The 288,358-nt window shown below is 41.6% G+C and overlaps 2 protein-coding genes across 2 annotated transcripts; both read left to right on the top strand.

Annotated features, from left to right (window-relative positions):
• Window positions 1-81,525: 81,525 nt before the first annotated feature.
• Window positions 81,526-246,659, top strand: TRPC7 (transient receptor potential cation channel subfamily C member 7; the record flags this gene model as incomplete). The annotated part of the gene is made up of 16 exons (XM_080714164.1): window positions 81,526-81,606; window positions 93,306-93,411; window positions 96,232-96,360; window positions 104,106-104,175; window positions 104,518-104,640; window positions 104,770-105,601; window positions 146,200-146,382; window positions 192,007-192,171; window positions 201,300-201,516; window positions 209,494-209,727; window positions 213,252-213,516; window positions 229,023-229,218; window positions 236,158-236,379; window positions 237,026-237,106; window positions 243,782-243,857; window positions 246,490-246,659. 16 exons carry the CDS (start codon window positions 81,526-81,528, stop codon window positions 246,657-246,659), a joined length of 3,150 nt encoding a protein of 1,049 aa, XP_080570290.1.
• A 30,328-nt stretch (window positions 246,660-276,987) lies between these two features.
• On the top strand, window positions 276,988-277,296 carry SMIM32 (small integral membrane protein 32; the record flags this gene model as incomplete). The annotated part of the gene is made up of 1 exon (XM_080714057.1): window positions 276,988-277,296. The coding sequence occupies one exon, from the start codon at window positions 276,988-276,990 to the stop codon at window positions 277,294-277,296; it is 309 nt and encodes a 102-aa protein (XP_080570183.1).
• Window positions 277,297-288,358: the final 11,062 nt, after the last annotated feature.

Below are 288,358 nucleotides of genomic sequence, written 5' to 3'. Positions count from 1 at the left end.
TATGTTGTCCATTGGTACTCAGACTCTCTTTTGTGATAAGAATTCTAGCAAAGCAAATATCCATGCTCAGCACTAAAAGCTTTAACACCTTTAACTCATTTCTCATCCACTTGAGGCTTGTGTCTTAATGTCTGAGATACTTGATTAGCTCTAAACCAAAAATGTCCCTTTCTTCATGAGATGCCCCCATGTGGTTGCAGATTATGGAGGTTCATTTTGTTTTCTTCACCAGAACACTCACCCAGTCACACAACCTGATCACCTCTGTGCTCAAATCCCTACACAATTTTCAAACCCTCACTTTTCACCAAATATGAATCCAGATCCTTCCAGGTTTAGGCATTTTATCCACGGAAGCACTTGCATCAGGATCACCTGGGCCCCGGCCTGGACCTCCAGAATGAAGATGAAAGCAAACAGGGCCAGGGACTCTGTATTTTAGCCAGGTTTGAAGAGATGTTTCTAATCTCACTGGTATGTAGGCCACCTGGTGGAAAATATTGCCTCCGGAGTATTTTAAAAGCAGTTGGCTCTAGTTTAAATAAAAATGCCTTAGAAGTTTCAGGGAAATAGATGTTTATAGTTCCCCTTCTGGGGAACTATATTTTAACACTCCTAATCTGAAACATACTATAGCGATTGCTATGAAAACATGCAACCAACCTTTTGCCAAATGATTTTGTTGCCTCTTACTCTGTCCCTCTCACTATTTTCACTTCTGATGTTGAAGTTACTATTTTCACACTTCTTTCCAATGTCAGTTTCTTTTACTCAAAGCCTGACTTGAAAACATAAAAAAACCCCTTCCCCCAAAATGTATTGGTCTCTATTTTCTCACCACAAAGTCACCTAATCAGAAGGCCATCCTTAACTCAATTATGTACTATTGGTTGTGGTAACCATTATATAAGCAAGGGTGGTCATCCATTAAGTGTTGTGTAGGAACTGTGAGACCAGAAGTGAGAATGAATAACCTGAATGGTGCAGTGGTGGCCTGGAGTTACTCAAGATTGTGGAGGAGTATCAGAGGCCCCTGGGAGCTAGAGCAGTCAGAGACATTACGGCCAGGGATAGATTTGGCGGAGGCAGAGACAATACTGACCTTAAGACAGCATGCAGCATAATGTGAGTTAACAGCAAATTTAATATTGTTCACTGTTCAAAGGAGTCTTTTTTCTTTGTGGAGTAAAAATGAAGCTATTTCACTGGATATAAAAACGGCAATATTTCAGACTGTCCCTGTGTATTTTTAGCTATTGAGATGAGATGACTATCTTATAACCATAGTTAATGCACAATTTTCAATGGTTCAGATTTTCCATGATGCAGATTTAAGTATGACATTTTGGGATCGCTTTGTGTTGAGGGAAGATAGATTTCTTTCTTTATAATGATTTAGAATAATTTTGTCTGAGTTCTTACAGCTTTTGCTTTGTTTTGTTTTGTTTTGTTTTTTTCAGTACTGGTGATGGAACCCAGGGGCATCCTACCTCTGAGCTATACCCCCAGCCCTATTTTTTATTCTTTATTTTGAAACAGAGTCTCATGGAGTTGCAAAGGGCCCCACTAAGTAGTAGCTGAGGCTGTCCTTGAACCATGATCTTCCTGTCTCTGCCTCCTAAATGCTGGGATTACAAATATGCATCACCACGCCAGGCTGCTTTTGTTCTTTTTTGAGGATCTTTTTCTCTTAAGATGGTAAAAGAGGAGAAAAACAGCAGGAGCAGAAAGTATTTCAAAGCCATCTTGTCCAGTACCCTGGTCCATGTGGAAATGTATTTCCATTTGAGTCATTTCAGACATTAATTTGTTTGGACACAAATGCCATGACATTCAAACAGAATATTCAGGTCTGGGTTGCCCTAGACTCCAGAGGTGCTAAAACAGGAACACATGAGGTTTTGTGCAAAAAACATATGTCAAGTCAAGACATAGAAACACTTGTTCATTTATTTTATGGAGTCCATGCGCACTTTCAACAACTTTGGTAAAAAGGTATCATTTTGCAAGCTCTTTCCACATTCCACTAATTATGTAAATTATTGGAATGTAATTTCTAGGAGAGCAATAATCTTCATCTGTTTTATTACTGATGTATCCCAAGCATGTAGAATAGCTCTACACACATAGTGAGTGTCCAGAAAGTATTTTATGAATGAATGAATGAATGAATGGATGGATGGATTAATCAAGACAAAATTATATTCGACATGGAAATATCAGAACTCTCACATTTTTCTTCATGAGCTGGGTCTTAGTAGACGTTGCAGACTGACTCCAATTAAAATTTAGTTGGTCATGTCTTGATTTACAATGTGTTAGGAGCAACGTGGCACATTTCAGTATCATTCACAAATATAATCAATTACTAAAGGTGATAGTCGGGCGTGGTGGCGCACGCTTGTAATCCCTGCGCTTGGGAGGCTGAGACAGGAGGATCTCACGGGTTAAAAGCCAGCCTCAGCTACTTAGTGAGGCTTTCAGCAACTTAGTGAGACCCTGTTTCCAAATAAAATTAAAAAAAAAAGGTCTGGGAGTATAGCCCAGAGGTAGAAAGCCTCTGGGTTCCACCCCCCAGTACCACCAAAAATCAATTACTAAAGGTGACATGGTTAGAGAAATATTTGTTTCAGCTGGTGGTGTAATTGCCAGCTGACAGTAGTAATGTGCTACCCCAGCAGCTTGACCTCCTCAGGCTGCCTGTGCAGACCTTCACCTGTCCTCCCTGGGACACAAGAGCTGCCGAGCTGTCCCACTGAGCCAGGAGCCAGGCCAGCTGCCAGCTGCTGATGTGGGCAACCTGATGTCTTCTTCCTTTGTAGCTGGCTGGCTTGACACTTTTTATTTGGGTTTTGTTTTTTAATACAGTTCAAGCTATGTGATTTTACATTTTAGTCAGTCCCAATTTCAGCACACTCACAATTCTACTTAAATAATGCCAAACAGCATTTACAGTAGCCTCACATAGGTAGTTCCTCTGAGCAGTTTGAATGGGAATCCTCCCCTGCACTATTTCTCTTAGACTATGTCTAAACCCCGCACAAGGACTGTTGACAAGACTAGAATTGGCTGAACTCTGATAAGACTCCTCCCAACCTAAGTACACTTTAATTTGATGCCAAGAATGACGTTTCTGTATGTCTATGGGAACAAAATATAACTTTGAACAAAGCATTTGAACTTTGTAAGCTTCAATTCCCTATTCTGCATATGAGGACCAACATAATTCTATATGTTTGTTTAAAGTATTAAATGAAATACTATGGTGCCAGGATCTCTCCTGTTATAAGGACAGTATCAAGACCCTGAGAGGCCAGGTGGCTTTCTCCAGTCACACAGTTGGTGGGAACTTTGGAACCAGTACCCAAGTATCCCAACTCTGTCCACGTGTCATCTTAAGTCCACACTTGCTGTGTACTTTCCAATTTTAGTCAAGAATTAGAGTACATTTTGTATCATATTCTGGCAATAATTTTCAGTCCAAAAAAACCAACCTAGTATTATTAAAAGAAAAAATAATGTATAAATTATATTTAAAATGACTTATAGTTGGCCGGGCGTGCTGGCGCACGCTTGTAATCCCCGTGCTTGGGAGGCAGAGACAGGAGGATCGTGCAGGTTCAAAGCCAGCCTTGCTGGCTTTTAAGAGACCCTGTTTCCAAATGAAAATATAAAATAGGTCTGGGAGTGTAGCCCGGAGGTAGAAGGGCTTCCAGGAACCCCAGTACCACCAAAAAAAAAAAAAATAGATGACTTATAGTTATTTAATTTCTGGGCATTAAGATACTTCATCTTTCTCTTGCATCATTTTCTTGGTCATAATATCAGCCTGGAGTATAATTATTATTAATGTTACTCATAGACTAGCATGCAGAACAATTTTTATTTTTCTACAGGAAAATAAAGTTGTGATGCCTTTCAAAAAATTCAAATAAATGCTTCCCAACCTTGATTCTGCATTAAGGTAAATTTGTACTGTCAGATATTTTATAAGTGTTTAGGTTCAGTCAATACATTATTTTAATAGACTTACAGGAACTGTCTGACATTAATAATAAAAATAATCTATTGTGAGCTATTCAATTTAATTGACATCTAACTCAACTGCAGAATCCCCAAATGTGGTTATTTATTTACTTGACATTTGAAATCACTGTCCAACCATCTTATCCAGATGGTTGGATAAGATGGACTTTGTGTTCCAGAGTCCTTCAAATATTCACTGACCATGGAGTGCCACCTTCAACATTTGATAGGTATTATGGCATCAGTGAGGTTCATTTAATTTTTGCCATTTACTTATTAGCTCTAGGCCTAGAGAAAATCATTTAAATTTTTTAATTTTTTATTTCTCCATCTTAAAACATCAAGGAAAGTCTTTGAAATATGTCACAAAGATTGTATGAGATGATGCACATTAAAGAAAGCATAGAGCCAAATGTGGTAGTGAATGCTTGTAATCCCAGTACTTGGGAGGCTGAGACAGGAGGATCACTGTTCATGGCCAGCCTCAGCAATTTAGTGAGGCCATTTGCAACTTAGTGAAAGCCTGTTTTCAAATAAAAGAATAAAATGGGTCTGAGGGTATAGCTCAGAGGTAGAATGCCCCTAGGTTTTATCTCTAGTACCAGCCTTCCCCCCCCAAAATAAAGAAAAACAAACCTATAACAGAGATAACATGGTTAATTTTTATCAAGTTCCTTGGTAAATTTTTGTTAGGCTTGTGATAAGAGCCACACTCGCATCATTTCTTTAATATTTCCAATCATCTTAAATTATGCTCATCTTAGAGCTGGAAAAGAATGGAAACTTGACTGTGGTTTCTCCTTCCTTGTCAAATGACCCTTTTTCTTCCTAGTTTCCACATATTTGGAAGAGCATCCAATTTTTACTTTTTGTGACTGACTAATCTCAGTATAATGTTCTTCAGTCTCGTGCATGTATGCCTCTACCATCTTGTACACCACTAATTATAATTTAAATTATTGGTGCTATATGCACCAATAATTTAAAAATAAAAAATAAAAGATAGTTGAAAACTCTTTAAAACCAAAAAAAAAAAAAAGGAAAAAAGGAAATTCCAGCCAGGCATAGTGGCACATACCTATAATCCCAGTACTTGGGAGGCTGAGACAAGAGGATTGCAGGTTTGAGGCCAGCCCAGCCAATTAGCAAGGTATTCTGCAACTTGGTAAAACCCTCTTTCAAAATGAAAAGGGCTGGGGTATAGCTCAGATTGTAGAATGCCCCTGGATTCAATATCTAGTCTAAATAAATAAATAAACAAACAAACAAATAAATAGTCTCATAAAGATTAATAACCATGTTCAAGGTCAGATGCCAGAACCAGGAACTGAACCCATTCTGTCAAACTCCAAAGAATACTGCTTACACTTTATACCACATTCCTTGTTCCGTACTCCCTGGCTCCTAACCCATACTGGTCACAGTTCAATTCAGTGTCTAAATATTAGATATAAGATTCAATACATATTTGACTAATGCTCTAAATTGTGCCCTGTATGGAATTTCTTCATCCTGACACTAATATCAGTCTTTGGCCCAACAACGGAGGGTAGGTATATCCTACACTACAAACATTAGGACTTTTTCATTACTTGTAAAAGTTATGTTAGTTCCTTAGAGTAGGCATTACATCTACCCACTAGCCTATTCTGACTGTGCTAGGAGGGACTAAGTCTCTGGTACTCCTTCACCAGAGCACTAGGATACATCTCTCCGTGGGTACAGGAACTGGTGACTGGTTGAGCCTGTCAGAAACAAGTACTTGCAGAAAGCAAATGCAGTCTTCTAAGCTTCCTTTTCAAATCCTTCAGCAAGCTGGGATGGTGGCACATGCTTATAATCTCAGTATTTGGGAGGCTGAGACGGGAGGATCGTGGTTCGCGGACAGCCTCAGCTATGTAGTGAAGCCCTCTGCAACTTAGTGAAACCCTGTTTCAAAATAAAGAATGAAAAATAGGCCAGTGGGTGTAGCTCGGAGGTCGAATGCTCCTGAGTTCCACTCCTAGACCCACAAAAAATAAAAATAAAAAAATCCTTTAGCATTTAAGAGAAATAACAATTTGAAAAGGAAAGCTCTTCTTTCTACTGTGGGAAAAAATGTTATATATCACTGGTGGGGAATGGGAAGGCCTTATACTGCATAAAAGATGTTCCCATGTTTTTAACTGGCCTCAATTTATAGCCCAACAAATTGCGTCTGTTTTGACCACAGGAAGTCTGCCCCCTTCTTTCCCTGTTGGCAGGAAGGAGATAATGTTCTTGGAAGAAATATTGAGCTGAGATTTTCTTGATACATGAGGCTGAAATGTGTTATTGAATTTTACAACTCCATAAAACCTGAATTAAAGTGTGAATGCTACCTCCTACTGCCTAATACATCTTTCTGAAGAACCACAGCATTTTTACCAGTTACTTCAAAAGTCTCCTGTTTTGCCTGAAATCTAATTTGGAGACAGTGATTGCAAATAATCATTAAGAGCTGGGCCTTTTGGTTTTGGGTCTAATTACAAAGCTGTTGCTTACAGCTCAGCATCCATCAAACAGAAGGCTATAGAGTTGTGGCCATTAGTCCCCAAAGGGCTGCTTTTTCCATACGTTTTCAGCCCTGGTACTACTACGTTCATTCAGAATGTGGTGCAGCCAGCTGGAATTATCAGATCAACACCTCTTCCAGGTCAGATGCATGTTTTGTCCATTGGTAGAATACAACCCCTCGCGAAGGTGGAGTAAAGGTAGAATCTGTAAATTTTATGTAATTAAAAATGTGTGACAATTACCCAATCGGCCAACTATTGAATATGTGACCATTTGGGAACAACGGAGACTTTCCTAGGCCTCAGTTGGCTCTTCTATAAAATGGAGATAATAATAGATGTCCTCATAAGGTTCTTGGGTGTTTCAGTGAGATAATATATGTACATAAATTAATATTTTAAAGCTCTTAAAATAATACTTGGCACATGATAAATGCCATAAAAATGTTTGTTCACTAAAAATATATATTTAGTAGTGCCTGACACATAGAAGTACTCAGTAAATGCTTGGCATTACTGTTAACAGCACTGTCAGCAGCGACAGTCGCATGTCAAGCATTGTTTAAGCATATTGAGGAGAAAACAAAGATTAAAAGTGTTTGGTCCTTCTTCTCAAGCAGTTTCCATTTAATAGAAGAGAAAAACATGTAGCACCTGGGAATGCATCCTGCTGGGGGCTGACCTTAAGAATCCAGGCTGGGACTCTGAGAGCCCCTCCCCAGTCCTGTCTTCCCAGGAAGGATTAGTCATTAACATGAGATATGTGATGGCATCCATCATATAATTACACCCAGGGACATATGTCATCCATGTCTTCTGATGATAACAGAAACACAAAATGCAATGTGCATGTGAGAGAGAAAGATTAATTCTACTGGGCATTATCAGGAGATTCTTCTGCTTCATAGAAGAAGTGGCATTTAAAAGGATCCTTGAAAGACAAGAATAATTTATCACACACAGGCACACACACACACACACACACACACACACACACACACACCTTGTGTTGGAATTTTGTATTTATACCTATGATACACTAATTGGCCCTAGAGTAGGTATCTCATGGAAAACAACTACTAAACTGGACAAAACATATGAAATAGATGGTTGTTTTCAAACATTTGCTAATAGGTAGTGAAATCCCATGATCCTGAGGAAGGAGAATCATGGAGTAAATCCCATGACTATCATAGTTAGCTGCTAAAGACCAATATCTTGCCACTGTCCAGTGAGCCAGAGTCCATACCGAACAGGGCAGTCCTGCCTGCTGGGCTGAGGAAGAGGTCACCAGTTCCAGACACCTGAGATCAGTGCAGAAGGGACTCCCTAAAGTCTGTTTAGGAGTTTGCAACAAGCCCGTGGCTGATGACTTGAGTTGTTACTGTGTAAGGTAGACAGTGCAAGGCTTGTTAGCTGCTACAGAATAGAGTTCAGAGCAGCAGTGTTAGGAGACAGTGTTCCAGTCTCGCCTGAGAGGAGAAAACTGACACCTTGATGGTTAACCTGGATTGCCAACTTGATTGGACCTAGTATTAAGAGACTTTGGGATGTGTTGATGAGATGATTGGTATGTGGAATAGCAAACTGAGGGGAATTCCTCCCTGAATGTGGGCAGCACTGTCCAATAGGTTGGGCATCCGGCTGGAGCAAGGGCAGGAGGAGGAAGCAGCGTGAAGGTGAGCTCGATTCTTCCTGAGTGGGTGCTGCTGCTCTCATCTGAGCACATAGGATTCCAGCTCTTCTATTTATCTAGTGTAGGTTCTCCCAACAATTCTCCGGGGAGTTTCCAGGCCTCTCTATCTGGGGCTGGGGGCTGCTGGTCCCTCCTATTCTGAGGCTCCCACTTCTGGCACTGAGCAGCTGCTACTTCCTGCAGCTCTCTTGTATGCAGAGGCCACTTAGGGACTCACAGCTTCTGAGTGTGTGAGCCAATTTGATAAATCCCCCTTTATAATATGCATATCCTATGGGTTCTGTTGCTCTGGAGAACTTTGAGTAATACAAAGCCTCAGACCCATACTAAGACCTCAAAGAAGCTGAACCTAAGAAATAATGGCTACCCTAAAATAAAGCATGTTTTAGACCTGCCCTAACTAATGCCAATTCTTGACAAATCTAGAAGGAGAAACAGTTTGGAGGCTGAGTTTTACCACACGAGAGCAGACAGGGTGCTCTGGGAAGTCCACAGACTTAAAACAGAACCCCTTTCAAACTTAAAGCCCAAGTTTTCTGATGACTTATTCCTTCTGAATAAGCAAGTGAGTTTTCTCATGCTGAGAATGGAAACTGAAGAACTAGTCCCAAAAGTCTGGGTAAGTACAGCAAGTCTCTACCCAGGTAAACTGAAATTGTAACATGGTGTCTGCCTAGAACAGCCTGTCTAAGTCTGTATATTTCCTGGCTTTTATTTATATAAATTTTAAGGTTCCAGTAGTACAGGTGGAGGCAGGTGCTTCCTTCCAAGTTTGGGACAAACTGCCATTCAATTAATTTTTCATATTGTTTTTTCTTATTTCTTATGTAGGTGAGCTACCAAACTCAATCAGTGGGAACTCCAGCAGAGCTCTGAAGTGCCAATAGCCGATCAACCTTCAAGTTTTTTTTGTTTGTTTGTTTTTTGTTTAGAATCATTTTTTGTTGTTGTTTTGAAACAGGATCTCACTAAGTCACTACGACTGGCTTTAAACCTGTGACACTCCTGTTTCAACCTCAAAAGTACTGGGATTATAGGCATGTACAACCACAACCAGCAAGATTTGCCTTAAACAAAACAAAAACCAAGTTAACACAGTTTGAAAGCAATTGACCAGTACATACATTTCTGAGTAGAAAAAAAATTAACACCCTTCAGAGGGAGCTAAGAAACTTCTGAGTTTCTCAAAAGTATAATTGGTCATATTTTTACAATAAATAAATTATGAGGAAGAGAGAGACAGAAGAAGGAACATGTGACATATTAAGAAAAAAGCTGTCAATCAAAAAAAAAACAACAAACAAACCACTCAGACACTTGCAGTAGTACACACCTGTGATCCTACTGACTCAAGAGACTAAGGCTGGAGAAACCTACCCTTGGCAATGTAAACCCTGTCTCAAAAACAAATGGATAAATTGAATTAAGTAAAACATTCTGGGTATGTAGGTGAATGGTAGCGTGCCCCTGGGTTCACTCCTCGGTATCATAAAAAAATGAAATAAAATAAACAGCTCTGGATGTTGGATTTTGTCCCTAAGGATATTAAAGCATTTATGACAAATGGGTATTTAATGAAAATATGTTTGTTTGTTTGTTTGTTTATTTTTGTGGTACAGGGGTTCCTGGAAGCCCTTCTACCTCTGGGCTACACTTCCAGACCTATTTTATAGGTTTTATTTGGAAACAGCGTCTCTTAAGCCAGCGCAGCTGGCTTTGAACCTGCACAATCCTCCTGTCTCCGCCTCCCAAGCGCCCGGCTGAAAATATGTTTAAATAATTAAAGAAATACTGTCATAATGAGTGAATAGATTTTTAAAAATATCATTTGAAAAATAAAAATCATTACAAAAAAATCCTGAAAATCTAAAACTAAAAAGTATACTAATAATATTATATTTCTTTCTGGATGAATTCAGCAGTGCTTTGGAGACAGCAGGAAAGAAAAAGACTCACTAACTTGACAACAGAACAATAAATATTTTACAATTTGAAGAACAAAAGAGGAAAGATTAAAGAATAATGGTCATTTAGACCCAACAACCCTGGGAAATCATTTAATTTATGGGTAATAGGAGTCTCAAAATAGATGAAAAGTAAAAAAATGGTGCAAAAATTAAAAATATAATAGCTGATTTTTCCAAATTTGATTTTTATTTATTTATTTATTTATTTATTTATTTATTTATTTTGCCTTATGGGGATGGAATTCAGGGGCATTCTATCTCCGAGCTGCACCCCAAGCCCTATTTTTCTTTCTTTTTTTTTAAATTTATTTTTTATTGGTGCAATGTATTCATACATCATAGTGGTATAAAGAAAATACTTTTGTAGACATACATGCACATCTCGCCCAGTTAGCCCCTACCACGATCCCCACCCCATTCCCTCCCCATCCCTCCTTCCCACGCTTGGCTTACTGGTTGACATCTAGTATTCAAATTTGATTTTTAAAATCAGCATATATCTGAGAAGCTCAGCAAATCCAAAGAGAGAGAAATACAAAAAAAATCTAAGCATATTATAATTGGAATGCAAAAAACAAAAATAAAGAAAAAAACCTTTAAAAAGCAGGGAGTGGTAGAACATATGCATAAAGGAAAAATGGAATGATTACAGACTTCTCAGAAACAATGAAAACTAGAAGCCAATGAACATCTTTAAAGAAGTGAAAGAAAAAGAAATATTAATTCAAAGTTTTATATTTGTTCGTGGAGCCTTTAAAAAGAACGAAATGAAGACAGGTAATTCAGCACAGTAAACCTGCACTACAGGAAATGCTAAAGGATGTTCTTCAGGCCAAAGCAAATGATGCTGGATGGAAACTTAGAAGTGCAGGCAAGATAAGAAAGCTGGGAATAGATCCACCATATATGATCCAGCTCTGCCACTCCTGGGTATTTTTCCGGAGGGGTTGAAGGCAGAAAACTACAGCAACATATGCATACCTATGTTCATAGCAGCACAATTTGTAATAGCCAAAATATGGAACCAACCCAGGCCTCCATCAACTGATGAATGGATTGCAAAACTTTGGGAAATATACACAATGGAATTCTATTCAGCCATAAAGAAGAACAAAATCATATCATTTGCAAAAAGATGGAAAGTCCTGGAGAGCATTATGTTAAGTGAGATCAGCCAAGCACAGAAGGAGAAGGTACATATGTTTCCTCTAATATGCCCACACTAGGGAGTATAGGGGATACCAGTGGTACTCCAGATAATGGAGGGGAAATACCAGCAAAGTTTGAATGGAAAGATAGGAGAGGAGGAAGGCTGAACTTGATTAAGGAAGGTCTACATCCGAATATGTGTAAAATTATGAATATGGCATGGTTACCCTGGACAATCATTGGTGGGAGAGGTGAAGGGAAAATGGGGGCAGTGGGGAGAGGGCACCAAGTATAGTTTAAATGTATACCATTTATGTTCAGTAAAAAATTTGTAAAAAAAAAAGAAGAAGTGCAGGCAAGAAAGGGTGTCAGAAATAGTAAATACATATATAAATATAAAAGATATGATGGGCTTTCTTCTAAAAAGATTATTGCAAGAGAATTAACTGTTTAAGGCAAAACCAAGTACCACACACATGCAAAAAGGGCAAAATTAATAACATTGCAAAGTACAGTTTATAATATGTTTAGAAGCTGGAATATAGTAGAAATAGGACAACGAAGCTAATGATGGAATTGTAGTGTTGTGCAGTTAGCACATTTATGAAGTGGAGAATCAGAAATTTCAAGTGAAGTGAAAAATACAAAATGTAAGAAAGAAAATGTGAGACTTCAGGTGTGAATAAATAGTTAAAAGTTAAGTATGCATATTACGATCCTTACGATAAAAAATTAAGTTAAAACAGGTGCAGCTACCTAAATAGAAAAGATAAATGAATAAAAAATGTTCTGAAGAATGCAATAAAAGAACATTAGAGGAATAAACCAACAAAAACAAAACAGGGAGGAAAATGTCAAGATCTTAAACCATCCACAAACATAATAATATTTACAATCAATGTCAATATACTCAACACTCAGGTAAAAGAAGAAAATTGCCAGACTGGCTAAAAATCATGGTCATACACTTTATTTATTTGTTTGTTTTTTTGTTTGTTTTATTCATTTGTTTGTTTTTTGTGCATTGCAGTCATACATCTTAATGGGGTACAAGATGGCAGAGGCATACATGCACACATCACTCATTTAGCCCTTCCCCACTTCCCACCCCATCTCCTCCCCGTCCCTCCTTTTCTTGTTTGGCTTAGTGATTGACATTGATATGTTTTTAAATGTATATCATGTACATTAGGAAAATTTTCTCTTCCCCTCTTCATCCCCCTCAGTTAGATTGCCTTATTTACTCATCTACAGTTTTTCCTTCCTTCTCTAGAGTTCCCCCTAGGGGAATTCTCTGGCTTCTGCCTATTAGGGATATCATCCAATTTTTTACTTTTTTCTAACTGATTAATCTCAGTATAATGTTCTCCAGTCATCCATTTTCCTGCAAATTACGTAATTTTGTTCTTTTTTATGGCTGATTAAAATTCCATTGTGGACATATTCCATAGTTTTGTAATCCATTTATCTATTGATGGACATCTTGGCTGGTTCCATAGTTTGGCAATTGTGAATTGTCCGGTTTTGAACACTGATGCATATGCATTATTTTGGTAGTTTGGTTTTCATCTTTTGTGTAAATACCCAGAAGTGGTATTGCTGGATCATATGGCAGTTTAATTCCATTCTTCTGAGGATCCTCCATACTGTTTTTGCAAGGGGTTGCACTAATTTGCAATCCTGACAACAGTAAATTAGAGTTTCCACTTCTCCACAGCCTCGCCAACATTTGTTGTTGGTGGTGTTTTTACTGGTTGCCATTCTAATTGGAGTTAGTTAGGTGAAATCTCAGGGTAATTTTGATTTGCATCTCTCTGATTGCCAGTGATGTTGAGTGTTTTTTCATGCATTTATTGGCCATTTGAATTTCTTCTTTTGTGAAGTATCTATTTAGTTCACTTGCCAATTTTTTATTGAGTTATTTGTGTCTTTATTTGTGAATTTATTTAGTTCTCTGTATATTCTAGATATTATTCCTCTGAGGGGTATCTGGCAAAAAATTCCTCCCATTCAGTTGGCTCTCTGTTGAGGTTTTTGATAGTTCCCTTTGCTGAACAGAAGCTCTTCAGTTTAATGCAATCCCACATTTTGATCCTCCTTTTAATTTCTTGTGCCTTTGATGTTTTATTGAGAAGAATTTTACCTGTGCCTATGGATTAAAATATTGGACTTACGCCCTCTTGAAAGAGCTGCAAGGTCTCTGGTCTGATTTCCTAGTCTTTGATCCATCTTGAATTGATTCTTGTGTAGGGAAAGAAAGTGGAGTTTATTTCTATAATCCTACTTATGGTTAGCCAATTTGTCAATACCATTTGCTGAAGAGACTATCTTTTTTCCAGTGTATGTTTTTGACTTCTGTGATAACATTCAATTGGATATAAGTGTGCATATTTTTTTCTGAGTCTTTTATTCTGCTCCATTAGCCTATGTGTCCCTTTTTGTGCCAACACCGTGCTGTTTTTATTACTATGGCTCTGTAGTATAGTTTGAAGTTGGGTATTATGATATGTCCTTTTTGATTCTTGTTGCTGAGAACTACTTTGGCTATTCTAAGCTGTTTGTTGTTGCTAATGTATTTAAGAACTGATTTTCCTATGTCTGTGAAGAATTACCTTGGTAATTTAATGGGTGTTGCATTGAATTTGTAGATCACTTTTGAAAGGATGGCCATTTTTATTATATTTATTCTGCTTATCCATGAACATGGACGATCTTTCCATCTCCTATTGTCTTCGTTTTCTTTTTTCAGTGTTTTATAGTTTTCTTTGTAGAAGGCTTTTATCTCCTTGGTTAGGTTTATTCCTAAGTATTTTATTATTTTGTGGGATATTCTGAGTGGAAGTGTTTTCTGGATTTCTTTTTCAGTGGATTTTTGGTTGGTATACAGGAAAGGTTCTGATTTTTTAAGATTTTGTATCCAGACACTTTGTTGAATTTGTTGATCAGTTCTATAAGCCTTTTGGTCAAGTTTGTTAGATCTTCTAAGTATAGTATCATGTCATCTGCAAATAGGAATAGTTTTAGTTCTTCTTTTTCTATTTGTACTTCTTTGATTTTCTTCTCTTGCCTTATTGCTCTCACAAGAGTCTCAAGCTCTATATTGAAAGGAAGTGGTGATAATGGACATCTTGTCTTGATCCTGTTTTTAGGGGGAATTCCCACAGTTTCTCCCTGTTTAATATGATGTTGGCTGTGGGCCTATTATATATCATCCTTGTGATGTCAATATATGTTCCTCTATTTCAATTCTCTGCTGTGCCTTTAACGTAAATGGGTATTGGATTTTATCCAATGCTTTTCCAGCATCTATTAAAATGATCATGTGATTTTTGTCTTTGTTTCTGTTTATGTGATGAATCACGTGGATTTTTTTATTATTATTATTTGGTGGTACTGGGGTTTCTGGAAACCCTTCTACCTCTGGGCTATACTCCCAGACCTATTTTATATATATATTTTTATTTGGAAACAGGGTCTCTTAAGCCAGTGAGGCTGGCTTCAAACCAGCACTATCCTCCTGTCTCTGCCTCCCAAGCGTGGGGATTACAAGCGTGCACCACCACACCCGGCACATGGATTATTTTTTATATATTTAACCAGCCTTGTATCCCTGAGATAAACCCTACATGGTCATGGTGTATGATTTTCTTTATGTGGTTTTGAATGTGTGTTGCTAGTATTTTGTTTAGCGGCTTTGCATCTAAGTTCATCAATGATATAGACCTATACTTTTCTTTCTTTGAGCTATTTTTATTTGGTTTGGGTATCAAAGTGATGTTGGCTTTGTAGAGTGTATTTGGGAGAATCCTATTTCTTTCTATTCCATGTAATAGGTTCAGGAATATTAGGATTAGCTCCCCTAGAAAAGTTTTATAAAATTCACCTGGGAAACCATCTGGTCTTGGGCTTTTGTTTGATGATAGACTGTTTATTGCTGCTTCAATCTCCTTGATTGCTATTGGCCAGTTTAAATTTTCTATATCTTCCTGACTCAGTTTAGAAAACTTGTTTGTATCTAGAAATTTGTCAGTTTCTTCTGGCATAAGTATAAATATATAAATTAATGGAATAAAATCGAGAGTTCAGAAATTCATGCAACTATAGTAACCTGATTTCTACATTAAAACCATTCAATGGAGAAAGAACATTTCTACAACAAATGGTAATGAAACCACTGAACATCACACGATATTCAAAAATTAAACAAAAATGGATTAAGTACCCAAATTACAAGCTATAGTTATAATACTCTTAGGATAAAATTTAGGGGTAAATTTTTGTGACCTTGGATTTATTGATGGTTTCTTATGACAACATTATAAGAACAAAATCATAAACAACAAAAGAAAAATAGGCAAATTTTCATAAAAATAAAAACTGCACCAAAGGACAGCATCAGGAAAGTAAATATACAATCTAAAGAATGGGAGAAACATTTATAAATCATATATTTTATAAGGGTATAATATACAAAATATGTGTTCAAAATGGTACAACTCTAAAATGCAAGACAGACAATACATTTTTAATGAGCAAAGACCTTGAATTAACATTTATTTAAAGAAGGTGTACAAATGGGCTCAAATACCTGAAAATGCTCAACATTATCAGTCATTAGGAAAATGCATATCAAAACTACATCAAAACAGTGTGATATTGGAGGAAGACTATACCAGGTCAATCAAACAAAATAAAGACCAAAAATAGACCTATTCAGATATAATCAACTGTTTTTTGACAAAAAGGTAAAGACAATTCAATGAAAAAAAATACTATTTTTCAATAAGTCATACTGAAATGGATAGTCACATGCAAACAAATAAAATTAGACACTGACATAGTAGTTTTTACAGAAATTAATTGAAAATAAATCTTATACCCAGATATAAATTGTAAAACTTTAAAATTTCTAACAAAAATACAAGAAAATCTAGGTGACCTAGAGTTTAGTCATATCAAAAGCAGAGCCATAAAAGAAAAAACATGAGTAAGTTGGACTGTATTAGAACTTAAATTTTTTGTGCTGTGAAATGCATTATTAGGGAATCAAAAGACAAGCCAAAACACTGAAAAAATGTTCAAAATATCTGATAAAGGAGTTGTATTCAAATTATGCAAAAGACTCTTACAATCAACAATAAGAAAACACAGAACCAAAAATTTTAAATGGGCAAAGATCTAAACAAACCTCCCTAAAGTGGATTACAGGTGGCAAAGAAGCACAATAAAAAATATTCAACATCACGTCTTTAGGGAATTGCAAATTAAAGAGATAATGAAAATCCATTTCACATCCATTGGAGAAAAAAAAACATGACAATACCAATGGCTGCCAAGGATGTAAATGTTCTTACAACAACAAAAAATAACCACATGAGGTATGGATATGTTAATTCACTCAACTGTAGTAATCATTTCACAATAAGTACATATACAAAAACATTATGTTATATAGTATAAATGCATACAATTTTTATTTGTCAATTATACCTGAATAAACTGGAGAAATAGATCATAACATAGCTATAACAACTCTTATTTTTTCTGTGTTAAATTAAAATTTGAAAGTTATGGTTTAAAACAAAAATGAACTCCTCATTGCTGGTGAAAAATCAAAATGGTACAGCACTTGAGACTAGTTTGGCAGTTTTTTTGGAAAGAAAGAGTTTTATCTTACAACACAGCAATAATACTTTGGAAAAATTTCCAAACTGATTTGAGAACTTATATCCATATAATAATTGTACATGAATATTTAGAGTAGCTCTGTTTATAATCACCCAAAACTAGATGCAACTTAAAATGTACTTAAGTAGGTAAATAATAAGCAAAATAGCCCACCCAAACTGGTCCAATGGAAGATCACTTAACAATAAAATAAATGTCATAAACTTATGAGAATAAACAGGTGGCTCTTATATGGGTATTACCATGTAAAATAAGCCGGTCAAAAAGGGCACATACTAAATTATTCCAATTACCTGACATTTGGGGCAAGGAAAAACTGTAGTGATGGTAAATGTATCCATGGCTGTGGAGTTTTAGAGGAAGGAGCAGTTGTGTTTTGTGGATTTTCCATTTTTGTGACCAAAAAAGCTAATAAAAATAGCTTAGAGGAGGGGAGGTTTATTGGCTTCTGCCTGCCCCAAGGAAGAAACATCATAGCATCAAGATGTAGGGGAGGAAAGCTGCTCAAATCATGACAGTAAGAAGCAGAGAAGGAAAGAAGATGAGGCCAGGGGCGTATATAGTCCTCAAGGCCATGGCCCCAGTGACCCACTTCCTCTAGCCAGACCAAGCTTTCAACACAAGAGCTTTGGGAGAGACATTCCAAATTCAAACCATATATTCTGCCCCTTGCCCTTCAAAATTCATGGCCATCTCACAGTACAATGTGACATATCCCCTGCATATTTTCAGACCACAATGGAATGAAACTAGAAAGCAACTATAGGAAGAACTAGAATAAACACATTAACACATGGGGACTGAACATCACACTGCTGAATGAGGACTGGGCCACAGAAGTAAGGGGTGAGGTGTGTGTGTGTGTGTGTGTGTGTGTGTGTGTGTGTGTGTGTTTTCTTTGCACTCTTTCTGCTTCCCACTGCTATGCCCTGAACTCCTCAGATGTGACCTGGCCTAACAAATCTTCAGAACTGTTAGCAAATCTATCTTCCTTCCTCTAAATTGTGGTCATCAAGTATTTTGAGTCACAGCAGTGAAAAATTTTCCTGGAACCCCACATTGCACAGGGGCAGGGCAGCACTAGGGCATCTTCAGAAGCTCCATATGGGAACATGTGAGCTGCCTTTGATTGTCCTCTCATGATCCCCCTCTTCTGGTGGTCCCCAGAAGACAGTACAGAACCAGACATACTTTTGGATGGATTATTATTATTATTTTTTGGATGGATGAACACTTGAAACTTAGAGGAAGAGTCATGACCACATTCTCCATCTAAAATGACCCTGATTGTTTTTTCATTCTCAGAACTTGTAATGAAGAGACAATTTCCATCCCCATTAAATATTCAGAGAGTGAGTACTCTGTGGTTCCTGTTTTTTTATTGAGTAGTTAAACATGCCATCACATGTTGTCCAAGCTGCCACCAGGCACTAAACCGGGTGCACGGCTCTGCAAACCGGATCTCATTAGGATAAAGAGAATTCGTTTGTTCCTAGGGATGTAGGAGAAAGACAAATGGAAAGATTAGGAGTAAACTCAAGATTCATGGATAACTACAATGTGCACAAGAATGTCTATCAACTGGGAAGAAAGACCACAGGGCATTGTTAAAAAGAAGAGTCCAACAGGGTTTAGAAAGGCAATCCGTACCCCAAACATGGAGATGATTGCTATTTTGAAATTCCTTCCAGGTCCTTTGGTCATAAAGGGAATTTGAATGATCTGATGCTTAGAGATGCATCTCTTTTTATCGTATCACAAGGAGTCTCTGGTGCTACTTAATGGCTCCATAATGGAATCTGCTAAGTGATTTTTAAATAACTGGAGGATGTTGAGATGTTTGGACCAATTTTATTCTGAAAGACATAATGGACTTGAACTTGTGACCTGCTGAGCTTCCACCTTCTCGCTGACCCACTGCTACAACGTGTGTGTTGCCTCTGTTGCTGTCTGGGTCTCGTTGGCCCTACAGTTTCTCTCCTCAGTTTTTCTCTAATCTGTGCCCCATAGTTCACCTAACACATCTGCCACGGTCCCAGAGTGAGCTTTCCAAGATTGAGTTCTTCTCTGCCTCCCAGTCAGCTTCAAGGGAAAACCTGAAACCCCACTTGGGTGGGGCCTGGCTCTGCTTGTCTTTGTCTAATTCTGCTTCTGCCACTTCCTCATCCTTCATCCACCTTGAACTTCTTCTGGTCCTAAGCAGGCTATGTACCTTCCTTTCCTTTGCCTCTGCCTGTGGTGCTCTCTGCCTGCCATGTTTCTTTCCTTCCTTTTACACATCTGATTTTTTTTTCTTCAGAAGTCTTATTGTCATCTCTCCTCTGAAGTTTTCCCGTGACAGAGCTAGCTGCCCCTCCTATGTTCCTACATCACAAACATCACAAGACAAGTAATCTCAGAGCTTTCTCCTCATTGCACTTACTTGTTTTCTCATTTCATTACCCAGTGGTGTCAGTGAGGGCAGGACTGTGTTTGATTTTCTACCACAGGGTTCTCAGGCATTGACAGAGCCCTTGAGACTAAGGTCTGCTGTCTCCAGGCATTCCTTCCTCCTGATACTGCACTATCGCCATCTGTCTTCAAATACCACAGGAATTTTATAAGCATGATTTTTTTTTCCCCCTGGTGGTACTGGGCTATACGCCCACACCTATTTTTTTTACTTTATTTGGAAACATGATCTCACTTAGTTGCTGAGAGCCTCACTAAGTAGCTGAGGATGGCTTCGAGCCTATGTGATCCTCCTGTCTCAGCCTCCCAAGCGTGGGAATTACAAGCGTGCACCACCAGACCCTGCTAAACATGTGTGTTACATATAATTTACATACATTAACATGCATATATTTTAGTTAATTGCTTATTTTGTGGTACTGGGAATGGAACCCAGATACATTCTACCTCTGAGCTATACTCCCAGTCCTATTTTATCTTTATTTTGAAACAGAGTCTCACTAAATATCAGAGGACCTTTTTATAAGTTGCTGAATCTGGCTACAAATCTGCAAATTTGCTGTCTCAGCCTCCCAAGCAGTGGGATTACAGGCATGCATCACCTCACATGAATAAGGCATGTATCAGTTTTGAAAAATGCACATACCAGCATATCTACCACCTCAATGGAGATGTAAAATCTTCTCATGAATAATGAAAGTTTTCTCTGGTCTTTTGCATCAAACTCTCTATTACCCATATCAGACAAACACTGATATGTTATCTATCACAAAGAATTAGTTTTGCCAGTTCTAGTACCTCATAGAAATGAGACCACACAGTGTGTACTCTTTTCTGCCAGTCTTCTTATGTTCAACATATTTGTTCAACATCTTTGATGTGTGTATAGGTTGTTCATTTTTCCCCTGAAAAATATTCAATTTCACAAATATACTGTATTCCATTCACTTCCTGATGGACACTTGCATTTTTCCAGGCCTGGGAGGAGGGGGAGAGGCAGTGAAAGGAGAAAGAGATACCTCATGAGTTGCAGAAAGGGCCCTATAGAGAAGCAATTAAGGTGACCAATCAGAGGGGATGGGATGGGGGAGGATGAAACCTTTTTAAAACTCAGGAGGTATGTAAACAAATGCATCAAAGATAATCACCAATCAAGCATGGGGTCAAGGGAGGGGGAGGGAATGGGATGGGGGCTGGATGAGGGCTACTTGGATGATGTGTGCTTGTATATCCTCTCAAGTCTTGTATTCCAATGTGATGTATGATTACAATGCACCAATAAAAATATATAAAAAAAATGTCCAAAGGCAAGTGGAAGTGATTCGGGAGATCAGGGCTTACAACACAGCTTGTGTAAAGATATGTGTACAGCCATGTGCACACTACAAGTCACTCCCCCTGGGTGGAGTAGTGGGGCACAAGGAGAGAAGGTCCGGATCATAGTGTCGGTACCAGTTGAACACTATGTTTAATCTCTACTAGAACCCAACCAACAGAAAACCCCGAACCTTTTGGATGGGCCTGAGCAAATTATTTCATCTCCCTGAGTCAATTTTCTTTTTTTTTTTTTTTGGTTTTTATTTATTTATTTTTTTAACAATTTTTTATTGAACATAAGTAGTATACATTTATACTATATTTGGTGCCCTCTCCCCCCTCCCCCTTCCCCCCCCACCAATGGTTGTCCAGGTTAACCATGTCTTATTCATAATTTTACACATGTTCAGGTGTAGACCCTCATTAATTCAGATCGGTCTTTCTCCTCTCCTATCTTTCCATTAAAACTTAGCTAGTATTTCCCCTCTAATATCTGGGGTCCTACTGGTATCCTTTGTGTTTTCTAGTTTGGGCATATTAGAGGAAACATGTGTATCTTCTCCTTCTGTGCTCGGCTGATCTCACTTAACATGATGTTCTCCAGGGCTTTCCATCTTCTTGCAAATGATGTAATTTTGTTCTTCTTTATGGCTGAATAGAATTCCATTGTGTGTATTTCCCACAGTTTTGCTATCCATTCATCTGCTGATGGTGATCTGGGTTGGTTCCATATTTTGGCTATTACAAATTGTGCTGCTATGAACATAGGTATGCATACGTTGCTGTATTTCTCTGAATTCAACCCCTTTGGTAAGATACCTAGGAGTGGTATAGCTGGATCATATGGTGGATCTATTCCCAACTTTCTCAGGAATCTCCACACAGATCTCCATAGTGGCTGAACTAGTTTGCACTCCCACCAACAGTGTAAAAGAGTTCCTCTTTCCCCACATCCTCGCCAGCATTTGTTGTTGTTTGATTTCTTTATGCTTGCTACTCTCACTGGGGTTAGATGGAATCTCAGTGTAGTTTTGATTTGCATCTCCCTGATGGCCAGTGATGAAGAACATCTTTTCATGTATCTATTAGCCCTTTGTATCTCTTCTTTTGTGAAGTGTCTATTTAGTTCATTTGCCCATTTCTTGATTGGGTTGTTTGTTTTGCTAGTGTAGAGCCTTTTGAGCTCTTTGTATACTCTGGATATTAGCCCCCTATCAGAATGGTGGCTGGTAAAGATCCTTTCCCATTCTGTAGGCTTCCTCTTTAGGTTATTGATAGTTTCCTTTGATGAGAAGAAACTTTTTAGTTTGATGTTGTCCCATTTGTTTATTCTTGCTTTAATTTCCTGAGCTTTGGAGGTTTTGTTGAGAAAGTTACTGCCTGTGCCAATATGTTGTAGTGTTGAACCTATGTTCTCCTCTACTAACTTCACCGTCTCAGGTCTAATTTCTAAGTCTTTAATCCATCTTGAGTTGATTCCTGTGTTGGGTGAGATATAGGGGTTTAGATTCATCTTTTTACAAATGGTTAGCCAGTTCTCCCAGCACCACTTGTTGAAAAGGCTGTCTTTTCTCCAGCGTATGTGTTTGGCCCCTTTGTCAAAGATTAATTGACTAAAGATGTGTGGGTTTGTTTCTGTATCTTCTATTCTAATCCACTGGTCAGTATATCTGTTTTTGTGCCAGTACCATGCTGTTTTTACTACTATTGCTCTATAGTATAGTTTGAAGTCTGGGATTGTAATGCCTCCTGCGTGTTTCTTGTTATTGAGAATTGCTTTGGCTATTCTAGGTCTTTTCCTTCTCCATATGAAGTTCATGATTGATTTTTCTAGGTCTTTGAAGAATGTCACTGGTATTTTAATGGGAATTGCATTGAACCTATAGATCAGTTTTGGCAGAATGGCCATTTTGATGATATTTATTCTGCCTATCCATGAGCACGGGAGATCTTTCCATCTTCCAAGATCTTCTTCTATTTCTTTCTTTAATGTTTTATAGTTTTTGTTGTAGAGGTCTTTTACATCTTGGGTTAGGTTTATTCCTAGGTATTTTATAGGTTTTGAGGTTATAGTGAATGGAATTGTTGTTTTTGTTTCTTTCATTGTGGATTCGTTGTTGGCATAAAGAAAGGCCACTGATTTCTTTAGGTTGATTTTGTAACCTGCGACTTTGCTGAATTTGTCGATCAGCTCCAGAAGTCTTTTGGTTGAGTTCTTTGGGTCTTCCAGATAAAGGATCATGTCATCTGCAAATAAGGATAGTTTTACTTCCTCTCTTCCTATGTGGATTCCTTTGATTTCCTTCTCTTGTCTGATTGCTGCAGCAAGAGTCTCAAGGACTATATTGAAAAGGAGTGGTGATAGTGGGCATCCTTGTCTTGTTCCTGACTGAAGCGGAAATTCTTGCAGTTTTTCCCCATTCAATATAATGTTGGCTTTGGGTTTGCAGTATATTGCCTTGATGATGTTGAAGTACTTTTCTTCTATCCCAATTTTTTGCAGTGTTTTTAACATAAATGGGTGTTGGATTTTGTCGAATGCTTTTTCAGCATCTATTGCTATGATGATGTGGTTTTTGTTCTTGGTTCTATTTATGTGGTGAATAACATGTATTGATTTGCGTATGTTGAACCAGCCTTGTTTTTCTGGGATGAAACCGACTTGGTCATGATGTATTATTCTCTTGATATAGTTTTGAATGCATATAGCTAATATTTTGTTTAGAATTTTTGCATCTATGTTCATTAAGGATATTGGTCTGTAGTTTTCCTTTCTTGAGGTATCTTTATTTGGTTTGGGGATTAATGTGATACTGGCCTCATAGAAGGAATTTGGAAGAGTTCCTTCTCTTTCAATTTCCCGGAACATGTTATGAAGTATTGGTATTAGTTGTTCACTGAAAGTTTTGTAGAATTCAGCTGGGAACCCATCTGGGCCTGGGCTTTTCTTTGGTGGAAGAATTTTTATTGCCATTTCTATTTCTTTGGTTGTTATTGGTTGGTTTAGGCTTGCTATGTCCTCTTGGTTGAGTGTAGGAAGGTTAACTGTGCTTAGAAATCTGTCAATTTCATCCAGGTTTTCAGATCTATTGGAGTATAAATTTTTAAAGTAGTTTCTGATAATATTTTGAATTTCTTCACTATCAGTGGTGATATCTCCTTTTTCATTTCTAATTTTGATAATTTGAGTTGATTCTCTTTTTCTTTTGGTTAGGTTGGCCAGGGGTTTATCAATTCTATTAATCTTTTCAAAGAACCAACTTTTTGTTTTATTGATTCTTTGAATTGTTTTTTTGTTCTCTATTTCATTTATTTCTGCCCTAATTTTGATGATTTCTTGCCTTCTGCTGGCTTTGGGAATAGACTGTTGCAGTCTTTCTAGGTCCTTTAGTTGTGTCATTAGGTTCTTTACTTGGAGGTTCTCTGTCCTTCTTATGTGGGCACTCAATGCAATAAACTTTCCTCTTAGAACTGCCTTCATGGTGTCCCATAGGTTTTGGTAAGTTGTGTCTCTGTTTTCGTTTGTTTCCATAAATTTCTTTATTTCTTCCCTAATTTCTGCCCTTACCCATTCGTCATTCAATAGTGTATCATTCATTCTCCATGAATTTGAGTACTTTCTTTCGAGTTTCCTGTTGTTGATTTCTACTTTGATTCCATTGTGGTCTGAAAAGATGCATGGAATTATATTACATTTTTTGAATTTGCTGGTATTTTCTTTGTGTCCCAGGATGTGATCTATTTTGGAGAAGGTTCCATGGGCTGCTGAGAAGAAAGTGTATTCTGTAGTTCCTGGTTGAAATACTCTGAAAACGTCTATTAGGTCCATTTGGTTTATGGTTTCCTTTAGTTCTAAAGCGTCTTTACTCATCTTTTGCCTTGAAGATCGATCCAGTGGTGTGAGAGGCGTATTAAAATCTCCCAGAATTATTGTATTTGGGTCTACTTGGGATCTTATGTCCAGTAGGGTTTGTTTTACAAATGTGGTTGCACCCACATTTGGAGCATAAATATTTACTATCATTATATCTTCTTGGTGTATTGTTCCTTTTAATAAAAGGAAGTGCCCTGATTTGTCTCTTTTGATGTGTTTTAGTTTAAAGTCTGTTTTGTTGGATATCAGGGTTGCTACCCCTGCTCTTTTTTGGTCACTGGTGGCATGGTATATCTTTTTCCATCCTTTCACCTTCAGCCTGTGAATGTCTTTGGCTGTGAGGTGAGTTTCTTGCAGACAGCATATGTTTGGATTATATTTCCTAATCCACATTGCCAGTCTATGTCTTTTGATTGGTGAGTTAAGTCCTTTGACATTAAGAGATATTATTGAAATATGATTTTTGTTTTCTGTCATTTTGTGTTCTGTCTACTCTTGGGTGGTGTGATCTTTCTTCTTTACTTAAATGGCCCACTTATTAACTTCCTCTCTTCTCTGATTCTGAAGTCTGCTTCTTTTTTCTTCCTTATGATTTATTTCTTTAAGAATTTTCTCTAGTGTTGGCTTTGAATTCATGAATTTTTTGAGATTCTGTTTATCCTGGAAGACTTTGACTTCCCCATTGATCTTGAATAATAGTTTTGCTGGATAGATGAGCCTTGGCTGGAAGTTATTTTCTTCCAGGGTCTGAATCACGTCGTACCAATCTCTCCTAGCATTCCTAACCTGGGTTGTATAGTCTGGGGTGATTCTTATTGTTTTGCCTCTATATGTCACCAGTCCTTTTTTTCTCACTGCTTTTAAGATTCCTTCCTTGGCCTCTATGCTGGTCAATTTGGTTATTATGTGGCGTGGAGTGGTTTTTCTTTGGTCCTGTCTCAGTGGAGTTCTGTATGCCTCCTGGACTTGAAGATTCAAGTCTCTTTCCATATTTGGAAAATTCTCTGAGATTATTTCCTTGAAGATATTACAGATGCCCTTGGTCTGTACCTCTATCCCTTCCTCGATGCCTATTATCCGTAAATTAGGGCGCTTCATATTATCCCATAATTGCTGGATGTTTAGGTTTTGTTGCTGTAAAGATTTCTGTATATCGCTGACTGTGTTTTCGGTTTGGGATGTACTGTCTTCTAATGTTGATATTCTGTTTTCCATTTCATCTAATCTTCCAGAATTTCTTTCTATTGCTGTCTTCATTTCACTTATTGCCTCTTTTATTTCGTTCCAGACCTCTTTCTGATTCTTTTTTAGTGTTTCTAGTTCACCTTTAACCTCCTCTATACTTGTTTTAAATCCTTTCATCATATTGAACATCAAGATTCTGAACTCTCCTTCTTGCATTTCTAGTAGGTCAGTATTCGTGATTTCTGATGTCTCTTCATAATTCCTGGTTCTCATATTTATAGCGTTCTCTGTCTTGTTTTTCTGATTTCTACCCATCGTTCGTGAGTACTGTGCTTAGTCAAATCTTAATATTAGGAGTTTGGGGGTATTGGTTAGTCAGCAGAGCCTTTCCAGTGTTGAGGGTGGGTGATGTGCAAGGAGCTGGGGTGATTGGTAAAGGAGTCGGGTTACGTAGAGGATATGTTAGGTTGAGAAAGACTTTAAGTATGATAAGGTAATAACTTGTTAGGAATGAGAGAGAGTTAACTACTAGGACTCTTGTCGTTGGTAGAGTAATTATGGATATAAGAGATACTTTGAGTATTAAACCAGGAGGTATATTATGGGGAAAAGTTTTGGGGGAGAAAAGTATGTAGGTTAGTGTGGGTAGGTTTGTAAATAGGGATGATGGGAGGAGCAGACAGACATAAAAAAAAAAAAAGAATCCACCCAAGATACCAAGACTTTTATGTAATCCAAGAAAAATGAAGAAAAACCAATAAAAGGAGGAGAGTGAAGAGAAAAAAAAAAGAAGGGAAGAGGAAGAAAGAGGAAAAAGAACAAGAAAAAAGTAAAAGGAACTAGCAGCTGTGTGAAATAAAAAAATAAGGCAAACTATCCAATGTATGTATGTGTATATATATATATATATATATATATATATATATATATAATCACAACAAGTTAAAGTAAAAGAAGTGTGAGTTAAAAGAAAAAAAAATAAGTCAGCAATAACCCTACCAAAACAAAAGCACTATAAAAGCAAAATACAACAAAACATCCACATTAAAAGTAAAACAAACAGTCCTCCTTATTTACGCATATGGGGTCAGGTCCAAATAATATGTGTGTATCTGATTGCTTTGGTAGCTTTCAGAATACCATCCAATGTCTCTTAGTTTTCTTTGTACTCTATTTTTATCTTCTTAAGTCACTCTGGGTGTTTGGACACCTTTCTCTCCTTTAGCTGCTTTAGGTTCATGTGTCCGAATGTCTGATTTCACTGTTATTTGATTCTGTACAATTCACAGGTTCTGCGAAATTCTAACCTGTGGTCAGCACCTCTGCACTCACCACCCTAGCCTCCAGCCTGAGTGTCCCTACAGCAGGGGTGGAGAATGACCAAAGTATAGTTGAAACCTCCCCCTGAGGTCCTGAGCAGATTTTGTGGCCCGATGGATTTTCTTGTGTCTCTAGAAATTCCAGCTGGGCTAGCCGGTGTGGTCCCAAGATGTACCCTGGGCAAATGGGTGCTGATTCCTGGATGCCCACACTTACTGCCAGAGCTCTGCCTATTCCAAGAGTGCAGGCTGGATGCGCTGCTAATACTGGACCCAAGTGAGAGTGGATGCAGCTGTCTATTGCTGCTGGTATGCTCTTCCAAGGTGTATTGAGCTGTGTTCTTTGCTTAGCACTAAGCCTCTGGTTACCAGGAGGGTGGGAACACCCAGCGGTGGGCCAGGGGTGCAGGGTAGGTGCTCAAGGGTCCAGTGCGCGTTGTCCAGCAATGGTCTCTGCCTCCCGTGGGACGTAGAAGCTGGGGGTGCCCCACGGATATTTCTGGGTCACCCAGGGCTTTTGCAGCCTGGGAGGCCGGCTCTGGCAAGGTGGCAGGGGCTAGACACACAAGCAGACTTCAATTTAGAGGTAGCAGTGTACAGGTACTGACTACCAGCAGGGGACCGTGGTGTAGGTAAGGTGCGCGAGGAGAGTGCTGGGGTCTGAGGCTTGAGCCCGTGCTGGGTGGTTGGGGCTGCGCACACGCTAGGACCCCAACTTACCAGGGCATCCTCAGGTACCTGAATTGGTGCAGGAATCCGTGGAAGTCTCTATGCAGTTGTGATCTGGTCGCTGGTGGGCACACAGAATTCTGAAGGCTGCTGCTCGCTGTTTAAGATGCGGTCCTAAGCCAGTTTTTAGTCCCGAATTATCTTTCCATGGTAATTTTGGGCAGGCAGCTCCTTGGGCAGCTGCAAAGGCAGCCCGCCGTCAGCGTTCCGATCAGTGTTCTGATTGTATTTGCAGCCGGTCCCGTGTCCGATCTTTGTTCTTCTTCTTCTTCAAGTTCAGGGTTCCGCCGAGGTACCTGGATGTGTTTTGGTTCCTGGTATGTATTTATTTTGTTGATTTAGACACTGCTTTCTAAGTATTTAAACTTTATTTGCTTCAGCTACTGAGAAGTGCTGTGTCCCTCAGTCGCCATTTTGAAAAAAAAAAAAAACTCCCTGAGTCAATTTTCTCATCTCAGAGCCTACTTCACAGACTTGTGAATGCAATAATAATCAACACAGTGCACACACTCTGCTCTCATAGGCTGTATATACACTTAACAAACACATGCAATCTGCTTGTCCCAGTGAGCATGGTGCAAGTTCTTAAAGTAATATAACTGCTCACCACCTTTTATTTTCTGTCACTATCATTATTGTCATTACTTCTTGGCTTCTCTTAAAAAAAGAATGTTTTTCATACAAGTCTACATTTTCTGGTGACTCAAAAAATAACTTCATTTGCCAGGCACAGTGGTGCATGCGTGTAGGGCTAGTACTTGGGAGGCGGAGAAAGGAGAATCTCAGGTTTGAATCCAGACTCAGCAACTTAATGCAACCCTCAGTAACTTAGCAAGACCCTGCTTCAAAATAAAATAAAAAAAGACTGAAGGTCTAGCTCAGAGATAGAGCACCTCTGGCTTAATCCCAGTATCAATTAAAAGAAATAGCCTCACCTATCAGACTGTTCTAGCTTTCATAATTCATGCTTCCCTGTAAAGATATTGCCTTGAATAACTATGTCAGTGATAACTAGAAAGTACATTTATTTCCCTTTTCATTGGTAAATTAGATACATCCCCTAAAAAGAGACATGAATGACACAGAGTAAAACTATTTGCACAAGGATACTGGCCCCTATAAATTAACAAGGAAATCAAATGAACTGGAAAGAACTTCCTATGTTCTCTTCAGTTTAAAGAAAATAGTCCATCCATCTGACACTAACTCATAGATAAAATATTAGCAAATGAAACCCAACACTGAGTTTAAAGAATAAAAACTAATGTCAGTGTCAGACTGGATCCTTATTAGGAATATATTAATATAATTAATCATATCAATACACAGAAATGACTGTCTTGACTATGCCAGAAGTGTTTCTGTTCAGTGGTGGAAAGAAGCTTGGGCTTCATAGGGCCCAGAACGAATTACAGGAGGAGGTAGAGAAGCCATTACAGGAGTCTCTCAAGGCCTGCATTAATGAACACAGGAAAAAGAGTGATGATGAGGGAGCTTGAGACAGAAGCTCCGGAACAATAGACAGGATGATGAGCCTAGAAAGTACCTAGAATTAGACACATGTGTAGCCTGCAAGCTATTAGCCAGTGGAGAGGAAATATGTAAATACTGTGAAAGCAAGTGGTCTATTCAACATCACTGAGCCACTTCTGTGGTCAAGAGCACAGACTGAACCAAACTGAAGTATCTGCACCAGCTCTGATTTAGTAACCATATGACCTTGGGCAAGCTACCTGTTATCTCTCTACCTCACATCTTCACCTGTAAAATGAAAGTAATACTAGTATCTATCTCATAGAGTTGCTATAAAGATTAAACAAATTAATATTTGTAAAGTTCTTAGAACAATGCTGGCAGTGTAAAATCAATGTCTTTTACCAAGTAGGACTTGGTACTACTAACACTTTTTTTTTTTGGCAGTACTGGGGATTGAATCCAGTGGGATTCTACCTACAAGTTAAAACCCCAACCCTACCCCTTTTTATTCCTTATTTTGAAACAGGATCTCACTAAGTTGCTGAAAGCCTCACTAACTAGCTAAAGCTGACCATGGACCTGTTTTAGCCTCCCAAGTACTAGGATTGCAAGCATGTGCCAACATGTCTGGTTTACTACTAACATTTAATGCTACAAAATATAGAAAATATATTATAATACATCTGGGCATGGTGATGCACACCTGTCATGCTAATACTTGGGAGGCTGAGACAAGAGGATTGCTGGTTCAAGGCCAGCCTCAGCAAGTTAGCAAGATCAGCACAACTTAGCAAGACCCTATTTCAAAAATAAAAAATAAACAAGCTAGGGTTATAGCTTGGAGATATAATGCCCCATGGTCTCAATTCTCATTACAAAAAAATATAAGATAGTATAATATTATATTAAAGAATATATATTCTTTCTGACTATGTATGCAGAAAAAGATGAAAACAGAATTGAGAGGATTCCAGACAACTACAGGAGGAATTGCTATGCCAAGTATGGTGGTACACACCTGTAATTCCAGTACTTAAGAGGATGAGGAAGGTGGATCACAAATTTAAGACCAGCCTCAGCAACTTAGTGAGACTCTATTTCAAAATAAAATATAAAATGGGCTGGTGATGTAGCTTAGTGGTAGAATGTCCCTGGGTTGAGTCTCTGGAAGGAAATAGAGAGAGGAAGAAGGAAAAAAGAAGAAAGAAAGAAAGAAAGAAAGAAAGAAAGAAAGAAAGAAAGAAAGGAAGGAAGGAAGGAAGGAAGAAAGAAAGAAAGAAAGAAAGAAAGAAAGAAAGAAAGAAAGAAAGAAAGAAAAACAGAAAGGAAGGAAGAAAGGAAGGAAGAAAGGGTGAGTTGCTGATGCCACCAACAATCATCACCAAATAGCGGGTTCCCCAGAGTATCAGCCAGGAATTCCTCAAATTCCATTTTACCGCAGGATCACCTAAACTTTTATAACAAGAGAATGAGGACAAATAAAAGAGAGAGAGGAGACACAGGAACACTAGAGTGGAGCCCAAGAGTGAGGAGGCAGAAATAGACCCTTGTGTTTTCTTCTACATATCTCAGTATTGTTTTACTCTATGACAATGAAAATTTATTGAAACAGTATTAAGGTAATTTTAAAATTGCAAAGTGCATGAGGTTATCATTGGAAGAAATCAAATAAAGAACATATAGAATTTTCCATATTATTTCTTATAACTACATGTAAATTTATAAGGACCTCAATAGAAATTGCAATTTAAGAAAGAGGAAGAATAAAGACTCTGCTTGAAAGGAAGCTCTGCATTTTCTTCCTTGCTAGGACTCCAGCCACTGCACAGAGCATGTATTTTATATGTGGAAGTTAAAATCGTGAGAAATGGAATGTGTTCTATCATTGAGTATGGTGATGCCTGGAGGACAGGCTGGCAGAGAGCTTGTCAGATCATCCTCTTCCTTGATCTTTTTTCCATGGTCCATGGCTTTTCTACAGTTTTATAGTTCTGAATCTTGATGCTGCTGATACACCAAGAACTGACCGGAATAGAGAGACGGACACACAGTAGCCAAGTTCAAAACACAGACAAGTGATCCCAGGATGCCAGCACAGCCCAGCAGCTAAGAACATAATTTTGTTTCAAGGGAGTTTTGGGTTCAAATCCCTCACTTTCTAGATGTACATCTCTGAACTTGGTCCCCATTTATGATGATTAGATTTTAACAGTGCCACCATATTCTAAAAGATGAAAAGTTGAGACTTCAAAATAAGTATGGTGAATTTAAAAGGTACATTGATATTAATTCCTTCCCAAAACTTTTTTAGAATATTATTTAAGGAATAAAAGATAAATTATTTATAAAGCCAAGGAGAATAGGGGATAGACAAAGGGGATAAAGGCATCAATAATATTTTTAGTATATAGAAAACTGTTGAAGAAAAGTAACAAACAAGACTGTTGAAGAAAGTAGAAATCTAAAAGTGCCCACCCAGCATTCCTTATAAACACCAAGTTTAAAAAAATACAAAGGGAAAAATAGACAATTCAAGGATCTCTTTCTAAGTAGGGATCTAAGACCCAAAGGACAATGACTGTTCCAGGGAGACACAATATTGAGTGGCAGCACCAAAGTAAACCCGAATCCAATCTGAAATCCTAAAGCTTTGCCATTAGACATTTCTTCTTCGTTAGCTTGGAATTTTAGCAGGGGTTTCCAGAGTGCTGCCCAAGTCAAGGTTTTCTATTTCTCTGAGTTGAAGTCTCTAGGGACCAGAAGGAGAAAATGAGGGTCACTGAGCTGAGAAGGAAGGCAAAGGAGTTGAAAACCAGGAGGAGCTGTGGGGCACATCTGTGGCCAGAATCTTGGCAGTCTGTCTGTTTTTCCAGAAAGTACCTGCAGAGGCACCTGCGGCACAGTGACTGGAGGGAGGCTGCCCTAGATGTTCTGCATCCAGTGGAGATTCAGAATGGAATTCACTGTCCTCTAGCCCCAGGTGACAGCATTGCTTGGGAGCCAGAATGAAGTTCAGCAAATTAATCTTGCATGTTTTATGGGTCTTGAATGTTGAATACACAGCATTTCTGATGTTCATTACTGTCTCTGCCAGTGCAGGCTGGGGGGTTGTTTCATAGTGATTTCAATTACAGATAACTGTTATACCCCAAATCACACATCGGCTGCTTGTAAACCAGAATGTGATATGAACACAGGCTGTTGAAGGCCAAAGGAGGCCCAGAACATGCTTTTAAGTGAAAGTTGATAGAAAAATAGCTCTGATTCTAGAGAAAGTAGCTCTATTCCTCCATGTTGTATGTGTTTTTCCATTGGCCCTGTCCCTGCTTCCAGTTTGGCAGAAATGGAATGTGACAGCATTGCTGCTTTATGCTTCTTTCTTGTATTCTACTGCAAATAATGGCATTTTAATATTATTTGGTATGCAAACTTGGGCACAGGGGAATGACCTAGCAATACTAGCACCTTCAAGATGAATTCCCTGCATTATATAAGACCGTCCAGGTTTCCTGTGTTCTCACAGGAAGGATGCCTGAATGTGGTGCCCTAAAACACCAGGGGGCACTGCAAGAAGACAAAAGGCCATCAGATATCCAGGCTGGCCAGACAATGAAAGCCTGTTTACTTCTGACAGGTTACCTGAAAACCAGCCTTCCTTTACTTAAGCCACCAATATGTGCACAGCCAAATGCAGTTCTCTGAGCATCTCAATTTGAGAGACCTAGTCATGGGTCTACTACTCATGATAGAGAGCTATAGCATCATAATTTTAAAAAAAAGCAGGGACTATGCCTGACCTCTCATTGCATTGTGGGGATACTGAGGTCCAGCCAGAGGCAGGGTCATCCACAAGGTCACAGGAAATTGGAGTCTCATTTCAGGCTAAAACCAGGCCTCGATATCCCAATTTCAGTGCTAAGTTTAAAAACACATGGGGATTGGAGTGTTTTCTTCTTGGTTGCTTTTCAGTCTTTGAAAAGGCAAAAACATATGAAAATTTTTCTACAACCACACTTTATATCCATTATAGTCTATCAAGTCCCATCTTAAAGAATGCCAGACTCTTGGGTTTTCTTTTCTATTTTAAAAACCTAGTAAGGTGTGATGTGCACACTTGTAATCCCAGTACTTGGGAAGCTGAGTAGCAGAAAGTAGCCCTGTCACCCTCCAGCGTGTGTAAGTCTATATGACAAATTTGTTTCTCTTCCTCTTCACTTGCATAGGTTTGAACACTTCAGCTTTTGTCTTCTGGTCCTAAAAGTTTCCCTTCATTTTTCAAACTCTAATGTAATTAAGAGAGAGAGATTATGTATTGTTAAGGTTTGTGGGGATCCCCAAACAGCTTGTAGTCATCATTCTGTGACTGCAAAATAAAGATACCATTTTTTAAATACTCAAATGATTAGAGAGAAGCCCCACTTACATAAATTTCTCCAGCAAATTCTTTGTAATTTACCCAAATTCTGCTTCTAGGATCTCCTTGTCTGGCCAGAGACAGGTGCCCATTTCTGTGTCTGGCCAAGAAGAGACACAGGATGGGGTCTCTCCTGGTCATTGCTGTCATCTCCACTTTGGGGGGAGAGCACAGCTGTGATTTTAGCAGAAAGCACAGATCAGAGAAGCATAAATCATGCCTTCTGAGGGCCCAGGGACTCTGCTTCACTCGGCATGGATAGAAGAGCTGGTCCTCACCCCTCTCCCAGCGCATGGTAGAAGGCAGGGTCCATCACAGTTTTGACTGGGAAGTTCCAAACCCAACCTTTCATACCTTTGGCCAAGGTCTTTCTAGAACTACAACTAATGCCCAAATTGTCCATATTTTAGAATTTAGTTTTCTTTAGGTTGACCATGGAAGCATCTACTTGCTCTAGAAGACACCCACACAGGGCAAATAAATTCATAACAACCAACAGTAAATTTAGTAACATCAGGCCTTTTATGACAATTCCTAGCAGCATAAGAGTTGTACCAATGGTCCACTGTGGCCATCTAAGCTTAGCCCAGGTCCTATTCATAATCTTCCCTCTCCACAAAGGGAAGAGTTGAGGCCAGCACCCCTGCTGCCTTTGTATGTCCTTGCACCCTTTCTCCTGGAGTAAGAAGACTCAGGTGCTCTCCAAGCACAGGTACTGCCAGACCAAACCCAGAGGTAAGACAGAACAAAAAGAATCAAAGCCGGTCACCAATGCTGAAAAGACCATGTCAGCCTTGAGTCTTCAGATGGAACATTTCTCTCAATCTGATGTTCTTCCTCTTTGTCCTTTGTTAAATGTGGGAGCTCATCTGCATGACTCAAAGGTCCCCCACCAAAGAAATAGTCTTCCAGAAATTTAGGAGGCTCTGCCTAAGAGACAAATGGCAGTGTTCATCCAAAAGGTCTGAAAATTCCTTCAGTTCCTTTAATGGCAGGACTTATGGCTTCTAAAGGAAAATTTAGTGTCTGCCAGACTTTCTATTGTGTTCATGTGACACTGGATGCTGTTCACACAAAAATACCAGTATAGATGCTTCAGGCTCTTTAATCCACAAGGAGTTGCTGAAAATGCAGCTATGATTATTATTGTTTTGAAAAGGCAAAAGATGGCAGGGACAGAGCATGACCAAGTATTTGAGTGCAGTTTTTGGTAAATTGAAACCTTTAAGGAAACATGACATAAACATGATGGTCTAATTTGACACATAGGTTCATTGAAAATACTTTAATTTTCCCCCCAAATAAAGAAATCAATTTCTGGAGCTAAATTAGTAGGATTTAAGAACCTATCTAATAGCCTTCATTTATGTAGACATCCAGAAATGAAAAAGATTGGGATTTAATAATGATCCAAATACTAGGAAAGTGCTCATTTAGAGACAAAGAAAGAGCTGGGTGTAGTGGTGCAAGCCATCATTCCAGTGCTTGGGAGGTTGACAGGAGGATAACAGGTTCAAGGTCAACCTTAGCAACTTAGTGATTCAATGGGAGCCATTAAGGTTTTCCCCTAAAAGAATATTTTTGACTCAGCTGATTGCCCTTCGCCCAGAGTCAACAAGGTTTGGGGTCAAGGAAAGTTCAAAGCAAAAGGTCTGAGAAAAGATCAGGTGGTGATGGCATGAGGGTATTGATTGACCTGCCCGTGGTGTAGGGTATTTTGGATTTGTCATTATTGTATTCCAGTGTAAGAAACTGTATAAATACCTCAAGAGAAATGAACCCATGGTGGGCCCAATAGAGATTGGCGACCCTCCCATGCTTAAAGAAAAGTAAATTAAAATTCTTTGAATTAAATTCTTAGAATTGAATTCTTTCATCCTGACTCCTCTCTTCAGAACCTGTACTTTTGCCAGCTGGCTCTGGCAAATCTCTATTTCCCCCCTCAATAAAAAAAGATTAAAGAGAGGTGAATCTCATGGAAACCCTGTGATCTGGGCCAAGAACCACTTTGTGAGCTCTACTCATATTTCCACTGGTTGTCACCATTTTTTCTGGACAACACTATGTTGTTGGACATACTTGTGGCCTCTGAAGGACCCATTGACTGGCCCAGACCTTGCTGACATTTGTAAGTGCATGTAGTCCTCTGAGAGATCCCTGGGATGCTCAAAATGGCACCAGGGTAATGAAGTTTGGGAGGGGTCCAGAAACAATGCCCTTGATCACCTCCTTTAGACTACCTCTAGATCCCTGCTTACCATAGAACTTAGTCACACATCAAGCAGAAGCCCAAGAAAAGAGATTAACAAGGAAGAAGGCTTTTGCAGTGTATGACATGCCACACTTCTTAAATTTTCCCTGCCAGTTCCCTCTGCCATTAGGATAAGTTCTCTCCTTGATGCTTCTGAGCCTTGGTAAAGAAATAATTTTGACTGTTTACCCTCTGATCCAAAAGACACTCCAACATGAGTCTGATGCCAAGTGAGCATTAAGCTTCCACACTCCACAAACACATGAATAACATCTGAGTGTGGAAGATGGAGCTACTGTGTTTGCCACTGTGGTTATCTCAGATGTGGCCATGCTCACTGCCCTCCCCTCTCTGTTTCAATGTTAATTTTCAAATCTAGCATTCAAGGATCACAAAATTATGAGATACACACACAATGGAATTCAACTCAGTAATAGAGAATAAAATTATGTCATTTGCAGGAAAATGAATGGATCTGGAGAACATTAGCTTAAGTGAGATTATCCAGTCACACAAAAATAGGAAGGTGTGTGTGTGTGTGTGTGTGTGTGTGTGTGTGTGTGTGTGTGTGTGTGTTTATAGATGGAAGCTATGAAGTAATCAGGAAATAAGAGAGAGAACTGTAGATAATAGAGGAGAAACCCCAGTGGAACAAGGGAGGTGGTGTGGGGCGAGAGTTAATGGAGGAAACACTTCGATTAACATTGTGTTAGTGAGATTACCAGTGCCAACTTCAATATCAGGTATGGGGAGAGAACTAGGGGAAAGCCCATCAAGTACTGGGTGCATGTATGTCACTATCACTATTAACTACATTATGATGTGAGACTATAATGCACCAATAAAGGTATTTTTAAAGTATACACTATTTATAACTGGGCTGAGAATAATGTTTCTCTGAATAAAAATCTAAAAATGGTGGGGGAGACTGGTATTCAGGACATCATGGGAGAAGGTTGTAGACTATTGGGATGTCCCATTAACCAGCTGTTAGGATTGGTTGCCCCAGGACCCTGGAGATGAGGAGTGAGAACTGCTCATTTCTCTTTTCTACACATTCTCCATGGGCCACCACTTACACTGGTGGCTACATCAGGAGGGCCTAAATGAGTCATAGTGTAATGAACTTGGCACAGGGCCTGGAATACTTAAAGCCCTATCCCAAACATATCTGTTCATTCAGAAATCTCTCAAATTTATTAAGCCCCCACTGGTAGTCCCAATCTCAAGATCTCTTTTTTCACCTGGAGTTTCTCTTATGACCCCATTCACCCTAGCTTTCACATATTAGGGAAAGCATCCGATTCCTTACTGTTTATGACTGACTAATCATGTTTAGCATAATGTCCTCAAGATCCATCCATTTCCCTGAAAATATCACAATTGTATTTTTTTATGGCTGAGTAAAATTCCATTGTGTACATATCCTACAGTTTTGTAATCCATTCATCTTTTGATGGACATCTTGGCTGGCTCCACAGTTTGGCTATGGTGAATTGTGCAGCTATAAACATAGATACACATGCATTAGTTTGGTAGTTGGGTTTCCTTTCTTTTGGGCAGATACCCAGAAGTGGTATTGCTGGATCAAATGGTAGATTTGTTCCCATTCTTCTGAGGATTCTCCATACTGTTTTCCAAAGTGGTTGCACTAATTTGCAGTCCCACCAACGATGTTTTAGAGTTCCCTCTTCTCCACATCCTTGCCATCATTTGTTATTGTTCGTGTTTTGAATGATTGCCATTCTAGTTGGAGTTAGGTGAAATTTCAGGGTAGTTTTGATTTGCATCTCTCTGATTGCCAGTGATGTTGAGCATCTTTTAATGCATTTATTGGCCATATGAATTTCTTCTTTCATGAAGTGACTATTTAGTTCACTTGCCCATTTTTTGATTGGATTATTTGTTTGTTTTTTTAGTGTTGAGTTTCTTGAGTTCTCTATATATTCTAGAGATTAGTCCTCTATTGGAGGGGTAGGTGGCAAAAATCTTCTCCCATTTTGTTGGCTCTCAATTGAGGTTCTTGATAGTTTCCTTTGCTGAACAGAAGCTCTTCAATTTCATGCAATCCCATGCATTGATTCGCCTTTTGGTTTGTTGTGCCTTTGAGGTCTTGTTGAGAAAGATTTTATCTGTGCCTATGTGTTGCAGTGTTGGACCTATGCCCTCTTTGAGGAGCCTTAAGCTCAAATAAATACCTTTAAAATGTCCATACTACTAAAAACAATCTGCAAATTCAATGCAATTTCTTTTTTTCTCTCTTATTTTTTTTCTAGAACTCAGGGGCATTCTATCTCTGAGCTACACTCCCAGCCCCGTTTTTTAGCTTTAAAAAAAAAAAAAAAGGTCTCACTGAGTTGTAAAGGACCTCGCTAAGTAGCTGAGGTTGTCTGTGAACTCCCATCCTCTGGTCTGTCTCCAGAATGCTGGGATTCCAAGCATGCACCACCATGCCCAGCTCAATGCAATTTCTATCAAAATATCAATGTTATTCTTCACAGAGCTATAAAAGACAGTCCTAAAATTCATACAGAAGAGCAAAAGACCTAGAATAGCCCAAGAAATTCTAAGCAATAAGAACCATGCTGGAGGCATCACAAAACCTGACTTCAAATTATGCTACAGAACTATAGTAGTAACAAAATCAGACACACACACACACACACACACACACACACACACACACACAAAATAGAATAAAAGTACAGAGACAAATCCTCACACTTATAAACAATTGATTTTTAACAAAGGATCCAAAAACATACAATGGAGAAAAAAATTCTCAACTAATCATGCTGGAAGACTATATATCCATATGCAGAAAAATAAAATTAGACTCCTATCTCTCCTCCTGCACAAAAGTCAACTCAAGATGAATCAAAGACCTATAAATGAGACCAAAAACTAGAAGAAAACATAATACCAACTCTCCTACATGCCGGCACCAAAAGGGAATTTCTTAATAAAAGCCCCAAAGCTCAGGAAGTGAAATGGAATGGCAATGAACTAAAAAGCTTCAGCAAATTAAAAAGAAGCAATCAAGAATCTGAAGAGAGAGCCTACAAAATAGGAGAAAATCTTCACCAGCTACTCCTCTGATAAGGACTATTATCTAGACTCTATAAAGTATTCAAAAAACTTAATATTACAAAAACAAATAACCCAATCAAAAAATGTCCCTTTTATTAACTGGATCTGAGTGCCTTTCAGTTTCTGCTTGGGTTGACAAGGAAATGAGCTGGGTGAGTGTAATCTTCCAATAAAGAGAGTACATATGGGAACATATGTTGACTCTATAAACCAACAATCACCATTGTGACCATTAAATTATTATTTCCGATATTTCCTCAAATACTCCATGGGGAAGCTACCAGCAGGAGGCACAGGGTGTGAGGGTGGAAACCAGACCTGGGGCAAAGCAAATACACTTTCCCTTTGCCTTTCTTGCAGTGTTACTAAATTTATTGATGGCAAAATTGGAAAGTTTGGCATTAAGCCAAGTGTTGCCTTCTGAGTGAGGGCAGGGGCGGAGGGTCTATAAAATGTTAATTGCTCCACATGTGAGCTCAGGGCCACCTGCCCCCTACTCCTATGCCACATCAATCACAGCAGCTGAGTCCTACCAAGCTATGAAACTCCACTTGTTACTCCCAGTTCAAAAAATAATCAACACTGACCTCCTCAAGTGCCAACAATGTCTCCCTTTATGATTAACATTGACATCATGAACCTGAAGTTATTTCCAAGGCTCTGGAAACTCCATTTCCTAAACTAAAAAACTGAGGGTCCTTCTGTTTCTCAGAGTGCAAAATGAAGCAGTAGCTGAGACAACCAAGCCAACAATTCCCCAAGGACAGATGAACACCTTCACTTCCTAACACATACCTGTCACTAACAAATCCCAGCACAGCACCAGCATTGAGCAGAGGCACAATAAATACTGAAAGTCTAAATAAAAATCTAAAAAGGGGGGGAGGGGACTAGCATTGAGGAGAGCAGGTAAGAAGATGACAGGCTATTGGGATGTTCCTTCGGCCAGCTGTTAGGATTGGTTGGGTTGCCCCAGGACCCTAGAGATGGGGAATAAGAACTGTTCATTTCTCTTTTCTACTCATCCTCCGTGGGTCACCACTGGACTACAGTGACTGCTGTCACCCCCAATCCGACAGCTGAAGACATATACAAGGACACATGGATACACACAAGGTTTCAGCCACACACTCACATATTCTCATGCACACAAACTTCCTCAACTAAATAGATTTGGGGCTAGAAATACCATTATTTCTTTTAAAGCATTGTCTTGGCTTTAAAAATATGTCCACAAATGATTTGCTGCTCCAGTTTTTAAGAAAGGAAGCACAACTCCCCTCCTCCAGATTGTGGGCTAAACTGAGTGCTTTGCTTTTTACATAGAACACAGTGTGTAGTGGTGTGTGTGTGTGTGAGTGTGAGTGTGTGTGTGTGTGTGTGTGTGTGTGTGTGTGTGTGTTGTGTATGGGGGAAGGGATTCCATCCAAAGGTATGTTATAAATAAACTACAACTCTCTGTCTCTTTTTACCTGCTCATGGGGGAAGTCTAGCCATGGATAGCCCTATGGAGAATTCCACATATTGAGGAACAGGAGATTCTTGTTAACGGCCACATGAATGATCTTAGAAGAGGAACCTCCAGTCAAGCTTCAGAAACAGCAATCCTGGCCAACAAGTTAGCTTGAAAGATCCCAAAGCCAGAACCACCCAGCTAAATTGCTGGATTCATAACCCTCAAAAACTGCAATGCATGTGTGTTGTGATAAGCAACTAAATTTTGAGTAATTGAATAACTTCGGCCTAAATTGGCAGAAAGAAGCCACCCCTCCATATTGATGATTACATAGTGCAGAAGAACTTCCTTACTCATTTTCCCTAATTATCCCCCACATTGCCTCTTTATCTGAAAACTGGCACAAAGGTGCTTCCTTCCACATATCTTTTCTTGACAGATACCCATTACCTCCCAAACCTAAGCTAGTGGGTATTTTTGAGCTAACTTGCTTGTAGTTCCAGTTAGGTAAGAAGTAAACACACTAATAAAAAGTGAAACTACAACAAAAACACCTCTGCAGATATGATGTACCTGTCTGATATGAGCATAAGCTGCTTCAAAATTACTTACATAGCTATGGCACCGGTCAAATAAAACATCTCGTTGCTTTGTGCTTGATCTCCAATTCTGAGCTACAAGATGAAAATTTTCCAGTCCACTGAGATGCATGCTGACATTAAAAACATGTCAGAGTGGTGACAGAGACAGGAAAAAAAACAACCTTGAATGCCTAAAAACTGAGTCCAGTTCTCAGGAGGGTGCACCTTATCTTGCACAATTATGAATGTGTAAGGCCCCTTTGGGTGGCTTAATGGCCATGGAGCTCTATTGAGTAGAAGTGGATTTAATATAAGTAGACTTTGAAACCCTGTTGAGAATTCAGAGGTTTATGCACAGGGATGCTGCTGTGATAATGCGGCTTGTGCTAGCTCATGCAGATGTGCGCAGTATTTTCTCTCTCGTTCCCTTTGCCACTTTTTTCCCATCCTTGGTTCACACTCCCTCATCTAGTCATTAAGCCACTCCAGGATTTTCAAAAGAGTTGGGAAAAAGTGACATTACTTATGTCAGGTCCATCACCATAGAACCTAAGACTGTATGTAGCACACCTTCCAGATCTTTAAGTTGACTTAGAACAGTATAATTTCCAACCTTTGGGAAAGACAAGGAAATTAAATTGAGCTTCCTAGCTATTTTATAATATAACAAATAGCTTTGGTTTTGTGCTATCATTCTTTGTTTTTTGTGTGTATACTATAGTTATATCCCATAATGAGATTTACAATGATACATTCATATGTGCACATAACCTTGCTTTGTCCGTTCCCTCCCCCAAGTGTCCTTTTTCCTCCCTTCTCCTTCCCCTAATTTACTACTCTGCTCTTCTTTCTCCTCATTCTCACAAGGTCTCTTTTCTTTCCTTTTTTCTCTCCAGCTTCCATACAGGAGAGAAAACACACAGGCCTGGATTTTGCTGAATCCGGCTGACTTCCCTTAGCATGATGTTCTCTAGTCCAACCACTGTTCTGAAAATGGCATAATTTTGTTCCTTATGGCTGAATAAAACTCCATTGTGTGTACACACCACTTTTTATTAACCCATTCATCCATTGACGCTTAGGTTGGTTCCATAACTTGACTGGTATAAACTGTGTTGCTATAAACATGGAAATATATGTATCACTACAGTATTTTGACTTTAGTTCGTTTGGAAAGATATCAAGGAATTGTAGAGATGAGTCATATGGTGGTTCTATTCCTAGTGTTTTGAGGAACCGCCACACAAAAGGTGCCAAAAATATATGTTGGAGAATATATAACCTTTTCAACAAATGGTAGTGGGAAAACTTGATATCCATATGTAGATGATGAAACTAGACCCCTATCTCTCACTCTGCACAAAAGTCAACTCAAAATACATCAAAGACCTAGAAATTAGATCAGAAACTTTGCAATTACTAAAAGAAAACATAGAATCAACTCCAATATATAGGCACAAGCAGAGACTTCCTCAATAAAACTCTTAAAGTTCATAAAATAAAACAGAACCATTGCTCATGCTTGCTTGATTTTATTCACAGGCTCTGCCTGCCCCAAGTGAACAGCTAATGATTGTGTACTTACCAGGAACCTAGAACTCTAGGTAGGAGCTGATGTTACAGATCCGATTAAGCTTGGAGATACCAGCCCTAAACTTCTCACAACAGGAGTACTGAGAACACTGGCCAGTTTCAAAGGCAGGACTCCCCAGTTTCACAGATACCAGGTCCCTGACCATCAGGATGAAAAGTTGTCTTAGGGGAGGTCACATGAAATATATCAAAGCAAACCTTAATTAGAGACAAAAATAAGCCTATTGGATTTGTGTTTGAAACTACAGATAAGGGAATTTCAGAATACAGGCTGTATAAGTTTTCTCTACACATCAATTCTATTAACTAAATGAATTTTTGAAGCAGCCAACTGTAAATTTAATCTGTATTTCTTTTTTAATTTTTATTTATTTAAAAAATTTTTATTGGTGCATTGTAGTCATACATTAGTGGAGTACAAGATGATATAGACATACATGCACACATCACCCAATTAGCCCTTACCCAATTCCCGTCCCATTTCCTCCCCTCCCTCCTTCTCATGTTTGGCTTAGTGATTGGCTTTGATATGTTTGTTAATGCACATCATGTACATTAGAGAATTTTTCTCTTTTGCCTCCCATCCCCCTCAGTTAGGTCACCTTATTTGCTCATCTATAGTATCGCCTTCTTTGTCTAGAGTTCCTCCTCCTGTGAACTATTTTCTTTCTAGCTCAAAAGAGCAAAATCAACTGACATTACTAAAATCTGTTGATTACGCATCAGCACACATGCTGAAGCATGAAAACTAGTAAAATTTGAGATCAAAACCTTAATCCACATGGAGGGCTGAAAGAAAAGAAACTGGGCCCATAGAAGCACTCTTCATTATCCAATGGGCAAAAACTCTGGAACTTCAGTTTCATTGCATAACTTCTCAGTTTTATTACCTGTAAAAGAGAGATATTGATGATGTCTTCCTCAAGGGATTATTGTGAGAATTAAGTAAAATCAGACATTAGAACAAATCTTGGCATATTGGAAGTACTCAAAAATATTAGCTATTTCTGCTGATGCTACTTTTGTTATCCTATTCTGTCTCTCTAGATAAGTTCTATGATTATGATGGGAGAGCCACACCATAATCTGGATGAGGATTAATTCTGTGTTTAATGGCATCGGCCAGGAGGACCTGGTGCCCCATCTCAATTATATAACGATGTTTTATCAGTAGGGTCAGGATATTCCAAGTCCTTTACACAGATCTGGCTAGGATTCTGGGCAGATGAGCACTATTTGGGCAATCTTTTTTCTCTCACCTCTGACTTTTTTTTAATAAAACAAATATTCTATACAGTCTTTCTGAATGCAAAAATCATTTTATCTCCTTTAAACTGCCTTAGCTATGACAAGTTTGTAATAAGTATATTTTCTTCTCAAAGGGCTCTCTTACTTTCTTCGCTTCTTCCTTTCCTATTTCTCTGCGGGCACTACTGCCCCACAAATTTACTATTTATTACTGACAAATCTTTTGGCCACTGAAAATCTGTAGAACTATGCAAATAATTTAATTTTCAGGTTCTTCATAGTCAGTAAAATATTCCCTTTTCTGAGTTTGATGAGGGCAATTTGGCTTGAGGTTTAGTAATGTTGCTTATTTCTAGTTAAAATGGAATGAGGAGAAGATCATCCACAATGACTCATTTCCAAAGAGATTAAAATATCCAGCCATTATTATATAGTCCTGCTAGAGTTTAGGCTTATCATGGGGCATTACAGCATAACTGCTGAAGAAATCACATTTCAAATTAGCAAAAGCAACTGGGTGATACCCAAGACAATAGCTTCACCTATTTTTTTCTAATGCCATTTGTAATTATTTTTAAATTGTTTTCATAAGGAATTCTTCCTGTTTAATTATATCAAGGGGAATCTATAAGCCATATCAGACTCCAGTATTTGCTGTAGACAAAAAAAAAAACTTTCTTTGAAATATTATTCTAACAGAAACATTAAGTGATGAGGCCAAAATTTCCTGACTAATAATGGAAAAAGTCGAGACCTCTGGAGAAACCGGGCCCGGTCGTAAGACCCTGGGTCCCGGGCGGGGTCAAGCGGGGCACGCCAGACCCCAGAAGAGCCAGGGCCCGGGTCGCAAGACTCTGGGCCCCAGGCGGAGTCCAGCAGAGCACACTGGACCCCTGGGGAAACCAGGCCTGCATCACAGTGCTACTGAGTGCCTGATCCCACAACCTCCTCAAACCACACATACTGTCTTCTCTTATTAAAAAAAAAAAAAGGAAGAAAAAAAGAAAAAAGAAAAATATCGGAGAGGGGTTAAGAAGGCCATGGCAGATGCCAGGATACTGGAGATGCAGACAAAACTTATCCAAATGAAATGGAACTTTTGGAAAAATTCCCTGCAAAGGAGGACTGCTTCTTCTCTACATTCTTAAGAATCCAGGACATCACCTGTAAGGAGAGAGTTTAGCGGAGACCTAGGAGAAAGGCGATGTTGAAAGTGGCCTCCGTGATGGCAGTGGAGACTTGTATTCAGGAGAAGCAGAAATAGGATCCTACCAACCTTATTTTTTTGGAGAAATTACACCAAATGTCGAATGCTACCATCGCTCATGCTTAGGAACAATGGACAACATTTAGAGTGGAAAAAGAGCTTGGGAAAGATTTGAAATGGTGGAGGCAGTGGCAATGGCAGTGGCCAGTACTCAGGAGAGGCAGAGATCTGATGCATTACACCTGGAACCTTTGAAGTAACAACCCCAGAGGCAGAATGCTACCACTACGCACCCTCGAGAACGTGGGAAATGGCTGGGTGAAGAGGGTGCTCGGACTGGAGTCTGCCAAAGGGTGAGGCCAGTGACGGACACAGAAAAGCTGGGATTGGAGCCTGCCATGAGGCAAGGGCGGTGCTGGAACCTCCGAGGCTGGGATTGGAGGCTGCCAAGGGGTTAGGCCGGTGCTGGGGCCAGTGAGGCCAGTATCGGAGCCTGCCTTGAGGCAAGGTCGGTGCTGAGGCCTTCAAGGCTGGGATCGGAGCCTGCTTAGGGGTTAGGCCAATGCCGGGGCCAGCAGTCAGCATCGGAGCCTGCCGTGAGGCAAGGCCGCTACTGGGGCCTCCGAGGCCAGGATCGGAGACTGCCGAGGGGTTAGGCCAGTGCTGGGGCCAGTGAGGCTGGGGTCGGAGCCTGCCGTGAGGCAAGGCTGGTGCTGGGGCCTCCAAGGCCAGGATCGGAGCCTGCCGAGGGGTTAGGATGGTGCCAAGGCCAATGGCTGGCTTCAGAGCCTGCCTTGAGACTAGGCTGGTGCTGGGGCCACCAAGGCCGGGATTGGAGCCAGCTGAGGGGTTAGGCCGATGTCAGAGCCAGCGAGACCAGAATCAGGGCCTCCCATGAGGCAAGGATGCTGCTTTAGCCAGCAAGGTCTGGATCAGTCCACCAGGTAGCCAGGCCACTACTGGGGCCATCAAGAGTGGGATCGGTACTTGCAATGGCAGCATGCACAGAGAAATATCGCAGAAAATAAAAACCAGATGCTTCCCCTAATCAGCAATAACTAGGAGAAAAGGGGCAACAGGAAGAGGTCAAGTTATAGAAAGGGCCTTATAGAAAGGGCCTTATAGCGAAGCAATTAAGGTGACCAATCAGAGGGTATGAAATAGAGGAGGATGGAGCCTTTTTAAAATGCAGAAGGTACATAAACAAATGTATCAAAGTTAATCACCAAACAAGCATGGGATTAAGAGAAGGGGAGGGAATGGGATGGGGACTGGATGAGGGCTAATTGGATTATGTGTGCTTGTATATCCTCTCAAGTCTTGTATTTCAATGTGATATATTATTACAGTGCACCAATAAAAATAAATTTAAAAAAATAATGGAAACGGTCTTTTCCATGTGTCAAATACTTTATATGTGTGACTCCATTAAGTTTTCACAGTAAACCTTTGGACTAGGTATTATGCAAATGAGAAATATCTTCATTAAATTACCCCAGTATTAGAACTACTAAGCACTGGTATTTAGAATAAAAAAAAGAATTGAATTCAATCTGACAAGCAGAAGCTACTTTAAATACTTCAAGTACAAAGAATAAATACCTGGAATCAGGCTACAAAATTGTTGGGAGAGCTGGAGGAACAAAAGGAAGTCATGGTCAAGGCCAGGACTGGAGCCAGCTAGGCTGGGACTAGAGCCAACGAGGCCAAGACCAGGGCCTGCCTCACAGCAAAGGGCCAGTGGGTCCCTGCAACCATTGGGTCAAGAAGCACTTGAAGCTGCCGCTGCTTCACCTCATCTTTCAGCAGATTCCTAGATCCAAGTGAACTTACTAAAAAAAAAAATGGCTTTCAGGATTTCAGTAAACAGGAATCAGTGTGGAAATAAAATAAGGACTTCCAAGGGAGAAAGAAACTGTAATTGATCGGATGTGGAGAAGTAGAAATCCAATACATTATTGGTGGGATTGCAAATTAGTGTAACCACTTTGGAAAACAGTAGGGAAGATCCTCAGAAGAATGGGAATGAACTTACCATATGATCCAGAAACACCACTTCTGGGTATCTACCCAAAAGAATGAAAACCATGAGTATCTATGGTCATAGCTGCACAATTCATCATTGCCTAACTATGGAACCAGCCAAGATTTGCATCAACAGATGAGTTGATTACAAAACTATGGAATATGTACACAATAGAATTTTACCCAGCCATAAAGGAGAACAAAATAATGGAATTTACAGGGAAATGTCACAAAAAATAAGGAATCAGATGCTTTCCCTAATATGTGAAAACTGGGAAGAGATGGGTGACAGGTGAAACTCTAGATGAAGAAGGGATCCTACAGAGGAGCAATCAAGGTGACCTATCTGAGGGGATGGGAGAGGGAAAAAGGGAAACTCTTTAAAGCACATGATGTACTTAAACAAACATATCAAAATCAATCAGGAGACCAAGCATGGGAAGGAGGGAGGGGGAGGGAAGGGAATAGGGATTGAGTTAGGGCTAATTGGGTGATGTGGGCATGTATATCTCCACAAGTTTTATACCCGAATGAGATGTATGACTACAATGCGCTAATAAAAACTTATAAATAAAAAATAGAAATTAAATTATAAAAGGAAGTCATGATATGGTTCAAAGATGAAGAATTACCAGAAGCACTGTCCCACACACAGCACACACCCACACCTCCTGGCCCATGCCCCTGTGGCTGCCTCTGCTGCTGCAGCCACCTGCCGGGACCACTGCTGGCAGGGAGAAATGCACTTCTTTTCTTCCTGCCTGAACCTAATTGGCCAAGCATTTTCCTGCTGAAAGAACATAAGTGAGATCTCTGCTGAAAAAAGCTTGAAAAATCTGGCTTACAGACTTCCAGCCCTTGTGGTACCGGGGGATCCTGAACTCCAACAGGGGAAATGATGACATCACTATTTTCACTGAGCTCTTGATGAAATTTAGCTTATATTTTGAGTATAGGTAATGATCCATAGAGGAATTAACAGAACTGTGACATTCTTACCAATACTTTACAGATGAGCATTAATAGAGAAAAATATAGAGCCATGTTTTAAATTTATTGTTTTATGTATTCTAATTGCTAATGTAATTGGCTTTCTATTAAACTTTATATGTTTTATTTTAATCTTATGAATACATCACTCTAAAAGGAGTCCAAGGATTTCAACAGATGCTGAAAGGTCTGGGCACAGAAAAGTTAATTACCTTTGTCCTAGAACAACACAGAGAATTTCAGATCTGAACCCTTTTCTGTTAGACTCCAGAATCTAGGTTTTACTCATCATACTCCATGGACTTTTACAGATAAAGTAATTCTTTAAGGTTTTCTGGTTACCAAATGCCTGAATGTTTCCAGCATGCTGACCAGTGATGCCCAGTAACCTCTAGAGGAACAGAGTTTTCATGCCAAAGATCAGTCCTCCTTGGAGGGTGAGAAGTATCATCTTTCATCAACTTTGAAAAATTTTACTTTTTCTCTTTTCACTCCATCTGCCTTTTTATAAACTCAACAATTATATGTTGGATGTGCTTAGAAGAAATAAAGGTGTTATCCCAAGACATTTCCCAATAAATACCCTATCAAAATGGATATTGTAATATTTTCTTTTCTCGTGGGACTTCCATCTGTGTGTATGGATAAATCTGTGGATGATTTGTTTGTCAATGTACATCTGATGGTGACAGAACTAGGACAGATAAAGAACAAAAATATTGTTAGGGCTCGAATGGAGTTGGGTTTGAGCTTTGGTTTCTTTCATATGACTTGTGTGACAATGGGTTCAAACTCTGGTTGGAGTCCCTTAACCACTGGTTCATCATTTATGAGGTAGGAGAAACTATTTGTCAAGATGTTTTTTAATAATAAATGAGATGGAGCATGTGAGATGGCTAGTGCTTATTACTACCCAATTATTACTAGCACAAAACCTCAAGATCATAGGATGATACAGATCCTGTTCTAAGACCAGGGATCCTGTGTGCTCCTATATATTATTTTCTGCACAATAGTCTCCCATGTGATTGTTTTCTTTCCTTTAGCCCAGCCTTTTTTCTAGCTTGTGCCTAAAAAAAGAAAAGTATAAGGGAAAGCATGTTTAAACAATAAAAAGAAACCCCACAATAAAATGAAAAAAATAATAGTGGGCCAGCCTGAAGACAGACATCGAGGGAGCTTTTAATCTTATACCTGCTAGCAATCTGATGTGGGAATTCTCAGCTCCCTCTGGTAGAGTAGTTGCTCTCTTTTCATATCTCTGTCATCCATTTGTCACACATGTTCAAGCAAGGTTTCTCCTCAAATTATAATCATCTTCTGCAGACTCCTAAGAGATGACCTGTTTCATAGTTGTCCTGTCATTCACACAAGTGCCCTACCCCACCCACGTGACTGAACCCACTCATAGGAGAGCGTCTCACACGTAGTCCATGTCCTCCGGGTCTCAGTACAGAGGCGAGGACATGCAAACCGGCCGTGACAGGATAAGCCCAGGGTTCTACGGGAAGTCATTACAGCACATCTGTTTTTAATGAAAGAGGTAGTTGGGGGAAACTTCCTGGAGAAAACTACTTACATCAAGGAGCAGGTCAGCAAGGTGAAGGAAAGGAAAGAGAAATGCCAGGCAGAGAAAGAGCATACTTCAAGACCCAGAGGTGAGAGAAGCAGGGTGAGGCTAAGAAACAAAAACAAAATGAAAAGTAGAGCATAGAGACAGAGGAGAAACTGCAGGAGCTGAGGCACTGACCTCGGCAGAAGTGAAGTCCAGAGGGTGTTGGCTGCTTGACCTTCGCCCTGAGGCAAAGGGATGCCATAATCAGGCTCTGTGCGGAATGTCAGTGGAAATAGAGTAGTGGGAGAAGTGTCCATCCTGGGCCTGTCTGGATTAGATGGCTGGTCCCACAAAATACTAGGGATATTTATGATGTCCTCATTTTGAGCAGCCAAATGCCCTACAAGTTGTTCCCATTTAACTCCTAATTCCGATTTCCTTTCTATTGAGCTCTAATGGTTTCAAATGATCACCTAATTCCTTAGCACGCCAGCTCTCTCCTTCCCCTGCATCTTCGTTGGTTCTCTGTTACATGCCAAACACCTTGGCCCGCTTGGCAAATGAACCCTTCATGCACCTTGTCCCAGCCTCTTTTGGGGTCTCTTAGTTCCGGAATATCATGCTCTCACTAAAATGATCTCCTTTATATCTTGTCCTCTTGGCTTTATCCTTGGACTCCTTCCTCTAGAATAAACCACAGGGTTCCAGACTCCATTTTGGCCATTCATACTCATCCCTCCAGACTAGCACGCATGTACCATGTCCCATCAAGCCTGTATTCATCCTTCTTGAAACCTATGTAAGCACTGCTCTGAAAAGACCTTGTAACTGTTATCACATCTTATCTTGCATCTTTATTTATGTCCTAGTTTTCTATCCCCTAGAAAATAGTTAATTCCTTAACATGAGAATCATGTTCTTTGATTCAGGGGAACTTGTGAATCCTCCCCAAGCTCTTGGACAGAGGAGATACTGCACATCTTGGAATATGAACTCTATAAGAGTCTAGATCTTGTGGACGTTCAACAGAATCTTACATCTTGGAAAGAAAGTTTTATTTTTCTTTTTCTGTTTACACACTGATATTGAAAAGAAGTCGTTTTATGGCACACAGAGACGGAGCCAGTTTTTTTTTTCAGAATGGAACCACCATCCTCATGGACTTCTAGCTCATAGCTGGGAAAGCAAGCAATGAGGAGCACCCACCAGCTGCCGGAGTTTGTGTCAAACATAACAAGAACTTTGAAAGAGACCCTGGCCAGGCCTGGCAGCTGGAATAGCCTCACTATACATTTACTACTCATGACAGTGAGCCCTGCAGGCAAGAATTAGCATCCCAGTGATGTGCTTCCAAGAGACTCCCTGCTGGAGGGCTTGACCAGAGGTGGGACTGGTCTTCCACTGAGTCATATACTCAGTGTCTCTCAAGCTCTCCATTGCTAAGGGCAAGAAACAAGGGCAGGGTTAGAAGTTTAGCCTATCAGGCCAACAGCTTCAATTTGCCTGAGACACAGGGTTTCTGGAAACACTGGACCTCTGGTGCCAAATCCAGGATAGTTACAGTTAAACCTGGACAACTTGGTCGTTAACATCCAGCCTGACACAGGCACAGCAGTCTGTGCTAGGGCCTAGGCACTAAAGATACGGGAATGGAAAAGACATACCTCGTGCCCTCCAGAATTGCATAATGTAATAGAAAAGACAAACATGGAACCAAGATAAATCCTGGGGCTCCATGTAACTCTGCTGGATTTAATATAAATTCAAATAAATAAGTTCAACTAAATTAAGCATAATTAAAACATACTTCCATGGGGGGGAGGGTCACTGGCACTCAAATCCAGGGGCATTCTACCTCTGAGATAAACCCTCAGTCCTTTTTAGTTTTTATTCTGAAACAAGTTCTCACTAAATTACTGTAGCTGGCTTCTAACCTGCAATCCTTCTGTCTCAGCCTCCCAAGTAGAGGTGTGCTCCACTGCACCCAGCAATGTAATTCTAATCTCTGTATCTCTCAAAGATTATCAAAGAGGACACAATTCATTGCTCTTGTTCTCTGATCTCCCTCTTCCTCTTCTTTTATCTCTGTCTTGCCTGTGTCACAGGCTCTGAACCTATGCTCTTGTTCAACTGTCTTCCTCAGGCAACTTTATTGACAAGGGATCATCTTCCTTCTCTCTTCCCTGAACCTGCAACATGAGTGTTGTGCTTGGAGTGCTGCTGGGATCAGGCTTCCTCCAGGACTGTCCAAGGAAAGTTGGAGTACCTAGAAACTTCATATTTCAGTTCTACCTCTCTGTCCAGAGAAGAGCCCTAGGAAGTATAATTCTTTTTTCTTCTTCTTCTTTTTTCACTGTGACTGATTTTCTTGCAAGAAATTCTCTACCTCATTTCACTTGCACAAGCAGATCCTTTCAAACTACTCTGATAAGGGGTGTAATGACGATGATGTTTGCATGGGGATGGGGGGGTATGTGGCCACAGAGATGGGCACCTAGATCAAGAACAAAGCAGACCCTTGGTTTCTGGAACTAAAGTAGATGATGTCCTACAGATTTGAGGTTTCTCACTGTTCTAGACTCAGAGGAGCTCTAACTGGGGGTAAGGGCCCTGGAAGGCTCTAGCCATCCACAAGCAAATACACTTGAAAATAAAGTGAAAGCACGAAGACAATGGTACTCTATTTTTTCTGAATTATGCAAGAAAAATGGCTTCTTAAAGGGAAATCAGGAGCAAGGGTAACTAGACCTCCAGGGCATCACCCACTTAGTCACTAGAAAAGCAGATTAATTCTGGCCCTAAAGGAACAGAATTCCTAAAGGAACCTGTAATCCCAGTACTTGGGAGGCTGAGACAGAAGGATTGCAGGTTCAAGAACAGCCTCAATAACTTAGTGAGGCCCTCAGAAACTTAATGAGACTCTGTTTCATAGTTTTTAGAAATAGTAAAATAGAGCTGGTGGAGCCGGGCATGGTGGCACACGCTTGTAATCCCAGCATTTGGGAGGCTGAGACCGGAGGATCCCGGTTCGCGGACAGCCTCAGCTACTTAGTGAGGCCCTCTGCAACTCAGTGAGACTCTGTTTCAAAATAAAGAATACAAAATAGGACAGGGGGTGTAGCTCGGAGGTTGAATGTCCCTGGGTTCTGTCCCCAGACCTGCAAAAAAAAAAAAAAAAATAGAGCTGGTGGTATGGTGGTATAGCCTGAAGACTTAATGGAAGGAAGAAAGGATCTAGCCACAGTAAATGTGGTTAAATGCTAGCTGTGGTTGGAGTCTTCATATTTATACCTTTATGATCCTTTGTCATTGTCTCTTATGAAATGTATTAATATCATAGGGCTGATGTGGAGCCAGACTGCCTGACTTTGAACCTACAGGTTAGCTGTGGGATACAGAATAAGTTATTTCATTTTTCTGTACCTCAGTTTCTGCAGAAGATTAAGTAAAGTAACATCTAAAACTTGCTTACAATGGTGCCTGCATTGTGTGTTTGTTAAATAACTTTATCATTGTATTTATTTATTTATTTATTTATTTATTTATTTATTTATTTTTATTTTTTTAGGTGGTACTGGGGTTCCTGGAAACCCTTCTACCTCCAGGCTACACTCCCAGACCTATATTATATTTTTATTTGGAAACAGGGTCTCTTAAGCCAGCGAGGTTGGCTTTGAACCTGCAGGATCCTCCTGTCTCCGCCTCCCAAAGCGCGGGGATTACAAGCGTGTGCCACCACGTCCTGCCCAACTTTATCATTTTAAGTAGCTTTTTTTTTCTTTTTTTTTAACTATGAAGATAATTTATTAAATTCCCACCCTCAGTCTTTAAGTAGCATTTAATTTGCACTTTTGTCATGCCAAGCACTGTTCTCACAGAAGTTCCAAAAGGCAGGCAATTTGGTATATCTCGGGTTTACATCCAGGCAAACAGACTCAGAGAGGAAAAGTAACTCAGCAGAGCTCATGGTTCATTATGTGAAAAGGCCAGGAACTAAACCCAAATCTATTTGATATCTGAGCCCATAACCTTGTCTCTTTTGCCACTCTGATTTCCAAATGTAAATTTTGAGAACTGTCCCTTGGAGAGTTGGTCTAAGACCCTCACTTAGTACCTGTCTCCCCATTAAGTCCCCCAGAAATCTGGGACTGTGTCTCATAAAAACCTCTGTGTGGTTCAGATTGTTTTGAGGAGGCCCAACCTGTAGCTGACCATCTTCCACCTGGTTCCTTGTGGGTAGCAAGCATCTCAGGTAAGATCCTGATGCCTAGTGAACAGCTTAACCCCTTGGACTGTGAACATGTAGAACCAGCCAGGCCATTTTTGGTGAAACAGTCTGCTTCCTTCTAGCCATCTGGCTAATTACTCACAGGAGCCTCCCTGGGGAAGCGATCCCTGTCCTTGTCCTCATTGGTAGGTGATGGAGAGAATCCTAAATCCCAGAGCTTACTCCCTGTCTGTCAGCCCTCCAGGAAAACATCAACTCTGACTTTGAGGGCAGCTGAGAGACAAGATGATTCCCCAGCATAGCACCACAGCTGTGTCTAAGGTTCAACCCTATGAATAGTAAATATAATAATGAACAGAATAGTTACAATAACAGAAATAGAAATGAATATGAATGGCAGGAGTAACTGGGTGTGGGTTGCTATTCTGAGTAACTTACACATCATTTTTTTATTCCTCTGAATAACCCTCAAACATCATTAATAACACCATTTTATAAATTTGGGACTCAGGCCCAAAAAGGAGAAGTCATTTCCCCAAGAACCCATAGCAGCATAACTCCTGTGTCTGTAAGACCCTTTCCCCTGCTCCAAGACACCTGGACTGAGGCTGTCACAAGCCCATTCTTTGTTGGCTCTGTGCATTGTAGGCAATATATCTTGTTTCTCTGCCTCATCCCCCACCCACCTCATGTCTTACCAGCTCTCTTGAAACAGCCCAAGAATTCTCTGAAGTGTATCTGACTGAAGCATGGCGTACCCAATGCAAATAATGTTTCAGAGATAATTTACATAAATAAATGGATCTGCCCCAAGGTCAGAGCCTGTTCTGAAGCTCTTTCTCATGGGAACACTGGCCTGGCTTTGCAAGCTCAGCAATCAGGGAAAATTCTGCTGGTCTGTAACATGCCTGCCTCTCTCCTTAAGTGACCTTCAAGGTTATCCAGTGTTCTCTTTAGTGTCCCTGTGCCTTGCTGTGTGCCCTGGCTGAGAAGCATGTCCCTGGGTCTGCTTGCTCTTCTGTTCTCTTTTCACAGCCTGTGCTCCTGCTGTGGACTACTCTACTCTTCTCTAAGAAGTTCCATACTGAGAATCTGTCCAGGGCTTTCCTGGGGATACTGAGGCAGGCTGCTGCAGGAGCTTCCTTGCAACTGATCCTCCATGCATGGTACATTTGGTATTAGACAGTCCCTTTCAGACCCACAACCCATTCCATGGGTGGTGGCCATGTGGGCCTGTTTATTTTTGGTCAGATCACTCTACTGGAATAGGAGTACACAAGTGCCTGGGAATAAGTCTTCATAGATAACCTCTGAACAGATGAGGCCATGGCTGGGTCTCAGCTTGGCCACCTCCTCTCCCATGGAACTGACCTCATCCCCACAATCTTTTGCCTACTCTTCCTCAATGCTCTAGGATTGAGTGGTTTACAGTTAAGGAGAAAGACTGAAACTAAACAAAATTAGGTTCTGATTCTAGCCAGCCCATGTATGGTTCTATGACATTAATTACTGCTTATCCTCTCTGAAGCTTGATTCTTTTTGTCTGAAAAATAAAGAAAATAATAGCACCTACCTCAGAGAGTTATTATAATGACTAAGTCACTTAATGTACACAAAGAAATCAGAACAAGATTGGTGCAGAGTAAGTTTTCAAAAACTAATTTTTGACCATTATGTGTTGGTTTATGACTGCACGATATAATGACCTCCTTGTAGAAGGTGGTAACTCACAAGGATGTAGCTTCACCATTCCCTGCCTTCTGGGCCTCTATCTGTGGAGTGAACATATACCTTGGTCTCAAAACATTCACAATGGAATTTTCCTCTTCTCCCTAAACCAACATAACATCATGACCTTTACAACAGGGTCCACTCCCACCCCTGCCACATGTAACTTTAATTCTCACTATCCAGGACTAGTTACACTTTTCTTTCCCCCAAATGGTATATTTTACACTTTGTACCTTGGTATGGCGATTTCCTCTGTGTGGAATGCTCTTGCCCAGGTTCTTGGGATAGTTTCTATATTTTTTCCCTTCAAGCATCAATTTCTCTGAAAGCCTTTCCTTACACAGCTCTACCCTAGACCAGGTCAAGTGAGCTTTTGTAACTTCCACAAGCTTTGTCCTTATCCCATCATGGCCCTGGAATATCATACTGAACTGTAATGGCCTGTGGAGTAGATAAGTTCTCAGTCTACAATCTAAATCGGCACAAAAAAGTATCTTTCCTTTGTTGCTAAGTAACTGAATAGTAACAATAATTATTATTATAACTTAAATTTAATTTTCACTTGAGCTCACAAATCATAATCTTAGTAGCACCAGTTAAGATACTTAAAAGTTTCTTAGCCAATTTGACCCTGTTCTTAATGCTCACACCTTCCCCACTTTGAGTCTGGGTTCTAGGGGTTCTGTGCAGTGCTGTGGGATAGCTGAGGTTGGAGAGAGACGGATGAGGCAGCTATTTCTCAGATATCATTATAACTTCATGCCAGCATGTTGAGATGCAGCCCACTGCCTCCGAGCCTCTATTATCCATCTGCGGAGGTCTTAGTCCATCCATGATCTTCCTCTTTAATTCCAATACTACCTTGATTTCTTCTATTTCTCTTTGATCCATGGGGATGTTCTACATGCAGTGCTGAGCTCTAAGAGGTTTTCTCAGGGCCGTCTATTCCAGAAACCCCACACACCCATCTGCTTCCATCAGCATTTGCACTGCTGTGGCCCAAATACCTGACATGCAAAACTTAGGAAAATAAAGATTTATTTGCTCACAAATCTAGAGATTTCAGCACATGTTATACTGGCATCTGCCAGGACGACTGGTTCTCAGGGCATCATGGTGGGAAGCAGTGAGAAAAAGAGTAAGCCTGTGTCAACTCATGGTTCTAGGGGAAAGAAAAGAAGCAGGAAGCTACAGCAGCTAGTCTGCAAATGCTGTCCCTGGCTATTCACCCAGGGACAGCTTTCTCAGCAACCAAGGCCTGCCTCCAACATGGTTGCCTTGTCTTCCATATGAGGGCTATGGAACATTCTAAATCCAAACCATAATACCATCTTCAGAACTATAAATGTAGATGCCCTCTGCTCCAGGTTGTCCCCAAACCTTCTGGGATATGCTGTCAATTTCCCCGCATATCCTCCCTAACAATCATGCAAGAGAGTCAGGGAACCTTTGGTAAGGAAACAGCACCCCTGCTTCTTTCTATTGTCCTCCCTCTAAATCTCCATCAGCCCAGAAAATCTTTATCTGTTATGGAGCAGGGGGGGAAGTATCTCTAATATTCTCTAAACCCTGGGTACCTTTGAGGCAAAGATATTTGGAATCCAAATTCCTAAATTTGTAAAATACAAAAAGTTTTTTCTTTTAAACTGTTTGCACCCTGCCGGGCGTGGTGGCGCACGCTTGTAATCCCCGCACTTGGGAGTCAGAGACAGGAGGATCGCATAGGCTGAAGCCAGCCTCGCTAGCTTAAGAGACCCTGTTTTCAAATAAAAATATAAAAATCTGTCTGGTGCCGGGGTCCAGCCCTAGCAGAGTCGGGGTTCGTGTGTTGATGAGGGGGAAACTGAGGCCGAAGAGAGAAGAATGCCACATGAGATCAATCTTTCTCCATCTTTCTCCATCAATATTTCTCCATTTTATTCAGGATTTGTTATGGTTTTTATACTTTATTTTTTGGCAGAAAAAGCAAGAGCACACTCATGCAAGCAGGATTGCCAAGGACAGTAAAAGTTATTATTTTCTATAAAGTTTAGGGCAAGGGTGCTAGACATTTAAAAAATCATAGAGTATTTTGTCTCACTTCCCAAGGCTGACTCAAACTTAATCTTACACAGTGGCTCTAACTAAGGTCAGTTTGAACTTAATGTTTGGCCCAATAACTTTATCCTTGGGAAAAAATCTTTGCTGCCTGAGTCTCTCACAAGCCGCTGTCCATCAATTTTAGTTATAATGTTTATACATAAAATTTCAATTATACATATTAATCCAAATAATTTTTTGAAGAAAGAAATGCTAGACATTCTTCATGGGAGATCTACGCTGTTGCGGATCCCCTGATCGAGCTTTCTCAAGATCTGCAAAAGATGCGGTAGCAGTCTGGGAGTGTAGCCTGGAGGTAGAAGGGTTTCCAGGAACCCCAGTACCACCAAAATCATCATTGTCGTCGTTGTCGTCATCATCATCATCATCATCATCATCATCATCATCATAATGAACTGTTTGCACCTTGAGTTTTCAAACATAGTTTGAAACTCAAAAGAAAGATTTTACTCTTATTTTTCTGTGTTCTACTCTAACAACACTTCTTGGGGGCCAAGAATGTCTCAAGGTCTAGTTTGAAAGCTACAAGATTAAAAAAAAAGAAAGAAGAAATTCAGAGTACTTAAATACACCAAAATAGTGTCCCACTAATTATACTAACTTGTCTAATTCTGACAGTCTGATTATTTTAAAACAATTATTTCATTTGTTTTATTAATTTTTATTATATGTTCAGTGAATCTTAGTTGAAAATAGATCTATGAAACATGATTGATTTTTGCACACAATAGTTGAAATTTCAAGAAATAAACCACACAATTGATTATTAAATGGCATTTTGATGAATAATAAAAAGGGAACAATGCTTCCTTGAACATTTTAAGTGTGGTGAAGTCAACATAGTGACTATTCTTTGCTTTTCTTTATAATTTCTTTGAAACATTTCCTGGCCAGGCATGGTGGCACACACCAGTACTTGGGAGGCTGAGACAAGAGGATCTTAGGTTTGAAGCCAACCTCAGCAACTGAGTGAGACCCTGTTTCCAAATTTTAAAAAAATCAAAAGGAAAAGGAGTATAGCTCAGAGGTAGGATGTTCTTGGTTCAATTCCCAGGACACCACCACCCCAAAATTTTTTTATTGTTCAGGTACTTTTAAATGCTTTACATATATTATCTACTTAATTCCTATATTGTAAAAAAATGGAACCTTCTTAGAAATCAGGACTCCTGATGTTTGGGGCCCACTTTTTTTACTCGGAGATAGGAAGAATCTCTCTTTTCGGAGAAGTCATGACATGTCCCAAGGCTCCTTAGTGCAGCTGAGTAGGACAGGGATTGGGAGGCTACAGAAACGGAGCCTCTTTCCTGCCATCTCTGCCTAATTAGATAAGCAAGCGAAAAATCTGGGAACATATTTATCACTTCGCTTCACTTCTATATGGCTGACTCTTGTCCTGAAGTTAATATGGGGAAACTGGTTATGATTTCAGGAAGGCTCTTGGAAACCTTACATTGCATTTGCCCTAAGGCTTATATAATTTGACTTTCAATCAGCAGAAATGAAATATGTGGCATAGAAATTTTAGATCAAAAGGGAAATTTGTGTGCCAAAAGGTAACCATCTTTCTCAGTTTACTTACTTTTATGGGGTTCTTTGTTGGTGCTGGGGACTGAACCCAAGACCTTGCACATGATAAACACAGGCTCTACCAATGAACTATACCCCAGCTCTAATTATTTACTTTGAAAGGAAAAATATAGAAATGTAAAGCACAAGTGCACTGTTTCTCAAGTCCAGCCTGAGTATAAGGTGACTATGCTTTTGAAAACCAAATGTAGTTATTTATTTTAGATTGACCCTAAAGTTTCTGCTGTCCAGCTATACTGCCAAAGAGGCAATTTGGTACAGAGAAATGATTGCTTGTAGTTTTAAAGACTAAACATTCAAGATGCTTTAAATTTTTGTCCCATTGATGCTTCTGGGACTTTTTCAGACACTCACCATGCCCCTCTGTATTCTCCTGCTTCTGCCCCTGACTGCATATAAAACCACAAGGGCAGTCTTCCCAGGACAGAAGCCATTTACCACAGTGGGGCTGTGCATCACATCACATTCTACTGGTACAGTTAAGAGTCATGCTTAATTTTCAGTCACCTTGGTATTCATCTGAACTCAACTTCCCTCCAAGCCTGAGTTCTCTGAAATATGGAAGTTCTTTCTAATAACATACAACTTTCCTGAAAAAGGCTCAACCAACTCTCATCACTCAGAGATTATTATGTTTATCAGTTCTCTTTTCTCATCTCCAAAGCCTCATGTTTTTTTCTTCTCCTTCCACTAGGCCTCCTTCATTCAGCTTCTACAGTCACTTATTCATTCATTCAAACAAAAAGTATATGTGGAGATATTTCCAAATAACTGGCATTACATAAATTGAAGTCAGAAAATGTTAGAACGCTTCAGAATTTCTGAAGAATGTGGAGTTTTACTATGCTTTTGAATGCTTTGAAGAAGACAGACATGTTTTGGAGAAAGAAAAATATAATAGATATAATTATGTGTCTCCATTATCACAAATATGATTCTGACTTCACTTATAGTAGGAGCTAAATAAGTGTTTGTTGAATCTAAACTTAAATATTGGTGTGTATGGTGTGTGTGTGTGTGTAATATGCTTCTAAACATCTATCCCAAGAAAGGGAGGATAATGGAGAGGCATAACCAATGGACATTGTGGGATTTATATTTATTTTGCATCTAACAACATGCTCCCCACTCATCTCTGTGTCCCTCTGACTCTGTTCTATAAACAAAATTAAGAGAATAAAAATTGTGTAATTTTTTTAAATGTGTATATTTTTCTCAAGGACATCCTTTATTCTGGCTTAGTTGTTGACTTTAGAAAGATGTTGAATACCAAATGGTTTATTTCAGTAATAATTTCCTTAAATGAAGGGTTTTCTTTGATTTCCTTTGAATTCATAACATTTCTCTATGTAACAAATTGTTTAACCCTCAGCCAAGAACAAAGAGTGGAGTTGTTGTTAAATCAGTCTTATAATCCTAAAGAACTATTAACAATTATAGATCATTTTTCAGTCTTGAATTTTTTCTTTTTCTTTTTCTACTGGAAATTGAACCCAAGGGCATTCTACCTCCTTACTGTGTTCCCAGCCCTTTCTATTTTTTACTAAAATAGTCTCACTAAGTTGCTGAGGGCCCCACTAAGTTGCCTCAAATCTGTGATTCACCTGTCTCAGCATTCCCAGTACTGGGATTACAGGTGTGGGCCACCATGCCCAACGAGGCCTTGACTTTTAATGGACCTCTTCTCTCTCTTATGCACCACACATAAACCCAAAAACTTTGGCTTTGTTCCTGATTCTGTAAGTTGGCTGGGCTCAATGTGGATGGCTTGTGTTTGCCCCACTTGGACTCAGCTGAGATGACTAAGATAGAAAGAGGATCCAGGAGCACCTCATTAATTGTCCAGGATCTGAGTGCCAGCAGTGGGCCAGATGCTGAATTCTCTCTTATCCAGGTGGCCTGCATCATCAAGTGTCCTCTCTGGAGAAAAAACTGCCTCAGTTTCTTTATACGGCAGCTGGAGTTTGAAAGAAAAAGCAGAAGCTTAGAGATCTTCAAAGGCCTTGCCTGGAAGGTTTCAGAACATCCCTTTCATGATGGTTTCAGAACATCACTTCCATGCTGTGTTCTCTTGGTCAAAGCAAGTCACTGGATTAGTCTAGATTCAAGGGTGGGGAAATAAAATCCACCTCTGATGGAAGCAGTAAAGTCACATTGCAAATGGATATAGACACAAGAAGGTATAATACATGGGGTACTATAAACTACTGCAAATAATCTATACAAACAAGAGTTCCAAATAGATGTAATTATGTTACTCAGATGATAGTAAAAGGGATTCTCTGCTCCAAACCCTCATTTGGAGATAGTGGCTAGAAAAGGTGCTCACTGAGGGCATCTAATGAAGAACTGGGCTGGTCGAAACAGGGACTGCTGTTCAAGGCCCAGCACATGGGCCTGGTAACCTGACAGATATGAGTTCAAATTCCTGTTTTGCTACTTGCTAACTCCTAAACAAGACTATTAGGTGCCTTTTGTTCTCGAACTCAAAATGCATAATTTTTTTTTTTCAGAACTGGGGATGGAACCCAGGAGCATTCTACCTCTGGACTACACTCCAAACCCTATTTTTTATTCTTTTTTTTTTTTAAGCAGGGTCTCACTGAGTTGCAGAGGGCAACTCACTAAGTAGCTGAGGCTGGCCACAAACTGTGATCCTCCTGTCTCAGTCTTCCAAATGCTGGGATTACAAGCATGTGCCACCCTACCCAGTTGAAAATTTTTTTCAAAAATAAAATTGCTAATGTTTTAATTACCACAAGATCCAACTCTGCAAACACTAACTTGTTTTACAAAGGAGATTCCTTCTCCTCTTATGGAAAAAATGATACAGCCACATCTAGATTGATATACAGCTAAGTCTTTTATAGGAGGAGATATTTTTTAAATTTTTTATTGAACATAAATGGTATACATTTAAACTATACTTGGTGCCCTTTTGCCCCCCGCCCCTGTTTTCCTTTCCCCCCTCCCACCAATGATTGTCCAGGGTAACCATGCCATATTCATAATTTTACACATATTCGATGTAGACCCTCATTAATCAAGTTCAGTCTTCCTCCTCCCCTATCTTTCCATTCAAGCTTTGATGGTATTTCCCCTCCATTACCTGGAGTCCCACTGGTATCTACTACGTCCCTGAGTTTGGGCATATTAGAGGGAACATATGTACCTTCTCCTTCTGTGCTTGGCTAATCTCACTTAACAGAATGTTCTCCAGGACTTTCCATCTTCTTGCAAGTGATATTATTTTGTTCTTCTTTATGGCTGAGTAGAATTCCATTGTGTGTATTTCCCAGAGCTTTGCAATCCATTCATCTGTTGATGGAGACCTGGGTTGGTTCCATATTTTGGCTATTACGAATTGTGCTGCTATGAACATAGGTATGCATATGTTGCTATAGTTCTCTGGATTCAACCCTTTTGGAAAAATACCCAGGAGTGGTAGAGCTGGATCATATGGTGGATCTATTCCTAACTTTCTTAGGAATCTAGGAGGAGATATTTAAATTAAGTATATAACTTTAAAATGCTGTACAGTTACCACACACAAAAAAAAAGTAAGGCTACTACGATTCTCTCTTTCGCTCCCACATCTGTATACCTGGGTTGGGGAGATCAGCCTTATCTCTCAAACTGGGGTCAGGAATAGTCTGAAGTTTTTGTTCAAATTAAAATGTTTGGCTGGTCATGGTGGCACATGTTCATAATCTCGGTACTTGGGAAACTGTGACAGGAGATTGCAGGTTAGAGACCAGCTTCAACAACTTACGTCTCAGCAACTTATTGAGACCCTGTTTCAAAACTAAAATTGGGTTGAGGGTGTCACTCAGAGAGAATGTCCCTGAGTTTAACACAGAACACCATAAAAAAGTTTTTCCAGTAAGTGCTCAGCATAGTACCTGATGAAGAGTTAATGCTGAATGTATGCCCACCTCACTACCACCACCACCACCATTTCACCTGGAATAGGTTTTTCTTTTAATGAAAATGCCTCTCCTGTTTCAATGAGCCTGCTTAGTTAGAAGGCAGGTTGGGCTTTCCTTGACCTAGAAACATGAGTGGAATTCAAAATATTGAACAACCTGTGCAGCTCTGGAGTCCTATTTAGAAGTGAGGGAGTCATACAGCTGGCCCAGGGGCTGAGGCTTCCTGTTGTGCTAAACATTAACCCTTGAGTTGATGAATTTCGTGGAATTCTAGGAAATTTAAGAAACAGAACAGAGAGATCTGGATGGTAGCACCACCTGTGGAGAGCTTGGAGCATCTGTTGTTTACCAGGAAACAGAGATATTTCAGTACTGCAACCCAAAGTATGGCTACACAAGTATGGACAGCTAGAGCAACAACCCTGTCTAGGAGAAAGAAGTGCCAAGGCCCTTTTTGTGCAAGGTAATCCATGCTAACGGAACTCAAAGGCAAGCAGGATTAGCAACTATGATATCAGACAAGTTAGACTTCAAACCCAAACTCATTTGAAGAGACAAAGAAGGTCATATTTTACTGGTAAAAGGAATAATCCAGCAAGAGGAAATAACAATAATCAACATCTATGCCCCAAACATAGGTGCAGCTACTTTCATAAATCAAACTCTTTGTGACATGAAGTCACAAATAAATCCCAATACAATAATACTGGGAGACTCCAACATACCTCCCACACCATTAGACCAATCTTCCAGACAAAAGGTCAGTAAGATGCCTCAGAACTAAAGAACACCATTAATCAAATGGACCTGTTAGACACATATAGAACATTTCACCCAACTACAGCAGAGTTTATATTTTTCTCAGCTGCTCACAGAAACTTCTCCAAAATAGATCACATCCTGGGACACAAAATGAGCACTAGCAAATTCAAAAAATGTTACATACTTCCCTGTGTCATTTCAGACCATAATGGAATGAAACTAGAAATCAACTATTAGAAGACCCAAAGAAACAATATAAACATGTGCAGACTGAACACCACACTTTTGAACGAAGAATGGGTCATAGAAGACTTAAGAGGTGAAATCAAGAAATTTCTAGAAACAAATGAAAATAAAGATACAACATATCAAAACCTCTGGGACACTTTGAAGGCAGAAAATGTATAGCACTGAGTGCTCACATAAAAAAAAAAAAAAAAAAAAAAAAAAAACAGAAAATCTTCAAATAAATAACCTAACAACATACCTCAGAGCTCTTGAAAAGCAGGAACAATCAAACCCCAAAGGCAGTAGAAGACAAAAAAATATTAAAATTAGAGCAGAAATTGACGAAGTAGAGAATAAAAAAATTCAGAAAATCAACAAAAACAAAAGCTGGTTTCTTGAAAAAATTTAAAAGATAGATAAACCAGTAGACAACCTAACTAAAAAAGAGAGAATCAACCCAAATTATGAAGATAAGAGATGAAAAAGAAGACATTACTACTGACAGTGTAGAAATCCAGAGTATTATCAGAAACTACTTTGAAAAACTATACTCCAACAAAATGGAAAATCTGGAGGAAATTGACAAATTTCTAGATAAATATAACCTTCCTAAACTGAGTCAAGAAGATATAGAACACTTAAACCAACCAATAACAATCAAAGAGATTAAAACAGCAATAAAGAGCTTACCATCAAAGAAAAGCCCAAGACCAGATGGTTTTCCAAGTGAATTCTATAAAACTTTTATAGAAGAGCTAACCCCAATACTCCTCAAACTATTTTGTGAAATAGAAAAAAGTGGGACTCTCCCAAATACATCCTATGAAGCCAACATCACACCAATACCCAAACCAAATAAAGACAGTTCAAGGAAGGAAAACTACAGGCCTATATCTCTGATGAACTTAGATGCAAAAGTACTAAACAAAATACTAGCAACACACATTCAAAACCACATAAAGAAAATCATACACCATGACCAGGTAGGGTTCATCCCAGGGATGCAAGGCTGGTTCAACATATGAAAATCAATCCTTTTAATTCATCATATGAACAGAATCAAAGACAGAAATCACAGGATCATTTAAATAGACACTGAAAAAGCATTTTATAAAATCCAACATCCATTTATGATAAAAACACTGCAGAGCATTAGAATCAAAGGAACATATCTCAACATCATTAAGGCAATCTACAATAAGTCCACTGCCAACATCATATTAAATGGGAAAAACTTCAGTAATTACCCCTAAAACCAGGAACAAGACAAGGATGTCCATTATCACCACTTCTCTTCAATATAGTACTAGAGACTCTAGCCAGAGCAATAAGGCAAGAAAAGAAAATGAAAGGAGTACAAATAGGAAAAGAAGAACTCAAACTTTCACTATTTGCAGATGACATGATACTATACTTAGAAAACCCAACAAATTCAACCAGAAGGCTCATAGAACTGATCAACAAATTCAGCAAAGTCTCTGGATACAAAATAAATCTTAAAAAATCAGAAGCTTTCCTGTATACCAACCATAGATCCACTGAAAAAGAAATTCAGAAAACACTTCCACTCAGTACCTCCCACAAAAAAATAAAATACTTAGGAATAAACTTAAGCAAGGAGGTAAAAAATCTCTACATAGAAAATTATAAAACATTGAAAAAAGAAATCAAAGAATATCTTAGAAAATAGAAAGATCTGTCATGTTCATGGATTTGCAGAATAAATATCATTAAAATGGCCATCCTTCCAAAAGTGATCTACAGATTCAATACAATGCCCATTAAACTACTAAGATCATTCCTCACAGACATAGAAAAATCAGTCCTTAAATTTATTTGGAATAACAAAAAGCCCAGAATAGCCAAAGTAGTTCTCAGCAACAAAAACCATGCAGGTGGAATCACAATACCTGACTTTATACTACAAAGCCACTGTAATAAAAACAGCATGGTACTGGCACAAAAACAGACATATAGACCAATGGAGCAGAATAGAAGACCCAGAAACAAGCTCACACACTTTCAGCCAATTGATTTTTGACAAAGGGGCCAAAAACATACACTGGAAAAAAGATAGCCTGTTCAACAAATGGTGTTGGCAAAACTGGTTAATCATATGCAGAAAATTGGAAATTAATCCCACTTTCTCACCCTGCACATGAGTCAATTCAAGATGGATCAAAGACTTGGCAATTAAACCAGAGACCTTGAAGCTCCTTGAAGATGGCATAGGTCCAACACTGCAACACATAGACACAGATAAACACTTTCTCAACAAGACCCCAAAGGCACAACAAATTAATAGATGAATCAATACGTGGGATTGCATGAAACTGAATAGCTTCTGTTCAGCAAAGAAAACTATCAAGAACCTCACTTAACCTCCGATAGAGGACTAACATCTAGAATATACAGAGAACTCAAGAAACTCAACACTAAAAAAACAAAGCATCCAATAAAAATATGGGCAAGCCAACTAAATAGGTGCTTCATGAAAGAAGAAATTCAAATGGTCAATAAATGCATGAAAAAGTGCTCAGAATCATTGGCAATCAGAGAGATGCAAATCAAAACTACCCTGAGATTTCATCTAACTCCAACTAGAATGACAATCATTCAAAACACAAACAATAACAAATGCTGGAGAGGATGTGGAGAAGTGAGAACTCTAAAACATTGTTGGTGGGATTTGAAATTAGTGCAACCACTTTGGAAAACAGAATGGAGAATCATCAGAAGAATGGGAACAAATCTACCATTTGATCCAGCAATACCACTTCTGGGTATCTGCCCAAAAGAAAGGAAACCAAACTACCAAACTAATGCATGTGTATCTATGTTCATAGCTGCACAATTCACCATAGCCAAACTATGGAACCAACCAAGATGTCCATCAACACATGAATGGATTACAAAACTGTGGGATATGTACACAATGGAATTTTACTCAGCCATAAAAAAAATACAGTTGTGGTATTTTCAGGGAAATGGATGGAACTGGAGGACATTATGCTAAGTGAGATTAGTCAGTCACAAAAAATAAGAAATCAGATGCTTTCCCTAATATGTGAGAGTTAAGGAGAAATGGGTCATAGGAGGAACTCTAAGTGAAAAAGGAAATACTATAGAGGAGCAAACAAGACAGCCTAAATGAGGGGATGGGAGGGGGGTAGAAGGAAATTCTCTAAAACACACAATGTACTTAAACATATTGAAGTCAACCAGAAGCCAAGCAAGGGAAGGAGGGATGAGTAGGGAATGGGGTGGGAATTGGGTAGGAGTTAAATCGGTGATGTGTACATGTATGTCCACACAAGTTTTTTACCCCAATATGATGTATGAATATAATGCACCAATAAATAATTTAACATAAAAAACCATCTCAACCCTATTGTCTGAGTTCAACTGATATGCAACAATAATGCAAACCAGCAAAGTAAAGAACCATCATGCAACTGTGTCTGGATTCCACTGCCTCTCACAGCCTGCGAGCCAGGAATCAATAGCAGACAAAAACAACAGGGAGTGTGCACATCAGAGGTACAGCTGAGACGTGCAGGAGGCTCTGCTATAGATGAGGCACCATGGGCCAGCACTCAGGCTGGCAACAAGGCAGAACACTGAGTAAGGGAAGGACAAGGGGGATTCCTTGGACAACCGCACAACTGCTTCTGAGTCAAAGATCTTAGCAACATAGGAGTTCAGACAAGTGAAAGTGTCCCTGCCTGTGAGGAGCTCATGTGCCCAGGGACCAGAGAGCTCACTGTCCCAGGCCGTAAGTGGGAGTACGCAGGAAGGTCAGTGACTGTGACAACGAGGAAGCAAGAGTCTGGAGGGTGACCCCCAAACAGAGATCAAGATGCAGGACTTGAACATGCTCTGGGCATAATGTGGTGTGTAAGGGCATCTGCGCTGGGCTAGGTTGGGAGGCCGGGGCACATTGGCATGGCTTTGCCAGAAATTCATTGAATAATAGGAGTAAAGGTCTTATAAGCCTCTAAGACTTCTAAAAAAACTTATAAATGAAGTGTATTCCCCATGCTTACCAGTCACAGGCCTCCACAATTTAGATTCAACATTCTTTGCCATAATTTCCTCAAAGTAGGATGGCAAGAAATGAGGAAATAAAGAGTACATACTCCATGAGGTTCTGTTGGGGAGCAAGAAAGTTAATGTATACCTGAAGCACTAATGCAGAGCCTGGTCCATAGTCTATTCTTGGTAAACATTATAATTGTTTCCTACACCAGGTGCAGATGTGCATTTGTGTGCTGCTCAGTTACTTAGTGGTTCCAAGCCATGTTCCCCTGAGGCGGTTGCCCCAGGAGGCCCCATCTTCTCCAACCCTAAAAGGAGAGCAGAGCTCTGATTGTTAATAATTTTTGTGAGAATTCACTGGAATTATGATTATTGTGCTTATCTCAGTGTTTGACAAGAAGCTCAATAAATATACATTGACATTTCTTTATTGTTGCTAGTATTAATAGTATTTGATCTCCAGTCCTGCTACACATGCAGGTGCCTGTGTGTATGCATGCACAAACATACACACACACTCACACTCACACACTCACACACCTCCTACAAGAAAATGTTCCTTTTACATAAAATTAGTTTGTTGATTTCCTGCTGAGCATGGAGTGTGCCTCACCCCTCCAAAATTCTGCTCTGTCATCTAATGTTCACTCTGAATTTTCTTTGTGTGGTTTAAAGCCTATGAACCAGATGTGAGGTACATTCTGTAATCCCAGTACTTTGGAGGCTGAGGCAGGAAGATAACAGGATCAAGGCCAGCCTCAGAAACTTAATAGGACCCTTATTCAAAAATTAAAAAAAGGAAAAGAAAAGAAAAGAAAAAGGGCTGGAGTGTACCTTTGAGGTAGAATGCCCCTGGGTTCAATTCCCAGTATAAAAAGGAAAGGAAAACAGCCTTCTCTTGTTCCAGATCCCTGTTCATTTTCTACATTATCTGCAAATCTTTCCCTGACAGATCTTGCCTTTCTCTTTTGAACCCCCAGAACATCTATTGTCAGTGTAATTCACTTGACAATTAATCAGGCTACATCTTGTCACAGCTCCCCCCTGCAGTTAAACCAATTACCTTTCTCACCACTTGGGAGTTGCCAAGCCCCAGATCACAGATGACGTGGTACTGCAGCATCTATCCCAATAATCTGGCACCTCAGATACCAGGTGGATCCATTTGGAGAATCACATGAGATATGGTAGTAACTTGAGAGTTAAGGACAAAATATCTCTGGAAGGTTCTGAGACAATGCTGCAAAATCTACCAGCGAGGGAATTAGCATATTAATTGATAAAAATATCCACTTCAGGGGGCATGTGTAGATGGAGTGTGAACAGGAGGTTCATGCCTCTGTGTTGTTCATTCTCCAAGCTGCTCCAAAATAAAGCAAGCATCCTGTTGGGCCTCTAGGAACTTCACGGTGCAACTCTGAGGAGCCATTTGTTAGCTTAGGGACCAAAGAGCAGGGCCTAATTTAGAGATCCTTTTGAAACTGGGGAAGAGATGAATTCCACCTTGTGCTGATCTCCCGAATTTGGAATCCTGTGCATCAAATAAACATGCATGGACTGCTGACAAAATACAGAAGGGGACAGAGGATCCTGAAGAGGCTCAGGGTCAGCAAAGGAGACACTTACACATGAACAGGTTTTTGTTCAGCTAGCACAAAGGGCCAGAGCCTGACCCATATCAGGGCCAAATGTTTACATGAGCAAAAAGGAGGCAGATGGTCCAGGTGGCCCTCCACCCCATCCCGCTCCCTTTTGCTGACAAATTTTTCCCTGTCTCCAAGACTTGTTTTAGTTCCAACTCCAGGAACTCTGTCTTATTCTGCAGCCACCAGAATCATCTTCCTGTTTGGATCATTCATCCCTTTCTGTCTCACAAAGTATTCTGAAAGGTGCTGCCAAAATCCCAAGATTTGCTTCTAATTTTGTAAGATGCTGAAGATATCACTAGAATGTCCAGTTTCAAGTATTATGCTCATTACAGTAGCCACATTGATTATCATTATAAATGAATGACATAAATGTAATCATAAGATCAATCCATATTAACAAAAGGCTACTTAATTTATTTGTTTTAAATGTGTGGGATTTTGCCTGAAAATGAGTTCCATTGCCAGAAACAAAACAAATACAAGTTTGGAAGACCCCTTCCTGTCACCCATCTGGTAATTCGCCCTTAATATCCTGAAGAATTTCTGGTATTGTTCTATTTTAAATATAACCAACTGTACCAGTGACTTTCTGCTTCAATGAGATAAGCAACTTAGAGGAGGGGTATATTTTGGCTCCCAGTTTGGGAGGTTTCAGTCCATGACTGGCTGGCTCTGTTTCTTTTGGGCCTGTGGAGAGCCAGGGCATCATGGTGAGGAGCGCGTGGTGAAACACAGCTGCTCACCTCATGCAGCTGGGAAGCAAGAGAAAGGGTGGGATCAAATATCTCCTCCAAAGGTACAGCCCCAGCAACAGGATTCCCTTCCAAGAGGCACCACCCCGCAAAGGTTCCACCATCCCCCAGTGGTACTACAGGCCAGTGATCAAGCCTTCAACACACACGCCTTGGGGAACACATCAGACGCAGACTACAGCAAACTACTAATTTTGGAGGACTAGGGTTGTTGTTTTTATTTTTTCATAACCAGAAAATTGATTTCAATTCTAGAGCAGAAGGAAATGGAAGCTGTAGATTCAGTCATTCTGAGAGAGGAGAAAGAAGCAGCTCTCTGGCTCTACTGCAATTTGAGGAATTAGACCTGCTCACTTTAGAGGAATGTGTGCATGAGTCAGGAAAAGTGTTGAGATCATTTTCTAAGCTTTTACAGAGATGGTGTCCATCCTGCATCCTAATCCCAATCTACTCTGACACTGAAACCATCAGTAATCCAAGCAATCTTCAAGGATCACTAGGGTTTCACCTTCCCTCACCAAGATAACTTTTCTTTATCAAACTGGTATCACCATGTCCTCCTCCTGAGAAACCTGCAGTAGTTTGCCTGGTTTAGCTGCAGAAGTCCCATTGGAAAACTGTGGCTAGAAGGAGAGGTTTGTGGATAAAGAGAATACTTTCTCACACGAATAGAAATCAAGCTTTATGCTTTGCCATGAGCTTTTTCCAGTATATTTCCAGTCATTTAACACTAGAAACTGTATTAGTCAGAGTTGAAATACTAGAGGGTAACATAGTACAGAAGATAAGCATATTCTGGAGACAATTTTTTTTTTTTTTTTTTTTTTTTTGGCGGTACTGGAAGCCCTTCTACCTCCGGGCTGCACTCCCAGACCTATTTTTATATTTTTATTTGGAAACAGGGTCTCTTAAGCCAGCACGGCTGGCTTCGAACCTGCGCGATCCTCCTGTCTCCGCCTCCCAAGCGCAGGGATTACAAGCGTGTGCCACCACGCCCGGCAGACAAATTTTTATTTCTGTTTTCTCTACTGAATTGCTGCAAGATCTTGTGAAACTAATTTAACTTCACAGAGCTTCAGTTGTATCAAGTTTAAAAATAATATTAATAACTGCTTCTTCAGAAATTTGAGAGTTTAATAAGACAGTAGATGCAAAGTGCTCAGAGACTTATCTAGCTTTCAAAAATGTTCATTATGATTTTTAATTTGTAAAGTTTATGAATTATTTGCTTTTATAAAGTTAAATTAAGAAGGCCTCACCCTCACTAACCCACTTTCTAGAATGATAAGGGTGTTACAGTTAGGCTGTGAGAATTACTCATAACTGTAGAAATACCAAGTGGAGTGTTGGGCACACATAGTGTTCATTTGGTGCCAGAGTGTGGGGTATTCAGACATGCTCCTTGGCATTTCATTGGAGGAAATTCTCAAGGGTTGGTTCCTTCCTTCTTTCCTTCCTTTCTTTTTTCCCTCCTTTACTCCTTCCCTTCCTCCTTTCTTTCCTTAACTCAGGGATCATGGCTAGAGTTCAAAGAGGTCAGGATCCTCAGCAATAAGCAGAAACAAGCTTTGGAATCAGAGCAGTATGAGTCAGAACCTAGTTTAACAGCAGGTGATGTGAACATGGGCAAGCTTCTTAAACTATCAATCTCACCTTTCTCTTTTCTAAAGTGAGACAAATAATGCATACCTTTGTGAATTGTTCCCAGAACTAAGTAAAAATATGTAAAGCACATATATTGGATTTTTTCCCTGTGTGGCACTAAGCAATATGATCTCTGAACATAAATGTTCTCATGAATATGAGGATTAAAATATTCTCTACGTTGTTATACAACTCTATGCAGTCATGATTGTCTCTTGGTAAACTGCATCCGGTCAAAGCTTTCAATTTCTTAAGTTTTTAATATGTGTTCACCCATGAAAGCATTACCCCAGTCAGGACAACGCATGTGTATCCAGACTCGAGCCACTGCCTCCTGTGTCTGCTAACCCTCTCCTGCCCACCACACCACACCTCACACGGGAACTCAGGTAGACACGGATTTGATAGCTGTGATGTATATTATATTGAATTTCCTGGAGTTTTAGATAAATGGAAATATATAACATGTATTCTGTTTGACATTTTTGATTCAGCATCATTATTTCAAAAGTCATGTATTCATAGTTCATATTTTAATTGCTGAGCAGCATTCAATAAATATGATCTCATTCTTGAACTTTTAAGCTATCTGTGTCTATACTTCTTGTAAAGAGAATATTGTTGAGTCTCGCTTTCTTAGTCCAATCTCATAATCTTTACTTTTAAAAAACTAGTTACATTTAAGGTAATAATCAATTTACTAGGTTTAAGTTTTTCAACCTGACATTTTCTTTCTATTGGTTTCATTTGTACTTTGTTCTCTTTTTCTTATTTTTTGCCTTTCGGATTTTATGATTTTATTTCTTTCCCTTTGATGATGTATTATCTATTACTCTTTTCATATATAAAACACACCTTTAACTTGTCAGAGTTCATCTTCAGTTGATATTATACCACTTCACATAGGATATAAGAATACAGTAATAGCAAACTTCCAGTCTTCACTCTAAGTGTTGTTTTTTTTTTTTTTTTTTTTTGGTACTGGGGTTCCTGGAAGCCCTTCTACCTCCGGGCTACACTCCCAGACCTATTTCATATTTTTTTTTTATTAAGAAACAGGGTCTCTTAAGCCAGCACAGCTGGCTTCGAGCCTGCGCGATCCTCCTGTCTCTGCCTCCCAAGCGCGGGGATTACAAGTGTGCGCCACCACGCCCAGCTCACTCTCAGTTTTTATGCTATCATTGTCATAGTTATACGTTTGTACAATAACTTTCCAATATCTTAAACTTTTCATTACCTTATTGGTTTTGGTTTAAGTAGTTGATTCTGTTTTAAAGAGATTTAAATAATAAGAACTCTTCTATATTTACCTGTGCAGTTACCATTTGTTGTGGTCTTTATTCCTGAGTATGGATTCAGATTTCCACCTTGGTATTATTGTCCTTCTATCTGAAGGGTTTTCTTTAACATTTCTTTTAATATAGGTTTGCTGGTGATACAACCTTTTTGCTTTTATGTGACTAAATGTCTATTTGCCTTTGTTTGGGGAGCATATTTTTACCAGAATTCTGGGTTAGCACTTTTTTATTTCAGTATTTTTTGATATTTATTTATTTTTATTATTTTTTAATTTATTTTTTATTTTTATGTGGACCATATTGAAAATGGCATACATTCAGACTATGCTTGGTACCCTCCCCCCATTTTCCCTTCCCCCTCCCTACAATGAGTGTCCAGGTTAACCATGCTATATTTATATTTTTACACAAATTCAGATGTAGCTCCTTCATTAATCAACCTCAGCCTTCTTCCTTGCCTATTCTTCCATTCTGGAGTCCCTCTGGTATCCCTAATACTGCCTAGTTTGAGCATATTAGAGAAAACATAAGTCCCTTCTCTTTCTGGGCTTGGTTGATCTCACTTAACATAATGTTCTTCAGGTCTTTCCATCTTCTTGCAAATGACATGATTTTGTTCTTTTAGTATTTTATTTTATTTTATTTTATTTTATTTTGTGGTACTGAGGGTGGAACCCAGTGGCTTTTCTACCTCCAGGCTATACTCCCAGACTTATTTTATACTTTATTTGGAAACAGAGTCTCACTAAGTTTCTGAGAGCCTCACTAAGTAGCTGAGGCTGGCTTCAAACCTGCACCATCCTCCTGTCTCAGCCTCCCAACCACTGGGATTACAAGTGTGCGCCACCACACCCAGCCCTGGTAGAGAATTGTTTAAGTCTATAAATTATGTCTTACAAGACTTAATGATCCTTGTACCTTGCATGTAATAAATCCTCAATAAACTGAATTGCCTTTCTCTTCCCTTTACTATATTATTATTATTTATTATTACATTATTATTATTATTATTATTATTATTATTTATGGTACTGGGGTGGAACCCAGGGACTTTTCTACCTCCAGGCTATACTCTCAGACCTCTTTTTTTTTTTTTTTATAGTTCATTTGGAAACAGGGTCTCACTAAGTTGCTGAGAGCCTCACTTAAGTAGCTAAGGCTGGCTTTGAACCTGTGTAACCCTCCCAGTGCTGAGATTACAAGCATGCGCCACCATGCCCAGCTTCTTTCAGTATTTTAAGGATGCTATTCCACTCTCTTCTCAGTTGAATCACCTCTGATAAGACATTTTCTGGCATCTTGCTCTTTATGTCTCTAGACTCAGTGTCCCATTTTCCTGTGACTACTTCTGAGTTTCCTTTTTTGTTACTAATTTTGAAAATTTGTTGGTTGTATGCTTTGCTATGATTCTATTTTTTGTGCTTACAGGTAATTTTTTTTTCAGTACTGGGGATTGAATCTAGGGACATTTTACCACCAAGTTACACCCCAGCCTTTTTTATATTTTATTTTGAAATGAGGTCCCACTCTGTTCCTGAGGGCCACACAAGTTGCTGAGGCTGGCCTGAAACCTAAGATCCTTCTGTCTCAGTTTCCCAAGTACTAGGATTATAGACATGTACCACTGGCTCTGGCTTAATTTGGATTCTTAAATTTGTGATTACCACCTGAGGAATATCTCATCTAGAGTTTAAAATGATGTAAAATTTTTACAACTCAAAAAGTTTCAAATATAAGACAGCTTAAAACTTACCATTAGCTCATCTGGAAAATTTCTTCCTTCCTTGACCAACGGCTAGAATGAGAGCTAGGACCAGGCAGATGAATAGGTCTTGATGATAGAGTGCCTCAAACCTTTGGTTTAGGTCAATCAAGTGTAGATTTATACTAATTGGCGATAGTTTAAGCAGATTCTCATGTGTTCTTTTACAAAAAAAAAAAGGTGAATTATATAAAGGATAAGAGGGTGGTCATAGGTAAAAGAGAGGCTCTGACAATTTGGTATATCAAGTGGAATATATCCTAAGCTATCTCAAAAATGCTTCCCCAGAATGACTAAATTGTATCATATAGCCTTCTCTAAGAATTTTATAGTATACGAATATAATTATTGTAAAAAGGAGAAGGAAAATTAGAAGAAGGTGGGTAAGAGGAGGAAAAAGAAAAGTGTTTCAAATGTCCAGGTTTCTGTCTGTATTCTACAATCCTGGCTTTGCACATACAGCTCCAGTGCCTCTCTGCCATCGTCCTTGGTCTCTTTTTACAAGTCTACATTCAATCTTTTAAAAGAATTTTGAATGCTACTTTAGGTGCACCAGGATAGTTTTTCTAAGAAAAGATGTTTAAATGCCTTTATCGTGGTAAGTTATCGTACAAACTGGTGTGAAAATAATAAAGCTAGGTCTAAAAGAGAGAAAAAAAGAATTATGTTTCTAAATTGTAGAATTTTTCTATGCCCTTTCTGAGCAGGAGAAACAAAGTTATGAATAAAAGAGAATTCTAAAAGGATTTCATGAAAGACCCATTCATGTCTGTTGGCAGAGACAACAGCTGAACTTGGGCAAAGAAATGTGGTTTTGGCAAAGCACTGAATCCCGGAATAGGCCAAATCGATACAGATGGCAGACGGTGGCTTCCTGTGCTACTGTTGATGCAGATAAGCCTCCTCCTACTGCAAACTCATAGCAATGCTTGATTAAAGATTCTTCACAAAATGTAAAATTCAAAGCTAAATGTGAAAGAAACAAAAGCAAATCCCCAAGAGACAGAAACTAATAGGCAGATTGGTAAGGGGAAGATACCTCCATGCCAAGTAAAAGGAATGTGGACCCAGACACAGGCTCGAGGGACTGAGAGCTGGATTCTTTAAATCCACACAGGAACCCAGGGCTACAAAGGACATAGCCAATCACAGACGTGGATTCACATGAGACACCTCTATTACAGGGCTATATACAGGCTGTATAGTATCCCATTGTATAATTATACTAAAATTTATTTGTCCATTCTCCAGTTACATTTGAATTATTTCTAATCCTTATTAATGCAAAAGTTTCTGTTATTAAAAATTTTAAACAAGCCAAGTATGGTGGCAAATGCCTATCATCCTAGTATTTACAATGCTAAGACAGGAGAATCGCAGGTTCAAGGCCAGTCTTAGCAAGGCCCTCAGCAACTTATCAAGACCCTGTTTTATGTGTTTGTTTGTTTATGTGTGTGTGTTACTGAGGATTGAACCCAACAGCATTCTACGTAAGCTACAACTCAGCTTCATTTTATTTTTTGTTTTGAAACAAGGTCTCGCTAGGTTGATGAGAGCCCTGCTACTTGCTGAGGCTATCTTTGAACTTGAAATCTGTCTGCCTCAGCCCTCCCAAGTACTGAGGTTATAGGTGTGTGCCATCACGCCCAGCCAATCTGACCCTATATTAAAATAAAAAAAGAAAACAGGGCTGAGGGTGTGGCTTGGAGGTAGAATACTCCTAGGTATAATCCCCAGTACCCAAAAAGAAATAAAAAATGGTTTCAACAAGTCTCCTGGTGCACAAAAACTAGTACTCCTTTGGGTATATTTGTCTAGGAGTAGGATTGCTGTGTCATCAGGTACTGCAAACTTTAGAAAATATAATTTTTTCAAACATTTTTATTTTTACTAATTAATAGGTGACATGATCATTATATTTTGTAATTGTTTGATTACAAATGAGGTTAATCACTTGATAACCTTGTTAATTTTTTGTCTATTTTTGTACTAAATTTTTGACAGCTATTTATAAACACTGGATACTAATTATTTATAGGTACTAGATACTGACTACTTGTCAATGCATGAAGTGAAAATATCTTCTCTTATTTTCTAAGTGGTTTTCATTTTCTCTTTATCATTTTTTATGAAAAATTCAGTTTTACTATAGTCAAATGAAACCATCTTTACTTTACAACTTGAATTTTTTGTTACCATTTTAAGAAATCTTTTTCCAACTTAAGACCATAATATATTTTCCCATTTTTTTTCTCCTAAAGGTTTATGGTTTAAACTTTCATTTTAATTTTTTGTTGGCTTTAGGAAGAAATCTAAGTACAGTTGGCCCTCTTCCCCTTCATATATTTGGTCTCTGCATCCATGGATTCAACCAACAGCAGATCAAAAATAGCCTGGGGTTTGACAATTAAGATATATCAGTACAATGCACCAATAAAAATTTTAAAAAATAAAAATAAAAAATAAGTAAATAAATAAATAAATAAATATCCGGGGGAGAAAATTATAGCTGCAGAGAACATGTACAGATTCTTTACTTTGCATTATTTCCCAAACAATATAGTATAATGATTATTTAGATCATATTTACATTGTATTAGGTATTATAAGTAATCTAGAAATTATTTAAAGTATATAGGAGGATATGCATAAGTTATATGTTAATACTATTATTTTTTTGTAGTACTGGGGGTGGAACCCAGGGGCTTTCTACCTCTGGGCTATACTCCCAGACCTGTTTTATATTTTATTTGGAAACAGGGTCTCACTAAGTTGCTGAGATCCTTACTAAATGGCTGAGGCTGGCTTCGAACCTGTGCGATCCTCCTGTCTCAGCCTCTCAAGCACTGGGATCACAAGTGTGCACCACCACGCCCAGCCAATACTATTTTTTATAATGGACTTGAGCCTCTGTGGATATCTATTGTGTATGAGAAGGAGTAAGGGTTCCCAGAACCAATTATCCATGGTTATAGACATGTCTATATATTTTTCATATGTAATAGTCTCAGTACCATTTACTGTAAAGTTCACCCATTTTACCATTAATGTGTAACTTCATTTTAGCTATAAATTAAGCTTTTATGTATGGTGAATCTATTTCTGTTTAGATCTCTTGGTCTGTGTTTCTACTCATTTATTAATACCTTGCTACTTATTTCTTAAAGTTTTAAAATTGTCTTGATATATATGCTAATCTTTTTCCTTTGGGGAAGTTTTGGCTATTCTTGACCTTTTGCCATTCTACACAAATTTTGGAATTAACTTAATCACTCAAAACATACCATACTTGCCGGAGCCAGCAGGCAAAAGTACAGGTTCCGAAGAGAGGAGTGAGGATGAATTCAATTCTAAGAATTTTAATTCAAAGAATTTTAATTTACTTCTCTTGAAGCACGGGAAGGTCACCAATCTCTATCGGGCCAACCCCAGGTTTATTTCTCTTGTGCATGGGAGCGTCGCCAATCTCTATTGAGCCCACCACAGGTTCATTTCTCTTGAGGTTTTACACAGTTTCAGGTCAATCAATACCCTCGTGCCATCACCACCTGATCTTTTCTCAGAACTTTTACTTCGAACTTTCCATGACCCCAAACCGTGTTGACTCTGGGCAAGGACAATCAGCTGAGTCAGAAATATTCTTTTAGGGGAAAACCTTAATAGCTCCCCATCCCCACACATACTCCCCACCTCACCCCCACACAGAGAAACACACAAACCAAGAACTTTGGTTTTCTTTGTTTTTTTTTTGTTTGTTTGTTTTTTTGTTTTTTTTTTTTTTTTTTTTTTGTGTGTGTGTGTGTGTGGTACTAGGGATGGAACCCAGGAGCATTCTACCTCCGAGCCACACCCCTATCCCTACTTTTTATTCTTTATTTTGAAACAGGTTCTCACTGAATTGCAAAGGGCTGTCCGTGAATCTTGATCCTCCTGTCTCAGCCTACCAAACGCTAGGATTGCAAGCATGTACTACCACGCTTGGTTTTGGGGGGTAATTTTTAAGTTTAGTTAAGAAAGATAAAGAAAATGCTAGCCAAGAGGAAATATAATATTAAAAAAAATTACACTGAGATAAAATGCATCTTTCTTAGCGATTAAGGAAAATACTAGCCAAAAGTATTTAAAAATCATATTTAAAATAAATTTCACTGAGATAAAATGTACTTTATTTAGTGCTGAAAGAAAAAAAATCACCAGAAAGATATAAGACCCTGACCAGTATAATGCAACCATAACAATCCCAAAGCATATAAGAGAAGAGGATAAATTGATCAAACAATTACAAGGGATATTTTAACACCCTCTCGCAGAAATTAATAGATCAAGCAGATGAAAAGAAGTAAGGTGATAGAAAATTTGAACAACAAAATAAACAATATTGATCCAGCAGATTTATTCTACTAATATAGTCAACATTATTTTCATGCACACAAAGATAATTCACAAAAATTGACAATGTTCTGTAACACAAAAATACTTCAGTCAAGCAATCAATACCAAACATTGAATTTTGTAACTACAAGACAATAAAATTAGAAATCAATAGTGAAATGACAGCATTTAAATGTGCATACATACAGCTCTCACAGAATTTTTCACAGCTTGCTAAGCTCTTGTAAAGAGACCCCACAGATGACCTCTCCCTTGAGAATAAAGAAAAAGAGTTAACAATGTAGGCCGTTGAATCAAGCACATCCCACTGGGAACTCCAGCTCCATTCTTACCATCTGTGATCATAGGCAAGTACATAGCCTTTCAGCCACATTTAGGAAGGAAAGTGCCTTTAACACAGGGCTATAATGAAATAAAATGGGATAATACATAGTACTTGGCATAAGGTCAGGCCACATAGAACTAACTAATGTCTGTTTTCTTAGGTTTTATTTTTATTTAGATTATTATTTAATTTACTTGTTGGTAATATATTAATGTTTGCTTTGCAACATCACAGCACATTTCTCTTAGGTTTATTATTCTAGCGCAGGCAAGTAATGTGCCTTTTGGTCACATTGAGACTTTTTTAATTTGAATAACTGATTCAGATCCAAGGACAGCATTCTAGTAGAAATGGACTAGCAAAGTGACCTCCTTCTAGATTTTCACACGTGGTTTCTCTGGGTGCTCACAGCCCTCAAGGGGACCCCATTTTTAACTTCCCTATTTAAGTCATCCAAATACATTCAGACTTGACCACCTTTTCCTAAACATAGACTAATGATTTTTTTTCTTTCTATTGCTCTTGTAAGTCCTTGAAATTCCATGCAGTATTTCGTGGATGGTGGAGCTGTAGGTATGCATAAGTGTTGGTGGAGTGGCAGCACAGTAGTTTAGGTTAGAAATCTGTCTGTCTCATTTAGTCACCTTGTGACCATCAATAAGATTAACATGCCACACATACACCTCAATGATGTAATTATACATCATTGTGAGGTTCAAAGTGATATAAACATACATGTATTCAGTGTTTGGTATGTTTTTCTCTAGTCTCCACATTGTTCTCCCTGCATACATATAAGTGAGTACAGTGGTAATATTCTAACAAACTAAGACAAACTAGAATAAATAAATTTCTAGACACATACAACCTACCTAAATTGAACCAAGAAGATACAGAAAGCCTAAACAGACCAATAACAAGCAGAGATTAAAGCAGCAACAAAGATCCAATATTCTTGATGCACATAGATGCAAAAATTCTCAATACTAGCAATTAGCATTCAAAATAACATCAAGAAGATTGGGCACCATGGCCAAGTTGGTTTCATCCCAGGGATGCAAGGCTGGTTCAACATATGCAAGCCAATTAATGTAATCCACTGTATAAATAGAACCATGAGCAAAAATCACATGATCATCTCAGTAGATCCAAGCCCTCCTTGTCAGTGGAGTGCTGGGCTTTGCCAGAGAGCAGAGGGAATGTGAAATGATGTGTCCATCCGTCCCTGGCTGAGGTCTTTAGCACCTTATTTCCTGTGCTCCCTCCATATCATGTCATGGGAATAGAAAGAGAGAGAGGAAAAGAGGTGCTTTTTGACTCCAAGTCAGACATCACTGTGGCAGTGTGGTGGAGGAAAGTGAGCTCAACTCAATAGTGGCTGGAAGCAGAGGATGAGCAAGAGAGCAAGTAGACAGATGGGACTCGACCAGGGGCAGAAACAGTTCCCGAGACCACACCCCCAGTGACCTGCCTCCAACCACACCCCACCTGTCTAAGTTACCACCCAGTAAATCCATTCAAATTGTTAGTCCTTCAGGGGATTTATTCACCAATGAGATTAGAGCCCAGATTCAATTATTTCACCTCTGAATATTGTTGCATTGGGGGCATGATTTCAACACATGAGCATTTGAGGGACATTTCAAATACAAACCATAATAGTTACTAAAACCTGACATTGTTAACTTCATTACCCTGGTTAACTCTAGGTTAGTACAATGATTATGACCATTATTTTGCAAGCCAATGTAATAAAATTTAAAGAAGTTGAGTGTGTTGCTCAAAGCCACACATTAGATTGCAAATCTGGGACCCCTGTCTGATTCCATGACTGCTGCTTGTCACCAGTTCATTTTACTGCTAGTGATAAAATTATAAATAAAATAATAATTAAAGTAAAATAAAAATAATTGCATGTGCAATGAGGTGTGATCCTTTTTTTGACCACAAAGCCTATGTGCTTCTTTTGCACTGATTACAGAGAATTTTTTCAATTATCACCTTCTGTGAAGATCCCGTAAGATCCAAATTTACTGCGTTTGATGTAGCCTTTCTCCTTCCCGGGTGGATGCTGAGAGTCAAAGATCAGTAGGGAGAATACTCTGGAAGGAAGCCAAGAGATATTCTACCCCACAAAAGAGAAAGGTTGCAGAGGAAAGAAGATAAAAGTCTAGGAAATAATTTAAGGAAGAGAACCACAGGTTTGTAAAAACGTTCAGTGAGATGAAGAAAGCTGTATAAGCAGAAGAAAGTATGTGTGCATGGTCAAAGGAAAAATAGGAGCCAGGTATGGTGGTGCACACTTGTAATCCCAGAATTTGGAAGGCCGAGACAGGAGGATCATGGTTTGTGGACAGCCTCAGACACTTAGCACAACATCAGTGAGACCTTGTTTCAAATTAAAGAATAAAAAATAGGGCTGGGGTGTAGCTCGAAGGTAGAATGCCCCTGGGTTCCATCCCCAGTACTGAACAAAAAAAAAAAAAAAAAAAAAAAAAAGGATTGTGTAGAGTCAGGAGCAGATGAACAACATGTAATGATTTCAGTGGGGACACAAGTTTACAGCCATGGCCAAGAGGACCTTAATATCCCCTAAGCTTGACCCAAACTTAGGTTTCTTTTTATGCTATCTCCCCACTCATTTTTCTCCTTTCTTAAAGCATTTATTATAGGAAATTTCTAAATGTGAATCCTCTCTCTGCTCCTTTGAGATGTAAAGACTTTTTAAAAGCTTCTTACCACTTTTATAACCTGGAATGGTGGAAGTTATCCCTTTGAAATGTAAATGTCACCAGGGGATTCTAGCCTTATCTCCCAGTTTCCAAGGAAGAATAGGAACCTAAATTCCATGAGCACATTGCTCAAAGCTGTAGATCTATCTCTTGTCATGAAGATACAGATAGCTTACTTTTCCTTTCAGTGAGGCCAATTAGTGAGCACAGGTGGCTTATTGTCCCTTCTATCCCAGCTCTTAACAGCTTTTCAGCCTCTTGTTTTAGCAGTGTTCTGACCTCTCTGGGGTTTTGTATCCCTTCTGCCCCCCCCCATTGCAATAGCCTGGAGTAGTCTATCTTACTTGAATTTTATTGCAATTTTTACTTCGATAGGAATAAGCCCAATATGGAATGGGCAGAAGGTTAACTATGAGGAAAACATTTATTATGCAAAGAAGATAACATCAACCAAAAAAAAAAAAAAACAATCAATTCAAGCATTTAGAAGGCCAAACTGAGAGGAAGTTACCATAAATATTTAGAGCATAAACCAGACATGGTGGTACATGCCTGTAACCCCAGTAGTACTCAGGAAACCAAGGGAGCCATTGCAGGGCCAAGGTGAGCCTCAACAATTTACAGACACTCTCGGTAACCTAGGGAGACCTTGCTTCAAAACAGAACAAAAAAAAAATTGAGCTGGGATTGTAGTTGAAGGCAGAATACCTCAGTACCACAAAAAGAAAGAAAAAAATATTTAGAGCATAGGCTTTGGAGTTAACCAGCCCAAATTGGATGCTGGATCCACCTCATATTCTTCCATGACACTAGAAACATTATTTAGCTTTATTTTCTGTATGGCATGGCAAAATGAGGATGGTAACAATAACGCTGGTTGTGTTGAGGATTAAGTAAATGTGTCTGAGTTGGGATTAACTAGAAATGAATATTCTAACTATTTACACAGAGGGTGCTTTTTCTCCTGACTTCTTAGTTTGAAATATTTCAAACCTAAGAAAGAATAGCTCAACAAATAACTAGATGGCCCTTACCTGGGTTTGTCAGCTCTTCAGACCTTTTCCCCCTACCATTTGAAAAGAACTTACAAAGATCATCTGCCTTAATACTGCAGCCTCCAGGGAAAAGGACATTCTCTGACATCATTTAAATGTGTTATTGTACCAAAAAAGACTCCACAATATCATCTGTTATGCAGTCCTTATTTAAATTCTTCAATTGTTCCTGCAATGTCTTTTACTGTTTTTTATTTTCTGACCTAGGATCTAGTCAAGGTTCATATACTTCTCCTGATTTGTTCTCCCTTTTTTTAAAAAAAATATGGCAACTCTGTATGGTTTTGCATACTATCTGGGTTTTTTTGTTTTGTTTCTGGTACTTTGGATTGAACCCAGGGGCATTCTATCTCTTAGCTAGAACCCCAGTCCTATTTTATGTTTTATTTTGAAACAGGGTCTCACTAAGTTGCAAAGAGCCTCACCAAGTTGCTGAGGCTGATCTTAAATCTGTGATCCTCCTGTCTCAGCTTCCTAGGTACTGGGCTCACAGACATACACCACCAAGCTTGTCATTTTTTGTTTTGTTTTATTGACTTTTGAAGAAACTCCAGGCCAGTTATTCTGTAGAGTAAACCAGATTCTAGATAGCTGTTATTTTTCTCCTTTTTATATTCAGATTCCCCAATAGCTTTAAAATACACAATTTTCCCAACTGCACATGGGACATTCACCAATAGAGGCTATGTATGCAACTATAAAGCAAGTATTAAAACTGTCAAAGGACTGAAATGTTACAGAAGGTGTCCTTTGACCAGACTGGTATTAAATTAGCAATTAGTAACATTAAGTTATCTAGAAAAAAATCCCCAGATATTTAAAAATTAAGTATTTCAACAATCTATAGGTCAAAGAATAAACTATAAGAAAAAATAAATACTAAGTCAAATGATATTGAAATCATAACAATCACAAAATTTGTTGCATGCAGCCAAACATTGCTTAATGGGAAGATTATAACAGTCAAAGTATAGTAAAAAAAAAAAAAAAAAAGCTGGGTGTGGTAGCACAGGCCTGTAATCCTAGTACTTGGGCAGCTAAACAGAATTGCAGGTTTGAGGCCAGCCTCAGCAATTTAAGAAGGTTCTCATCAACTTGGGGAGACTGTTTCAGTAAAAAAAAAAAAAAAATACAAAGGGCTAGGGATGAAGCTTAGAAGTAGAATGCCCTGAGTTGATCCCCAGTAGCAAAAAAGAAAAAAAATGATATACTATGGCATATCTATATCTCTATCTATTTATATATCCAGTAGGAAAGAAAAAAGTCACAAATCAATGTCCTAAGTTACAAACTAAACCCAAGGTAAAAAGAAAGAAAAAAATAACAAATATGAGGAGAAGTTGGTATAGATATAAACTAGTTAAGGTGTGGAACATCAGAGCTGTCCATTATAAAATGGGCATTTTTGCTTTTATCCTAACTGAAATTAAATAAAGGAGAAAATCAATAGTCAAATATTTCTTGAAAAAAATCAATGAAATTTATAGGCATTCACTGAAACTGATTAGAAGAAAAAAGATGACATAATCTGAAAGGTCTACTTATGGTGAAGAATGATAAGGGAAGATCATAATGGTCAATAAATTTGACCATTCAAATGGAAATTTCCCCCAAAGTCTCAATTTACCAAAACTGACCCAAGATTTAGATTAAATATTTTAGCAAATATACCAACTAGATGATGTTTGACTTCTTGTAGCTTTACATGAAGAGGTGTAAAATTAGATTATCTCACTCTAATAGACACCTCGTTTAATTAGTTGGTTAGTGTGTGGAACATCATATGTGTCCACTGTAAAAGAACATTTCTTTTTACTACAAATAACCTCTGGAGTGATACTTGGAGACCACATAAATATCTTGTTCCCCAAACAGTCTTTCACCCAGTGATTTCAGCATATACTTATCATTACTGTTTCAATCAATTATTACATTAGAACTGAAATCCTGCATTATTCCACATATGTTTATTAGTTAGCATTCTTTATAAAAAGAGCTTCTCTGTCTCTCGTCTCCCTCTCTCCTCTCTTCTCATCATTATCAACTCATGAGTTCAGTTTTTATTAAATGTGTTATAATCTATTGTTGTCATTCTTTTTGGTGTGTAATTTGTGCGAAACCAGCTTTTTGTTTTCCTTTTTAACAAACCCATTTGTTTATGAGCACTTACTTGTTTTTGGAAACCAGTTCTTTCAGGCTTACTTTATAAATTTCCTACTTTGGGTCTGAAAAGCCATTTTTCTAAGGAGTTCTTTAGTGATGGCTGGTATTTAGAAGCCCAGATCTATGTGCCAACTGTGCTCCTTACCATTGAAATAGCTTTACTTATGGGTTCTTTCCCGGTGTCATTTATCCATCTGTCTATATTGATAATGTTGTCTACTTATGATATGCATACTGATAATTCTTGTTGAAATCCAATCTTGTTTGTCCTGACCTATATTAATAAAAACCCTGCTTCCCCAAACCATGTTTATTAACATTTTACACATTTTTACCTATTAAAGACACAAACTATATACCACCAATACTTTCTTCCTTCCTCCCCCCCCCTTCTTTCATTCCTTCTATCCTTCCTTTTCTTTTCTAGACCCTTTCAAATGCCAGGCGAGGCCAGTCCTCTCCTGCTGAGATACACCCAATAACCTTATAAAATATTATAAACATGGTGTACAATCAAAGCCTATGTTCAAAATTTACTTAATCTGCTTGCTTTGGTGGCCCATGCTTGTAATCTCAGTGCTTAGGAGGCTAACACTGGAGGGTTGGGGCTTCAAACCATCCTCAGCAATTTAGTGAGGCGCTGTTTCAAAATAAAGGATAAAATAGGGCTGAGAATGTAGCCCAGAGGTAGAATGACCCTGGATTTAAATCCCTGTACCACACATACAAAAAAGTTACTTAATTCTTTTCTCTATTTATTGTTCTCAATTTGATATCTAGTTGAGTTATTCCTTCTGTTTTTTATTGAAGCATGGTACCTGCCTTCTCATCTTTTTTATTATGTTTTTGAATATTTAAAACCCCACATATATCTCCCTCTCTTCTGTGCCATAGTTACATAACTGGTAAGTAAATATGTTCATTAATTTCTAGTTTTTATTTCCAGTTTGACTTTTCAAGGGTAAGCAAGTCCCCTTTCTTTCTTATATATAAGTAGTGTATTATATGTACTGCATTGAGATTTGTTTTATTTCATTAAGCAATATATCATAGAGAACCTCCTTATTCTCTTCGGTTGTGTTCTACACTATTGTGTGGGATACTATGTTTAATTTAGCCATTCCCCTCTTAGTAATCACTTAGATTGCAATATTTTTATATTACAAATTATTTTATAATAAATAACTTTGTACAGATACTGTTTTATATCAGTGGAGGTGTATCTTCAGAGCAAATTTTCTAGAAATGGACTTTCTGGATCAAAAAGTAAATGTCTATAAAATTTGGTTAGATGTATATATAGTTTTGTTAGATATTGTTAAATTCCCTCCAGAGGGATTGCATCATTTTGCATTCCTACTAGAATCATATGTAAATTTCTGAATTTCCACAGCCTCACCAAGTATGTTTAGATGTTGAAGTTTTTGTCAGTCTTGGAGGTGAAAAATGGTATCTTATATTTCTAATTTATATTTTATTATGATTAAAGTTGAATGTCTTTTACTGTATTTAAGGGCCATTTTCATATATCTGTGTGAACTATTTGGGGTTTTTGTCCATTTGATATCATGCTTTACATTTTCTCCTGATTTTTAAGAATTATCTGTTTTAGTTCTTGTGATGTAAGTATACTTATTTGTCACTTGTCTTTTTATTTTGCATGTAATATTTTGCCACATAAAATATTTTATTATTCTTATATAATTGATTTTACAAATGTTCTTTCACTTGTAGATTTTATGTATTTATGTTTTTATGTATTTATTTATTTATTTATTTATATTTTGTGGTACTAGGGATGGAACCCAGGTGTATTCCACCTCTCATCTATACTGTAGCCTTATTTTATCCTTTATTTTGAGACAAGGTCTCACTGAGTTGCAGAGGGCCTAAGTTGCTAAGACTGGCTTTGAACCTTGCAATCCTCCTGGCTCAGCTTTCCAAGGACTGGGATTACAGGCATGTGCACTGTGCCCAGATGCTTGCAGATTTTGGATTACAGTTTGAGTTAAGATTACATACCTACATCAAGAGAAACTATCCATATTTTATCCTATTATTAATTAGATTGCTTTAAATGTTTATATCTCCAATCCATTTGGTGACTGGTATGAGTATACTTTCTGAATGAATAACAGTTGTTCCAATGTCAGTTGCTGTTGTTGTTGGGGTTTATTTATTTGTTTGTTTGTTGTACTGGGGATTAAACCCAGAAGTTTTCCATCTCTGATCTTTTCAATTTTTGTTTTCAAACAGGGTCTCATTAAGTTACGGAGCTGGCCTGGAGGCTGCAATCCTCCTGTCTCAGCCTCCCAAGTACAGGGGTTACAGGTATGTGCCACTATATCCAGCCAGCGTCATTTATTTTTAAAAGCCCATATTTTCCAGAACAAAGAATTTGAGGCACAGGGTCAATTAAATGACTGAAGGATGAGGTGAGAAGCCAAACAGGGGACAATGGGACAGCTCAGAGACTCACACAGGAAGCCACCTCTAGGCTAAAGTTTCAAAGAGAAAAGATAATCTTCCTAAAGTCCAGGGTTAAAGTTTTCAAGCAAATGCTAATTGTGGTAGTCTATCCAATGAGTTCTATAGCCATAGAGGAGCTGTAATGGAGAGATGTAGAAATCCTTTCCTTCTTCTCCCACCCCCATCTCCCTGAGCCAAACCCAGCTGGAAATCAGCTGAGAAGGTAGCCTGGGAAATGCATCCTACAAAGATTAGCACCTTTACAAGACAGAACAAAGACGGGAAGACAGAATGATGGTTGCTTTTGAGGACAGAGGACCAACACTCAGAAAGAAAAAAAAAGGGGGAAAATGTAAAAAGTATTTATTATATTTTCATTAAGATAAATTCCCAGATTATATCATGTAATCTACACTAATATCCAAAATCCTATAAACAAATTTTTAAAATACATATTCATTTAAGTATAGACTATAACATAATTTTTATAGTATTGGGGATTAAACCCAGAGGCCTCCTACATCTCCAGCCCTTCTATTTTTAGCTTTTTGAAACAGGGTCTTGCAAGGTTGCTGAGGCTGGTTTTGAACCTGCAATCCTTCTGTCTCAACCTCCTAAGTACTGGAGTTACAGGTGTGCACCACCACGCATGCCTTGTCTTCTTATTAGTTAGTTCAACTAATCTCACCTGAAAATAATTTAGATCAGTAAGAAAGTGTATATTTCAGATAAAGAGAGATTGAGGAAATAAAAGTGTAGGGATGGAAGTAGGAAGATGAAAAAAAAAAAAAACAGAATTAAGCTGGGCGTGGTGGCGCACGCTTGTAATCCCAGCACTTGGGAGGCTGAGACAGGAGCATCACACAGGTTCGAAGCCAGCCTCAGCTACTTAGTGAGGCTCTCAGAAACTTAGCGAGATCTGGGTTCCAAATAAAATATAAAATAGGTCTCGGAGTATAGACCAGAGGTAGAAAGCCCCTGGGTTTCATCGCCAGTAATAAATAAATACAACATAATAAGTCCTGCAGAACCAGAAGTACCCAAAAGACTGGGACCAAGACCAAACTGAAAACAAATGAATAAAAAAAATTTATTTTATTTAATAATTAAATGAAGTTGAGTAAAAATAAACAAGGATAATAATCTATGTACATTGTACTCAGGAATTTGAAACTCAGAAGAAGCAAAAGTTTTGCTTTTATCATTTATAATTTCTCTAAGTTCTGTGTTTCAATGCAATGTCTTAGAAATATAAACTTTTCAATAAATCTAACATTTTATTTTATATCATAAGAAATCTACATTAAATATTTATATATATATATTAACCTAGTAAAATTCAAAGACAACCTCAACTTTTAATTTCTGTTAATAGAAAAAATATAAAACAAATAATTTAATTTCTTATAGGAATAATTTATTCTCAGAATAAATGATATAGGATCAATGATATAGGATCACTTTCTCCTAAGGAAAACAATAACAAATCTGCTCAATCTTTTAGAAAATCCAGGGCTCAAAATCAGCTGCCTTGCTAATTCACAATTCAGTTATTCAAGAAAGAATTCTCCAGTTGGAATATTCTCTAGACCCTTCAATATCTCACTTATATCTTTTCCCCTACTTTCTTCCCTTTTTTGCCAGTTTCCTCTGCACTGGGTAGTCTCATTATTTTAGAGAAAGAGCATCAAAAAGGGAAATATGTCATGTCAAACAAAACTGCCCTGGTGCACAGGAGAATGGAATAAATAATAGTATTATGAGGACATTTGTCATCATTGCTCTGCATATACCATCTGCAGTAGAGCCATTTTGACCAGGCCCTCTTGTTCATTGATTCCAGTGACTAACACCTACCCACTGATACAGAGCCTATGAAGTGTCAATGACAAGCAATAACCTTGCTTCAAGTAACATGATTGACTGTAATTTCCTTTGAAATAAATGTAACAAATGGCAATGAGCCATCTAATTAACCATAAGATGTTAGTGAAATAAACTATAATGTCTACAGCCAGAGTTAGTGTCCAGGTACAAACTGGTTTCTTTAGCTGTGTATTATAGATTCCATAAAAGATATAACCAGGTCCATATCTACATATTGGGAGAATTTCCCTTGCCTTGCCAATGCTATTCCCCAAATGAAACTGCAGTATAACTACTATCCTTTTTTCTTTTTTTTTTTCTTTTTCTTTTTTCTTTCTTTGTGTGATACTGGGGATTGAACCCTGGGGCAGTCTACCTCTGAGTTATACCACCAGCCCCATGTACAGTTCTAGACATATGGTCAAGTGATTCATCTCTGCCAGAATCCAGAAGCATAACAAAAGTTATTTTACAAAAAATATGATTCCCTGCTACAAATGTCATGAACAGAAACCTAAAAATTCATTCACTAAGTTTTAAACCAAACTATATATAACATCTTTACATTCTAGTGATAACCTCCGATTTTTATTCAGCACTGAAGATGGAACACAGGGGCTTTCTACCTTTGAGCTACCCCTCCAGCCCTATTTTTATTCTTTATTTTGAAACAGGGTCTCACTTAGTTGCATAGGGTCTCACTAAGTAGCTGAGGCTGTCCGTGAACCTGGATCCTCCTGTTTAAGCTTCCCAAGTACTGGGATTACAAGTATGTTCCACCATGCCTGGTTCCAATACTTTTTGTCAGATTTTATTACCAAACAACAGGGCTGCTAGCACCATAGCTGGGTTTTGCAGAGAAATCTCTTCTAGCTCTGGACTCCAGTCAACCTTTCACACTTGTAAGAATATGGGCTGGAACAAAATCCCTAGATATAGGATTTGCTACCTCCAGAACCCCAAAAGAACTATTAGTGTTTGATTTTCTTTTTTGGGGGTAAGAGAATGCAATACACAATAATTTGTCTTTTATATTGGAGAGAATATGCAAGCATGCTCTTGATTTGTGGATTCCTACAAATTTTAGATATGGAAAATCCATATATCTTCTCCAGTGGAAGGTACTATTCTTTGCTTCCTGGAGTATAAATATTTTTCCAAGACCTTCAGCATGCTGACCACCTTTTGTTCATCTGACCTAATCAACATAATATCATCACTGTAATAAATCAATATGATGTTCTACAGTATTCTCAGAAGCTCAAATCTCTTTATACTTCATTATGAGAGGGCAGGATAGTTAACATAAGACCTCGAACAAAGCATGACTATATATATATATATATATATATATATATATATATATATATATACATCTATTGCTGTTGATTCTACATGAATATGATTAATCTGATTCTCTTTTATAATTTGGATAGACAATGTATTTTCCAAAACAATAACAATATACCTGAGGCCTAGTCTACCTAAAGATACCACACCTAGCATACCAGTTAAAAGCTAAGTGACTTGTTTGATCTTAGAATAGCCCACAGTTATCATTCTAGGGCTTCTGTAGATACTAGACCGATCAATTAAATAGAGGTAGAGGTATCTTTAGGACTATCACCTCTGATTCTTTTATTTTTTTTATTTTTTATTTTTTATTTTTGGGTGGTACTGGGGTTCCTGGAAACCCTTCTACCACAAGGCTACACCTCTTAAGCCAGCATGGCTGGCTTTGAACCTGTGTGATCCTCCTCTCTCCACCTCCCAAGCGCGGGGATTACAAGCATGACCACCACGCCCGGCCCCTCTGTATCTTTTAAACCCTTAAATTATAAATGAATAAATGAACAATGAATAAATTCATTAAAATTTATTAATCTCTATCATATTTCTTCTAGATGCTATTGTTATTTTTTATTTCACTATTTTGGCTGTGTAGATTAGGGGTTCAGAGCCTTCCACTTGGTTTTCCTTGTCATTATAATTTTTTGCCTAAATTGCTAGGACTCAATGTGCAAGTTGTGCCAAATGCCAAGAATGCCAAACTCACTTATTTTGGGAACATAAAAATTATCATTGTATGGATTCACAGGCTCACTGGGCCTCCTATGTACTTATTCTTTACCAGAATTGCATTTATTACTTGGTCACCATTTGCCACCATTCTAACAAAAAGGTTATAATAGCCAAGCACAGTGGCTCACACCTGTAATCTCAGTATTTGGAAGGCTGAGACAGGAGGATTGCAAATTCATGGCCAGCCTCAACAATTTAGTAGTTCCAATCCCCAGTATTAAGAAAGAAGGAAGGAAAGGAAGAGGGAAGGAAGGAAGAATGCAAATGAATGAAGGAGTTTCTGAGAGGAAAAATAAGAAAGAGTGCCCCAAAGGATTCATACTCATGGCTGCAGTTTCTAAAACAACTTAGTCTTCAATAGACAAGAGCAGTATTTCCTCAAAGGATGGTTTGTGAATCGTATGCATCAGAATCATCTGAGGTTCTTGGAGAGAACAGGCAACTTCTCTGGGAAAGGATCACCAAGAATTTGCATTTTTTGTATTTTTAGCAGGCTATTTGGTTTATGATGGTGTATTGAAAGTCTGAGAACCACTGACCAATAGTATGTTCACTATTCACAGTGAAAGTCAACACACGATGATCTGTGACTATGCTCCAGGAACCACTCTTAGCTCTTTATGTGCTGTGTCTCATTTATCCTGATTGTAACTCTATAAACAAGACATGTTGTCACTTTGATTTTATAGGTGATGAAACCGAGGGATGCACTTGAGGAAATAGAAAATTTGGAGTTAAAACCAAAGAAGTTTGACAAATCTACTGTGAGCCATGTTCAAGGAAGAATGGGTCAAAGTAAAGTTCCAAGGCACTCTACAGAAACCTCAGACATCTTCTCATACAAGAGCTGAGAGTCTTCTGAACTTTATTGTTAATAGTGAAGACCTAGTTAACTCAATGTCTGACATATTAAAAAATGATAATTTTCTGGGAGTGGTGGAGCACGCTTATAATCTCTGTCCTTGGGAGGCTGAGACAGGAGGATCACACAAGTTCGAAGCCAGCCTCAGCTACTTAGTGAGGCTCTCAGCAACTTAGTGAGACCCTGTTTCCAAATAAAATATAAAACAGGTCTGGGAATATAGCCCGGAGGTAGAAAGCCTCTGGGTTCCACCCCCAGTACCACCAAAAAAATGATAATTTGACATGGAAGTAACATTTTTCAGATTCCAAGTATTTGTCCATTGAACCTAATGTCCAGGAATGGTATTATCTAAAAGTAGTAAAGCACTCTAATAATGAGGACCCTGAGGATTGTATCCTCACAAAATGTCACCTGAGTCTATAACTTTTGAAAAGCTATCTGGCCTAATACTGACCTTTCTTCAATTAATTAACAAATATATTTATAATTAGTCCATTTCCTCTCTCTCTCTCTCTCTCTCTCTCTCTCTCTCTCTATATATATATATATATATATATATATATATATATATTCATACAGATAACTATTGTGTCACCACATCATTGTAATACTTTTAAAAATATGGTTTGAGTTTTTAAGTAAGATTATTATGAGTGTAAACAAGGACATAGTTTATTTCAGAAATTCAGGAAAAATGCTCTTGGCTATTTAGTGAAACCAGAATGTATCATCTTCATCATTATCAACTAACAGTCACAACCCAGTATTCTTGAGGGAGTATTTTATAATTAAGTGCACCATATTCTATACTGACTTACTAATCATGATGATGAGGATCCCAATCATACTGATATTATCAGTGTCAGAGCTAATCTAACTTTGTAGTTCTGTTAAGTTTTGTTGGCTTCACATATTATACTTTGATCTACATTTCAGTTAAATACTAAAGAACTCTTAATTCATTAGAATTCTACTTAAGTGAGCTAAACCAATTTATGATTTGAATAAAAAATAAATATTTTCTTATCCTTCAAAACTATAAAATTTTTAAAGACAAGTTTTATTTGTTAGAAAAATTGTTTTAAAAAGGTATTTTATCCAACAAAACAAGATCATTAGTATTGTGTAGCTTATGTGGAAGCTTATGGAATAAAATTAATTTGTTGTCTTTTTAGAGAGTTTAAACTAGAGAACTATCTTCTCTTTAACAAGGAGGAAGGAAGAACATTAAATGCATCGAGCATGCCTTAAATGCCAATGTATTGGTTGTCTTGCATATATTATTTCAATTAATTTTCACCTTAACAATTAGTAAAAAGCCATTATTAAACCCATTTTTACCCACTATTTACATATTAAGGGCTGAGGTTCAGTGAGGTTAACTATTTTGTTCAAGGTCACACAGTTAATAAGTGAATCAAAAGCCAAGAAAGGGTGTCCCCCATTCCATAGTATCCCCAAGAAAATGTAAGTAGCATATTAATGAACAATGCAATTTTATTTGCATATATAAGTAGAAAGGAAATGTGCAAAATGCACCGTGATACAAGTCTTTAATTATAAGCATTGCATCTGCACACAGCAGCAGTCTTACAGAGTGCCAGTTATTAATCCATGAGTCATTTTCAAAGAATAAACTCTCTGTTGCATTATTTAGGAACCCAGATATATCTGGATATAATCATGATTTTTGTTTGTTTGTTTGGTTGGTTGGTTGGGTTTTTGGAACTGGGGATTGAACCTAGAGGCATTCTACCTTTGAGCTTGTAGCCACATTTTATTTCTTCTTTGAAAACAACATCTCACTAAATTGCTGAGGCTGGCTTTGAACCTGTGATCCTCTTGTCTCAGCCTCCCAAGTACTGGGATTACAAGCATGTACCATGCCCCACTGATCATCATTTTTCTTATACATGCAACATTTCAATTAAGTCGGGTTCTTTCCAATCATGTCATAAAAATACCTTAGTGTTTAAGAATCATAAGCCATTTTGAAAACATAGCGAATGGTGAGAGTGGAGACTATTGGAGACTGAGAATTTCCTTTCAAAAGGTGAAAAGTTACAAATGACAACTAATTGTATGTAGCATCAGACCTGATCTAGGCCACTAACTGATCCTAGACCATGCTGAAAGATATATAAAACAAGGAGAAAGTTAGAAGATGCATCACTCATAGAAAACAAAATGGGGTGTGGCCTTAAGGATTATTAAAGGAAACTGCCTGCCACTCTGCAGGATCATTTGGTTTTAGTTTTCTTCTCAACCTCCTTCTTCTGTAAATACATGCAGACCCAACAGGTAGGAAACCGCTCATTCCTTATTTTCCCTTTGTTTAAACTGATGAATACTCTGCCTCAGGAGCCATAACATGTCACCTTACATAACTGAGGGGTGTGTGTGTGTGTGTGTGTGTGTGTGTGTGTGTGTGTGTGTGTGAGGGGGGGGCACTATTCTGGGACAGAGGAACAGGCAGGTAGAATTCTGAGGGGCTATGTAAAAAGACAGAGTTGCTCTCTTCTTTCAAAGCTATGTCTGGAAGAGGGGGTGGGGACTATTCCAACCCATCATCGCGCTGCATGCCAGTCTCACACACAGACGCTTCTCCTTCATGTTCTCTGGGAAAATTTCCCCAGATTGGGAAAAGGACGGTAAAGCGGGTCTGCCACGAAAGGCGAGTTTTTACCACTGCAGCACAAAGAAAAGCAGAGCGCGCTTTCACATTATCGCAACTCCGCTCTCCTAACCAGCTCTGCACTTCAGCACCACGGAGAGCAGAACCTCCTCTGCTACCACCCATGGGGAGCCGGATTCCCAGGACCCAGCACCGGATTCCGGCCAACCAGAGAGGGGACTAGCCTGCACATTCTTCCCTCAATGTAAGTAGCTGTGACGATTCTTTCATAATGATTTCTTACAATAGAGATTATTTTCTTCTTGAAATATGGAATTGCACTTTTATTTATTAGCTCTTTCTCTCTAGGTCATTGCAGAGATTTTATATGCAAGTCGGATATGGCATTTTTCTTATTTCTTGAGTTGGTAGGGGATTATTTTTTCTTTTATTGGCAGTCCAAGTTTACAAAGCCATTTAGAAATAGGTAACTTATCCTGGTAGCCTAGTCCTTTTGTGCTGGAGCAATATAGTTTTATTCCTAAAAGAAAGTATATCTGCTGTCTCTCCTTTTTCACTACTGAGAGCTTTTATTGATTAAGTATCTTTGATCGTCATGTAAATATGGGTTTGGGAGAAGGGAGAGGGATATATTCTAATAAATAGTTACTATTAAAGAACTACAGGTGGCATAAAAAGGGATGTTATCATTCTCTACCCCATCCTTGTTGAAAATATGATCTGTGCTTTCTTTTAGACATCCATTTCCAAATAACAAATATGCTTTTAATAGAAGAGATGTAATCTGGGCAGGGCTTTGGCATGAGCTTTGAAACTCTGGATCACAGAATCTCCCCTTTAAGTTTGAATATATAAATTTACTTATGTATGATTAAGTAGACACAATAAAGATGCAATTGCCATCAATTGTAATTTAAAGGCTTAATGGATTCAGGGTAGATTTTTAAAGGCAATAATGATTGACCCTGACTGATGGTTCTCAGTGAATTTTTGCCTCAGAATGCCACCTACTGGCAGGTTCTTTCTCTAAAGCACTAGGCACACTTAATAGATTTATGAATGAGCTCACATAATATCCAGAATATTCATTATGGATATAAGGTAAACCCACTCTCTTAGAATTTTTAACAATGACATTTCTTCAGTTGTCTAACCTACCTAGGTTATATGTTACAAATATAATTTTATAAACATTTATTTCCAAAAACATTGGCTTTTAAGCTTAGGGGCATGGGGACTAGCTAACTCCTTTAGGCAGTAATTAACCCAGAAAAAGCATCATATCTATGTGGAGCCTTATTGCGGTTAATTGCAGAATGCATATGGTATCTTGGATGAGAGCTACCAGGAATTGCTGCAATCAACACTTCCCCACAGATAAATAATCAGCTTGTTACTTTTTTCTGTATTTTCTTTTCACAGTTTAAAGGCATTTCTTTTTCCTGGTGGTAGATGTTCACTTTAGACCCTTCTACAGAGGTCAATGAAACCATCACATGATTATACCTCTCTATTTTATTTCTAAACAAGTCTCTTAGAATGTAACTGTTTGAACTTGTTGTTTTAGCTCTATCTGGAGCTGCACAATGAGCATGCCCAGTTTCATAATGTCCCAGATCTAAATAGACAAATAAGGGGTTTAAAAGTAAGATGAGGACAGGAGGAGGAAAAGCACATGTAAAGCACTAGTTACATGTGGACGACTAATATATGGGGTAGTTTGAAAATACTGAGAATATCCTTTTCACTAAGTGTTATTTTGAGGCAAATAAATTACATGTTAATGTCCAAGAACACTAGGTAATAATTTTCAATACAAAAATACAATAACAAAACTATCTTTCATTAGCAAAAATGTTTGGAAAACATAATTTTTTATACTAGATATTGAACCCAGGGGCATTATTTCTTCAGGATGTACCCCCAGCCATTTTTAGTTTTAATTTTGAAACATGGTCTTGTAAGTTGCTGATGGTCTCACTAAGTTAACAAGGATGGTCTTGAACCTGAAATCCTCCTGCCTCAGACTCCTAAGTACTATGATTACAGAAGTGTACCACCATGCTTGGCTGAAAAGTATATCTTATTATATCATATTTTAATGAGTAGCAGAGGGATGCTTTGCTTGTTTCCTGCTGATACAATTAGTAAAATGTATAAAGTCATGTGAATAGTGGAGTAATTATGTGAGTATCTCTCTTTTTTAATTCAAATATGTTGTGCAAACATATTCTTGTCACTACTTTGGGTGGGAAACTGAACGTCTTAGATCCAAAGTTAATGTAATTATAAACTAAAATAGTGCTAACATTCAATAGCACTAGAGAATGCACCAGGCACTAAGTAATTTATATGCACTATCTCACCTCAACTTCAACAGAATATGAAAAATGACATTTAGCAATAACTTACATATCCTGAAAACTATGGGAAATTTTTCAGAAGTATTATAAAGAAGTGGAAATATCTCAAATTTCTGCTTCGATCTCTCAAGGGAGTTAGGATACCCTCTGATATTAGCTGTTTCATCTACCAACTTACGGGCTATCATTTATAGTGGAGGTAATTGGAAACTGATTTTACTCTAGCACTCATACCTTATTTTAAAAGTTGTCAGTCAGAAGTAGTAAATAGTAGTTATAAGATTATATGGCTCCTGTATTTGTAAAAAAGAAGGAAAGTGGTAATCATGTTATATGGTCTTCTTAAATGACCAATTCAGATCAAGTATTTAAGAACTGACTAAGTCATCTGGTCATGAACTATGTGCAAACATCAGGGTCCTGGGTGCCAGGTGCATATGCCATGTAAACAAGTCATCCCCTTGCCCTCAAGGCACCTGCACTCTTCTGGAAAACTTCATGGACTAAAGCAAGCTTTAAAACTGCAGGAAGAAGATGGGTGGCAATAGCATACAACCAGAAGCATGACACTACACTCCTCAGAGTGGCCGCACCACTTACAAGACATATAGCTTGGGAAACATGGCTAACTTATTTGACCCTCATTTTATCATCTGTTAAGTGCTAATGACAACAGCACCTAAATAATGTAGTAGTTTGTGAAATATTAAAATTATGATGCATGTAAAGTACTCAGCATGAAGGTTGGCACATGGTTAATGTGCAATAAATGTTAATCATCGTGACTGAATAGTCAATTTAAGAAAATACCTAAGTATCACATGATAATTTATTTAAAACAATAATTTATATAAATCACTTAGCATAATGTCGGTCACATAGTAAATGTATGTATGTTGACTATCATTATTACATAGTCATTTAAAATAGCTAAACTGAGCCAGGCGTGGTGGCGCACGCTTATAATCCCAGCATTTGGGAGGCGGAGACCGGAGGATCGCGGTTCATGGACAGCCTCAGCTACTTAGCGAGACTCTTCGCAATTCAGTGACACCCTGTTTCAAAATATAAAAAAGACTAAAAAAAATGGGGCTGGGGGTGTAAATCGGAGGTAGAATGCCCCTGGGTTCCATCCCCAGTACCGCAATAAAGTAAAATAGCTAAACGGAGTATATAAAGTGTAAAGTCTGAATCAATTTAAATAATTGGGTACTTAAGTGTATCAATATATAAGATTTTGATCATTATTGTCATGGACACTTGTATAAAACTTCATTTTATCCAGGGTATTTGATATAAATTCTTAAGTGTGATCTTCAGGGTGGTACTCAGGAACATGAGAGATGAGAGAATTGAGATTTAGGTTACAAGTCACTTGACTGTTTTATCACCATGACTCTAGACCCATAAGAGAGGAGGCACAGGCCTTGATGCCTCATCTGACATCTGGATTTTGTTGATTCTGAGTCCAGTTGGGGAATGTTAAGACTGAATTGATTTCAGGCTTGGATAATTTTCACATTTGATGCATGTAGCAATTTTAGGGAAAAAAAAGACAACAAATAGCTCTAAAGAGACAACTTAAGTGACCTTTTGTTAATCAGTAATTGACCACAGTCCCTGTCTCCAAAATGTTTTATTGTCATGCTCATTTGCAGCTAGACTTAAGGTGCAAGATTCCTGCTTTCCACAGATTACTCACATCTGGCTTCCTTGAGACCAGCTGATGCATCTCTAAGAGCAGCCTGATAAAAACAGAAATGGAGGGAGCAGGAGCAGCCTAATAATCAGCCCCCCTCTCAGATACGGTTCCGTTTTCACTGGAACCCTTCTTTTCAACGACACCAAATGAAAAGCACAGTATCTTAACTGAGGTATTTAACAAGTTTGAGCTCTCATTATCTCAATAATATATGCAAATATAAAGGAATTTGCACTCAAGTTTCATTTTAAAAAATATTAAAGGAAGAGCAATCAAAAGCCAATGGCAGTTTAGAGAGAATTACATTACTCATTTTGGGCCCTAAAACTAGAATATAGTATCATCAGAGTCCAACAGGGCAACATATTGGACTGATGAGTGTGAGCTTTGACTTTATCCTTATGACTTTATCCTTATGACATATCTTTGGTGTATTCTTCCCATAATATCTATAATATCAAGGTTAAATGACAAAGACATGGCAGCTAAATATATTTATAAGTGCATAAATGGTTTAAAAGCATCATTAGGATATTAGGGTAAGAAATTGTCAGAGCTAGTACTAAGAAGCCCACAGTGAGGTTAAAAGGTCTCCATCAATATCTGGATCAATTCGCAGGGCTCCAGGGTCTGCTATGAAACCCCTCATGGTGGAAGCAACCTCACTTGGTAGCACATCCCATTATATGGTGGTATGAATGAGGAACATGAAGACTCATAAGGTTTCATTTTAATGCTATTAGAAAAGGAACAGAACTGACCATTTTGGTGGAGCCCAAATGCCTCTTAAAGCTGAGGTTTTAAAGGCTGTGAAAGAAAACTTGTTTATTTTGTGTTATATCTGAGTGACTGCTTTCAAGGTCACTTGGAGAAATGCATGACAAATGGTGAAGACATTTTAACTTATGAAAAATACTAGCCACACAATACACTTTTATAATTATTATAGAAACATCATCATGCCTCCGATGCTCAACCCTGGTGCAGAAATCATTTGCCAAGATTTATTTAGTCTTTTCACCTCAATTTCTTCACCAAGAGTATGAGCATGCTAATGTGATGCTTTTTTATTTCTTTAATAACAGGGTTTTGTTTTGTTAATGGTGGAAATAAGAAAGGATTCTTGAACATCTTTTAAGTTTGTAGGTTTCAGGGTCTGTTTATGATATTCATTGGATTTATGATATTCATGTGGATTCTGAATTTAGATTGGATACTTTATGTGTTCCTTGTGAGATGTTTCTCTGCTCTGACTTGGTTCAGTAGTTATTACATTTCCTTTAAATTTGTCTCCCTAAGGCTTCTTGCTGAATATAGTTAGGTACCCTTGACCTTGTAGCCTGAACTTTTCTCCCTCTTGGACAGACCTCTAATGGATGTAGAATCAAGCCATAGCGACCGCTTCTGAGGGCAGCTGCTGTTTCATGTCTGACACTCAGCTCATATGCTATTGGGTGGAAACTGTTTTTTTATTGGGTTGAGCTGTGATAGCTGTCCTGAGACACACTCCTGAGAGGGCACCAAACCTATCATAGGTCAAGTTCATACTATGAGAAAGATTATTCATCTTGTATGGACTCAACTTTCACTTGTGTGTGTGCCCAGATGACAGGCCTTTAAGCTGGGGATACAAATGAGTTAATTTCTTAGCATTCAATTCAGTCATCCCTTTCCTTCTGAAAAATCTATGATTATACATGCCTCCATACTACTTGTGACTCTGTCTTCTCTATAGAGATTCTTCATGAGATTTCCAGTCTTGCCTTTCTCATGGACAAGCAGCCTCTTTTTTTTTGGAATGATGGTGTTGTTGAAAGAAGTAGGCTTAGAAGCTTGTGAACTTGAATCCTGAGAATCTTTCCCTGGCAATCTTTTATCAAAGTGCACTTTAGAAAAATGAATGGTGAAGGCAGGTGTGGTGGTGGATGCTTGTAATCCCAGCATTTGAGAGGCTGAGACAAGAGGACCGTGGTTCACGGACAGCCTTGGCTACTTAGTGAGGCCTTCTGCAACTTAGTGAGACCCTGTTTCAAAATAAAGAATAAAAAATAGGATTGGGTGGTAGCTCAGAGGTAGAATACCCCTGGGTTCCATCCCCAGTACCACGAAAAAAGAAAAGAAAAGAAAAGAAAAGAAAAGAAAAGAAAAGAAAAGAAAAGAAAAATGAGTGGCGTTTCAGATTATCTTCCTAAAGGAGTGCAGAACTCTGTTAGGATTTATCACCTGCAGTGGCCTTTGGAGAGAGTTGCCAATTATTATTCCTTTCATTTATTTTGCAGATGAAGAAGTTGCTCCACTGTTTCAGGGGCAGTGTGACTCCATTACATGCAGAATTAAAGTTCTAAGTTCTGACTTCTACTCTTTGCTTCATATCAGAGATTATGCCCCCAAAGAGCTAAAACAAAAAGGGTCAATATAGGTCAAAAAGTAAAATAAGCAGAAAACTAACAGGAGCCCCAAATTCACAAATATGTAAGGCTAATTGACATGGCTTTAAAAATATCAAAATTCTAGGTTTAATTTGAAAAGTCTTGCTTATTTTTGAAAATGGGTTTAGTTGAAATGCTGAGTATTCTTTATTCACAAGACATAGCCAATAGCAAAGCAATTTTCTGCAATCATAGAAAATAGTTAAAAACTGATCCCTAAATATTTATTTATTTGTCAATTTATTTACTGTGTTACTGTGATTGAATCCAGGAGCATTCTATCTCTGACTACATCTCCAGCCCTATTTTGTTTCTTTATTAACAGGGCTCACTAAGTTACTGCACACTAGCCTTAAACCTGTGATCCCTGTGTCTCAGTCTCCCAAGTACTGTCTCAGCATCCCCAATACTGTGATAACAGGCATGAAGCACTGTGCCTGGCTTCATTATTTACCGTTAGAACAGATACTTCTTGCTTAAATTCATGCCATTCTCATGTTATCTGAATAATGTTAAGTGGGAATAAACTAGAAAAGGGGAACAGAAGATTTAGGTAGGGCTAACCGAAGGATCAGAAAAGTTTAAGGCATACAAGTGGGCAGAGGCCTAGAGAACATCGAGTCCAGCCTTCCCCCATCTTAGTGTTGATATCTGAGACCTAGAAATGGGATACCTGCTCTGTCCAGGTCTCAAAGCTACCTGGAGATGAAGTATCTCAACTTGAGCTTAAATTATATGATAGACGTCACTTTCTCTCATTTGCCATTTTTAAATCTTGGTAAATGCCTAGGCAACTCTTTTTGAAGTCAGACTAGCAGATGACAGAGTCAGAATTTCTAATGTAAACCTGACTTCAAAGACTTTCATTCTCTCATCCCTCGGCATCTTCACCTGAGATGAGGATAATAATAGCTTTCCTCATAGATTTGATATGAGAAATATACAAGTGAATATATATGAAGCTTTTAATATAGCACCCAGCATATTGTAATAGGTGCTTAAAATATTAACTATTACTATTAACAGTATTAGAGCTAATATCCACACTATGCCAAAGTGAGAAGAACAACAGATTAGAAGTGAACCCAGCATGTAAGTTGGCCTATTTCTTCCATCCATATAAAATTCTGGGTTTAATCTTTCTTTATTTTTATTTCTTTATTTTTTATTTTTATTTTTTGGTGGTATTGGGGGTGGAAACCAGAGGCTTTCTACCTCCGGGCTATACTCCCAGACCTATTTTATATTTTATTTTGAAACGGGTCTCACTAAGTTGCTGAGAGCCTCACTCAGTAGCTGAGGCTGGCTTCGAACCTGTGTGATCCTCCTGTCTCAGCCTCCCAAGTGCAGGGATTACAAGCGTGTGCCACCACGCCCGGCTATGGGTTTAATCTTTAGATGTCATGGCTGGATTCCTCAGGAGGGCCAATTCCAGGATGGCCAGCAAAGTAACAGTAACTCCAGTCCTGCCCCCACCACATCTTGCCCTTAGTAGGTGCTTATGTTTCTTTGGGACCAGAAAAACACAGTTCCCATAGAAAAGAGTACAAGGATAGAATACAGAGGTGAGCCTGTGGCCCTGCCTGCATGTGACTGCAGTTTCACCATAGTGAGAACTCAGCTCGGGTTGACACCTGGGCCTAAGGCAGCAGCTCCTGTGCAGCCTGTCCGGTGGCGCAGCCCTGGGAGAACTGGGCAAGATGAAACCCAAGAAAGGAAAGAACAAAACCAATACTGAAAACTTTCTACTTGTCAAGCAACTTCATTTAATCCCACAATGAACCTGATGGCACACAAACATGCATACTCTGCAGGGAAGAAACCACAAGCACAGAGGGGCTGAGGAACTTGCTCAGCCTAACGCTGGGGGAATAAAACTAACAGCCCTTTGCCTGTTCCTGCCACAGCCCTGCCATACACCCTTCTGAGTCTGTCAGACTTCACCCGCTTCTCAGCTCTGCCCCGACTCCTCCAACCCAGGGCAGGAGACTGGATAGCGAAATGAAGATGTATCCATTTGATTGGATCAGGTGATCCAATTTTCTTAATCTCAGTGTTTAAGACAAAGATTTCCAATGTGATTTCACAATTTGTCATAAAATTCCAATCGTGATATTCTTTTTCCTCTCAACAATTTTTGTTTGTTCTGCCTCTTGGAGAGTCTGCAGACATTTAGGAAAGTCACTGAGCATCTCTGTCTTGCTGATCCGCAGGCTGGGGAATAGCACCTTCAAAAACATGCAGCGCAGGCACACGACCTTGAGAGAGAAGGGCCGGCGCCAGGCCATCCGCGGCCCCGCCTACATGTTCAATGAGAAGGGAACCAGCCTGACGCCGGAGGAGGAGCGCTTCCTGGACTCGGCCGAGTACGGCAACATCCCGGTGGTCAGGAAGATGCTGGAGGAGTCCAAGACCCTCAACTTCAACTGCGTGGACTACATGGGGCAGAACGCGCTGCAGCTGGCCGTGGGCAACGAGCACCTGGAGGTCACCGAGCTGCTGCTCAAGAAGGAGAACCTGGCGCGGGTGGGGGACGCGCTGCTGCTGGCCATCAGCAAGGGCTACGTGCGCATCGTGGAGGCCATCCTCAACCACCCGGCCTTCGCGCAGGGCCAGCGCCTGACGCTCAGCCCGCTGGAGCAGGAGCTGCGCGACGACGACTTCTACGCCTACGACGAGGACGGCACGCGCTTTTCCCACGACATCACGCCCATCATCCTGGCGGCGCACTGTCAGGAGTACGAGATCGTGCACATCCTGCTGCTCAAGGGCGCGCGGATCGAGCGGCCCCACGACTACTTCTGCAAGTGCGCCGAGTGCGCCGAGAAGCAGCGGAAGGACTCCTTCAGCCACTCGCGCTCGCGCATGAACGCCTACAAAGGACTGGCCAGCGCCGCCTACCTGTCCCTGTCCAGCGAAGACCCCGTCCTCACCGCGCTAGAGCTCAGCAACGAGTTAGCCAGGCTAGCCAACATTGAGACTGAATTCAAGGTAACACTCCCACTCGCCACCCGCAGGCAGTGGCCAGTGGCTCTCCGTGCGTGGCTGGTAGCAAAATGGGTTTATCTTCCAACGTAAAAGAGGGGGTGAAGGCCTCAGGGTCATTCAGGCCCCACTGGGGAAGGGTGACATATCCCACTTGGGGCAGATACAGGCCTGAGGGGAGAGTGGCCCACTGGGCGGGATTTTTACACCACACAAATGTAATAAAGAGGTGACATTAGCACAGATCCATATGGCTAAAGACAAGTAGGATGCAGGCGGGATGCCACTGTGGCTCTGGTGCCCGTTGCCGAGGATGTCAGGGTTTCTAGCAACCGGAAGGCTCAGGCTTGTTGATTGTTTCACATGGTGGGTTTATTTGTCTCAGTCACATCTCTATTCTGGACTGTTTTGATCTTAGACTTAGTCTAATCCTAATGCTAAAAAGGCTTTAGGGAAGCCTTTCTTAAACACAGCCAGTGCTGGGCATGATGGTGCGTGCCTATAATCCCAGTATTTGGGATGCTGAGACAGGAGGATCCCAGGTTCTAGGCTAGCCTAAGCAACTTTGTGAGACCCTGTTTCAAAATATAAAAAGGGCTGGGGTGTTCTGGGAGGCAAAGTACCCCTGGGTTCGATTCCTAATACCAAAACAGAACAAAACCCAGCAAACTATTGCTATTATCCTAGCAATGGTCTGAGAAGAAGGCACATGAAAAGGAAAATAAAACTGTCACTGTAGGGTTGAGTTTGTCATCCCAGTATATGGGTCTAGAGAAAAGCCCTCCTATTCAGGAATTCTGAGAACCTATAAGCCCAACCCAGAGGATGGAGACCCATCTCCAATGTCTACTATTCAAGAGTGGCCCTATGCTTTTACTGTCAACAGACACTCCCCCAAAAGAAAAGACTTAAAGTAAGAAATTCTTTGGACATTATCATTAGTAAAATGAGCTAACATTTACTGGGCACCTACTGTGTGCCACTAACTTTCTTACCTCATTGATCTTATTTAATCCCCTGAAAACCATATGCCATGGGTGTTATTGTCCCTGGGTTGTATGAAGGCAAGAGGTAGAGAAAGAGCACATAGCTAATAAGTAGATAAACCATCAGTTTAATCTAGGTACCCAGAACTAACTCAGCCACTCCAGAAAGCCAATACCAGAGGCTTTGTTCATGGTTTGAGCTTCTTCTTGGCCTTTATTTTGATCATGAAGGTGTTCCTCACTACAGAAGGTGTGGCTAGGAGAATAGAAACCACACTTGAGTTCATTATTCCTCATCCTGGCATTTGATCAGAGATTACTATGAGTCAGATGCCATGAAATATACAAAAAGGTGTCACATACAGGACTGGCAATTGACCTGAGAAAATATACCATGTGTAAGTGAAAAGTTCATTATCTATACAGATGTCAGTGCAGAAGCTGACCCTGCATGGGAGTCAATTGGTTGACCAAAGATAAATGCCATCTTATAGCAAGGGAGGCCCCGTGAGCCACATTCTTTAAGGATTCAAAGAGATAGAATGGGGTTGGGCCTTATGAGCAGAAGTTGGATTGGTAGAGACTATATGCATCAATAAAAGTGTAAAAAATGATATGGTTAAAAATAAAAAGAAGTTGGATTGGTGGGTGTTTCAGTCAGCTTTCTTGTCTCTGTGACCAAAATACCTGAAATTAACAACAAAGGGGAGAAAAAGTTTATTTGGCGTATGGCTTCAGCGATATGGTCCATAGTTGGCTGACTCTATGGTACAGCACAGTGGAGGAAAGCTGAGCTCAACACAGTGGCCACTGTAAGTAGAGACAGGAAGCAACTAGGGACACATAGAGTTCCTAACACCCCCAAGGACCTAGCTCCTCCACCCACACTCTACCTGCCTAAGTTACCACCCAGTAAATCTATTCCGATTGTTAATCCTTCAATAGATTTATCTATTGTTGATACTAGAGCCCTCATTCAAGTATTTCACCTCTGAATATTGTTACATTGGAGACATGTGTTCAACACATAAACCTTTGGGGGGGCATTCCATACTGAAACCATAACAGTGGGAAAGCAAGGTGCTTGGAGGCATTTGATCGAGGTAAGTGAGGATCAAACCCAAGAAAATCCTAGAGCAGGAAGGAGATTGATGATGCTCCATGTCACTAGAATACAGACTTCCTGTGGGGGCACACAAGAGGAGTACTGAGGGTGGATTGGAAGCAGAGCATGTCAGGCTGAAGACTCTGAATGTTGCCCTGTAGGAAGTGGTGAGCCACTAGAAGTTTATGATTAAGAACCCAAGTGATGAAAAGTAGAGTTTTGGAAATTTATTTGACCAGTATGTAAGATGAATTAGAGAATCTAGACTAGGCCTGGAGCACTAGAATTAAAGAGAGGGACAATTTAATTATGTATATACATGAGGCTCTGGAAGCCTCTCAGTAGGAAGAGGCTTGTCCCATAGGGCAGACATAAATAAGCTAGGCCAATAGGAGATTGTGGGGAACCACAAATCCTGTAATTAGGCTCTTTTTATTTTATCTGTTTCCCCAACTGGGGCCTATCCACTTAACTGGAAACACTTCCATAATATCTGCATTATTCATGCCTCATCTAGATAACTCAGTGGATATAGATGCAGAGATTGCCAAAACAAGATCCCAAGAGTTATAGCTATGGCCTCTTTTTCCCCTGTTTGTTGGGCCAAGGGTGTCCCAAAGAAGGCTGATAGAGCTTTGTCCCCTGGTCTTCAGAGTGATTCTGAACAGACTGTGTGAAAGAAATGGCTAAACCAATCAAATTAGATATTTCTGGACAAGGGAAACAAAACAAAAACCATGCTTTGGAAAATATTATCTGGATAACTGCACAATTCTCTACTTATCTCACATCTGGGAGTATGTCATCCTAAATTAAATGATGCTAGACTAACATTTGGAAATACATCTGAACCATTTGTTTTCTTTACTAAAACCCAAAGTCTGGTCTATTTTAGTGCACATAATATCTAAAACTGACATTTGTTGAAAGTGTTTCTTATGATATTTTCATTTTAAAAGTAAATTATGAAAATTATGGACAATTAAGAATACTATTAACATGATGACAAATCTCTTCTTCAATGTAGTCATTTACTCAGAAAAAGAGTTTGCATAAATGCATTTGCTGGCTGTTAACATCCTGCTAGTTACCTTTGTTTGAAATAATGTCTTTTAGATTGTCGACAAATGGTGCATTATAAATTAACATAACTGTTCCTTTAGAAATTTATTACTTATTCAACTGTTCTTGTATGTGCATTCCTGACATTATAAATCTTCTCGGAGAGTAGCTTTGCAGGAAAGAAGTCAAATTATAATAAAAGACTAGAAAGCGAGTAGATATGTTCTAACATGCACTCTTTGAGTCTGTTCTGCTTTCTAGGGACAACATGTTGCTCCTTGAAGCCACATGTTATGGAGACAACCCTGTGGCATCAATTATGTAAAAATATATCAGGCTTTCATTGAAAATAGGTCATATATCATACTCCATATCCTCTAAAATACTCATTCTTGGAATGACTTTTTCTGGCTAGAAGACACCATCTGAGATGAGCCTGAATTTGATTGCATGGGCAGTTGTTTTTGAAGTAATTTTAATTGATTACCAGAATAGAATATAGTCATTAATAAGAAGTGCAACCAATGTCAAGGTTTTCAGCAGATTGTGACTGTAGTAAGATGCCCATTAGCAAGCCATTATATTTGGTGGGAAAATTGTACAGCTGTTCAAAAATTGCTTATGTCCCTCTAATCATCTTGGGTCTAGAAAAACATTAAAATACTGTATGGCCAATAAACCCTTTCCAATGCTTTGAATAGTACCCAGTAAACCAGTAAGCATTCCAAAAATACATAATGAAGAGAATGAACTAAAACTTAAGAGGATACTCATTTCAGTTGATGAAACAAATGATTAGTTTTATCTGTGGTTCAAATTTACTACATACATGGATTTCATAGAGGCATTTGGTTAAATGGTTAAATAGGAAAGTTCTAAAGAAGGCTATAAGCTAGTGAGGGTAATAAAGCCCACATGTTAAATATCTGAGGACCAATTATGTGTCTCACACTGTATAGTGTATGAAAGGCAAAGTGTGTCTTCTTGGTTTTGCCTAAAATGGAGGTTTGGGAGCACTGCCAATTATAGACATTTTGGTTGATTAACTGTGAAGTAGGAGCCAGAGAAAAAGAAGATTGGTGTGCAGGGACTATTAGAAAGGGTTTTATCCTAGTGGAATGAGCTCTCTGTGTAGAAGCACCTGGAATAGCTAGGAAAAATAGTGAATTTGTCTACCTCCTGCCACCAAGAGTATGAGAAGATCTCTGCAAGCTTTCCTGAATTAGTCTATTTGGTTTTCTTCACTGATCATCCTCTGACAAAATTTCTCAGGATCCCCTTAATTTTGCTGTTATCTTCCTAGTTAAATATATGAGCAGTTTGTCTATGTATGTTGTGTATCTATGGAGGTGATTTTTCAAAATGATTAGAAGAGTTCATCTTTCTTCCAAATCAGAGTTATAGTGGCAGTGGTGGTGGTAGGACAGGGAGGTAGACAGGGAAAGAAAGAATGAGAGGAGAATATTGCAGGCTTTGGAAGGAAAGGAAGCAAGATAGGATTCCTTTTGCTCCCTCACAGTTTTGCTTCAATTTAAAAGCGTCCATTGTTCCCAAGTCAGGGAACTGCAGAAGCCCAACAAACAGCATATCTCGGTTAGCTAACATTTGATCATTCTAAAGACTAGCAAAGCTGCCACTCAGAAGGCTCTTCCTGTTGATGCAAAGTCAGCATGGAGGCATCAGCTACTGCAATTTATTCTTACAAACATTAGGAGGGAAGAGTAAGGGGCAAGAAAACTAAAGCTGTAACTTCATCCTGTTTTAAGTGTTAATGACCTTTCTGTTTATCAGTGGATTATTAAATCATATGTATCATAAGGGATAGATGATTAATTATGTATCTATATTTGTGCTGTCATTTTAAGACCCATAAAAACTCGTGTGGGCCTAAAATACCACAAATTAAAAATGTGAATAATGATAAATCAGACCAGTTTGCCACCTGCTATGATTGTAGTGCAGTGCCATTGTGGAAGGTAAAGATGTTGAGATGACAGTTTGTAATCTGCTTGTAAACTTATCAAGATGGAAGAGGGGTAAGGAGGAGAGAAGGAAGAGTGATTCGACTTGTGGTGCTGAGAGCTCAGAGGACACTGAACCCTGGCTGTCTGAACACAGACGCTGAGTAAAGATGCAGCCTGGGCCCCAGACAGTATCAAAGGCTGAATAAGCCAAACTTTGTGCCCTGGCTTCTGGTGTTTGTGCTAATTTCCTGCGTGCTTTGAGGATTTTTAAATCTTATAGACTAGCACCCTAGGAAAATACATTTTCTTGGAAGTTTGAAAGCTTGGCCTGTAGTATAAACAAATGCCTGCTTAACATACAGGAAATTATTTGAAAATTGTTTCCCTTTTAATTGGGAAAATATTTTTTAAGCTGTGAAGGCTGCAGATGTTTAAAAAAAATTTCCTGTGTGTGGTATATGTGTGTGTAAGAGAAACTGGGAGAGAAGTCCTTAAAGCACTCATTTATATATCTTCCCCAATACTCTCAGAGATCTTACTGTGCCACTCAGTCTGTGCTAGAATATCTGATGATGTGCAATGTGAGCAGAGGAAAGAAAGACCACAGATGTCAGGTGATGAGCTAATGAGCCTGCCCCTCGATAAGCATGGACAGTAAGCTGTAGTCAGAACATGCACATCTGCTGCTGGTCCATTCTGGGGCCTTGGTTATAGGCCCCTGTACTTGACAGTGAGATCCAAGGACTAGACTATCTCAGAAAGAGGGACAAAGGTGACTCTACCCAAGATAGCTTTGTATTTTTCTATTTCTCAGTGTCTGAAGAAGCACTTTTGACAGAGCATTCATTAATGAGTCATTACAGGAAAATTAGCTAATTAATGTGTCCTTTAATGACAATTTTTCATTACATCGCAAGTAATGCCTAAAATTAGATGGTGTTGCCTTTGTAGGTTTAAGCCAAGAGTATTAGCCTCTGAAATACAGGAAAATAGTGTACATTGGGTGTGATGATGCAGGCAGGGGTCAGGCTCAGTGAGCACCCAGGGCAGCCATGCTTCATTTCCTCCTGGCTGAGGACTGGAGAGCAAAGAGCTTGGCCCTGAAATCAGACCGCCCTGGCTTCCATCTTCTACTAATCATGCAATGGTGGAAATATATTGGAAGTTAATTTTCTGTTTTGAAAAATGGAAGATGGAAGGGAGGGACTGGGTACTTTGATTGTGACTTGTCCAAAAACAACTGCTTGTTTTTACCCAAATATATTCTCTCACCCTAATCTTCCCTTTTCTGTGACACCAGGATTCTCCAGGTTGTTAATAACTCCTATACCTCATCTCGTTTAATGTCCAGAGAGTTCTGGTACATATTAGGTGTTCAGTAAATAAATGAACTTATAAATAATGACTTCTCAGTGTTGCTAAGGATTAAATGAGCTCAAGAACATAAAACTATTTGCACAGGACCTGACATAATTAGCACTTTTTTCACTAGAAAGCTCAGTGAAGATTCCTTTTGGTTTCCCAAACCTCATTGAATTTTCAGCACCACAACTTTTCCTCCCAGTAAATACAGCATAAATTTCAACATCTCTACTTAGAGTCTTCCTGATTTTGTTCAAGATGCTCACCCCCTTGGAAGATCTTTCCAGAACATGAAGTCTAGGCTGTACGCTATTAGCTCCATGATTAAAAATAGTCCAAGGGAATAATTTCCAATTGGATAAATGCAGACCTGAAACCAAATAATGTAAGGGTGCTGCTAAAATATGACTATGAAAAGGAGTAGCGTGGGCTGAAAAGATAGAGAAGAAAGAGGAGGAGGGAGTAAATGGGCAGGCAGGGCTCCTGCCAAATACAGACAGAGATTATTTTTTTAAGAAAATATCTCCACGAAAAAGATTCATCACTACACAAAAAATGGAAAAATCATTTCCTACCCAAGTGCAACTATCAGTCTAAAATATCAGAAATGTAGAGAAAATGGCTATGGTTCTTCAAGAAAATTAATAAGTAGTAGCACACATTATATCAAACAGAAATGCAAGACTTTTTTCTGAAGAGTGGGAATGATCCTAGCATATTATCCAGCTATACCACTTCTGGGTATATACCTGAAAGAATGGAAACCAGACTGCCATAGTAACACATACATATCTATGTTCATAGTCACACAATATTCATAATTGCCAAACTATGGAACCAGCTGACGTGTCCATCAACAGATGAATGGATTATAAAACTATGGGATATGTACACAATGAAATTCACTTAGCCATAAAGAAGAACAAAATGATGTCATTTGCAGGAAAATGGGTAGAACTGGAGAATATTAGGCTAAGTGAGATTAGTCAGTCACAAATAGTTAAAGGTCAGATGTTCTCTCTCATATGTGGAAGCTAGGGAAAAATTGGGACACAGGAGGGACTCCAGACAAAGAGGAGAAATCCTAGTAGACCGAAGAAGGGGGCCTACTTAAGGGAGATGGGAAGGGGGAAGAAGATTTGAAGAGGGAGACACCTCAGTGGACATAATGTACATACACAGACTTATCAAAGCCAATCACTGTGTACAGCACAGGAAGGTGGGGAGTGAGAGGGTGCAGGGTGGGAAGTAGGGGAGGGTCCAGTGATTAATATATGATTACATGTACCAATAAAAATTTTTCTCTGAAAATAAAAAGGACCACAATACTATATAAATAATCAGAGTCGGATAACATTGAGTATGCTGCACACACCATAGCATGAAAGTATGTTTTATTAGCAATCAATTCACATTCAGATTACATGTCAAGATTGTGGGAGATGAACAGTGTCACTACACTCAAAGAATATCAGAACTAGATAAAGACTTTTATAGAAATATCTGAAAATCCAGTTTGGGCAACACTTGCTAAGCCTCCAGTCTGAGCAAAACACTGGGTCAGGTGCAGAGATAAAACGATGAAGATAAAGTTCTTGCCTTCAAGGAGTTTATTGTCTGGTGGAAGATACAGGAATTTATCCTATTAATCATAAAGTAAACATAACATTGCAAATCATAAACTACAGTTTTCAAAGTGCTGACTTAATGATGCAGCTATGTGCATGTGTCTGTACACATTTAGAGATTTCTCAAAGAAGGTAATATTTAACTAAAACCCAAGGGTATGAGAGAGATAAACAGAAAACAGGAAGGGGAAAGGAGGGTTTCAGGAATAGAAAATGTATGTGAAATAGTCCACTGCAGAAAAGGAGAAAGAGGCTCATTCAAAGAATGGTGTCTTAATATAGCTCCTTTGTAGGATGTAAAGGGGAGGAGAGGCAGATGATAGGGATGCTGACCAGGACCTCAGCCATGGACTTAACATTGGTGGCCATGTAAAAGGTTAGACTTCACTGTAGGGTCAATAGAGAGCTATTAGAAGCTTTCAGCAGGTGAGAGTGGCTTACATATGCAGTTTAGAAAATGCAACATGCCTGCTATGGAAAATGCATCAAAAAGGACAAGAACAAGAGGTGTTAAAGACCTCTGTAGAAAGATGAGCTCCTCCCTGGAAGGTGTGAATGACACATGAGTCCAGAAAAACCAGCACATCTCATCAGCAGGTGAATCACCACAGATGGAGCTGCAGTGCTGTCAGATTGGACAGATTTCTTTTTATAAGCTTTCAAGTTCCTGCTTCTCCTCTCAGATCTCTCAGTGCTTCACAGCCACACACCAGGCATGGGAGGCACAGGGAGAAGAAGCAGAATAGGTCAGCTCTTTTACTTCTCCAAGAAAGGAGCACAGTAGAATAGGAAGAAGGCAGGCAAGTGATGCAAATCCTGATTTACCACCTTGGCCTTTGGAAGAAGAGGTTGTGTTCTAGGCTTGGCCATCTGGTCATTGCAAAGCATTAGCAGCATAGAAGATGGGTTCAGAAGTGACCATCTCCAAATGGAAAGGATCCCACTGTATTTGAATTTTCCACTGCATTTTTCAGGCTCTGGGGACATCTTTGTCTCTCTGTTGGCTTCAAGGAGCAAGTAAATTTTTCCATAAAGTAGAGAAAAATGATTGAATCTTATCTCTAATCTATGTTAAAGTGGAGTATAAATATTTATTTAGTATATATAAACCATGGAGTAAGCCTCTCCATTTCCTTTCTCTTTTTTCGCTCCTTAGGGCTTTGTATGTTGAGAATGAAAGGCTAAGAAGAGACTAGGTGCAGAAAAAGCCTTGCTGGGCACCCAAAATCCTCCTTAGAGGACACCCAGTTAGGTCTCAGTGGATGTACTGGTTTCCTAGTGTTGTATAGTGCATTGGCGAAAACTTGGTGACTTTAAAACAAAAGAATTTCAATGTACTACAGCACTGAATGTTAGAAGTCCAAAATCAAGGTGTTGGCACCATCATGCTCTCTCTGAAGGCTCTCAGAGAGAATCTTTCTTTGATTCTTCCTAACTTCTGGTAGTTGTCACCAGAAGTTATCTGGTAGTTTTACTTGGCTTGTCAACACATCAATCCAATATCTGCTTCTGTCATAATTTCCCTATGTGTTTCATGTCTCTTCTCTTTATAAGGACACCAGTCACTATGGATTAAGGACCCACTATACCCTAGTTGGACTCCATCATAACTAATAACTGCACCTACCCTACTACCAAATAAGGTCATATTCTAGAGTTCCAGGAAGTATATGCATTGAGGTGGAGAACACTATTCAACCCAGTATACTGGGGAAAATACCACTTAAGCTAAACTGGAAAAGGCAGAAACTAAAAACCCAAGTGGATCCCCAGATCAGAACAGGAGAACAGGATAGAAAGCCAGAGATCAGGTACTCTTGAAAGCCAAAATCAGCCCTAAATTTGGAGGTCGATCTGAGGGAAAATTGAGAGGCTGGTAGTATTCTCTGTTGACCAGGACACAAGCTGATCTAAAGATACAAGAATTCCGTGTGTGTGTGTGTGTGTGTGTGTGTGTGTGTGTGTGTGTGTGTACGCAGACGCGCCTCACGTGCTATTTGGGGGAAACGGAAGAGCTCAAAGAACCAATAAGCTTAGTATTGGAATTAATGCCCTTTCAAGTATGGAAAACATTTTCAAGTACTGTATTTAGAGATATTGGGAAATTAAAACACTACACGCCGGGCGTGGTGGCGCACGCTTGTAATCCCCACGCTTGGGAGGCATACACAGGAGGATTGCACAGGTTCAAAGCCAGCCACACTGGCATAAGAGACCCTGTTTCCAAATAAAAAGTATAAAATAGGTCTGGGAGTGTAGCCCGGAGGTAGAAGGGTTTCCAGGAACCCCTGTACCACAAAAAAAGTAAAGAAAAGAAAAGAAAACACTATTCATTCTAGAACCTTTAGAAAATATAGAAAAGCAGAGGAAATGAAAATTTGGCATCAAACCTCTAATATAATTCATTTTTGCTATGTTTTCACCTGGAGTTCCCCCTCCTCCCAGGTACAAAAATGTGAATTCATATTATGACTCAGTTGATGGAACATTACTACTATATTTGTTTCCCCTCATACTTTATTCCCATTCCTGTTCTCCCAGCACCACTCCAAAAAGTCTCCCACTCCAGTCTTTTGCATCTATTGTAATTTTCAAAGTTCTAAAGGCTGGAGAAACATAACAACCAAAGACCAACAAAATTCTATAATCTCTGCTTTCTCCCCTTGTGTTTGCATTTCAATGGAGACTATATAAAAATAGATTGTTGATTTGTGTATGTTTGTATGTTTGAAAATTATATACAAGGGATTATGGCATAAAATTATAGTCATATTCTCCTTCACTCCATATAGTGTTTTTTATGTTCTCTCCAAGTTGCTGTATGTAAATCTAGTTCATTGCTTCTGTCTGCTCTCTAGTAGTCCATGCTCTGCATATACAGCCTTTCAGGGATGGCTGCCTAGATTGCCTCTAACTTTTTTTTTTTTTTGTAAAGGGATTGAACTCAGAGGCATTTACCTGAGTCCCAGCCCCAACCCTTTTTTATTTTTATTTTTAATTTTTTAAACAGAGTCTTGCTAGAGCTGGGTATGGTAGCACATGCTTAAAATCCCAGTGCTTGGGAGGCTGAGACAGGAGGATTGCACAGGTTTGAAGCCAGCCTCAGCACTGAGTGAGGCTCTCAGCAACTTAGTGAGACCCTGTTTCCAAATAAAGTATAAAATAGGTCTGGGAGTATAGCCTGGAGGTAGAAAAGCCCCTGGGTTCCACTCCCAGTACCACACACACACACAAAAAAAAAAAATCAGGGTCTTGCTAAATTGTCTCACTAAATTAATGAGGCTAGTCTTGAACCTGTGATTCTCCAGCCTCACTCAGCCTCCCAAGTACTGAGATTACAAGTGTGTGCCTCTGCTCCCAGCATCTCTGCTTTTTGTTACCACAAATGAGGCTTCAAAAGATCATCTTTGTGCTCCCTACAGTTTTATTTTTGGTGTACCAGGCTAAGGAAGGAATATCAATAGTTAACTTCACTAAACATAGCGACTACTGCCCAGAGGCCTGTCATAGTCTATGCTCCCTTGTGGGCTTTGGTTTGCAATGTGCTGCCAGCACTAGGTATCATCCTGCTTTCTGATGTCTGCAAGTATGAGAAATGTAAGGCTGAGCACTTCGTTTGTTTAGCCAAGTGACTTTCTCCTTTCTGTGAATTGCTTCTTCTAGTCCTTCCTTTGTCTATGTTTGAACAGGATCTCTCTCTCTCTCTTGGGGTATTTTAAATTTTTCTCACAAGTGTTCTTTATATATTCTAAAATTTCATAAATCCCCAAACGAATTGGCTTCCAGGCCCTTTTGAAAGAAAAAAAATATTCAGTGTCCCCTGGGCACTTCCACCACCCTCTTATTTTTACTCAATGCCCCCAATTGCACCCAGTGCCTCTACCATCACCCTGGATCATTCCAGCATGCTCCCCACTTGTGGTCAGGATCACCAATTTTGACAACCTATGTATAATTCCTTGTCTATTTCAGACATTACAAATTTATCCCACTCTCACTTATGTCTATAGGGGTTAAAAGAATGTAATGTCCTTTCAGTCTATCTGATAATTTATCACAGGGGTCACAGATAACATTTTTATAACAAAAAGAAGTTAACAAGAAAAAATGACACATTTATTTACAATTTTTAACACAGTAATCTTCAGAAATGAAGACTCAAAGATCCAGGGAAACCCATCCATTTTTATGCTTAGGTTTAATAAAGAATGGACAACAGTGTAGAAATGTTTGGACAAAAGGGTATGATCTAACAATAGGCTACGGGAGGTAACCCAATAAGGCCTATCTAGATTGTTTTTGGCCTGTGTTCCATTCCTTCTCCTGGGCATGAGTGAGGCCCATCTTGGAATGAGTGTCCATGACCTATTTTCAGGGAAGGTACATTAGAGAATTTTTTATGGTCAGCTCTCACACAGAAAGACGAGTAAAGTCCCCAATCACCTGCAGTTTAAAGTCTTTTGGGGTACTGTCTTCTGATCCCTAACTTCTGTTAAATGTGTCTCCGGTGCCCTTTGTCGAACAGAAACCCTTATTTTTTAAATGATTTCTGGATTTAGTTTTGCTTAAAGAAAAACTCCTCCCCTACTCTTACCCAATGGCATAAAGATACGCTCCTATGTTACATGTGTTAGTTCTTCTTCTATTACTTGCATTGACTTACCAGTCACATGTAAATCTTCAGTCCATTGGGAGTTTGATTTATATGTAGAGTGAGTTTCTAACATATTTTATGTTTCTCCATATGCTTGGTTTCCCAGTATCATCTATTAACTATTTCAACTTTTCCCCACTTATCTGCGATGTCACCTTAATCATACAGTGATTCCGAAATATACATGTTTCTGGGATTTCTATTCCATTCCAGTGTTGTGTCAGAATATTTCCTCAACCATTCCTCCTCAGCTTCATTCCTAGAGCTTTGAACCATTTCCAACTAGAGAGAACCAGTATTTTTGTTGTTGTTGTTCATAGATTTGTATGATTGTGACAAGACTGAACAAAATCTAAGATCCTGCTTATAATATTATCACTGAATATTATACCATTGGCATATAACCATTGATAAAACTAAATGACAATTTGAATTCTACTCATTCAAGAGCACTTCTGTGGCCCACTACTGGAAGAGGATGAACCCCAGGGCCCAAATCAGGGTCAAGTCTACCATGGGAAGATTATCTGAAAAATTACCAATGAAAGGACTGTAATGAAGCCAGAATAAAGAAAGATACCCCTAGAAGACATTACTTATTTACCCATCAAACCTCAAATAGATATTTTTTGTGATAAATAAGAATTCCAAAGCCATATATTCTTTTTAAAGTTCTTTTTATGTTTCATATTATTTTAATGTTTGGTATTTATGCTGCATACTGGTAATAAGTCAGAAGTCTTTTTCAGCCCATGAGTTGGGCTACTGAAGCCCCTTAATCCAAGAGAGAGTCTCATTTAGTGCCAATTAAGAAAACTGTAAGAACTGCATACGACAGAAAAGTGAAAAAGTCTCCATCATTCAGATGTAATAATCCAGAAATCTTTCTTGACATTGATGAACTAAGTGTATCTCTTTTCTTCTATTTATAAACTGTATGATTTTCCATTTATAAACTCAAATATAGTGTAGGTATAAGGAACTCTATAGTACTTTTCTAATATCCTGGTACAGACCTCCTTTCAAAACATGTGCTGTCTGAACAACAGAAGAATATGCACTTTTCCCATAAAAGTTGATAATAAAGTGGATCAGATGGTGTGATACTGTGTATACTCGATCCCTAATGACCAAGAGATCTGGAATGGTATGGGGTGTTAAGCTCCAGTCACAATTGAAGCAGTATGGTATGGTATAAGATCCAGAAAGCTAAGAATATTAAAATTTTGTACCTATTTCTAAAATTACAGTGATGTAAGAATTATTGAGGCTAACCTTTTCTAAGACTTATCAGTTCTCAAACAGAAAAGGCTACCCAATTGCTTGATAACATGATCACCTTTCATATCACTGAAATCTCCCCATATCTCATACCCATGGTATGGAATTGATAATAATGACCTTTCTGAGAAAGAAAGAAAGAAAGAAAGAAAGAAAGAAAGAAAGAAAGAAAGAAAGAAAGAAAACCTTTCCTTTTTTTCTAAGTGTAAAGCAAGATCTTAATTACTGATTAACAAATGCTTTGAAAAATCAAAAGGGCCACACTGAAATGCTAAGCACATCTCCTCCTCCTCCTCCTCCTCCTCCTCCTCCTCCTCCTCCTCCTCCTCCTCCTCATCCTCATCCTCCTTTCACCCTCTCCAAAGCCATTAATCATAAGTGCTTGAACCTGGGAGTCTAAGCTCATGTTTTCCTGCCTGGGTCCAATAGCATGCAGCTGCCAGCCTTCTGTATGAAGAGATTAATGCTTTGCCTGCTAACAGCTCTCCCAGCTTCTCCTACATATTCTTTGAAAACAGTGGTTTAGGCCCTCCCCCCTGCCCCGTCACACAGTCTCACTTATGAATGCTGGACCAGGAGTCTTTCCAATGATAATTTCTCTTCTCTGATGATTAATTTTGATTTGAAGTTCATACTCCAAAGAATGTTACCTGTATTTTCTCACAGCACATTAGAAACTTCATGTTTTATGTGCTTAAAACAGATATTTTAGCCGGGTGTGGTGGCACACGCTTGTAATCCCCGCACTTGGGAGGCGGAGACAGGAGGATGGCGCAGGTTCGAAGCTAGCCCCACTGCCTTAAGAGACCCTGTTTCCAAAAATAAAAAAAGTACAAAATAGGTCTGGGAGTGTAGCCTGGGGGTAGAAGGGCTTCCAGGAACCCCAGTACCACCAAAACAAAAACAAAAACAAAAGCAAACAAAAACAGATACTTTAACATAGACATAGGAATGAGCTACAAAAAGTGTTCAGGAAAAGAAAAAAAAATATTTAAATTAGGCTGAAAATATCAGGACCCAAAATTTATTCCTTTAAATAGGATCTTCTGTAAGACTGCAAATTTAGCAACCAGACTTTAAGCATAGTATTGGGTCGTTCTTCACACAAATATTTGAGGAGTGCTTGTGTGGTCGTCAGACTTGGGCGATTACTTGAGGAAACCAAATAGCTCACTTCCCCAGCCCTTCTTTCTGTTCCTAACCACACAGCATTTCCATAAACAATGTCTAAGTTGAGATCCTTATTCCTATTTTACAGATAAACAAATCAACTGAGAATATTTAAAATATTTATCAGCAAAGGACAATCTTCTGTGCGCTAGATCCTATGCTAGAAACTAGGGACTCAAGTGGGAATGAACTCTAGGCCTCATCCTCAAAGCAAGGGAGAGACTGAAGGGCCATGAGATTATTACAGTGTGCTCGACCATAAGCAAAGGCTAGAATACAGAAGGAAGCAATGTACTGCCTGATAATGTGAAAGAAGCCTTCCCAGAAGAGATGATTTTTTTGAAGTCCTTCTTGAAGGATAGGAGGAATTTGAAAAAAATGGGGAAGATAAAGAGGAGCATAAAGGCAGAAGAATGAGTATGTGCAGAGGCATGAACAGGCTTAGTGAATTTGGGGGACAGGTGTGGCTGAAGGTAAGCTGAGTTTATGGGAAGGGGGTTGATGCTAATAAGATATGAAAATAAAGATGCTTGTGTTTGCTCTTACAGCTTTTTAACCAAGGGAAAAATGGTTTGGCATTGGGTATAAGAGGGGATTGTTGTTGGTAAACAGAACAATCATCAGGATGGTACAAAATTCTAGACAACAAAAGAACCAAAGTTAACACCATAACTGTGGGTTATAGGGGTTAGAGGTCTGTCAGACCTAAGACATAGTTTGGATCCGAAAGCAGAGATCTTGGTAACTAACTGGCAGAGACAAAGATGAACGCAGAATGTCTGTCTCCAGCAGCTTGGTAGATAGGGACCCTTTCCTGAAACAGAATATCATATTTTGGTTTTAGGAGTAATGCAGATTTTGAATTGTCTTCAGGGTTTACCAGTGTAGATGAGCACTTTGCAGTTAAATACTCAAATCAGTTCCTTAAAATCCAGGCTGGGTTCGGAGGTAAAAGCATTGGAATCAGCACACAGGTGATCACTGAAGCTAGAGAAATTAATGAAACTATGTCAAAGCCTCAGTCTTTTAGTCTAAAAAATAGGTGCTATCTAGTCATAAATTAAATAAATCAGTTTAAAGCAAAACAACTAAAATCTGATTTTCTTAATTAGATTTAAACTGTTTCAAATGCAACCACTTATTTTTTACCTGTCTTCCAGGACTTTTAAAAGGACACATTATCTGTGCACAAAATAATGGCTTTTAACACATGGCTTTGGTTTCAAGACCATCACTTTGAGCCAAGCACACTCTCTCACTGCTCATACATCAGTTTACTGGCACCCAAACACCAACACTTGCTCTTCAGATTCCTACAAACAAATTCTTAGAGTATAATATTAATCCATTTTATGCAACATTTTATGCAACATTTCCTACATCCTGTATGTACCATGCCTTGGGTTGGAGTATACAAGTGAATACATTTGATTAGTTAAATATCAGCTCCTCTCTTCATCTACAAAGCTAGGTGCTTGTACTCTAAATAATTCCTTAACAACTTCTCATTTCTATCCCCTTTCTTCTACTCATTTATACAGAATATTTCCATAAACAATATCTAAATTAAGATTAAGAAGAGATTGGTATTCCCATGTTACAGATGAGTGCCAAAAATACAGAGTGCTTAGACAAGGTTAGGGGACTCTAATAAAACTCAGTAGGATCTCAGGGCATGAAACAGAGTATTTCCCCAGGGATATAGAAAGCCATCTTGGAGTCACCTTCAAGCTGGTCTTGAGAGGAAATAGGTTTTTAGAGGTGGCAAAGACAAATATCAACTCAGGTTTGGAACACGATGAACTAAGGCACTAAAGCACAAGGCATGGTGTGGTCCTCAGGCAAAGAAATCATAAGTACTGATTTGCCTAACTTAATTTTTGTTCTTTGTTTTATCATCAGCAAGGCTCTACATTTTTTAATTGCTACTTTGCCATCTAGCTATTAGCCCCTCTTAATCAATAGCACTTTTAGCAATCACACGCAATTAAAAAAATGTATTCCTATACATATGCTGTACTTTAATTGCTCTTTGAAATGAATTCGAGGCACATTTTTTATTCTGAATCTATAATCAGATGAGTCATGACATAATCCTCCAGAAGGGTATCTTATCTCGTAATGCCAATTCCAAATTAGTGTATCTCTGAAATGTTTTCACAATATACAGTTAGTACAAATAAAATGCATAGGTCACATTTGCTCTATACCTCTAAATTTTCTTTCATTTATCTGGGAAGGAAATGCAAGTTGTCATATACCAAGTAGAAAAGACAGCTACCCTGGCCAAGAAAACATCAAAGGTGGATACTTTTCTCCAACACTGAGATCTTATGGCTTAGCAAATTTGATCCAAAGAAAACAAGACACATTTAAACACTGTAACATATACCAAACTCCTTTCTGATTATATTGTATTTTATTATATTATATTGTATTGTATGATTGATGTAAAATGAATTTGTATAAAAGAAAAGAAAATCCTATTAAACATGAACATGTTAGGAAATTTCTTCCAGTACATTCCACATATTGAGCTCTGAGCCCTTTCTATCTATTATCTGTTTATCTATCATCCTACTGGGATTAAAACTTAAATGTTCCCCAATCCATTCTATTCCAACATCCTTACCACCACCGCACGTGGCCAAGTAATCCTAACAGATTCTACTTGATCCTTGTGCCCAGGCTAAAACCCTCATACTATCATTTCCTCCCACATTTTATTGTCTCAAACAAATCCTATGACCAAAGCCAAGTTCAGTGGGAAAGGAAATATATTCTCTTCTTTTGGAGACAAAGGAGGAGAAGGGATGTGTTTGCTAAACAACTGTCTAGCCTATCCTAGTGCTTTTTCTTACTATTTCCTGAAGCCAAAAGCCTCAGGTTTGTCCTTGTCTCTCTTTTTTTTCTTTCTCTTTCTCTCTCTCCTTACTTCATATCCAATCCATCGACAACCCTTCTTGGCTCTACCTTTCAAAAACATCCAGAATTCTAGACTCCTCCCCTCCTTGACTATTTACCTTTCTAGTCCAAGCCACCTGCATCTCCCTTCAGTAGTTGCACACTCCCTCAATTGGCCCTTCTGTTTCTACTCTAGCCTCTTGCAATTTCTACCCCAGCAGCCAGAGTCATCTTCTTAGTGCATAAATCAAGCCATGGCAGCTCTGCTTCCTAAATCCTCTAATGCCTCCCCATCTCAATGGAGGAAAAGCTACAGTCCTGACAAGTCTCAGGGTGTGGGCCATCTGCCTGCTGCAGCTCTTTGCTCTCATCTCTCCAGAATCTCCTCTTGCTCACTGCCCTAGTCTCTGGCTTCCTAGGATGCTCTCCTTCTTCTGGCTTTGTACTCTTCTCCCTCTATGCTGTGACCTGTCTGGAATATGTCATAAAGCTGCATAACTCCCTTGCCTCCTTCAACCCTCTATTCAAAATCACCTCTTTGCAGTTCTTGCTTCCCCATCTATATAAAATGCCAATACCTTCTCTGCAGTCTCTATTCCCCCAGTAGCATAAATGTGGTTTATGGCTGTATCTCAAAGACTGAGAACGGCACCTGGCAGAGTGGTTGCTTATGCCTGTTTATTTAATAGATGACTAGAATGCACCATGTCATATTAAAATGATAAGCTGGTACGATATCTCCATGGGTAAGCAGTTACCCCATCACATTCCTCCTTGCATCCCCGGTGTGAGACACAGCAGAAGGCTCAGAAAGCCCATGCTCCACTGGGTGGAACATTTCTGGTTTTCAAACTAACTGCCTCATGCCTAATTTCTAGGTATACTTTGGAAGGAAATATTTTCTCAGGAATTACCATGAGGCTGGATACAGAACTGTGGTTTGTACAGAAAGGGAAGCTTGCTATTGCACTTCATTGCAGGACTCTCATTTGTCTACCTTTTCCTGTGGTCTGCCAGCTCCATGAGGGAGGACTATGCTGCTGCATTCTTCATTGGACCTCCAGGGATCCTGGGTAGTACTTACCAGATGGCAGATCCTCTATTAATTTTTGTTTATTAAATTAATAAATGAATCAGGTCTTTCATGAGTCAATCCATGGGCTGACAAAGCTTAGGTGTGATTTGTGGATGCAAACTTTGGAAGGATGCATGAAAAGCATATTTTTAATTTAACACCACTGTGCAACTATATTATATGCTTTAGCTCCAATAGAGCAAATGGACCACAATAAAATGTGCTTACTAAAAGCCAGTATACTGTGAACAGCACTGACCATGCTGCCTCTTTAGGGATTGAGCTGGCACAAGCAATGTGGCCTCTTACAGGCATGCTCTTTATTTATTTATTTATTTATTTATTTATTTATTTATTTATTTTGTATGCCTAAGAACCATGCTGCAAGATTCCTTCAAGCCACTGCAGGGGAAGTCTGCAAACACTCTGCTTATCCACCCATTCCCATAACTTTCTGTGATGAAGACAATGATATTGGGTGAGGCTTGAGGAATCTTACAGAGTAGAGATGACCAGCCTCCTGGTAGGAGTCATGAGACCACAAACAGTGTGAGGAAGTGGACTGACTGGCATTATGATCAGAGACTTGGGCCTTGGGAGGAATAGGATGGGCCCATCCCCATAGGAACAACTGCTACCCTGACTTTTTTTTAAAGGGGTTCTTTTTTTGTCTTTGATCATCAGTATACCTGCTGGTAACTTACATCATGGAGGTAAATTCAGTTCCCTGGGTTCAGCTGATATCCCCTCCCAAGCCTTCCCCTGGGTGTGGAAACACAAAGAGCTACCTTAGTTTCATTAGTTTCCTTTAATAACAGGCTCTTGCCTTTCTCTTCCTTTTTATCAGGAAGCACCTTGAACCCTTCACCCCATATACACCCTCTCCTTCAGGGCTTTAAAATATGTGCCAGAGAAGCTGACATTTTTACCAAATGAATGCCCACAAGTGTTAGGATCATGGAGTCAAACTCTCCCTGAGTTTGGATCCCAGCTGCAACTGAAGCCTCTGGCCTTCAGTTCCCCCATTTGCATAACGAAAATGATGACAGTGTCTGCTTCCTAGGTTTCCCATAAGAATTCAATTAGATAAATATATAAAGCACTCAGATCAAAGCCTGACACATAATTAACGCTTAACAAATGATAGCTAATAGTAGCAATAACAGTAATAGTCTTATCTTTGAATGCTGTCTCTGTTTTAGTCCTTGTATCCCTATAACAGAATACCACAGATTGGGAAATTTATAAAGAAAAGAAAATTATTTCTCACAGTTCTGGGGATTGGAGAGGGCTTTCTTATTACATTATTCCATGGTGGAAGGTAGAAGGACAAGAGAGAGAATACTGAGCTTGATTTTATAATAAGCCCACCATTGCCATAACTAAGCTTCTCTTCAAAAAATGATGCTAATCCATTTGTGAGGGCAGGTCCCTCAAAACCAGTCACCTCTTCTTAGGCCCCATCTTCAGCACTATTGCATTGGAGATTAAGTTTCCAAGACGGGAACTTTGGTGGACACACTCAAACCATGGCAGTTTCTCATTGTAGTGAGTGCAGAGTTTAAGCAAACACATGTGGAGGTGGTCCAGAAGAAAGTGGGGCTGTTTCTGTGTATGTGAATCACAGGGTTTCCTGAGGATCCTTTCCTCTTTCAACTTACACATCTCGACTGATTTCCTAAGTCAAAGCTCAAAGCAATTACTATGTCATGGAATGAAGACCTATGCTTGTTAGGGTGGGGGGGTGGGACAGACAGACCAACCAGAGAAACTATATAGAGAGGGGAAAGGGCCTTGGAGCCTAGCGGCAGTGAGGTGCGAGGTATGGAGATGAGTCAAAGCTCACATGGACAAATCTGCCTCCAAGTTTAGGTTTACTGTGGTTCTACCAGGAGAAAGCTGGGAGAGTCTTTTGGGATCTCCACACAGAGAAACAAGCATCACCTTTAATCTGGATAAGGATGTGAAGAGAGTGTGCACAAATTCCTCTCCAGATGCATAAGCACATGAGCATGTAATGTTTACTTAATTATGAGAAATTATGTAAAACACTGAGTAAGTGCATATGCTATGCACATGACCAAACTCTGGTTAAAGTCAGGTAATACCTAGCACAGTCCACACATGGTGAATGCTCTCTTTCTGTGGAACCTTTAAACCTGCAGGCCCCTCTACCTGGAGTGTCCATTCTCTGCTACCTCTTCCTGTACCTGCCTAGCCCTGCTAATTTATACTCCTCACGTCAGTCCATACTCCCCCTCCTCTCTAAAGTTCCCTGATACTTGTAGCCCAAGCAGCATGCCCCTCCCCTACCCCAAGGCATTTACATCAACCTTTGGTCCTCACCAGGTTACCTGTATCATGTCCAGCAAGACTCTGAGCCCCTCAAGGGCAAAGACTGTGTTTCATTTAGATCTATCTTCCCAGTTCCTGGCATACATACAGTAGGTGCCAAATTGGGGGACATAATACCAGAGTTGCTGATAAAATATCTGAGTTGCCTCCTTAAAAAACAGTTTCTGTCCCTAGGCAAGCCTCTGAATCCAACAAGCAGAGAAATCCATTACTTCTGGGATTTCACAAATGTCATATTGAAGTGCTAAGAGCCCCTCACAATGTCAGTAGCTGCCAATTAAGTAAACCAAAACCCAGGTGGAAAACTAAAGTGCCCATAGAGATATTGTCATCTCCACCTGCTGGAGGGCGGCAGTGTACCATTCCCTGCAGATTCCATGCTCAGTGTCCAGGGGCCTGCACCGAGTTGTAGGTTACTCTGCCCGATGCCCATACTCCATACCTCTGTCCTGTTGTTTGCACCTTCTCCTTGAGAACTCACACAGAGTGAAGCTGTGGGAATGAATCCAATGAGGTGATGTGTCAGCTTTATTAGAAGAGGCATTTTCAGATAAACACCAAAATTGACAATTATCCACTGTCTGCTAACCTGCAAGCGCCAGAACATTGTAATGTTGTCCAATTCTTGTCACTTACTGTGTTAAGCAATTTATACAGATTATCTTCTTCAGTTTCCTGCTTGCAACAACCCTATAAAGTAGATGACCTTGTCATCTACTTAGTAAGAGTACACCGAGACGTTAAGTTGTCATCTACTTAGTAAGAGTACACTGAGACGTTAAGCTGCATACTCAAATCACACAGCTAAAAATGCAGAAGACTTGATATTTGAACCTAGGCACTAACCACCCAGTCATCCTTCTCTTGAAAAAAATCTGATCCAGCCTGTGATTAAAAATTCTAAAATTGCCAGGCATGCTTGTAATCCCAGCATTCGGGAGGCAGAGACTGGAGGATCACTGTTTGTAGACAGCCTCAGCTACTTAGCGAGTCCCTTCGCAACTCAGTGAGACCCTGTTTCAAAGGAATGCCCCTAGGTTCCATCCTTGGTACTTCAAAAAAAAAATTCTAAAATTACCAATCACACACACACACACACACACACACACACACACACACACACATTTTTCTCAAATACTAAAACACTGATGACACAGAAACCCATTTGGAAAAAGCAAGGAGTACATCTGAGGTAAACAGAGAAAGGTTTCCTTCAGAGAGAAAATCCATTCAAGGAATCAATGGATTGCTGGGCAAAGATCCAGCCCTCCAGGCAGAACCCTAAATGCTAAGGGCCAAGAAGTTGTCTAAATCTCTCTGAGAAAGCTGAAATAATGGCTTTATGCCTCCTTAATTTGAACATTCCTCAGATCTGTGTTCATAAGTGGAGCTTAAATGCTGAAGGTTTGTCTTGAATCTTTCAAAGCATGGCCTTATTGATATAGTGATGGTTAACAAAACAATTAATTGTATGCATGAAAGCTGAAACATAGATTGAAGCTTTTCAATTTTCATCTGCAATAATGAGCACCAGGTTCAGGTTCTTACCCAGCTTTCTCATCTATAAACCAAGTGGGGGGAGGGGGTATGCAGAAAGGAATGCTTTAGGGCAAGATGCAGTGTGGAAATCCTGAATTAACTTAAAAGCAATGTGCAAGAGCTGTATGCCCCACTGTGCTCCCCACTCCACTCGCTTTACCTCACTGCATCCTCACAACATCATGTAGTAACTAAGCTTCTCTATATCGTCATCATAGGAAGCCAGTATCTTCCATATTGCCCCTTGGGACCTGTACTTGATCCTCCAGAAGGCACCTGGTATTGCCTACTCCAACCTAATACCTGAGCCTTCCTCCTCTCCAGATAACCTCCTACTTCAGCCACTAGAAGTCACAGTCCCTCGTTACCAAAAGCTCTGGTCATTGACTCTTCCCCTAAAAAATGAACCACATCTTACTCTCTTACTCTCCTCCTCCTCCTCCTCCTCCTCCTCCTCCTCTTCCTCTCCTTATCCTTCTCTTTCTCCTCCTCCTTCTTTCTTCTTCTTTTTGGTGTGTGAGGTACTGGATATTGAACCCAAGGGCATTCTACCTCTGAGCTACACCCCAGCCCTATGTTATTTTTATTTCAAAACAGGATATCATTAAGTTACAGAGGCTGGCCTCAAATCTGTGATCCTCCTGTCTCAGCCTACCCAGGGACAGGTGTTATAGGCATGTGCCACACCTGACTACCTCTTACTCTTTCTAAAAACTGACTCCCCTTAAAACGTAGCTTCCCCTGCAGCCCTCTCAACTCAGGCTAGTTTTGCTCCCAGTCTTTATAGAACTGGCCTGGAGATGAGTGAGCATCCTTCTTGCTGTTCTTTCAAACTTTGCTTCATCTATCCTCCCAAACAGTATCCATCTCCAAGTCATATTTCATTATATTGTGTCACCCACATCCCTCATTGTTGCAGCCAACAGCAGTGGGTCACTCAGTCATTCCTGTAGTTTCAGTTGTACCTTTTAAATTCTTGGCACTTCAGTATATACATAGATCATCCTTCCAACATCCTGACTCAGTTCTATGGACTCATCTGTACCAGTGGTCTTGTCCTCCACTCTACTTAATCACTGTGACTACCTGAGCCTACACTTGCCGTGATCAATCCATGTGAACCCTCTGTAATCTAAGCATCACACATCACACTCTCTGGCTGCCAGCTCCAATGTTCCCACCTTCCTTAACTACAACAGCTCTGTCAATTTTTGCTTCCCTCCAGGACCCCAGTATCACTGATCTAACCATCTCCTCACTTTCCCTCTCCTCTTTCAATACCTTTTCCCCTCCATACGAGCTTCAATTCCAGAAACAGTGTGTGTGTGTGTGTGTGTGTGTGTGTGTGTGTGTGTGTGTGTGTGTTTTGCTGGGTGTTGAACTCAGGGCATTCTGGGTCTCATTAAGTTGTGGAAGACCTCACTAAATTCCAGAGGCTTGCTGCAAACCTGCAATCCTACTATCTCAATCTCCCCAGTACTGGGATTACAAGTGTGTGCCACCATGCCCAACATGAAATATCATTATAATCACTCCTTCAAAAATTCCTTCATTCCTCAGTCTCTCTCTCAATTTGTTGTGCTATTTGGCCAAAACACAACTCTGAAAAAATATATTCTTCATCTAATTCCATGCTGGTACCTAAAAAGGTGAATGGGCTTAGAAATATCACCACATTTAACTGACCTCATTTTAACTTAAGACCAAGAACTTCAAATGGTCCCTTATTATTTCCCAGCAATCATATTCTGTCTCCTAAAGAGCTAATAAATTTTATTCCTATTTCACTGAAAGAAATTGAAGCAATAAGAAGAAAATATCTATAGATGCCTACCATCAATGCATTCATCCTACTAGCTTCCTCACCAACAAACTGACCTTTCCCTCCTGTTACACCAAACTGTATGTAATTCTATATAGATTTCTTCTACTTTTCCACCACATTCAACTTTTTATGCTCCTGAACCTCTTGGATCAATATATTAATTACTGATATCATAAGCAATGATCAGAATAATTATCTATTGGGAAATTCCCAACAACATGCCAAATAGGGCTTCTTTCATCAGAAAAGGAAGAAGGGAAGGAGAGATGAAGGGAGGAAGGGAGAAAGGGAAGGAAAGAAGAAAAGAAAAGGGAAGAAGAAAGGAAGGAAGGAAAAATTTTTCTCTTGACTCTACTCCTCACAGGAGCTACTTAGCCATTTCTCTGCCTTCCCCTGCAATACACCCCTCAGAAGAGCTGTCTTTGCCTCTGGCTCCGGTGTTCCTCCCTTTCTGCTGTAATCCTCTCCAGTGAAGCCCTCCACTCTCCCAGAACTGCTCTACTCAAGGTGATCAATGACCTCCAATTTGCTAAATTCAATAGTCAATTCTCAGACCTCTTATTTAGGGATAATTACATTATCAGCTTTATGGGACAGCGACGACTACTTAATGGCATACTAAAATGTTTAGAAGACTTTTGTGAACTGTTAGTATAACCATTTCCTAAACTCAATCTAAATGTCCAAAGCAGAAACACCACCCAAGTTTATAGTATGCACACATCGGCTGACTTATCCCTTTTTTATTTCAGATGAAGCTTTTAATAAGCATTCTTTTCAAATAACTATGTCCCTGAAGAGGTGTGGAGAGAGTGTATTTAAAGCCCACACTCTTTTAAAATCTAATTTCTAAGGTCTCTGTTGAGGAATAAATGTTAATTATCCCATATTGTATGGATGTCTCCACAGCATATGTCTGAGAAAAAATCATTAAACTTTTGACCAATCAGGGTAATGAAATTCATATTTATTTTCCTATTCTATTCATTCTCTCTCTCTCTCTCTCTCTCTCTCTCTCTCTCTCTCTCTCTCTCTCTCTCTCTCTCTCTCAGTTTTGACTTAAGTTTGTCAGTAGCTTTGACAAAATTGGAGATTTGGAGTTTTTAACCAAATAAATTAAACTGATAATTTCCTGAAACTGATGTTGTAAAAACAGTAGCCTCTATGAAATTGACCAAAATATGTTTTGTGTACATACAGATTCCACTATTATAATCATAATGTGCCAACAAAAAATCTTTAATGCCTAAAAAAACACAGTAGTCTTGGCACCAAAAGTTCAAGCTATCAATATATCTTGTTGGATGGGTTCTGTTTGTCCTCTACATTAGGGCCAAAATTTCATCTCAATAATAAATGATCTTGTGAGATTTATGGGCCAAAGAAAAGAGAAGAAATTCTTGGCTATTAAGAACCAAAGAATTCCAACTAACATCTGTGTTGAACACAGAACAAAATAAATGGTAGACTGGATAGTTGAAAAGCTGCTTAATATATTAGCTATATAAAAAAGCTTGGAGCTGATAAGTATGGGTTGAAAGTCGGCAAAACAAAAAACTGTTGATAACATTTTGTTCCTAAAAATAATACTTTGTAAGTCTCAAATATGAAAGCATATGCTGAGCATTCTATCAGTCATGTTAATAAAGGCATCTAAGTTAGGTGTTCATACAAAGTTGACAGTCCATATTTTCAGAAAAAATGTTTGTCTATATGGAAATTCCCAGCATTCGGGAGGCTGAGACCGGAGGATCACGGTTCATGTACAGCCTCAGCTACTTAGTGAGGCCCTCTGCAACTCAGTGAGAGCCGGTTTCAAAATAAAGAATAAAAAATAGGGCAGGGGATGTAGCTCGGAGGTCAACTGCCCCTGGGTTCCATCCTCAGACCCGCAAAAAAAAAAGAAATCTTACAAAATATATGTAAAATCTGTATGTTGCAAACTATAAAACATCAATAAAAGCTGATATCTAGAGAATGAGAGAAATCTATCAAAAGCAATAGATACAAACTTCTGAAATCATGAACAGGAGGAATAACAAGGAATCAATGAGCTCCCACAACACGACAATAATAGAACCTAACAACACAGAATTGCAGAGATCTCCAAAAGGTCAAATCAGGAACATAACTGCAGAAATAATACAGGACTTCTGAAAAGAATTTAGAGAGAGTCTGAAAGAAATAAAGGATGCATTCATCGAAGTGAAGGCATCAATTCAAACTATAAACAATCAATTAGACCACGTGGAGAACAGAATCTTGCTCCTAGAAGATGATCACTCCAAAAACGAACACATAGTATATAACTTAGAAGAAAAAAAATTCGACAGCATGAATTGGACATTGAAGAAATATGGGCCCACTTTTTTTATTTTTATGAGGATCATGCTGAAAATGGCATAGATAAAGACAGTGCTTAGTGACCTCCCCCCTCCCCTGGTTCCCTTTTTTCCCCTCCCAACAATGCGTGTCCAGGTTAGCCATGCTACATTCATAGTTTTACACATATTAGAATATAGCTCCTCCATTAATCAACCTCAGCCTTCTTCCTCTCCTACCTTTCAATTCTAGCTTTGCTGAAGTTTCCCCTCCATTATCTGGAGTCCCTCTCGTATTCCCAATACTCTCTAGTTTGAGCATATTATAGAAAACATATGTCCCTTCTCTGTCTGTGCTTGGCTGATTTTATTTAACATAATGTTCCCAGGTCTTTCCATCTTTTTGAGAATAACACGATTTTGTTCTTTATTTCTGGGTAGAATTCCATTGTGTGTATTTCCCATAATTTTGCAATTCATTCATCTGTTGATAGAAACCTAGGTTAGTTCCATATTTTGGCTATTACAAATTGTGCTGCTATGAACATGGGTATGCATATGTTACTGTAGTTCTCTGATTTCTACCCCTTTGAAAAGATACCCAGGAGTGGTATAGCCATATCATTTGGTGGGTCCATTCCCAGTTTTCTAAGGAATCTATCTATTGCAGTTTTCTGCAGTGTTTTTAACATGAATGAGTGCTGGATTTTGTCAAATGCTTTTTCAGCATCTATTGATATAGTCATGTGGTTTTTGTTCTCAGTTCTATTTATGTGGATAATGTGTATTGACTTATGTATGTTGAAACAGCCTTGCTTTTCTGGGGTGAAACCAACTTGGTTGTGATGTACAATTCTCTTGATATGGTTTTGAATGCATATAGCTAGTATTTTGTTTGGTTTTTGCATCTGTGTTCATCAAGGATATTGGTCTGTAATTTTCTTTTCTTGAGGTATCTTTATTGGGATTAATGTGATCCTGGCCTCATAGAAGGAATTTGGGAGAATCCCACCTCTTTCAATTTCCTGAACAAGTTATAAAGTATTGGGATTAGTTCTTCACTGAAGGTTTTGTAAAATTCAGCTGAAAACCTGTCAGGGCCTGGGCTTTTCTTTGATGGCAGAATTTTTATTGCTGTTTCTATTTCTTTACTTGCTATTGGTTCATTTAGGTTTCCTATGTTCTCTTGGTTCAATTTAGGTAGGTTATATGTTCTTAGAAAAGTATCAATTTCTTCCATGTTTTCCAGTCTATTGGAGTATAAATTTTCAAAATAGTTTCTGATAATCTTTTGGATTTTCCCACTGTCTGTGGTAATGTCTCCTTTTTCATTTCTGATTTTAATGATTTGTGTTGATTCTCTCTTTCTTTTGGTTAGGTTGACCAGGGTTTTGTTAATCTTATTTGTCTTTTCAAAGAACTAGCTCTTTGTTTTGTTGATTCTTTGAATTGTTTTTTATTTTCTATTTCATTTACTTCTGCTCTGATTTTTATTATTTCCTGCCTTCTGCTGGCTTTGGGATTAGACTGTTGCAGTTTTTCTAGGTCCTTGAGATGTGTCATTATGTTGTTTACCTGGCAACTCTCTGTTCTTCTTATGTGAGCACTCAATGCTATAAACTTTCCTCTTAACACTGGAAATATGGGCCCATTTTAAAAGAGCTAACCTAAAAATAATTGGCATAAAAGAGGGAATAGAAGGTGAAACCAAAGGGATCAACAATCTTTTCAACAAAGTAATAGCAGAAAAATTTTCAAACATAGACCAAAAGGTCGATACACAGGCACAGGAAACTTATAGAACCCCCTTTAAACAGTATCAGAGAAAAGGTTTACCATGCCACGTAATAGTCAAACTGACCAATGTAGATGCCAAGGAGAGAATCTTAAAGGGAACAAAAACAAAAGACCAAATGACAGAAGGGCCTGGAGTAGCATATTTCAAACTCTGAAAGAAAATAACTTGCAGCCAAAAATTTCCTGCCCATAAAAACTATCTCTCAAATTACATGTGTAAATAAAACTTTTCCACAACAAACAGAAGATTAAGGAACTTATCCACTAAAAAACAAAGTACGTGGCGGCAGCAGCGAGTTCACCGGATGGCTATAGCAAGCCGAGGTGAGCCGCTGCGGAACAGCCAGGCGGGATTTCTCGGCACAGGGAGCATCTAAAGCTCCCAGTGGCTGAGCTCAGCACACGCTGCAGGGATTCAGAGTGGAAATCAAAACCAAGAAGAAATACGCCAGCCTCATGGCCGAGGGCGTAGCAGCGGCGCCATATTGCCACCAGCGGCAGCAGCAGTGAATTCACCGAGTCCAGTTCAGCTACATCTGCATACTCAAGAACAGTGAGTCAAATTGCGGGCCACAGAGGAGAAATCCCAGTACTGTACTCCCTGGGACATGACCCGGGGGGGAGTGGCGGTGGCAGAGATATCACACCACAGGAGAACGTGCAACCTGGCACCCCCAACAGTATAAAGCAGCCTCTATCAACTCTCTGGGTAGGAGACTCTGTGATACAACCCAGTAAAGGAGTAGTGGGGTCTGAGATACTACTGACTCGAGATCCAGAACACCTTAAGTGAAGTCATAGTGACCCAAGGGAAAAACCCAGAGAAGGCACAAACTTCCGAAATCATGGGAAAGAGGAATAACACTGGAGCAATGAATGCCCACAACCCCACAACATCAGAACCCGATAAAACAGAAAATCAGAGATTTCTAGAAGATCAAATCAGGAAAATAACTGTAGAAATAATAGAGGTGCTTCGAAAAGAACTCAGAGAGAGCCAAAAAGAGATAAAGGATGCAATTAATGAAGTAAAGGCCTCAATTCAAAGCACAAACAACCGATTAGACCACATGGAGAACAGAATCTCGCTCTTAGAAGATGATCATTCCAAAAATGAACGCATAGTTTCTAATCTAGGAAAAAATATTCGACAGCAGGAATCTGATATTGAAGAAATATGGGCCCATTTTAAGAGAGCTAACCCAAGAATAATTGGAATAGAGGAGGGAAAAGAAAGTGAAACCAAAGGGATCAACAATCTCTTTTTTTTTTTTTTACTTTGTAAATACATTTAATTGATGTTATATCAGTTGCGTTACTATATATATATTTTTAATTGGTGCACTGTATTCATACATCATAGTGGGATACAAACTTTTGTAGACATACATGCACACATCGCCCAGTCAGCCCCCACCCGATCCCCACCCCATTCTCTCCCCATCCCTCCCTCCTATGCTTGGCTTAGTGGTTGACATCTAGTATTATAGCAATTTATCCAAAATTAAAATTATAATCTCACATAACAGTTTCATTTGTCTGATACCAAGCTTTTGATGACTTAAAGATAACATTTCAATATTTCTTTTTATTTTCTTTCTTACCAGAGAATATTTTTTCTATATTTTTAAGTGAAACTATCATATATTTATATATTTATTTTTCAGAAAAAAAATCTATCCTAATATGGAAAATGGACTCTAGATACCCAAAACAATCTTGAAAAAGAACAAAGCTAGAAGATATATATTTTCTGATTTCAAACCATATAAAGCTACAATAATTGAAACAGTGTAGTACTATTCTAAAGGCAGATATATAGAACATTGGAGTTAAATAAAAGCCTAGAGCTAAATTCTTCCCTATATTGTCAAGTTATTTTTGACAAGGTTTCCATGAACATTTGGTGGTAGAAATAATAATATTTTAACTAAATATTGTTGAAACATAATAATTACATGGAAAAGAATAAAGTTGGACCCTTACCTAATCCTATATACAAATATTAACTCAAAATAGATAAAAGACCTAAATATAAATCTTAAGACTATAAACTTTTAGGAGAAAATCTGGGTCATAAAACCTCACAACATTGAAATTGGCAGTGATTTCTTGGATATGATTTCAATGGCACAGGCAACAGAAGAGTATACAAACTCCCTGAAAAATGAAAAAAAAAAATATTGTATATCCAAAGACAATGTAAACAGAGTTAAAAGTTACTGATAGAATGGGATAAAATATTTCCAAATGCTATTTCTGAAGGTATATTAATATTCCAACTAGAAATCCTAAATATTAACAACAATAAAGGCAAACAATACAATTTAGAGATAGGTAAAAGACTAACATAAATAATGAATCTCCACAGATAACCAATCTTAGTTGTCTGTTGGATGGAAAATCTTGTTTCTCTGGTTCTGGTGTGTGTTACCTATTTCTTCTTTGTAGTTAATCTCTTTGAGTATTTTCTCTAGTGCTGGTTTTGAAGACATAAATTCTTTCAACTTCTGTTCGTCATGGAAGCTTCTTATTTTCCCATCTAATTTGAATGATACTTTTGCTGGGTAGGAAATTTTTGGCTGGAAGTTGTTTTCTTTCAGAGTTTGGGATATGTCTCTCCAAGCCCTTGTGGCTCTCATGACTTGGTTTGGGAAGTCTGGAGTGATTCTAATTGGTTTGCCTCTGAATGTCACTTGGCCCTTTGTTTTTGTTGCCTTTAAGATTCTCTCCTTGGCTTCCACATTGGTCATTTTGACAATTATGTGGCATGGGGATCCTCTTCTCCGATCCTGTCTAAAGGGAGTTCTATAAGTTTCCTGGATCTGTGTATCAACCTCTTGCTCTATGTTTGGAAAAATTTCTGCTCTTACTTCCTTGAAGAGATTGTTGATCCCTTTGGTTTCACTTTCTTTTCCCTCCTCTATTCCAATTATTCTTGGGTTAGCTCTCTTAAAATGGGCCCATATTTCTTCAATATCAGATTCCTGCTGTCGAATATTTTTTCCTAGATTAGAAACTATGCGTTCATTTTTGGAATGATCATCATCTAAGAGCGAGATTCTGTTTTCCATGTGGTCTAATCGGTTGTTTGTGCTTTGAATTGAGGCCTTTACTTCATTAATTGCATCCTTTATCTCTTTTTGGCTCTCTCTGAGTTCTTTTCGAAGCACCTCTATTATTTCTACTGTTGTTTTCCTGATTTGATCTTCTAGAAATCTCTGATTTTCTGTTTTATCGGGTTCTGATGTTGTGGGGTTGTGGGCATTCATTGCTCCAGTGTTATTCCTCTTTCCCATGATTTCGGAAGTTTGTGCCTTCTCTGGGTTTTTCCCTTGGGTCACTATGACTTCACTTAAGGTGTTCTGGATCTCGAGTCAGTAGTATCTCAGACCCCACTACTCCTTTACTGGGTTGTATCACAAAGTCTCCGACCCAGAGAGTCTATAGAGGCTGCTTTAGACTGTGGGGGGTGCCAGGTTGCACGTTCTCCTGTGGTGTGATATCTCTGCCACCGCCACTCCCCACCTGGGTCAAGTCCCAGGGAGTACAGTACTGGGATTTCTCCTCTGTGGCCCGCAATTTGACTCACTGTTCTTGAGTACGCAGATGTAGCTGAACTGGACTCGGTGAATTCACTGCTGCTGCCGCTGGTGGCAATATGGCGCCGCTGCTACGCCCTCGGCCATGAGGCTGGCGTATTTCTTCTTGGTTTTGAGTTCCACTCTGAATCCCTGCAGCGTGTGCTGAGCTCAGCCACTGGGAGCTTTAGATGCTCCCTGTGCCGAGAAATCCCGCCTGGCTGTTCCGCAGTGGCTCACCTCGGCTTGCTGTAGCTGTCCGGTGAACTCGCCGCTGCCGCCGGCAGTAAAGCGCTGCTGCCGCGTCCTCGGGCATGAGGCCGGTGTATCTCCTCTGTGGCTCTGAGCTCTGTTCTCAGTCCGCTTTCTCTCTGGAGCCTGGTGATTTTTTTGTTTCTCTGGTGATGGTGTTTTCTGGCTATGAAAGGCGCTGATTTTGTGGTAATGGAGATTGGTTGTTAGCGGGGCTCTTAAGCCCCGCTTTTCTCGGTTGCCATCTTCCCGGAAGTCCTCTGAGCCTCACTTTTAGAGTATGATAAGTACAAGGTAACATGCTGCTCCCAGAGTGAACAGGAGAAAAGAAAACAGGATTTGAGTCAAACTAAACTGTTTTGAATCTTCACTCACCACTTATTAGCCATGTTATCTTAGAAAAGTTTACTGTCATGATTAATTCAATAAATATTATTTACTGAATGTCCATAGTTTTCCAGGAAATATTCTAGAATCTTAGAATACACTTATAAACAAAATAGAAAAAAAAAAAAACCTGCCCTCGAGAAGCTAGGCATTCTAGTGGTGGTAGACATGGCAATAAATATTAACAAGTAGAATACATAGTACATAAAATAGATATAAGTTCTATAAATAAAAAAGGCAGGAAAGAGTAATGGGGAATGGAGGAATGCTATGGTTTGAATATCTTGATCCCACTCCCTCCTCCAGTGACTACTCCAGTTTCTCCTCTGTTTTAGACTTCAATAGATTTTTCTATGGTCACTGTCTTGCACTTTTCATTGTTCCATTTAATACTACACACCTGTTGATTCTTGTGGCTATTCTTGTCAAAGTCATAAGTGACTTTCATGTTCCTAGAAAAACTGAAGACAATGGGTGTAGAAAACTCTATTCAGGACTTCCGGGAAGATGGCGACCAAGAAAAGCGGGGCTTAAGAGCCCCGCTAACAACAAATCTCCATTACCACAAAATCAGCGCCTTTCAAAGCCAGAAAACAACATCACCAGAGAAACAAAAAAAAAATCACCAGGCTCCAGAGAGAAAGCGGACTGAGAACAGAGCCACAGAGGATATCCTCACGCCCGAGGACGCGGCAGACGCGGCAGCAGCGCCATACTGCCGGCGAATTCACGGGACGGCCACAGCAAGCCGAGGGGAGCCGCTGCGGAACAGCCAGGCGGGATTTCTCGGCGCAGAGGACATCTAAAGCTCCCAGTGTCTGAGCTCAGCACACGCTGCAGGGATTCAGAGTGGAAATCAAAACCAAGAAAAAAAAAAAAAAAAAAAAAACGCCAGCCCAACAGCCGAGGGCGTAGCAGCGGCGCCATATTGCCACCGGCGGCAGCAGCACGGAACTCACTACAGCTACATCTGCGTACTCAAGAACAGTGAGTCAAATTGCGGGCCACAGCGGAGAAATCCCAGTACTGTACTCACTGGGACTTGACCCAGTGGGAGAGGGGCGGTGGCAGTGATATCACACCATAGGAGAACGTGCAACCTGGCACCCCCCACGGTCTAAAGCAGCCTCTATCGACTCTCTGGGTCGGAGACTCTGTGATAAAACCCAGTAAAGGAGTAGTGGGGTCTGAGATACTACTGACTCGAGATCCAGAGCACCTTAAGTGAAGTCATAGTGACCCAAGGGAAGAACCCAGAGAAGGCACAAATTTCCAAAATCATGGGAAAGAGGAATAATACTGGAGCAATTAATGCTCACAACCCCACAACATCAGAACCCGATACAACAGAAAATCAGAGATTTCTAGAAGATCAAATCAGGAAAATAACTGTAGAAATAATAGAGGTGCTTCGAAAAGAACTCAGAGAGAGCCAAAAAGAGATAAAGGATGCAATTAATGAAGTAAAGGCCTCAATTCAAAGCACAAACAACCGATTAGAACACATGGAGAACAGAATCTCGCTCTTAGAAGATGATCATTCCAAAAATGAACGCATAGTTTCTAATCTAGGAAAAAATATCCGACAGCAGGAATCTGATATTGAAGAAATATGGGCCCATTTTAAGAGAGCTAACCTAAGAATAATTGGAATAGAGGAGGGAAAAGAAAGTGAAACCAAAGGGATCAACAATCTCTTCAAGGAAGTAATAGCAGAAAATTTTCCAAACATAGAGCAAGAGGTCGATACACAGGTCCAGGAAACGTATAGAACTCCCTTTAGACAGGATCGGAGAAGAGGATCCCCATGCCACATAATTGTCAAAATGACCAATGTGGAAGCCAAGCAGAGAATCTTAAAGGCAACAAAAGCAAAGGGCCAAGTGACATTCAGAGGCAAACCAATTAGAATCACTCCAGACTTCCCAAACCAAGTTATGAGAGCCAGAAGGGCTTGGAGTAACATATTCCCAATTTTGAAAGAAAACAACTTCCAGCCAAAAATTTCCTACCCAGCAAAACTCTCTATCAAATTAGATGGAGAAATAAGAAGCTTCCATGACAAACAGAAACTGAAGGAATTTATGTCTTCAAAACCAGCACTAGAGAAAATACTCAAAGAGATTAACTACAAAGAAGAAATAGGTAACACACATCAGAACTAGAGAAACAAGATTTTCCATCCAACAGACAACTAAGATTGGTTATCTGTGGAGATTCATTATTTATGTTAGTCTGTTACCTATCTCTAAAGGGTATTGTTTGCCTTTATTGTTGTTAATTTTTAGGATTTCTAGTTGGAATATTAATATACCTTCAGATATAGCATTTGGAAATATTTTATCCCATTCTATTAGTAACTCTTAACTCTGGTTACATTGTCTTTGGATATACAATATGTTTTTTTTATTTTTTAGGGAGTTTGTATACTCTTCTGTTGCCTGTGCATTGAAATCATAACCAAGAAATCACTGCCAATTTCAATGTTGTGAGGTTTTATGACCCAGATTTTCTCCTAAAAGTCTATAGTCTTAAGATTTATATTTAGGTCTTTTATCTATTTTGAGTTAATACTTGTATATGGGATTAGGTAAGGGTCCAATTTTATTATTTTCCATGTAATTATTATGTTTCAACAATATTTAGTTAAAAGATTATTATTTCCACCACCAAATGTTCGTGGAAACCTTGTCAAAAATAACTTGACAATATAGGGAAGAATTTAGCTCTAGGCTTTTATTTAACTCCAATGGTTTATATATCTGCCTTTAGAATAGTACTACACTGTTTCAATTATTGTAGCTTTATATGGTTTGAAATCAGAAAATATATATCTTCTAGCTTTGTTCTTTTTCAAGATCGATGTGGGTACCTAGAGTCCATATTCCATATTAGGATAGATTTTTTTTCTGAAAAATAAATATATAAATATATGATAGTTTCACCTAAAAAATAGAAAAAAATAGATTCTCTGGTAAGAAAGAAAGCAAAAAGAAATATTGAAATGTTATCTTTAAGTCATCAAAAGCTTGGTATCAGACAAATGAAACTGTTATGAGAGATTATCATTTTTAATTTTGGATAAATTGCTATAATACTAGATGTCAACTACTAAGTCAAGCATAGGAGGGGGGGATAGGGAGAGAACGGGGTGGGGATCGGGTGGGGGCTGACTGGGCAATGTGTGCATGTATGTCTACAAAAGTATGTATCCCACTATGATGTATGAATACAGTGCACCAATTAAAAATAAATATGAAAAAAATAAAATAAAATAAAATAAAAAATAAAAGATAATAAAAAAAAAACTCTATTCAAGTCTTCTAAAACAGAAGAGAAGATTGGAGTAGTCACTGGAGGAAGGAGTGGGATAAAGATAATCTTTTAAGAGAAATAATGCCATGTTTATATGTGGACCCAGTATGAAAAGGAGAAATTTTTAGTGCAGGTCAGAAAAAGAAAAACTGCAGGAGCCATGTCCTTTAGTAGGCATAAGAGGCTGATTGACATTTAGATGCAAGTGGAAGAGCTGGCCTTCAGGAGGAGCAGGGGCAGCTCATCCCTGCCACAAGAGAAAACAGATACACAGGCACAGATACAAGTGGATGGTGTGAGCATGCAGAACTTCTCTTCTAATAATTTCTATTTTCCTAATGAAATAGGAAACAAGGTCCTCACCCAGGAGTTAGGAGGAAGTGGAGGTTTTAGAAGACTGAAAAAGTATGAAATTGTTTAGGAGTAGCGGAATAAATTGCCCTAGAGCACTATGAATTACTTGAGACAAAGTTAACAGAGCAGTTGTCTGTTCTTAGCCACATTTTTTTTTGTGCAGAGGCAGGACCAAATTGATGGAGAATTAGACTCAACAAAGATGAAGCCGGTGAAATAAAGGCAGGCCAGGAGAGCTGATGATATGTGCAGAACTTGTTATCATGACTGACCGTAAAGTATAAGCTCTGAAAGGACAAAGGCAGTGACCTAAGGAAGAGGTAAAAAGAAGGTATGCTCAGTGGCTTGTACATATAGTGGAATCAAAAGATTACTAGAGTTGGGTTCTGAGAGGGAGTGATCTAAACATATAGAAAGTATTTGTTGGTAGAAGGGAGAAAACCTGGTAGATACAGTCATAGAGGATCTAGAGCTATTGGGAATAACTAAGAGACTGAGCAGCTGAGTTTGGGTTAGGATGAATTTATTGGGAAAAGGTCTGTCAATGAAGTGAGAGGGAAGGGTAATGGCAGAGTCACAGTTCTGAATGAAACTGCCAAGAGTAATGACAGCAGGAACACCAGACAGTGATAGTGAAGACAGAAGCTAAAATCTCCAAGGAAGGTGATAAAATGACCCAGATATCAGCAACTAATAAGGAGATGTATTCATCTTGTTTATCTTTCTTTACATCTCAGTTTCCTCATCTTTAAGTTAAAAATGGTGATAGTCCTTTCATCATAAATTTTTATAATAAATAATAAGAGTGAGATGATCCAGCTGTCATTCATTGGGACACCCAGTTTTGGGGAATATTATTTTTAAAATTTTAAGGGGTACTTTTGAAGTCTTGAGCATATGTCTCATCTACTTCCAGCCACAGTGAGGAATATGTCTTTGGAGGCTCACTGAGCTCAGGGTTGACCCAGTAAGTCACAGATCATCATAATTCTCTGGAGATGTTCCCCCTTTAGACCTCTCTGTCACCATCTATGTCCATGGTGCATTCTCCCTGACAATCCTAGGTTTTTTCTATCCCCTCCAGCCATCTGAAGATAGCAGAAGGCTTATTGCCTTCCAGCCTAAGTGTTTGATGTAAACAACAGGAAATTACCTGTTTAGTCTGCTCTTTTTCTCCCTTTTTGATGGCAGGCCAATTAAGAGCCCAGGGAATTGAGGGTCTCTAATAAAGCAGCACTTCAGTTCCAACATGTATAGGCTCTGGGCAGTACAGCCTCACCTGTTTCTAGTAGGGGACAGGCAAGGACTATGTCAAGCCTTTATAATTTTTCATACCCATTCACGCATTCAGCACTAGGCAAGAGTTTCCACCAGGAAATGATGTCTACTCTAAGCAGCAGGTTCTGTTTTACCAGGAAAAGACATTCAAAGAGACTTCTTAGTCTCAGCACAAGAGCAACAACTTAACATTCTAGGCCTCATAATTTAGGGAATAAAAATTATAGCAGAGAACCTGACAAAGCTGAATGAGTCCATGTGGAGAAGTGACCTATCTTGCCTGTTTTGCTGAGTCTAGTGTATGTTGAGCCTTCCACCACTGGTACATGAAGTCTGTGAAGAATATTTTAGCCAGGATAAGGTCTGAGCAAGTTTTACTTGGCATCGCTCTTGTGGAGCCCTGAGGGCAAATCCCAAACCTCCTTCACCTGACATTACACAAAAAGCACAGTTGCCTTGTTCACTGCTAACTTTTCAGAGTCTGGTTCATAGTAGCTCCTCAATAATGAATAAAAGGAAGGTAGGTAGGTGTTAGGGGTGAAGAAGAATAGAACACAGCTCTTCATGACAACATCCAACTCTGTAATAGATGCCAAAACTTGAAACACTCTAAGTGTCTTACCTACATTTTTCTCCATGATAATCTTTCAGAGATGAGTAGTCATTTTTTTCCATTCAGAATTTCTGAAATCCCCTTCTGCTATCTAAATTATAAATAAAACTGAAGGGCAGACATTCTTGTCTGAAAATATTTTCTTGGTTCTTTTCCCTTTTCCAGCAAGCAAGCATTTACTTACCTATTTCTGTAATGCAAAGTGACATTTTGATGCAGCAGCCCTGGAAGGAGACAAGAGTCATTAACTCAGAAAAATGGCTGGGTTTCTGTAGTTTGCCAGGTTCCCACCTATTTGCTGAGGAATCCACAGATTCTTGAAAAGTTGCAGTCTTATTTCCCAACTACTATTTATGAGTCTGAGGGTTCTTGACATTGTTTAGCATTGAAAGTGACATCTGGCTCTCATGTAGTTTCTGAACAGACTCATTTTAACTTATAAACCAAAAGGGGGCCTTCAGGGGAAATAATGTGGGGAAATATTAGAATGAGGGTGAAACAAATTATTCTTTGGTCTAAAATGTTGGATCATTATTTGGAAATTAAAAGTCTCTTTGGGAGAGAGAAGTTGGCATGTTAGTAGTAAAGAAAGTAAGCTTCTCAAAGATATTCAATAGATAAACATAGGGAAAGAAGGAGAGAAATTCAGGAACAATTCATTTTAAAAATGAAGCAACAACTACAACAAAAAGGTCAAGACTTTAATGTTTATTCAACAGGCAGATAATTTAAGGAGATATGATTTGCCATACAAATGGATCTGTAGTAAGAAGGGATTCTGTTAGATGTAAATTACATTTGATTTTTAAATTTACTTTCTAGCTCATTAAAAAGGCACACCTGCGTACATTTTTTCCAATTTTAGCATATCAGTCATATTTTTTCATATACTCACATTCCAATGTGGAGCAGTCACCATCATGGGTTAGTGCTAATTGAGTAAAGCACTATTTTTACCATCTTAAAAGTTCATGTCTTTATTACTTCCCCCTTAGAATTGGTCATAATTGGGCATAGAGAATGGTTTTGAAAGAGCCTGGGATATGAACTCAAAACACTTAGAAGCTGGGCATGATGGCACACGCTTGTAATCCCAGCAGTTGGGAGGCTGATATAGGGATATAGGAGGATTGTGGTTCACAAAGAGCCTCAGCTACTACTTAGTGAGGCCCTTTGCAACTCAGTGAGACCCTGTTTCAAAAATAAAAAATAAAAAATAGGGCTTAGGATATAGCTCAGAGGTAGAATGAGTTCCATTCCCAGTAAGTACAGAAAACAAAAACACTTAGAGTGCAAACTTTGCAAAATAGTAAGTTGGGGCCTAGGAATCTACAATTTAGCATGACCAAAGGTGCCTCTGATGCAGGTGGCCCACACCTTGAGAATGCTGGCTAAAAGACATGTGCATCCTCTAGGCCAGGTGCAGTGATGCACACCTGTAATCCCAGTACTTAGGAGGCTCAGACAGAAGGATAACTGGTTTGAAGATAGCCTCAGCAACCTAGTGAGATTCACAAAAACCTAGTGAGACTCTGTTTCAAAACAAAAAATTTAAAAAATTATAGAATGACCATGACCATGGGTTCAACTACCAGTACCAAAAAAAAAAAAAAAAAAGTGTCTTCTAGATTGTGTGTTAAGAGAAGCAGTTCTGCCTTTTGGATTCAGCACATCCCCTTGATTCTAATGTGCTCCATAAGCTCACACTTGGTAGACAGTTACTGATCAACACTGCTATTTCTAGGCAAGTGTGGGGCTCAGTGTGACACACCCTTCATTTCTCTTTATTCTGTTAGAATGATTACAGGAAGTTATCTATGCAATGCAAGGATTTTGTGGTGGGCGTTCTGGACCTGTGCCGAGACACAGAAGAGGTAGAAGCGATTTTAAATGGTGATGTGAACTTCCAAGTCTGGTCCGACCACCACCGTCCAAGTCTGAGCCGGATCAAACTCGCCATTAAATATGAAGTCAAGAAGGTAAGCTTCCCATTTTCCTGGCCTTCCTGCCTCACCTCACAGGGCTGCTGGCCTAGCCGTGTGCTCATGCATATTTCATGTTCTCACAAAGTGACTGTGATCACACCTGAGTTCTCCCTAGACAAGAAATTTCCAGTCTTGCAACCCTGTACAGATCTCACCATCCCTTCCTACCTCAAACTTTGGCACCTGTGGAAAGAAGGGGCAATCACAAGTCAGCCCGTGAGTAGGCCTTGAGCCTGGAGAACAGAAGAGGAAATTTTAGCCGGGAGTGATGGCGCACGCTTGTAATCCCAGCATTTGGGAGGCTGAGACAGGAGGATCGTGGTTCATGGACAGCCTCAGCTACTAAGTGAGGCCCTCTGCAACTCAGTGAGACCCGGTTTCAAAATAAAGAATAAAAAATTAGGGCAGGGGGTGTAGCTCAGAGGTCGAATGCCCCTAGGTTCCATCCCCAGACCTGAAAAAAAAAAAAAAAAAAAAAAAAGAAGAGGAAATTTTAGCCTTCAAACTACTGGCAGAACAATGTCACAGTGAGGCTCCTAATAGGTAGCAAGCCAATTCTGAATCTTAAAAAACATACAACTCGGTCTTTTAACAGCAATAAATGAGATTTCTCTGGGTACTAGTTCTGTAAAAAATGACCTAGTGTAAAGAGTTTGTGGGATCCGGGTTCTCAGAGGCTTTGAGAAATTTCACTCTAAATGCATATGAAAGAGCTCAGTAGGAAGCTCACCTAGACTCTCCCAAAGTAAGCAGTCTTTCCTCCTCAACAAACATCAAGGTGTACTTAATGATCCTTTTCACATCCTCGGTGTCTGGTCAAATTGGAATCTTAAGAAGGAAAAGTCAATTATTTCCATTTTGGACATCTCTGGATTCTTCAGAATGAACTCTGGTAGATGACATCATTCATTCTGATGGAAACTGGAGAGCTCCAAACACCCAGGTGTTAAACGTCAGTGGGCTTCCTACATAAGTGAGGCAGCTGATCAGTCTTTGAGGATTTGGGTTTTTTCGGCTTTTTCACATGATCAAGACTGAATAGTAGCCAGGCGTGGTGCCACACACTTGTAATCCCAGTACTTGGGAGGCTGAGACAGGAGGATCCAGGTTCCCAGACAGCCTCAGCTACTTTGTGAGGCTCTTTTCAACTCAGTGAGACCCTCTTTCAAAATAAAGAATAAAAAATATGACTGGGGCATAGCTCGGAGGTAGAATGCCCCTGGGTTCCAACCCCAGTCCTGCCAAAAAAAAAAAAAAAACTGAATAGTATTTTCAATGTCCCCAAATTGGCCTCTGGGCATTTCTCCTCCTCGCTGATTATCTTGAACTGTGTGGAGTCAACCAGTCTTCAAGAAATGACATATATCTGTGGAATTCATTTGGGGAGAATGTCCAAGTGTGATTAACTCTTCCTGCCCTTTTACTTTAATAATAATCATAAATCCTAAAAAATGAATTTTTTATAAACCATGGAAAAGGTAGTCTTGAGATTCATATTAAAAAGCATAGAGTTGTTGGGGTACTTGGAAAAGTCAGGATGCAGTTTCAATTATAATACCATTTTCTTAGCTCAAGGAGTCTCATTTTTAGCCTAAATCAAGAGCTCACTGAGGTTTTTGTTTTGTTTTGTTTACCAAAGCACAGCAATCACTTCCTGAAATTTCTGAGTTTTCCATTCCCTTCCATTAAAACAAACCTTACTGTGAAGATTGTCTGGCATTGGTAAAGATGAGCTCGAGTTTCCAGAACTACAAACATTTTCTTCCTTACCCAAGCCAGAGCATCTTCCTGCCTCTCAGCACGGGGAGGGAGTAAAGATATCTTTGATAAAACTATATAACAGAAGATGATGTTTGCTGTTGGCAGATTTACTGTCACAGATTTAGCTAATCATGAGCAATTCAAAGAGTCCCTGGCACTCAGGCATTAGCCGTTCAAGTCTCCTAGTAAAACTGATATGTAGGGCAGAGTCACTTAGTAAATCCAGAAGTCTGGCTACTACCTCCTAGCTGCATGCTCCCCCTCACTGTCAGTCACCAAGTGCAAAATGGCCTGGTAATAAATGAGGAGAAAAAGTGGAGCCATCCATGAACATGATGGCTAAGGTCAGAATAAAGAAGGGTTTATGAGAGAAATTATTTGCTCTAGTGGTATTTTCCAATTAGGAGAGTCAAAAAGGTCTCAAAAATATCCATCAAGAATGTCAAGTGTCCACTGCCATCACAGGCAGGAAGATCATAAATGGCCTGCATAAAATGACAGTCTTGTTCATTTCCAGGGGATAGATTCTCTCAAGCCATGTACGCTAGCATGCATTACTAGAGAGACCACACAACTTTCCTTGACATTTATTCTGTCATGAGTTACTGATGAAAATACCTAATATGAAAAAGGTTTATTAATGAATAAGTTTCTATTTTAATTTGTAAACTTTAGCATGCTTGCACAGACACAATTGAAGTCTGGGTATTTGATTTACAGGATGACTAGCATCAAGGCCTATTTACAAATACATTGCCTTTTATAACACATATATATGTATATGCATGCATGCGCAAACATACACACACACACACACACACACACACACACACACAAAGCTATAATATCAAGCCATAAAAAATTCCTAGGGGTCTGACCACATGATATAAAGTCAACCCATTAAGTCAGTGAGCAAAGCAAGCTAGTTGTTCTCAACAGTTCCATAATCTGCTAATTAGGAAAAATGAAGAAGAAAAGGTTTTGGGTTCAAATAGATTTGGAGACCTGAGTTAAACATAGTCAAACATATTGCTGAAAGACATTATAAAGCCCTTAATAAGCATCACTAATCTAAAAGCAGATATAGTATGCCTTACTTGACCATAGAACTCTACTGCATGCTGTGAAACTAGTTTTCCATGTAGCCATCTTGGGAAACTCTAATGTAGAATTAGCCTGTAAGTCTAGGAAGTACCTGGATCTGAATGAAGCGTGTGCTTTCCTGTGGCTGGTCTTCCACCTGTATCCTGCTTTTCACTTGAATGTTGTCTCTGTTGACTGACCTTAATGTCTGGTCCTCTGACTGGCTCAGTCACAATATCAGCCTCCATTAGATGAAGACAAGTGTCTCAATGGGGCACAAGGGAGCACCTAGTGAAGAGGAAAGAACCTCCCACTGGGGTCAGGAGACTGGATTTCTAGTTTGATTCATATACTAACCATATGGTCTTGGACAAGTCACTGAAACTCTCTAATCCTGATTCCTCATCTGCAAAATGAACATATGAGCTTTTGCTTCACAAAGCTTTTGTGAAAAATAAATGCTCCGGAAAAGATAAAGTGCTTTGCAGCTCCAAAGGAAAGTATTATTCTTGTTTTTCCATGATGACTCCCTCTGGAGACTCAGTCTTCCTCTGTCCCCCAGACATGCCCTATCTTGCCCTTTATAATCTTCCCAGAGAGTCCTAGAAATATCCCCCAGGGAAAAGATATCATGGAGCCTTAACTAACTTCCTAAAACACCTGTGATTGTTCTCCATGGCTTCTGGCTGAAGTAGAATAACCTAGGTTGATTGTATCTTGTAAGTGTTATTCATGGTATTTAGGAGGCAGGTTTGGAGATGTGGCCAAGTGGATGTTCACTGAGGTCAATTCTGGGTCTCACCACTTATTTTGTGGTAGTGGGGATGGAACCCAGAAGCATTCTACCTTCGAATACACCCCCAGCACTAATTTTATTCTTTATTTTGAAACAGGGTCTCACTGAGTAGCAAAGGGCCTCACTAAGTAGCTGAGGCTGTCCGCAAACCATGATCCTCCTTTCTCAGCCTCCGGAATGCTAGATTACAAGTGTGTGCCACTACGCCCAGCTTTCACCACTTATCAATGGAGTCATTTGAGCAGGTCCATACTCCCTCTGTGTCTTCATAAGGTTAGGATAAGACTCAAATAGGATAAAATATACGTATATCAAATATTGCCGGGCCTCACCAGTCTAAGGGTGTAAATGTGGCAGTATTAATAGGCACATTACACTGGCTTATATTCAAGGCCCACATTACTTTAGAACACTTCTGTTACCCACCCAAGTATATCCTGGCCCTCATAGACCACAGTCCTTTTCAGAAGCCAAGCTCACATCATGGAAAATCAGGGATAAGACCTTCTTCCCCATGCTGAGTCACACCAAAGCTCAGAAGCAACTCTGCTTGTACTCCACAGCAACAGAAAGCAATCCCATTGAGTTTTGGCTTACAGCACTTTACATATACAGGCCTTGGCCTCCTCCTCCAGGGCCATTTTGGATAAAAGACACCTTACTGTCTTCTCCACCTCTCTGTCTCTGTCTCCTGGGAATCCTATCTAAATATCATCTTGAAGACTCTCTTTTCCACCCACATATTAACTATTCTTAAGGGATTTCCAGCCCTACCAAGTGGGAAGACCCAGCCAGCCTGAATCCAAATTTAGGTTCAGCTCAGCCTGGGCTGATAACATAAAGGGAACTCAGCATGCTACACATGGTCACATCTCAGTGACAAATCACAGAGACCCCGTCACAGCCCTTGGTACCTGTTAAATTTGTCTACTGGAAGGCTCACTCTCACTCCTTCCTCTCTCTCCTCTTTATGACTTCTTCATCTCTAGACTTACAGAGATTATGTTTTCTCTTCCTTTTCCCATATCATCTCTTCTTCATTACTTCCTCCAGTTTATCTTAAGGATGATCAGGTGAATCTCCTGTTCACTGCAGGAAAACTGTGTGCATCAGTCTGGTAGGCTCAACTGTCCAAGTAGAGTGAGGCAGAGAGACCCATAATGTCCTGTTTTGCATGCTATAAGCCTTAACTCCTCCTGTAAAGGACATGGAACTTCTTTGGAAATAATCAAGCAAAGCCCTACTATTAAAAATTACAAAAAATACATGGATATTTTTCACAAGATATATTTCTCCCAAAAGTGAGAGCCTATCTTTTATCAAGCAATATGGCAGTATCATAAGCAGGGGTGATGTAATTAGTTCTATCTGACAAATCATTTCAGTTACCACTATGAGCTCTATGGACACTGAGCTCAACATGCTAGAGAAATCAAAGAAAATAATACATATCTTGCCCCATCAAACATTTACATCTTAGTAAATGAGATGGGAAAGGCATCCCATGACTATAACAGCAGCAACCTGCTGCACAAGGGGAGTCACTTAGATACTTCACAGCTGAGCAAAGTCAAATTCACAGCACTCTTCTCTTTCACACATCAGGTGGCCCCAGTTGTAGCATACTAGGATGCAGCTTGACTTGGGAGATTTTGAACATGATGCTGCCATTTTTTCCTCAACTGTAAGACCACCCATCCCCTCTCCTTAAGCAGCAGCTCTGTGCTCCCTTCCAGACCCTGGAATTAGGGGGTTCACTTTCCTAGCTCTGCCAAGCTTCTTGGGTTATTCCTGACTTGGAAAGCTTTTTCACACATAACAAGGACCTAGAACAGGACTAAGGAGAGGGAGGCAAATAAAACCAAAGTTGAAGTGACTTTTAATTGTGTGTATATATGGTACTGAGGATTCTACCTCCAAGGGCAGTCTACCTACAAACTATACTCTTAGCCCTATTTTATTTTTACTTATTTATTTATTTTTAATATATTTTTATTAGTGCAGGTATTTATACATCATAATGGGGTAAAAAACTTGTGTAGACATAAATGCATACATCACCCAGCCAGCCCCCACCCAGTCCCCACCTCACTCCCTCCCCATCCCTCCCTTCCATGCTTGGTTTAGTGGTCGACTTAGATATAAGTCCATCATGCACTTTAAAAGAGTTTCCTTCTACCCTACTCCTATCCCCACAGTTAGGTTGCTTTATTTGTTCCTCCTTTATTTGAGCCTCAAAGTCTCTGGTCTAATTTCCGAGTCTGATGCATCTTGAATTGACTCTTGTGCAGGGTGAGAAAGTGGGATTAATTTCACCTTCTTCATCTCCTTTTCCTCCTATGACCCCTTTCACCCAAGCTTTCACATATTAGGGAAAGCACCCAATATCTTACTTTTTGCCACTGACTAATCTTGCTTAGCATAATGTCCTCAAAATCCATTCATTTCCCTGTAAATACCGTAATTATATTTTTTATGGCTGAGTAAAATTCCATTGTGTACATATCCCACAGTTTTGTAATCCATTCATCTGTTGATGGACATATAGATTGGTTCCATAGTTTGGCTATGGTGAATTGTGCAGCTATGAACATAGATACACATGCATTAGTTTGGTAATTTGGGTTTTCTTTTGGGTAGATACCCAGAAGTGGTATTGCTGGATCAAATGGTAGATTTGTTCCCATTCTTCTGAGGATTCTCCATACTGTTTTCCAAAGTGGTTGCACTAATTTGCAATCCCACCAACAATGTCTTAGAGTTCCCACTTCTCCACATACTCGCCAGCATCTGTTGTTGTTTGTGTTTTGAATGATTGCCATTCTAGTTGGAGTTAGGTGAAATCTCAGGGTAGTTTTGATTTGCATCTCTCTGATTGCCAATGATGTTGAGCATTTTTTCATGCATTTATTGGCCATTTGAATTTTTTCTTTCATGAAGTGCCTATTTAATTTGCTTGCCCATTTTTTGATTGCATGATTTTTTTTTTTAGTGTTGAGTTTCTTGAGTTCTCTGTATATTCTAGATATTTCTTAGTCCTCTATCAGAGAGATAGGTGGCAAAAAATCTTCTCCCATTCTGTTGGCTCTCAATTGAGGTTCTTGACAGTTTCCTTTGCTGAACAGAAGCTCTTCAGTTTCATGCAATCTCATTTATTGATTCACCTTTTAGTTTGTTGTGCTTTGGGGTTCTTGTTGAGAAAATGTTTGTATGTGCCTATGTGTTGCAGTGTTGGACCTATGCTCTATTCAAGGAGCCTCAAAGTCTCTGGTCTAATTTCCAAGTCTTTAATGCATCTTGAATCGACTCTTGTGCAGGTTGAGAAAGTGGGATTAATTTCCAATTATCTACATATGGTTAACTAGTTTTGCCAACACCATTTGTTGAACAGGCTATCTTTTTTTCCAGTGTATGTTTTTGGCCCCTTTGTAAAAAATCAGTTGGCTGAAAGTGTGTGGACTTGTTTCTGGGTCTTCTATTCTGTTCCACTGGTCTATGTATCTGTTTTTGTACCAGTACCATGCTGTTTTTATTACAATGGCTTTGTAGTATAGTTTAAAGTCAGGTATTGTGATTCCACCTGCATGGTTTTGGTTGCTGAGAACTACTTTGGCTATTCTGGGCTTTTTGTTATTCCAAATAATTTTTTTTGTGGTACTGGGGTTCCTGGAAACCCTTCTACCTCCAGGCTACACTCCCAGTCCTATTTTTTATATATATTTTTATTTGGAAACAGGGTCTCCTAAGCCAGCGAGCCTGGCTACAAACCTGCCTTCGATCCTCCTGTCTCCACCTCCCAAGCGCAGGGATTACAAGCATGTGCCACCAGGCCCAGGTATTCCTAATAATTTAAAGACTGATTTTTCTATGTCTGTGAGGAATGATGTTGGTAGCTTAATGGGCATTGCATTGAATCTGTAGATCACTCTTGGAAGGATGGCCATTTTAATGATATCTATTCTGCCAATCCATGAACATGGAAGATCTTTCCATCTTTTAAGATCTTCTTCAATTTCTTTTTTCAGTGTTTTATAACTTAATTTGTAGAGATCTTTTACCTCCTTGGTTAGGTTTATTCCTAAGTATTTTATTCTTTTGTGGGTGATCCTGAGTGGAAGTGTTTTCTGGTTTTCTCTTTCAGTGGATTTATGGTTGGTATACAGAAAAGCTTCTTATTTTCTAAGATTGATTTTGTATCCAGACACTTTGCTGAATTTGTTGATCAGTTCTATAAGCCTTTTGGTTGGGTTTGTTGGGTTTTCTAAATATAGTATCATGTCATCTGCAAATAGTTAAAGTTTGAGTTATTCTTTCCCTATTTGTACTCCTTTGATTTCCTTTTCTTGCCTTGGCTAGAGTCTTAAGTACTATATTGAAGAAAAGTGGTGATAATGGACATCCTTGTCTTGTTCCTGTTTTTAGAGGGAATTCTTGAAGTTTTCCCCCATTTAATATGATGTTGGCTGTGGGCTTATTGTAGATTGTCTTTATGATGTTGAGATATGTTTCTTCTATTCTGATTCTCTGCAGTGCTTTTATCATAAATGGATGTTGGATTTTATCAAATGCCTTTTCAGCATCTATGAAATAATCGTGTGATTTTTGTCTTTGGTTCTGTTTATATGATGAATTACATGGATTGATTTTCATATGTTGAACCAGCCTTGCATCCCTGGGATGAACCCTACCTGGTAATGATGTATGATTTTCTTTATGTGTTTTTGAATGTGTGTTGCTTGTATTTTGTTTAGCAGTTTTGCATCCAAATTCATCAAAGATACAGGCCTGTAGTTTTCCTTCCTTGAACTATCTTCATTTGGTTTGGGTATTAATGTGATGTTGGCTTCATAGAATGTATTTGGGAGAGTTCCATTTTTTTCCATTCCATGAAATAGATTGAGGAGTATTGGTATTAATTCTTCTATAAAGATTTTATAGAATTCACTTGGGAAACCATCTGGTCCTGGGCCTTTCTTTGATGGTAGGCTCTTTATTGCTGTTTCAATCTCTTTGGTTGTTATTGGTTGCTTTAAGTGTTCTATATCTTCTTGACTCAGTTTAGGAAGGTTATAGGGTTGTTTTTGTTAGGGGGGTTGTTTTTTGTTTTGGTGCTACTGGGATTCCTGGAAACACTTCTACCTCCGGGCTACACTTCCAGACCTATTTTTGTATTTTTTTATTTGGTAACAGGGTCTCTTAAGCTACCAAATCTGGCTTCAAACCAAAACAATCCTCCTGTCTCCACCTCCGAAGTGCAGGGATTACAGGTGTGCACCACCACGCCCATCTGGAGTATATTTTTTCAAAGTAGTTTCTGATAATCCTCTAGATTTCTACACTGTCAGTAATAATATCTCCTTTTTCACCCCTTATCTTCATAATTTGGGTTGATTCCCCTTTTTTTATTTAGGTTGGCTAGTGGTTTGTCTATCTTGTTAATTTTTTCAAGAAACCAGCATTTGGTTTTGTTGATTTTCTGTATTTTTTTCTACTTCATTAATTTCTGCTCTGATTTTAATAATTTCCTGTCTTCTACTGGCTTTGGGGTTAGATTGTTCTGTTTTTCGAGAGCTTTAAGGTGTATCATTAGATTATTTATTTGATGGTTTTCTGTTGTTCTTATGTGAGCACTCAGTGCTATAAATTTTCCTCTTAATACTGCCTTCAGTGTCCCAGAGGTTTTGATATGTTGTATCTCTGTTTTTGTTTGTTTCTAGAAATTTCTTGATTTCACCTCTTATGTCTTCTATGACCCATTCTTCATTCAGAAGTATGGTGTTCAGCCTCCACATGTTCATGTGGTTTCTTTGGGTCTTTTTATAGTTGATTTCTAACTTCATTCCATTATGGTCTGAAAAGACACAGGGAAGTATGTCGCAGTTTTTTGAATTTTCTAGTGCTCACTTTGTGGCCCAGAATGTGATCAATTTTGGAGAAAGTTCCATAAGCAGCTGAGAAAAATGTGTACTCCACTGTAGTTGGGTGAAATATTCTATATGTGTCCAACAGGTTCATTTGATTAATGCTGTTCTTTAGTTCTGAGACATCTTTACTGACCTTTTGTCTAGAAGATCAGTCTAATGGTGTGAGAGGGGTGTCAAAGTCTCCCAGTATTATTGTATTGGGATTTATGTGTGGTTTAATGTCACAGAGAGTTTGTTTTATAAAAGTAGCTGCACCTATGTTTGGGGCATAAATGTTGATTAATGTTATTTACTCTTGTTGGATTGTTTCTTTTACCAGTAAAAAAAAAAAAAAAAATGACTTTCTTTGTCTCTTCTATAAAGCTTGGACTTGAAATCTAACTTGTCTGATATCATAGTTGCTACTCCTGCTTTCTTTGAATTCCTTTGGCATGGATTACCTTGCTCCAACCATTTACCTTAAGTTTGTTTCTAATCTTTACTTGTAATGTGTGTTTCTTTAAAGCAGCAGATAGATGGGTTCTGTTTTTTAATCCATTTTGCCAATTTATGTCTTTTTATTGGGGAGTTGAGGCCATTTACATTCAGTGTAATTATTGAGAGATGATTTTTAATTTCTAACATGTTAAGGTTTTATTTCAGTTTGAAATACTGTTTGTTCTTTTTTGCTTAGTTGTCTGCTGGATGGAAGTTCTTGTTTCTCTGGTTCTGGCATGTATTACTTATTTCTTATTTGTAGTTAATCTCTTTGAGTATTTTCTCTAGTGCTGTTTTTTGTTTGTTTGTTTGTTTGTTTGTTTGTTTGGTGGTGGTACTGGGGTTCCTGAAAGCCCTTCTACCGCCAGGCTACATTCCCAGACCTATTTTATATTTTTTAAATTTGGAAACAGGGTCTCTTAAGCTAGTGAGGCTAGCTCTGAACCAGCATGATCCTCCTGTCTCCGCCTCCCAAGTGCAGGGATTACAAGCGTGTGCCACCACACCTGGCTCTAGTGCTGGTTTTGAAGACATAAATTCCTTCCACTTCTGTTTGTCATGGAAGCTTCTTATTTCCCCATCTAATTTGAATAATACTTTTGCTGGGTAAGAAATTTTTGCCTGGAAGTTGTTTTCTTTCAGAGTTTGGAATATGTTACTCCACACCCTTCTGGCTTTCATGACTTGGTTTAGGAAGTCTGGAGTGATTCTAATTGGTTTGCCTCTGAATGTCACTTGGCCTTTTGTTTTTGTTGCCTTTAAGATTCTCTCCTTGGCTTCTACATTTGTCATTTTGACTATTATGTGACACTGGGAACCTTTTCTTGGATCTTGTCTACAGGGAGTTCTATAAGTTTCCTGAGCCTGTGTATTGACCTCTTGCTCTATGTTTGGAAAATTTTCTGCTATTACTTCTTTGAAGAGATTGTTGATCTCTTTTGTTTCACCTTCTTTTCCCTCCTCTATGCTGATAATTCTTAGGTTAGCTCTCTTAAGATAGGTCCGTATTTCTTCAATGTCCAATTCCTGTTGACGAATTGTTTTTTCTGTTATAAACTATGTGTTCATTTTTTGAGTGATCATATTCTAGAAGAGAGATTCTATTCTCCATGTGGTCTAATTGATTGTTTATAGTTTGAATTGATGCCTTTACTTCAATGATTGCATCCTTTATTTCTTTCAGATTCTCTCTAAATTCTTTTCTAAAGTCCTGAATTATTTCTACAGTTACATTCCTGATTTTATCTTCTGGTAATCTCTGCATTTCTCTGTTATCAGATTCTGTTATTGTGGGGTTGTGAGAGCTCATTGCTTTGTTGTTGTTCCTCTTTCCCATGATTTCAGAAGTTTGTACCTGTTGCTTTGGGTATATTTCATTCCGTTTCTAGTTGTCAGCTTTTATATTCAAGGGCAAATTGTGTTCAACAGTGAAGTTTGAGTAAGGAGAGAAGGGAAGGAGTAAATGGAAGAATAGGGTAAGGTCTCAGAGGGTCAAATAGTATGAGTATATGAGGTTGTTAAGGTAGTATATACTAGAAATTAGAGATAGAACCAATGTAATTCTAGTAACCATTGTATAGTGATATGAATTGATTCAACATAGGACTAGGGAGTGATAAAAAGAAAAGATAGAAGAGGAATAGAGAGATAAGAGTAGATTAGTACAAGGGAAAAAGCTTGGGAGAGGATTTGGTATGAGGATTAAAAAACAACAAAAACAAACAAAGCAAAACAAAAATCATAAAAACAAAACAAAACAAAAAAACCCACAAATCAGCCAGGCGTGGTGGCGCACTCTTGTAATCCCAGCATTTGGGAGGCTGAGACCAGAGGATGGCGGTTCGCAGACAGCCTCAGCTACTTAGTGAGGCCCTCTGCAACTCAGTGAGACCTAATTTCAAAATAAAGAATAAAAAATAGGGTAGGGGCTATAGCTCAGAGGTAAAATGCACCTGGGTTTCATCCCCAGACCACCCCCCCCCCAAAAAAAAAGAAAACCACAAACCCTCTCCAAAAAAAGAGAAAAAAAGCAATCAGGCATATACACATACAGAAAAAAATGAAAAAACCCAAACAATCCCAACAATGAATTGATACGACTCTACAAATAAATTCAGCAGTCTCTCTCTGTGTAGATACCGATTGCTATGGACACCCTTCCCTCTGTGAGTCTGGTTCTCTGAATCTTCTCAGTCTATGCAGATAATCGATATCAGTGGGGTTGGATTTAATATTGAGTTAAGGTCACCCTCCACACTTTCCACAGATTTGGAATCTAGGTCTCTCCCTGCCTCTGTTGGTAGCGTATGCCTCTGAGACGAAACTCAATGTAGGAATCTCAGCTCTAAACAGATAGGGCTGGGCTAGTCTGACTTCTCCAGGTTCTCCACAATTGAGATGTCCGTGGTGTTCTCAGCGATCCTATTCATTGGGTTTCGAATTAAGCATAAGATTCCCTCCACACTTTCCACTGATCTGAGCCTGAGTCTGTCTGAGCTTCTTATATGATCAACAGCAGATCCCACTCCCACCTTCTCTGGGTTTTTCTCCAGTTCACCATGACTTATTGTGCTCTGGATCTCTGAGGGGTGTGGTAATCTCTGCTATCACCACTCCTTCCCTGAGTTGTATCACAAAGTCTCAGACCCAGAAAGTTTGTTGTAGCTGCACCAGACTCTACGGGCACTGGGCTGGGGGCTTTCCTTCAGGGAACTGCAATTAGGGTGTAGTAATTTCTGCCACCCCTACTCCTGCACTGCGTTGAACCACTAGATCTCAGACCCAGAGAGTTTATCAAAGCTGGTTGAGTCCCTGAGGGTGAAACGCTGGTATTTCTCCTGTAGGGGCCACAATTTCACTTACGATTGTAGTGGCGCTGGGCTGGAGCTTTTGCTGGAGCTTCATGGGCATAGTGAACTCACTGTTGCCGATGGCAATATGGCATCATTGCCACGCTCTTGGATGTGAGGCTGGCATATCTCCCTTCTGGTTTTGAGCTCTACTTTTAATCCCTGGAGACCGTGATGGGCTTGGCCGCTGAAAATTTTAGCTTGTCTTTTCACTGAAAGAACTGTTGAATTACATCCAACTGGACTGCAACTGGTCGCTTCAGTTCCTTTGCTTTTCCTCCCTGGAGTCTGGTTCTGTGAGGCAAGATGATGGCAGCCTGGTGGCTGCCACCACAACAAAACAGCTTTTTTTCTGCTTCTCCGGTTGTTCTATTCCTTTTTTTTTTTCTGTCTCTTATATTTATAGCTTTTATTTCTCTATTGATAGTATTTTCTGACTCTACAAGGCGTTATTTTTGACGCTATGAAGATCAAGTGTCAGCAGTACTCGTAGAAGCTGCTTTACTCGGTCACCATCTTCCCCTCCCCTCTATCTTTTTGTTTTTGAAATAGGGTCTTGCTAGATTGCTGAGAGTCCTGCTACATTGCCGAGGCTGTCCTCAGACCTGTGATCCTTTTGTCTCAGCCTCCTCCCAAGAATTCGGATTATAGGCATGGGCCACCATACCCAGCTAGTTGTAGTGATGGTTAACAAATTTTGGGTTATTTATTGCTTATCCTATTTCAATCATGGAATTTAATTCACTCAGTGACCCAGGCTGATACCATGTTAAGTGTTTCCACCATGCCAGAAGGAAATTCAGATCTAGCATTTCATACCAACAGCAACATGCTTTTACCTGAAAGTGACACTCTTCATTTCTTCTTACATTGTGAAGAACTAGCCAAGCCTCCCACTTCATCTCCAGAGGGACCAAGAAGTGTCATCCTGCCAAGTGTTTTAAAGGAGAAAAATGCAGAGCTATTTGGAAAACAGCACTAATGATTACCACAAGAGAAACGCTGAGGGAAACCATAATGGTAGCATCAACTTCTTTGTAAACAGGAAGCAGAATTGCCCTCTGAGGCAGAAGGCAGCCTAAAGAAAGTAAAAGAGTGTTTAGGAAAAGCTCTGTGGGAAAGGCTGAGAGATTTGAGGAAGGCTGGAACTGGAATTCTTTGGCAGTGGCCTGCATTCTTAATACAAATGGAAAATCTCCATAAAGAATGATAACATGCCAAGCCAGTGTTCTCTGTAAACCTCAATTCCCTGATGCTAATTTTATGTCAAGATTCTTTTACCAACATGGGGCCAGAAATGCACAAAGTATGCCCACAGGACACAGAACCATGGGAGGTTCCCCTCAGAGCAAAATGCCCAGGAGGGCAAGGGCCATCGGGCAGGGATGGAGGGACCATTTCCACCTCTGCCACCTCTCTAAAGTTGGAACAAATGAAGATCTTGTGCACATTTTACAGTCATGCCATAAGTGGGCCCATTTCCTATCTGGGAAAACTGCTGGATGAAAGTAGAACTTTTGGGATAGCAGCATAGTGTTATGGTTTTGAGCCTGACTGCTCGTGTTCTCTCCTACTTGATGTGTCCCTTTAGACAAGGTACATAATCTGATGGCCACAGGGCCTCACAGATACAGTGGACATTGCTCCAGTCCTTAAGAGACTCAGAGAGAGAATGATGCCCAGCAACAGACACATAGCTGGTGTACACGCTCTGTCCTGTGTGGTGACCACGTGTGGGACACTGCAGAGAGAGCAAATTACCTCTTCTGGGTCCTGTTTTGTTTTCCCTGTCCTCACAAAGCACAGGCAGAGCCAGTGAGCAAAGGGGGTCTGGGGACATCGGGCCTCTCTAGAGGATGTGTGAGGGGCCAGTCAGACATTCACAGTCTCCGAGCAGAAATTCTCCCACTGCATTTTCCTGCTGAGGCACCATTTTAACAGATGCTCAGAGTTACGGAGATCAGAGTTGTCACAGACAGGATGGCTGTTCAGACACTACCTCAAGCCACACTGCATGATGCTGGCAGCTGCCAAATGCTGTTGGTGTCAAAAGCATCAATCATCCTCCTCTTTGGGGATTCCTCTACACACTTTGATGTTTCTAGCCTGGCCACATGGCATAAAAATGATCAATGTCTATTAATCATCTGACTCAGAAGGGCTTTCTATTGCATTGGGAAGTTTCATTTTTATCAAGTAGCAAATGTTAAGAAAAAAAGGAATAATCCCAGTATGTATGTATTGTGATTCCTTTTTACCCTAGAAAAAGTTTCAGGATGAGAAAAATAAAATCTGCTGGGCAGCAGTACAGTGTTGTGGTTAGGAGCCTGACAGCCAATGTTTCATTCTCAAGTCCTTCACTTATCAGATATGTAGCTTTAGACATGTTATTTAATCCCTGGTCCTCAGTTCTCTCACCCATATTATAGGAGCAAATTATAGTACCCATTAGTCAATGTTTATTAACACATATAATGCATCTAGAACATGGTAAATGCATAATAAATTAGCTAATGGAAGCTGTTTGCCATAGTGATTTAATAAAAGAACTACTCAGGAATTTATCTGCATTTCTCAACATCAGCACTACTGTTTTAGGCAAGTTGATTCTTTGCTGTGGGGACTCTCCTGTTTATTATCAAAGAGGTGCCTCTCTTCAACTTGTGTTAACCAAAAACATATCCAAACTGTCTCTGATGTCCTTGGGGGATGTAGGGAGACAAAATTATCTCCACTGAGAACCTCTGGACTAATTTTCAGTACTTAGACCATGGTCCCTTAACTGTGAGCCCCTGAAGGCAAATACCATAGTTATCAGAGGATGCAATATATATCTCTCTAGACTGGTGGTTCTCAAATTTCATTGCATAATGAAACTACTTGGGAACTTTTTCAACAAACAAAGACCCACCAATGCCTGAATCCCTGTCTAACCCAGTTCCTCTGGGTAGGAGAAAAGTAGCTGGTATTTTCAAAAGGTGATGATTCAAAATTTTATAAAGATGGTGCTCCTGAAAGATAGAAGCTCTTTTAATTCATCTTGGTCTCTGATGTCTAAAAACAATATATATCTTCCGTGTTAATATACAGCCACTGTACTGAATAAATTAATAGATGATGTGTTCAGTGGAAGGCTAATGGCTCTATATATTTGTAATCTCACTTGTGATTAAAAATCCACTTAACCAAATCCAGTTCATGTTCAAGGCTGGCCCTGGAGTATGGACCCATCTTCTCCAATCTTTCTGTTGCTGTTCTGTATGTCCTTTTGGGGTAATTCTGGAAAAAGAAGTTTTTACTATCCAGCGAAGCCCTAAGACTTACTCTGGCCTTGGAAGTCTTAGGAAAGAGCAAGGAGGCAAGTGGCCCCAGGAGCTCCCACAGAGTCTAGGAGAAACAGTGAAGACTCTGTCTCTAGGCTCAGACCACTGAGTGCTTCTCCAAGTGCTCCAGAGTACCTCAGGCATACTCCCTCCTCTCATTGGCCTGTGTTGCAGCCCGGCTCCACACTCTCCTCGGCTCATCCTCAAGTAAGAGGAGTAAGAGTGTGCCTGAGGCCTCCTCTCTCCCCTTCCTCAAGCATGATGTAAACCATCTGGCAAGGCTTTCTCTAATGCAGATACTACTGCAAAAAATATTTGAGGTCTCAAAGTAAAGACTGTCACAACAGAGCAGAACATGATGACCTTTTTGGTTATGTTGCTGCCTTTCATTCAGCTCTTGACATACATAAATATTTGTGTGAAAGGAAAAATCTTAAAAGCCTTTTTCTTCTTGGTTATCATGTTTCCTATGCCACGTAGCCTTAGCTTGTGTAACTATCTATATTCATTGTGCGTAGCATTTCTTAAGATGGTCAGAGCCTGGTTATTATTACATCCTGGGATTGGGGGTTAACAAGAAAGGAAGAAATTTGAGAATCATTCAAGGCAGAACATAAATTCCTCAATTCTTCCAAGAAACAGATGCAATCAGAAGCACTTACTAGCCCAAAGTGGAAAGAACAAAATCATTTTCAAATTGTCACTTTTATCCCAGAATTAAAGAAATCTTAGAAATTACAGTCTCCCTCAAGACCTGTGGCTAACTCTGGTAACTAAGCTGAAGACCAACTGTACATGCCTATCACATTATTTCTGTACTAAATGCTCATACGTAGACTTAGAATTTCAGTGAGCATCTGACCTCTCATGTTTCTCCCATTGTGTGCCGTAATGCATTATTCTTCTTAACATTCATCTGCCTAAAGTCACTTGCATGTTTTCTTGATGAAAGGGGAATTTTGTAAGTATAATTGGAGACGAAAAGCTTTGCTTAATTAGGATCTTTCACCTAATCGAAGCCACAGTTGATTTATGCCTAGATAATGACAATAGTTTCTAATTGGTCTGCCTGTCTCTTCCCTCTCTCCTTCCCCTTCTCCCCTCCTCCTCCTTTTCTTCCTTCTCCTTCTTTTTCTTCTTCTTCCTCCTCCTTTTCTCTTTCTCTCAGCAGAAAACTTCTGTCAGTAATCAGATTATGCCATATCCCAGCTTAAGTCTTTCTTTTAAGAATAAAAAGATCAGGTGTAGTTCTTGCTCTCAAGGAGTTCACAGTCAAATTCTCATCACTGCTAGAAGCAGAGCCTGAGACAAGGACCCTTGTGCAGTGACGTATTAAAAGTGTAATCTCAGGAGAAACCTGCCTTTAAGGGCCAGGAGAAGACACTAAGATAAGAGATGGTTTCAGAGAGGTCTAGCCTCAGCTTGGTCTGGGGAACAGCCACGGAGCAGGAGCAGCACCAGACTTGGCCCCATGTTACAGAAAGGGGACTGGGCTTTTATACACTCAGATCAGTTGGCCACTAAGTGTGGAATGCCCCCAGGGGGAGAATATTAATCTCCTAGTCATATCTGGAAAAGAGTATATCTATGAGCCCTCCTCAGGCAACACTGCCAGCAGATGAGGCTGGGTGCAGTCTCCTGGTAAGGCAGAGATCTTGGCATGGAAGCAGCATCTTCCTGCCCTAAAGCACTCAGAATCCAACTCCTAACCACTGCCTATAAGCTGCTGTGTGCCCTGGCTTCTGCCTTCCTCTCAGACTTCACACCAAACCCCTTCCCAGCCCTGACCTCCAGCTGCACAGCCTGCCTCTCTGCTCTTTAAGTCTCCACACTAGTTCTCACCCCAGTCAAGATTCTGATTCCTTTCCCTCAGATCACTGCTGGCTGGATCCCCCTCAGTGTGCAGAACTGAGATTGACAGTCTCCTCAGAGGGTCTCCTGACCACCTGCTTTGAACATGGTGGCCATCATGGCCCTTCCCCCTCAGCCACTCTCCACTCCAGTGCTCTCTATCATAGTGAATCTCACTTTTTCTTTTGTTTACTTGTTTACTGCCTGTTTCTCTCAGCACAGTAAGCTCTGTATCCCTAACACAGGGTGCCTCTGTAACCCAAATCTAGAACAAACCCAGATAAGAAGTTTCTCAAAAATACTTATTGAGTAAGTGAATGGCTGAATGAATAAAACAATATATCATACCCAAGGTTTTCCTCACTTATTTTTCTGAAATACAACAAAATCCCAAGTTCAAAATAAAATGCATTCCTAAAAGCTGTAGAGGAAATTCACAGAGTTCTCTTGACGCTCTAAATAAAAAATACAGGAAACAGCCCAGGATGAGTTACTAGATTAGCTACTCTTTGTCTCATTCTTGAACTCCTATAATTATTGTTCCTTATTCCATGAAAACCTAAATCCTGACTTATGTTTCTAAAAATATTTAAATATAAAATAACTTAACTAATAAAATTAATAATAACTTTATCCCCCAACTATATCCAAAGAAATCACAACTAACTCCTCTTTTTATAGTTATTGCATATTTACTAATACATCTAAAAATAACAGGTTTAATATTAATAATAAAAATAATTATTAATAGTATATAAGTATACTTATTACAGAAGTATAAGAATTTTAAATTAATTAATCTTTTTATGCTTCCATAATAAACTCATCTGGTACATTGATCTAACTGCTTTGCTGGCTCCTATTTTGATGGATACTACCTGGTTGAGTAAATTTGAAGGAGGGCCTAATCACATAGCACATATTTGTATGCTTAATCTTCAGACAACATGAAGATAAATAAGATCCAGACCCTGCTTGTCAGGAGCATCCATCCTAAAGGGTTACATGATCTGAATACAGCCCTTTATCAAGTAACTAAAGATTCCAGATTGTTCAGACAATAATTATGTCAAAAAGCTTCATAGAGAAAGATCTGGCTTCCCAGTCAGGCCCTAAAGGGCAAGTCAGAGCTCTGAAGAAAAGGGGGAATAGACACTCCTGACAGAAGAAATGTGGAGGGGGCACAAGGTGTGGTACAGCTTGGGGACACACAGATCATCTGGATGGGCATATGGGGAAAGAGGCGTTTGCGAGGAGGAGCACACTGACAGTGGGACACCAGGAGCCTGGGCGGGGTAGAAAGAGGCTGATTAGGGAAGCTGGTCAGCATGGGCTGGGAAGAGAGTTGAGGGCTCGACCTTCCCTCCATTTCATCATGGAGGAGGGGAATTCTCCATCATGGAAAGGGGATTCTCCAGGTGGTCTTCCCACTTAGTATTTCTCAAAGTACTGTTTTAATTTCTTGTACAAGTATATAAAAGTAAAGAAAAATTAGAAAGAAAATAAAAATATACAATCTTATTCCCCATATATCAATTGTTTTCATTCACATATAGTCTTCTAATTCTTTCCCATATGCAAACATATTTTTACATACCTGTAGCTATAGGGTAAATAATTTGGTGATTTGATTCACCTAACATTAAAATCTAAACATTTTTTCTATATTGTCTGTACTTAATATTTTTATGTTAGGAGAAGACTAATTTATCATTGTATTTTCATTTTTGTTATTTTCTCTTTTTTTTACTTTCTTTTTTTTTATTGGTGCACTGTATTCATACATCATAGTGGGATACAAACTTTTGTAGACATACATGCACACATCGCCCAGTCAGCCCCCACCCGATCCTCACCCCATTCTCTCCCCATCCCTCCTTCCCATGCTTGGCTTAGTGGTTGACATCTAGTATTATAGCAATTTATCCAAAATTAAAAATGATAATTTCACATAACAGTTTCATTTGTCTGATACCAAGCTTTTGATGACTTAAAGATAACATTTCAATATTTCTTTTTGCTTTCTTTCTTACCAGAGAATATTTTTTTCTATTTTTTAGGTGAAACTATCATATATTTATATATTTATTTTTCAGAAAAAAATCTATCCTAATATGGAATATGGATTCTAGATACCCAAAACGATCTTGAAAAAGAACAAAGCTAGAAGATATATATTTTCTGATTTCAAACCATATAAAGCTACAATAATTGAAACAGTGTAGTACTGTTCTAAAGGCAGATATATAAACCATTGGAGTTAAATAAAAGCCTAGAGCTAAATTCTTCCCTATATTGTCAAGTTATTTTTGACAAGGTTTCCACGAACATTTGCTGGTGGAAATAATAATCTTTTAACTAAATATTGTTGAAGAATAATACTTACATGGAAAAGAATAAAATTGGACCCTTACCTAATCCCATATACAAATATTAACTCAAAATAGATAAAAGACCTAAATATAAATCTTAAGACTATAAACTTTTAGAAGAAAATCTGGGTCATAAAACCTCACAACATTGAAATTGGCAGTGACTTCTTGGATATAATTTCAATGGCACAGGCATCAGAAGAGTATACAAACTCCCTAAAAAATAAAAAAAATATTGTATATCCAAAGACAATGTAAACAGAGTTAAAAGTTACTAATAGAATGGGATAAAATATTTCCAAATGCTATATCTGAAGGTATATTAATATTCCAACTAGACATCCGAAAAATTAACAATAATAAAAGCAAACAATACAATTTAGAGATAGGTAAAAGACTAACATAAATAATGAATCTCCACAGATAACCAATCTTAGTTGTCTGTTGGATGGAAAATCTTGTTTCTCTGGTTCTGGTGTGTGTTACCTATTTCTTCTTTGTAGTTAATCTCTTTGAGTATTTTCTCTAGCTCTGGTTTTGAAGACATAAATTCCTTCAGTTTCTGTTTGTCATGGAAGCTTCTTATTTCTCCATCTAATTTGATAGAAAGTTTTGCTGGGTAGGAAATTTTTGGCTGAAAGTTGTTTTCTTTCAGAGTTTGGAATATGTTACTCCAAGCCCTTCTGGCTCTCATGACTTGGTTTGGGAAGTCTGGAGTGATTCTAACTGGTTTGCCTCTGAATGTCACTTGGCCCTTTGTTTTTGTTGCCTTTAAGATTCTCTGCTTGGCTTCCACATTGGTCATTTTGACAATTATGTGGCGTGGGGATCCTCTTCTCCAATCCTGTCTAAAGGGAGTTCTATAAATTTCCTGGTATCAACCTCTTGCTCTATGTTTGGAAAATTTTCTGCTATTACTTCCTTGAAGAGATTGTTGATCCCTTTGGTTTCACTTTCTTTTCCCTCCTCTATTCCAATTATTCTTAGGTTAGCTCTCTTAAAATGGGCCCATATTTCTTCAATGTCAGATTCCTGCTGTTGGATATTTTTTTCTAGATTAGAAACTATGCGTTTATTTTTGGAATGATCATCTTCTAAGAGCGAGATTCTGTTCTCCATGTGGTCTAATCGGTTGTTCATGCTTTGAGTTGAGGCCTTTACTTCATTAATTGCACCTTTATCTCTTTTTGGCTCTCTCTGAGTTCTTTTCGAAGCACCTCTATTATTTCTACAGTTATTTTCCTGATTTGATCTTCTAGAAATCTCTGATTTTCTGTTTTATCGGGTTCTGATGTTGTGGGGTTGTGAGCATTCATTGCTCCAGTGTTATTCCTCTTTCCCATGATTTCGGAAGTTTCTGCCTTCTCTGGGTTCTTCCCTTGGGTCACTATGACTTCACTTAAGGTGTTCTGGATCTCGAGTCAGTAGTATCTCAGACCCCACTACTCCTTTACTGGGTTGTATCACAGAGTCTCCGACCCAGAGAGTCGATAGAGGCTGCTTTAGACTGTGGGGGATGCCAGGTTGCACGTTCTCCTGTGGTGTGATATCTCTGCCACCACCACTCCCCCCCTGGGTCAAGTCCCAGGGAGTACAGTACTGGGATTTCTCCTCTGTGGCCCGCAATTTGACTCACTGTTCTTGAGTACGCAGATGTAGCTGTACTAGACTCAGTGAATTCACTGCTGCTGCCGCTGGTGGCAATATGGCGCCGCTGCCACGCCCTCGGCCGTGAGGCTGGCGTATTTTTTCTTCTCTGGTTTTAAGTTCCACTCTGAGTCCCTGCAGCGTGTGCTGAGCTCAGCCACTGGGAGCTTTAGATGCTCCCTGCGCGGAAAGATCCCGCCTGGCTGTTCCGCAGCGGCTCACCTCGGCTTGCTGTAGCCGTCAGGTGAATTCGCCTGATTTTGTGGTAATGGAGATTGGTTGTTAGCGGGGCTTTTAAGCCCCGCTTTTCTCGGTCGCCATCTTCCCGGAAGTCCTTGTTATTTTCTTAAATTGGATTCCTGATAATGAGGCTACAAGGTCAAAGGATAATAAATATTTGCTACAGTTTTTGTAACATACTGCAAAACTGTTTTTCTACAGGGCTATATTCGTTTTCAATGCCATCAGTGATATACAACTGAAGTGGTTTCATCAGTACTTTGTAAGCATTACTCATTACAAAGATTTTCTTGTAGTGTGTGTGTGTGTGTGTGTGTGTGTTTTACTGGAAATTGAACACAGGAACATTCTACTTCCAAGCTACATCCTCAGGTCTATTTTTTTTTAATTTTGAAATAGAGTCTCATTAGATTGATGAGAGTCTTACTACTTGCTGAGGCTGTCCTTGAACCTGTAATCCTCCTGTCTTGGTTTCCCAAGTATTGAGATTACATATGTGAATCCTACCCTTATTCCAGCCACCCACCAAACCATACCACCAATATTCCTTAGCATTTTCATACTGGAACCTTAACAGTTTCCATGTTGATTTGTGTGAGTCTTTTGTGCAGTACAGAACTTTCTACACATTTGTGGCCAAGTTAGTGGTATGCCATGATTGTAGGCGGCCTTACTTCAATAATACTATTCTAGTAGCAAGGTTTGATGGTGTATCCAGGAAGGAAAACTCACTATGATGTTCCTGAAGGAGTCCAGTAGAAGGGAAGGAGGGCCTACAGGCAATACAGGGTTTAAGGAAGGAATTTTTACAACTTATTTTGAAGGTAGAAAAGAGGCTTTTCAATTCAGAGCATAAAATCAGCCTAAATCCTTCTATGAGAGTATGGCCTACCAACCATCGGGTAAATTACTCAGATTCCTAAGTTACCCTGAAATAGGCCACTCAGAAACCTGGAGGACTTTCTGATAAATGGGCAGCACAGAGCTCTAAAGAGCCCAGAGGAGGCCTAGGCCATGGTCAGTATAGGAGGGCTGAGCAGAGGACCAGGTGAGAGGACTAGGGATAGGAGAGATGCTCTGAAGGAAGGAGCAGACGCGGCTCTGCAGGCCAGCAGCAGCTGTGTCTCTGCTCCTCACAGACATGCTGTATCCCCTTGTCAGCCACAGTCATGCTTTCTCTATTTTACTGATGAAGGAACTGAGACCCAGAGAAAGAGAGAAAGTCACCTAAAGTCACACAGCTGGTAAGAAGCCAAGAAGAGTCTTGAACTCCATCCATCTGGTTCCAAAGCCCCTGTTCTAAATTCTGCTCTGAGCCACCACAATGTGCTGGGACCAGTGAAGCTAAGAAAAGCTTTCCTTGCCAGCAGGCCACCAGAAGAATTCCTATGGTGGGTGGAGTCCAGTGAACCCATACATCTGGGCACTCTTGCACAAGTCCTCAAAGATCCTCAAGATACCTATCTAGCCCTCCTCAGGCAGCCTCCTCAGCTTATTATCAATGAAAGCAGCATAACACTCGTTTTTCTAAAAAGCACCTTCACTCTTTGGATAAGAAGAAAAAGTCAAAAGGTTTTGGCTAATTTGGAAGCTGTTTGTAGTGACTATCAGGCTGAATTTAGTGAAATTAAGAGGATTTTCAAAGAAAAATTTCCAACAATCAAATCCATTAGCACCAGTTACAGGTCCTTAGCTGATTATAAACCACAGTCTGGAGAAAACTTACTTTGTACAATGGTTACAGGGGATACATACAAATATGTAATGTTCTATCACAATTGTATTTTATTATATTTACAAACAGTGCAAATATCCTGAAGTTTCTTTACATGGTTATTAGTGATATCTTCCTGAAATAATTTATTCCCTTTCAAACAATCAAATAATGTGTGTTTCTGCTAAAAATCAAATAAAGAAGTAAGCACCTTTCAGCCTGGTGTGGGAAAAAAGACTCCTTGCGGAGTAGCGGTTAGAATCATAAGCTCAGGCGTAAGACTGGATCACTTTTGTCAAATCATTTAACCTTGCTTTTCCTTAACTGCTAATGTAAGAGCTAACAACTCTTTCCTTATAAATTTACAGTACATATAAATATCAGATAAAGGTCTGCTTCTAGCACATTGCAAATGTTACCTTTAAGGAACTGTTCTGCTCCATAGCCAGTACTAGTTAGGGGCCACCTGCAGATCATCTGGGTGACAGCCTACTCCATGTATTATGCTCTCTTTCTAACCTTAATCCATTAGATATTATTTTATTATAATTTATTGTTTGATTATATTGCCAAAATTATATATATATGAAAAATCTACATATGTATGTATATACTACTAAGTATAAAATTAATGAAGAAATAGATAGAACCAATATGAATTCACTTCATGACTCTCAAGGTTAAGAAATCTCACATCTCAGCTGCTCTTTTGGTACAGGTCCTGGTCTGAAACAGGCTTGTCTGAGTTGATAGCCTGGCTCTATGACCTCAGACAGTTAATTAGCCTCCTGTGCCTCATTTACCTCATTTGTTAAAAACAAAAGCTAAGAATTGTGTATATGTTGTATTATTGTCGCAAGGATTGATCAATACACGACATCACTTAGAATATCATAAATATGGAATAAATGCTGGCTTTTTTTGGTTTATTTGTGTTTTTTACTTATTCTAAATCACTGAAATTTGGCTCAGTGTCTCCTGCCCAGTTGCCAGAAAGTCTCAGTCTGGGACATCTGCCTCTGTGACATCCCATAGTCCTGAAGACTCACCTGGATACTCACAGGAGGATGCTTGTCCTATGACCTTCTCCTGTAGACATCCGATGTTCCTAACAAATCCTGATCACCAAACTCTGGCCCAAGCTTTGACTCCATTTTATCAACACATCTTTATGAGATGTGTCACTATGTCCCAGACAAGATAGTAAGTGCTGGGAATACAAAAGAAAAAACAAAACAGATAAGAATTCCTTCTCTCCTCGATCTTCCAATGAAGAAAGGTCCCTGGACCAGACTGGCGCTGAGGCCCTACCTTGGACTTCCACAAAAAAAGACTCTTAGAATCATTTAATACCCCCACACATACACACACAGTCTCTCTCTCTCTCTCTCTCTCTCTCTCTCTCTCTCTCTCTCTCTCTCCTCTCTCTCTCTCTCTCTCTCTCTCTCTCTCTCTCTCTGTCTCTCATTCTCTAAAGTGACTCCCATTTTAGTGTCCATCTACATTTAGAATAAATGGAACCTGATATCCACCCTTCCCATGGAAAATTTTTCCCTGTCTCAGTAAGCATCTCTCAACTATAAGCACTCTCCTCCAAGTCTGCCTGTGGTCTTTAGAACTGTTATGTTTGCATGGTAAAAAGAGAGAGAGAGAGAGAGAGAGAGAGAGAGAGAGAGAGAGAGAGAGAGAGAGAGAGAGAATTTTAATGTGGTTCTCTCTCAGGGATAGGGTCTGGACCGCCCCTGGAGACCTGTGAGCCCCTCCACCACTGAAGAGGAATTGCCTCTCTTTTTAAGGCTTACATCTTGTGGGTGGGGCTACGCGTGGGAACGCCGCCCATCTCGCGACATCGCCTGTGATATCGCCCAGCAGAGTCTCCTCCTCCTTTTCTAGGGCTCCGCCCCTGCGGGGGAGGGACCCGACTTGCCAAGAACAATCTCCAAAACCTCACAGAAACTGACCCTCTTCCTGACCGAGGACTACCAGAGCCCAGAGACCTCCTAGTCACCTCCTTAGGAGACAGAAGGCAAAACACCACTCATTCACCACTCGTCCTCCCATCCACCCATGATAAGTCTTCAGCCAACAAAATGAAACAGGCTCATCCTCCAGGCAGGTTATTCAGACACCCAGCCACACAGATGGGATCGAGAGAGGAGGGCGTTTATGACTGAGGGGTAGGCAGCATCTAGACCACAGAACTGTCTCGAGAAGAAAGACACAGAACAGACTCATGAGTCTGACAAACAGAAACTGACAAGATTTTGAGACAGAAATTTCAACAGAGTTCAGGAACCAGATTTAAGATGGTTGGGAGGCTATAGGGAAGACAAACAATGAAAGAAAGAGCAGCCATGCTTTCCTCTAAGAGAAGGAGGCAGGATGAGAATCAAGACAGAAAGGCGTTGAAGGCCAGGGAAGGAGTTCTTCTCAAAACCCCACAGAGAAGGAAACAAGATGGAGCACTGGGGACTGGAAACGAAAAGGCGTTCAACTTAACGTGTGGTACATAAAAAATATAGCGGCATAGAAAAGTAAGTTATTTTATTTTCTCATAATTTTGTAGGCGAGGAAACTAGGAAAGGTTCATCTGGGGCATCCTTATGCTGGAATCATTTGCTTAGCTGTATTCAAGTGGTGGCTTGGCCGAGATGGAAGATGCCAGAAGGCTACACCCACATGGTTGGCACCTCAATTTTCCTTTATATGGTCTCTCTCCCCATTGTGGCTATGTTGAGCTTCCTCACAGGAGAGTGGTCCAGGGGGTAGACTTACAGGGAAGGTACCTTTCAAAGAGGAACTTTCCCACGGATGAAGGCAGATGCTAAAGATCTCTCATGCCCAGACCTGGAGAGTTTTGTAGTATCACTTCTGCCACATTCTATTGGCCAAATTAAGTCACTGAGAGGTAGCCCGGCCCCCAGAGCTGAGAACCAGACCCTACCTATTGATGGGGGACTGCCATCATCACATTCCTGAGCAACTGGGATAGGAGATGTTGCCACCATCTTTGGAAATACCATCTACCCCAGAAGGAGAGAGGAGCTAGTGTTCTTACTTGCAAGAGTATGCTGGAATTGATTAAATGAGCCAGAGGATTCATTCGTGAATTCAGTCATTCAACAAAGGAATTAATTTGTTGAGAGGCAACTATGTACTAGACACTGTTCTAGGTCTACAGGCAAAATACAGTACAAAAAAAAAGGCATTGCTTTTATGGAACTTATATTTTAGTACAACCCCAGACAATAAATGTATAACAAACTGTAATGGGTGCTAAGTGAGGAGAGATAAAGTCAGATAAGAGGACTGGAAGAGACTGAGTAAGGAGGAGAAGGAAGACTTCCATGTTGTACTGGGTGCTTAAGAAAGGCCCCAGTGTACTCCAGGAATAGTAAGGAAGCCATAGGGCTGGTCATGGGGAACAAAAAGGAGAGTGGCATGATGTAGAGAAGGCAAGAACCAGATTATCAAAAGCCCAAAAGATATGAGAACAAATATGAGAGCATTTATTTTTTTCCTATGCATGATAATCAGCCATTTGTCTGGCCTCTTATCTGGCTGAATGAGGATCGGTTCTTAACAGACACCTAGCCAGATGATGCCTCTTTCCTGCACTTGGAGAAGCAGGAAGAAAGGAAGATTACAAAATCCACTGTCAGATTGTGCCAACTCGCTCTCAGGTCACTGGGCTTCCCTTCTGCACCTCAGAGCCCGGGAGCAGTCTTTGCTATAGGCTTGCTATTATAGTGACTAGAAACAATCCAAATGTGGTCTGGAAAAAATATGAACAAGAAGTCTACATAGCTCCAGATGGCTTTGTAAATTAAATTAAACCCACAACTGGCCCAGGAACTTTTCCCATCATAATCACATTATTGATCATTAACATTTAAAGAGTCTGCAAACAGAATACTGAAGAGTTCAATAAATTATCATTGTCCACTGGGCAGGTTCCATGAGTCAAGTGCCACTGGAGCCTGCTATAATTTAAGAGGATGTTGTTCTGTACAAGGGAGTACAGTGGGACAAGGGTGGGCACACAAAACCCTAAGCTATGGCTATTTGGCCCACATATCAAAAAGTAAAAGTCTATTACACTCTTCCTGGCTCCAAGGTACCTGACTTTTCCATGTCATATTCAATCTCCATGACTTCCAAGTCTTTCAGGGCCACCCATCTCCCGTCACTCCTAGATGGTCCAAAACCCTGAGCTGTCTGCAACTTTCCTGACATGCCACGCTCTGACACTTAAGTAATAACCACAATAATTTATTGAGTACTTAATCTGTGTTTTCCCACACCAACTGATTTGAATGTACTCATTCAATGCACTCTCCACAGAAGAAATAGATGCCTCTCAGAGGTGACATCACTTGATCAATATCACACAGACAAATAAAGGCAGAGGAAAGATTTAAACCAACATCTGTCTGACTCTACAGCCCAAATGCTTCCCTACCCCTTCTCTTCAGCCCACTCTCCCCAACTCTCTCAGTGGCCTGGTATCGCCTTCATGGCTTAGCAAAAATGTCCCTCCCCTGGCAAGCCTTATCTCACTGTCCCTCCACATCCCAACTTGGGCTGGGTGCTCCTCTGCTATTCCATGCTGCCCTGGCTAACTCCTGTTTTAGCACTGATTGAGCTACATGGGATGTGCCTGTTTAACTATTTCCTTGACTAGACTTAGAAGGTCATGTGGGTCAGGATGTTATTTTTTACCTTGGTGTTCCTAGTGACTGGTTCTGCAGATATTTGTTAAATGAATGAATATATAGGTGTTTAGAAAAATCCGAGTGCAAGTAAGTGTGACTTCGAGTATATCACAATAGAATCCAGACACAGTAGCAACTGCCTATAATATTTGGAAGGCTGAAACAGGAGGGACTCAGGTTCAAGGCCAGCCTCAGCAACTTAGCAAGACTCTGTTTTAAATAAATAAATAAATAAATAAATAAATAAATAAATAAATAAGTAATAGGGCTGAGGGTGTATCTCAGAGGTAGAATATATTCAGTTCAATCTTCAGTGCCAAAAAATATCACAACCTGAGGAGACTCAGTTTCCTATTCTGAATATGACTATGCTGAGAGATTTTAATTATCATATCTTGATAAAAACCAGCATTCAAAATATAAACAAAATTGATCCAACTCATCAGGAAATTTTCTATACTGTATGTATCATGGCATGGGGCTGACTCTGGAGTAACAAAGGTGACCACCTACTCCTCAGGTAGCAAACCCAAGTGCCAGGAGACCTTGACATTGGATGTTAAATGTCATATCCTCATTGGGCATCTAAAAACTGGGAGCTGGAGGTCTCCTACATGACCAGAATGTGTCAACAGAAATAATGGTTTTCAGGGTTGACTAAGTTCCACATTTCTCAGAGAAGTGAGGAGAGTAATTGAAGTTGCCCAAACCGGAGGCCTCCAACTGGCTGAGTAGACACACATACTACCAACATTTACTTGACATCACGTTCAGATATGTGCCACGTTCTTTGTCTAAGTAACATCTTTTAAAAGTATTAAGGAGCAAGAATGAGTAGTAGACAAATTAAATTAGAAGACAACCGTCAAAAGCACTCCTGAGAGCCATATGTGAAGAATGATGGTAGTTGCTGAGAAGGTGTGTTCACTGCTAATGACACCCTTTTGTGTGTATAGGGCCCAGAACCACATTAAAAAAAAAAAAAAAAAAAAAAAAACTTGCCGGGCGTGGTGGCGCACGCTTGTAATCCCCGCGCTTGGGAGGCGGAGACAGGAGGATCGCGCAGGTTCAAAGCCAGCCGTGCGCTGGCTTAGGAGACCCTGTTTCCAAAATGAAAATGTAAAAATAGGTCTGGGAGTGTAGCCCCGAGGTAGAAGGGCTTCCAGGAACCCCAGTACCACCAAAAAAAAAAAAAAACTTGAACTGGGTTTAACCTGTTTGTTAGATTCTTGCTAAGAGGTAGAAAAGCAGGAAATAAGGTTGGTTTTTAAGGAAAATCTGAGAAAAAAAAATTCCAAAAGAAATATGGCCAAGAGCTAAGTAGAATGGATAAGCATAGTTCTAAACTCAGAACCCTCAAGCCCCCTCAACCTCCCTCCCCATAAGCCAAGATGAGCTCTGTGTAGGGAGCTAGGAGTATTGGATCTGGGTTTTACACTTCCACCTATCCAGTGTTGGTGGGAGGCTACCTTCCCTATCAGATGGAGGTCAAGTAAGGCAAGACAAGTAAACCACCACTTCAGCTCATCAGAAGCAGAATCATGCAGGCCTGAACCCTGGGAAGGAGAAATTATGGAACAGTGGAAGCTATTATTTCACCATGGACAACACTCCCAGCAACTCTGCTGGGGAACTACCCTTTAGAGAAGACAGGCATTAAAAGAGACAAGCATTCTGTGGTAAATAATGGAGACCCGGAGACAGGAGCAAAGGAGAGCACAAGTAGCCACCTGAACAGAGACAGTAGACTCCACACCTCAAAGAGGCATCTAGTTTCAGAAGAATGAGCACCAACATAACAGGGTCCCTACTGTCCCCTCATCAGGACTGCAGAGGAAGAGAGCAGAGAAGAGGGCGAAGGGCAGGAGAGTGAAAACACTTCAGCGCACATGCAGAAGCACCGCCAAGCAGAGAGCTGGTCTGGGCAGTCAGCGCAGGATTGCAGAGGTGCGGCCTGAGAACCAGACTGGTCTAGCTAAACTCTTTCAGAGAATGAGAAGGTTTCTCCCTGCTGTTTTGAACTTGGTGCATTTAGGGACAGGTACTGAAACTGAGTGAGGTATTCAAATCAAATAGAAATACAGATAAAGAGATTATCATTAAAAAAAAATCCCTAACATCCAGTCTGAAAGGACCTAATACCATCAAGATTGAGTAATTAACAGACTTCCCAAAGACGGGGCCTTGACCGTCTTGTTCACTGTGTCTTCCACGCCTAAAGGTTCAGGGTACCTAGTACCAATAAGCGTTGACTATATGTCTGGTGGACGGATAAATCACTGTCTACCAATGGGACTGAGTGCGTACTCATCAGTGGCCAAGAATTAGGACACCAGAATTACACATGTTATTTCTAATTTATTAACCAGTGACTATGCCATTATTTCAGTATTTATGCCTTATAATATGACAATACGAATAACAATAACATTTTATAAATTTGAGAAATCAAAAATTAACGTTTAAAAATCAGTGGCACTCAGCCGGGCGTGGTGGCGCACGCTTGTAATCCCCGCGCTTGGGAGGCAGAGACAGGAGGATCGCGCAGGTTCAAAGCCAGCCGCGCGTGCTGGCTTAGGAGACCCTGTTTCCAAATAAAAAAGTATAAAAAAAACAGGTCTGGGAGTGTAGCCCGGAGGTAGAAGGGCTTCCAGGAACCCCAGTACCACCAAAAATAAAAATAAAAATAAAAAAAAATAAAAATCAGTGGCACTAAATCTTTTGTTATTATTATTATTATTGGTGCATTGTAAATTATACATCTTGTTGAAGTTCAGGATGATAGAGCCATACATACACACAGTACTCATTGAGCCCTTCCCCAGTTCCTGCCCTGTTCTGTCCCCCACCCCTCCTTCCCGTGCTCAGTACAGTGATTGGGTGATAAGTGTGTATATGCACATCGTCACCACTGAGGTGTTTCCCTCTTCCCCTTCCCCTCTCCCTCAGTTAGGTCCTCTTCTTCACTCAACTAAGGTTTCTCCTCTCTTGTCTGGAGTCCCTCCCTAGCTTCTTCATATGAGGAAGAACATCCACCTTTTCACTCTTTGTGAATGATTAATCTCACTTAGAGTTTCTTTCTATTTTTCTTTTTTTTTTTCTTTTTTTTTTTTTTTCTTGTACTGAGGATTGACTCCAGGGGCATTCTTCATCACAGGATCTCACTAAATTGCTGATAATCTCATTAAGTTGAGGAGGCTGGCCTCAAACCTGCAACTTCTTTCTCAACCTCCCAAATACTGGTATTACAGGCATGTGCCATCACACCCATCTGGAGTATATTTCAAATATAAAATTGTGTGTGCAAATAAAAGCACCGAGTAAAAATAAAATATGAGCCAAATATGTTACATATACATCAGCCTTATAATTTCACAAGAGATGAAATTAATTTTAAATTGTTTTTTCAAATAACTACATAAAACCAAAATATGTGTTTTTTAAAGTAAAGTGTACCAAATACTTCATTTCTGAAAAATATGAACATTTTTCAGCAAGAGAAATTTGGAAAACTTGGAATAATGAAGAGATAAGTAAGCTCTATTTCCCTTTAATTCCATCCTGCATCTGCTTGCAATTGACCTAATATTTTATATGATTATATGAGGAAGTCTTTTTTTGGTACTGGGGTACTGGGAATTGAACCCAGGGGTGTTTTATCACTGAGCTACATCCCCAGCTATCCCAAATTTTAATTTTGAGATAGGAGCTCCCTAAGTTAGTTGCCCAGGCTGCCCTCAAACTTGGGATTCTCCTGCTTTGACCTCCCAAGTAGCTGGAATTATAGGTGGAGGAGGGGCTTTCCTTTCAAAAAGCAAACCCCACCCCATGACAGTTTCATCAGCATAGAACTATAGCTTTTGTATTGGTTGCAAGCTGTGGTTTATATTTGAAGAAAGCATTCCTAGTCCATCTTTATATCTAAATATATCTAAATATAGATACAAATTCCCTTGCAGATTTCTTATATCAGTATTAATAACTTTGGGTATATGTTTTCTTTGTTAATTAAGTGTTGGAACTAGAGTAATAATTATTGCTTTTATTGATAACCAAGTTTTTCTACTTAAGAATCATAAAAAGTAAACAAGTTATCTGTAAGTGAGCACATCTTTTGTTGATTAAAAATTTAATGCCTAATAAAGATGATTTATATTTACAGTTTTATTTCAGAAAGAAAATATTATACCAATAAAAATAGTATGTTGGTACATAAGAACTGCAATAGAAACCAAACAACGGATTTAAATTTTTTAACTCATAAAACCACTTTTGAGGTAGTCATGAGTATGATCATTTTCTAGATAGAGAAACTGAGAAGTTAAGCTTCCTGGTCTCTCACAAAGTAGCTTGGCCTCACTCAGTGGGGCCAAGACTGACAACCAGGCAGACTGAGCCCAGAGCCCACACATTTTCCCAGCCCTATGAATCTTTATACCTAATGGATAACACAGACACCTGGAAGGTCTGCAGGATTATGCAACCAACCTGAGCAATTATCCAGTTAAAATCCAGGCTCAGGGAACTATCTCGTACTGCAGCTCCTCCTAATAAGATGTCAGTGTCTGGTGGGATTTGGCAAGGAGCCTAAGATCCTAATTAAATCCCTCAGCAAACATTTTTTTTCTTTTTTTAGTCGAGTCTACACAAGGCTATAAAACTGGATTTAGGCAGCTTCCACATTAACTTGGTTCCTGGCAAAGCGGTGACCAGACAATTGAGCCATCATGGAATCAAGCTTCTACTACCCTTCCCTAAATATGTAAGAAAGAGCCCAGAATTTCACCTTCAGCATGACAACTCGCCTTTTTTAAGATGGAGTTGTCAAGAAATTGGCTTTGAGACTTTCCCCTGTGTATTCCTGATCTTTACCTGCACTGGGACCTGGCAGACCAACAGGCAGAACTGCAGAAAGAGGGAACGAAGTCCTAGTAGCATCTTGAATGGTGAAGTCCCTGCCTTTGCAGGTTGGAGAAATCATGGCCCCCTGTGCTCCATCCTGTTTACCTGATTCTAAATCTACCTTGTGAAAACACAGGTTAACATTATCTTTGAAGTCAATCCTACCTGGATACGAGGCTAAGCCCTGTTATAAAGAATCATTTTTGTGGCTGGTTATAAGCTACGTAATTTGTGTCTTATACCCCATACTTAAAATAGGGACATAATAATATACACCTCCCTGGCATGAGGGCTTATGTCCTTCCAGGGTTCGTGTGCTGGAAGCTTGGTCTTCAGTGTGGCCATGGTAAGAGGTAGTAGGACCTTTCAGAGATGGGGCTAGTGCGCGTTAACTAGGTCATGGGATCATCAGTCTCAGAAGGAATTGATGCTGGTCTTTTAGAGTGAATTAACTCTTGAAAGAGTTGTGATAAAAGGGAAAGACTGGCCCCTCCCTGATCTCTGGCTCCTGTCTCTTCCTGCGATCTCTCCTCTCATACACGCTCCCACCATAATGCCTCGGCCATGCTGTGATGTAGCCACAGAAACTCCATTCCAGAGGCAGAATAAATGGGGCCACCCAAATCTTACAACTTCTATACTATGAGCTAAATAAAGCTATTTTCTTTCTTAGTACCCAACTTCTGGAATTTTGTTGTAGTAACTGAAAGTAGACTAATACAGGATTAAATAATATAATGACTATTAAGAATAGGCTGACACAGAATAGTGCTCAACAAATATTACTTATTCTTATCGCTGCTGTTATTATTATTGTGCAAATATTTGAACTGATATCAAAATATTGCACTGCTGCCAGTTTACAGTGGTACATAGAAAACAGAGAAATTAAATTATCCTCATTCAGGCCAGGCGTGGTGGTGCACGCTTGTAATCCCCGCACTTGGGAGGCAGAGACAGGAGGATCACGCAGGTTTGAAGCCAGCCACACTGGCTTAAGAGACCCTGTTTCCAAATAAAAATATAAAAATAGGTCTGGGAGTGTAGCCCGGAGGTAGAAGGGCTTCCAGGAACCCCAGTACCATAAAAAAAAAACTATCCTCATTCACTAAAGAAACAATCCTTAAACCCTATTTTAGGTTCACATTTCAATATTTTCTTGCATAACAAGATAAGATCCCTGTTTAGTTTTCATCACCTTTCCTTGTCTGCCTTTTAGTAAAGATGCAAAGACAGCTAAGTGTTTATCAGACCTTGAGTAATAGAGAATTTGTTGTATTTTCAAACTATTTTGGGACTATGAGTCATAGAGAAAATCATAGAGCAAATCCTAAAGGGATTCAGATGAGCATTCCACTTATCCATAACCCAACAAAAGTTTACTGAGCACCTGTTACATGCAAAACATAAGGCTGCACACTTGGGGATTCACAGACAGGTGGTCTCCTCAAAGAGATTAAAAATAGCAGAAAAGATCAGATGTAAACACAAGAGTACAGCTATCAACAATTTGACTCATGAAATAAGACTGCCAAGTGAGTGAGCCACACAGTAAGACCCACAAAGGTCCAAGACATTCCTGAGGCCTGAAGAACTTGGTAGCACTTGGAGGCAGAGAAGAAGCTGAATCTTGAAGGCTTCTTAGGAACTGAGCCAAAGAGCAGGATGGAAGTTCTTTGAACACAGACAGGGGGTGGCTACATATGCCATGTTTGGAAACAGTATGCAAAACAGCTTGGCTAGAGGGAAAGGCTCAGAAATGGAAGTAGTTGAAAATTCAAGGTTTGCTAGCAGCTCCTACTTCTCCTCTAGATCCGGGTTAGGGCTTGGACCTGGGTAGGGTGAAAAAAATTGCTGCCTAGGTATGCAGAGTAGACTCTTTATGATACTGTGAGAAAACATATGCAGCCATCTGGAAGCTTTGGTAGGATGCTGGCCGTGACAGCACAGCTAGACTAAAAACAAAGTCCTATCATCAATATTCTCTGGGCTCACTACTGCGGGAGGATACCTGGTGAGCACTGGGAAGTCACAGGACCCCATCCTTCTCCAAAAGGACAGCCACTCAGTAAATGACATGCCTACAGCTTTGGGAGAAGTCTGGTGCCATTTATTTTTATCCCTGTACCAAGACTGAGGCATAAGCTGGTTCATGAATGACTTTCAATGTCAGAAATATTTTTTTTCCTCTGATAAGAGAGATGCTGCTGAGTCAAAAGTACAGTCTCAGAGTAACCCACTAATATGGGGAATTTGTGTACATATTTCCTGTTGATTTAGAAAACTGGAGGTTTGTTCAAGAACAGATGGGTGATGAACATCTTTTGATGTATCTATTGGCCATTTGAATCTCTTCTTTTGTGAAGTGTCTAATTCACTTGCCCATTTCTTCATTGGGTTATTTGTTTTGCTAGTGTGGAGTCTTTTGAGTTCTTTGTATATTCTGGATACTAGCCCTCTATCAGAGTGGTGGCTGGTAAAGATCTTCTCCCATTCTGTAGGCTTTCTCTTTAGGTTCTTGATGGTTTCTTTTGATGAGAAGAAACTTTTTAGTTTGATGCCATCCCACTTGTTAATTCTTGCTTTAATTTACTGTGCTTTGGAGGTCTTGTTGAGAAAGTTACTATCTGTGCCAATATGTTGTAGTGTTGAGCCTATGCCCTCCTCTAATAATTTCACAGTACTCTGGTCTAATTTCTAAGTCTTTGATACATCTCGAGTTAATTCCTGTGCATGGTGAAGGTAAGGATTTAGATCCATCTTTCTACAAATGGATAGCCAATTCTCCCCAGCACCTTTTGTTGAAAAGGCTTTCTTTTCTCCAGCATAAGAGTTTGGCCCCTTTGTCAAAGATCAATTGACTATTTTGGTGTGTGGGTTTGTTTCTGTATCTTCTATTCTGTTCAATTGGTTATCATTAGCCATCAGGGATTTGCAAATCAAAACTAAGCTGAGAGCCAGGCGTGGTGGCTGTTGTTATCAGCGTTTGGGAGGCTGAGACAGGATGGTCACACAGGTTTGAAGCTGGCCTTGGCTACTTAGTGAGGCTTTCAGCAATTTAGTGAGACCCTGTTTCAAAATAAAGTATAAAATAGGACTGGGAGTATAGCCCAGAGGTAGAAAACCCCTGGGTTCCACCCCAGTACCAGAAAAAATAAAAAACTCACTGAGATTCTATCTAACCCAAATCAAAATGGCAAGCATAAAGAAATCAAATAACAACAAATTCTGGTGATGATGTGAGAAAAGAAGAGCTCTTTTAAACTGTTGGTGGGAGTACAAACTAGTTCAGTCGCTATGGAGATCAGTGTGGAGATTCCTTAGAAAACTGGGAATGGATCCACCATATGATCTGGCTGTACCACCTCTGGGTATCTTTCCAAAGGGGTTGAAATCAGAGACCTACAGCAACATATGCATACACATGTTCATAGCAGCACAATTAGTAATAGCCAAAATATGAAGCCAGCCTAGGTCTCCATCAACAGATGAATGGATTGCAAAATTATGGGAAATACACACAATGGAATTCTACTCAGCTATAAAGAAGAACAAAATCATGTCATTCCCAAGAAGATAGAAAGACCTGGAGAACATCATATTAAGTGAGATCAGCCAAGCACAGAAGGAGAAGGGACATATGTTTTCTCTAATCTGCCCAAACTAGGGAGTATTAGGAATACCAGTGGGACGCCAGATAATGGAGTGGAAACTTCAGCAAAGCTAGAATGGAAGGGTAGGAGAGGAAGAAGGCCAAGGTTGATTAGTGGAGTAGCTACATTCAAATACGTATAAAAGTATGAATGTAGCATGGTCAACCTGGACACTCATTGTTGGGAGGAGGGAAGAGGAAGTTGGGGGAAGGAACTTAGCACAGTCTGAATGTATGCCGTTTTCAATATGATCCACATAAAAATAAAAAATACCAGGTGGGTGAGAGTTTTTAATGTTTTGCTTTCCTGGGAAACAGGAACAGAGAGCTGTCTTGGAGGATAATGGAGCAAGCTACCTAGCTGAATAGGTGATATGAATTATCTGTGGGGGGTAAAGAGCCTTCAGAGGTGCCTATATCCCCTTGCTGCCTGATAGACTTCCAAAATGTTCGGTGAGTAGCCACCTGGGAAGATCTTCAGCTGTGGAAATAACCAAGAAGCATGCCAGAGTTGGTTGGGATTGGGGTGCACATGTGAAAGAGGAAGTAAAAGAAGCTGAATCAAATGAGATACATCTAAATGAACCTCTCAAAAAGGAAGGGAATGTCTTAACAGATTTTGGGGTGGTTGAAAGTGAAAAATTTTGAAGGCAATACTATAAAAAGAGAGAGGCACAGTGTGCTTAGGCAGAGCACATGAAATAAATAACTCCCAAATAGAGCCCTAGATCTCCTTGGACTGATTTCCAAACTCTACCCCCTTCCTTGGGTTATTGTTCTTAGAGTCTCCCCTCCAGATGATGGTATGAACTTGTTCCTAGTAAGCTTTTTAAACTCTTAACTCAGGTACCTTTGGAAATTCAGGAAGCTGTTGTTATTGTTATTTTCCAACCTGCTGGCACTTCTACAGTAAATGTGAAGTCAGCAGAGACATGAATTCAGTCACTCATCTATTCATCATGTCTCCTGGAAAGCAAGCAAGCCTGCCCCCTGTACCTACATGTCTCTCCCAGATGTGCTGCCAGTGGTGCCGGGAATCTGCCACAGCACAGGGATAATAAGTGAGGAAGGCCACTTTGGTCCTGTGGATGGTGCTGGTGAGGTTTGCAGCCTAAAAGCAAAGAACAGCAACCACTCATTGAGCACTGTGCTGAGGGTGATAAGAGCCCTCCAGGGGGAATTTGTTCTCCAGTAGAGCATCATACAGGCATATAACCATAAGAAGAGAAACTAAGACTTACATGGGAAGAAAGAGCTTCTCTCCTGAGTGGGCAGGGTTAGCCTTCATGGAAGAGGTCATTGCTGAGCTGGACAAAAGTTGGATAAATAGATATAAAAGGAAAAGCATTTGATGTAGCAGAGATGCCCTGAGCAGAGGCTCAGGTAAGGCTTAGGGAAGACTCTAGAAGAGCTTTGCACTGTTGACACTATGAGAAGGGAAAAATAGATGCCAATTTGGATAGTGCTGAAGGTGAGGCTTATTCTAGTTATCTCTCTCCCTTCCCTTGATTTGTTCTTCTCCTTTTCTTTTTCTTTCCTTTCAGTCCTTTCAGTTGCCTCCTTTTCCCCAGCTAAAATCCCATTCATCTATGTCTCTATCCTTCCAACCATCCAAAGAGTGCAAATAAAATGGATAAGGGATTAGCATAACAATATCTGCTATCTGGAGAAGTTAAAAATTATCCTCCCCAAGAGAACATAGTCCATGGTCATGGGGTGAATGGGGACACCCAGAGCTCTGGCTGGAGAAACAAGTAAGTATCTCTGTGGCACATCTGAAATCCAGTCTCACAGAGATGATCTCCTGCTTGGCAGACAGAATGAGACAGATGTAGGAGACCTTGGCTGGGAGATGTAATATAAGGTAGTGCTTATGAACGGTCACTCTGGAGGCAAGTCTGAATTTGAATCCCAGCTCTACATCCTGGTATCTGTCGCAGTACTATATCAGCTTTAAAATGGTCAAAATAGTTCTTCACACCACATTGTATGATAATGCATAAATAAGTAAATGTTTATAATGTGCTCATTACGGGGCTGATCAATGGGAAGTGCTCAGTAAATCATTGCTTTTTATGGTTTTATAATGACAAGGAACTAAGGGCAGGAAAGGTTAATGCCCACGCCAACTAAATCAAGAGAACCCAAGAGAGCACTTAATAGAGTAAAAAGAGCTCAGCCTAAGAGACAAGATGCAAGTTAGAACTCAACTTTCCAGCCATGGGACTGTGGACAACATGAGATGTCTCGCCTCACCTTCCTAACCTGGAACCTGGGATAGCGCACCCCTGTCTGTGTGTGGAGATATACATAGTACATCCATTTCAAAGTGTTGTTGTGAAGATGATGGATTATAATGTAACCTCCATAGTAGAGTTTCAATAAATAACAGCAGAAACTTAAATTGTGTCTTTGAATTTTTTGGTTTTCCTGGTCTCCATACCTAGTGACACCTTGAAAAAGCTATAATTGTATGGGCTCCCCAACCAAAACTGACCACCACCATTCTCCTAGGACTATTGTGGATCATCTTTCCTCTGTGGTCACTTCAGGGATACATGGCTAAATAAATAGGCTTAATGAGAATGGTGACAATGTCATTTCCAAACCAAATGCCCCATAAATTTAAAATGTAATGCCCATTTTTGCTTTCCTTTTTATAATTTTTTATTTTTTTGGTATTGGTATTGGGAATTCCCAGGGGCATTCTAACTCTGAGCTATACATTCAGGCATAATTTTATTTTGTATTTTGAAATAGGGTCTCACTAGGTTACAGAATGCATCTCTAAGTTGCTGAGGCTGGCCACAAACCTGTGATCCTCCTGTCTCAGCTTTTCAAGTACTAGAATTACAAGCCTGTGCCCACCTTACTTTCACAGTCACAAAGCCAAGAGTTCCATGTGGACAAAGAACTAGAACTTCTCTCTGTGTCTCCAGAGCATAGTACCTTCACTGGGGAAGGCTTGCTGAATGAATAAAGAAACGAACAAACCAATAAACTAAATTAGTAAACTGACCTTTCCAACTCTTTCCTTTCTTCCCAACTGCCATGACTGTCAAGGCAAAATGGAAGGGAAAAGCATTAGCACCAGTAAACCCAAACCTATACAGTGCTCTGCAGAGGAAACCACACCACAGAACTACTCTAATTCAGATGGACTCTCCACACTGAAACAACCTCTTATAATTTCTGCCTCCTGTTGCCAATGTAGACAGTTTCCAGAAGAAATTATTTCATAAGCAAATGCTGGTGATGAGTAAAAGGGAAAATCTTGACCAGAGTCACAGGGGATGGTGGTGGGGCCTGTGATGGCATATCTACATTAAAGGGAGTTATTTTCTCCATAAGCATTGAATTTCATGAAATTTTTCTCCAGCTAAGCTGTTCTTCAGCTTATCAAATCATGCATTGCCACATCTCATTACTGTGTAAATAAGGACTAGCATCAGAGAGAAAAATCTATGCGGAAGGAATGTGGAAATCATACAGTCTCAGAGGCAGCCCTCTTCTTTTTCTCCCCAAAAAGGGCAACAAAGAGAACTTAATAGCGTATAGCAGGGGAATGGAGGGTCTCTAGGGAGAGAGGAGCTTTCCACAGGCTCCCGAGCCTTTGCTGCTACTCAGGGACACAAGAGCTCCATAATCAGTAGAGGGCAAGAATCAGTGTGTGTGTGATGAAGAGACTTGATGGTGACCCGGACTGCCCCAGAAGAAAATTGCCCATTCGATTTAATAGCCTGGATAAATCAAGCTCTACTTTCGAGAGAAGGAGGAGGAGGAATTGGCTCGAAAAAAGTGGCCTAACCCACCTGCTTAGGTTGCCTGGACCTTTCCAAAGGCATCAACACTTCAAGAAAATGTCTGCCAGAATAATACAGAAGTCAGGAATAAAGATAGAAAAATGGAGTAGGGAGTGAGAGGGGAAAAGAAGGAAACACAAGGAAGAGAGGGAGAAGAAAATGGGAAAGTAAAAGATAACCATTCGTCTGTCTTTATTCAGTGCTAATATACTACTATTTCCTGGGTAATGTTCCCAGCAATATACAAATGTTCACTCACTTAATTCTCACAACGAGCCTTATTGTACAGCTTTTACTTCCATAGTCACAGAGGTAAGAGTTTCATATGGACAAAGACTGGAACTTCTCTCTGTGTCTCCAGAGAAGAGGAAAGCTGAGCATGGAAATAGCCGAGAATGGTCTAACACATCCGGGCCACACAAGGCAGGACCAGGACTTGAGCTGGGCCAGGCTTGTAGCAGTCCACGCACTTCCCCACTCAGAAAGTCCTATATCCTGTTTGCAATATATGGACTGTGGACCCTAGCAATAATGTACAGTTCAGAATTTTTATAACTCCTCCACAATTACTTTTTAAACCATCATATACTTTCTTGTGGATGAATATAAATCAGAGAAGAGAGTGAAAGTGGAGCTTTTCCTTTTGGCTATGGAAGAAAAATGGTAGCCTATGAGACCATTAAAAGTGAGAGCCAAGGTTTAGCCGATGTACCCAAGAGTCCCCATAAGTCAGCACAGCATTCTCAGCCTGTCATCAGTGGCCAGGAGGCACAGAAACTCTGGATGAGATATTAGCAGAAACTAGCTTTAGGTACAAATGTTACATTAACCATGAAAGCGAGCAAAAATGTGCCACCAGGAAAAATTGGCTTGGGATGGATTCAAGAACTAGCAGCCACGTGGATTCTAGTCCCGCTGACCCTCTAGACCTGTTCCGCAGTCTGCCTGATCCCACCATCTCCTTTAGAGTCTCCTCCTATCTCTCCTTGCAGGTTGACTTCCCTCAGCTCCCTCCATCACCCAGTTTGTTGAACAGTTCATGACACTTAGAGTTTGATTTGTTTCTCTTATCAGGCTACTTGTCCCCATGTAAACCCACCTTAATAGATTCCATTTCAGCCCATTACAAACTTCCCCTGAATCATGTCACTTGGAAAATCAAGGGAGTCACATAAGCTCTTCCCTTGAAGAATTTTCCTAAAAGTATGTCATGCTCTGGGCCAGAATGCTTGGGGCAGGAATGGCCTGAGCAAAGCTCTTGGTGACAGTCATCCTTTGATCACTCCATCCTCTTGTGAACCAGAAGCCAAAGAAAGCAAGCTCAAGATAATACTAATTTTCTGAGTTTTATTCTATTCTAGTTGTGGGCTTCTCCTCCATGGGTTCCTCCCTGACCTTGCTTTTAAAAACTCTTCTCCCATCCTGAGTTCTTCCTGCCTTTATTCCTTGGCGGTGTGCTCTTTTAGTTAGAGTTGTCTTTATGTCCTGTTGGTATACTTCACTTGCTATTCTCATTCTCCTTGGATTGGGGATGGTATTTTTCTATGCTTCAAAATCACAAAAGTCCTTTTATACACAATGAACTATATGTCACAAAGTTGTTTTCCAAGGCCTGCCACAAGTATAGAAAAAAATGCTCATAAAACGGTATACACCACAGGCTGGGGCCTTGACTCAAGTGCAGAGCATTTGCTTTGCAGGCAAAAGGCCCTAAATTCAATCCCCAGCACCACCAACATAAAGGTTAACACCAACTTGGACTTCAGCTATCAGCTTCTGTCAGCCTTCTGGGAGCATTATATCATAAAGTCTACCTACAAATAAACAGCATGTTTGAAGCTAGGTTGCTTTATTATGGTGGAAAAAATGCAGCTGCGGAAATCAAGAAAGGTCTGTCTAATCAAGGGAAGACAGTCTCAGGAGAGCACCCCTCTTTTAGTTAGGTCAATGTCTTCCTCTCAGGTGATCGAGGGAGAGTGGGGTGGTTCCTACTATGTTCTCTCTCAGAACCCTCACCCCCCACAAAGGCAGCAGAGAAAGCAGGAAGTGGGTTCCCCCAGACACAAAGAAGCTCATGATGGTAGATGCAAGGAGAGCATTCCAGGGAAGCTACAGTGCAGGGAGCCCCAGGGTAAGACAAGTAATCTACTGTTTTGTGGGCACATGTCCCACCTCCTAATCAGACTGTGAGTCTCCAGAGCAGGGCGAGCTCAGCACCCAGAGAAGGCTAACGATCGAAAAACAAAAAGAGCTGCTCCTCACATTCACCTCCCATCCCATTCTGAGACCTTGTGGGACCAGACTCTGAGAACGATTGAGGCAGCTACCTGCTTTTCTATGGCTATCTCTTCTGTTGTGAGCCAGAAAGGGGAAGGAATAACACATCACCTGCTGGACTGGGGGCTTCTCTGTGGACCGAGGAGAACGCACTCTGCCTATCTTGGAAGGAAAGACCGCAGTGGTTGCTATGAATTGAAGAATGCTGCAAAAAAGGCTCATTTGCTTGCATCTAATATTCAAGTAATAGTATCATCAGGGACTGTGGGGGCCAAACGAACCTTTGCTAGTGTCCTCTCAGATCATTTGCTGCTACTATGAGTTCCCAGAAACTAGACACAAGAACACATTGCTGTCTGCACTGAGAATTTTAAAATAGCTCTATTTATATTGTTCTTACAATGAAAAGGTAATGTTTCACATTTCCCAGGAATCATCATATGTGTCCCCTTCATACCTAATGAGGAAAATGAGATGAAAATGGGGGCATTATGCTTCAGGGTAATCATCTGAAACATGTTTTGAAAAGTTTTCAGTCTATCTGCTATAGATTGTGGGTCCCAGCAATGCCCCTATGGCTCGTGGGTTTCTTGAAGTAAAGAGAGCCAAAGAACAGGTCTGCCTAAAACAAAACAAAAAAAAAAGCCTTTCTCCTACCACAAAGGTAAAATAAGTTAATGTGTATAATTTTCTTAAACTTAAACTTTATTCCCATAAATTTTTTCTTGAATATTGCCTATTAGCAATTTTCACTGGCTAGAACATAGTTTCAGCTACGTAGCAACAACTATTTGTAGACAAGAAATGTTTGGGTTGTAGCAACTAAAGATGATGAGCTAGATTGGGCAGGAATAAAAGGGAATTTTTTTATGGTACTGGGGATGGAACCCGGGGCACTCTACCTTCTAGCTACACTCCCAGCCCTATTTTTTATTCTTTATTTTGAAACAGAGTCTCACTGAGTTGCAAAGGGCCTCACTGAGTAGCTGAGGCTGTCTGAACTGCAATCCTCCTATCTCAACCTCCCGAATGCTGGGATTACAAGTGTGCACCACCACGCCTGGCTCTGAATATAGAGATATCTCATGGACAATATGAGCAGAGTGTAACTGGGCCCCAGAGAAAGACAAACAATATCTCAGCCTCTTTCTGTACATCCTTGTTCTTCTTCCTCTCTGTTTTACAGGCTTGTTTTGCTAATTAGCCCACATTGAAGATAGCTGCCCAGATCTCTCCAGGTTACACATCATCCACCCACTGAATATACTGCCTCTCTATCACACCCCCAAATACCCAGGAGAGAAAACGGGATGGGCCCATTTTAGGTTAAGGTTCTGAAATCCCTAGATCAACAAGCTGTGTCTAGTTGGGATGCAAACAAACAACATAAAATGGTCACCTGAGAGGTTCACCTTCTAAGTTTGGCCCAGGGCAGGACAGTTCCAAGAGGGGAGGTGGTGGTGAGAAGGGTGTGTGAGATCCAGAAGGAAGGTGCTACAGGGGGGGATAAAGATATCAGTGTTCCTGCACACTGCAAAAACTCCTTGTATTCAAGCCGACCACCATTGAGGTCCAGTGGGGAAGTACCAAGGAATTTCAGCAAGTTCTCTGGAAACACTATAAGTGTTTTTCCTTCAATTTCTTGTGGAAAAGAGAGGAATCTTTCTACAATATCTCATATAATCCTCCAAGACACCATGATAAACTCTGTTTTGCAGAAGAGAACATTGAAGCTGAGAGAGCTTATGTAGCTGACCAGAGGATACTCAGCTAGTAAATTGTAGAGCAAAATTTAAACCCAAAATTCTGACTCCAAAACCTATTCATGAACCATTAATTCCTTTGTATTACTTCCCAAATGAAAAGTACCCAGAGATAAGTCTTCCCTGATCAGCTGAATAGCCTGCATTGGAGATAAACATTTACCCAAAAGCTGACATTTTTGTGCCTAAGATTTATTCAGGCCCTCAGTGGGCCAAGTGCTAAGCTGGCTACCCCTCTGGGAGGACTCTGGCAATAGCACAAGCCCCCCAGCATCCCAGGGTCAGAAGCCCCACCCATTTCCCACACACCACTGCAGGTACCTGTCCCAGCTCTCTAGCTGCAAAACTCAGGCCATGACCCAGGTGAAACAATTTAGCCCTGAGTTACCCCTAGGTTGTGTACTGTTCAAGTGCTATCGATGCCATTTTCCTGTTTGCGTTTTGTTTTGTTTTTGTTTTGTTTTTACAGTTCGTTGCTCATCCTAACTGTCAGCAGCAATTGCTTACCATGTGGTATGAAAATCTCTCAGGCTTACGTCAACAGTCTATCGCTGTGAAATTCCTGGCTGTCTTTGGAGTCTCCATAGGCCTCCCTTTTCTCGCCATAGCCTATTGGATTGCTCCGTGCAGCAAGGTACAGACTGCTTAAGGTGCATGTCGTTTGCAGTTATTCCTTCTCTCTTCTTAGCATGACCTGAAGTTTATGTTCTTCAAATCAGCAGCTGATTTTTATCTGTTATTATTTAAGGATAAGAGTCCTGGGCTGGGGACATAGGTAAAAAAAACAGAGCACTTTCTCAGCATGAGAGAGGGCCTGAGTTCCATTCCTAGCACCAAAATAAATGAATAAGGATAATAGTCTGAGACATCAAACAAAAGTAGGAAATCATGTAAGAGGGGAAATGCTAAGACCTCCTTTTTTAATCATCATTTTTAAAGAGAAAGAAGAGAAATAAAATGGGAAGTTTAAAACATGTGAGGCATGACCAAAATAATAACAACAGAGAAAAATGCACTAAGCATGTCCTTCAACCCCATACAATAGTTAAAATCATGGTAATAGTAATAGGCAGCACTTACTGAGTATTTTCTCTGTTAAGTCCTTTTCAAGAAATAGCTCATTTCCCTCAATTACATACTAACATATATCCTTCATGAAGTAGGTTCAGAAATGAGACGTGGCCACAGGCTGAGAGTCAAAGGCAGCTCCTGCTGGAGCACTGCAAAGCTGTCCTCCTTTCACTAGCTTCTTTGATGAGGTTCCCGCCCACATGAGAAGGAAAGAAAAGCAAAAGAGAGTTCAAAAGGTGCAGGACTGGGTCTGTACCCAAGGGAGTGTCGAGGGACCACCGGTGGCAGGAGGAATAGTACCTGAAGGTGCTAGATCACTCTGCGACCTGCTGTACCATCCCCACGCCCCCGCCATTTGAGCTGAAGCCACGGGAAGCACCAGCCCTCCAGCTCTAAGTGAAAGTTAGTGCCTGGAAAACCAAACCATGTAGAAATTTTTAAATATGTTTGATGGACTTAGAATTGTCTTTAAAGGTTTAAAGCTGCACCTCCCTGGTGACATGTTTTAAAAAGAATGAAGCCAAAGGTAATAAACATTCAGTAGGGGGGAAAAAAAAGCATAACTATAGGAGATAAGTTCCACAGAAAATTTGATCAGCTAATGTTGTTAATAAGGCATCACTGTGAGCTGACCAGAGAACTCAGGCTAAAGTGATGAGTCCACTCCCAAGGCCACCTAGCCAGGCAGGCAATCAACCGACAGCCTCAGAGTAGGTGAGGGGGCACAGCAAGAGGCTGCCTCAAACACCATCTTCTATAGAATTGTATTAAAAATGAAAGCCCTAGCCAGGCATGGAGGCGCATGCTTGTAATCCCAGCATTTTGGAGGCTGAGACAGGAGGACTGTGGTTCGCAGGCAGCTTCAGCTACTTAGTGAAGCCCTTTGTAACTCAGTGAGACCCTGTTTCAAAATAAAGAATAAAAAATAGGGCTGGGGATGTCTCTCAGAGATAGAATGCCCCTGGCTTCCATCTCCAGTACCGTCCCCCCCCCAAAAAAAATGAAAGCCCTAATACTGAACATTTGCAGTATTCAACTTTATATCTATTTAGAACTTTGTATCAATGGCAAGCTCATGCCATGGACTTCTAAATAAAAATTCTCCAAATAATATACATGTAGGTGGGGCACGTTTTATTCTGTCCTTTGCTATGAGATGAAAAAGCTTAGAGAGTGAAAAGAAAGTAACCACATATCAAGCTGTACTAGGGCTGGTCACTGGCTTTAGGTTTATGTTTTGATGCTGGAATCATCTAGTCTGTAATGGAAGCTGGATCTTTGCCTTTGCCCAGAGCTGCACCGTTAAGGACACTGGCCTCCACTCTCTCTGAGCCTCAAAACTAATTCTATGCTGTTTGACCATTAAAATAACAATGTGGAGAAAATGCTGCCAATTCACACTTTTGCTACAAAGCTAAGTGTGACATCTTCCAAGAACCTGGGACTAGCCAATGTCAACAAACTGGCTTGCCCCTGCCTGTCTGGTGGCATGGGTGCAAACTCAAAAAGAGACAATACGCCAGTTGCTGAGTAAATTTTTTATATTTTTTGTAAATCTGAGAAGAGCCTTAGGATATGCATCTGTGATAAACCGAAAAGTTTGTGATTAGAGGGAGGGAATTCTGAAATTTCTTGGGCCTAGTAAATCCAGGAAACCAATACCACTAAAGGACATAAAGTTCAGATTTATAGCAGTCTTCTAAAACATTCTGAAGAAAATGATTATAGGAAAGTTTGGCCCATGACTGGAGTTTCCTCTCCTTTGTTGAGGTGTTTGTCTAATTGACACTTCGTGCTCCCAAAACTTTCAGTAAGACTAAAAATTTGAAGCACTCAAAATAAGCATGGGCTGATCATTAAGCCATGTGTCATTTCTGTACACTTTCTATATTCCAAGTCTAAGCTCCATGAGGGAGAAGTAGATATTGACAGCTGAGTGACAAGTCTTAGTCTGTGGCATAAGATGACTCTTGGTGACAGGGCTCATTACAAGCAAGTATTCCTACATTAAAGAAGTTGTCAGACTGGCTCTGGAGCAGCCAAAGGACAGATAAAACAGTCATGATATTTCTAGTCTTTTATTTCACCATTTAGAAAGAAATATTTTCAAGTTTGGCAGAGATATTACTGGGAATTACAGAGAGGTCACATCTAAACATGGGACAAAGCCAGCCCCTCTAAGGGTTCCTGCTGCACAGATGCCACATCCTCCCAGGAGGAGAGCGCAGCGGGGAAGTACGTTAATGGGCTGGTATTCCTCCTCCCAGTGGGGTCACTGCCTCTGTGTCTATTTCTGTAATTTCATAAAAACTACAGTGTCATTCCAGGGATTCCATGTTCAAATGACATTATTATAGCACCATCTAAGAAATTAGACCTCATTATTTTTTATCAATACAATTGTAAAATGTTACTGTCAAATTTCATCGAACTGGCTAATGTCCATAAACATCTAACAAATGTTGGGATTTCTGTTTCCAACCTAGTGGTGCACTTACTTCCTGATAGTTGCTGTTCTAATTTAGGGACCATTAGATACAACAAAATTACTTGATTACCCTGCCAAGATGAAGTCATTATTTATATCCTATTGAATTCCCAAGGTTGACAACTCTATTTTTATATTCCTTTAAGATCCTGCAGGCCCCTAAGAAAGACAGTTAAATAAGGAGATTATAAGACTAAGAGTGTGAACAGGAGTTCAGTTTACTAATGTGTTGGTAACCAAGTCACAAATGAGTACATATGGTGATAAGTGCGGGCGTGGAGCATGGGATGGGTTTGTCAGGGTCAAGAAGAAAAAAAAACAGTGATTTTGTTTATCATTTCTCATTGTTAACTATATGGTTGAGGTCAGAGAGGTCACTGGGAAACCAGTGAGTTTTAAGCACATGGATGTATGCAGTTAGAGGGCTTTTACTAGAGAGTTCTTTATTTTCTCAACAAGGGCCCCAAGGCCAAAGGGCCTTAATAGCTAATTAGGCTAGTTTGCATCCTTTGCTGTCCCATTCTGATTCATAAGTTAACTGCTTAACTGTTAAAATCTCAGAGCTGAAACAGTAACAGTCATGCTCAAGGATTCAGTGTCTCAACCACAGGTAGACTGGTTGGGGGAGGGGGCAAAACTCAGCACGGTAAACAGGTTTTAATTATAAAAGTATGAGAGGTGATGCTACCTCCTCCCTTCCTTGTTAACTTTCACAGTTTAGCTAAGGTAGTCCCAGAAATCAGACAGGGAGAATATAAACAACTTTAGATTCTGGCCTGATGTTTTTCTAGTGTGCAGTCTACCACACTAGTCACATGGCAGTCCTTGCTGACACGTGGTTCTTGCTCACAGGAACATCACAGTGTTAGCAGTTATCCCTTTCCACTGCCCCAGGCAAGCACGCCGGTAAGAGAGGGATGAGCGAGTGAGCAAGCCAGCAGCTCTTGATGGTCTCTGCTTGGGCAAAGCTGAGGATTGAAATAGTCCTCATCCCCATCATCCAGGACAATGAGGAAAGGACAGGACTTCAGAGGCCCCTGTCTCCCACATCTGTCTCTACCAGAGTTAGACAAGACAACAGAAATCACCATATGCTTTTTGAATAACAGCCATGAAGGAGAAATGTGTGCCAGGAAATAGAGCGGATGCTCTTACATTACCGATACTTCGACTCCCAAGTCCAAATGGACAGTCCAGCACTGAAGAGTACCAGAATCTAGTCACTTTCTTACTGAGCCCAGTCTGAGTTCTGAAACATGACTTTCCATCCCTCTACCTTATTCTTACCACAATTATAAGCCTATGTCTCTTGCCACTAGTACATCAACAGCTTTGAAGGGAATGACCAATTCTTGTACTTAGTTTTATCCCCATTGCCTCTACTGTCTGACATCATGTTGCATAAAGATGGTGCCACAAAAGGGCCCGTGGCATAAACACACAAGGTCTTTGTGTAAGTCTGCCTTTGTGAACCACTGAATGTAGGCTTTTCAAGTCATTAAAGTCTCTTTTAAGTTTCCCCTTAGAGGAATTTTCTGAGCCCCTCAGTGCTACATATTGAATCATATTACATATTACACATTAAATGCTACAGAACATGATTTGCATTTGAATGCTTGCCATCAACCCTATACAAAAGGTACTATTTTTATCTCCATTTGCATTAGAAGCTGAAACCCATGGATCTTTTATTTAAACCTAGGGTCTGTGACTCGAGAGATCTACACACACACACACACACACACACACACACACACACACACACACACACATCTGGTTGTATCAACAGCAACACAACCTTCAATGCCTAGTATGCACAGCTGCTGACTAACTGACCTTGGAATGGACTTTGTTCAGATCTGTAGAGCTAGTAGGTCTTTTCTAGAAAGGAGAATTCAAAACCACCAAAAGACAAACTCTTCCCCTTTTCTTTCATTAGCAGTTCTACCACCTAGCTGGGTGTGGTTGCACACACTTGTATTCCCAGTATTTGGGAGGCTGAGACAGAAAGATCACAGGTTCGCAACTGGCCTCAGCTACTTAGTGAGGCCCTCCACAACTTAATAAGACCTTGTTTCAAAATAAAGAGTAAGAAACTGGTCTGGGAGTATAGCTCAGAGGTAGAATGCCCCTGAATTTAATCCCTGGTATCACACATAAAAAAGAAGTCCCACCACTAAATCCCATTGTCATTCAGCATCTTTTCAGCCTGTAGGACAAAGTGTGGTTTCATAAAGTAATGTGAAAACACCCCGATTAGAAACACCTAAATGAATACCACCTCATCACAAAAGAAAATATTCCTGAGCCCTAGGTAGACAATTTGAATAAAAATTTGGGGCAACTATATTTTGGAATTTGCTACTGATTTAACCCAGATCTCTCTAACTTTTGAAGAAGTATCTGTTTCTTTTTGGAATGATTCCAAAGTTTGTGTCCATTCAGCTTGCCAACTTATAAAGTGAGCCCTTGCTTAAACCACTAGCACCTGGAGGAAAGTGAGGCTGAACTTTAATGAGGGAGACTGGTAGAGTAAAACTAGGCAGAAGTGCTGGGAACATTTTCTACCTAGTCTACTACAACCCTGACCAGAGCCCTGCTTTCTTGGGATGAGGGGACCTGCAGGCCACCAGGTCCCCATTAGATGCTTATACTTGTGGCTAGGGATGATAGCCAAGTGGCCTGGAATACAGTTGTGCCAACAAGTATAAGCAGATGCCCAGCCTTGAGGATATGTGAATGCAATTTGTTTGTAGCTTATTCAAGGGCAATACTCAGTTGCTCACACATTCATATATTTCTCAGAGTGAAGGTGTTCGACCAGACATGGTGGTACACTCCGGTGGTTCCCTCCAAGGCTGAGAAAAGATGATCTCAGGTTTAAGGCTAATCTCAGTGACTTGGCAAGACCCTCAGAAACTAGTGAGACCCTGTTTTAAAATAAAAAAATAAAATAAAATAAAGCTAAGTGTGTAGCTCAGAGATAGAATACCCCTGGTTCAATCCCTAATATCACATGTACACACACACACACACACAAATATCCAGGAAATTTGGGAAAAGCCAGACTCTAAGTTTCTACAAGCTTGGAGCTCTGCTATATTCTTAGCTCATAAGATCCTAGTAATGACTGAGATGCTTTAACATTTTGTCGGATTCTCAGGTTTTGCACTGCAGGGTGAGTGGACTATGACCTACATCTCGCAAAGCCCTAGCATCAGTTTTAAGCCCAAAGCTGTTACCTGACCCAGTTTTACTGATTCCATATCTAAGAGCTGCCAATGCATATTGGTTGGCTTTTGTCCTTTCTTCTGCCTCATCTGGTAGCCTTGTAAAAGGGGAAAATTTTCCCCGAGGATAATTGCTTCAAAATTATCTTTGTAAAATAAAAGAGGGAATTTCACACACCAAAAAGCCTGAAATTAAAAAAAAAAAAAAAAAAAAGGCAATGAAGCCGGGTGTGGTGGCGCACACTTGTAATCCCAGCATTTGGGAGACAGGAGGATCTAAGTTCGCAGACAGCCTCAGCTACTTAGTGAGGCCCTTTGCAATTCAGACCCTGTTACAAAATAAGGAATAAAAATAGGGCTGGGGGTGTAGCAAATGCTAACTGAGCCCAGGATCCAAATCACCACAGGGCATTAACAAGATTTTTTTAAACATATTTTTCAGTAAATATAATCATTTGAGAGACTCATCATTTGCTAGATGATAGCAACTTGAAAGAAATGGCAGACTACAATTCTCTTTAAAAATAAAAAAAAAAGTCTTCTGGGAAATCCCAAAGCTAGTTGGGTTTAGTCACATATATATATTTGGGCAAGCAAGTGCCTCGCTCAGGTGAGGATGGAGAAATGTGTCCATATCCTACTCTGAGTGTTCAGTGGAAGATGCTATGTAGAGCTCACAGACAAAGATCAGGGAAATTGGCCAATAATCCCTTACAAGCTGTGTCTATCTCAGAGTACCCCATCTTCCTCCGACACTCCTGTGGACTGTTGGGACTCACGAGATCTGGCCGCCCTTGCCCTCCCTTCAGCCTCCCCTCTCTGCTCCCTAGGGTCATTCTCCATCTCCCCTCACTTCTCAACACCACCTCAGTCAGGACACAGAGACAAATCTAGCTAAGGATGCCTCCTGGGTACACCAACACGTTCCAAGGTCCTGTTTGGGAAGTGGGGCTTCAAGATGTCAACACTATTAGCTAAAATGTTGAAAAATTCTAACTAGATATGTGATATTATATATATATATATATATATCACAATGAGACATTATAAACTTTGTATTTTTTACTGAATTCATGAGATTTCTTATGAGTGCTTTCGTTTCATCTCTGCCATTCTGAAATTAGAATATATGTCTATTGACAAAAATATTCTACAGTCTCTATGTTTGTAAATAATAAACACTACAGTTATTAGAAAAGCTTGTGGGCCTCTGATTGTCTCCACATTTCTGAAGTTATTTCTAGTATCATATAACAGTATGCATGTGAATACAGGTGACTTCCATCACAATTGGGAATTCCCAAAGTCTGGACCTAAAATGTGTTTTTATTATTTATTTATTTATTTATTTATTGGTGGCACTGGGGTTCCTGGAAACCTGTCTACCTCTGGGCTACACTCCCAGGCCTATTTTTATATTTTTATTTGGAAACAGTGTCTCTTAAGCCAGCGTGGCTGGCTTCAAACCTGCGCGATCCTCCTGTCTCCGTCTCCCAAGCGTGGGGATTACAAGCGTGTGCCACCACACCCAGCTAAAATGTGTTTTTTAAAAAAAGATAAAATAACCTTTTAAAAATTTTAATTGATAAGATATATAGCATCAGAATCATAAGTCATGTTACAATAATAACTAAAATTAAAATGAAGGATTATCATACTGAATCACATTAAAAGAACATTATCAAGAACATAACATGATCTACAAATTTTATGTTGAGCATATTCATAATTGCCTAGTGAAGCCTTTGTAATTCCTCTTCTGTTGGACAGATACTCTATCTTCTGATGACAGTTTACTCTAGACTCCTGAACGAGGCAGAATGTGAACAGCAGTTGATCAGCTGCTGGTTATACTTGAATGTCTTCCCTGAAGAAAGAGCTGGGCTTTGGAAAAGATTTCCCTCTCTGCTCTTGACTTATTAGTATACCTGGGCGATGGGTAAGATGTGATGCTTAGTTGAGGATGATGACACTGACCTGGAAGAGAGAGGACATTGACCCGGAACAGAACCAAGAGACCAAGAATGTTGTTAGCCCAAGAGACATTAACAAGGGTTCAATGAGGATTCAATATCTTGTAACTTAGTCCTCAAAATATCTCAGTGGCATTTGGATGGGATACCATGAGACAGAGAAGACGTAACCAATATCTGTTACCAAATAGGGTAACTTTTGAACTCCATTATGTCCATGTGGAATAATTATACAGGTTATCAGTAAAACATGAGGAAAACTTTAATGAGCTTTAAAACAGTAACAGAGTCTATGTTCTATAATTGGTGACAATACAATTAGAATTTTTGAAAGCAGGATAAAAGTCCTATATATAGAGAAAATAAATAATTTCTATGTTTGAAAATAAAATCAAAAGAGAAATGATAAAATATATGTAACCAAATATCAATAAACATGCTTCAGGTCAAATTTTATGGGAACACAGCTAAAGTAGTATCTAGCAGGAAATATATAGTTTTAAATAAATTTACCAAGATAGAATAAAGGTTAAAAAGAATCTCACCATAAAACCCAGGTAAATATGTAAAACAGTAAGAGAGCGTATCCAATGTGTATTTTTTTAAATTGTGGACTCTATTCAGACAGATTATTTCTCACAGATTTGAAGGATATAATATCCATATGGTTGGGGGTATCTGCAATCAGATGTAATGTGATGATATATCAGTGTGTCCTATTCCTTTATGTTAACCCCTTGCACTAAGACTTCTAAATGGAAAAAAGCTAAAGTCAGAAGAAAATAGACTTGGTCAAGCAGCATCTTACATAAAAGTACAACAACAACAAAAAAAATATTGTCTGGGTTCAGTTAGAAGATGAGTATTTATTTAAATAAATACTTTAAGATGGAGTGTTCTCTGATTAAACTTTGGTTTGATGGAATCAATGCTTTAAAGAGAGACCTGCAACCACCTAGAGCTGCCAGTTTAACATAACTTAAACACATTTTGTTTCCAGCTAGGACGAACTCTGAGGAGTCCTTTCATGAAGTTTGTAGCTCACGCAGTTTCTTTTACAATCTTCTTGGGACTGTTAGTGGTGAATGCATCTGACCGGTTTGAAGGCGTTAAAACCCTGCCCAATGAAACCTTCACGGACTACCCCAAACAGATCTTCAGAGTGAAAACCACACAATTCTCCTGGACAGAAATGCTTATCATGAAGTGGGTCTTAGGTAAGCAAGGCACTCTGCCTTTTATTCTCTTTTTCTTTAATTTTAATAGGACATTACTAAACTCTGACTTCTCAACTCTCTCTCTGCTTGTGAGTGCACTCTTAAAAGACAAAATAGTAAGTGGATAACAAACACAAAAGCTGAGTCAACTTCTATATTGTTCTGTCTCAGCCTCTTGGGTACTGGGATTACACGGGATGCACAGATTTGTAACGTAAATTCCAATTTTGAAAGGTTAATGTTTGGGAGAAATTAATTAACTACTTTTCATTATACATGCATTGAAAGTGGTTTGTAAGGTGATTTTGCCTAGGAAACATATTCTTTTGATCATTTAAATATAGTCTTCTGAAAGCCTTAAGTAATCAAGTTCTGCTTTTAAAAAAGAGTAAAAAATTGCAAGCTGGGTGTGATGGTACATGCCTGTAATCCTAATACTTGGGAGGCTGAGACAGAAGGATCACGGATCTGAGGTTAATTTAGAGAGAGCCTGTCTCAAAACAAAAAAATAAAAAGGGCTAAGGATGTAGCTCAGTGGTAAAGTATCGTTGGATCCCTAGTACCTTAAAAAAAAAACTGCATAGCTTAAACACATGTTTTGTTATAGCATATATATAGTAAATTTTTGACAATAAGTATAAATCTAAAACTTAGGGAGTAACATTTTCTCATTATTTGTGTACGAGGATTATTTGGGCTCACAGTTCTAGAGGTCAGGCAGCTGCATCTGATAGGCCATTGTGTGGCATCAGTTCAGAGTGGACAGTGGAAGAGCAAGTGAACACTGAGAAAGACAGAAAACACTACAGCAGCCTCGTTTTACAGCAACCCACTCCCAAAGGATTTATCCCAGTCCCACAGGAGCAAGAATTCACTCACGTGAGAAAGTTGGTTACTCCACTGCAGCCGGTAAAAGCTATCAGGACACTTTTTTGAAAACAGAACCAGAAAAACATTATCAAACTTAAAAAAATAATAATTTCTTAATAACTTCATATATTAAATTAGGAACCAAATTCCATTTATTGAAAGAGATATGATGAATAAATACCTCTGTAACTCACTTTCTTTCTTCCTTAAGAAATATGTTCAAATTTTACCTTTCCCAAGTAATTGAGCAAGTAAAAGCATGCACTCTTTTTTTGTGTGTGTGGCCCTCTACCTTCAGGCAACACTGCCAGACCTATTTTATATTTTATTTGGAAACAAGGTCTCACTAAGTCGCTGAGAGCCTCAGTAAGGCTCTGTGGCTGGCTTTGAACTTGTGCGATCCTCCTGTCTCAGCCTCCTGGTACTGGGATTGCAAGTGTGTGCCACCACATCCGGCTTAAGAGCATGCACTCTTATTCCCCTGCTCTAATAAGGTGAAGAAAATTCTAGGCAGAAGGAGCAGAATGTGTTAAAGCCTAGCATCCAAAGCAAGTTGGGCCTGCTCCAGGAATGGAAAGGGGCGAGCATGGCTGGCGTAGATAGAGAGGAGGGCAGAGATGAGGGTAAGCAGCCAGCCTTTGCAGAGCTGTGAGCACAAAGGTGGTTTCATATGGATTCAGTTTATAAAGGTACTGACCGCTGTGTCAAGAACAAAAGCAGAAGCAAGACACCGGTTAGCAAGCCACTGCAATAATTCAGACAGCAAGTGTTTGAAGCGAGGAGGTAGCACATGGTGATTAGATTTTGAAGGTAAAATCAGTAACATTTACTACTGGATTATATGTAGGATGTGAAACAAAGAAGTTAAACAAGGACAATTGCCAGAATCTTGGCTCAAGAAATGGGATGACCGAGCATCATGGCCTAAGAGGAAAACCAGGAGAGGGGCAGTTTGGAAAGGAAGAAACGATGGAAATCAAGACTTCCTTTTGAGGTTATATATTAGACACTTCATAGGAAATGTTAAGTAGCAAATGAATATACATGTCTAAAGTTCAGAAAAGTTGGGGCTGGAAGCATGTATTTGAGCATATAAGTATATTTAAGTAAACTATGTGTTAAGTAAATGTAAATGATTCAGCTTGACTCTAAAAGTAAAAATATGAACCTAGGATCAAGCCAGAGAGCATAATAATGTTTAAAGCATGGGAAGATAAGAAGTATCTAGCAAAGGAAATAAGGTCTAAAGAGAACCAAGAAAGTGGTGACCCATATACCAATCTACCCATGTCAAGAACCAAAGAAAGAACACTGCTACTGACGGGCCGAGTAACATGAGGCCTGAGACCTGACCACCGACTTCGGAATGAAAGTTCCTAAATAGGTAAAGAGGATGGAATCCAGGACCAAGTGGAGGACTTGGCCTTACCAATGGCGTGGACACTTCATTCAGTGTAAAAGGAGGGAAGGTGAGGTCGGGACACAGGGCAGGTAGTGCAGTCAGTGCAGTGATGAAAGCGTGTTCACGTTCTTTTCTTGTTTTGACTGTTTTATCAATTGTTTCTCACTACATATGTTCTAGTTTTTAAGCATGATGTTATATATCAGACACTGTGTCAGGTTCTAGGGAAGCAGCTATAAATAGGACTAGTATTGTCTTCACTGCAAATGCTTTGCCTAGTGATCAGTAGAATTTTGAAAAAATTCTACATTATCAACCCAGGATATTTCAAGCGCGGGCAGGGGAGGTTGAGATCACAACTAGAAGAGTAGGGAAACATAGCCAGAGGGAGAGGAAGCCCAGGGGAACGCAGCACCAGGACTCCTCATGAGAAGCATGACTGAGGAAGGAAGGACAGGTTTGCTGCTGGGCACATCCGTTCTTTAAGCTGTCACATGCGTACTAAGTGAACCGGAGACTAGCACTCCTTCCCACCTGGAGAAGCCCAACATTAGCTGCTTCTGTTGCTGGGTCACAAGGAGTCACTCTGGGGTCGCTGAAGAGCTTATAATAAACTTTTTCAATCGGAAAGTGTGTCTCTAGAGATGCTTATCAAAGGACTGAGTGATAACTTCAGTAGTTCTCCGAACATCATCAGGGCTTAGAGGTCAGGAAGCTTTCCCAATGCATGTGATTTCTCCATCTAAGAATAGAATAATTTCATGGAAGACTGTACCAGTCTCCTAGAATCCCGGCAGTGTTTTCTTAAACAGATGCTGCAGCACTGAAGACTCAGTTCATGGAGTGAAATGCCAATGTCCAATCCAGGAGCAAGGTACATTGGAATGCTAGAAAGGAGAAACCTCTTAAGACTGGTGTCAGGGAACCCACTCCAGGCTGTGCCCCTTTCTCTTTGGTGGCCTTGCCTCTCTGGATCTCAGTTTTGACATCTATAAAGTGTGAGAGTCCAGCTTCTCCCTCCTCCCAGTTCACCCAGACTTAGTAACTCTAAGAGGGATACTGAGTAGTAGCCCCAGAACCACACATTGAGACTTGGCCAAGAGCAGGACTGGGCTGGCGCTTGCCTGCGTCATTCTTTGAATAGTGACCTCCTTATTTGGGTAAGATTTCCAAACAACCTCCTAAGATTTCTTCTAGCAAGTCAGACCATGTTGCTACCCTGCCTATCGTGTTCAGGGGACTGCTCAGGTATTCAGAATGGACCTGTCTTCTCACCATGACCTAAAGTAAAGCTGTTGGGGGTTTAACAGGCTTTCACTACCCTTATCTGCAACCACTTATTGACCGTGAACCTTACTGAGCATCTTTCCCAGATAGGCCTTCTCTCCCTCTGTTCCATGGCCGACACCAGGAGCACCATGCCAGCCCTCCCCTTCACCTAGCTGACTGCCGGTTCCTCACGACAGTCATCGTTTGCTCCTTCAACGAGTCAACCAATACATGGTGTGCCAGGCGCTCTGCTGGGTCCCATGACTATAATGCTGACTCTCTTATCCCAGTGTCTCCACAAATAGTCCCCTGGACATTTTTTAATTACAACATCTGTCGCTCTGTAGCACTATTGTCTATGGATACATCTGTCTCCAGCACTAAATTGAGCCTGCTAGAAAAGGAATGCCATTATCTTGGTTGTATCCCCAGAATGGTGCAGAGCACAGAGGTTGACCTTGACATCTGGTCATGGGTTAGTAATTTCCTGACCAAAGAGAGTCAGCTTGTGATTAGTAGAGGTCACGGTGGAGACAACAGAGTAGACAGCAAGGAGCCTGGACAACCTATGTGGCTCACTTGCCACCCCTGTACGTGACTTTATAAAATGGAGATAATTATAGTAGCTATCTACTGGACTAGTATGAAGATTCAGTGTTTGTAAAGTACTTAGTACAGGGTTTAGCACCTAGAAGGTGCCAAAAAATTCTTGGCCACTATAATCAGAAAAGAGGAAGAAAAATAGAAGGAACTGTCTATTTTAATTTTTTTTCCAACACTGGAATGGAACCCAGAGGCGTTCTACCTCCAAGCTATACCCTCATCCCTATATTTTATTCTTTGTTTTGAAACAAGGTCTCACTAAGTTACAGAGGTCTAAGTAGCTGAGGCTGGCCGTGAACCTGATATCCTCCTGTTTCGGTCTCCCAAGTACTGGGATTACAAGTGTGCACCACCACTCCTGGCTAGGAGCTATCTTTTTAATCTATTAATATTATCCTGCTGCCTGGAAAACAAATGAATTCTAAAAGTATCTAAGGTCGAGAATTTTGCAAAGAAACTGCCCTTGAGATAGTGTTTGGATATTTGCAAAGGGCCTGCCATTTTAATAGTCAGGCTTATGTGTAGAGAGTTTCTAGGCATATTTTCCTGCCATTGAGTTAACAGAACACCCCTGTCCTGGACCACTAGAAAAAATCTGGTCTGAGGGAACAGACAGGGGGACAGAGGCAGCCCTGGAGGCCATAACTATTTAAGTCCCACAGGAATTTGAAGCAGAAGCCCTTCTGAAAACCATCTGAGGCCTGGATGGGAGTGGGTGCTTTTTCAGCTATCAAACTCCATCTCTACAGCCAGTACTCTGAAGGCCAGTACTCAGAAGTCGCTGACACCCAGCTCCTCATTTCCCCTGAGGCTTCCTGGCATGGCCCAGCCATTTCTCTGCCAGGCTCCCTTCTTCATTATGGGTAACCTTGGCTCTCTGAGCACTAGGCATCCCAGAGTGATGGAGGAATTTGCCTGAAGGAGGCTCAAGTGCCCAGCATCTATACTCCTTGAGCCTTTGGGCTCCAAACACTGCTCTGATTAACATGCTAAAGGAAAGAGACCCGAGGGCTCAGCTCTAATATAAAATCCTAAACTACCCTTGGCTCTGTACAAGTAGGGGGCTCAATTTTATTCACTAAAGTACTTAATTTCGCGTTTCTTTTTTCATTAAGCATTCCTGTTGCTCAAACCCTTGGGACATTACTTTTTATTATGACCTTGGAATAATTCAACCTGGGCCAGATGGGTTTAAATCTTGGAAGAATGATGCAGACTTTTGACCATGAGGAAGTGATCTACAAAGCCCTATAAGGTGCTACTCTACCATTCAGAAAAGTCTGTTTTCTGTAAATAATTTGCATTTCCAATTCATAGAGCTTTCATTGCTTGAAGTTACTTCAAAACTTCCATTCATTTTACAAATATAAAATTGGAAGGCCATAGAAAGTCAAAGGACTTCTCCAGTCACACTGCCAATAAATAACCAAGCTAGAACTAGAACCCAATCTTTCCCAAATTAAAGCCAGTCCCCATAAGGGATAGCTTGTGGTTCTCCAAATACCCGGCTAAAGCAATTTCACTAAGGCATTAGAAATTTTAATTTGGGGATAGAGAAAAGCAACAAACATTTTTTTTTTCAGCCTGTGATGATTTTTCTAACAACATTTAAAAATACCTACTTGAAGCCGGGCGTGGTGGCACACACTTGTAATCCCCATGCTTGGGAGGTAGAGACAGGAGGATCATGCAGGTTCAAAGACAGCCTCGCTGGCTTAAGAGACCCTGTTTCCAAATAAAAATATAAAATAGGTCTGGGAGTGTAGCCCGGAGGTAGAAGGGTTTCCAGGAACCCCAGTATCACCAAAAAAAAATAATAATAATAATAACCTATTTGAACAGGCACAAATAAAAATGTATTTCACTATTAAGAAAATTATTACTTCACTGAATTATCATACAAATTTTGATAGGGTATGCTTGAAAAGTGGCTTTGTTAAAGGAGAAAGGGGGCAGCAGGGTTAGGAAGTCTTGTAAACAGACTTGTCCATGTTTTTAAATATTTCTTGTTGTGGAGACTCCAATTTGATCCTCGGCAAACCAAGCTATGTCTCTTCTCTAAACAGCTGCTCTCAAATTATTTTTTGTCTTAGAAAAACATTTCAATTCCTCTTATTTGACAGTCCATTTTAACCCAGAAAAAGAAAGATTCTGATTAAAACAGTCCTTGAGCAGAATCCCAGAGGAGTAGGCAATCTGCTCATCACTCACAGGTGCCTAAGACTAAGTGGGCCATGTGCTCTGGCAAAGGAAGAACCACCATCGTTGTCTTTCTGCTCGTGACCTCTAGGCCTTTTCAGCATCTGGACCCTCAAAGGCCAGTGTGTTATGATGTGGGCATCTGTCACTGTGTTTGAGTTTGGGGTCTAGGGAAGAGGGAGAAAGGTACTCGAGCCAATGGTTGGTGGTGGAACTATTGTGTGGCCCTGCTCTGTGAGCGTGTAGAACGTCTAGAGACAGAGGACCATCCTAGGAAGGTTGAACAGCCGAGTGTTAAGAGTCTGGAATTTTTTGGGGGGGGTTATGAGTAATATACTACAGATGTCTGAACAGGGAACAGACCATGATATAACCTTCACTTTATAAGGTAAGAAGATGGAGCAGAAAACTGAAAGGGCAGAGAGCGTCTGAGTCTACCAGAGGAGGATGTGCAGAACTGGGGTGATCCCTGGTGACAGCCTGAGGAGTTAGGGGGAAAGAGAGGGAATACTGGGCAGTGGGGGGACATAGAGAGGTGGGGAGAATGGGCAGGCCAGCTTGGGGTGTGTGGTATTTCTGGCACTGGCAGGACATTTACTAACAGCAATCTTTGGAACGTGGGAATGAAGATCCAAAGCTTTTGAGAAAAAGTAGGAAGATGCTCACATGTTAGGCATTTGCAAGGTAGGTGGCTATAGTATTAGACAGTGCAGGCCTAGAGAGATACATACCAAAGTATTATCCCAGGTCACTTCACAAGGCCAATCTGAGAGAGGGGTGAGGAACCTACTAACATTTTGTCCATATAGCTCTACATTGTTTAATATGTAACAATGTCTTTGAAATCCGGTAAGTTCTTTAAAAAATAACCTGAACTAAAACTCATTGAAACAATCACGAAATAAAGAGAAAAGCACTCTTTCTTCGTTTTAATTTTTTATTTTTATGTGGATCATGTTGACAATGGCATATATTCAGACTGTGCTTGGTGCTCCCTCCTTCCTACAGCCCCTTCCCCCTCCCATAAGTGTCCAGGTTGACCACGCTACATTCATACTTTTACACGTATTCGAATGTAGCTCCTCCATTAATGACCTCAGCCTTCTTTGTCTCCTAAGCGTCCATTTAAGCTTTCCTGAGGTTTCCCCTCCATTATCTGGAGTCCCTCTGGTATTTCTAATAGTCCCTAGTTTGGGCAGATTAGAGAAAATATATGTCCCTTATCTTAAGAAAAAAGCATTCTAATGTGTAAGGTAAAAAACAAACAAACTGGACTCTAGGTCAGATGTAAGAACTTTACAAACTCCTGGATTTCAGTTTCCCTATCTTTATTACTGAATGATTCCTCAAATCTCAACTATGTATTAAGTCTGTAGGTATCAACAACATACATCCCCATACTACCTCCAAGAATCTATATGTGGATGAGAACTCTCCCCACCCTTCTGAAGACCGTTTGTCTGGGCAGGGACAGACAAACAGCAGGCCTGAGGATCCCCAGATTCTAGATCTAGCTTTGAAGACACATCCCTGTCTGCCTCTAGCTAACAGCGATCCTCTCCAAAAAGCTAACATTTGCATTTGGTCACAAATATCTAGTGTCCTGAAAATGGGCTGGCCTCCTCCCTCTGCAGGAATGATTTGGTCCGAGTGCAAGGAAATCTGGGAGGAGGGCCCGCGGGAGTATGTGCTGCACCTGTGGAACCTCCTGGACTTCGGGATGCTGTCCATCTTTGTGGCCTCTTTCACCGCACGCTTCATGGCCTTCCTGAAGGCCAGCGAGGCCCAGCTGTACGTGGACCAGTATGTGCAGGACGACACGCTGCACAACGTCTCACTCCCGCCAGAAGTGGCGTACTTCACCTTCGGTGAGTGGGAACGGACCTGCTGCCTTCTACCAGGGGCTGCTGGGACGTGGCACTGCCTGGTGGCCTAGGCTGATGCCACAGTCTGTAATCTGTAACATGGCCCACTTTGTTCATTTTGACTGCCAAATACCCCCAGAAAAACTCCTTTTCCCTCAGTACAAACATTTGGATAGGATGAACGTTGTTAATGACTTAGAAATTAGTCTTTATGTGAGAAAGGATGAGTTTGTTTTGGAAACGTTCCTGGAACATTTCTGTAGGTTTTGGTTTGGTATTTTTAAGAAAGCATATTTCAGAGGCTGAGACCAAAGGATAACAAGTTCAAGGCCAGCCTCGGCAACTTATCAACACCCTGTTTCAAAATAAAAAAAAAAATAAAGCAGGAATGGGGTGTAGCTCAGTGATAAAGTGACCCTGATTTAAAGAAAGAAGGAAATAATTAAGGAGGGAGAGAGGGTGGAGGGAGGGAAGCAGGCAGGCAGGCAAGCGGGTGGGCAAGACATTTTTCTTTTCTGATGTAGATTCATACTGGATCTCTGTTTTGTATAAAGATAAGGCCTACTTTTCCAGTTCAAAAGTTCTTTACTTATGATGACATAGGTTCTTAGAAGATAATTTTAATTCTTTGCAACCACAGGTCATACAATTTGAAGTAGTAAGTTGAGGCTCCTAAAATAATGATAATAATTAAAGAATCCACTTACTGAGGACTTACTGTGTGCCAGGAACTGTGAAGATATTTTACACACAAATCCTTGTGGTAGTCCTACTAAGTTGGCCTTTCCTTCTTTCTTTCTTTCTTTCTTTCTTTCTTTCTTTCTTTCTTTCTTTCTTTTGTGGTACAAGAGATTGAACCTAGAGGCATTCTACCTCCGAGCTACACCCCTAGCCCCATTTTTATTCTTTTTTTTGAAACAAGGTCTCACAAAGTTGAGGAGGGCCTTACTAAGTAGCTGAGGCTGGCCAAGAACCTGCAATCCTCCTGTCTCAGCCTCCCAAGTACTGGGATTACTTGAGAGTAATTACTTGAGGTGTGCAGCACCATGCCCAGCTAGCTGCCACATCTTGAAGAGTTTGAGTGTGAAATGTCCCCATTAGATTAAACCAGATGACTATTGTGACCACAGGATTGAGCTATTCAATCCTGAGCTATTCCTCACATTTAATATAGATTTTGTTATATGCAAATTTGGTAGGAAAACCTGCACTGAGAAATGGAGAGGTTTGTGCTATTACAAATCATCCACTTCCCACCCACCCCCCACTAGCATTTGTTGGCTTAGCAAATTTAGACTTAAAGCAAAATGAGCTTCTGCGTTTTCCCCTCTGTGCTGTTGAAGGTTCATCAAGGAAAGATGAGAGAGATATGTTTCTTCATGTCATGATTCAGGCTGCAGCATTGTTCACTTGTGACTTCTATTCTTTTATGAATTGTATTAAGTCTCACCCAACCCAAAGAACCGCACATTATTGTCCTTGCTTTTGTGGTTCACCCTGTGCCCTTGGAAATCCGGATCTCGCTTAGTATGCTCCAGTTGTGGGAGAACAGCGCCCTCTTGTGGCCAGATGGAGGTTCTTTACAGCAGCAAACAGGCGGACCTTGATTTTTCAGGTTGTGATTTTTCTCAAGGAAACAGCTCCAAATAAAATTCCCTCTGTCTGATCATCGCACTCTTCCAAGCCAATAGGAGTAGAACGTTTTTTGCTAAACGTCTATTTAGCTCTTGACAAGAGCTAAGTCTATCTTAATAGATTATTGCAGTGGCCTTTATTATTACAGCTGAGGTGGGAGCTGCTAAATTATAGTGGCAGAGAAAGATTCTTTTTAGCATCTATTTAATAGAAGAAGGCACATCCTATTTCATGTGATTCATGTGATGTGCTATTTATCCACAGAGGGCGACAGATATATTGGAAAACACATAATTTGTTGGCCTTGTCTTTCATGGACTTCTGAGTTGTGACCTTAATGAGAACATAACGTCTGTAATGTTGCTGCTATATTTCCAAACTGAGTTTAGAATGCCTGAATGTGCTATGTAAAACTTTGTAGCCCTGTTTTCCTTATTAAAGGTTCCTTACTGTTCTCTATTATTATAATTATTTAACAGAGTCTAGCTTTGAAAATAAAGAATAAAATTCTTTCTTTTCCATATCCCTTGGGGTGCCAAGAACTGCTATGTAATATCCTTGCTGCCTGCACTTACTGCGCTCTGAAAAGGACCCCATACCCCAAATCCAATCTTAAAAATGGCAATAATAATATCTACTCTACAGGGCTGTGGTGAAAATTACAGCTAATGTAAGTGTAAGGGCTAATTTAGGTTTCTCAGTGTTTCTCAATTTAAGTTTCACTTAGCACTTCTCAACAGGGACATTGCTGGCTTCTTCAGCAGGGCAGTTTTCATGGTGCAGGGCTGTCTGGAGCAATGCAGGACCTTAAGCAGCGCAGTGATGCTCCCGCCTAGTCATCGTGAGGGCCACACACAGCCCTGCAGCCCTCTCCCAGGAGGGAGGGGCTGCCTCGCCTTGGAGTCACTCAATGTCTTGGCACACAGTAGGCATTGTGACATACGCTGCTCCTCGTACCCTTAGCTCTGCAACAGGGTGCTGCGCAGGTTTGCTCTGCCGCAGGAATACCCCTAGGGCTGCTGAGGCCCCGGTGGCCTCCAGTGAACACAAGCAGAGTCTCCCTAGCTCAGGACCAGACCCGGGACTCTTGCCCGCCTGCAACGGGGCTGTCCTGACAAACCCATCTGGCCAGTTCCAGTTCAGGTGCCTTAGCTCAATGAGGGAGCAACTTTTTCAGCACATACTACCTGAGGAGCAAAACCCAGGAATATTTTCTCAAACAAGATTCCTCAGATTCCAGGTCCCTGTGTGAGCTTATTTGTTCCAAGTTGGGGCTACTCCGAATGTGTGGCTGGAGTTCAATTGGTCATCTAGCGAGTATTTATCTGTACCCATTGTGTGCCAGGCCCTGTGCTGAACACTTGCATTTATGATTTCATCCATCCTTCCCACAGTCCTGAGAGGTTGATTTTATCCCTAGTGTACGGATGAGGGGAATGAGACTCAAGGAAGTTAGTTGACTGACTTCAAACCGTGCTCATTCCCACCCCTCCTATTGCGCATGGACAGCCCCTGTGTGCAGGGCTTACACACTGTAAGGGGTTGGGGCAGCACACAGCAGGGCGAGATGTGCACAGCATCCCAGGAAGCACACAAAGGAACGGGGACCCCGCCCACCCATGGGAGTCACAGAAGGCCCCTGGAAGAGGTGAAACCTGAGCAGATTTTTGAAGGATGTTGTGAACGCTTCACACTTTGACCTGAGGGACGTGGGTTCCAAGCAGATGGACTGGCACATCCCAGAAAGGTGGCATCCTCTGAGTAGTGGGATTAACCTAAGGGCTGGGCAGGAATGACAAGTCGTGTGGTTGGAAACCACAAAAGATACCTAACCAGCTTCTCTTCCAGAGCAGACCCATCCCCCAGTGAGTAACCAGATTGTTTTCTTTTAGCCAGGGACAAGTGGTGGCCTTCAGACCCCCAGGTCATATCAGAAGGGCTGTACGCCATAGCGGTTGTGCTGAGCTTCTCTCGAATTGCCTACATCCTGCCAGCCAACGAGAGTTTCGGGCCCCTGCAGATCTCCCTGGGGAGAACTGTGAAAGACATCTTCAAGTTCATGGTCATCTTCATCATGGTATTTGTGGCCTTCATGATTGGGATGTTCAACCTGTATTCTTACTACCGAGGTGCAAAGTACAACCCAGCGTTTACCACGTGAGTGTTCTGTGGCCCTTCCGTCCTGGTGTTCCTTGAGAGTCTTCCAGGTGCTCATGGCAGAAACACAGGTTTCTTTGAGCGTTTTCAAGGTTAAAAGTAATCACTCAGTTGGGTGTGGTGGTACATGCTTGTAATACCTGTCCTTGGGAGGCTGAGACAGGAGGATCACAGGTTCATGGCCAGCCTCAGCTACTTAGTGAGGCCCTCCACAACTGAGTGAGACCCTGTTAGAAAATAAAGAATAAAAAGTAGGGCTGGAGGTGTACCTCAGAGGTAGAATGCCCTTGGGTTCCATCCCCAGTACTGCAAAAAAAAAAAAAAAAAAAAAAGTAACTTTACTCAAGGGTGGCTTAGAGTTCAGGTTCTGAAGTTGGAATCGGGTTAAAATCTTCACTTTGCCACATTCTTTGCCTACTTTGAGCCCTCAGAATGTGCTATATTCGCACAACGAAATTCTATTCAGCCATAAGGAAGAACAAACTTAGGTCATTTGCAGCAAAATGGTGAAACAAGAGAGCATTCTGCTACCATCAGCCAGTCTCTGAAAGTCAAGGTCACATGTTTCCTCCCATAAGTGGAAGCCAGAGAGAAAATGGGAGACATGAGGAACTTCAAATAATGTAGAGAGCCCTCTAGAACAGTGAGGGGCTGTGGGAGAGGAAAAAGGAGGTGGAAAACAGAACAGTTCACTTAATAACGATGGCGAACTATGAAGGCGTGACTGTCACCTTCACTTACGTGTACAGGAGGGGAAGAGGGGTGGGATGTGGAAGGAGATACAAGAGCTGTGTGTGAGTGTGCACGAGTGTGTGTGTGTGTGTGTCGCATTGACCCTCACTAGGGTATATAATTGTAGTGCACTAATAAAATTATGATAAAAATGGGGATGATGATAATAACTACTTAATAGGATGGGGTGAGAACTCAGTGAGATATTGCCTATGTTGTCTAGAGAACAGCACCTTGCCCTCCAAGGGAAATGCACCTGCGGGGCCGGGGAGCACCTCTGGGAGGAGGACGAGGCACGTGTGGGAAGGCCTGGGGGAGGCTTCCCTGGATCTGGCATGATGGACCTCTCCAGAGAGCTTATATGGAGACATCACACCTCAGAATAGCCCAACAGGATGAAAAGAGAGAACTGATCAGTCAGATCTTCCCCATCTTCTGTCTCTTGTGAGTCACATCTGTCAACTCACCTGCCCTTCCAGGGCAGCCCTGAGGCAGCCATGCCCACAAGCATGGGGAGTAGGTGTGCAAATGGCACAAGTAAGCAGCTCTTCACATATTGCTGACACGCCAGCACCTGTGCACAAGCACCAAGAATGTCCCGCAGCGTCATGTGCTTCTGCAACTGGAGAGGAGGCCCAGGCCGGGGAGGCTGGAGGCATATGACCTGGGTATGAGGCAAGGCACTGCTGTGGGGCCCCAGCCAGCCTCCAGGAAAACAAACCCATGGAGGCCGAGCCAGAGGCCTCCAAGCCTCTGTCCACAGGGACCCAAACCCTTTCTCTCTGCAGGGAGCACCAGGCTGGCTCCGGGAGGGCTGCCACTGTCACTGAGCAGGGTCTAGTGAAAAAGTCTGGCAGGACCAAATTTATGCCCTAACATAGGCATTTAACTAGCTGATGACCTTAAGCCTTGTGTTCTCTGAGCCTGTGTCCTCAACTGTGAAATAAAAATACGACTTCCCATCCTCTCCCTAAATACCTCCTAGATAGAGGTAGTTTATGTCGTCTGAACACAGTGTCTCCTGCCTAAGTTCTTCCCCAGACCCACCCAACCCCAGGACTCCTCCTTGCCTTCGCCAGCCTCCTGCTAGAATCTCGAAAGGGCATCAGGTCTCCAGCCATAGCACAGAAGCTGGGACCAGTAGGGCTAAGCACTTTGTGACACTTGTCTCCAGGGAGTGCTCAGTGCCCTGGCACTTTTTCAGTCACTGGAAATGGCTCTGAGCCTTAGTCTCAAGGATCCCTGAGCAAGTCCCACCTTGCAGTAGGGGGCCTCACTCACTCTGCTTCAGGAGAAATTTCCCCCAGAAAGAAGATACTTGTGTCTAAGAACCAAGTACAATGACTGCCATGCTGCTCAGCTCAGAACCAGGGGCCACGCTGGCCTGCCCGTGGGGTGGCCCCCGTGCCACTGAGCCACAGAGGCTCTTACTCTCTGTGGCAAGAAGGAAGCCGTCTGTGTGTCCACAGAGAGCAGGTCCAGCCGAGCACTGAGAAATGCACCCGAAGGTCCAACAGTCACTCGCATGGTGTGTGGCCATGAGTGCACTCTGTCACTCCCCTGAACCTGGAGGTTAGACAGGGTGGGTTATTTGCCCCTAATTCACTGTGTGGCCTTGAGCCAGTGCTTGGGCCTTGATTTCCCCAACTCTGAGAGGATGAGACATCCTGAGAGAGCCAACCTCACAAGGTTGGTGTTAGGTTCCAATTAGAAGAAATGGGATACGTAGAGTGCTTGGCTTAAAATAAGTCTACAATAAAGGGCAGTGGTGATACTGGAAGTGGGGGAAGGGAGGGGAATAAACAGCAGGCAGCGATGCCTGGGCACTGGCTTGGTGCTATTTGATCCTCTCCGGGCAGTGGCCCAGTTGACAAACTGACCGCCAGCTCAGGCCAAGCATGTCATTGCATCACCTGGATGACTTATGTGTCGCTCTGATACTCAGCCGCTAACTGCTAAAGGCAGGGAATGAGCTGGAATCACAAAAGCAAATTTGCTCTAGATGTGCTGAACACGTCCACGCAGCATGAGATGCAGTACTGTTGGACATGAAGACATCAGCCGAGAAACAATCGCTCTTACCGCCTTCATTTCAGTCATGCAAAATGCCTTGGTACAAAGTACTTGCCCACTAAATGCTTTATGAATGAGAATGAAGGAATAAACATGAGAAATGAAGCCAGACTGAAGGCGGCGGGATAAGCAAGACTGGGCACCTGAGGGTATGGGCTTCTGTCTCATCTCTGCTGCCCTGGTTGCTCTCTGCAGCCCTTCCTCGCTCCCCTTGCAGGGAACCTGTGTGAGCCCGTGGGGACGTGGAAAAGGCCATGACTTAAAGTAGGGCTGATCTAGTCAATTCTCAAGCCGATGTGGTCCAGCTTACAGAAGGACTAAGGCAGGTGGTCTGAGCTGGTGGTTGGGAAGTCATGGGGAATGGCAAAGCAAGACAAAAGGCCAAAATAAATAAATAAATAAATAAATAAATAAATAAATAAATAAATAAATAAACTGGCTCCTCTGTGCTGCGAGCTGAGGTAAGACTTCCTGGACATGAAGGAACAAACCAAAGAGAACCCCAAGCTTTCCAGGGTGGGGCAGAAGAGAGGGGTCCAGCAATTGCAGTGAAGAAAAGCCATCGCTGTGGCAGATCCTGAAATAGGATGTGTAGCTGTAAATAGGACTTTATTGAACAGGAAAAGTCAATAGAGCAGTGAAGTGGAGAGAGGAAAGAATGGGTTTTTGTAGATGCCATCTTTTACCTTTTGACTGCTCTCTGAAGCATGGCACCCCCAAGAGATCCCCTTTGATAATAGAAAATCAATGTGAGGATTAATGAGACCCGTGCTGTAGGGGACTCAGAGCTCTGCTGATGATAAAGGCAAGCGACCACTCAGGTGCATGCCTGCTCCTGGCCCCCCCTCGGCTGCCCACCCATCTTGGGTCTTGCCTTTGTCCACCCAGTGAGTGACAGCCTCCTGTGGAATTTTGAGCTTATAGAGTAAGACAGGGCCCCTCTCATCTGAAGACTCTGTCCTACAGAAGGACAATTGGGGTTGGAACATGCTACAGGAAATCCTTTACCTCTGCTTTTGTATTTTGTTTTTGTTTTGTTTTTTAGTACTGGGGATGATTAAACCCAGAGGCATTCTACCTCTAAGCTGTACCCTCAGGTTCCCTTTTTTCCCCCACTAAGTTGCTACGGCTGGCCTTGAACTTGGGATTCTCCTACCTCAGCCTCCCAAGTACTAAGATCAAAGATGTACACCACTGTGCTTAACTTTGAACCAACTACCTGCAACTCTGCTTCTTCCATGGTCAAGGGAAAACTGGGTTTCTAAAGGCTGTTCAAGAGTTTGCTTTGAAAGGCAGCTTCTAGAAACCTAGAGAAAACTTTCTTACAAGAACCCTGTGGGCTGGCTTGGTGAGTCCTGCTCCTCTCCATAGAAGAATCTGGTAGTGGCAAAATTACAGGAACAAGAAGACTCTTTGTTGGGCTTCTTGCTCAAGCAGAAGAGAGACCCAGCCTTGACCAAGGTGTTAAGCAAGTTCTCAGAACCAAGGTAGACAGTAAGCTTTATCCATACAAAGGGGTGGCATAGGGTTGGGCTAGTATTTAGGAAGGTTAATCAGCTTTGGGTCCATTTCAAAGGTGTGTTTTCCTTTCCTGGGTGAGCACTTTAACCTTGAGTCATCTGAGTGCCAAATATTACTCTTATATTGAAATAATATACTATATAAACATCTCTGTCTTGTGATAAAGACGAGTTGCCACTAAACTATAATTTTGTCTCAAAAGGAAGGGGTAGGGTAGACATTTGAGATGAAAGATAAGAATAAGATTTCTCTACCAGCTGCAGCCTCCAGCCCTTAACCAAGCCCTGCCTTAACTCCTAGTGTGTCCCAGCTTGGGTCCCAAATCTCCCTCCCCACACCCAAAGTCCCATCTCCTCCATTCAGGGAACCTCAGTGAAGGAACTAGAAGAAAACAGAGGGACTGAACTAGTTCACCCCAAAGTGTGAATAAACACTGCGTGAGCAGCTGTAACTGAGGTCAGCAGTCCTCACGCCACACCAGAATCACCTGGGGAAGTGCCTAAGTTTAGGATTTCCCTGACTCCACCTCTAGGTAGGGCCCAGAAATGTACATTATTAAAAATGCCACTGCAAGATTCGAATACAGATAGTATTAGGACCACAGGATAAGAAATGTGGGTCCGATCTAATCTCATCTTTACCCTGATGAGGAGATGGAAACCATGGTCAGTTCTGTGCATTTCAAGTGAGGAGCTTGTTAACCTGAGCGAGTATCCTGTTGGTAGACAGGTGTTTTTTTTTTTTTTTTTTTTTTTAATCATAAGTCATTGTATAGGTAGCCAGATCCAGCAGGAGTGCGCCCCCAGTCATATGCTGGACTTTTCATCTGCCTTCTATTTCAAAACTAAGAATTCTCTCAGAGGTCTGGGTTGTTTTTCACAGTCGCTTTCATGACAGGAGTTGGCCTCAAGGGGGAGGAGTGGGACTGGATGCTTGGGTGGGAGAGCCGGGGCCTGTCTGGACTGACAGATAGTGCACCTGCTGGCAGCTCATTATCTCCAAGCCACTTCCATTACAAACTGCAAATGACCTAAGGGGTTGAAGAGAAGGTGTTCTGACCAGTTTATGCTCTCAGAGTACAAAACCAAAGTCTCCCGAGATGTGAAGGAGGAAGTAGGGAGAAAAATAACATCTTTTTCAAGAAAGTCTTTAAGAAAAGTTTTCAGTTCAGACCATTAGGAGTTTTGTTCCCGAGGATATATTTTTTATTACATCATGGAAGCTGTAGAAAAATAGATTTGTTTTTTGGAGGTTTGTTTTATAGCCAGCTTTGCTGAAATGCATGTGTTCCACAAAGCAATGGCTTCCTGAGTAGAGGTTATATGGAAACTTTAGGGTCTCGGCAGGCTCATAAGTGTTAGAAAAAGAGAAAACAAATGGTCTTTGGCTTGTAGTAACATGCATCTGGGTGAGAGTGCATAGAAAAAACTGCCTTTCTTATACAATCGTGTGCAGCCTAACAACAAGGTTATATTCTGAGAACCCAAACACTAGGTGACTTCGTCATTATGCGAGCATGGACAGAGTGCCCTTACACAAACCTCGATGGAATGGCCTACTACCTAGTCCATTCCACTGTTGACAGAAACATCATTATGCACCATATCAGTAAAAAAACAGAATAGACCCAGAACCCACATGTGGAAGGCTAACAGAGCATGTCAGGAACCCTGATCCCACTGTGGGTAAACCCAGCCTCCTCCACTTAACTCTGACTGGAGATTAAATGCAGGTTCTGTCCGTCAAAAGATGATGCCAGCCAACCTTTTCTATAGTCTGCCATGGAGTCAGCTTAGTAGCATAGCTGGGTTGACACTTTTCTAATAAAAAATAATACCTCTCTTAAGATCATTCTGTCTCCCCAGGAATTATTTTAATGGAAGGAGCTTCATAAGTGGTAGGCAAAATTAGAAGCTTCTATTTTCCATGACAGTTATGGAAAATTTTCACCCTTTATAAGGGAGGGATTCATATGCCCACCAGGAGCAGGAGGCACTGATTCCACCCCACCAAACCTGTCTGGGTCACAGAAATGCCAGCTTCTTCCAGCGATCCTAGAGGACACAGGGCTGAAGGAGAGGATCTTGAAGCCACTACCCACATACACCTGGGCCTGGGACTGCTGCCTGCCATGGACTGGCCAAGTCTGGAGACCTGGTTCATGTCCTCTTGGCTCGTTGAAATCAAGGCTCCAAGCATTCCCTGTGGAGGCAGAAAGGGGCAGTAAATGCCATGCGCTGGACAATGTGTTATGACAAACACACACACACACACACACACACACACACACACACACACACACACATCTGCCCCCTCATCTAATCCACACTGTTGACACAGATGCCACTCTAGGAAATGAGGCGTCCAGAGGCACTGGACTTATCCAAGAACCCTTGCAGATTGGTTGAAAAGACAATTGTTCTTCAAATAATCACAGAAAAGAGACATGTTTGCAAATAGAACGTTGCACAAGAAAAGAAGCAGAAACAGGGGCAGCTCCAGGGGGACTGAGCTGGATGCACTAGGACGCGGGGGCAGGAGCCAGATGACAGCGGATGTGTTACTGCACAAAAGCAGCAGCGTGGGGACAGGACAGAAAAGCCACCGAGGAGGTAGAGTGCATGGATCTGGCCACATCAGGGGTCCTGCTAGGGCAGCCAAGGCTGGGCTGTGTCATAAAACTCACCCAAACCAATGGCCTATTAAGAGAAAACAGGGCACAAAAGACTTTGGCCCAGTGTCATTCTCTGTGCAGAATGTGCTGAAAATGTTTGCAGGTAGAAATGTGGAAGGAAGCCAGGCTTCCAGGCTTCAACACAGGACAGATTTCCCCAGGTTCCCGGGTTGGTGTTGAGACGCAGCATCCCTGATACAGAAGCCCCATGGACTGTAGCTTTTCATCATTCTTTATTACATTCTGTAATCTATCGCCTCTTCTTTTTGTCTTAGGAATCCAAGTTAGGCATAGACTATTGCAGAGTATGAGAGAGCTTATCTTTTTGAGCCCATTTCACTTGGAGCAACTAAACTAGCAAAGAGAAGTTCTGAGACTTGATGGACAAGGCCAAATGGTCAGTGATGAGGCCCAGGTCAGGCTCAGACAGGCTGGGTAACTGGAAATGATCTCATTGTGCCCCCACAAAGGTGTTTGGATCTAACAAAGTTCTTGTCTTTGAATAACCTCTTAACAAGCAATAAAAATATACTTTGTTCTGGGCTACTTTAGAAGAACAATTCTGTTAAAAACATATAAGCCCCCATAATACAATATTTATTTATGCTTTTTTCGTGTTTATTCATGACATAGATTTTTTTTTTTTTGGAGGGGGTGGATGGTGCTTTGAATTGAGCCCAGGGACATTCTACCTCTGATCTACACCAAGGTTTGTTTCATTTTTACTTTGAAACAAGGAACCACTAAGTTTCTGAGGCTGGCCTTAAGTCCAAGATCCTCCTGTTTTAACTTCTTAAGTGCTGAGGTTACCTGGATGAGCCACAACCCCTGGCTCATGACATAGATTTTAAAATCCTGGTACCTCTGAGTCTCTGAAAAAGACTGAAAACCACGGGTTTTGAGGGTAGAAGCCTGGTGCTATACTAGAAGATGTGCTCCTAGAGAGATGTGTTCATGGCACATCCCCCACAGCCACCATCATGTTCTCTGACTGGAGCTTCCGACAGGAAATGCTCCTACCTCTATATTCAGTGAAATTCAGTTCTGGGATGAAATTACTGTCACGTTTCTAAGTGGCAGTATGACAGGAACTGGGCTGCCCAGAGGGGTTCCAGAAGGTGGTAGAAGTCTGATAGCCCATGTCCTTGAAGTCTCCAGCCAGATGATTGGCTTTGACCATTGGTCCTACAGAAAGCCACTAAAGGAGAGGACCGGATCTGATTTCTACTTGTAAAGAGTTCTTCGGGGAATGAATTGCAGGGTACAAGAAGTCTTTAGTTGGATGCTAGAGTCTATTGTAGTTAAGTAAGGAAAAAAAACTAATACTAGTAATAAATTAGCAACATTTATTGAGCAACTGGTATGTGCCAGACAGCTTTTTATATACCTCACAAACATCCTATTAATTCATTTAACTCTTGCAATAACCCTATAAACTAGATATCATTAGTATTTTCCCATTTTCCTGCTAGGAAAGAAAGAATTATAGACAGCTGTTATTTGGCCAAAAACTTAATAGTCAAACCCAAGTTTTCCTGGCTCTGGTCCTGCACTCTGACCCACTCATCAACTAGGATACTAGAACCAGGGAACAGGGCGTTGAAATGTGCGCCAGACGCTGGGAAAGGTGGCACACACCTGCAATCCCAATACTTGGGAGGCTGCCGTGGGAACTTAGGCTCTCAGCAGCCTAGCCAAACCCTGTTTCACAAAGCAAAACAAAAAGGATTGGGGGCATAACCAGGAAGTAGAAGGCCTCTAGGTTTAATCTCCAGAACCACACCAAAAATAATCTCATGGCATCTGAGATTTATTCATTCACTCATACAACAGATGTGGAATTTCCTGAGCACCTTCTGTGTTTAGTCCCAGGGGTGAACGTTCCACTCTGCCCTCAGAGAGCCCTGAGCTACTAGAAGCATAGTGTTTGACCCTCAACGTAAAGAAATCCAAACTGCACTGGCTTTGCCAATCCCAGTTGTTGGACACGGATTCTCTGACCAGACTCCTTTCCTTCTGGACTGCCTAAATCAAACTGCTCATGTAGGTACCGGAGCCAGCCAGCAAAAGTACGGGTTCTGAAGAGAGGCGTGAGGATGAAGAATTTAACTCTGAGAATTTGATTCTCAGAATATTTAGTTTATTCTAACGTGTGGGGGGGGGGGGGCAGCCTACTATCTCTACTGGCTGACCCCTGCTCCTGGGTCAATATCTTTACTAGTCGATGACTACTCCTGGGTCAGTATTCTCCATTGGGCCAAGGACTACTCCTGGGTCAGTATTCTCTATTGTGCAGACACTGGGTATTTTTTTTTCCAGAGGTATTTATACAGTTACAGGTCAATCAACATCCGCATGCTACCACCACCAGAATACAATAGAGACCAATCCAAAGCACATATATTACAGATAGGTTAATCAGTACCTTCGCGCCATCACCATCTGATCTTCTCCCAGACCTTTTACTTTGAACTTTCCATGAGCCCAAACCTTGTTGACTCTGGGCGAAGGACAGTCAGCTGAGTCAGAAATATTAATTTAGGGGAAAGCCTTAATGGCTCCCCACATGTAGGACCCAAGGTAGACCCAGAAAATGAGACAGGACAGGTCATGGCAGGGTGAGGTTCAGACTTCCTCAGGCCTTCAACTGTCTTGATGACCTTCCCCACGCCTAGTCTCATGGCTTTTGGTCTGTAGGTCTGACCACAAAGGAAACGCAGCCTCTGCCAAGCTATTTCTCCACTCCAAGCACCTCCCTGCATCACCAGCCTGGGTGGTGGGGAGGCATTGTTTCCCCTGTGGCAGAACTCTAGCACAGCACCAGCTATTGTCTCAGAAACTTCAACAGCCTTTTGAGATCTGATCCTCCTGCTTAATGTTAGCCTGCTATGTGCAGCTCTGGGTAGGTAACTGAAGTGAATTGCAGGGTTGGGGGGTGGCATTCTGAAGCAGCAGCAATTTTCATAACAATTGCCCTAAATCCTGCCTTGTTTATCGGTATGTTCTTCTGGAAGCTCATCCACAACTGCCTCTTCAGGCAACATGTTATTAAAGTCTCATTAACCAGGGCAGACAGACCTGCTAGAGAACTGATTACCTTATCCCTGCTTTCTGCATGACAGACCAGCCTCGCCTCCCCCCCCCCAACGCACCTCCACCCTGGGAGAGAAGGCTGAATCTGTTCTATTCAGCGTTGCTCATAGGCACTGCCGCCTTTCCTTCATTAGGAGCCTTTCTTATGCTAGGGTGGCCTATTGACTAAACTTCAGTCCTTTCCACCACAAGCCAAAAGCCAAAAATAAAAAATAAAAAGACAGCCTGGGCTGGAGAAATCAGAAAGAGAATTTGCATGAAATCAAGGGTTTGTGACGATCTTTGCAGATAGAAAGGAAAATGCAGCTTGTTCAGAAAGTCAATAAGCAGCTGAACTGTCACTTCTTTCAGCCTGTGTGGAGGTACCAGGGAGCTGCTGCGTGTGCTCCTGGGACGGCACCAGTAAGCCCAGCACCTCCTGCAGCTTTGCAGCACTCTCTCAGCTCCTGGGGCTTTCTTTTAGATGGGACTTCCAAAAAGACAGAAGCATGTTTGTTCTGGACACCACCTCATTACCTAAAACAGGACAGGGCACAGAGTCAATAAATAAGCAAAGGAAGCAGCATAATAGCTGCCAACTGCGGGGCTCTTGTTCTGTAATTGTACATGGCTTTCTCATTTAATCTTCAGAGCCACTGAACACGAAGGTACCATTTCGCCTATTCCACAGACAGATAAACTGAGACTCAAATGGGCTTTGTAACATGCCCAAAGTCACTCAGCCAGTACATGGTGTGGCTGAGATGTGAACCCAGCATGCACCGTTGCCCTCTTACTCCTTCAGCAATTTCTGTGACGCCTCCTGTGATTGACAGAGTTGAAGGAATCAGTGGCAAATTCTGTGGCCAGGATGGGTGGCAGGCGATGGGGAGCCAGGGGCCATCCTGTTGGTTAGGACCCTCAGGCTTAACCATTCCACCAGCTGTTGACAGTGGTAGCTTTTGTGAGATGAGTGGCTTCGTGGTAAACACCAAGTACTCTGATTCCAAGATCCTTTCTTCCTGAAAGCCAGCCCAGGCCTCCCCAGTGGCAGGTCTTCCGCCCCATGCTCTGCGCCCTACCGTTCCTGAACACTGGGAATGGCAATTCACACGTGACTCAGGACACAAGGGCCCTCCAAGGTCTAAGCCCTTGGGATCAGTGGTGTATTTTGGCTTGTTTCTGACACCAGCCTTTCCTGACCATACATTCCTGTAGGCCTCCAAAGTCAAGCTAACAGGATCTTTTCCCACCCAGGGAGCGAGGCTGAGTTTCCTTTATTTTCTGCCACCTAGTATCACCAGCATGGCAGCTCGTGTTAATTACTGTGGAGCCCCTATCACCCTAAAAAGCAGCAAGTTTTCATTGACGTTTTCTTTCTGTTTTCCTGTCCCTCTTTATGTAAGAAGGGCATCATCAGCCAGTCACATCTGTAATCCCAGTATTTAGAAGGCTGAGACAGGTGAATTACAGTTTCAGTGCATGGTAACTTAACAAGACTTTTATTTTCAGAATAAAAAATAAAAGCTGAGCATGGTGGCACATGCTTGCAAGCCTAGTACTTGGGAGGCTGAGACAGGAGGATTGCAGGTTCTAGACCAGCTCAGAAACTCAGTGAGGCCCTCTGCAACTTAGTGAAATCCTGTTTCTTTCTTTTTTTTTTTTTTTTATTTGCGGGTCTGGGTATGGAACCCAGGGGCATTTGACCTCCAAGCTACACCCCCTGCCCTATTTTTTAATCTTTATTTTGAAACCGGGTCTCACTGAGTTGCAGAGGGCCTCACTAAGTAGCTGAGGCTGTCCGCGAACCACGATCCTCCAGGTTTCAGCCTCCGGAATGCTGGGATTACAAGCGTGCGCCACCACGCCCGGCGAAATCCTGTTTCAAAAGAATGTGCTTCGGTTCAATCCCCAGTAGGAGAGAGAAAGAAAGGGGTTGGGGAGGAAGAAAGAAAAAAGAAAGAGAATGAGAAAGGAAGAAAGCAGGTTGTGGGTACAGCTCAGAGGTAGAGCACCCCTGGGCTCAATCCCCGGTACCAAAGAAACAAAAATCAAAACAACAAAAAGGATGCCATCCATTGTTTACATAGTGTTTGCAAATACAAATTCTATCCTCAGTCTTTTGCCTTATGTTTTATTACTATGTTTTTGATACATAAAAGTAAAATTTGTGTAGTCAAATCTCTCAATATTTGTAGTTTCTGAAACTTCCTCCAGCCCAGAACTATGTAAGAAATACAAAAAATTACTGTATTCTAGCTTTTGATCATGTAATTTGGCTTTTCAATTCCATTCAGAATTTGTCTAGTTATATGGTATAGAGCTAGGAATAAAATATTCTAAGCATTGCTTAGAATTTATCCCAGTTAATTGAACATACCTCAGCCATTAATTAAGGTCCCCTCTACCAAAAAAAATCAACAAAATGGATCTATTGAGTTAAAAGACTGAATGCTGTTGCCCAGAGGGATGGATACCAACGAAAAATCCAAGAGACCCAAATGGTGACTATAGCCATCCTGGGTGATTCAAGCCAATACACCAGTCTTCTCTTTAAAGGAGGGCTTTGTTGCTTGACTCATTTTGCTTAGTCCTTATAAAGAATAAACAAGAGGCATGGCCACTGTCCCTTCAGAGCTCGTAAGAGGTTGTTAGAAACACAGATTGGCTATGATCCCTTCCTGGACAACCAGTGAAAACTGATTATTTCTCTGGAGGAAGTGACTTTCACTCTGGCATTCCCCAGAGTCAGGGCCCCTTAATTGGTCTCCTAAAGATCACAGCTACATCCAAGTCCAGAGGTTAATCCCTGGACTCTAGAATGGAAATTAAACAGGTGTTGAGTAATGAACATTGTTGGGAATACCGAAAACAAATAGGTTGTTATTCCAAACTAGATTAAATGTTCTCACCTGGGGGTCAGGCAGAGGAGAGGCAGAGATATAAGTTTAGAAATTAGTAAATTTGTGTGTGCGTATGTGTATCTGTATCTGTGTGTGTTTGTGTGTGGTACTGGGGTGTTAACCCAGTGGCATTCTACCTCTGAACTACACCCTCTGTCCTTTTTTTTTTTTTAAGCAGGGTCTCACTAAGCTGTAGAGAGCATCCCTCGGTTGCTGAGGCTGGCCACAATCCTCCTGTCTCATCCTCCCAAGTACTGCCACCACATCTGGCTTATAAATATTCTTTTACCACAACACACACTGCTTAATGGGCTAGCTCTGCCTCCTTCTGACTATTGACCTAGAATGTCTAAGGCACCAAGGATAATCAGGGCTCAGCTGCAAAAGTCATACCATGAAACAAGTGAGAAAAAGTAATGCACTGTGGATCTAGGCATCTTTTACCTAATCAAAATTCACAAGGTTTTCCCTGGACACGTTCTGTATTTGCTTGCTTCATTCGTGTCTGCCAAGGGTTTGTGGGGCGCCCCAAGGTGTGAAAGGAAATGGATTTGACCAAAATATCTCTCAGTCACAAGGGTTATGTACTTCTTAAGTTGTTCATGGCAAGTACATGTTCCTGGGCCAGCACCTGTCTGTGCAGCCCTCCCTCAGACCGTGTATCCTCTGGCTTCCACAGATCCTGCCAGGAATGGAACACCTGTCAAATAGATCACCTTCCTTCATTCTCCATCCACCTGGGATTTGTGGCTGCCCCCGGGGTCTTGGATTATCTCTGTCAAGGTTCCCATCCAATAGGATGGTAACCAAAAGATTGTTTAGTAATGGAAGATGATACTGTGATGAATCTTGCCATGTAGTGAGCATCATCTTTTCATACAAAACGGGTGCTGCATCCCATATATAGAAACCATTTTCCCCTTTCTTACAACAGTATCATGGGCTGGGTCTCTGCAGTAATAGCTCAGTGCCCAGTCATTACTTCAAAACCCAAAATCAAACTAATCCTAACACTAAAAAAGAATGAAGCCAGGCGTGGTGGCGCACGCTTGTAATCCCCGCGCTTGGGAGGCAGAGACAAGAGGATCACACAGGTTCGAAGCCAGCCACGCGCGCTGGCTTAGGAGACCCTGTTTCCAAATAAAAATGTAAAAATAGGTCTGGGAGTGTAGCCCGGAGGTAGAAGGGCTTCCAGGAACCCCAGTACCACTAAAAAAGAATGAAATAAATGTTCCAAAGTCACAGCTTTCAAAGAATAAAAACAAATGATGACAACACAAATGTACTTCAAATATCAGTTTTTCAGACTCTGGGATGCATAAGGAACAAACTGAACAGCTGGCTGCACACACACACACATGCACACACATGTACACGTGCACACACATTCACACACACACATACACATCCTCTCTCTCTCTCTCTCTCTCTCTCTCTCTCTCTCTCTCTCTGAGAAGAGCTATAAATTCATGTGAGTCAAGAGTGGATTTTTAGCCCAAGTGACAAGTACTAGTATTTTTGTACATCTTGTCAAATAAATATCAATCCTTGAGAGACACTGACTTTTTTGTTATTGAGATCTAGTTAATCCTGGCCTTTTGTGGGTGAGTGTTGAAAATTTGAAATGTTAGAGACAGGGGAAAAGTCCTTTCTTTTAATAGCATCAAAAATTTGAATGCAAACTAGAACTGCATCTAGCCGCTGGGATTTTACCAGACATCTGCATGTTCTCCACACAAAATCCAGCTTTCAGATTGGTTTCTATGTCATAAACCTGATACAGGGCCATAAAGTAAGGAGTATGAAATGTACTGGGACCTTAGTTTTAAAACCACTGTATTCCAGGAACTTCAGAGTTTCAAGAAGGTCAAAGAACAATATTCTAAAACCCAGATCTTACCCGAGCTGCTCTCAAAGCATGTGCAGCATCCACCAGAATGAGCTGCCGAGGAAGATTTGCTTAATAAGTCTCAAGAAGAAACATTAGCCCTGGTATTTAATTTTAGATGCTTAATTAATTACAGCAAGATCAAAGTGAAAGAATAGTGGAAATGGAGGAGGGGGAAAGAGAGGGTTGAGGAAGGAAACAGACCAAATAATATTATGTCCATATGTGAAAGTATTACTAACAACCTTACGAGCACGTATGGGGAGAGGAGAGGGGAGCAGTAGGATGCAGTTTGGAGGAAACCAAACCAAGAAATGTTATGTGCATATGTGAATGCATCACTTTGAATCTTACTACAACATATAATTTTATTACACCAATAAAATTATAAAAAATAATCAAAATGATATCTCAGCCAGGAGTCCCAATAAATGGATTGAATTTAAAAAAGGAAGGGATGGCCATTTCTCATACTCTTCCCAAGTCTTCTTAGAAATTGGAATGCCTCGTTATTACTGAACCTAGGCACCACCAACCCACCCCAGCCCTACTCTAGGGGAACCAGGACAGCCTGGGCAGGGCTGTTTTTATTAAAATTTGGGCCATCAAGAATGCATAAAAAAGACTGTTTTTTCCATTGTAGGGTTGAAGAAAGTTTCAAAACCTTATTCTGGTCCATATTCGGCCTATCTGAAGTGATCTCAGTGGTACTGAAATATGACCACAAATTCATAGAGAACATTGGCTACGTTCTCTACGGGGTTTACAACGTCACTATGGTGGTCGTACTCCTCAACATGCTGATAGCCATGATCAACAACTCCTACCAGGAAATCGAGGTAAGGCCAGTTCATTGAAATTGCTCTCCTTCCCCTGGGGCGTTGACGTTGCTGCCACAGCATCGAGCACAGTAACCTCAAAGCCCATGCGTTGTTAAATGTGAAGCTAGAACAGCAAACACCACGCATTCTTCATGGACTGCTTTCAAGATGTGCCTGGCCGGCATTGCCACACAAAAGACCCAAGGAAAGCAGAACAAAATGAGACCATGGCTACTGTCTCTTCGACAGGTGTCCCCTAAGGACGTCATGCAGGTGGCCCACAGCACATCAGAATGACTTGTCTTAATCCCACTCCCCCTCTGCCTCTCACATGTTACTTACTAAGTACCCACTATATGCCAAGCCTGTGCACCAGTGCTAGAAAGATAATGAAGACACAGTCCCCACCCTTGAGAGTGAACAGTCCAGTGAGAAAGACAGACTTGGCAAACAATAAATAACATTCCAGAGCCAGTACAGCCAGGCAGGGGGGATGCCAAGCAAGGAGGGCTCTTCCAGAGCTGATAAACCAGAAGGCCATTTGAAGATAAAAATAATTTTACCATGTAGATGAGGGGGTCAAGAGAAGATATCAGGAAGCAATCTGTCAAACTTTAAAATGCAACAAACCATTAAGTTATTGATTGCAATCTTGCTTAGAACATCAAGACATTTTAGAAAAACTAAATGAGCATTAATACGAATCTAGCTAAATAGATTTTGATGCATCTGAACCATAGGATATTATGCAACTTTGTTTTGTAAAAAAGGATGTTTATGGTAAAAGGCCTCCAAGTTATAGTGTTATGTGAAGAAAAATCAGGTTGCAAAATAATGTGTACAGCACACTCTGTCTTGTAGAAAAGAAGAATAAAAGGGAATTTCTGTGTGTGTGTGTGTGTGTGTGTGTGTGTGTGTGTGTGCCCTTGGGTTTAATCCTGGGATTGAACCCAAGGGCAGTCTTCCTCTAAGCTACACCCCCAGCCCTTTTTTAATTTTTTTGTTTTGAAACAGGTTCTCACTAGTTGCTGAGAGGCTCGTTAACTTGCCAAGACTTTCCTTGAACCTGAGATTCTCCTGTCTCAGCCTCCCCAGTACTGGGATTACAGGCATATACCACCATGCCCAGCTGGTGATACACATTTATTTATGATTGTATAAGCATTTGAAAAAGAAAATCTGCTAAGAAGGTCCATAAGAAAGACATGACTGAGTGCCTGCAAGAGGTGGGGTAGGCATGGCAATTCTTTCATTTTCTTATACTTTAAAAATTTGTTATCATTTTACTTCTTATGAAGATAAATATAATTAGCTAAAACTTAAAGCACAATAAAGCACTGTCACCCATTTACTCCTCTATTCCAATTATAGGAATATATCCATGAATAAATGTGATTGTATATGGATGTTCACTAAAGGAAAAACTTGGAAATAGCCCATAAATATCATATAATATACCTTAGAATATTATATAGAATATTTTATGTATGCAGTGAGAAAGAACTCTCTGTACTGACACAGAAAAATTTCTCCAATATTATTAAGTTAAAAAAATGCAAATTGCAGAAAAATGCAAAGAGAAAAATCTTGTAGAAAGAAAAGATAGAAGAAGGGTATTTCAAGTATGCTACCACACTCTTTACCAAGACATACTCTGGGGAAGGGAGTAAAGGAAAGAGTTAATTGGAAAGGTATTTTTCACATTTGCTTGTTACTTAAATTATAGGAAACAATTTTATGTATATTTCTCATATGGAAAAAATAAAGATCCCTGGTCTTTGCTTGCTAGGGCTTTCATAAAATAATAATAATAATAATAATAATAATAATAATAATAACAATAATAACAATAATAATAATAATAATACAACCCACAGTGTGGCAAAGTATCAGAAATATATTTTCTCATAATTCTAGAGGTTGAAAGATCAAGGTATTCAAAGGGATGGCTTCTCCTGGGGATGGATTCTAAAGCCCCCCCCCCCTCTCTCTCTCTCTGGCTTACAGACATGGCGTTCCCGCTCTGTTCTTACAGGGTCTTTCCACCAACCTAATGGATTAGGGTCCGGCCCTGATTAACCTTAACCACCTCTTCAAAACCTCCATGTCTAAATAGAGTCACATTCAAAGGGGGGGAGGGTTAGGGCTTCAACACATGAATTTTGAAGGGATGAAATTTCAGTCCAAGCCAGGCATGGTGCACACACCTGTAGTCCCAGTACTTGGGAGGCTGAGACAGGTGAAAGGAAGGGAGGGAGGGAGGAAGAGGAATTCAGTCCAAGAAAAATAGTATTCCAAACCTTAGGAGTAGGGTGCCTCAGGGCAGGGAAAGGTTCAGAACTACAGGACAGAGACTGAGAGAGGCAAAGAGGGAAAGAGGCCAGACACCAGGGGAAGAGGCAGGCAGGGTCCTGAAGTCTTAGCTGCCCGCTCTCCACCATGGGAAAATGCACCCTTGTGTGGATGCCAAACAACATGTATTTTTAAATATTTGGTCACCTGTGTGCATAACACCTGTGTGCATAACCAGTTCTTTGCCCTATGGGCCTCAATTTTCCCACATGTAAGAGTAACCCAGAAAATCTGTGCCTGGAAAATCTGTGGGTGTTTGTACCACCCACCCAGGAGAGTCTGCCACATCCTGGCAAGCATGTCATGGCTGTGGCTTGGGAAGTCACAGGGTTGGCTGAGAGATGCCCACTAACTTAGCACAGGGACTGGCAAGCTCACGGCTTGTGGTGGCAAGTTATCCTGACATAGGATGGTGCCTAGAGCATAGAGACACGGCAGCCCACACCTGCCCTCAGGCCTCTCTAAACCACGGAGGGTGCCAGGAAGTCATGGCCACATTTAGCTTCACTGAAGTGACTATTCGTAAATCCCTCCATGTGAACACATAATTATTTGTTTGGTCTTGAGCAGCTACTGTCCACTCCATGGGCAGGAGAGGCCTTCTCCACCTGGGGCATCCCTGCTCGGGCTGGCTCCCGACACCTTCTCTCGCCTCCTCAGGAGTACGCATGCATGCCTGCGTCCCTGCCCCCTTAGTCTTCACCCTCTTCCACATGTTCCAATCCTTCCCACCAGCATTTCAATGAGTCTCCTAATCTTAAAAAAAAAAAAAGAAAGAAACTATAACAAATCCACCCAAAACCATCCCTCCTCACTTTCAGCTCTCAACCGCTTTATCCCCTGCTCTTTATTGCCAGAGTTGTTTACTCTTCTCCACTTGCTGCGTCTCCCCAGTGAACTCCTACTCCTTCTCCACCGCCTTGCCCCACACGAGCCCCAAAACCAGCCATCCACGGCCCTCCGAGCCCCGGGCCAGGTCGGGGCCGCGCAAGATGCTCCAGAACGCACATCCCTTGGTCAAAGGCTGAGTGATGATCTGCTTAACAGACTGATGTCATTGGCTGGCTGTGTGTCCCCCAGGGTGTGTTCCCCCCTAGCACAGGCCAGGCACAGAGTAGATGAGGTGAAAAATAAATGTTTGCTAAGTGACTAAAGCTCAAAGAGTAGACACATGCCAGGCTATGGAGATGAGAATAGTGTTTGTTGGGGGCTTACTCAATGTCTGGCCTGTTAAGTGTCTTTGATGCATTGATTCCTTCCATTCTCATAGCCACCATTTTATTTTTTTTATTGGTGCATTGTATTCATACATCATATTGGGGTATAAAACTTGTGTGGACATACATGTACACATTGCCCATTTAGCCCTTACCCAATTCCCACCCCGTTCCCTCCCCATCCCTCATTCCCACGCTTGGCTTAGTGCAACCACCATTTTACAAATGAGGTCACTGAGGCCCGGAATGGCTAAGTCAGATGCCAGATTTTCACAGCTAATAGAACAGAGTCAGGATTTGAAACCAGGTAGGTTCCAGAACCCATGCTCTTGCGACTGTACCACCCTTTCTCTCAGCACAGGTGGCCTTGTGTCTGCCAACACTAAGCATGACCCCTACCCTCACAGTCCAAAACCCACAGAGGACGTCCCCAAGGAGACCGGCCAGGTGCTGATCCTCAGAAAACTAGGCAAAGCAGTCAAGCCTGCCGGTCATGACCTCAACCCTTCGGTGCAGGCCAGCAGCCTCCAGTGGGCCCTTGTTGGGTTCCCAGCCCTTGGGGTATAGCTGAGGACATGCACAGTGACCACCATGGGGCCATCTCTGGAAGGCAGCATTATCTTCATATCCTGGATAAGCAAGCTCAAGACTCACTAAAAGCCACATGGCTAATAAGGGGTTTCAAAACCAGGTCATCTGGTTCCAAACCCCATCTTCATATTAGTGATATCATTAAAAATAAAAATTTAACCGGATGTGATAGCACAGGCCTGTAATCCTAGTACTTGGGAGGCTGAGGCAGGAAGATCTCAGGTTCACAGCCAGCCTCAGCGACTTAGCAAGGCCCTCTGAAATGTAGACTCCATTTCAAAACTAAAAAATTAAATAGGGCTGAGGGTAGAGTTCCGAGGCAGAATGCCCCTGGATTCAATCCCTAGTGCCACAAAATAAGTAACTAAGGGAATAAGTAAATAAAATAAAGAGAGATAAATATTTAACCCAGGCATGGTGATACCTGTAATCCAAAAATTTGGGAAACTGAGGCAGGAGGATTGCAGATTTGGGGCCAGCCTGAGCGACTTAGCAAGGTCCTATTTAAAATAAAAATAAAAAGGGTTAGGGGTATAGCTCAAAAATAAAATCCTCCTAGCTCCAATTCCCAGTACCACACACACCAAAAAAAATTAAATAAAAATTTAATTTAAAAAATGTCAAACCTCATTCTCTTTCCCAGCCTCATACCACCATGTTAGGAAAGAGGTCCAGGAGACTCTCTGTAGGAGGGCACATCTGCTTTGTGCAGGAGACCCACTCAGCATCCTGCCGTTAAACCACATCAGAAAGAGTAGATCCTTGGGTTTTTGTTTGTGTGTGTGTGTGTTTTTTGCTTTTTTTTTTTTTTTTTTTTTTTTTTTTTGGTGGTACTGGGGTTCCTGGAAGCCCTTCTACCTCCGGGCTAGTGGGCTACACTCCCAGACCTATTTTTTTATATTATTAATTTGGAAACAGGGTCTCTTAAGCCAGCGCGGCTGTTTTCGAACCTGTGTGATCCTCCTGTCTCCGCCTCCCAAGCGCGAGGATTACAAGCGTGCGCCACCACACCCGGCGATCCCTGGGTTTTTGTTTGTTTGTTTGTTTGTGTTTTTTGTTTTGTGGTACTGGGGATAAAACCAGGGGCATTCTACCTCCAAGTGACACCCTCAGCCCTATTTTTTTTTTTTTTTTTTTTTGGTGGTACTGGTGTTCCTGGAAGCCCTTCTACCTCCGGGCTACACTCCCAGACCTATTTTTACATTTTTCTATTTGGAAACAGGGTCTCCTAAACCAGCGCATGCGCCTGGCTTCGAACCTGCACGATCCTCCTGTCTCTGCCTCCCAAACGCGGGGATTACAAGCGTGCGCCACCACGCCCAGCTTAGATCCCTGTTTTTAACCTAACCCCTCCACCAGAGAATAGGACGCACTGTGCAAACACCCTCCTAGAAACTGGTCAGGCTTTGTTACCCTAATTACAAATGCTAGCTCTCCAGGCATCCCCCCAACTCTCCTCTCCCAGGGCAGTGCCCTGACTCATAAGAAATACCTTATTTTTTTTTTAATTAGGAATTAAGCCCAGAGGCATTCTGCCTCTAAGCTATACCCCCAGCTCTTTTTTATTTATTTTTTTGAAATTGGGACATGTTAAGTTACTGAGGATCTTGCTAAATTGCTGAAATCTGTGATCCTCCTGTCTCAGCCTCCCAAGTACTGGGATTACAGGCATGTACCACTGTGCCTGGTTAGACATATTCTTTTTTCTTTTCTTTTTTTTTTTTTTTGGTACTGGGGTTCCTGGAAGCCCTTCTACCTCCGGGCTACACTTCCAGACCTATTTATTTAAATATTTTTTTTATTTGTAAACAGGGTCTCTTAAGCCAGCAAGGCTGGCTCCGAACCAGCGCAATCCTCCTGTCTCCGCCTCCCAAGAGCGGGGATTACAAGTGTGCGCCACAACGCCTGGCAAGACATATTCTTTTTAATAAATGTGCTGTGTTGTCCTATATGGTAGCCACTAAGCTTGAAATGAGGCTGTGTTATAAGTATGCTCTAAGGTGGTATAAGGTATAAGGTGCTATAAGTATAAAGTTCATGCTGGATTTCAAAATTTTAGTATGCAAATAGAAAGGAAAACGATCATACATATGATATATGTAAATATGACATGTATAAATATAACCATGATACATGTATTTTGGGTGGTGCTGGGGTCCACACCCAGGTCTTGTGCCTGCTGTTCAGCCATCTCCTGAGTGATACTTTTTATAAAGATTACTTGTTGAAATGATAACATTCTGGACTATTCGATTAAATAAAATATATCACTGAAAGTAATTTCATCTTTTCATTTTACTTTTTATAATGCGGCTTGTAGAAAATTTAAACGTACCTAAATGGTTCACCTTCTTGCTCGTAATGTATTCTTACTGGACAACACTTCTCTAAACAATAAACAAATGCCTTGGTTCTGTAGTGGGTGGTGAGTCTGCTAGCAGAGCTGGAAATGAACGGTAATGAGACGAAGTGGCTGTGAGAACATTGCTTGGTAAACTGCAAATGGGGGCCGTAGGTGAAAATACTCGGCCGAGAATGTGGGAGAGTGATAAGCACTGGCCTCGGCTCTCACACCCTGAGGAATCCCAGGAAGGTAGGCGGAGGGCTTGAAGAGCGCTGAATGCACGCGGTGGTAGAGAGCAGACGCGCAGCCTGTGCCGCCTGTAGACACCAGAGCACTGGGCTTCTGTAGAGAAGTCCGCTCTCAGCATCTGTGGACTGCGTCTCCACTGTCACACGGCGCTTGCTTGTGGAGTCATGGCCTCTGATGGTGTGCTGTTCATCCCTTGTTCCACAGGAGGATGCAGACGTGGAATGGAAATTCGCCCGAGCCAAACTCTGGCTGTCCTACTTTGATGAAGGAAGAACTCTACCTGCTCCTTTTAATCTAGTGCCAAGTCCTAAATCATTTTATTATCTCATAATGAGAATCAAGATGTGCCTCATAAAACTCTGCAAATCTAAGGCCAAAAGCTGTGAAAATGACCTTGAAATGGGCATGCTGAATTCCAAATTCAGGGTAGGTAGCATCTGGTTTATGGGGCTAGATAAGGCAGTGGGAGAGGAAGGGGAGTTATATATGGTTGCTCCACTCCGAGGCCCTTATACAAGGAAAGCTGGGAGCTCTGATGGGGTTGTTACCTTTCAGCATCTACTGGGCACCCACCAAAGACTGCCCGTAGTACCATCCCTTCTCCTTAGACTTCCTTAGACTTAGTGGCGAGTACACTGCTGGGGTCTTAGCAACTTGCCTGCTACCTGGCTAAGGCAGGGCCCCCATGACAGGAACTCCTCAGTGGACATGGAAGTGGAATCATTTTTCCCAGAAAGTATCTGAAGTATGATTTCTTAGTTATAGGTTTCTCGGCTACTCTTTCACCTTCTGGTAGATTCTTAGTTGATTAGCAGATTAGAGGCTCTGAAGAATGCTAGAGGAAAGACACCCACAAAACTTTAACTCTGCTTCCCAAAATGGGTTGAGCAAACTGGGTAGCCATTGTGAACATCCTGCAGAATTCAAGTTTTTAGGCATAGTGTTCTGGGAAGCTGAATAGCAGGTGGCAAAAGTCAGCTTGCAGAAGGTCCCCTCTAGATTGACCCCACATGTAGACATTGTCCATTCAAGTCCTGCATATGTGTATGTATGGTTTTTTTTCTTTTTCCAGAAGACTCGCTATCAGGCTGGCATGAGGAATTCTGAGAACCCGACAGCAAATAACACTTTCAGCAAGCCTACCAGATACCAGGTAATCGGCCTCTCCCAATTTAGTCCCATGGCCACGTCATGGAAGCACAACTCCCTTCCTTCCTTCACTGAATAAATACACATGAGTGCCTGCTCTGTGCTGGGCACTGTGCTGTTGACTGAGAGTGCAGACAGAGTTCCCATTTTAGGACACCTCCAGGCTAGCTAGTGAGAGGAGCACAGATAAATATATACATCAACTGATTTTTTTGAAAAGCCAAGAAGACGCCAGGTGTGGTGCACGCTTGCAATCCCAGTACTTGGGAGGCTGAGACAGGAGGATCCCAGGTTTGCGGCCAGCCTCAGCTACTTAAAGAGGCCCTCTGAAACTTAGTAATACCCTCCTTGTTTCAAAATAAAGAATATTTAAAAAGGCTGGGGGTGTAGCTTAGTGGCAGAATGACCCTGGGTTAAATCCCCAGTACTGCAAAAAAAAAAAAAAAAAAAAAAAAAAAAAAAGCCAAGAAGAATAGGCCTAAATAGGCCTAAAAAATGAAGAGAAATGGAGGGCCGCTGCTTAAGAGGGCACTTCCAAGGATAGGGCAGTTGGCCAAGACCTCACAGCTGAGAAGGGGGTCTTCTGGACAGAAGATGGGTATCCTGAGTCCTGGGGAGAAGCTCGGCAGGTCCTGAGCAGCTGGAGGGGAGAGTGGAGCGAGATGGGGGCAGAGGGATGGCTGGTGAGCCCACCACTGTCAGGATGTGGATTCTAGGTTATCCAAGGTCAGATGGGTGAAAAAATAACTTTACAGGAAAGGGGAGGTGATGAAACTGTGTTTATGCTTTCATGAGGGAAAACGGGCAACCAGTGAGGAGGATGTGCGGTCGTTTGGGTACGAGGGATGGTGATCTCAGTTGGGGTGTGAATAGAAAGGCAGACAGACTCGGTCTGTGTCCTGGATGTGTAGCCCTGGTGCTGGGTGGTCACAAGGGAGGGAGAAGCAGTACCTAGGGGGACGCCCAGGTATATTTATTAAGCAAGCAGGTGGATCTAAGTGTCTTCAGTGAGCACTTGTCCATAGACTGTCAGCCTGCCAAGTGTGTTGTTAGAAAAATTAGAAAAAGATCTCTATGCTTGCAAAAGCGAACACTTGGACTGCTTTTAGAAAAGAGTGCCGAATCTCCATATCTGTTTGGAGCAACTCATGAGCCGGTGATAAATGATAACTGCAAGTTATTGATTGTAAAAGTGCAAGACGTTTTTCCCTGCCTCCCCCTTCTCTGCCATCAGCAGTTGTGCTGATCATTTCTTATCAGATGTGAATGTGAAGCTGACCAGAGCATTCCTGTGGGCAGAGGTGCCCTGTCCCTGGTGACACCTTCCCACAGGGAGCAATTATAGGCTTAGCGTCTTCCAGACACAGGTCTCTAATTGAATCTCTCCATCCATATTTCAGAAGCCAGCTGTGCAGTGAGGAGGACTTAATTGTACAATTAAGAAATGGCTCATCCCTCAAAGCACTTATAATTTTATCAGATGGCAAGGGCTAAAAACTGGCAATGGGCAAATCTTGTATTTAATTATGCACAAAATTGGGACTGCCTAGCTTGATCAGCTTTGAGTTACTTTAGAGACAAGTTCTTTGGTCAGTGGGAGGATTTTTATTTCTCAGCTTCTCAGAGGGAAGTATAGATTATCTTTGTCAAAGAAAAGATAGAAAGCCCTAATTGTTAGAGCCAAATCTCTCCTAGTTTTGAGCAAAATCAGCTACTGAGATAAAGAAAGACTGATTATGTGTGAATGTCCTGAACCCAGAATGAATCTTTTTTGAAGGAGACCATTTTAAAAAATCATTCTCAGAGCAATACTGTTTCTCTCTTCCATCATCCCCGTGGATCCTCTCTCTGCTGTGATTCCTGCTGTGATTTCAGAGGCTGGTTGGTTTAGGGCTTCAGGCTACTGACGATCTTGGAAAGATTTGCTCACCTTGTGATTTGTAAATCTATGGGAAAAAGCCCCAGGCTACTCATTCAGATAGTTGATGAAGAAAAGAAGGAAGAAAATCCCCACTAGCAGAACTCAGAAGGGCAGAGTCAAGGGAACAGCAGTGTGGCTGGGAGCACCCTGCTTTTGCACACAAGCACTTTGCCCAGTGCTGCAGGAGTATGACCAGACATCTGCTTGCAATAGGAGGAAACCTTGGGATGGCTCTAAGGACAACTGGGAGCAGGCTAGACACTTGCCCAGTGGAGTCTCACCACACTCCTGGGAGAGAGATGCTCGTCCACCCCATCTAATAGATGAGGGCCAAGGCTGGTGGCTCAGGCCGCACAGCTGGTTGAACTGCAGTCTGTCTGATCCAGGCACCATGGCATTGCCCACACACTTGCCTCATGGTCTTCTCAAAATCTGCTTTACCTGCTCTTGACAGTCACTAAGGTGAGCTCTATCTGAGCTTCCCAAGGTTGAGATGGTGACGAGGAGCAGCAGGAGGTACCTGTGCACGGTGGCCATTGCTGGCCTCAGAGGCCAGCCGAGCTGGAGGATGGATTCAGGCAGAGGTCTGACAATGGCTCATCTGTTTCCTTGAGTATACTGGGGACTTTCCAAGTTTCATGCTTTCATCCCAAAGCATCTTCCACATATGTGGAGAACCTGAGGAGCCCAATTCGCTCCTTTCTACTTACTGTGCAGGCTGTCTCCTGAACTGCCATCTCACAAATGTGTCCTGTCAGCCTGTCACAAGGCTGTGGTTCTGAGGAGCCTGTGGCATCCCAAGATACAAACATCATCCTCATGCAAACGTAGCTAGTAAGCTTGCTCCCTGTCTGTCCCCTTGTTAGATTTTCTTGCCTGTTGGCATTCTCAGTGTTTACTTTTAGCTTGCCAATCCCCAGCTTTGTGGAGCCTTTATTGTAAGGGGAGACAGCTCCTGCAGACCTCAGGGCCTTTCTGTGCCATTGCCTTTCATAGGCTCCTGAGAGTTCAACTTGTTATTTTTTACAATAACAACAATAATAATAATTTCTTGAACTTGCAGCGTCTTTCCAATATGGGATTTGTGGACATGAGACCAAACAAAAGAACAAAACCATGATATAGGAGAGATGGCCATAGTATGCCTCTCCTCAACTCTCAGTGCTACCTAGGACCTGCCAAAGATCCAGTGTCAACTTGCTGGGAAAGGGGAGAGTGCAAATCCCATGCACCCACTCTCTAGGAGGTGCATTTCTTCATTTCACGTACAAAGCAAACAAGCCACATTCCAAATATACCTTAGGAACTAGGCACTGCCCACTATTCAAATAAGTCCCAAGTTGTTTATTTGTTTATTTTTAGTACTAAACATTGAGCCCAGGGGGATTCTATCTGTGAGATTTCTCCTCATCCCTTTTTATATTTTTTGTTGTAAAACAGGGTCTTGCTAAGTTGCTGAGGGACTCATTAAATTGCTGAGGCTGGCTATGAACCTGCAATCCTCCTCTCTCCACCTCCCATGTGCTAAAATTACAGGCATGCAGCACCAGGCCAGGCCGGCCTTTATGATGCAGTGTCTTCCCTAAAACCCAGTGGGAACTCCTCTTCACCTTCTGGATGGCCTTTGCTATAGAGACCAAAGCACAGACAACTTGTTAGTTCTTATGTCTTCTGTCCCAGTGTCTAGTATACCCTTGTATAACAGATGCCTTGCCTTGGCATCCATTTCTCTGTTCCTAGTAGCAACACAGGCTTCTCTTTCAATTTTGCTTTATTGGTCACAGTATGACCAATACTCTTCCTCATGTGTGTCCTTAGCCACCCTGGTTTCACAGAGTATTGTTTCTTCCTAGAAAGATGTTTTATGATCTAGTGGTGGTGCATGCCTGTAATCCCAGTCCTTGGGAGGCTGAGAGAGGAGGATCATAGGTTCACAGCCAGCCTCCGTAGCTTAGCAAGACCCTGCTTCAATATTTAAAAATAAAATTGGCTGGGGTGTATCTCAGAGATAGAATTTCCCTAGATTCAATCCCGAGAAGGAGGAGGAGGAAGAGGAGGAGGAGGAGGAGGAGGGAGGAGATAAATAAATAAAAATGTTCTCTATTTTCTATGTTCCTCCCCATCACCAGCTGCCAGGCCACCTGACTCCTGGAATCTGTCCCCATGCACCTTCTTCTCTAGATGTAGATCTTTGTGCAACAGCCAGTCTTACTTGTTTGCATGCACTTGAGTCTTTTTTTTTTTTTTTTTTTGCCTGAGTAATGTCACTAAATATGCTCATTTCCAGTTCTGCTAAAGGCACAGTGACTGGGCAAGAGAGTTGCCATCAACAAGGACATATTTACTTAAGGAAAGCTCATCTTCATGAGGTCAAAGTACTGTATGGAAGACAGTGAGGAAATATCTGACGCTCGCCACGAAGGAACACACTTTCCCCCACACAGGGAAGGAGAGGAGGCTTTTGGTGCATCTTCTTCTGGAAACAGAAGCCCTCCATAGAGCGGCATTTCCCAACCATTTAGGCTTTCTAGAAGTAATCTTGCCCTTGGAGATGCTGAGCTGTCTGACATGTACTTACCAGAGAGAAGGCTAGATCTCCATGAGATCGTGAAGCCTCTAAGGACCCTGGATGATCTCGTTCTCATAAAGGTTCCAGTCACCTTGGCAGTAACTTGGGGAGGAGAAGGAAGGTTGATAGGCCCCTACATGTCCACAGTGCTCATCGGATCTGCTTCCACCTGAAGCATCTATGATCCTAATGCATTTTGAGGACTTAAAGCAAACATTTGCTTTTCTACTCTTTAAACCCCAGGTCTGCAGAAACCCCACTCAGCTCAGGCAAGCCAGTGCTCAAGAATAGAGCAGGAGCGTGCATGCCAGTGCCACAGCACTTCTCCAAGAGGTGATTGCTGCATGAGGCCACCATCCTCTGAAACCTAGTGAGGTTTCCTCCTGTATAAAATGACTTCATACCAGAAGCAGCCCCAACCGCCTCAGGCTAACAAGAGCCAGTTAATGAGTACTCTCATTCCCTAGCCTACCCTGCACTTGGCCTTTCTCTGAAGTTCAGACATAGACCCAGCTTTGCTTTCTACTTTGGCTGAATCCTAGACTATCTGTGTGACCTTGGAGAAGTCACCTTACTCTTTAAGCCTCACCGTAAATGGGGACAGCTCTTACCTCCCTGAGTTTCTAGGAGGATTCAGGGAGATCAGTTTTGTGAAAGAGACCAACACAGTCCTGGTCTATGGGAAGCACTGAATATGTTTATCTGTTCTTTGTTGTTGTTTTTGTTTTGTTTTTAATTTTTCACTCTTTCTCCCTTCCTTCTGGAGGGCTTCTGCATTGAGTACGAGCTCATTAATTCTAAACAAATGGAGCATGAGGGATATATTTTGTAATAATGGTAAACACAGCCCATAGGATAGTGTGGGAGAGGGGTTCTGGGACTGAACCCAGGGGCATTTCATGCCCCAAACTGTGGAGCTAGAAGGATATGAACCCACGCAGAAGAGGGACACACTGGCCTGAATGAGCTGACCCAGAGTCATGGGCAACTGTGGCCAGGTTTAGGCAAAGTCCTGGAATCACAGTGTGGGGAGGGACCCTCAGCAAGGTCTTCCCGGGAGATGTGTGGAGCGACCCATGAGCTGGTGATAAAAGCAAGTTGCACCCTCCAGCTCTTTGCATGCAGTTCACGTTCCTTTTTTACATTGTCAGAGCAAACTTGGAAGCCTTTGTGAGGTTACACAGTGAAAACCAGGGACAGAATTAAGGTTCCTGCAGGTTCCTTTAGTCTAGGAATGTCTTCCTCTGTCCCCTTGGTCCTAGGTGTGAGCAGCTGAGTAAGCCACTGGACAGGAGGAGCAAGGAACAGGGAAATCCCTCTCTCTTTTCCATGCTGTTCATCTCTTGCAAGAGTCAGATGTCTCTGCTTCCAAAATATTTTTAAATCTGTGATTTCTCAGGAACTGTGAAACAACTAGCTGACAAAATCCAAAGTTCACCTCCTGCGGTCTTTCTTAACACTTGCCTCTATTCTTGGTGTCTCTTAAGTGTTTATGCATGCCTCATTTGCTTAGAGAATACAGTGTCTGCATAATAATGGAAACCTGGGGTTGGCCAAACTCCCCTCCTCCAGCATGAATGGTAGCCAGGCCAGGGTCAGGCCTGTGGGATGCCAAGGGAGTAGTCTCTCCTCAAGACCTCCAGAAGCCCGGCTGCCATTGCTGCTGGTCTGGCAGGGATTTTCCAAGGTAAAAGAGGCTTGTCCACTAAGCCAGCTTCTGACTTATCTACCAATCAAGTGTCCTCCTTTGAACATCACACCTCTCACTGTCAGCCTCCATGGGATACAGCTCCACGTGGGCTAGCCTGCTAAGACTTCCCCAATATCCCTTCTTTGAACTAGAACTGAAGCCCAGGAAAGAAGAATGTGACTGATAGGGGTCGAATTAGGCCTAGGACCCTGGAGCAGTACTTTGCATCCAGGATGATCCCATCTCTTTCTCTTCCTCCCTTTTTTTGCCACTGAGAAGAGTCTAGTTCTTAACATCCAGATTAAAGTACACATTGAATCCTGGGAACCAGGGAGGTTAGACAGAGAGACTGGCCAGGTTCCCCCAGCAGACAGGGCATCCCTCCAGAGCCAGGGCACCAGGTGAGGCCCCGTGAGGAAGGAGCCCTCATGCCTTGCACTGGAGTTGGCCTCTGTACTGGGCCAGGTGGACTTGAACCCTTTCTTTCTTCACGTTTCAGAAAATCATGAAACGGCTCATTAAAAGATACGTCCTGAAGGCCCAGGTGGACCGAGAAAATGATGAAGTCAATGAAGGTAAGTGCTTGTGTCACCAGGAATGTGAAGTCCTAAATCAATGCTAGCCTGCAGGTCAGAAGGCAGGTGCCCACAGGGCTAAAAGCACAGTATGGCTGGGGAGCTCCTTCTTTGCTGGAGGCCCTCTGCGGGTCGGTCCCTCGTGCAGTGAGGGTGGAATGCGTGTCCAGCACCACGGTCTTACTTCCCTTGCTGGAGTGCAAGGAAACCTCAGCACATACTCGGGGCCATTCTCCAGTCTTTGCATGTGGGCCCCATCAGAGCAGCCGCACAGCTTCCATCCCATCTGCTGCCACGTCTGCTGCCTGTCATCATCGTGATTCCATCTTCCTGGACCACTCTTCTGCCTTCCTCCTTCATTTTTACAAACTCCGGCTAATAGATTGGCTTCCTCTGGACAATCTCAAATAATCTCCGTATTTTAAGGCCCGCTGATTAGTGACTTTGATTCCACTGTGGCCTTAGTTCCCTCAGGTTAGACACCAGAGATTAGGAGGTGGATATGGTGGACATTAGCCTTCCACAGTGATGGCTGCTTTGAGTCAGCCTCAGGTCCCTTGAGTTCAGGATGGCCCGGTGTTTTAGCTCCTGTGTGTCATTCTGTGGGCTCGCCTACAGAGGGGATAGGCTCTACACTGTTTTCAGAGTCTGCCACAGGCTCAGTTCCAAGGACCCTTGTCCGGATCATTTCAGGTTCTCAGACTCTAACAACCAGCAGTGTTTGTCTAAGTATTTCCCACCTTGGTACTGGCTACTAAAACTGCAGATTCCAGACCCCAGGCAGACCTAAGGAGTTGGCGTGTCTGGGTTGGGGCCTGGAGTTTTTGTTTTGGATAATAGCATCAGGTGACTCTCATACACACTGAAATTTCCCAACTATATTATTTTCACTGTTTGGGTTATTTTCCATCTGTGTTAAGCACTTACTTTTAAGTGAAAAGTGAGTTACTTTATGCCAAGTCATTAATCTTTATGAGATACCTAGAATAAATAGAATATTTGCTTCATAGAAAGAGCCTCATCCATGACTGGAGACACTAAGTCTCCTCTTGGCATGGGCCACAGGGGCTTCTAAAAGAGCGGGTACCCAGTGTACAGCCTGAAGCCCACCAATGACTGAGCTGTCTCCTGAGCTCACACTGCTTAGAGGCTGAGCAGCAGCCAGAAGACCCACGCCTATGGGTCTCAAGTATAAAACTCCCAGGTGTGGTACTCGCCAGCCTCAAGCAGCTCACAACTGGGACTGACATGAGTGCAACCGATACAAAAGGTGGGGTGCCCAGGAGTCATGCACTTAAATGACACCTTGGGCACAGAGCTCATTGGAACACCTGGTGAAAAGAAAGAGTGGGCATCCGCATTTGTCAAAATGGTTCAGTCTACACTTTTATGAGCTCTGCATTTTATGCGTAGAAAGCATACCTGGAAAATAAGTATGAATACTATGCTCACAGGCAGTGACTCTCACCTGAGTCAAGTCCAGTATCTACAGTATCAGGAAAAAGCCTTTCGATCCCCCTTTGTGGTTAATAAAAGGATTCCCACAGCACGGATCCATTGGACTTCTAACCACGGGGTTCAGTGTAGAAATAAAAAGTGAAAGTCCCCACTGGGTGGTCCCTTGTTGCTTTAGGAGGCAGTGGCAGGTGTCAGAAGGGCTTGTGCCCCGAGGCTTTGCTGCTGCTGTTAGCAAGTGGACCCTTCCAGGCAGTTGGCTCCTTCTGGAAGCGCTGCGGCCGCATCCACTGTACTCAACCATCCTCTCAAGCACCTGGAGTTCCTCATCTCTGCAAATATTGACAGAACAAAACAAAGAGCATCATGAAAATAGATATTCCAGTTAATGAGGGTGTTGCTCTGTCTTGAAATGTGCCTTTAATGGCTGGGAGACCAACATTCTTGAAATAGGTGCTAGACACAATTCATAGCCCTGATCTCCACTCCTCCTTCAAACCATTAAGGGAGAGCTTTCTAAGAATGGAAGGAGAAGGGGTTTATTTGTTTTCTTATTTATGGTACTGGTGATTGTACCCAGGACCTTTGAACTACACCCCCACTCCCCCACTCTTATTTTATTTTATTTTATTTTATTTTATTTTATTTTATTTTTGCAGTACTAGGGATGGAACCCAGGGGCATTCTACCTCCGAGCTACACCCCCAGCCCTATTTTTGTATTCTTTGTTTTGAAACAGGGTCTCACTAAGTTGCAGGAGGGCCTTGCTAAGTAACTGAGGCTGGCCGTGAACCTGGATCATCCTGTCTCCACCTCCCAAATGCTGGGATTACAAGTGTGTGTCACCATGCCCAGCTTATTATTTTATTTTTTGAAACAGTCTCAAGTTGCTGAGGGACTTGCTTAAGTTGCTAAGGCTGCCCTTGAACCTGTGATCCACCTGTCTCAGCCTCCCAAGTACTGGTTACAGGCATGTGCCACAGGGCCAGCTGGCAGGAGCGTTTTAAATGGGTATGTGTGTTCTTGGATGGCAAGATCCTGGTTGGTACTGAGGTCAAACAGGGCTCCCACTGCCTCACCGCTACCCCTGCCCACCATGCGCTGGGCCCGCAGGTACCTGGGATGCGCCTCTTCCTTCTGGTGATCATACTCAGCATTACTTCATCTGTCCTTACAGGTGAGCTGAAGGAAATCAAGCAAGATATCTCCAGCCTACGCTATGAGCTTCTTGAAGAGAAGTCCCAAGCCACAGGTGAGCTGGCGGACCTGATCCAACAGCTCAGTGAGAAATTTGGAAAGAATCTAAACAAAGACCACCTGAGAGTGAACAAGGGCAAAGACATTTAGCAGCCTGGTGGGCATCTGTGACTTCTACCAGCATTCCAAGGCCAGGTTGGACGCCCTGGCCCCCATCCTGGGGGAGGCCCCACCCACTCCTCTGGACAGAGGGAATCCACTGGCTGGATCCCTAGCACATCTCTGACACCTCCGGCCAGGGGCCTGCCTGTACCAGAACTGCTATAAAACCAGGCTGCTGGGGAAGAAGAGCTGCACAGAGGAGGGGAGAAGGTGCCCCCAACAAACGTGAGACCTTTGGTCCAGCCTCAGGGAAATGCATCCCTGTGGCTGAGCAAGAGAAGGCCGATTAGGGCACACGTGTGCCCTCCCACTGCACACAGACCGCAGCTGGGGCTGGGTCCTGGGAAGTCAGACCTTCTCATCCCACAAACCCTCTAGCTGCCCCCAGCACACACACATCCAACAAGAACCGGAAGGTGACCTGTGATCTATTCTTAAGTGCCAGATGAGAACACAGATAGCCTAATAGCAAAATAGTTATATTTGTTTATATATATAAAAAAGTTTAAAAATCCTAAATAAAAAAATTGTACTGTAGGTAGCACTGTTTAGAAAACAACAAAATCCAAATGATGTATTTTTACCTTTATTAAAGCTATCTTGTATTTACTATTTTTACCTAAAATGGAAAGAAATAAAATGACCTCATGAGAGCCTGGGGATCTCTGTGGATATGTGGCCAGGCCATCCTGCACCTTGTCTTTAGGTGGCCTTGTGGAGTCCCTACCAGGGATGCCTTGGGAGGAGAAGGTACCAACCCAGAGAGTCCCACAGCCAGGATCCCCATGAAGTACAGCTCCGGCCTCCATCACCAAGTCCCTCTTCCTATCCCTAGACCTGGTGACCCCAAGGTTAGAAAAGAGGCAAAGAAAGAAGTAAGAAAGGTGGGAAGATTTTTGTTTGTTTTGTTTTGTATGGCACTGGGGACTGAACCCAGGGGCATTCTACCTCTGAGCTACACTGTCCCTGATTTTTATTCTTTATTTTGAAACAGGGTCTCACTAAGTTACGGGGGGCCTAACCAAATAGCTGAGGCTGGCCGAGAACCTGGATCCTCCTGTCTCAGCCTCCCAAGTACTGGGATTATAGGTGTGCACCACCACACTGGGCTGGTGGAAAGTTTTCTCCCCACTCATTTCCAGAACTTTCCTCTGGTGTGTAAAAGGGAGGGGAGGCAGGGCAAGAACGGAGTCCCAAATCTGTTTGAAGGAGGGGCCTACGTGTAAATAGTAACAGCCACCAGAGGGCGCCCCATCCCAAACATTACCCATTCGGAGCAGGCTGGAGAAGATGCCCCTGGATTCCAGAAGAGCCCACTGGTCCCAAGGCAATGAACACTCCTAATGCTGGCCAGAAGCAGGGAGCACTCACTGCATACCCGGCACTGTGCTTGGGGCTTTGCCTGCATCACAACAACCCTGTGAGGAGGGTCAGAGGTACAAACTCAAATACCTTGAAGTGCTGGAAAGGGAATAGATAAAAATTATATATTTACATATATATGTATGTTATACATACACACTTATTTGAGTATATATACACATATATATGAATCATGGTATCTGACGTGATGGTTTTGACTTAATGACTTTTCAACTTTAGCATAAGTATGAAAGCAATACAGTGAATAGAAACATATTTTATTCTCATCTTTTCCTGGGCTATTGATAAGCAGTCCATCACTCTTCATGCCAGTCAGTGTCAGCTCCCAGTCAGCCAGTGAACCAAGTTTGCCAAATCTTCCCAATCTGGGGGGAAGGAGTCAATTCTGTGAGGCCCTAGCAGCTGAGAGGTGACTAAAGATGTTACTGAGATGTGACCCCATGCCTGGGCCTTCCTGGCCCCACCAGCACAGCCACCTGATTCTCAAACAAGATGGACAGACAGACAGCTTCTGATGGGTTCCTCAGGCATGCTGCCTGTGTAGGCCACTGTACAGATGTAAGCTCTAGCCTGGGACTTTCTGAGTCAGGGTCTCTGGGGGCGGGGGGAACTATGGATGGATTTCAAAGAACCTATAATCCTAAAGTGCCCTTCAGATTGTGTGCAAGTCTTTATGATGGTACATCTCTAGAAATGAAAACCCACAGTTTTTCTCAAATACTCATCCAGGCTCCACAAGACCTACAGGAGATGAAAGAACGTCAGCAAGTATTTACTCAGTCCCTTGCCAAGTCCCCGGAAGGGCCTCCTCCTCCTGCACCCAGCAGGGCTCCTTTTTAAGCCTGGCCTCTGAATATAGAGGCTGATGTATGTTGTGAAGGAGCAACTGGTTGACCCAGGGGAAAAACTACCAAGACTTGGGGAAGATTTCCTTTCAGATCTCCCACTTACCTTCTTCAGAAAACTAATCAGTACTTCAAAGATGCATTATTCAGTTTCCCTGTCTGCCTTCAACCAAAGGCAGTTGGCCACTGTTTCCAAACTGTGTGGCACCCTTTTCCTATCAAACATAAGTCTCAAATCTGCTCCTTACAGAAATAAAAGTCCTACTAAGTTAAAGCTGAAAAAGAAAACCCAGTCTTTCTATGCTGGGCCTGGGAGGTGAAGGTGGTCCTCAAATGGTCTTGAAGCCTCAGCAACTTACTGAGACTCTCAACAACCTAGGAAGACCCTGTTTCAAAATAAGACAAGAAAAAAGGCTGGGTTGTACATGTTTCAAAATAAAAAAAAGGAAGAAAGAGATGGGTATGGTGACTTAACGTCTGTAATAGCAGTACTTGGGATACTGAGACAGGAGGATCGCGGGTTCAAGGACAGCCTCAGCAAGTAGTAAAACTTGTCAATCTAGCAAGACCCTGCTTCAGAATAAAAATTAACTTGTAATTCCAGCATTCTGGAGGCTGAGACCAGAGGATCATGGTTCACGGACAGCTTCAGCTACTTAGTGAGGCCCTCTGCAACTTAGTGAGACCCTGTTTCAAAATAAAGAATACAGGGGATGTAGCTTGGAGGTCAAATGTCACTAGGTTCCATCCCCAGACCCACAAAAAATTAAAATTAAAATTAAAAAAATAAAAATAAAATAGGACTGGGGTGTAGCTCACAGGTAGAATGCCCCTGGGTTCTATTGGGGCTGGCAAGTGGCAGCCCTGGAGGCTCTGGGTACAGTGGTGAAACAGCGACTTCTCCAGCCACCTGTCACCGTCTAATGGCTCCCAATAGGATGTAGCCAGCCCTGGTGACACTTCCTGAGCAGAAGCCCCCAGAGCTGTTGCTAATGGACTCACACACTCGAGAAAGCACAGCAGCCTCTTCTAGACTGGACAGGAGCTCCTTCACCCGCAGCAGAATCCCAAGACAAAACTGCCTACACAGCACAGGCCTGGGGAGATTCCCCTGGCCAGGTCTCAATACGGAGGAAAACACTTGAGTGGCAACGGGCCACGAAGGCTATGACCAGATGCCTTCCTGGGGAGGGCATGACACCTTATAAACAAGACGCCTGGCAGATATCAGTCCTGCAAGTGCTCAGTAAAATGCTTTAGTGAAGCGGAAGCTGCAGACCGCAGAAGCTGGAGGGCCGAGCTCTCACCTGCCTGTGCAGGTAGGCACGCCTCCATCCTACGTTTATCCCAGCTCTTTCCTTCATCCTTCAAAGGGTGAAGATCCTTGGGGAAGGAACTCCAGGAGAAACACATGGATGAAACTCACCTACACAGGTAAAGCAGAAAATAAAAGTGCATCCAGCCCCCGGCCTGCAGGAGCAGCGAGCTTCTGTGGCTCACCTGTTCCTGAAAGGGAGGCCATGCAAAAAGGCCTACCAAAGGACTATTTTTTGGCTTGCTAGTCTCCTCTTCTTCCCCTCGCAAGAAGTTGGGATGACATCCTATGCCCTTTGTTCAGGGAAGGAATGACAAAGAACACAGGGAAAATAAAGATATGTGTGCACTGCTTCCCAAAGGCCTGAGTCTTTAGAGAGAAGGATGAAGGGAAGGGAAGTTTGGGAGAAATGGTGTTGGGGGAGTATGGGACTCTCCTCCACCCAGAAGCACTTTCCTGGCTGGAGCTCAGGTGTTAAGACAAGCTCAGAAGCCCAGAGGGAAGAAGAATGTTCTGACTCGCTTAGCAACCAGGGCCCTGGCTGGAACAGCGTCCCTCAATCACCCGGCCCCTCTGGAATGAGGCTCTGATGCCTGGGGGTGTCCAGGGAGGACATGCCCTTCCCCACCTGTCTGCATTCAGGGAGGGCTCTGGAGCAGCTAGCACCTGCCTGCCCTTGGAGGGATGAGGAGGAGAAAGGAAAGAATCTTCTTAGAGCTAAGGCAGGGGAAAGTGTCCTATCATGATGCTAACTTTAAAAGTGGCCAGCCCCAGCAACTTAGTGAGACCCTGTTTCAAAATAAAAAATAAGAGGGGCTGAGGGTGTAGCTCAGAGGTACAATCCCCTCTGGGTTCAATCTCTAGTATGAAGAAGAAACGAAGAGGAAGAGGAAGAGGAAGAGGAAGAAGAAGAAGAAGAAGAAGAAGAAGAAGAAGAAGAAGAAGAAGAAGAAGAAGAAGAAGAAAATGAGAAGGAGGAGGAGAAGGAGGAAGAGGAGAAGGAGGAAGAGGAGGAAGAGGAGGAGGAGGAGGAGGAGGAGGAAGAGGAGGAGGAGGAGGAGGAGAGATTTCAGGCCCTCAGAATGCCCGAGTCTGCCCACTGTGCCATGACATGGCTGTTACGTCAGCCACACCCACTGATGAGGAATCCTGGAACAGTTGGCATGCAGAGGCTTCCAAGGGGGCACTGACCCCACAGTCCCCAAGGTCCGGGACTCCCATCCCACAGTAGTAGGCATGAAACACAAGACAAAACAAGGCAACTTACCTGGGCGTGGTGGTGCACACCTGTAATTCTAGTACTTGGAAGGTTAAGACAGGAGGATCACAGGTTTGAGGACAGCCTCAGCAATGTTACAAGACCATCAGCAACCTAGTAAGACCCTTTTTTGAAACAGAAAATACATTTTAAAAAAGGGCTGGAGAAGCTGGGCATGGTGGCGCACGCTTGTAATCCTTGCACTTGGGAGGCTGAGACAGGAGGATCACACAAGGTTCGAAGCCAGCCTCGGCTACTTAGTGAGGCTCTTGGCAACTTGGTGAGACCTTGTTTCCAAATAAAATATTTAAAAAATAGGTCTGGTGGGGGGGGTATATCCCGGTGGTAGAAAGCCCCTGGGTTCAATTCCCAGTAACACACACACACACACACACACACACACACACACACACACACACTACAGAAAGAGAGACAGCAACTTAAAGATGCCAAATGAGACTTTAAGAGGATGCTTCCAGGTGTCTGAGGGTGGGTCCTGACACTGGTGGTAGACAGCACTTCTAACTGTGGCACTTTCATCCCGGGAGAGAGCAGAGAGCTGGCCTGTGAGCAGCCTGGGAGCAGGGCAGGGAGCATCAGACATCCTGCTGGCTGTGAGCAGACCTCACCCACCACAGACAAGGGCTAGCACCTCACCCAGTGCAGCCAACCTGAGGGCGCAGTTTCTCAAAATGAACAGCAGACTCAAGCAGGACCAATCATAATTTCCCACGATAGATATATATCATGGCGTATGTATATATACATATACAGGTTGCTGAACAGGAGAATATGCATCTAGTTCACAGCAGAGACCTACCTGCCACATGGACAGGAACTATCTGCAAATGAAGCCTAAGAGCAATTAAAAATAGAAGGAAAAAGAGAGGAGAAGAAAGAAGGGAAAGAAAGAGAGGGATGGGGGAAGGTGGGGACCACAAAACATAGACCCTGGGTCAAGCCTACCCCTGGAGCCCTGCTTCCTTAAATCTGGTGACCTGTTCCAGATGACTTCTCAGTTCACTGCTAAATAAAATTGTAATTGTCTACGCTAATTTGTATTGATTTCTGTCCTGATTAACACAGAAATGACACTGTAAGTTCTTTTCCCCATTCTTCTCAACTCTGCTTTTAAGCTTCTATGGTTAGAGGAGCTGAGGCCAAAAACTGTCAGGACAGTTAATCCGAAGACTGAGTGAGATTCTGGACAATAGAGGAGAGCCAAGTTAAAGTGCTCAGGAGAGACCCTTCAAGGTGTGGCCTGGCTGGGCTGCATGCCCTTGGGGACTGAGGAGGAGTCGGCCTGCTGTGCCCAGGCTACCACTTTGGTAGGATCCAGAACTGGGGCCCTGGGCCTCCCTTGAGGCGTCTCTCAGCAGCTCTATAGAGGCAGCGGGCAGCAAGGAGGTGAGAGGGGATATAACATTAAGGTGGGGCAAGGCCGCTGGCATGGCGACTGCAGTTATCATTCTTACCTGTGGTCACCCCTCAGAGACTCCAGAAATAACCGGTAGGCACTTTGAACACGACCAATTTCTGGCTGGTGAGGTTGCTGCTATAAATGGAAAATATATCGCCTATTTTATAGGCATAAGCCTGGTAAAATGGACTATTTCAGTTACATAAATGCAACCCAATATCAGATTCTGGGGCCTTCTGCTGCTTTTCATGAGCATAGATCCTGGCGAGCAGCAAGAATCCTAGCAGCTGGACCCTGGGCTCAGAGGGTTTCAAATGCCAGTGGGGAGAGCAGTCCCCACCCAGACCCAAGCAGGAGAGGAAGTGGCTCCACACACACACCCTGTTTTCAATGATAGAGCAGAGCACAGCCCCAGGGTTTTGTGCTCAGATGAATCAAGCACAGAAGGAACACTCCAGCCAAACAGAGTCTCCAAGGGCTTCCCAGTTGCAGAACCAGCTTAGATACCTACCCCCAAAGCCTGGTGCTGCTACAGGGGAGCATTCTTTCCCTCCAGGAGCCAGACAGATTTTTTAGCAACAGCTTCACATAAGCTCAGCATTATCACTGTCTGAAACCAAGAATGCCAACAGAATGTGTATTCCGTGCTTCTGCTAAGGCCACAGGGGTGTCATCTCCTGACACTTCTCCTGCAGAGACACACATGCTTTTCCTGTGTCCTAGGGCTTCCGGAGCCTCTCTCTCCCCAAGCACCAGCTCAGAGGTGAGGGGTTTCCGTTGTGCTGAGGCTGCAGGGAGAGGGTGGTAGAGGTCAGTATTCTAGTTTCTCTGTGTAGACTCTCAGTGTTTCTCCCCAAGGGTAGAAATATTATTTTTGTGATTTTTTAAAACCTCTGGTCTGCCCTCCCCCTGCAAACATATGACATGAAAGATTCAGTCTGAGTTGAAACATAAGGGCTACTTTCTGGAAAGGGAGCTAACAGTTGGAGACAAGACACTGATACCTGAGGAAAGCAAGGGTACTATCACTTCACACCCAGCCTGTGCACACCTACCCACGGCCATGGGTCAGCTCTTCTCTCTCTCTCTCTCTCTCTCTCTCTCTCTCTCTCTCTCTCTCTCTCTCTTTCTCTCTTTTCTCTTTTGGTACTGGGAATGGCTATACCCCTAGTCCTATTTATTTTTAATTTGAAACAGGGTCTCCTTTAGTGGCTGGAGCTGGTCTCGAACCTACGATCTTCCTGTCTCAGCCCTCAAGTCCTGGGATTATAGGTGTGTGCCACTGCACCCAGCATGGGTCTACTATTAAAGAGACTCAGACTGTGCCCAAAGCCCATGTGTGTGGCTGATCACTACCAGCACTCCTCCTTCTTGGAGATGAGAATGGCACTGGTCCTGAGCCCCCACACACAGGCACCAGGGGAGAGGAAAAGGGGAGGCACACCCCATTTGTGAGTCCACATTGGCCTGAGGGTGTCAGAGACCTGGATGCAACCCAAGGAGTTGGGGAGGTGGTCTTGGTGGCTTTACTTTCCTGTGGGACGGAGACCACACCAGAGGCCACGAAGCCAGAGGCAGCACCACTCTACAGAAAAGGGAAAACCAGAGAGAATCTGGTGCCTCCACAGGCCTCAGCACCTCTCTCCCCCTTGGAGTCATGCTCGCCTCTGGGCACAAACAATTGCTGGCACAGAGCTGAGCCTGAACCCTCGTGACCTTCCCAAGTCTCAATGCAGGCCTTCAAGCAACAGGGTCTCAGCTGAAAGAGATCCACTGTTCTGCAGCAGCTTCTCCAGGTGCATAGCATGGCCACTGTTCTGTTCTGTGAAATACTTAGATGACATCACAAGCAGAAAAGGAAAACACGGTTGTGGTGAACTGTCACATCTGTGGCCCCAGACACATGCCCCCAGGTAATCAGGCACTGTGTGTTCCCTCCCACCCTGACGCTAAGCCAGGCCACATGACTTGCTTTCGCCAGCCAGGCATTAGCAAGTATAAAACACGTCATAGCTTGATAGGCACATGCCTACTGGAGCTTATCTTACAGCAAGCAGGCTGCCATGTTGGAAAGAAGCTCAGCTAGGTCACTGAATGTGGAAACAGCTTGTGGAGAGAAACCTCAGTGCAGCTAAGCCCGCACTATGAGCAGCCACCTGAGTGACTCAGCTATGTGAAGTAGAACTGCCCAGCCGAGCCTCGTCAACCCCAGGATCATGAGGAGTAATGATCCCTTTAGAGAAGTAAAGATCCCTTTAGACCACTAGGTTAAGAGGTGGTATGTCACTGTGAAACAGATAACTTAAACAGAGGGGCTGGGGATGGTCCAAGAACTTTTTATGCCATACTCAGTCCATGTATAGAAGAATAATCACACCCATGCATTTTAAAAGAATGATCTAGTCCTGAATAATAAGGTCAGGTGCCTTAACCAGAAGTATCCAACCAATGCAAGTCAGTGGTATCAATGAAACAGCAAGCATGCCTCCCCACTACTGAGTTGGTGATGTTCTGCTTAGAAACCCTTTTTCTAGACTCCAATGGAACCCTCCCCTCACAAACCCCCCAAAATGTAGCTTTGGCCATCTTATGGGAGGATCCACGCTATGCTGAATACAGCTTTGTTCCCAGTCTTTCCCTCTGCCCACACATTGCAATGTACGAAGGACTGGAAGGATCCCCTACACCCCACCCCTAGGGCCTTGCAGCCTCACTGGAGGGAGAGGAGCAAGCCTAGGAACAGGTAAGCTGATTGCTGAGATCTTAGTAAGAGTGATGGGCCAAACAGAGGAGATAGCACAAGGAAATCAATGGATTACTGCCTGCTATAGTTTGGAAATTGCATGTTTCCCCCAAAGGCTCATGTGTTAAAGGCTTGGTCCCTGGAGTGGGAGGGGCCTAGCAGAATGTCGTTAAGTCACTGGGGACATGTGTTCAAAGGGGACTGCAGGACCCCGGGCCCGGCCTCTTCCTCCCTTCCTCCTGATGTAGGCCACTTTGCTCTGCTGTCCACTCCCGCCATGACGCACTGCCTTGACACAGGCCCCCAAGATGGGGCCAATCATTTGTGTGCTGAAACTTCCAAAACTGAGCCAAAATAGACCTTTTCTTGTTTTGCTTTTTTGGTGCTAGGGATTGAACCCAGGTACGTTCTACCTCCAAACTACATCCTCAACTCTTTCTTATTTTTTACTTTTGCTTTTTTCTTTCCTTCTTTACTTACATTAAATACATCAGTAAATCAGCAGCTGTGTTCTGTTACCATGATTGTTATGTTGGGAAAAGAAAGGAAAAATCAAATGCTTTCTTAGATGTTTGTGCACGCGCACACACACACACACACACACACACACACACACACTCCCTCCTCTCTTAAAAAAATACTGATGAGGGGGGGAAAAAAGGAAGAGCTGGGAAATTAAAAGCTAAGATTCCGCGCCGGGCGTGGTGGTGCACGCTTGTAATCCCTGAGCTTGGGAGGCGGAGACAGGAGGATGGCACAGGTTCGAAGCCAGACATGCTGTCTTAAGAGACCCTGTTTCCAAATAAAAATGTTAAAAAAAAAAAAAGGTCTGGGAGTATAACCTGCAGGTAGAAGGGTTTCCAGGAACCCCAGTACCACCAAAAAAAAAAAAAAAAACCTAATGATTCCCAAGCCATTTTTATTGGTTTTGTTTTTGAAACAGGGTCTTGCTAAGTTGCTAAGTCTGGCCTTAAACCTACCATCTGCCTGTCCCAGCTTCCAAGTACTGGGATTACAGGTGTGCACCACCACAACAAACCTTTTCTTTGATAAATTAATCATATCGGACATTTCATTATAGTAGAAGAAAGCTAACTAGCATATTGTTCAATGGACGATAACATCCTCTTAGATTTCTAGCCTTATAGCTATCTGAAGCATTTCTGTATCCTTTATCTCATTTAATTAAAAGTAGGCAGGGCAGGATTCATAATCCCCTTTCGTAGAAAAAACAAAGTAGAACAGGTGTCCCACTTGAAGGAACCCCTATAAACTGAAAATTCACTAGCCTGGTGTAGAGTGGGTCCCAGTGAACTGAACTGAATGGGATAAATGCCCTTAGGCTGGGAAGGAGTGTCGAAGCACTGTCCCTGGTAGGCAGCCTGGCCAGGAGGAACATTCCTTGAAGGTATATCTCAATGTGTCCCTGAGATGTCCTGCTAGAAACCAGTAGGGCACCTATTACTAATGCAGATGGACAGACTGAAGGTGGGGTATAGATACTCCCAGCCGAATCACAGTCAACCATATTTCAACACAAGTACCATGAGGTCCCTGCCGTAAGCCCGGCCCAGTGTTTTAGCTAGCTCAAATGGGATGGTTCCCATTCAGTAGGGATATTTAGGGTTGCTGCAGGCTGAAAAGATAGGGGATGAAGCATTGGAAACAGCAGGAAAAACAAAGAAAGAGGGTGACTAGCTCAACCCATCCAGTCCACGCTGTGCCCACACCATTGGCAGCCTCACTAGAAGGAGGCAATGAGGTCCAAGTGTGGCCTGCGGGGATTTTGTCTCCAGGCTCTTGGAGGTAAGGAACTGTTATGCATGCACTGGGCCTGGGGAGGGTCTGGGGAGGGTCGTCTCTACTTTTGGCCAGGAATCAGAAAGCAGAGCCCTGGGGCAGACAGCCTGCCATCAGGCTTCAAAGCTATCCTGGCATTAGGCCACCTGCGGGCCTGGCCGCATCCCCCAGCTGGCAGTGGAAGCTCCAGGCTGGCTGAGCAGGGAGCGCACCTGGTGGGGTCCGCGCCTCCTCTCCACTCTCCACCAGGACTACTTGGGGAGGAGAAGACACAAGGGGCTTCGTACTCATACTGGAGATTCACTTTTTATCTCTCTCCCTTTCCTGCTCTTTGGAATTAGAATGGAGCCACTTCCGATCTACAGGAGGAAGAAATGTGCTGTTCAAGTGCATTCATAATTAGACCAGGTAATTCACTCTTTAATAATCAGCACACCGCTCCCTCCAGCCTGCTAAGCCTCCTCCTCCTGTGTCCCTGGTTCTATTTTTGTCCCCCCCACCCCTTCAGGTGGGGATTCCTTAAAGGGACCCAGCTGGCTTGTCATCTTTTCTCTTTATTTCCAAATGGTCTTAGTGAGGCCCGAGGGTGGGCCTCTTCCTCTGTCATGATTCAGAATGAGGCTCTGAGAAAGGGTTCCACTGGGCCAGAAAAGCAGATTTCAAGAAAGGGCACTATTTCAGGAGAATGGGTGTGAAAAAGCCTAGCCCACTCACCGTCTGGCTCAGCAGAGCTCTGACCCTCCGCTGGCCGGAGGACAGACTCCCCAGAGCCAAAATGAGAGTTTCTCTCTCGCCTGGTGTCCTCTCACATGGGTGCCCACCATGCAGATAGAAAAGTGTCCTCTGTGATGCCACTGTCACCATCACAGAACAGGGCCACAGCCTCCGTCCCCTGCAGCCTCAGCCCTGGCAGGCAGAGGGGCTGAAGGAGGCTAGACAGATGAGGCCCTGAAGGAATGAGACCCAGAGAGGGAAAGAAAAGTAAAACAGCAAATTGCTGTTTTGCTTTATACTGTTTCCTTAAAATTTTATTCTTATTATTAAAAAAAAAAACCATGATCACTAGAGAAATTTTTTAAAACCTCAGCACTCAAAAAGAAAAAAGAGAAGGAAAGAAAATGAAAATCACCCTTAAGCCAAGCACCAGGGAATAATGATTAGAGGGTAGTTGCTTGTGGCTTTCTTTGCATATTTATATAAATCTTAATCCACAAATGCAAGTGGGTAAAAATGTGTAAGGTTTTGCTTTTTATCCTATTACTCAGCCTTTGCCAGGAACACTCAGCCTACCCCCTCCTCAGTGTAGCTGGGGGCCCACACCTGGTTCCTGGCCCCCGCTGCCTTCTGTGGCTGTGGCTGACCATGTCCCTCCCACAGGCCTCTCTGAGCCTCCACCAAGCCTGTCATCCAACCTGATCCCCACAACTCAGCCGGCCAGGTTGCTCTGTATGGGCCTTTCCCCAGGGGAGAGACGCTCGGAAGGCCAGGTGCCCCCTTGCCCTCCTCAGAGCCTTGACGCTGGAGCTGGACACAGCCTGCTGTGACCTCTCGGGTGAGTCTGCAGGAACGACTGCCTGGCCTCAAGGCTGCCATATAAAGTTGAGCAGCGTGGGCACTGCACAAATGTGCCCTGCTGAAAGGCGGGGTGCAACCTGAGGCCAAGGGGAAAGGGGTATTTTTATAATTCATCTCCAGGTGTCATATGTGCTAGTCACAATCCAGCCCTTACTCATTCTGTGTTGTTCCTGTTAGGGTCCGAGAGTCACCCCCTTACCCAAATAACGAAGGACACACCAAGGTTGCAACTCACAAGCAGAGTTTATAGTGCTGCAGCTCTCACTGGCATGCCAGGGTCGAGACTCCTTCACTAGCTTGACTGTCAGTAGAGGAATTGCCCAGCAGCTACCAGAGGGAGCCTCTGGCCGAGCTAGCGTTCAGCCTCAGTAGACAGCAAGGAAAGTGGTCGGAGCTCGACCCTGAGCACACTTCAGGCTCTATTTTTATAGCCCCTGGAGGGGTGGTTACACACGTCACAGCCCGCCAAAAGGTAGGATATAACCAATCAGATAAAAAGGTAAACAAGTACAACCAATAATTTCAAAAGAAAGCACACACACACTTGAATTACAGCAAATAGTCTTAAATGACAGCCTTTCTACGTCACTGCCCGCCAAAGAGTGACTTTCTCTTTTATGCTTGGTTACTATGGCAACCTTCAGCTCGGCCCCTGAGTACTGACCGTTTGAGGAGCCCTCCGGGTGCTTCCTTGAGATAAAGTTGCGGTGAGCTTGGGCCTCACTTCCAAGAAAAATAGCTTCATTCCCTAAATTACTTTATACTATTTTAAAATATCTCAAACTTTAAAAAACAATTCTTAACATCAAGAATTTTGAAAAACAAGTCTATCCTTAAAATAATTTCTAATAGTAACCTAGGTTTTTAAATTAAAACAACTTTTAACATTAAGGTAGCTGGGACATAAGCAAGCAGTTTCACAGAAGCCAGAACTCAGGCAGTTATCATAAGCAGGAACTTACAAGTTGTACTTTATATTGGCAAGTGGGGTTACCGAAGCAGAGACTCACAGTTTTATTCTAGGTTAATTCTTCACATTTTAATTTTATCAGGAGAGGGGAATGTTTCCTCACAGTACTCTCACATGTTTTTGTTACTCTCTTACTTCTACAAGGGTCCTATTTTAATTCTAATATCCTGCTTTCTTATTTCTAGTAGATTCCCTATACTAGTATTGTCAATATCTTAGATTCTTCTTCCTGCATTCCTTCATTTCCCCCTTTTTCTGTTTATACTGAGGATTCTTCCTCAGCTGTATTTGTGTCCAAAAGGTCATAATGACTTTTGAGGACCAAGAGTTGTACCGCGCTTACACGGTTTTTCACAAAGGCTATGAGTTGATTTATAGCACATGGGCCTATGATAAGAATAAGAACTATAACGATTAGGGGCCCAGCCAAGGCCGAGAGAAGGGTCACCAACCATGGGGAAAAATTATACCATGATTCAAACCATCCTTGTTGGGCCTCCCTTTCCTTTTGACGTTTTTGTAATCCTTCCCTCACTTTAGCCATGGAGTCACGCACCACTCCTGTATGATCCGCATAGAAACAGCATTCTTCACCTAGAGCAGCACATAGTCCACCCTGCTTGAGGAACAAGAGATCTAGTCCTCTCCGATTCTGGAGTACAACTTCAGAGAGGGACGTTAGGGATTTTTCCAGTGCAGAAACAGACTGCTCCATGTGCGCTATGTCCTTGTCTATTGCCGACCTTAAGGTAGCCAGGCCATGTTTCTGGGTGGCCAAGGCGGCGATTCCTGTCCCTGCTCCCGCAAGCCCAAGTCCTATTATTACTGAAACAGTAATAGCAGTAATTGGTTCCCTTTTAGGTCTACGAAGGGCTCTTAATTGGCTTATTTGTGTTCCCTCCTTTCAATAGTTAAAGGGGACATCTCCTCTATAATATAAGAGGCGGGGCACTATCATTACAATCATACAGAATTCTTGGGAGGGATCGAATACTGTGGTGGTGATATGGGAAGTTATCCCAGTTGAAGAACAGGCCCACCACAGATCTTGTTTGGGGCTTACCCAGGTATTGGCACTCCAATTTGGAGAGGGCAGGGAGGTGGCACACAACTGTTGTTTGTCCTGAGGGACCTTCCCCACACATGTTCCTCTACCTGCTATTTCAGTTATTGAATTTAAGCCCACAGGCTGCTGTTTCCAATTGGTTGGGGTTTCCTTGCTAATGTTATATGTCCCTTCTATTCCTACCGCTTCATAGAAAGGTAAGGTGGGTTCATAGCATAGCCAACATGACCCTGTATAATTTGGAGCAGTGTGATTAAGGGTGTTATAAACGGCCTTAGCCATCGACCATAGTGGAGTGGTCCACCCCGCCTTTAGAGCTATTGAGGTAGGGGTGGTAGTGGTCGTGGTGGTAATAGGAATTCTGGTGACTAGCTTTGGGCCTAGTTGGGCAGGTTTCCTAGCAGGTTCTGCCGGTTGTTCTACTGTTAAGAGTAGTTGGGCAAGAACCGCACGGCCGGGTATTATTGTTGTAAAGAAGCTAGGAACCTCAGAACCCATGTGCATTCCAACTACTTCAGTTGTAGGGGACAAGACTATACCCCAAGTGAACCCTCGCTCCCATCGATTTTCTGCTTTACCCATCTCCGTAAAATGGATTTTGACTATATTAGCCTCCTCCTTAGAGCCTTCAATTGGATACGGGTTAATGAATTTCATTAATATTAAGCCCGAGTTAACTAACCCCCTTTGGTTTTGTCCGTCTGCTGCGATGACGCAATCCCAATGAGCACAATGGGATTTTTGTACGCCTCCACATTTTTCCCTTAAGTTTACCGATTGATGTTCTGGACATACCCAAAATCCTTTCTTTCTCATGTCCTCACGGGTTATAAGTTTTCTTTTAGGGTCAGTTATGGCATTAACACCCCCCATTATTGTTTCCAGATTAAAATATAAGTCCGGAAACCACGTCAGTGGGGGCGCCACCTTGGACGTTGAATTCCATACCTCATGGGTTACTGCATTTCTAAACACCCAAGTTTGTTTAACCGGTCTATGCGGGTTACCAAAATGGGGAGGGTTCAAGGGAGTAGCCTCAGTCTGGTTCAGCATCATTCCGAGGAGAAGAGACAGGAGGAGAGGACCCGCCATCATCCTTTCTTCTGGTTAGATGTAACTTCAGTGGGTTAGAGAGATGTCTCTGGACGGTCCACTCGTTGGTTGCTTTCCTTATCTCATTAGGTTGTGCTTTTCTTGCATGGGAAAAGTGCACCCAAGGTCCAATGCCGTCAACCTTTAAAGCAGTAGGAGTGGCAAACAAGACAACATAAGGTCCCTTCCATCGAGGTTCCAAAGTCTTTGACTGGTGTCTTTTGACCCAAACCATATCCCCTGGGATTATGCCATGTTTTGGGTTCGATTGTACATCCTTATCATGATAGGCCTGAATAAGGGGCCAGATTGTTTGCTGGACTGTAGCCAGGGCTTCCAGCATGGTTAGATAATTTGGAGCCAGATTTTTCTCCCCTGGTGGCGCCATGGCGCGCTGAATGATGGGAGGAGGTGCCCCATACATGATTTCGAAGGGAGTTAGGCCGTGAATGTATGGGGAATTTCGAACCCGAAAGATGGCTAAGGGAAGGAGTGTCACCCAGTCACCGCCAGTCTCTGTTACCAATTTAGTTAAGGTCTCCTTTAAGGTCCAATTCATCCTCTCTACCTGCCCAGAGCTCTGGGGGTTATATTCACAATGTAATTTCCAATCAATCCCCATGGCTTGAGCTAGTCCTTGGAGGACTTTACTAATGAAAGCCGGACCGTTATCAGACCCAATGGCCTGTGGGATCCCATAGCGGGGAATGATTTCTTCCAACAAGGCTTTAGCTACCACCTGACTTGTTTCCCTCTTTGTGGGAAATGCTTCTACCCACCCCGAGAAAGTATCCACTAATACTAATAGATATCTGTACCCAAATTTGCCCGGTTTTACCTCAGTAAAGTCCACCTCCCAACTCCTTCCTGGTGCCCTCCCGGTTATTCGAATACCTGTATGTATATTCTTTTGCAAGGCTGGCTTCATCATGATACAGCTTACACAGCGATCTACTACCTGTCGAGCTATACTTGCTTGATGGGGAAACCGGAGCTGGGCTGCAGAGAATAGAGTTAGTAGTTTTTTTTTCCATCCCAAGTGGGATGTTTGGTGGAGGTTAGCGAGAAGAAAATGTCCCAAATCTTGTGGCAAAATCAGTTTTCCATCACAGTCTCTGTGCCACTCCCTAGTATTTATAGGATCCCTCAGTCCTAAATGTCTTTTTATCCAATTCAAGTCCTCTGGGGAGTAATTTGGCTGAGGGGGCAAAGCTGGTAACTCAGGAAGAGGCAGACTCACCAGAGCCATGACTTCTGGCTTATTCGCATCGCTAGGATGTTGCTGCACCTCACCCCAATCTTCTGCAGCCACTCGTCTGGCCTCCGCATCTGCTTGCCGGTTACCAATTGCTTCGGGGGTGTTAGCGGATTGATGTCCTGGGATATGCATCACAGCCACAGCTTTTGGTTTATTCACAGCAGTTAACAACCGCTGTACTTCAGCCAAGTTTTTGAGTTCTCGGCCTTCCGCAGAGCGAAATCCCCGCTCCCGGTAGATGGCGCCATGCACAGTTCCAAATGCATACCGGCTGTCCGTGTAAATATTAACACGTCTTCCTTCAGCTCGCTCAAGAGCCTCAGCCATCGCCACTAGTTCTGCCTTTTGGGCTGATGTCCCGGGAGGCAGAGCACTGCTCCAGATTACCTCTCCATCCTGACTCACCACTGCTGCCCCAGCTCGCCGCTGTCCGTTCTGCACGAAACTGCTACCATCTGTATACCAACATAGTTCACAGTTCAGCAAAGGGACATCTTGTAGATCCCCTCGTATCTGAGCGACCTCAGACAAGACTTCAGTGCAATTATGAAGGGGTTGCTCCAGGTCTGGCGTGGGCAGCAGGGTGGCTGGATTCAAGATCACTGGATCCGTGAAGGTGATCCTAGGTGAATCCAGCAACAGTCCCTGGTAATGAGTCAGTCTGGCATTTGTCATCCATTTGCCTGGAGGCTGCCTTAGGACTCCTTCCACTGGGTGGGGAGCGGTTATTTGCAGATTTTGTCCAAACGTTAATTTATCTGCATCTTTGACAAGAACTGCTATAGCTGCGATGATGCGGAGGCATGGGGGCCACCCGGCTGCCACCGCTCTTTCCCTTTCCCTTTTAAAATTATAATTGTTTCCCCTTCTTTCCCTTTCTTGAAGTTTTGGGCAGTTATGCTTCCAGTGCCCATAACCCCTGCATCTTGCACACTGGTTCCTGTCTAACCTAGTAAAGTTTTTGTTCCTTAGCTTATTATTCATCCCTGTCCTTGATTCCTGCCAAAAAGATTCGAGCTATTTCTTTCTGCTGCTTTCGGTTTTCCCTTGCTTGGAATTCACGATCTTCCTTTCTAATTTTCTCCTGGACCTCCCTATCTTCCTTTCTTAACCTTTCCTCTCTCTCTTCCTTAGTCTCTCTGGTATTAAATACTTTCTCTGCTATTTGCATCATTTCTCCCACAGTTAACTCTCCCAGATTCTCCTGTTTGCTTAATTTCTTTCTGATATCAGGAGCTGCCTGACTAATGAAAGAAAGTATAATGGCTGATCGATGTTCGTCTGCCTTTGGATTTATTGGGGTATACTGCCTATAAGCATCGTACAAACGCTCTAAAAATGCGGCCGGGCTTTCAGTGTCTCCTTGAACAACAGCTTTTACTTTGGAAAAATTAGTAGGCTGCCTGGCAGCTGCTTGGAGACCGGTCATTAGAGTCTGGCGGTATACTCGGAGACGCTCCCTACCTCGTGCATCCCTGAAGTCCCAGTCTGGGCGGTTGAGAGGGAAGGTGTCCTCAATCTCATTCTGGAGTGTGGTGGGTCTCCCATTCTCGCCGAGAACATTCTTTCTGGCTTCGTTGATAATGCGCTCCCTTTCTTCAGTGGTGAAGAGTGTTTTCAACAGCTGCTGGCAGTCATCCCAGGTGGGGCAATGGGTATGCATGATAGATTCTAATAATCCTATAAGACACTTAGGATCTTCAGAGAAAGGGGGGTTCTGGGTTCTCCAGTTATATAGGTCACTGGAGGAGAAAGGCCAATACTGATAAAGGTGATTCCCTTCCGGTCCCCCCTGTCCAGTGGCACGAACTGGGAGAACCGAGACCTCCTCCTCTTGTGTTGAGGAGGTGGGCTCCAGTTCCTCTTCCTGTCTTTGGAGCCCCCTAGTTCGTGGTCTACGACCTCTGTCCTGGTTCTGAGATACGGGTGCTGAAGAGGAGGGCCTGGCCACACTATTAGGTCCCTCAGCTGCCTGTTCTGCCTGGGCGTAGGGAGGTGGTCTGGCTATATCTAAATCTAGTAAAGAAGGGTATAAGGGCGAGCTTTCCGGCAGTACTGGGGCGGAAAATTTCTCCCCAAGAGAGTTAGAGGCTCCTGTGGCTCCCTTCTTTTCCTGGACTACTAGGGCTGCATTGCCAATAGTTTGCAGAATTGGCCGGAGCCAGGAAGGGGGCTCTTGAACTATGTCCTCCCAGACCAAGATATAAGGGAATTGGTCAGGATGGCCCTGGCTACCCGGCTGCGTGATGATTGTTTTGACCTTTGAAATTAAGCCTGGGGAAAATGATCCCTGTGGTGGCCATCCAACTCCAAGAGCTGGCCATTCAACAGAGCAGAGAGTATTAAACTTACCTTTCTTGATAATCAGGCCCTTTTCTTGAGCTTCTTTCTGGACCTCCGAGAAGTGGGAAAGCATGAGACCTCTGGGCGTAACCTGGGCTTGCCCCATCGTTAACTAATTTATTCTAGTTTTTTTTTTTTTTTTTTTTTTTATGTCTCTAAGTTGGGTGGAGGAGTTATGAGTCTAGGGGTCTTATTTTAGACTCTGGTGGCTAGTTCTTCATCCAAGTTGCTCCCCCCAGTCCTTAAGGGCTACAGGTGGTCGGAAAGCCACCCGGGCAACCGGTAGAAGTCCTTCGCCTATACCAGAGTCTGGGATGGGTTTTCCTAGTGTGTCGGGTCTGCAAGTGTGCTGTATTAAGGAGGGGACTCCACCAGGTTTTTGGCCAGGTGTCGTATGCCTCCACAGTGCCTCAGGTAAAAAACCTGCCCTCTCTAGCAGAGGTAGGCTAGTCCGGAGTGCTGGGCGACCACCCCTCATGTGCACTCCCCTGGCGGACTGTTAGAATTTAATTTTTAATAGATGTCGTTGCTCAACTCCACCCAAGATTAGCCCTTCCTGACACGGATACCTTAATATAACAACCAATAAATGCCCTAACTAATTAGACATATTAATTTATTATTATTATTAAAACCCAATTATAATAAACTACTTGCAATAAAACTTTTACTTATTTCTATTACTGGTACCAGTATTCTAATAAAAAAATTATAATAAGCACAGGAATTGCAATTCCAATAACACACATCATTTGTTTCCACTCACTCCATGCTCTCCATTCATACGGACCGGTCCTTCTCACATTTACACCACACTTACTGCTAGGATCCTGGATGAGGCCAAATGGTGTCCACTTCGCCGGCTGCAGGTCGATCAGCTCGAGCACTTCTTCGTTCGCCAGGACGGCTTCGTTGCTAGCTCAGGGGTTTCCACAAGAATCCCCTCTCCAATGAGACTTGAAAAAGTCTCTGGAGGTCACTTAGGTCTTACACGACGTCTCGTTGCCTAAGCCCCCTCTCTCCTCCTCAGGCCTTACACGACGTCTCGTTGCCTGAGGGGTGACAGAGGTCACGAGGGCCTTATACGGCGTCCCGTTGCCCCCGCCTTTTCCTCTGTCTCTTCCCAGGTCTTACACGACGTCTCGTTGCCTGAGGTCCGTTGTAGTTAAACTCCTGCCCTTGGGGTCGTTCGCTAGGTGGGGGGAGGGATCTCGCTGGGGCCTCCAGATGTTAGGGTCCGAGAGTCACCCCCTTACCCAAATAACGAAGGACACACCAAGGTTGCAACTCACAAGCAGAGTTTATAGTGCTGCAGCTCTCACTGGCATGCCAGGGTCGAGACTCCTTCACTAGCTTGACTGTCAGTAGAGGAATTGCCCAGCAGCTACCAGAGGGAGCCTCTGGCCGAGCTAGCGTTCAGCCTCAGTAGACAGCAAGGAAAGTGGTCGGAGCTCGACCCTGAGCACACTTCAGGCTCTATTTTTATAGCCCCTGGAGGGGTGGTTACACACGTCACAGCCCGCCAAAAGGTAGGATATAACCAATCAGATAAAAAGGTAAACAAGTACAACCAATAATTTCAAAAGAAAGCACACACACACTTGAATTACAGCAAATAGTCTTAAATGACAGCCTTTCTACGTCACTGCCCGCCAAAGAGTGACTTTCTCTTTTATGCTTGGTTACTATGGCAACCTTCAGCTCGGCCCCTGAGTACTGACCGTTTGAGGAGCCCTCCGGGTGCTTCCTTGAGATAAAGTTGCGGTGAGCTTGGGCCTCACTTCCAAGAAAAATAGCTTCATTCCCTAAATTACTTTATACTATTTTAAAATATCTCAAACTTTAAAAAACAATTCTTAACATCAAGAATTTTGAAAAACAAGTCTATCCTTAAAATAATTTCTAATAGTAACCTAGGTTTTTAAATTAAAACAACTTTTAACATTAAGGTAGCTGGGACATAAGCAAGCAGTTTCACAGAAGCCAGAACTCAGGCAGTTATCATAAGCAGGAACTTACAAGTTGTACTTTATATTGGCAAGTGGGGTTACCGAAGCAGAGACTCACAGTTTTATTCTAGGTTAATTCTTCACATTTTAATTTTATCAGGAGAGGGGAATGTTTCCTCACAGTACTCTCACATGTTTTTGTTACTCTCTTACTTCTACAAGGGTCCTATTTTAATTCTAATATCCTGCTTTCTTATTTCTAGTAGATTCCCTATACTAGTATTGTCAATATCTTAGATTCTTCTTCCTGCATTCCTTCAGTTCCAAACCTCGATCTAGACTTTAGTAACCCCAAAACCGATAATCTGACTCCTTTATAAGCTGAGTGTTGCAGTGTCGCTGTCTCTTCTCTGAGGCAATTAATGCAGAGCTGTCTGACTGCAAAAGAGGATTAAAGGTGCTGGCAAAATGCAGAGGTGATGCTTGGTTAGCACCTGATAGTATCAAGCACACCCAAACGTGTGCACACACATGCCCACACATGCACAGCCCGATTGAAGATCCAAATGCCAGGTTGAAATCTGGAGGGTTGGGACCAAAACTGGAATTATAATTGACAGGTGATTCTGAAGATTCTGGAACAGAGGAGGTCCCAGGAGGAGAGCCTGGGGCAGTCCCTGGAGAATGCTCCCCACAGGGATCTGTAGGACATAGCTTTTCTGGCCTGGGTAGAGGAGCTCATACACAGGAGACCAGGTTGGACAGAATTTGTCAAACCACAAAAATGCCCCTCATACCCGAGCGTCCTTCCGGGCTCTGCCTGCTGGCAGTGGCTAAGGGCTCCACTTTTGGGAGAGAGCATCTTAAAGGGAGGGCCTTATCATCCAGCCCTCTCTCCTCTGCCCCGCGGGCGCGGGCGAAGCCCTTCCCAACACAGCTGGGTAAGCTAGTTACAGGGGGCCACGTGGCCTCCCAGAGGACCAAGGACCTAACATCCCACCTGGGAGTCCAAGGGGGGAGCTGCCGCCTCAGCATGAAATGGCAATGCTAATGGAGTTTCCAATTTAGGTTTTAAAATGCCACTTAAAGGACAGCTTCAGGGCTCTCGCACAGCCTTTTTTCACATGGGCCTCTGTGTCCCTCCCTCCCTCCCTGTCAAGGACTAAAAGAACAAAAGAAATCCTCTTTCTCAGAGTTTCTGGTTTAGGGTTTTTTGTTTTTTTGGTTTTTTTTTGGGGGGGGGTTGTTTGTTTGTTTTGGTACTGGGAATTTGAACCCAGGGCCATTTTACCTTCAAGCTACACCCCTTAGCCCTTTTTTTTATTTCAAACAGGGTCTCACTAAGTTGCTAAGGCTGGCCTTGAACCTCCAATCCTTCTGTACTGAAATTATAGTGGTGAGTCGCCACCGCTGGCTTTTCTTGGATTTTTTTTTTTTTTTTTTTTTTTTTTTTTTTTTTTTTGCAGTACTGGGGATGGAAGCCAGGGGCATTCTACCTCTGAGCTGCCCCTCCCCCACAGTCTTATTTTTTTAGTCCTTTTATTCTTTGAAACAGGGTCTCACTGAGTTGCGAAGGGCCTTTCTAAGTAGTTGAGGTTGTCAGCAAACTGCGATCCCCTGGTCTCCACCTCCAGTTATAGGATTCTATTTTGTTTGTTTGTTTGTTTTGTGGTACTGGGGATGGAACCTAGGGGTATTCTACCTCCAAGCTACACCCCTAGCACTATTTTTTATTCTTTATTTTGAAACAGGGTCTCACTGAGTTGCAAAGGGCCTCACTAAATGCTGAGGCTGTCCACAAACTGTGATCCTCCTGTCTTAGCCTCCCTAATGCTGGGATTACAAGCGTGAGCCGCCACCACGCCTGGCTCTGGTTCTTGGATTCTTGATGGTCCCTGAGCTGCTTTGATCAGGGGGCCTTTCTCTGTCCCTGCCCCCCCCCCCATAGTCTTTTCTGCCCAGGGCCTTAGGGCACTTCTCCGTGGAAGAAGATGGTGCTGCCCAATGACAAAGGCAAGAAGGAAGAGGAACAAAATGAGGGCAGCCCCCAGACCAGACCGAAGGGAAGGTTTGGAGCAGGCCGTGGCTGGCTGTAGGGAGGGACATATCCAAACATAAGAGAATTGGGATCCCTCTGACAGGGACTGGTTCCAGAACTCCTCAAAAAACCTCAAATGCCCATGTCTTTTATATAAATAGTACAGTATTGCATATAGCCTATGTACAAACTCTCATAGAATTTGAATTATCACTAGATTGCTTACAATACTTAATTCAATGTAAATGTTGGGTATATAGTTGTTATATTATATTGTTTATAGAATAACAAGAAAAAGGTGTACCTGCTTAATAGTTCTCACAATCGGTTGAATCTACTGATGAGAAACTGCAGATACAAAGGGCTGACTAAGTTTCATGGGGAAGAAACCAAGTTGTTGGGTTTTTTAACCTTTGAGAAAAAAGAAACCATACTTTCAAATCCTCCTGAGTAAACTTGGGTGTTCTTCCTCTTTATCTTCAGGGATGGCAGCTCTGACCTGTGTTCGCAGGGGAGGGGCTGACCTGGAGAGAGAATGTCGTCAGAGGATGGCTGTCCAACACCACCCTCCCGTCAACTCAGAGGCAACCAGGGGATTGGTGCAGGTGGCCAGGTCATCAGGCCAGGCTCCAGGGAAGAAAGAACTTTCTTTAGAAGATGGGTTTACAGGAGTGGCCTGGCCTTGAGAAAGGACAGAGAGAAGGAGGAGGTGCCTGTCCTTGTGGAACTAGAACTAATCCCTGAGAGGGAAGCCAGCCTCTCCTGCCCAGGGCTCCAGCTCAGGAGCAGTGTGCAGCAGGGCTCCAGCTGCTTCTCCCAGCTGGCCCAGAGCCCCACCAGCTGGCTCTGAGGTGATTGCTGCCCCCAGCCTGACCTCTGTCCCTGAGGAGGTGGAGCCATTAGCCCTTCCCAGTCCTGTCTTGGTGGCCAGAAGCCAATCTGTATAGCTTGTTTTGTTTCATTTTATATTTTAGATCTCTGTCAGATTTTTTACATTTTAATTGATTTTGATTCCGTTTCATATAGTAAACCAATTTTCACATTTAATTATTTATTTTGCGGTATTTGGGATCGAACCCAGGAGTATGCTCGTTAAATTGCTGAGGCTGACTTGAAACCTGTGATCCTCCTGTCTCAGCCTCCCCAGTATTGGGATTAAAGACATGCACTCTCTGCCTTACAATCCTGGAGTTCTACTCAGAGAGGGGCCTAAAATGCATGAGCTCCAGGCTCCACACAACCCAAATCTGTTCCTGAATGGGGTACCACAGGAGGCTGCTGGAATTTCAGGGTTCAGCCATGGGGCTCCAGGCCTGGACAGGAGCTATACCCATGGAAATACTCATGGCAAGAAGGGAGAGAAGGCAAGGACTCAGGCCCAGGGCTCACATGGGCTTCCTACCACTACCAAAGAAATGAGTCACTGGCTGCACAGGGAGCTGGCCAACCACCTGGCCCTCACCTCAGCCCAGACTCAGAGACTAAAACCCAAGGATAAGTCAAACCAAGGCATGAATGGCACCCCAGGAAGACTGAATCTGGGGCACACAGGGGAGCCAGGGGAAGTGGGAGGCAGCTGGGCCTCCTGGGATCAGGCCAAGGAAGAAAACACAGGAAGGCAGAGTTAGAGGGAGCCAGGGGCTGGAAAATGGGGCTTCCACCGGGCGTGGTGGCGCACACTTGTAATCCCAGCATTTGGGAGGCTGATAAAGGAGGATCACAGTTCGCGGCCAGCCTCAGCTACTTGGTGAGACCCTCTGCAACTCAGTGAGACCTGGTTTCAAAATAAAGAATAAAAATAGGGCAGGGGGTATAGCTTGGAGGTCAAATGCCCCTGGGTTCCATCCCCAGACCCACAAAAAAAAAAAAAAAAAAAAAAAAAAAAAAAGGAAAGGAAAGAAAACGGGGCTTCCAAGGAGAGGCGAGTCTTGGTGGGACTTCCACCCCGGCACCTGCCTCTTCCTCCAGGACTCCACAGCCATCTAACAAAGGGTAACCAGCCCCAGCCTCCATGAAAGAGATTCACCACGCCCAGCACGGCGTCACCTTCCTGCAGCCTGCCTGACAGGGGCCTCACAGGCAGCCCTTGCTCCACAGCTCCTCCAGAGCCTGGCTGAGATACTTTAGCTGGAGTCTCTGTTGCACTGCGCCCTGAAGGCCCTCCCCACTGCTCCTGCTCCTGCATCCATCAGAGTGGCCACACCCCAGTACTCCTCTTGCACGGGCTTCTTGGGTCACCCAGACTGACACGATGCCACACTCAGAATCATCAAAATATATTAAAAGAGCTAGGTGTGATACATGCCTGTAATCCTAGAACTGGGAGGCTGAGACAGGAGGATAGGTTTGGAGCCAGACTCAGCCACTTAGTAAAGTAGTCAGCAACTTAGTAAGACCCCGTTTCAAATAAAAATTAAATATGGTTGGGTTTGGAGCTTGGAAGCAAAATATTCCTGGATTCAACTTCCAGTACCAAAAAAATAAAAAATAAAAAAAAATAGATGAAGATTGAAGCTTTGTGTGTGTTTTAGTGATGTTTAATGCTGTACCCAGGTACAGCATACTGCATCTACTTGAGTTATGTACATCGATTTTCAGGAAAGGTAATGTAGTTTAAAAAAAAAAAAAAAAACTCAGCCAGGCACAGTGATACACAACTGTAATCCCAGTGCTTGGGAGGCTGAGACAAGAGGATCACAGATTTGAGGTCAGCCCAAGGTCAGCCTCAGCAACTTAGGAAGACCCTCAGCAACTTAGTGCCCTATTTAAAAATAAGTAAATAAATAAAAATAAAATAAATAAATAAATAAATAAATAAATAAAATAAAAAGGGCTATGGATGTAGCTTGGAGGTAGAATGCTTCTGAGTTCGATCCCCGTACAGGAGGAGGAGGAAGAAGAAGAAGAAAAGAATAAACTCTTTCAAACTGAGTTCTTTGGCCCCAGCCTAGATACCTCATCCCAGAGCCTTCCCAGCAGTTCTCCATTCACACAGAGAGGGCCTCTTCTTGACTGAGCTCCCCTCCTCACCCTGCTGCCTGTCCCCTTGTCTAGGTCTGAGGCCCTCCCCCTGGCCCCAGTCTCCTGCAAGTGTAAGCACCCAGGCCAGGCACACACAGACTCACCCAGAAGGCCAGGGACGGGACCTGGGGACTTGAGCCTGACTCAAGGTGTCCCTGAGTCTGGCCACTGATTCCAAGCACAGCCCCGTTGCTAAAGTCCTCTGTTCTTTTTATCATGTATTGGCCCTAGCCCAGCCGACTGGCCTTGTTCTTGGCCACAGCACTGGTCTGTTCCATGATGACTCCACCACAATATCCCAGGTCCTGTCCAAGCAGCAGGAGGGTGCAGTTTTCCCACCCTGCAACCCCTCCCCTCCCCAGAGGGAGGGAGCATAGGACCCCAAGAGGTAGCCACCAGTCTGCCATCAGTCCCGGAAGCCTTGCATCATGGTCACCTGGTTGGTGTACAGCCACAAGCTGAAGGACCCAAAGGGGTAGGCAAGGTAACATGTCATTAGAACCAGAGAAAAACGCTGAGTTACTAACCAGTGGTGGCAAGATTTGGAGCAATGAATGGCACACTCCGTGTCAGTGGTGTCACCAATGTCAGAGCCAGCACCTACAGACAGAGCCAATCATCTTGAGGCTCTCTCCATCCCACCATCTGATCCAGTCAAAGACCCACAGACCAACAGGGCCCAAAGGCACAGCCCGAAGTGCTGTTTCTTTCTTTTCTTTCTTTTTTCTTTTTCTTTTCCTTTTCCTTTTTTTTTTCCAGTACTGGGGATGGAACCCAGGAGCATTCCACCTCCAAGCAAGCTGTAACCTCCAGCCCTGTTTTTTATTCTTTTGAGACAGGGTTTCACTGAATTGCAAAGGGCCTCATTAACTAGCTGAGGCAGTCCTTGAACCACAATCCTCCTGTCTCCGCCTCCCTAATGCTGGGATTACCTGTGTGTGCCACCACGCCCAGCCTGGGGTGATGGTTTTTAAGAAGGCTTTGCAAGCAAGGTCCTTGTCAGCACTGATAGGGTGGAGTGCGCTCTGCAGCAGTGGAAACCCCCTCCCCTCTACACTCAGGGACCCCACACACTGCGGCAACCAGCCACCACCTCAAGACAACAACTCTTCACCCTGACCCCTTTGACACTGACTGGGTGAGTGTTCAGTAATTCCCCCAGCACCTGGAAAACACAGAAATCACTTCACCAAGTGCCATCGGCTACTGCAGCACAGTTTACAAAGCCCTGAGCCCCCAGCGCTCCCCATCTCCCAGGTTTCCACTCAACAGCTGTCAGATGGCCCCGTGGAATCAGGAGAGGTGCCCTTGCCTCGCCTCCCGCGGCCCTCGCAGACAGGCACTTGTGTCAATCAACAGCTATGTAATGGGAAGGAGGTTGCTTTGAGGTGTCAGCCCTGTGACCTCTGCCTGCCAAAGCCAACCTCTGAGCCCCCTTTTATAATCTTTCCAAAGACTTAAATGTATGAGTACACAAAGCTCCCTTAATGGAAGGTTGCTCTGGCTTGTATAAAAAGCTGTGTAAACTTCATCTCTGCATTTACTCAGTACCAGCCTTGTTTAATTTCCTGCCTGGGATGTGCAGGGAACGTGACTGCACCCTCAGGGCTCTGAACATCTTTCAAAAAAAAAAAAAAAAAAAAAAACTGTGCCTTCCCCATTAAGGGACTGATGGACCTCCCCCCAAAAGGGCAATATACCTCCTGCAACTCTGCCAAAGGCAAAGCAGTTTACCCACAGATTCTTGAGTTTCTCCATGGATAGAGCGGCTGAGACATTAAGATGCACATGCCATGGACTTTGTCCCTCCCTTGTACTTCCACCCAGCTGTGCGGCCTTGCCAAGGGGTGCCCCTTCTTGGGGTTCCAGCTTCCTCCTGGGGAAAGAGGAGTGCGAAGCCCATGCCCAGCTACTCACTGGAGAGCGTGGCTACTCACTGTAATGGTCAAGTGCATGGACTCCAGTGCTGGGCAGCCCAGGCTCAAGCCCCAGCTCCTCTATTCCCAGGTGCAAGATGGTGGGAACGAATGAGCAGCCTCAGGGTCCTCCAGGTTTAGAGCCTGCCCTGCACTCACCAAAGGCCACAGAGCCTCTCCACCTACAAACCTCTGCAAACCCCTTGCTCACAGACATTTCCTGGGTGACCACAGCATGTTTCCAGAGAAGAATCAGAAATTCTGCAGCCCAAAGGGCTGGGGCCCGCCACGGCTTCCACTTAGAACCTCCCAAATGAGCTGCACAGTGACAGTGGAACTCGTGGGGCTCTTACCTGGTATTCACAGGGGCCCTGAAAGGAAGCAGGGACAGAAGGCCTGGTTACACCTCATACAGACCCCAGGAGGAAATCCTGGGCCAAGCCCCAACTGAGCTACCCAAGCCCTGCCTTCCAGCCTTCCCGGGACCCTCATTACGGATGGCAGAGGCTTCTCCTGGGTTAATACCCACATCCAGCCTGCATACTGATGCTCCAAGGTTCAAAGTGCCCCCAGGCCTGTTCTGATTTCACCTAATGTCCTGTAGGATCCTGCTGGCTGACTACAAAATAGGGCAGATCTTCAGAGAAAGGGACTCCTGTGTTAACATGGTAACTGTCCTGTGCTAACAAAGATAAGTCAAGTCATGGCTCCTCTCAGAGCCAGTTCCCTACCCCCCCCCAAAAGAAAGTGAAGGGGGGAGAGTGTTGGCCTAAGCAGTAGCCAAGTATATGGGCTCAGGGTCCCTTGGAGCACACTAGGCAGCTCCCCAGGACAAAGCGGGCTCTGTCTGGGATGGTGACTGAGAAGAGAGGGCAATGCTGAGAGCCCCTTCCTGACCCAAGGAGACTCCAGGAGGCTGATCAGAGACTAAGTGGAAAATACTGCAGAGGTCCTCTTGGAGCATGCTTTTTATCTTTTTCTTCTCTTTGCTTTTCTTTCTTTTTTCTTTTCTTTTTTCCTTTCTTTCTTTCTTTTTTTTTTTTTTTTTTTTTTTGGAGTCCAGGGGCATTCTACCTCCAAGCTATACCCCTAACCCTATTTTTTATTCTTTATTTTGAAACAGGGTCTCACTGAGTTGAGTTGCGAATGGCCTCACTAAGCAGCTGAGGCTGTCAGTGAACTGGGATCCTCTGGTCTCAGCCTCCCAGGTACTGGGATTACAAGCCTGCGCTACCGTGACTGGCATGCTTTATATCTGGACTGGCAAACTCTATAGTCAGGACCCTGACAGCCTCCATCTGTCCCTGATTCTGGCTCTCCTGGGCAAAAGCTTCCAGAGCAGTAGGTCCCTCCTGAGGAGAAGCACAGGGACTATGGGCCCCCAGGGCAGGGTTCCCAATCTAGCAGTGGGCTTAAAATGCTTCTTGCAGGAAGTGAGCCCCACAGCAGTCCAGCTGACGGCCCACCTCTGTCCTGGCCACCAAGACCTTCCAGGGCTGCAGAAGGAGTGTGGGCCATGGCCAGGGCCACGTCCTCTTCCCCTGTGAGCAGAGCAGAGCAGGCAAGGGCTGCTGAGCAAGCCCAGCGCGGTGGGACACTCACAGTCTGCAGGGCCCAACTCTCTAAGGACTTTTTTGGGAGGCCTGTGCCTTTGCCCAGGTGCGCCCTGCCTAAGCTCCCAGCAGCCAGTGGGGGTCCACACAACCTGGCTGTCAGGGGAGGGGGCTCAGGAAGCTCAAGTGTCCACCCTCTGCTGAGCCTGGTCTGAGTCTGTTTCGCCCTCAGCCGTGTGCGGCTCCGCTGCCAAGTCGGTACGTTTGTCCCTCGGTCTTTCTGTTGCGGGGGGGGGGGGGGAAGCTCCCTCTCCCTCTCCCTCTCCCTCTCTGTCTCTCTCTTCCTTCCTCCCTTCTTTCCCTCCTCGACACCGACCCCAATTCTGCATCCTCGGTCCCTGAGTGAGGCGAGGCCGGCCGCGGGAGTCCTCTCTCGCCTCATTGGTTCGCAGCCTACCCCCTGCCGCCCATCCCGCAGCCGCCGCCGCCAATCCCGCGCCCTCCCCGCCGGGACTGGGCGCCCAGACCGCCCCGGAGCGAAGTCTCCGGCTCAGACGGGGACCCGCAGCCCCCGCAGCGAGGCCGCGCTCGCCACACACCGGACATCTCGCGGGGCCGAGGCCGCCCCTCCCGGCCAGGTGGCCGCCGCCGCAGCCCGAGGCGGCCTGGACCCGAGCCCCGCGGGGCGCCGAGCCGGGGGGCGCACGGAGGGCGGCGCGGGGGGCGCCGCATGGAGGCTCCGCAGCCGTGAGGTGCGGTCCGGGGCCGGCCATGTACGGCGACGTGTTCAACGCCACGGGCGGCCCCGCGGCGGCGGGCGGCGCGCTGGCCCCCGGAGCCACGGCCCGGGCGGAGGGCGCGCTGCCGCTGGAGCTGGCCACGGCGCGCGGGGTGCGGGACGGCGCGGCCGCGCGGCCCGACCTGCCCACCTACCTGCTGCTCTTCTTCCTGCTGCTGCTCTCCGTGGCGCTCGTCGTGCTCTTCATCGGCTGCCAGCTGCGCCACTCGGCCTTCGCCGCGCTGCCCCACGACCGCTCGCTGCGCGACGCCCGCGCGCCCTGGAGGACGCGGCCGGGGTAGCCGCGGGGACCCGCACGGCCCCAGCGCGGCCGGGCACCCGCCGGCCCGGGCAGCGGGCGCGGGGAAGAGGAGCCTCCCCGCGCGAGGACCCCCTCCGGCCGCGGGTCCGGCGAGGCGCCGAGCGGGAAGACCGTGCGCCCGGCTGCAGCTGACCTGCCGGGCGCGCACGGGCGGCACCGCCGGCGCGGACCTAACCCGCGGGGAGCTGCCCGTCCGGACTCCCCGCCCTGTGGCTTCCCCCCCTTTCTCGCCCCTTGGCGCTGAGGACTCCGTTGGGATCCGAGCATGAACTCGCAGAACTTGGCACGATTGCCCTGCCAGACGCGGGTTTCCAATGGGGTCCAAATACCCAATCCCTGTGCGGGCAGGGCGGAGGGGGCGCGGTGGAGAGACACCATCTCACTTGCAGGGCACTGAGGTCGGGGTCCGCTCTCCCCTCCCCAGGGGCCACATTTCTACAATAAAAGCTCTCCGAATTAGATCCTGCGCTGGGAACGGTGATCATTGATGGCGCCGCTTTGGAAAAGGGACCAGGGGCTGATGGCTTGCTCTCCAGCGGGACGACCCAAGCTCGGCCAGCTTCCCACTGTGGGGGCCCAGGTTAGTTTGACGATACCTCCTCCTCTTTAGTTCTTTCGAGGGTCAGGGTCAGGAAGTTAATTGCTCTGGGTTGTTTTTTTTTTTTTTTTTTTTGGGGGGGGGTGTTTTTTTCCAGATAGGGAAAACTGTGGCCTGCGCCGCTGATTAAATTCCCTTTTAGGAAATCCCAGGAGACCCATTCTGAAAAGCAATCTTCCGAATCCTCTCCTTTCCTCCTCAGGAGCTTCCCTGGGCCTGAAGCCTGGGAAGAGCCACCCTGGGCCATCTGGCAAAAGAGGGGCCTGATGGCAGGGTGGTGGGGCCGCTCAGTGCTCCCTCCAGGTGGGCAGGGGCCCGCCTTGGAGACCCCCACACACCCAGGGAAGGAATGAAATGAATAAGTACAACTAGGGGAAAGATTTCCAAAAAAGTCGGTTGTGATAACCATTGTCAGAGTAAAGCTAATTCTAAGGAGGGTTTTTTTGTTTTTGTTTTTGTTTTTATGGGAGTTTAAAGTAGTTTTAGGAGTCACCTGGCTGACTTGGTGTGACAGTAAAGCTTTGGGAAGTTTGGACTGATGAAGAATTGGACAGGTTATCTAATTCAGTGATTTAAAACCATGTTTGGGTCACTGGGTTTTGAGAATCTAAGGCGTCTTGCTCCTGGCCAGAGGCATACAGCCATGCAATTCTGCAACATTAATAAGGGTTGTCACATACTGAAACATGAACTGAGGCTGGGGAAGGGTTCTCCCTCAGCTGATGCTCAAAATTTTCTCCTGGCCTCTATTCCAGGAAGCAGTGGAGAAGAGCAATAGAAACCAGAAAAACTTTCCCTGGGCTTGATTACCCACACCTTCCGGAGTGAACACTAGCCAGGCTCCGACGGTACCAGTTCTTCCATCATTTCACAGAGCATTTTGGCTTAATCTTTGAAAGTATAGACACATCTGGCATATAGTAAGGGTAGCCCAGCTAATGTGTATGAACCTTGGTTGCAGAAAGGACTAGATGGAAATAAATGTGCAAAATATGAACTCTTGGCTGGCATTCTAAAATCACATGCTATAGATAAAAGGACCCTTCAGCCTTGATGTGGGGCTGTGAGAGGTAGGAGACTAAGATAAAGAAATGACATTCCTCTGCCACATGGATTGGTGGCCAGATTTGAAGCTAGTATGCAGGGCAGTTAGAGAATAAGCCCTGGAGTCCAAAGGTCTGGCTTTAAATTCCAGCTCCACATATGAATAGCTATGTGACCTTGAACAAATTATTTAACCTATCTAAGCTTGTTTCTTTCCCTGTAATTTGAGACCTACTTCTACAGTATGACCAATGTAACAAGCTAGCACAACACTTGCCTGAAATGGGCCCTCACACATGATGCACCCTCACCGGGCCCACTGTGACCACCAACAAATGCAAGGGCTGGTCTCTTCAGGGGAGAACATGAGTGAATACCTGGCTTAGAAGTCACCAACAGTTCCTGGGCCACTATGAGCCAGACAGGAGTCTCTTGGGATCCCTTAATAAAATACTAGGGCATCAAGGGGCTAAAACCCGACAACTTAGGAAGCATCTCTGATGTCCCTATCATCTATTTGTCAGCACTGTGGACCCCAATACCCTCACTTCCCTTTTTAGGATAGTGTTGGACAGTTGAGCTGTCATGGGTTCTTTCTTACGTTTGATTCAGCCTCGGCTTCTACCCTGGGGAGTAAGGATGTGGCCAAATTCATGCCAGCCCTCTACTAAGATACAGAGTACTAAGACTACAATGTGGTGAATGCATATTTGGATGCTGTTATGGATCAAATTAATATAAATGTCTTCCCTAAATTCCTATGTTGAAGCCCCAAAACTCAGAAGGGCTGGAAGAAGGCTATAGAGAGTCCTAAGTGTGGGGCCCTGATCCTACAGAATTAATGTCCCTATGAAACCCCCGAGATGCCACATTCCCTCCCCACGTGCACACAACTGAGAGAATGCTGTGAGGACATAGCAAGATGCTGGCCATCTGCAAACCAGGAAGATGGCCCTCACCAGAATCAGAATCAGCCAGAACTATGACTTGCTTCCAGACCTGTGAGAAAATAAATTTCTGTTATTTAAAGTACTCAATGTATTTTACTATGGTGGCTTAAGCTACCATAATCTGTAGATCTGTACACAACTGTCTTCACTGGATTTTCAGCTCTGAGACACTCTAGGCAAAATGTTTAACTCATGTTTGAATATGTAGACTCTCATCATTAATCAGGATCACCATTTCATTTCAGAAATGCTGGCAGCAGGACAAACAATGGCTGCTTTCCATTGGTGACGTGCAGTTCTTTTTCAGGCATGTGCTATCACAGGACAGCACAGAGGTCTGCCACTCCCCACAGGTATGCCCAGCCTGGGAGGACTGGATCTTGGCCATTCTAATGGCTTCAGTTACTCCTTAGATGACTCCTACACCGTCCCTGAGCCCACTCAGTATCTCTCTTTGGATAGCTCACAGAAAACTTCAAACTCTCCAAGTCTAAAACTCACCATCCTTATAAATTTGATACTCCTTTGGTCTCCCAATTTCAATAAATTGCACCAGCCTATGATTGCCCAAATGAAAAGAAAGCCATTCTTAACCCCAAACTCTCTTCTCCATCCTCCTGTATGCAGCCGTCTCCTAGATTCCACCCTAGCCCTCATATCCCCGTCGTCTCCACTATCTACAACCTACCTCAAAGACCTACATTCACTTTGGCCTCTCACCATTCAAAACATACATCTGATGGCAGCGTCGTCGGCCCCAGCCCAGTTTACACTCTTAATGGCTTTTCTTTGTTCTCATAATTAAAAACCCTACCCTTGGCCTAGAAGCCCAGAATCATCTGGCCCACCAGCCTCACTTACTCACACTTCTTAATCCATAGGTCCCTCTGCCTAAGCTGTTTTCTCTCTCCCTTCTCTGTCTTTTCATCCTTCACATCTCAATTAAAATCTTTCTTCCTCAAAAGGAACGTGTCTGAATCCTCAGGTAAGATCAATTATATTTTTTAGTAGCCCCAAATCATCTCCCTAACCAGAGGTATTAAATTGCTGCATAATTAGTAGCTGCATGTCTCATCCCCATTTTAACATGTACAGCACATGAGGTCGAGGACACCTTGCTCACTGTTTTTCACCAATATCTAGAGTTATGGCTTGGAGTATCTCCCACAAGTCCATGTGCTTCACTAGTGCAGGAAGGCTCGGAGCTGGGGCATGGCTTGGGGACTGTATGTGCCCTTGGTCTCCTCCTCTTGTCTCTGTTTTCGGCCACTGTGACTTGAGTGGCTTTTCTCTCACTGTGCACATTGTGCTGCTAACCAGTGACCATGGACATCTGAAACCTCTAAGTTGTAATCCCTAAATAAATCTTTCCTACTCTAACCTGTGCTTGTTGGGCATCTTGGTCACCGTGATGGCAAAGATGACCAAAACATCTAGCATAGTTTTAAGCCCCAAACAGGCACTCAGTAAGTATTTGTCAAAAGAAAAGTGTGAAATGGAACTAGAGATTAAGGTAAATTTGTGCATTCTTCACCTGAATATGTCTCCTGATTTTCTGCCCTGTATCAGATGAAATTTTGAGTTGAACCCTCCCTTATTGATTGGTTCTCTAAGTGGCCAGTTTCCTGGGGGCAGAAATCCACAAAACTGTTAGTGACTAACATTTCCTGTTTCCGTCTATGTAACACCTCATTTATTATTGCTGTCTCCCTCGGAGACTACAGAATATGTAACTTAAAAGTTTGTAACGTTAGCTTTCTCTGCCTAAAACAATCCTGCAGGAAAAACAGATATTTACTAATATATGCCTTCTCGATTGCCTTCAGTAAGAATCTGCTTAATCTTCTTCACATAGATTTCCTCATCTTTTCTTGCATTAAAACATTAGCTTCTCGATGAGATCTCTCCCTTTGCCAAAATATCTAAAATTCGAATTTCCCCTCCCCACTCTGACATCTCCCTCTCTGGTTTTTTTTCTCCCTTAAAGTTCACCAGTAAATACACTATATATTTTACTGACCTAGTCTGGTGTCTCTATCAACCAAATTGAAGATCCACGAGGAGAATTACTGTTTATCCCATTTATCCTCAGCACGACATCTGAGAACACTCAGGTATTAGTTGAAGGAACAACCTGATACTGTCCATAGCCAAAACCAAAACAGAACAACTGGAACCACAGAAGCAGAACCTATATTTTAGTCTCCTTCATTCTGTTCCTTCTTTTCCACCATTCCAGACTAACTCCTAACTAGGTAGAAACTAAATGCAGCAGGAACTATGACTCTAGCTTTACTACCTACCAGGTAAGAGCACCTCAATGTGCAAATACCACTTAGGTTAGTCTAAGTAGTTATGACAAAGGCTCTTCTCTAGGTTATTTCTCAAAGTAACCTTCCGGGGTTAGCATGGCTCCCAAACCCTCATCTTTGGCATGTTCTATGCCCACTTCAGGTGGATACTCTACTCCCCGCCAGCGCACCTGCATTCCAGCCATTGGGAAGCACAATGCAGAACTGACATATGTCATTTCTGCTTATATCCTATTGGTCAGAATTCAGTCACATGACTTTACCTAGTTCCAAGGGAGACTGAGAAATGTGGTCTCCAGCTGAACACAGGTGGCCTAACTAAAAGGGAGACTAGGAACCTGTAAACTTCCAGCAGGTTATTAAAGTCAATCAAAGGGCCTTTTGTATGAACATCTCTAGAGTCTTACAGCTATAAGTCTCTGCTTGCATTCATCTTCACTGATATTACTTAACTTGGTCTAAACAATATAAGTTAATGAAAACTACATTTCACAGAGGTTTATATAAAAAAAAGGCAATCAGGGAATGTTTACTATTAATTATGCTTCTGAACTAACGCTGACAAAACTATAAACTTGGAAAACTTGCCAAAGCCTCCGCTTTTCTTCTTCCTGAATTTCTTCCACTACATCACCCATACAAAGTGTACAGAAAAGTTAATCTTTTATTCTGAAGTGTAAAGTATGGGTCATGTATTTGTTCTATATTCTGTCACTCAAAGGCATTCCCTGAGTGAAATAAAAGGCCTGCCCCCCCATATACAATTTTGGAAGAATATTATGGAGCCTATAGCAGGCCACTAAAATCAAACTACAAGGTTCACTAATTTCATGTCTGTAATATCAGAAATAAAGTACTTTTTTGTTATTTTCTATTGTCAAATACATCAGGAAAACTGACCCTTTTACTTCGGGAAAATATGAAATATCCATAAGCTTAATGCTCCAATTTGTAGGTTATCTAAGCAACAATTTCAGGAACCTGATTACTTTGGGTGAAAGACCTAAGAGAAAGGATACATATGTGTGCTACAATTTCTTAGCTGAAATTTCCATTTTCTTTCTCTTATGAGGTATGGTAATGAGATCTGATAAAATGCTGAGCTAGAATCAATTCAACTACTAACTGTCTTATGACATTTACTTAAGAAGAAAATTTCAGTATCAAAAAAGAAAAGGCACACTGTGCTTCAGTCCTCTGCCTCAGTCATCAAGTCTAGGAGTGCTGACTTGCTGTGTCAAGAGCTGCTCTGTCCTCACCAAGCTTACACTCCTGAGATGGCACAGTCAGCAAACAGGGTAAAGAAATACAATGTATATAGTAATATGGGATGCTGAGAAAAGTGCTATGCAGGATGAAAAGCTTTCCTGGGTACATAGAGGAGAAACACTTTGAAACCAAACCAATTTCTCTGAGAATCCTTTCAAATAAAGCAGCTAAAGCTCCACCCATAATCAGCTACATATTTGTCAAAGAAAACAAAGGAGCCTGATATAGAATGACTACCAGATGCATACACACTAGTGGTTAAAGGTTTGGGGGTTTTAGTGTATGTCTTTCTGTGCTGTTAAAATTCTCAATATTTATCTCAAATAAAAGTATCTTTTTAAATAAAATAATGAGTGAGATTTACTAAATAGAGGAGGAATAAGAGATTAAGAGAGATTTTCAAAATCCATGTCCATACAATAAACCACCTCAAGACATACCTCTCACTAGAAATTATACCCACACATACTTGGTAAAATATTGATACTGAAGGAGTCTCCAGCCTAAAACCCCCCTTATCACTTCCCATCCAGCATACTTTAAACTGCCAATAGCTCTTTTTAGTTTTCTATATAGCCTCCCTATCCAAATCTTTAAAAGACAACAAAATAACAAGATTGAGAAAACACAAATTTTTATAAGACATTTACTATAAATAGAGTTATAAATTCAGTAACAAAAAAAATCACAATATTTAAAATGTTAAATGGGGTGGGGGAAAGATTGCTTCCTTCTCTTAGCCACACACACTATACAGAGCTCTGAAGAGCTCTGAATTAGTACTTTCTAATAAGTGTTGTCCAGGGTGACAACCTTCTTATAAATATTTATAAAGTGCGAACTGCATCCAAACTGCTGTAATATAGACTAGGTTAGCTACCCAGGACTGCCATCTCATCACCTGAAAACTATCTTGGGTCCAGCAATTTGAAAACTAATCATCTTAAATCAGAAAGAAGTCAATACCTTTCATGCTCACTGAAATCTTTGTCAGGAATTTTTTTTTTTAAGGCATGCTTCTAAAATAGCCAGTAAAGTTGCTATAAAATACCTCACTATGCACCTTTCAGAGAAAAATGACATGAGAATGAACTGATTTACAGACTGATTCTTTTAAGGAAGTCTTTTTTCTAAAGAACAAGAACTTTTTCACATTTAGGGCTTTTTAAACTTTTCTAGGCAGGGCACATGTTATCATTTACTAATTAGATAGTTTATACTTATATATGTAAACAGAAGAGAGTAAAGGTCTGCATCATAGAGAGGATAGTTTGTGATTTAATTTTTTTTCAAAAGGGGAGAAAAAAGACACAACTCATTCACAAACTGGATAATCAAGGATTGGTTTACCAAGGTCAAGCAGCCCTCAGAAATAGCTACTTTGAATTAAAGTAATAACAAAAATGGTTCCTATGAAGTCGACTTTTATTTTACAGATGGTGAGGCATGGCGTGGCCGTGCGCCTGCCTCAGGCAGAGCGTTAACGAAGCCTGGGCTCCAGCAGACGACCAGACCACCACCACCAAGAGAGGTCCTAAACCTGACTAAATCTTTCTTCAAATGATACAGGGGGAAAAAAAGCAAGCAAAAAAAACAAAAAACAAACAAAAAAAACCCTGGGTCATTCTAAGCAAACTCATGTGCAGTGGGAAGGCACAATACTTCACAAGCACACAGATAATTCAACACTTTGCATCAACTAATAACCTCGTCCTTCTTTTATAACTCCACTCAGTGAAATATAAATCAGAACAAAGTACAAAAAGACACATTAAGTAGATTTTAAGGTTTATTAAAATAAAGTATTAGCAAACAATATGCAAAAACACGTTTCTTAAGAGTTATGGCTTTGAAAAGCACAATACAGTAAAACCTAATACATTTTCATAGGTATCAAGAAGATAACAGAACTGAAGCATGTTTGCTACAATTTCATTTTCTACAACATAAACAAAAGCACAAGTACAAATACGAAGCAGACCTGCAGTATAGCCACTGGTTTTGCTCTTTATCATCTGCATATAAATTACCTTTTAAGAGAGTGTGGGCAGGTACAGGCATTCCGTTGCCATGATTACAATCTTAACCAAATTTGAAATAAGTGATTTTCAAATTGCAACTTTAACCAGGTTAAAGAAAGTTATAGAGTTATCATTTGTCCAACCATTATCCTCAAGACCCTCTAGAGTTAAAATACTTTACGGGTAAATCAAAAGCAAAGATGGTATTCTAATACTATCTCTGGTGGTATTAGAAGGAAAAATGTGACCCTTGTAAAATTTCTTCTTTTACAAAAAACAAAACAAAAACACGGGATTCTTTGGCCTAAGGGGTGTTTGTTACAGTAAACACCAGCTAGTTTTAAGAAAGGCACTATCTATTCAGGGTGAGGGTTGTCAATTTGTACATAAAATTCTGAAGTTTCTAAAAACAGTAACTTCAAGTAAATCCTTAAAGAATAATGGCTTATAATGATTTTTTGTTATATGGACAAGAACCACACAAACCTTTTTCACTGCCATAATAATAAAGAATCATGCTCAGCTGGGTGTGGTGGCACACGCTTGTAATCCCAGCCCTTGGGAAGCTGAAACAGGAAGCCAGCCTCAGCTACTTAGTGGAGCTCTCAGTAACTTAGTGAGACCCTGTTTCCAAATAAAGTATAAAATAGGTCTGGAAGTATAGCCTGGAGGTAGAAAAGCCCCTGGGTTCCACCCCCAGTACCACACACACACAAAAATTATGCTCTAAAATTGAATCGTTTTAACAAAATAACTCACCACTTATAGCAATACCAGCATGTGTTCTTAACTTAAAAACCAGCAAGAACAAAGAACAAAAATCTATATATGAAGTCCCTTTTACAGGTTTTAGTATGCCATCCAGTTTTAGAATGTTACCTCAATTACAATACAGTGGTATTTGGGGAGATGATTTTCTTTTTGTGCCAGGTATACTTTACCACTGAGCTACATCCTCAGCCAGGGATATGTTTCTTTTATGAATATATTATTAGCAAAGTTTATGTTAGGTCCTGTACTAAGGATATACTAAACCACAATCCTATGAATTCCAAAGAACTGTCCAAGTTTCTGTCTAAGCTGGTAAAATCTTTGTTTATGCAGAGAAAAAAATGCCTTGAATTTTCATTTTGCAGTATATATATTTAGTGATAAGAAAAACTTCCAAGAATCTCATCTCTGTCAATAAAGAAAACACTGCTGCTCTGGGGGAAACAGGCACCAAAATGGAGATTATCCTCTAAAAAGCTGCCCTAGTTAATATCTGAGACCACCTATGAACCATAATTTAGGAAAACTCCCTCTCATTAAAATCACCAAGCACTTCTAAAACCACCAGGTTACTTACTACCTTAAAAAATACTTGCTTGTCTTGCTGATGGTTACAATGAGGACACACATTTTATTCAGACCCCAGAGACCAAGAGAGAATTTAACCTGTAAGACAATGAAGGGCTTTGAACCCTTAAAGTTAATAGGTCCAGCCAGGTGTGCTGGTGCACGCCTGTAATCTCAGTACTTGGGAGGCTGAGACAGGAGGATGGCAGGCCGGGTGAAGGACAGCTCAACAAGTACTTGGCCTAGCAACAGAGCAAGACCCTGTTTCAAAGCAAAAATGAAATTGGGTTTGTGGTATGACTCGGAGGTAGAAAGCCTCTGTGTTTGATCCCCAATACCTCAATAAAAAAAGTTCACAGGTAGGTCCAAATGCAAGTCATCACTTGAGATTAAATTCAGTAATTATCAAGAGTCCTCAGCAGGAAGTAAAATGGACATTGCTACATTTTAAGTGAGAATGATCCGGAGCACTAATAAACAAATGAGCAAAAAGGTATTAAAAATGGACTTAAAAACTAATATACGAGATGTTCTCTACACAGCACTTCAACAGACACTACTAAACTTTTTAGTTTTTCTATCAGTAGGATTTCATTTTTTGTATTAACTCTCTCCTCTGAAAGGACACTATTTGGGGAGAAAGTACTGTTTCCCACAGGTATTCTCAGATAATACAGATTTTATCAAATAAGCCCCAGTTCCTATCTTGATAGGTTTCAGATTTGAATACTTACTGATCATTTACATCCCCAAAGGATGTTCTACTCTAAGATGTTATACAAAGCATAAAATACTGTATCAGCACTATCAGGTATCACTTGTTGACTGTCTTGTAATCTTGCTCTGGGTTTCACCTCAGCAACCCAGCTAATTTTATTATGATAAGTCTTCTTATAGCAGCCATGAAATATTTAAAAATACAATGTATACTCTGATATAAATGTTTGGCTCTAGGGAAAGAGGAGCAGTATTAAAGGAATGAATCCAGGACATCATGCATGTTTAGAAGGGCTCTCTACCATTGAGCTATGTATCTCTAGCCACCTATATTTGACACTTCTGATTGATATATTTCTTAAATTTTCTCTAAAGAAGAGTGTTAATGTGTAGACTAACAACATGCCTACTATTTTACATTCCATAAAACCAGACCATAAATATGTTAGTTAAGCTGGGCATGGTGAGGCATGCTTGTAATCCCGGTAGTTGGGAGGCTGAGAGAGAAGGATTGTGGGCTTGAAGCCAGATGCAGCAATTTAGTAGACTGCCAGCAACTAGTGATACCCTGTTTCCCAATAAAAAATAAAACAGGGCTGGGAGTATAGCTCAAAGGTAGAAAGCCCCTGGGTTCAATCCCTAGCACCCCACATACAGAAAGAAGTTAGTCAAAAATATCTCTTATAACTGGCTCTTCTCAATTAGCATTTTCTTGTTGCTTTAATTCAATACTGAGATTATTTTTATTCTATTCTGCTTTTTGCATTTACCAAACTGGCTGCAGTTTTACTAT

Source organism: Muscardinus avellanarius (genome assembly GCF_963383645.1).
Source record: "Muscardinus avellanarius genome assembly, chromosome: 1".
Classification (NCBI taxonomy): domain Eukaryota; kingdom Metazoa; phylum Chordata; class Mammalia; order Rodentia; family Gliridae; genus Muscardinus; species Muscardinus avellanarius.
This window is presented reverse-complemented; position numbering and strand designations above follow the sequence as displayed.